At 43.0% G+C, this 288,358-nt stretch overlaps 2 protein-coding genes and 1 long non-coding RNA gene across 6 annotated transcripts; 2 read left to right on the forward strand and 1 right to left on the reverse strand.

Moving 5' to 3' along the window:
- The first annotated feature begins 37,362 nt into the window (after window positions 1-37,362).
- LOC306917653 (uncharacterized protein) lies at window positions 37,363-181,780 on the forward strand. 4 transcript variants are annotated; one of them, XM_079495948.1, is made up of 5 exons: window positions 37,363-37,525; window positions 55,945-56,092; window positions 68,463-68,610; window positions 166,596-166,638; window positions 169,058-169,481. In XM_079495948.1, the coding sequence occupies exons 3-5, from the start codon at window positions 68,464-68,466 to the stop codon at window positions 169,174-169,176; spliced, it is 309 nt and encodes a 102-aa protein (XP_079352074.1). In that variant the 5' UTR covers window positions 37,363-37,525; window positions 55,945-56,092; window position 68,463; the 3' UTR covers window positions 169,177-169,481. The 4 variants fall into 4 exon arrangements, 2 of the variants coding, with proteins under 2 accessions (XP_079352074.1, XP_079352073.1); XM_079495947.1 differs by lacking the exon at window positions 55,945-56,092; XR_013789210.1 differs by lacking the exons at window positions 55,945-56,092; window positions 166,596-166,638; window positions 169,058-169,481 and adding an exon at window positions 181,731-181,780.
- LOC306917654 lies at window positions 181,769-191,501 on the forward strand. The gene is made up of 4 exons (XR_013789212.1): window positions 181,769-181,815; window positions 182,784-182,847; window positions 183,025-183,095; window positions 191,142-191,501. It is a non-coding gene; the product is annotated as an uncharacterized lncRNA (long non-coding RNA).
- Window positions 191,502-206,109: 14,608 nt separating this feature from the next.
- Window positions 206,110-207,867, reverse strand: LOC306917287 (adhesion G-protein coupled receptor V1-like; the record flags this gene model as incomplete). The annotated part of the gene is made up of 2 exons (XM_079495435.1): window positions 207,330-207,867; window positions 206,110-206,244 (listed from the first exon to the last, which is right to left on the reverse strand). The coding sequence occupies exons 1-2, from the start codon at window positions 207,438-207,440 to the stop codon at window positions 206,110-206,112; spliced, it is 246 nt and encodes an 81-aa protein (XP_079351561.1). The 5' UTR covers window positions 207,441-207,867.
- Window positions 207,868-288,358: the final 80,491 nt, after the last annotated feature.

The raw sequence follows: 288,358 nt of genomic DNA on the forward strand, positions 1-288,358 counted from the left end.
AAAAGTGTTTGGGTATTATCGGCCCGCGTGGCCCGCTTGTACTTTGCAACTGAGAACGGGGACTTCAAAAACTTAAATCAATATTTAATTATGTGTGCCATAAACATAAATACACCCGTGAACTGCTGCGGAGGCGTCGCGCCAAGGACTCGGCTCCCTCGCAAGCACATTTTTATAGTCACTTTCCGGATTCTTCAGAGGATAATAAGGTTAACCTTGTGCGTGTACAAGACACAGCCGCATCTGTGTCGGAATGCAAATGAAATGCTAAAACACGTACAGTATGTTGTTTTGCCTTGATTCTGGATTAAACAGAAGCCAATACCAGAGAGAGTAGAGCCTTGGACTTTGTTAACACTGACATTCTAAATTTATCTTTAGCTTTTGAAAACACAGGCAGAACTGTAAAAGGCAAGAACTGTATACAACATAAGGTCATGCAAAGAGTATCTGCTAACATAAAGCATTACACTTGTTTACAATAGGGTCCATGATTTTCAATTCATCAGAACATTACAAATACATTTCTATACAGGTAGGTCTATAAAAAACAGGAAATCATCATAAAGGAGGTAAAAAGGGGGAAAAACATATACAGTGAGGGGGAAAAGGGGTGGGTGATACACTGTTTCTCAATGTTTGGTCCTGGGACCGCCATGTGTCCAAATGTATCCTTATTGGTCTGTACGGGTCCATTTGGTTACATTTGTGCACTCTCGAGTTAAAATAAGAGGATTGTACATTGTAGAGTGGGGTCATAGAGGGTTTGTGTCGGGAAAGCATCTGGTGTAAAACTTGTGCTCAATCAAATATGCAGACGACATAGATGATCTGCTGTGACAATCAATAGGCCAAAGAAGACGTAAAGTAAATCAGGGTCCTATAGAGGGGAAGAATTGGGGGTCCGTGGCCTAATACTGTGGGGAATGAACACCAACTCAGTGGCCATGTGATTAGAGTTTCCACCCTGAAATTGGGAGGTCGGTGTTTGATCCCCGGGCCGGGTCATACCAAAGCCTTAGATCAACTACAAATGATTCCCGATCGCAGCACGGCTCACCGAGTCAAATGCGGAGAACAAATCTCGCATACAGCAATGTATGTGACAAATAGTAGGACTTTAACCTTTAACAAGGTTTGAGAATCACTGGTAAATACTATCTAAGTACTGTAGCCCTGTCTGTAGACTATAGAAGCACACTAAAATCTCCCATGCAGGAGACCAATGGCTTGAATCCAGACAGGTTATATATTGACCCAAGTAGACGGGGAACGCTGTCCTTTTCTTCTATTACCTTCAGGTGTTTTGGAGCGCAGCAGCGCAGGTTCGATGCTCTCTCTTCCACATCAAAGCTTAACGTGAGTATTATCTGTCAGTCTGGATGCTCATAGTGAGACTCGGGTCACAGCCAGGGAGCAGTAGTCAGCACCCTCCTGAGTCCTGTCCATTTTGATGTTGAGACTTAATAACAAAGACATTCAAGCCTTTGTGTCATACAGTATAGAGCGTCGCAGTCCCGCCCCCTACCATGGCCCAGGAAATTAATCCCAATGCATTTTTCCCATAGACATTTCAAAAATAATTTATTTAAAGACGGTTACGCCGCGGACAAAGCCAACTCGAGTCGTGACAACTCATGACAACACAAACAATATTTTGGACCAAACAAATAATTACAAAGAAGAAAAACAACAAAAAAAAGTGTTGTAACCTGCCGTTTTTTTCTTCTTTCTAATGATTTGTTCGGCCCAAAAAATTGTGTTTGTTGTCATGATTTGTCACGACTCGAGTTGGCTTTGTCCGCGGCGTAAACGTCTTTAAATAAATACTTTCTGAAATGTCTATGAGGAAAATGAACGGAGAATCATTTCCTGGGCCATGGTAGGGGGCGGGACTGCGACGCTCTATAGGGCTTGTTGCTCTTGTGCTTTGGGCAAGAGCTGAAGGTGATATCCTAATCATTTGTGTGGTTGCAGTCGCATCACAATGTGATGCTTTGTGCATGACCTTGGAGATCTCCTAGTTTTCTCAGCGGTGCTAACCACTACAACATGTGACTTTGTGTGTTTGGGTGTCTTATTAGTCGGTAGCAGCACGGTTACTGTGGTTACCGACGTCATGTGAGATCACGTGGGTCTGATACATCATCATAATAAAAGGCATGCATTGATTTCAATTGACATTAATTTCGGGGTCCTTGACATCCTCCTTTGAGAACGACTGCGTTGAAATCTCTGGTATCATCAATGCATTTCATATCCCCATCCAGGTATCCTCATTCCTCACACAAGCTACTGTAGCTATAGAGGAATCAAAAAGGAAAAAAAACAACCTACCACCTCCAGGGAAGCCTGCATTTCCTGTTAAAGCTGCGTTCTGACCCGCATCTCAAGTGAGACCCAGAATGAACAAATTCCACGTTTAGTATTGGAAAGCAGCACCCAAAAAAATCTGTACATTTTTCAACACATTTCTCTGCCGGGCGGGGAGGGATCCTTCTTGATGTAACAAGGCCAGGCTATAATACACTAGACCAGTGGTTCTTAACCTGTGGGCCCGGAGCCACTGCTGAGCCGCGAGATTAATGCAAATAATTGCCAATTAAAACACACATTTGTATGACTTTGTGAGATATATACCGGACATTATCGTGAACGACACGGCCGTTGGCGTCCCTATTTTGGCCCTGCCAGGCGAAATCTTAATAGTTAATAATCTAAATAATACAGTATATGATTGAAATGTTCTCAAACGGAAACTATGATCAAACCTATAGGTTTTTCCAAATTTATTTCAAGATTTTGCCCATCAAATATCGGTCAAAACATTAGTAATCTGTGGTCTGGGGATCGTCGGTGCTCTAACCCATTTTGGGCGGGAACCCCTTTTGGTGTTTTAAACATTATGTTATAATTTAGCTATTGAAAAATAGCAGATCTACAAGCTCATAGCGCGCCACCGAGTGGCGCGCTACGAGCTTGTAGGTCTGCCATTTTTGAAAAATCGTGAAAATGCGGCACAAGTCTTTGAATATATATTCTTTCAGAAGACTTTATTATTTTATAATTTTTTACGTCAGGTCAAAATGGGCTAATAGAGACCACCCCCTCTACTTCACCTTTGTACCGCTGCGCATGCAAGTTGCCGTGCCTTTAATGTTACAGGGCGCCAGATCGTTGTCCTAACAGGCGCAGGTTGAACGTACCTTTGAAGGTACGCGAGGAAACGGAACCACAGATGTAGTGAATCAAAGGGCCTGCCTGCTGTCTGATCTCCGTGATGCCAGCATGCAACGTACGCGTGGGTGTGTACTGTGTGTATACTGCACTTGTATTACTATACTTGTAAGGCCCAATGTTCCCGTAAGTGTAGCGGAATTCGAGAAATAGACATTGTTTGAAGACCATTTTCCTGATCCTTACAAGACAACTGGTTGTTCCACGGTTAAAACTGGTTGTTTTACTAGAATTAAACATGGTAAAATGGTAAATGGTGCATTTATATAGCGCTTTACATAGGTTGTGCATTACATTCACCCATTCACACACACATTCATACACCGATTGCGGCGGAAGCCATGCAAGGTACCAACCAGCACATCGGGAGCAATTTGGGGTTCAGTGTCTTGCCCAAGGAGTCAAGGACACTTCGACATATAGACAGGAGGAGCCGGGATTCGAACCGCCGACCCATGGATCATTGGACGACCTGCTCTACCCCTTGAGCCACAGTCGTCCACAGTCGCCCATGTTAGGTTTAGGGGTTATGGAGTTAGGCCTTATTTATATTTAGTTGTGGTCCAGCACACTGGACTGAAATCAGTCCCACCTTGCAGCTACAACATTAAAGAGATTAACATGTATGCATTACTGCATATGATTGTAAACTGTGCTATTCTGCATAATGAGTCATTTTATGGTACTGTTAATTTGATTTCTTTCTTTCTTTCTTTCTTTCTTTCTCTCTTTCTTTCTTTCTTTCTTTCTTTCTTTCTTTCTTTCTTTCTTTCTTTCTTTCTTAATATTTCAAATTTGTGGCATTGCTACTTACATTTATTATTTCCCCTGCTCTTATGGGTGATCGAACTCTGCAATTAAGCATAAATTTTTGGGTTTAGGTTAGCATTGGAGAAAAGGATGAAGGAGTATGTATCACCAAAGTACGAACATTCTAAAACAAAGTAAAGAGAGGGGATTATTCAAAGAATAATGAAGCTCATGATAAACGATTTCACCTCTTTTTTCCCACAGAGTTGCAGCCTCACCTTTTGTGTCGGTCAAACGAGAGTGGCTGTGAACTTCTCTGCTCTCTCCGCACTGTACATACATAAACATGAGCAGCGCTTGTGCTTTGACGCGTGAACTCAGCTAACACTTTGCCATCACTTTTATGGGCTTTTGAGGGACTTTTCATGCTTAGCCATCTGCCCCCGTTGAGAGGCTTGTGCCCCTGCCACTCGTCACCCGTCTGCCGATGTCGCCCACCTGCTGCTTCCGTCCCTGATGCACGTCATACACAAGGGTGACTAATGGGGGGCCAATGAGTCACTTCCTGCATAACTTAAAAATATTAAAACTATCTTTTTTTTTTCTTAAGTTTTGTGCTCTTTGAGAGTTCATTTACCTTTTGTCTTGTTAGAATAAAAGAAAGTTGGGAAAGATGATTGACTTCATTAACCGCTTAAACAAGTGGTTCTAAAACTTTGTTTTCATTTCGAGGGCCTCTATAATTCCGAGAGTGTACAAAAAGAAGACCCTGACATTTTCTCAAAGATATACTTTGTTGACCGAGGTCATCCAGAAGCTCTGTCTGTATCTTTTTATCTATGCCAAACCTTTTCACTGAAAATGTTTTACCAGCTTGCAATGTGACACATCATGACCATGTAGAACTGCTATTTCCAAAATGTTTGCCTTACATTGGCCCGAATGTTCAGCATACTGTTCACCTATGACATGCCCAGTATAATGCTATAGGAGTTTGTTCGGTTAATCCCCCTTGCTCAGCGGCACCCCACGGTGAACTGGCACCTCTCCAGGTCCCAATACACACTCCATAGTGTGGTCCTCGCTGGACTTGAGCCGTTTCCAATTCCATCAGTCTCGATGGACTGATCCACTGCCGCCCCCAAGCCCCCAAAGTGCCTCACTGATCGTTCCTCCCAATTTGAAACCAACTTTGGTATTTTGTCGGGTAGATACCTTGTATGTCCAGTTAGTTAGGCTATACTTCAGGAAATGGAAAAACAATGGCCTGTGTTCCAATGTAGATAGTCACAAGGTCTTGTTAATACTTTTCATTGGTTCAATATTCATAAAAAGCCACAGACCCACTTCCACTTTTGAACATTTTCTAAAATTGCAAAAACATCCAATCTACAGCTAGTTTCGCTAGTTTTGCGTGACACTACCATCCGACAAATCAATCATTAAAACAACTACAAAAACAACATGGATACAAGGTTTCTCCCCAACAACGACAATGTTTTTCTCTATTCCATTTTTTGTGGATTTCATGTTTTCTTAATATGAAGATATAAGATAATCACAGTCTGGTGTCTGCAGGCGCAGGATTGGGACTAAACATATTTGTGTTGAAGTGTGTTCATCACAACACACGCCAGCAGCACATATGTCGCACTGAACTTAACGCATGTGAGTGGCTCAAAATGAGACGCCCATCGGAGCTATAGCTTCTCAAGTGCGATATCATTATCTTCAGGTGTGTTCTGTAATCTGCCTTCTGAGGTTCAGACTGTTTAATGTTCCATCTGCCTCCAGATATTTATAACTAGGATCTGATCCGCTGCAGAGGACGAGGACGTCCATACCTCTGCTTTTGATGCTGCAAAGCTACTTGTGAAGTTATAGCATACAGTGTGCTATTTTCGCTATTTGTTAGTGATAATGAATAATAAGTAATAATTAATATAAAAATAATGTAATTTTTTTGTTTTTATTATTATTAAGTGAGTTTCATTTGTATTGTGATACCGATACATAAGAACTTTAAGGGCAGATTCACCCTGAGCCCGTTTGATTCAAACTGTTCCCGAATACAATTGCCTGTTCCCCGCAGGCCATGATTCACATTGGCCTTGATTCTTCCGGACCCGAGTACACTTCATTCAACTGTATTCAGTGCTTTCACATTGCATCGATCCGTATCCGAGTACATTTCAATCGGTCCCAAGACTACCATCCATACCCCCTCTAGCCCCCCCCCCCCCCCTCCCTATGTTTGTCAGAAATAGAACCCCATGGCCATAACAGTGCGTTCCTCAAACTAATGAGACAGACGGCTAATGTGGTCCAGATGATGCACTTTGTTGTCTGTGTCAGGGAACATTTGGGAAATGATTCTCTCCTTCTCCCCGATCACAAGAATGACCCCATCTGTCACTTTGTATGCTCCCCATCTCATGCAATTAGTGAGAAATTGCCAAGGAAACAGGATGTGCATGCTTCATCAACAGATAATCAAAAGTGTTTTGGAAATGTAATGAGCACATAAAGGCAATTCCCCAATAAAACAAATGCTATCAGCAGAGCTTTCAACATAGGGTTATGGATTGCATTAGTAGCAAAATAAAGGAATGAAATGCAGATTAAATGAGTGGAATTAATTGAATGCACTCCGTTTTGGAATTACAAAAGAGACAAATAGTCGCCTTCACTCTAAGGGAGGGGTCTTCAATAGGGTGTCTGAGGCCCCTAGGGGGTCCTCAGAGTTAGTGCAAGGGGGCCTCCAATTTGTTTGTTCAATAGAAACTTTTTTTTTAACTCAAACCTTTGCATCCCTTTTCTGGGGCTGAACATTCACTGAAAATCTACAATCTACAAGCTCAAAATGAATGTATACACAACACTAATGATACATGTAGCGCTGTCAAACAAATCAAGCTACCTATATGAAATAGGTGAAATTAGTAGCAGCGGTGGCCGAACGGATTGCGGAGCGGTCTTGATACCGGAAGGTCGCCAGTTCGAATCAGCGGTCCGACACGTTAAAATTACCACCGCTGAAGTGCCCTTGAACAAGGCATTGAACCACTACGATGAAATGTTCTATGAGCAGGGCCTGGCTGGAAACAAGTTCTTGAGCTTAGCCCAGATACCCTGGGTAAATCATTTCATTTCATTTCAAATATTCGAAAAACGTTTTATCTGCGACACAATTCTTTCCTGTTTCACCTCTCTCAGCCACAGGGCCCTTGGCCTGCAAAACATCCGAGACCTAATTTCCCAAATAGTCAGTCGGGACCCAAGGTTGTATCGCAGAGTAATTTTTATGGGTCCCCAGTAAATATTGCCTTTTTTGTGTTATTTCGAGAGATTCTAAAGTTTAAACAAATAAATCACAGCTTACAAACAATTAGAAATTACAAACAATTCCGACATTTTAGTATTTGATCCATTCATAATATATATTTTTTTAAACTTCTAATATTTTCCTTAAATAAATTAAATTAAATTAAAGTTTAAGAAGTAGCGAAAATAGCAGATCTACAACACACCGCGTTATGAGCTTGTAGATCTGCTATTTTAACTATAGTTTGGATCCCGGGGCAAACATCTAATTTGTCTTCTTGGTCACGGGCTAAAAAGTTTGGGAACCACTGCTTTATAAGGAATAATGGCCATTACTTATAACGAGGAGTACTGTACAAACTTTCAAGCAGCCTCAAATTGGATTTATGGGCGGTAGCTTGCGTGCTGACAGGTGCGGGTCAATGATTCATACTCGGGTGACACCTATGGAGTCAGTTCTGCACAATCTATGCAATGTTTGCCAGAGCATAATGAATGTTTCCATTTCGCCGTATGGAGTCCTCCGCTAATGTTCCTTCAGATAAATGGGCTGTGTAGACATGATGGAATCACTAATACATCTCCTCCACTTGCCACCGAATGCACCTGAATTATTAAGCGAAAAGGTGTTCACAATCTGGCATTATGGAAACGATATCCTCGATGCCGCCTTGAGGATGCCTGTTAATGACTTATAACTGTCATTATCAGCCGCCTAATGCTGTTTGTGTACGCCCCTGCTATTGTCACTGAGCGGTGAGTTTCATTACTGTTTGCCGCTAAGATAAGATGCCACGGTAATCGGTATAGTGTGACCTTGCATATGCTGTATGTGTTTATTATAGAGCTGATTTAACCTTGAAAACGTCTGTGTCATTTTAGATTTTAGCTATAGTGCACACTGGTTGTATATTCATAAATAGCAGATACAATCTCATTGTAACAAATATTGATGTTGTTTTTGAAAAATCGCGTGAATTTGTGAAAATCTTTATATATAATAATATATATATACAGTATTTTATTTTTTTTCGTGATCGGAGAGAATCATTTCCCAAATGTTCCCTGACACAGACAACAAAGTGCATCATCTGGCCCACATTAGCGGTCTGTCTCATTAGTTTGAGGAACGCGCTGTTATGGCCAGGGTTCTATTTCTGACAAACATAAGGGGGGTGGGGAGGGTATGGATGGTAGTCTTGGGACTGATTTTTTAAACAAGTATTTTTAACTAAAATCTTTGCTTCTGAGGGTCTCTGGAACCAAAATGTTTTGGTCGGTGGCCAAACACATATCATTGACGTGAAAAGGTTTGAGCATCACAAGCAACATACATTCTTCAGAAAACAGTTTTAGAAGGCATTTGGATAGGCATTTTGTAGAATTGACCTCGGTTCTTAATGGGTTAACGATGTGTTGGTATCACGCGCTGAAAATCGCAGATATACAAGCATTACACTTGCGACACATTCTGAGCTGATTGATCGCCTGTTTTCGGCGAGTGGCGCTGTCCCGCGACGAAGTGCACTTCAGGCCCATCAGTGCACATTAGGCCCAGCCATCAGTGCACTTTAAGGCCCCGGTCAGTTGCATTACGCTTGTCCGTCTCCTCAGGTGAACCCACTGCACACCTGACTGTTTATGGGTCGCTATTCCAGAATAGACTGTCTCGCTCTAAGAGCCATACGTCCTTCAGGAGTTTCTCAGAGATCATTTGTCTGTCTTCATGCCCTGTTGCACCAATGCTTTGCTCACGGTCGCATTGTTACTGCTATGTCTGCAGTATATATTGTGAAGAATAGTATTGAGTCTATATAGGGATTTGTGTGTGATGTCTGTAACATATTCCCAGCCTATAGCTGTATCGACTGTTTGAACCAGGGTTCTTCAACAGTGGGTATATACGGGACCCCTTGGGTGTCCTCATAGTTTGCTGAAAATAGCAGATCTACAATCTTACAACCAAGCTTGTACAGTATGTCGGCTTTTTTTTGGAGAGTTGGTGTAGAAGAAAACCAAACAGAGCACGTTGCAGACCGGTCAAGTTGACTACATATTGATAATATCTGAAAATACACATTTACGTCAATCCAACATATTAATAGAAAAGATCATGTATGTCAAACAAGTCTATGAAGCTGAAAAAGGTTTAGGCTAATTAGTATGCAACACAATTTTCTACAATATGTAGTGGGGGTCCCTGCTTCATCTCTCTCTCTCTCAGCTAAGAGTACGTCCTTGGCCTGAAAAACGCTGAAGACCCCTGGTTGAAACACCTACGGCATCTGCACTATTGTAATTATTCCCATGCAGACATTCAGAGAAAATGCGTAAAATATACAGTACTGACTACAGAGTAGACTCCTGTGACATACTATAGTATAGCATCATGTCCAGGGGGTGTACTTGAACATCATGGCCAGGGTATGCGGGCTACCTGTGCGCCAAGTCGCACCACGCTATACAGAAACAGGAGATAGCCTCATGACCTATGGGCCATAAGGACTCGGGAACCGCCGGTTCCCCAGGCTACTTACTTATACGGTGGATCAGCTATTGTTGGCCAAGAGATTTGGTGTCGAGGGAAGGATCCGAGTATGCATCCCTAGGGGACCACCACAGTCAAGAAAGTATATAGGGTTTAAGGCAATTTCAAATGTGTGAAAAGTTGAAGATTTATAATATTCTGTCAAAAGTGAAAAGTAAGGTAGAGACAGCTTGCAACCAACCCCGTTCTTGTCCTCTAGACTGCCCCGAAGCTTGTCAGGAAGCCGTTCGTTAAGCAAGCACCAAGATTCATAATAGTGATATAATACAATGTGCTGCTGGACTACGCACAGAAGTTTAATTGCAGGAGAAAATTATGACAGATTATAGAGACAGAGGTTTATGCGAAAAGTTACAGGCCACAGCTCTTGTCTCACACATAGCTTCTATAGAGACGCAGCTCAGAGCTGTCTTGTGTTGCACAATGCGTACAATCAAATGCAGGACGACGTGCTATAATAATAGTAGGCTTTATTCCAGACTGCAGCTACCGTGAGCAAGCCTAACGGAGAGCACATCCATGATCCATTTGAAAGAGAAATGAATCATAAAGCATCAAACATTATGTTTCAAAATGTGGCCTGGCCACTGTGGATGACATGACAAATATGATCAGTTCCATTTTTTTCAGTTCAGGTGTTGCTGAATTGGCCCATTTTATAACAGCTGTCATCGTTACCTGAACGTTTCGTCGTGGATCGAGAGGGAACCTGCTGATACTCCAAAACAATATTTTGTGTGTGTGCGCGTGTGCGCGTGTGCGTGCGTGTAGGCCTATCATCATCAGATCTCATGCATATAGCCTATTTGAAGTTCTTATGTTAATCATTTACCAAAAACTGTCCCGGGCCATTTCAGCAGACTCCAACCATATTAGTCCAATGGCACGTTATGAAAGGTCCATTACTAATTTGTTAGTCTCTCCCCGACGGCGGTGCGTGCCACCTATACCCCTGAGCCGCTGAGGCTCATCGCACGGCCGCCGCTGCTGCTGCAACTCCCATCGCGCATGTAATGATAATGACTCGCACTATATGCCAGTGCCAGGGCTTCTTGTTCCATGCAAATGACTGATGACTGCCCCGGCACTGCTGAACAGTCTCCCCCCGGGCACATTTCTGCAGTGGTCAGCACTCTGCACCGCTCTGCCAGGCTCACTTCAATAAGATACCACACGTTTCACATTATCCCCCCCCAAAACATTTCAGACACAAGTCAAATCCTCACTGTTCATTTATCTCAGAGAGTGCAAACGGAAACCAAATGGACCCGTAAAGGTCCACCCCCCCCAAAAAGAAAACTATCCGGCATAGTAAAATCCTCACTGTTATTTTAACCCATTCAGGCCTGTCTTCTAAATCATGACAATTTTCTGAAAGATTTGAGGCACATTTTATCGATTTTTCAAAAATAGCAGACCTACAAGTTCATAGCGCGGCACTCGGTGCCGCGCTATGAGCTTGTAGATCTGCTATTTTTCAATAGCTAAATTATAACAATGTATGTAACACCAAAAGGGGTTCCCGCTCAAAATGAGTTAACTCAGAGAGTGTGCAAATGGAACCAAATGGACCATAAACAAACCTCTTCATTATTTACTGGTATTTAAAAGTTAAGTATTAGCCTACATTGTTAATTCATTGTTTGTGGCAGCAGTTAATGAATCATTTACACTCATACATAATAGCTGATTCTACATTCAAGTATAGAGTTGGAGAAGTGGAGGCAAAATGGATTTGTTTCCCTTTGTACTCTCTGAGGTACATTATTACTATTAAAATATGTTTTTATTTTACTGTGTGGTGTTGTCATCGTTCTGGCGTAAACAAAACCTCTTTATTATGAGCTATAGTAGCACTGTACACTAACAAATACATTATCTTATCTACACTCTACAGCATGAAAACATTGGAGGCAGAATCATTAATCCATTTTGGCCTGACCTCGAAATTAAAAAAAAATCTTCTAAATCCTCCAGTTTTCTGAAATAAATATTTTCACGATTTTTCAAAAATAGCAGACCTACAAGCTCGTAGCGCGCCACTCGGTGGCGCGCTACGAGCTTGTAGATCTGCTATTTTTCAATAGCTAAATTATAACACCAAAAGGGGTTCCCGCCCAAAATGGGTTAAGATGTCAGTGTTTTTAATTAACCCTTTACATAAGCTGTTTTTTTTTATTTGCGCTGCTTTGGCAAGGCCTCAATTGAAGGGGAGATTTTAATCTCCATTGGGACTTTCCTGGTTAAACAAAGATTAAATAAGGGAAAAAAATGTACGTCCCACTTGTACAGTACTACCTACAGTATAGTTAATGCTATTCTCACAGCCCTCTATGTAAGTAATGGAGGCAGATTCAATTCCATTTCTAGTTCTAGTTCTAGTTTCTCTGTCGGGTGGGAAACTGCAGAGAAAGTAAGTAACATTTTCCGTTTATCTAGCATTTGCGTTGATTTAATTCTGACAGTATAAAAAAAGTGTTGACGAAAACAAAGCGCAGTTTTGCTGAAATCAAGCATGCATATTTATTACATCCTCAATTAAGCTTTTTTTGGTAATGTTGATGTCAAGTGTTTAATTTAAGCAGCGAATGGAACTAAAGTTGTAGTGGGTAGATGTTATCGTGTTAATTTCACATGCACAAATTATCCAGTCCAATTAATCCGTCTTTATTTATAGAGCACATGAAAATAAAAAAGAACAGCAGAGTTGAACCAAGGTCCGTAAACAACAGTCTGTCACACACAGTACCCTCAAAACTGAATTTTGAGTTAAAAGCTAAAGAGTAAAATTTTGTTTTGAGACAGGATTTAAAATCAGACAAAATTAGGCAACGTTGGCCATATACAGTAGAAAGGTAGACGCCTCATTCACCTCTGCAGCGCGAAGCTCCCCCCCCTGGAAGGACCGCATACTTCCGCCTTTTTTCGAGTTGGGCATCAAAATTTGGTGCCCAAAATGCGGAAGTGCAAACGCGCTCAACGTTAAAGCCCAGCTGCACGGGGTTTCCTCGTCATACTTCCACGGGTCCGCCTGCAGTCCCTCCTCTTACCGCTAGGGCCCAGTGCTTCAACGTTGGAAAGCCTCACTGGCCCCTTGATCGTAGCGCCATTTTGAGCTCCAATATGGCCGATGCACAGCACGCTGCCACTCAAAGTGACTACCGGCCAATCACAGCGCATCTTTTCCAGGACTTGGAAGTGATGTCACTAAGGAGGAAGTGATGATTCTGACCCGGGAAGTCCCGGAAAAGACGTGCTGTGATTGGCCAGTAGTCACATTGAGTAGCAGCGTGCTGCATGCATATAAAAGGTAGACGCCTCTTCCGGCTCTGGGGAGCACGTCAAAATTGAAGGCACGGTTTTCCAGCATAATGGAAGTCCCGGAAAAGACGCACTCTGATTGGCCAGTCAGATTTGCTTCCGGTGCCTTTGGGGTGAATTTGGTGGTTTTCAAAATAAAAGACACCGCTGCTACGGGCAGCAATGAGGGACATTAGTATCAGTAAATTAGTTAAGAGGTCTGTTTACATGTTTACTCTTCCACAATTTAAGGACACGTAAAAGACCTTCAGGCAAATTATGTCAGATTAATTTAATGCACACATCTGAGGAGCTCAGGTTGACACGGCCTGTGATTCAGAGTGACAGGAACAGTAAAAGCCTCAGGGGGGGGGGGGGGGGGGCGAACAGATCATGAAACATTTAACATCAAGCAACATGAAACGTATGTGTCAGCTGAAAATGCCTGAAGTTGTCTTTTCCCAAACTACTTTGCACATTCATAGTGGAGTTGCATCCCAAATAAAATTTTACGACGATGTGCTTAGCAGTAGTATTTTGTTAACCTTACATAGGCCTACTTAATTGAACATGGCCCTCACCTTTTTTTCAATCTACTGTAAACCAAATGTGTGTGCAGTATATTTTGAATTCTGCCAACTATTTTGGGGGCACCCACTTTTGCAATATCCTGATGGCACACCAGTGGGCCCCGGCGCACAGGTTGGGAATCACCGCTGCATGCCATTATGCTACTTATGAAACGTACCCTGCACTTCACAGGCTCTGTCATCCAGCTGTGTACATTGAGCGCACGCATCAGTGGCATAAATCTACGGGGTGAAGAGGATGCGACCGCACCTGCAGGGGGCCCACGGTAGAGGGAGGTGGGGTGTCTGAGCAGCACAGGTGGTGTTGTTTGATTATATGTGGGCCTGTAAAGCCCCGTGAGACTCTTAACAGTGATTAAGGAATGTATACAAATTCTCTTGAAGTGACTTCCCTGTGCCTATAGACTCCTGCTCCCTCCTGGCTCCCAAGCTGTGTGGAATGACCTCCCCCTCTCAGTCAGGACTGCACACTGCACTCCACATTTTCCAGTCCACCGTCTCTTACTTCAGACTCTACCCTAGCTCTGGTCCATAGCCTTAAGGACTTCTCCTTCAGGCTATATGTTACTAGTCTCGACTTGATATGCTCACAGCGCCTGTCGACTTCTGCAAAAATAAAAATAATGATTTCGCTACTGAGCCGGGCCCCCACCACACGTATAAAATGTACTTGGCCAGAAAAGAAAATATTTCACATGAAGGAAAAATCTGGTGGATGGGGTTTTTCTATTGACAAGATCAGTATAGAGGGTGCCGTTACTAGGCGAGTAACTAAAACATATTTTTTCTGCATTTTATACATGTGGTGGGGGGCTCAGAGTGCGTCCACTATGTACAGTATATATATGGAAAGTAGGCACAACAAAACCCTCGTTGTATTGTTGAGTAGAGAAATCGTTATTTTTAAATTTTTGCAGAAGTCAACAGGCTGTGAGCCTTTCATGCGTGCACAGGAAGTGGAGAGTAACATAGCCTTGAGGAGAAGTCCATATGGACCAGAGCTAACTCTACCCCATCCCTATAACAATCCTCATTCTTTCTTTCTTTCTTTCTTTCTTTCTTTCTTTCTTTCTTTCTTTCTTTCTTTCTTTCTTTCTTTCTTAAAAGAATAGCTAGTTAAACTATACTATTTCGGGGCAGCTTATCTTAGTGGGTTAGTGTTAGCCTGGCTAATAACCCAGACTCAAATCACACTGTCGTGTGGTATTTGAGTCTGGAGATGCTGTGTATGGATCTTGTTTCCTGGGGGGCGGGTTCAAACATTTTCTCTTTGACGCAATTGGTCAGAGCTACTGTCAGTCAAAGGTCTCAAGCATTGAACGTCAATGTACCAAAGCCCACCCATATTGCATAGCGTGTCCCGATTGGCCACACCAGTTCTCTGGTGTAGGAAATGGGCGTACAATTGAGCCTCTCCAGACCGTAATCCGCTGGCAGGCAATTTTTTTTTTTGCCAACGGCGGTCTGGCTTATTAGCCAGGCTAGGTTAGTGTCAGCGTGCCCCCAAGAAAGACACTTAACCACCTCCCTCCCCCCACACTCATCATGATCACCTGAGCAGCCCTCAGCTGGATGAAGCTGCAGCTGAATGTCCCCTGCAGGAAAAACAGGTATGCCGGTTAGGTGATCCCATTATTTAGATCAGTGGTTTTCAACCATTTTCATATCAAGGCCCATTATTTATTCAGCATTTGAGTCACGGACCACCATTTGCTGACATTTAGCCTCTCAGATGGACACAAAACCTGTGAGATAACAGGCAAACGTTCATCAAAATAACAATTCTTCTAATGCAAATGTTTAACAATAATGTAACTCTTGAGAGTGTAATTTAAACCAAATGGGTATAATTTTACTCTCTTGAGAGCGTAAAATGAAACCAAATGGACGTGCAACACTCAAGAGTTAAAGATGAAATGATTACTATATTTACCCAGGGTATCTGGGCTAAGCTCAATAACTTGTTTCCAGCCAGGCCCTGCTCATAGAACACATTTCATCGTAGTGGTTCAATGCCTTGTTCAAGGGCACTTCAACGGTGGTAATTTTAACGTGTCGGACCGCTGATTCGAACTGGCGACCTTCCGGTATCAAGACCGCTCCGCTATCCGTTCGGCCACCGCTGCCACTAATCTATAAGGGTTCATTTGGTTACCACAACTCTCCATCATTTAGACCACCTGGAACCCCCTCAAGGACCACTGGTTGAGGACCACTGATTTAGATAATACAGCAGGCTACATGTACTTTTTTTAATTGACCATAAAAGATAAGCATGTTATTATTTTGTTCAACAATATGTTTATTGTAACTATTTTCAACATACAAAGTTTGATGTTCACCTGGTATCCTATATAGTATATACTTTGTAGCACCTAATTGTTTTCTTTGCACTCCACTTACGGGACCATTAACTCATATTAAGTTTAACGTGTTGTTTGTTGATTAGCATTCATGCCATTTACTCTGATCTTGCACTTTGGGTCTATAAGTAGGGCCCATAACTATAGGCCTATAATGTTCACCACTGTCCTCATTATAGTAATGGATGTGGCTGATTTAGAGTATATATATATATATATATATAGAGGGTATGCGCATGCATAAAGTGAATGGCAAATCGAGTGGCAAAGTGAGTGACAAAGTGAGTTTAATGTCGTTTTACATCATTTAATGCAATCATATTGGACTTTTCTGTTTGGATGAATGGGCTGTCGAGGCCAGCAAGTAATTTTTTGGCACTCAGTAGGCGTTCCCGCATAACTTCCTTCCTGGTTTGATGAGGATGTCACGCGCATACCCTCTATACTCTATCTGTTCTGATTATAGTGCTTGGTATGGATGGCCCTTAAGTCACTCTGGATAATAGCATCTGCCAAATGCCTATAATTGTAAAGTGTCAATAGTTAGTGAACCTATTTTTTTCCTTTTCTTTAAAATCAGTTGTGATACTGACTGCAAAATGCCCCCTGGCCCTACAAGTTAAATGTCTACCCTACGAAAGAAATACTCAAAATCTGCCACATCACAACAGTATACTGAACAGAGCTGAATTTTCTTCTTTTCTTGTATCATCCTCAAGTGAGAGGTGCTGATGTTCAACAGTCTGCTCAGGCCGACTGACAGATTTTTCATGAACAAACAAAAACATCCAGTCCACGTCACTTTAAGCAGAACACGGACCTTAACAACACACGCAGGACTTTAGAATCCAATACGTTTCCAAAACTTAGCTTAACCTTATCGACCTCGTTCTCCCGCGCCGTCCAATGCCTCCCGACTCTCCCTTTTCCCATGTATGCAGCTTATTTACTTATAGGTTTGGGGCCGGTGGGTGGCTGGCCGGCCGCCTAATTAGGCCATAGTATAAATAGCACTAGCTCAGAGAGTAGGATGTAAGTGAGGGATAGAGAGAGAAAGGGAAAGAGAGAGCTAGACAGACAGACAGACAAGCCAAGAGATGTACAGTACAAAGACATCCACTTTTAGGTCCAAACATAGGATTTATAACACCCAGAATACCCTGATTTCCTCAGGCCATGGTATAAATATAGATTGCGGGGAGGAGAGATCTTGGACACGTACAAGGAGGCAACGTTGGATATTAAAACGGGAAATTGTCCAATTTGATCCTGGCTCTCGTATCTGCAGTGCGCTCATCGCAACGTTCATGCTCATGTTTGCAGCGTGCACTGCAAGCGTTCCCCTGCGCACACTGCACACATTACATCCGTTTTGGAGATACACTGTATATTACTCACTACTCAGTCATGTGACTTCACTACTTGGTGTGTGTGTGTGTGTGTGTGTGTGTGTGTGTGTGTGTGTGTGTGTGTGTGTGTGTGTGTGTGTGTGTGTGTGTGTGTGTGTGTGTGTGTGTGTGTGTGTGTGTGTGTGTGTGTGTGTGTGTGTGTGTGTGTGTGTGTGAATTTACACTCCCCCTCATTAATCTTTGTCAACAAACACATACTGCTGGCATGCATGCAGCGTTTTGTTATGTCTACATGCTATGGGAGGGAGGATATCCACCACACGTACACACACACACACACACACACACACACACACACACACACACACACACACACACACACACACACACACACACACACACACACACACACACACACACACAGCACATTGCAGCATCCATTCCCAGTGAATACAAGTCAAAACAAAACCGATAGCTGATATCTATCTCACCCCCCCCCCCCCCCCCCCCCCTTTTTTCCCCCCCTCACTATATATGTCTCTTTTCCCTTTTTACCTCTATGATGAATTCCTGTTCGGTTCTTTGTCTATATAGAAGTGTCTATTTGTACGTCTCTAAATGTTTTGATGAATTGAACATGGTGGACCCTCTTGTAAACAAGTGTAATGCTTAATTGGGTCGTCCACTCACAGTTAACAGCCTTTGTATTGAGTTTGTGCTTGAAATGTACTGTAATTCTGCAAACTGTTAATAAATATTTCAATCAATCAATCAAAATACCATTCATGTGGCCATGTGTGACATCCTCTCCACAATGTGTCCGTCTAATATGCAGTAGCCTAATGATTTGTGTGGACTGGTGCAAGCTGCATCACCGAAGGGGCCTCCCAGCTCACCAACTGAACGTGTGTACGTTTTTTTAGTTTCCGATCCAATCAACTCCAAATTGCAAGGGCCTCTATGGTGAGCATCTCCAAATGTACTCTCACTTCTGCCCATTGTCGCAAATGCACACCATACGTAGAAATGCTATTTCGCCACACAGTTTCCTCAAAGCCATGACTTCCATTTCACAGACCTGGCAATAGGTATCCCATGCAGCCTGGCGGGTATTTCTATGCTGTATAGAAGGTCGTCTATTATCGAGGAGCGACACTGACAACAGGCTTTAATCCCATTCAGGACGGGAACCCCTTTTGGTGTTCAAAGCATTATGTCATACTTTAGCTATTGAAAAATAGCAGATCTACAAGCTCATGGTGCGGCACTGAGTGCCATGCTACGAGCTTGTGGATCTGCTATTTTTGAAAAATCGTGAAAATGTGGTGCAAATCTTTGAATATATTCTTTCAGAGCGAACGTTTTTAACTCAAATCTTTGCTTCTGGGGGGTCCCTGGAACAACATATTTTCAGATGGGGGTCCACGGCCAAATACATATAATTTTTAGGGGTCCTTGACATGAAATAGTTTGAGCACCACTGATAATAGAAACATAGGTTTTTCATGCAGAAAACAGTTTTAGAAGACATTTGTAGAATCTGATCTCAGGTCTAAATGGGTATCTCTTGTGTATTGCGGCCAGAACATGAACAGTAATCAAAGCCTCAGAGCCATTCAGGAGGAAACAAAAAAAATATATATAATCATATACAGTACTCTATTATCTGGATTCTATATATAGAATTCAGTTCCGTCTGTCATTCATTCCATTCGGTCTCTCTGTATGTGTCTCTGTTTTCTCCCCCCCGGCCATAAGAGTAAAATTATAAATCATTTCCCTGCAGACAGAATTTCATGCTTGATGGGTGAACAACTGCAGCATCTGGTGGGGTCCTGCAATGAGCCATGTTCCAAGATTCTCTCTCTTCCTCTATCCCCCTCTCTCTCTCTCTCTCGCTCTCTCTCTCTCTCTCTCTCTCTCTCTCTATCCCCTCTCTCTCTCTCTCTCTCTCCCTCTCTCTCTCTCTCTCTCTCTCTCTGCTCCCCCTGGGCTGAGCCGGTGCAGGGCCGACATCCTGCCAAACAGCACCGCGCGTGGAGCTGAAACGATAAGGCAAAAAAAGGAAATTAATATTTAGCGGGGCCTCCATCCCCCACCTGTGCTACGTTGCATGTGAAATCGCTGCAGTGGATTCTTGTCACAGACAGTGCACTCTCTACGCGCACACACACACACACACACACACACACACACACACACACACACACACACACACACACACACACACACACACACACACACACACACACACACACACACACACACACACACACACACACACACACACACCAAAGTGCAATTTCCCCTCAGTGAGCGCGAGTGGTAAACCTTGAAACGCTTCCAAATTAACCTTGTTATTATTTTTTTTTCCTTCTTCTTCTTAAAGATGAGCCTGAGGTGACATTTTAGACCCCCGACATGGTGCTTTTTCAGTTTAATTGCAATGGTGTTTTTTTTGCTAAATAGCATATTGCTAATGTGGCACAGAAAGTGTGTAATTAACAAATACAAACTGGAATGAAAGTTGTTATTTGAGTTACGCTTGACACAGAAACGTTGCAGCAACTTTCTCACTTTAGCTCGCTCGGTGGTGTCTCACGTGGCACAAGTTCTGTCACGGTCGAGTCTATAGTTGCCAATGCGGAAGACATACTTCCCCATTGGCCACAGAAGTGGGGCGTGGTTATAAGCACAACGTGTGTAGGATTTAGAATGTTGCGGCCTGGGAGACATGCGAATGCGGCCAGCCTGAGCCAAGCCCCCCAGAACGGCTGTCCAACTGTGAAGCCGCGCTACCCTACTGGCCAAAACTGGAACTGCAGCACGTTCATGCTTGGAGGTGGACGGACAGTGACGTCAGTGCGTCAACCCCTTAGAGTATATATGAATAGAGACGGCACACAGAGGAAACCCTGAGGAGAAATGGACATAGTGGCCGAATTTGGTATTGCAGCGCTGGGCCAAGAACATGAACGCGCTTGTCCATTGACTATCATTGTGCACGTTCATGATGACACGTGAACGCTGTTTCATACGTGAACGCCGCTGTTTCATACGTGAACGTGTGCAATGATAGTTAACGGTCAGCGCGTTCATGTGTTTGGGGCAAATCCATCCCAGAATGCACTCTGTTCCTGAGTGAAATCGCCTCATGCGCTTTTGAGCAACTTAATGCAAGTGGATGAGAGGACATATCCGGTGCCGTCTCTATTCATATATACTCTAAGGTCAACCCTGACCTCAAACTTGAGACCGTTCTCAACTTCCGCTCGCTCGACCCATTGAGTTATAATGGTACTTGCGGCAGTCTTCCGGGTGCTTCAAAACGCCACTGAGCAACTTCCATTGAAATGAATAATGGGGCGGGGCTGTAGCTCTTCTGTCCGCACTCTATCCTTTATAACTCTATGGCCTGAGCAGACTGTTGAACATCAGATTAGATTTTAGATTAGATTCAATTTATTGTCACTGCACATAGTATACAAATACTTTGACAATGAAATGAATAGTGGCGTCTAGCCAGAGTGCAATACAGTAATGCAGTAATGGAAATAAATACACTTGTTGATGAATGTACAGAATGTACAGTATGTACAGTAGTATATAATAAATAGAAAAATAAGCAATGAAGTATAAATAAGTATAAATAAGGAGTATGCATGTATATACACACCCAGCCACACAAGCCATACGATGCTACTGTATGTATGGTGTGAGCATGAGAGTTCAGATGGGTAGGAGGAAGGGGGTATCATTGTTCAGTGTCATCAGCACCTCTCACTTGAGGATGATACAAGAAAAGAAGAAAATTCAGCTCTGTTCAGTATACTGTTGTGATGTGGCAGATTTTTGAGTATTTCTTTCGTATAGGGTAGACATTTAACTTGTAGGGCCAGGGGGCATTTTGCAGTCAGTATCACATCTGATTTAATGAAATTGTAAATTCTTTGTAAAATATCCCAAATCATTCAAGCAAGCGTCCTGCAAATGTGTTTTTAAACCTTAAAAAAGGCACTTTTGGGCGGATTCCCAGAGTTTTCTCACGGCGACATTTCATCACCTGGGGGCAACAAAACTTTAGATTCTTATCACAACAAGATTATTGAGCGCCAAGAAAGACACATTTACCTTTTTTTCCCCCTCCGCTTCTTTATCTGCAGAGAACAAAAATAAAGATCTAATCTCACCTGTCCAACAGTGGATGTGTTAGCTGCCATCGTTAGGGGAGGGCTAGGGGATTCTTCATGCTATTTAAGGAGCTTGTTAAAGGCCCATCGCTCATTGGAGAAACTGCTGCAGTGCAGGAGAAACTCTTTTGGCTGCGAGTATTATTCACTCTTCTTCTGCAACACTAACAGTCTGGGATAAATTAGCTCCCTTAATATCACTGCCTTTTGTGTATCGCCAGCGGAGAAGCAGGTGGTATCTTTTACGGCTGCGGCAGCGCGGTGTTGTCTTGGGAGATAGTTCTCCAATGCAGATGAAGGTTCGCCCCCGACATAATTAGACGCAAAACAGCATTACTTTTTTAGAGAACCTCGACTCGACAATATTTAATATTTCCTCTTTTCGAGTAAACGTCAAAGATGAATCCCGGCACTTTCCAGGGGCAAATAAAGGAGAACTAAATATTTCTGCACTGTCACCGTCCCATATGGCCGTACGTCAGAAAACAAAAGAACAGCACCAAGCGATGAAAGAAAACAAGTCTGCCAGCGTGTAGCGCAGACGTTGTTTTTGGCACGGACACACCGCGTAAACAGGGGAAAACAGGTTTTCCGGCGAAGCGGAGGCATATGGCGGGGCCCTGTCTCGACAACAAGGAACGCAGTGTCACCTTGCTCGCTGCCGGTGCCCCCCCGCGACCGCGGCCGGCGAAGTTTGCGGGATTCGAGGTGACACAGGTGGCACCGACGATACATATTTCCTTCCGCTTCCCATTATCCGCGGAGGCCATATGTTTACTTCGTTGACCTTTGCCGGTGTCCGTCGGCGCCGTCACCAGAGCCAGGCAAGCGTATAAAGCACGCTGTCGGGGTGGGTGGCGTGGGGGGAAGGGGGAGGGGGGGAGGGAGTGGGGGGCAGGGGGAAGTGGGGATGGGTGGGGGATTCAAGAGCACAAAGGCTTTTGAAAAACGGAGGCGGCACACACACACACACACACGCACACACAAACTCTCTCTCTCTCTCTCTCTCTCTCTCTCTCTATACCTCTCTCTCTACCAGTGGTGAATAGTATCTAAGTATACATTTATAAGTAGACTTTTGAGGTACATATGATTTAGTTGAGTATGTCCATTTCTCAATAGTTTATACTTCTACTCTCCCAGGAAAATATTGTATGTATCTGTAATGCATTATAATCACATTTCCAATGCTTCATAACACTTTATAAAGGTTTATAATTATACATACCAACTTATAAACAAAGACACTTTATAGCTAACGAATGGTATAATGCCTTACAAGCGCATTGTAATGCATTATACCTGTAAATACCTTTTGCATTGTAGACCCGAGCCGCATTGCTACTTTTACTCAAGTACTTCTTCCACCACTATCTGCCACCCCTCATCCCCTTCATTCTCTCTATCCCCCCTCTCTCTCTTTTTTTCAGTTCTGATGCCATGCACGTCCCAACAAGCGACAGCGATTTGCATGATGTGATCGGCCTCTGCTTTCCTGCAGCTCTTCAGAAGTGCGTGCGTGCGTGCGTGCGTGCGTGCGTGCGTGCGTGCGTGCGTGCGTGCGTGCGTGCGTGCGTGCGTGCGTGCGTGCGTGCGTGCGTGCGTGCGTGCGTGCGTGCGTGCGTGCGTGCGTGCGTGCGACTGTGTGTGCATGTCCACAAGCATAGCAGAATTTGAGAAACTGAGTGTAAGGACCATTTTTCTCACAAGATCCATTGTTTTGTGGTAAAAAGAACGAAAATGACATTTAGATTTTAGGTTTATGGTTTTGGGGTTATAGTTTTCCCTGTTTTATAGTTAGTTCTGCAGCAATGTCACATGCACCAAAACATAGCCTATATCTGTCCTCTAAGTATAGTAATGCAATTGTATGTGCAGTTGTGCATGCGTGCGTTTGTGTGTTTGTGCGAGGGCATCCGTGCATCCGTGCGTGCGCGCGTGTGCGTGTGCGTGTGCGTGTGCGTGTGTGTGTGTGTGTGTGTTTGTGTGTGTGTGTGTGTGTGTGTGTGTGTGTGTGTGCATGTGTCCACGTGCGTTTGTGTGTTTGTGCAAGGGCATCCGTGCATACGTGTGCGCGTGTGTGTGTGTGTGTGTGTGTGTGTGTGTGTGTGTGTGTGTGTGTGTGTGTGTGTGTGTGTGTGTGTGTGTGTGTGTGTGTGTGTGTGTTTGTGTTTGTGTTTGCGCGTGTGCGTGTGCATGTGTCCGTGTGTGCATGGAGGCGGACTGCCAGACAGCTTAAGCCTGTGAGAGAGGCGTTTATAGAAAGGAGGAAAAAAAGAAGGGGGGAAAAAAAAGCCTATGAGATATCTCGCAGAGCAATCAGGGAAATATGCTCAAAATGTGTGACAGCCAGAGCGTGTCACATTCCATGCATCTTTAATTCCGTCTGGGCCCGTCTGGGCCCTGGGTGTTGCAGCGGAGGTGGCAGGTTAACCCCGCAAGACCGGGAAAACATCTGTGTCATTTTAGAGAAACTAAAGCATTCCCATGCAGCAAGCCAAATGACATCATGATGGCGTTCAGGACGTTCAGGACTAGGCCAGATCACAGCCCATATCGGGATGATCTTTACGTCATTTCCAGGACGTCTTCATCAGTTGAAATAATACTGGGCCAGATCTGACTAGTTATGATATGACTTAAGTTGATCTGACCTCGATCGGACTCTCTCTGATTCATCCAGGGACGTCCATCTTAGTGGCCAGATCTGACTAGTCTTGATTTGACTTGATCTGGCCCCAATCTAGACGTCACACCAATTACATATCATTTATTTGAAAAGGTTTGATATATAGTGACACAGAAAGGATTTTCTCAGGTCTTGATGGGTTAAGGTCAGTCATTCTGCTGAAAGGAAAGTAGGCCAGGTGTATAGGCTGGCTGGCTGACTGGGGTGGTGGTGGTGGGGGGGGGGGGGGTGGTGGTGGTGGTGGGGGGGGTGGTGGTGGTGGTGGGGGGGGTGGTGGTGGTGGTGGGCGTGGGGGGGTGGGGGGTGGTGGTGGGGTGGTGGTGGGGGGGGGGGGGGGGGGGGTTGGTGGAGGTGGTGGTGGGGGGGGGTGGTGGGCGTGGGGGTGGTGGGGGTGGTGGTGGGGGGGTGGTGGTGGTGGTTATCGTCCGGTGGAAGCCTTGTACCTCCAAAACTGCTGCTTTTCAGGAAATGTAAAAGGAGAAGAAAACCTGTGTTCCAATCAGGGGTCATCAATATGTCCGGTCTTGTCCATAATGTTTTTTTTTTTTTATCATACGACCCAATTACTGAATGTCAGTCTCCGGGTTTTCTTCAGAATATGTATGACACTGATTAACTGTGTGTATATGGAACATCATGAGTCCAATAGTAATAGTGGTTCCCAAACGATTTATCTGCGAGGACCCCCTTAACTCTGAGAAGTGTAGGCTACATTTTTACACTCTCAGAGTTACAGACCTGTTATAGTAGTAGACCTGTAGTAGTAATATATCTTTATGTGTTTCTGGTAATATTATTGTCACTCATATTTTATCTGTGGCATATTTATTTTGACAGAAATGTCTACCACATGCCTGCATGGCGATGACCCCTGGTTCCAATGGATGCAATGCAGTTGTTTATACTTCATCAGTTTGTTTAGACAACCCACGGGTAAAAACAAAACCACTTTCAATCGTTTGCTGGAATAACGAGCTCACAATGCATTGCGTCGCGATGGGTTGTGAGCTTGTAGATTGTCTGTTTTTGCTATTTTTTGCGCACTCTCTAATGCCCATCGATGTCTAACCTTCTATGAAAATAGCAAATCTACAAGCTCACAATGTGGCACAACTTGCCTACTGCCTCGAATAGAGCCCTGGGGACCTCCAGTCACAAAAGATCGTTTAAGTATATAGTTAAATGTGCAGTACCGTATCTTAGTGTCCTTGGCTGTCATTGTTGTTTGGCTATGACAAGAAAGGGGAACATTCAAGACATATGCCATGTTTCACCCACTTTCACTAATTGAACATGAAGCTCACGAGAGTGTGAAAAAAATAGCACAGAGTTAGTGAGTGAAATACTAATGCGAGTTGCACTTTGACAATCCAGCAGTTTAATTGTCCAACATGAATTCCATTACCCCTGACTGAGACAGAGATGCAAAGTGCGGCTCAAATGTGGTGATGGTTAACAAGTAACGACATAAATCCGGAGTGCTCGGAAAGTGTGAAGATGGGCCCTTTATAGGAGTCCATTTCACACGTTTGGGAGTTAAATGTGCCCTCCGGATAGTACCGTCTAAGGAGAGGACAAGCACAAGTTTCAGCCATGAATTAAACTAAAATGCAGTCGTCTGGGAGCAGCAGATAATACTAGCTCCTAATTTGACGTGTGATATGGGAACCCACAACTGGCGTTGATGAAACGAGATCTGTACCCAATTTTCTGAACGCTCCGCCCCCCACACTCCCACCCTTGTATCTGTATTGATTGGAAATGCAAATTGCACATCTCGCTGTATTCCTCGAGACCCCCCTCCCCTCCCCTCTCTTCCCGCGAAGGCGAATGAAATGACAATCGTTCAAAAGCGCTTGCTCTGCACATAACATGGTAATCCCTCTGGCCGGGGGGGCCTCGGTTATGTGACCGTGTGTTTGTAGCGTGTGTACACAATTATCTGTACCCTTAGCGGTGCACAGCAGCCGTTCATTATTGTTGCCATGTTCCAATTTCGGAGACAGCCTGTCCGTGTCACCCTTCTTTTCTTTTTCTTTTTTTTTGCCGCCTCATGACGGGAGAGCGAATGAAGAGGATGGGCAGGAGAGCAGAGGGAAACCACAGATAAATAAAGTCCCCTGCCGCCACGGTCAGGCCTCGAGGGCATGTGTGTGTGTGTGTGTGTGTGTGTGTGTGTGTGTGTGTGTGTGTGTGTGTGTGTGTGTGTGTGTGTGTGTGTGTGTGTGTGTGTGTGTGTGTGTGTGTGTGTGTGTGTGTGTGTGTGTGTGTGCGTGCGTGTGCGCGTGTGCACGGCCGTGTGTGTGTGTCGTGTGTGTCTTTGTTGATTTGTCACATTCGGCAGCATAATGAGGGAGTCAAGTCACATGGGCAGGCGAAGAGAGAGAGAGAGAGAGAGAGAGAGAGAGAGGAGGGGCAGATGAGGAGAGAGGAAGGGGGGCAGTCAAGGAGAAAGAGTGAGAAAGGGACACATACAAGGAGAAGGAAGACAGAGAGAGAGAGAGGGAGGGGGGGTGTGTGGATGAGATGACTCCGTGTTGGGAGGGAGGAGGGAGGAAGGGTAACGAGACGACTGAACAACGGGGAGAAAAAGTGAGATAAGCAAGAAAGAAGTCAAAACGGAGAGGAGGGGGGGCTACAGGTTGCCATGGCAAGGACGCCAGACAGCAAGAGAGAGGGGAGAGAGGACAGGTCTCCCCACGGAGGTGGGGGGGGGGGGCTTGTCAGGAGGCCAAGGTTCCAGCAGTGAACGGCATGAGGAGAATGCTGGATGAGAGCACGAGGCCCCCGGCCTGAGGGTTCATCTTTTCATGTCGAGAGTTGATTATCAATTTGGATGCGGACCCCCATCTGAAAATGTTTCCGGGACCCCCCAGAAGAGAAGATTTGTGTAAAAAAAAAAACTAAAATCTAAATTATTCAAAGCTTTCCAATATTATCAAGATTATTTTTTTAATTCAAAAATAGCAGATGTACAAGCTTGTATATCTGCTTTTTTATATCCAACAAATCCAATATGGATAAAGTGGTTAAAATGACTATGATGCTATGTTATCTAATTTCGCTGGGACCCCCTGGAACAACTGAAACAGGTGACAGGATACAATGACTCAACAAGGACTGACTGGGGAACAAAACTGATATACACACAGAATTGATTGCAAAATGAGACACAGCTGGAGCAAACAAACATAGAACCATGAAAACTAGACCAGGGAACAATACATAGAAATACAACACCTAGACTATGAATGACAAAAGTCTGTGACAGTACTTCCCCCTCAAGGGACGGCTCTTGACGTCACACAATGTCCATGTAGAATAGGGACTTTAGGGGGGGACGACGACGAACAGGCTTGAGAGCACAGGTAGACAGGAGGGCAGACAGGGAAAGGAGCTGAAACCCCCCCAGAGTTTCTTCCACTGCAGTGCTGCTGGGACAAGGATGGGGCATAGAGACTAGAGTATAGGTCCAAAGGGCAGGGAAAGGGGTTGAAACCCCCCAGAGCTTTCTTCCACTGCCGGACAGGAACAGGGCATAGTTAAGTGGGTCCAAAGGGCAGGGAAAGGGGCTGAAACCCCCCAGAGACTTTCTTCCACTGCCAGGACAAGAACAGGGATTGACAATGGGACTGATGTGGCATAGGACAGTCAATGCATGACCAGGACTTTGAGTGTAGATATTGGAGCCATCACACCAGGACTTCTAGGAGTGACACTGGAAACTTGCACAACCAGGACATCACAATCAAACTAGCATGTGTTTCAGTAGTATCCCCTCCAAGTAACAGTCGACCAGCCAGTTGTAGCACCAACAAGTCCATTTGCCATTCATATAGGGCTCATACTGCAGTCACAGGACCATACAGCTCACGGGGTGAATGGCAGCCTGTGTGGTAAGTGGGTGCTGTCCGCTGGGTGCATTTGGTTGAGTCATTCTGTCACATGTAGGTGAGGTAAGAACCCAAACACAGGACAGCCAGGCATGGTATAGTGTTAATACAGAAGACAGGTGAACATGAACAACTGAAACATGTGACAGGATACAATGACTCAACAAGGACTGACTGGGGAACAAAACTGATATACACATGAGGGTCGATTACAAAATGAGACACAGCTGGAGCAAACAAACATAGAACCAGGAAAAAACTAGACCATGGAACAATACATAGAAATACAAGACCTAGACTAGGAATGACAAAAGTCTGTGACTGTGACAGCAGCCAGCTCAGGTGTGGCTGGTCTCAGCCCAGCTGCTCCACAATCACCATCAACAGAAGCTGCCCATATATTATATGGGCAGCTCAGTGAGAACCGACGCCCGATGCTTGGCCGTTGACTACTGTGGTTAGTATAGTAATCGGCAGTTTAAAAACGTATTCTCTAGTGTGCTTTAGAGAGTTTTCAGTATTGTAGAACTGTGTTTTTTGTGCTAACCTTGTTTTATTCCAGGCTCCCTCCTCAAACCCAGTGTCTCCCAGCTCCACCACTACTTCCCCCCCCCCCCTCTCCCCGGATTTCCAAAAACCTCTCATCACGCTCCCCACAGAGACAGACCTCCCCAAACGTAACGTTTTGTGAATACATTTCCTTTTTTTGCCCCTACTCCTGTGTCTTTGCCTTTGGGGCCCATGGCACATTTGACTACGCAGCACCGGTTGAGCATAACACTCAACCTGTGGGTCAGGACCCCCAGGGGGTATTTAATACCTAAAAGGTCAGGGTGGGGGGGTCCCCATGCAGTTCAAATATGATTATTTTGGGGCCTGAAAAGGTTGAGAACCACTGATCTAAGGTTTCTGAGATCTGTTTCATTCAAGGAAGGAGGACAATGCAAAGCTGAGGTTAGCTTCGCTGCATCTCTGCAGAGAGAGAATATAGAAAGAGTTTGACGAACAGATACAGGAAATAATATAGACAGATTTAAAACCAAGCCACGTTGACGCGGGGACATACAAATTCTCACAAATTCTACCCAATTCATGTGTGCTAAATGGATACTTCAAACTTAGAGATGTGTGCACTCTACACTCAAGGCTTATAGGGAACAACAAAAAGGCTCGCACACTGGAAATTAACATCAAGGTTCTTTGGATGCACAAATAGACCTTTACTTACAAAAATGCAAAAAGTGACATGGGGCAGTATTATGCGTGTCTTAAGTACCAGGTCTTATTACTTAACTTAAGACCTGGAGGCGTGATCAATGCCATTTGGCTATTCTGAGTGGCCAAACAGCATTGACCACGCCTCCAGGTCTTAAGTTAAGTCATAAGACCTGGTACTTAAGACACGCATAATACTGCCCCATTGATGTGGTGAAATAAAGTGACACAGAGAGCAGATGTTTCGGTCCTCAGACCATCAAAACTAAACACTAAACCATTACATCCATGACATCCAATTGACATCCAACCTACAATATGGATGTCATGTTTTGCTTCAAATGACCCGACTGAACAGAAAGTTGTACTTGAGATAGTCAAAATAAAATGGTAAATGGTGCATTTATATAGCGCCTTTATCCAAGGCGCTTTACATAGATTGTGCATTACATTCACCCATTCATACACCGATTGCGGCGGAAGCCATGCAAGGTACCAACCAGCACATCGGGAGAAATTTGGGGTTCAGTGTCTTGCCCAAGGACACTTCGACATGTAGACAGGAGGAGCCGGGATTCGAACCGCCGACCCATGGATCCTTGGACGACCTGCTCTACCTCCTGAGCCACAGTCGCCCTATAGTCTTTTCCATGGTTTATCAGTGTATCATGATGGCAACATTTAAAGCAAATGGTGTCGGGTGTATTTGCGGTCTTTACCATCCCCTCTAATGGCCCTGTGCTTCCTCTTCGTCCGTTATGCCCATGGCTGAGTGTCCTCAACTGCTCTGTGTCAGACAGCGTTGTATTCTATTTCTCTGGCAATAATATCCCGGAGTTAATTGGCCCGTGGTCGTGGATATCCCTCATTGGGTTTAATTTGTTACTTTTATATTGTACTATTACTATTTATAGTGTATCATTTGTTATTGTTACGTTACTATTACTTTACCTGTAGGGGCAGTTCATCATTTACTTCTTCCACTCAGCACCTGTTGCATTTGCTGGTTTCTTACTTTTCTCTTCCCATTTAGTAATTATTATTATTATAATTATTATTACCAGTAAGACGCCTGAGGGAAAGAAGCATTGGCCATATATGGAGCGGGTCTTGAGTGTACAGCCAGTACAGGGTTTGATGAGGTCAGATCAACATAATGGAATGTCAGAACAGGTCAGCTCCATATGGAGATCTATAAGGGTGGCAGCGGTGGCAGGGTATTGAGGGCCCAGGTAGGGCCGGGCCTTAATTTTTGGGCCTTTTGAGAACTCTAGTTTTCGCCGCCTGCCGGGCACAAATAACTTTGGGGCAGGCCCGTCTAGAGTTTAAATGGACAGTTCTCAGTCAAAAGGGAAACATCGAAGACATATATCCATATACTAATTGATATCAGGGATCTCCATATATGGGCTTAATTGCGACAGCAGGTCGCATTTACTATGATATGATCCCTGATTTACAATCATCCCTGATGATGTCATAGTGATGTCACGAGACCTGGGCACACTATATGGAGGCTTTCCCCATGTATGGGCCGGGGATTTTGAGTGACAAAAAACTCCCCATGTATGGGGATTTTGAGTGACAAAAACGCAAGGTTCTATAGTTAACCGCGACCTTCGGTCGCAATTTGTTTTTATTTTATTTATTTATTTATTTTTATTGTATTTATTTTTTTCTTGGCCGAAGGACATGGCATGTCCTTGCCTTCTTTTGTAAAGACCTTTGAGGCTGTAACAGTTAAGGACTATTAAGTAGTGCTTGCATTGCTCTTTTCCCCTTCATTAGCCATCATTATACTTATTAAAAAACTCTGTTTTCTCCATCAATGCCAAAACAGCACTGATTGATTTTGCTTAGTGTAATGTGTCGTGTATTCTCAGAGGCTCTCTTTAGTTATTGTCAATAACTAAAGTGATAAACAAGGATATTGTTTATCCAACAAAGCACAGTAGCTCATTTATTCAAAACATCTCTTGTATTTCATTATTTGATCAGCATTTGTATGAAGTATTTTTCTCAAGGGCCCTTTAAAACATGACATGGATTTCACTCAATTTAAAGGAATGTTTGGACATATGCCAGATTGTCAGGAATCCAAGATGAATATAGACTCAACTGTGCATGGAGCAAAAATTGGAAAAATAATTGTAATAATGATTGCTCTCTTTTGAGAGCAATTAAAAAGTGTCTAAATATATATCATCAAAGGTCATGTACTCTACAGCAGTCAGTTGACAACAATAAATATGTGTGGGAAGTCATGTTATGTAGTATGTATTGATAACTTTATGACTATAAGACAATATGTGGACAGGAATCCAAGACAAACTAAGTAATGAGTAAGTCCTCCCCATTAAAATTACAATCAAAGATCACCTCATCAGTACGATACACTGTTATGTAAGTCAGTCCACAGTCTGAGACACAGTATGAGAAGTGATTTATAATTCTGTTGGTTGGTTCATAGTTACTTTATATATATATATGTTTTACATTGCTACTACTGTATATGCTGCTGTACCTCCACAGAGTTCACGACAATTCACAGTCAATTGTGAGTCTTAGTTTAAAACAAAGAAAATAAAAGATCACGTGAGATTATTCTTCACTCTGAGAGAAAGGAGAGCAAAAAGTGTATGTCATTCCAAAAGTAGGTTAAGCAGGTAAAAAATAGCTTCAAAAGGGTTCAGACTGTAGAACAGAACCCTGGGGGTGTGTCGTGTGAGCTTTCAAAGAAAGAATGGAAGAAATCACAGCTCAATCAAAGGCACAGTACTTAATGTGCATTATCTGCTATAGTGCCATATTGTCACAAATGTAATGTGTGTCCCCAAAATAAAGGAATTAAAATGAATCCATATAGGATACCCCTACATTAATTCGCACCATAGCTACTGTATGTGAAGCTATTAATACAAATGGCACTGGTGTGCTCAATCATTGTTTAACCTTGCCACAGACATGCCCATCAAATCTTCTACCAGAGTACTATAGGTCTCTCCACAGGACTTTCTTATTCAAACATTTTGTTATCCACTGATTACATGTAAATGCTGTTATGCTGGTTGGCATGGCAGAGTCAGGGGGCTGACTTGAGGATAATCGCATGAGATCAATCTGAATTCAGGCACAAAATCAAAGTTTGCTCATGTACTGTATACTTAAAGGACTCACTTTTCAACCTTTCAATCTTCATACAATTGGTCCTCTACTCCTCACTAATGTTCATGATAAAATAGCACAATTATTTTCTACTCGGTCTGTGTTTCATAGGAGGGCTGTGGGCAGTTCAGAAACCCGTCCACCAGTCACATCATCGTTCGGCAGATTTTTTTAAAACAAGATTTAAAAAAATTCCCTATCGATGATGTGGGGTGGACAGGTTTCTGAACTGCCTCCCTCCCATGAGACAAATACTGAGTAGGGAAAAAAATTGTGCTATTTTATCATGATTATTAGTCAGAACCAGAAAAATGTTGACGTGTTCTTTTTTCTTATTTTTCTTGTTTTTGTTTTTACTTTTACTTTTATAGTTATTTGCAGTACTTTTACTTCTACTCATATCAAAGACAAATAATGTACTTTTTTACTCCACTATAATTAGGCCTATTTGAAAACTTTGGTTACAATTTCAGTAGCCACATAATAATGAAAAATGTCCTAATGGGGATTTGAACCCCACATGAAGGGGGTTGTGGGTGTGAGAGGATTTTGGATCCAAATTGGTTCCATTTGTTCACTCTCAAGAGTTACAGACCTGTAAGGTTCCATTTGGGCTCCTGGTGGTCAACACTGAGAAAAACATTAATTGACACCGTTATCACATTTTGTGGTGACCCACCATGGACATCGCTGTCCAACACAGAAGGTCTGGGAGGTGAGGGTCTCAACATGTCACCTGCCTGACATGTGTCTCTCTCTCTCTCTCTCTCTCTCTCTCTCTCTGGCACATAGTTGGCTCAGATGTATGATTTGGAATATAAATCAAATTTCCACTATCGTGACATTGCTACCTTATTTGACCCCACTTGCTAGAAAGCCGTCAATGTGTGTACACATCAAAGACAAGGAAGGCAAGGAAAACGTTTGTATAGCACATTGCAACAAACAAGACAATTCAAATTGTTTTACATGAAATAATATGCACATCATGTCAGTATGTGCCATTTTCTGGCTGCAGACATTTCCATTCAATATTTTGTATTTTCTAGTATCTTAGTAGTATTTTTAGTGACCTAGATTGTGTCTTTTCCGAAACCGAAATGTCTGTCTGGAAATTAAAAAAGAGTGTTGTCCTTGTCTATGTTTCATATTTTATGAATGCACATATAGGCCACGTACAGCATTATGTTGTATTAAACTTCATTAACATGGGTCACCAGTTTTCTTGCTCCTCTGCTAAAGAGTCCTTGGCACAAGATGATGTGAACCACTATGGCCTGGCAACATGCTGACATAGTTAACCACATCCCTAGCGGCCTTTTTTCCCTGCATGTTATTATAGGCGAAAATAGCCGATCTACAAGCTGAAAATTGCCTCGCAATGTGACATGCTGTGAGCTTGTACTGTAGGTCATCTATTTTTGGTTAAAGGGACATTTCACCCTTTTTCCAAAATAATATATGTTAATGACGTTTAGTAGATTTAGAACACTTTCCTGAGGGTCTTATGTGTGTAATTTGTGGTTTTAGATATTTTAGATTTTAGAAGTGAGCCCAGTGTCTCTGATGTCATGGACACTGGGCCTACTTCCTTCCTGGACTACAATTCCCATAAAGCTTTGGTGCACTTCTCCTCCTTGTGGATAGGGGGATGGCTGTCTTACTGAGACAACATGTAGTCCAGGAAGTAAGTGAGCCCAGTGTCCATGACATCAGAGACACTGGGCTCACTGCTAAAATCTAAAATATCTAAAACCACATATTACACACACAAAGACCCCCAGGAAAGTGTTCTAAATCTTCTAAACGTCATTAACATATATTCTTTTGCAAAAAGGGTGAAGTGTCCCTTTAAGAGATTTGGAGAAGAGGGGAAAATGGAGGGGTCCATGTATAAACCCCTGGGGGACTTTGCTTAATGAAGTATATATGGTTTAATAAGTGGTTAAAGACTCATGAAGTGCTTTGAGCAGGAGACAGGCTTATCATGTATGACAGTCACGTTACTATAGGCCCTGAAATCATATGCTTTGTCGAAGAAAAATAGGACACTTCATGGAGCAGCTCGGACATGTAAGCCTTTTTTATGCATGAAGGTGCTAGCCAGGGTGACTGACGTTTCAATGTCAACTACCTCTTCTTCAGAGTCATGAGATGCTTTATGTTTTAACCCATACTGGGCGGGAACCCCTTTTGGTGTTTTTTAAGCATTATGTTATACTTTAGCTATTGAAAAATAGCAGATCTACAAGCTCGTAGGTCTGCTTGTAGGTCTGCTATTTTTTTTATCCTGAAAATGTGGTGCAAATCTTTGAATATATATTATTTCAGAGCGAATGTTTTTAACTCAAATCTTTGCTTCTGGGGAGTCCCTGGAACAACATACCTGTATTTTCAGAATTTCAAAACAATTCTGGGGTCCTTGACATGACATAATTTGAGAACCACTAATATAGAAACATAGGGTTTTCAGAAAACTGTCATGATTTAGAAGACATTTTGTAGAATCTGGTGTCAGTCCTAAATGGATTAAGGAAAGAAAGTGTTTGGTGTAGTAAAGGGAAGCTGTCGATAGGGGGCTGATGCATACCCCCATGCACACCTCTTCTCCTCGCCCGTCCCTGGTACAAACAAGTCTGTAACATATGAGGGCTGGTCCAGGATCACTGTGTTAACCCCTGGGATTATTGGGGGTGAATCACAAGATTACTGGTCATTTTTTGGGGAGTCATAGTAGCTCTACCCCAGATTGGCATTTATATACAGTACACCAGTCAGGTACCTTTTTTTTGCCTGTCATAGAGCTAGCTTGCTTCAGAAGGTGGGAAATGTGGGAATTACTTCAGAAGCCTAGGAGTGGATTTGTTTTATTGTTTTACTTTGTTGTTTTGTGTAGCTATATAAGCAGTTAGAACAGTTGTCCTGGGGCTACAGTGTACAGTATATACAGTATATATTTGACCACCTACAGTGGGTGGATCGTCAGCTTGCTGAGGGCTTATAGCCGCACCACTGGGCTTTGGCTTTCCCCCTCACTGTATATGTTTCTTTTCCCTTTTTACCTCCATTATGATGAATTTCTGTTCTGTTCTTTGTCTATATAGTAGTGTCTATTTGTACGTCTCTAAATGTTTTGATGAATTGAACATGGTGGACCCTCTTGTAAACAAGTGTAATGCTTAATTGGGTCGTCCACTCACAGTTAACAGCCTTTGTATTGAGTTTGTGCTTGAAATGTACTGTAATTCTGCAAACTAAATATTTCAATAAATCAATCAATCAATCAATCAATAAATCAATTCAATCAATCAATCAATCAAACTTACCTGCTGGTGGACCTGCGTGGAGACAAGGGGGGGGCCATCACAGGAGAAAAAGCTGTTGTGTTCACAACAACAGTGCTGTTATCCACTGTAAGAATGTCTACAATATATATGGGCTGCACATTTCAACCACGTTTTTGCGTGTGTAGACCTGTGATGTGACAGTAAAGTAAAAGATCATGTTTGATTGATACGTTTATAGCATAGCAAAATCTTAGCTGCCAACTTTTAGAGTTTGCTCTCACAATGTTTTTTATCAACCTTGATCTAATAAAGTGCTTTGTTGTTGAACATCAATGATGATGTTGTATAGGTGAAAAAGAACAGAAACAAAATATATGAATTAAGTAATGAATAAAAATAGAAATGTTGCAATAGTACAACCGTGGGTCTTGCAGGGTTTTTAATATACTTGTTTAAGTGATGTTCTCATAACACTCACAACAGTATACGGCCTACAGTATGTGTATTTCGTGCAAATCGTGCAAATTAATCACACAAAGAACACGCCCCTGGCCTGTAAGGACCTTTACAACCATGAGTCATGTCTCTGCATGCTTATCCGATGTCATATTCACTTGGCAACGTACAATAAATCGTACGGCATCAGTAATGTATCAATGCATGTATTTTAAAAGTAAATGAGGTTAATAAGATGTGTGATTAGTGAGCCCTTTTTCCTTTTCTTTTAATGGACTGATTTGAATAAAGCTGACTCTGTCTTAATGATTGCAAATGTAAATCAGAGGCCCAGCATGTGTCCTCACATCCCCTGGATTTCACACATTCAGAGAGTGGTGACAGGCCATGGTGATGAAGGACTGCTTCCTGACAGCCTTGCTTCTTGATTACAAGGAAGAGAATCCCCCAGAGAGGACGGAACAGCCACTGGCTCCACTGGAGAATCCTGACAGTTCTTTTAGCCTGTGGTTCTGATTAATTCTTTTTTCTTTTTTTCTTTTTTTGTTTTACTTAAGTAAAAGTAGCGGTATAGACCTGTATTTACAATTTTACTTGAGTACAAGAATATCAGCATCACAATATAGCCTACACACAGTATCAATGTACGCACATTTTTCAAAATGTATATATTTTTTTCCTTTCTTTTTTCTAAACAGACCTAACTTGGACCTTTATTTTCTTCTTTGGTTTAGGTGTTTAATTTCGTTTGTCTGGTTTACATTTAGGCCTACTTGTCTAGTTCTGTAACTCTGTGTTTAATGTTCTGTTTAGTCTGTTGAGTCCCCTGGTGTTTCTTGTGTATTTTATTTTGTAGTAGTGTTCCTGTAATCCTGTAATACTCTGGTTTGTTATTACCTGTCTTGTCTCTCCACCCTGATTATGCAGTCACTTGTGTCCTGATTGCCCCAGATCCCTGTGTTGATTATGTGATTTGATTCACCTGCCTGACTTTCCTCCTTGGAGGAAAGCCTTTGTTTTGGTCCCCCCTGTTTGTTTTTTGTCTCGCCAGTCGCTGAAAGATGGATACCAAACAAACTCCAAGGAATACTATCGCTGGGATAATGAGTCCGGTTTGGTGGTTCCGGCCTGATGACTACAAACAACAACAACAACAACAACAACATCACGTAAGTTACCATCCGCTCCCGACTGGGATACTATAGAAACGGGCTAGTGTCATGTTAATGCTGAGTGTATTTAAACGACTTTGGAATGTGTGTGTGTGTGTGCGCGCGCGCGCGCGCGCGCTCCAGTGTTTTGCTTCAGCCTGCTGGAACCTTCAAAGGAATAGAATAGTGTGTGTATTTGTTTGGGCTGCTAGCCTTGTGTTTTACCAGTTGGTGGAATTCTTGTTTGTTAATATGAATGGCTGAAGAATGAAATAAGTTCATGCATGTTTTGAAATGATAATGTGCAAAGTCCACCACTACCACAGTAACAATGTCAAAAATAGCAAAATGTACAATATTTTCTTTTTGACATGTCGTGGAGTAGAAGCATTGCAAAACGAAAATAGTAAGTACAGTGGTTGAGTAAGTGTACTAGTAGTTACTTTCCACCGCTGACGAGAGAGTAAAAAGTGACCCAGCCGTGTCATGAGAAGAAGAAAAGCGCTTTGATAGAGCAGTATCAAAGGACTAGCATGATAAGCTCACTAATAAGACAACCGTTTGTTTCTCAGACTTTACATGGACTTGTATGTGACAATTAACATTTAATCCAATTTAGATCATATCATGGAGTTAATCAAGTGCTTGGATTATAATGTGTAGGTACAAGACAGCTCTTACACCAACTTTTACATTGTAACAGTAAGAATAACTACAGTGATATTTAGTTGTGACAGAATATTTATACGTTGTGGTGTTGCTACCTTTACTGATCACATATTTAACCTCTTGTCCTTCAACATGGTGCTATTTCTTTAATGAAAGCCTTCAGATGTCTCTATAATAATAAGCTATGGTATGGCCAGGGTTCCATTTGTGAAATTAACAGAGGGGTGGACAGTTTCTCAAGCGCCCTATCCTATACTCTGTCATAGGACTACCACAAATAGTGAAAAGCCAATCTACATTCACCAACTGACAACTTTAGATTAGACTAGTTGGTAGACGTCAGATCTGGTAGAGCAACTACACAAGCTTCAATGGTGACTGCATTGTTCCCATGTGTAAGAACTCATTTGTGCAGTCTGTCTTCTCAGTAAAGGACTCATTTGGACATTAACCACCCACCGTGTATATATATATATATATATATATATATATATATACCACAGTAACAATATATATATATATATATATATATATATATATATATATATATATACACACACGTTTCAACCATTTGAAAATAGCCAATCTACAAGCTCACAATGTATGTGACACATTGTGAGCTTGTTGCGACCGTTGCAGTTTACTATGAAAACCTCTGTCACGCTAAAACCTGTCAGCCAGTCTGTCTGTCAGTCACGCCTCGTGACGCTCCATAGCTCGCCTTGTGACATCCATATACTGTATGGCTGTCTCCATATATGATCACTCATCAAACTCTGTACACTCAAGACACTGCCCCTGCTGCCACCCTTAGATCTCCTTATATGGAGCTGACCTGTTCTGACATTCCATATGTTGGTCCTTCTCCACCTGTCCCCATACTCTTGATACCTGTCCATTCAGAGAGCCCATTTCAAACTCTAGACGGTCCCGCACCAAAGTCATTCGCACAACCGCGCCTGGCAGCCGGCGAGTTCTCAACAGGCCTGAAAATGAAGGCCCGGCCCTAACTGGGCCCTAACTGGACTGGCCCGAGGCCCCGCCTGGCCTTACTAATTGCCATGCATTTTACGCTGCACGGCCTGAAAACTACAATTTAAAAATAATTAAAATAAAAATATGATCCATATATGGGCATTCCCAGACCTGTTGTTTTAGAGCGACCTCGCCCTTTAGGGTGAGGTCGCTTCTCAACCTCATTGCGTCTTACTGGTAGATCTGCTATTTTCAAAAGATGTTTATACATTTCATACATTTGAAAACTTGGGTATACATTCTCCATAAATGGGTATTTTTACTTTTGGTACTTTAACCCATTCAGGCCTGACGTCGAAATTAAAAAAAAAAAGTTTTCTAAATCATGACAATTTTCGGAAAGATTTGAGGCACATTTTAACTATTTTTCAAAAATAGCAGACCTACAAGTTCATAGCGCGCCACTCGGTGGCGCGCTATGAGCTTGTAGATCTGCTATTTTTCAATAGCTAAATTATAACAATGTTTAAAACACCAAAACGGGTTCCCGCCCCAAAATGGGTTAATGGTTAATGTGGTTAAACGCTAACGTGACATGGATGCGTTCCAGGTCTCAATGGATTAAGTACATCTTGATGCCAATACTTTTTGAATTCTGGACTTTTACTTGTAACAGGGTATTTCTAGAATCAACTTTATTGTCACATCACAGTTTTACAAGTCAAAAAGTGGGTGAAAATCGTTTTTGTGCATCATCATGTCAGAGAGCTACGTTTTGTAGAGGAACACATCTACTACTAATGCTATGCTAGTGTAGTGCAGCTGTCGCCGTCTGCTTCTCTGACCCCTCTGGCCATGTTCTCCAGGCATTGGACAGCTTCTCTGACCCCTCTGGCCATGTTCTCCAGGCATTGGACAGCCTCTCCGTCACCTCTGCCTCTCCTCGTTGCCCTCTGCCTGCTCAGAAGACTTGTTACTGTGTTCTGTCTTTCTAGCCTTCTGTTACTTGTATTCTGAGAGCTCTGCTCCAGATTCTGTTTCGGATTTTGGACTTGGTTCATTGTACAATAAAACCCCCTTGTTGGTGAACAGCTGTTTCCTTTCGGGGTTCAATTTGTAGGAAATAAAAATGGGTAGGGGGGACAGGACATTTGTAACAACTTAAATCCCTATATGACTCAAATAGTGAACTTGATCTAAAGCTCACAATGCCGCATCGAGATCAAATATTTTGAAAATATGCCACAAAAGGTTATGTCACGCCTAATGTTGTTAACATTTGAAGTTGCGATAGGCCTATGTTGTCAAACATAATATACTAAACACATCAGACAGACTACATTTCTTGTAAGGAAGTGCTTGTATTTAATTTGGCTTGACCAGAAGCAGGGATAAAACATATCTCCAACGCTAAAAATGTATGACCAGAGGGCCGGGGTATCAAAAGGCCATGAGGCCAAGATTTTCCACTCCTTCCCCCCCAGAAAATCGAACCCTTGCTCTTGTCGTCTGCATTCTGGGTCCTACAGTGCTCCCCGTGCACACATAACAGTATCACTCCATTGGCTCCTCTTGTACTAATGGTCCTCCGACTCCTCCCTTGAGCTCACAGAGGCCAACTTTAGTTTTAATCAAATTTAGGCTAAAGCGCTTCTGGCCATGAAACAGCCAGCCGGCCTTCATGCTATACTGCAGCTACGTGGTCATGGAGAGATGTGTGCACAGCCACTCACAGACACACTGGAGCAGAGAGCCCGCCGGGCATCGAGTTCAGAGTTCAGAAGTTACAAAACACAGCATGCAGGCAAGACGCTGTACATGTTTGGCCTCCTACAGAGAGCTGGACTGACCGGCATGCACCCACTTCAAACATGAGGGCGTATATTCAACCCAATGCCCTTTGAATGCACCTTAATATAGGATCGAATTAAACTTTAACCAATCAATCATGCCTTAATCACAATTAAGGCGTGATTGATTGAATATTGTATTAGCCAGAAATATTAACAGCCTTTTAGGTCTAAAATTATATCACGAAAACATTGTGGGGACGTGTTTCCATTGTGGTGCTATGTATTCAATTAATCAACATAGTATACAAATGTACACAATAATTCATGTCATCAACACATGCAAACACTAAGTACAAAGGAGAAAAGGGGAAACTGGCAGCAGTGGAAACATTGTACTGTGTATGTAGACGGTGGCGCCTCCAGTCACTCATCATCATCGTCACAATACTGAGAAAGGAATCAGGTCGAAATGGCAGCCAGGTGAATGATGATCTGTATTTAATCCATGTCATCAATCAACCGTGAAATGGACAGTGCTCTGGTCGCTACTGATTTGGCTGTGCTGCTTCCAGATTGGAGGGTTAATATACCTGAGCACATGAGGGCACTGGATTCTAATTAAGGGTTCTTGAAGTCGGGTCAGGGCTCAACAGACAAAGGGACACGCCATGTACTCATTACAGTACGTCGATCTGGTACAGTACATACATTATGGAAGCTAAAAGAATCCCATGAATATAATATGTTCAACAGCCATAATTCACAAAGTGTAAGTCTTAAGGATCACTGCGATCCTTGCAGATTTTTTTTCCGGAAAATGTTCCACTCGTATAGCAACAGTAGAAGAGCTATGGCGTTGTGTATGTTTCTAACAACTGCTGTAAAGCATATTAAACCATAATGCAGTTCATCTCAGTCTGGTATAACTTCAATAGCCTCACTTTGCATGCATACTGTAGGTTACTTACTTTAGTGTTGGCTCTGTACCGGCTAATTTGCAATCAGTGTATTGCATAACATTGGTTACAGCACATCTGCAATATTTTGGTGATTAAGTCATTTAATGAAAGGGTATAGGATCAACGATACATTTATTTTGTCATGGTTACTATTTAGCTTGGATGATTGGAAATCATTATTGAAGGCAGTCCAATTTTCAGATACATTTTTTTTAATTAAATTGCAAATGGCTGTTTGCACTTCCATTACTTTGTATCATTTGCTTATGCCTTACAACGGCCTATCATTGCATAGTGTATAATGAGTTTTGAATGCAATAATACTTTTAGTAATCTGTGAATCAGGCATCCTTGGCTTTGTGCATTTCAACCTGACTGCATTCATCGATTCACATATTGACTGAATTCCATATTTGATTACATTTGCACTTGCATCCGATCCGAACGGGCCCTTGTTCAGGCCGATGGATTATCCCATTTTGGGCGGGAACCCCTTTTGGTGTTCGCATTATGTTATGCTTTAGCTATTGAAAAATAGCAGATCTACAAGCTCATAGCTCGCCACCGAGTGGCGCGCTACGAACTTGTAGGTCTGCTATTTTTGAAAAATCGAAGAACGACTGACACAGAAACATAGCTTTTTCAGAAAACTGTCAGGATGTAGAAGACATTTTTTGAATCTGATCTCAGGTCAGAATGGGTTATACATACTGTATGAGTTTTTAATCCAATAATACTCTAGTAATCTGTGAATCAGGCACCCTTGGCTGCATGCATTTTAACCCGACTGCATTCATCGATTCTCATATTGATTTAATCCTACATTTGATTAAATTTGCACTTACGTCGAATGCAAGCGGACCCTCGCAGGGCCGATGGATTAGAATGACGACGGCAGAGGGGGAAAATAATTATATCATAGTCGGAAAAAAGAAAGAAAGAAAGAAGCCATCTGCTTTATGAGACAAAGTCTTACATTCCCCATGGAATTCAGGACTTTGTTTTACAAAGAATGCTTCTCCCTGTGGAATTCTGAATTCAGGGCAAAGATGCCATGGTGTAAATAGTAAATAATGTAACCGTGATGAAGCAGTTGAACTGACACTAGTGGTTGACTAAAGGTGTGTGTGTGTGTGTGTGTGTGTGTGTGTGTGTGTGTGTGTGTGTGTGTGTGTGTGTGTGTGTGTGTGTGTGTGTGTGTGTGTGTGTGTGTGTGTGTGTGTGTGTGTGTGTGTGTGTGTGTGTGTGTGTGTGTGTGTGTGTGTGTGTGTGTGTGTGTGTGTGTGTGTGTGTGTGTGTGTGTGTTGCCTTGATAGTGGGCCCTCTGGGCCTGCGGGTAAAAAATCGGTAGGGCTCTTGTGTGTGTGTGTCACCATGAATGACACTGCATTAGAGATGACTTAAATGTCTTGAAGTTTTTAAAGATTAACTGTGGAGGCGAGAACAATTGTCCCAACACCTCCTCCATAAATGGTGCTCAATAGCGAGGCAAGGAGGTTGGTGTTGAAATCAATAACAGGATTACAGCCATTGCTGTTCTTTCGTTTTTTTTCCTTTTGTTTTTATCACCCCCACTTGTGTTTAATCCATTGATACCTGGAACGCATCCATGTCACGTTAGCGTTAGCGTTTTAAACATTATGTTATAATTTAGCTATTGTAAAATAGCAGATCTACAAGCTCATAGCGCGCCACCGAGTGGCGCGCTATGAACTTGTAGGTCTGCTATTTTTGAAAAATCGTTAAAATGTGCCTCAAATCTTTCCGAAAATTGTCATGATTTAGAAAACTTTTTTTTTAAATTTTCGACGTCAGGCCTGAATGGGTTAAGTGTGTGACTCACTCTGAGTGCATGTGAGCTGTGTGGTTATCTGGGCCACCCGTGAGGCTGCATGCCTAATTTATACTCCGTCGTAGGACGGCGTCGTGTCCCAAAAAAACGATCTGAAGGCTCACGATGTGAGCTTGTAGATCGGCAATTTTAGACAAACGGCGCTATCATAGGAAAAAGCATAAAGCAGGCTTAAGTGGAAGTGAACGATTCATACTTTCGTTCACACCTCCCAAAAGGTCGAGTTGGAGCCTCCTGCTTTTGTTTGGTATCCCTGCTGGGTGTTCTTGTGAGTGGAGGAGTGACTCCAACGTTCAATTGATCAAATAGAACGAGGTAGATGGAAATCGTTGTCTGTCCTCAAGAACACCATTACGTGGATCCAGAGAGTCCAAAGGCTGATCATTAGCAAATCTGTTGTGTTGTGTTGTGTTTTGTTGTGTTGTGGTTAGTCATCGTCAAAAAGTACCTTTAGGAGACATTTTCAGGAAAAAAAGAATCAGCAGTACAATTTGAAGAGAATAAATCGATCTTTTTTCTCTAGCTTGCTGCAAAAACAAATGGAAATTGCAGTTGGAAGTCGGAATGAACTTGAATTACACTCAACATTGTTTCACACACCCAGGCAGTTATAATGTAATTAACCTGTTTCAACGCTTGAAATAGTGGGTTACATCTTTTTATTTATTCATTTTCTTATTATTATCATTATTATAATTCAATAATTGGATTTCTTCCAGCGTTCCGGTGTGGTACCAGGGTGATATTGTGCACTTTAGAATGAAAGTACAACAGCACGACCTCTGCAAAGGCTTTTCATTGTCTGCGATGACATCTGTGAAATGCACAATTACCTCTCTTTCTCTCTCTCTCTTGCGCACATTTGCTCTCGCCCCTTACCCAACTGTCAGGTACTTTGTCAGACTTCGAACCGCCACTATATGTTCAGGTCTGACTATTATAGAGCGTCGCAGTCCCGCCTCCTACCCTGGACCAGGAAATGAAACTCAATGCATTTTCCTCATAGACATTTCTTAAAGTATTTATTTAAAGACGGTTACGCCGTGGACAAAGCCAACTCGAGTCGTGACAACTCATGACAACACAAACAATATTTTGGACCAAACACATAATTAGAAAGAAGAAAAAAACGGCAGGTTACAACACTTTTTTTGTTTTTCTTCTTTGTAATTATTTGTTTGGTCCAAAATATTGTTTGTGTTGTCATGAGTTGTCACGACTCGAGTTGGCTTTGTCCGCGGCGTAACCGTCTTTAAATAAATACTTTAAGAAATGTCTATGGGAAAAATGCATTGGGTTTCATTTCCTGGTCCAGGGTAGGAGGCGGGACTGCGACGCTCTATTGCAGGTGCACTGGAAGAGTTTGTAACATTTTTTGACGGTGTGGTAAAAAACCGAGCAATTGCAGAGTCAAGGATGAAACATTCACCATTTGTGGCGTTTGGGGGCCACAAATGGAAGCATCACAGAAGTGTGTGTGTGTGTGTGTGTGTGTGTGTGTGTGTGTGTGTGTGTGTGTGTGTGTGTGTGTGTGTGTGTGTGTGTGTGTGTGTGTGTGTGTGTGTGTGTGTGTGTGTGTGTGTGTGTGTGTGTGTGTGTGTGTGTGTGTGTGTGTGTGTGTGTGTGTGTGTGTGTGTGTGTGTGTGTGTGTGTGTGTGTGTGTGTGTGTGTTTTTTTATAATATCTTTGCTGTCAGGCAGAGTCCTTGCATGTTCATATTTCAACTTTGTATGCTTCTTTGTCATGTAATGCCGGCCGGCCTACTTTATCATACAAGAATGTGAAGAAAAAGTATTGAAAATAGCTAACCGACAAGCCTAACGTCTGCAATGCAACGTGTTGTGGGCATGAGCATCAGCTTTTTCACTATTATAAAACTAAACTGAAAAATAATATATATATTAGCTATATATTATATAGCTCCATCTCAATGAATTTAAATATTGTGTAAAAGTTCATTTTCTTCCGTATAATTCAAAAAGTGAAACTTTCATATATCTCAATTCATTGTGCATAAAGTATTTAAAACGTTTTTTTGATTTTAATCTTGATGATTATGGCGTACAGCTCATGGAAATCAAAAAATCCTATCTCAACATATTAGAATATTTTACGAGACCACTAAATATTTTTTTTAAAGAGAAATGTCGACCATCTGAAAAGTATATTAATGTCATGCAGTCAATACTTGGTCTGGGCTACTTTTGAACAAATTATTTAATCAACAGGGCGTGGCATGGAGGTGATCAGCCTGTGGCACTGTTGAGGTGTTATGGAAGGTTTGTTTGATCTCATGTCTCACACCTTCCTCTTGACAATACAACCTATAGATTCTCTGTGGGGTTCAGGTCAGGCCAGTTGGCTGGTCAGTTAAGCACAGTAATCCCATGGTCAGTACCCAACTTACTAGTAGTTTTGGCTCTGTGGGCAGGTGTCAAGTGCTGCCTGAAAAGGAAGATCAGCATCAACATAAAGCTTGTCAATGTATGGAGGCACACAGTGCTGTAAAATATGGTTGTGTTGAGACTCTGGACTTGACAAAACACAGTGATGATGTTGGCCGTGTTATCTGCATACAATAATATACTTTTCAGATGGTTAACATTTCTCATTTAAAGACTATTTTTTTTAGTGGTCTCGTAAAATATTCTAATTTGTTGAGATTGGATTTTTTTTATTTTCATGAGCTGTATGCCATTATAACAAAAAGGTTTTAAATACTTCACTTCATGCACAATGAATTGAGAATATATGAAAGTTTAACTTTTTGAATTATATTAGGGGAAAAAATGAAACACAATATTCTAATTCATTGAGGTGGAGCTGTGGAAAGAAAACTGTAATAGTTTTACAATTTACAATTTAGGCATTTAGCAGACGCTCTTAATCCAAAGCGATTTACATTAAGCAATAACAAAAGCATGGCATACATCATATACAAAAGTAGTTATCATGAATCATGCGTAAACTAAGAACGTAACAGTGGAGTATCTATGTAAACTATATATACTATACTATATATTATATTATACATGTGTACTATAAAGTGCTATGACTACATAAAATGCAATTCTAGAGCTGTCTACGTAACAAGCTATGAGTCTGTTTAAAATACTATCTAAGTCTACATAGTATAGTATTATACTATGTACTACTGTACTATATATTATGTAGTATCTAAGTCTACATAATGTGCTACATACAAGGTTTCCGCCCGGCAGCAGCGATATAACATAGAAGTGCTCCCACCTTTCTAATTAAACCATTCAGGCCTGACGTCGAAATTTATAAAATGTCTTCTAAATCCTGACAGTTTTCTGTCAGGATTTGGGCCACATTTTCATGTTTTTTTTCAAAAATAGCAGATCTACAAGCTCGTAGCGCGCCACTCGCTATGAGCTTGTAGATCTGCTATTTTTCAATAGCTAAAGTATAACATAATGCTTGAAACACCAAAAGGGGTTCCCGCCCAAAACGGGTTAACATACCAATCTAATATGCCAGCGACCGTGTCTGTACTCAGCGGAGGATGAGCAGAACCCCATAGGTAACAAGGGTAGTTAGAGCTCTTCCTATTTTTAACCCGTCTTGGCAGCAGAAACTATAACACAGTAGAGATCAGGGTCTCTTGGAGGCAAGTGCAAAGGCCACGTCCTGCAGCGCCTGAGCTAAATCACAAAATGGGAGCCGCGTGTTACCCCACTAACGTGATTGTACATACACGCACGACAATGTACACATAGGTGTGTGTGTGTGCACGCACGCACGCACGCGGGTCAGGCAGATGCACAAGAAACATACAGTACATACACAAATGTGCATGCTGACACACACGACTGTGGCTCAGGAGGTAGAGCAGGTCGTCCAATGATCCATGGGTCAGCGGTTCGAATCCCGGCTCCTCCTGTCTACATGTCGAAGTGTCCTTGGGCAAGACACTGAACCCCAAATTGCTCCCGATGTGCTGGTTGGTACCTTGCATGGCTTCCGCTGCAATCGGTGTATGGTAAATGGTGCATTTAGCGCCTTTATCCAAGGCACTTTACAGAGATTGTGCATTACATTCACCCATTCACACACACATACATACACCGATGGCAGCGGAAACCATGCAAGGCACCAACTAGCACATCGGGAGCAATTAGGGGTTCAGTGTCTTGCTCAAGGACACTTCGACAGTAACTCTGCGGGAGCCCGGGTTCGAACTGGCAACCTTACGTTTACCATCCAGGCACTCTACCCCTGAGCCACCGCCGCCCCTCCTTTTGTGTGTGTGTGTGAATGGGTGAATGTAATGCATCTATGTAAAGCGCCTTGGATAAAGGCGCTATATAAATGCACCATTTACCCCACACACACACACACACACGCATGCAACAGGGCAACATACAGTGTGCATACACATGCATGCACCCGTTAACTGTTTAACATCAAAGCCATTCCAGAGCTAATGGAAAAATGATGAGGGTCAATGACCCTCGGGAATGGTCGTGTTCTTCCAAATCCCAACAATCCCATTTTCCCTCCATTTCTCTTATGTAATAAATTATTCACAAATCACTATTTGTACTTGAATGATGATCAGCGGAATTACGTGACAGGGAAGACAATTTCGTTTTTTTTCTCTCCATTTTTCATGGGTAGACGCCTGTAACCACATGAACCCTATTGACCGGGATCCCCCAAGACTTCATACCAAGTCTGCGCCTTTTTTCCAACCCCAATCTCTTTGCCGATATATTATAGCCGATCCACAGGCTCACTGCTATTTTCACTAAATGTAGAATAGGGCCAGTAGGGTTTATGCGGTTAAAGGATTGTTCACATTGAATTAGACGAGCTGTTACACATTCAGACCTTTGCTTTCAACTGGTGCCATACAGTAACTCCCATCTGTGGCCATTTTCAAAGCAGTGTTTTGCATCCTCAGGTAAAGTCAATTTGGAGATGCAAAGCCGTAGGTTTGAACTGCTGCAGGTGGATTGAGTTGATCATTCTGTTTTGTATGACCGAGTCGTTGACCGAGTGGAAACCTTGTACGTCCCAAAAGCCAAAACTGTTACTTTTCAGAACATTTTATAAAGAACCAATTTTCCAATAAATCCAATGCAGTTATTATTTAGTAACAAGCACTTGTTAATACACCTCAGTGGTTCAATATTTATAAAAATCCATAGAATCACTTTCATTTCACTTAAAAAAACAAAACATAGCGAAAAATAGCAGCTCTACAAGCTCATAATGTGTTGTGTCGTGGCTTGTAAATGGGCACCTTTATTTTGCTACATTTATGTGACACTGTAGTATAATGTAGTAGGGTTTTATAGATTATGGGGTGGGGACCATTCAAAGTTGAAATGAGGAGATACAAGGTTAATTCATTTCTGCCCTATGACAACAATGGTGACATAGATTCATTGGCAATATCAACAAAAAGCTAAAGCAAAAGTGGCCATGATGTTGCCATTGGCATGTCCTGGAGCAATAAAGCCACATTGTTTACTATTCCGGTGGAGCTGCCCAGTGCAGGCCACCAGTGTAGCTGTAGCTGTGTGCTGCCCAGCGTTTGAGCCTGATCTTAATTGAAAGTGTGTTAACTGGGCTGCGGTTTAAGGCCAGAGGAAAGAAAATGACATTCCAGTTCTTTGTCAAAACAACTCTCAGTGTGTTCCCTTTCCAAGCATTCACATCACAAATGTCCTGCAAAAGCGCCTGGCAACAGAAAAAAGCACTTTCGTTTTACCTACCATCTGCACTGTAAAGCGAAGATACATTGGCCGATGTTTACCGCGCTGCCTTCATCGCATCGTTTGCCCGTGAGAAGGTTTGGGCTGCAGGTGAACATGCGCGTGTCCATTCTGCAGCAAATTACATACCAGTGCTGCTATATTCCCTGCATCTCCAATAGCACTATTGTTAGTAATGACCCAGTTAAAATCGGCCGCTGGACAGTTGCATGGGGTGGGGGGGGGGGGGGGGGGGTGGTCAGCACACTGAATTAATGTAAGCTCTCGTAGACATTACTGCTGAAATGGTTTGACCAGCACGGTCTCTGTCAGAAGAAAGAGAGTGAATATAATTTAGTTTGATTTTAGGGGAACATGCAGGCCAGGACAACTTTCCTCCTAGCTGCCTCCATTGTTAAATTTGCCTAGCTAGTATACTGCATAACCTTCCCTGTCCAAACTAGTGCCCCTAAGCCATTACTAACAAAGTGACCTCAGTCAACTTGCATGGGTAAATAAGGGTTGGATTACTTTTGTGTACTTAAGTTGAGATCATGCATGTGAAAGGAAGCTTTCATCTCTATCTCTGACAACTATTAGGTTATAATGTATTTAAACATTTCAGATCATTGTCGCATGTGTGCCCTTGCCCTATTCTGCTCTCCAAGCCAGTGCATGGTTCTCTAACTTTTCTTGGCAGTATAGCCTTTTAACCCTGTCCTCCAAATCCAAGTATCACACTTTGCTGACCACTATTCCGGTGTTTTTTAGGATTGATTTTAAAATTCTTTTACTTGTTTATAAATCCCTAAACGGTCTTGCACCCTCTTACCTCCGCAAATGCCTACCCAGATACGTTCCTAATCGCGCCCTCAGGTCCTCCACTGCTGGCCTGCTTGAAGTGCCTAAAAAAATGTCTACAAAGAAATATGGTGAGGCAGCCGTCTGCTTCTATGGGCCTACAGCCTGGAATAGACTTCCATTTCAACTTAGACACCCACCCTCTGTAGACATTTTTAAAGCTCAACTCAAGACTCACCTTTTTAGTCTTGCTTTTAGTTGAGTTCTCTATTCTGACTGATTTGCTGTGTGCTTTGTTTTTCGTCCATTTATGTTTTTATGCTTTTATTATGTATGCTCTTTACCATTGTTTTATCTTTCTGCTTGTGTTTTATTGCTATTTTTATGCGCTGCCCTGTGAAGCACTTTGAGTTGCATTTATGTATGAAAGGTGCTATATAAATAAAGTTTATTATATTATACATGCTTAGACAAGAGGAAGGACAACTCTACGCATGAATGATATAAGCCACTGATCGAGGAATTCAAATGAGTGTGAATGAGTTTCAATTAGTGCCTCTGGAACAGGTTTTAAATTGTTGTGACCATAACATTTTAGTAAGTCCACATTTTATGTCAATATGTTCTAAATATTAGAAAAAGGCAGATTTAAAGAACAACAGTTTCACAGAGGTTGTCATTGTTTTATACAGTAAAATTCTCAATTTCCACTTTCTCTCATGTAAGTGTAGGATCTCGGTGTATCCCTAGGGCCACACATAAAACCCCCACTGTACAATAAGCCATTACGTGTCTTTTCTAGTACTACAGAATCTCACCACAATGAGACACTGTACCAATCTATTTAGGCTATGGCTCTTCACACTTTCTGATCCAATATACCTCATCGTAATACCAGGTATAGGCTGAAGTCCTAAGTGGGATAATATTGTTGCGAACGTTAGGCAATCGTCAATTATTCACCACCAGATATTGCTTATGCATGTCTTTGGCACATTAATGTCTTTACCTATATTACTCAGCACTTAGAAACGTGTTAGAATTAAAATGTATGCAGACGACGACCCTCTTTTCCCTCTGTTTTCCCAGTAATTAGATTGTCAAACCATAGCCTCTGTGAAATCTGTGGATTTATTAAGTTTCAAATTACAGGCCATGCAGCAGGGAAGGAATGACTATTGACTGCACATTCAGACGGCAAATGAAATCGCAGTGTTCGAGATCCAGAGTCTCGCTGTCACTTTACATTAAACTATCTGCAACTATCTTGAGCCGAACTAAAATGTTTAAGGGTTAAAGTTGTGAGGAAGAAGCTATTGGAAAAAAAAATCAATGCAAATGTGTTTCAACACTTTGAATGATTTGCCCCAAAAAAAATCACTGGCATATTATTGCTCGGCCAGTAGCTTTTGTATACACAACACTGTTCCAACCGGGTTAGTGGTCATTTTGACCGTTTTTTTTAAAGATTTTGAAGTTGATTATCTTTGCCCATGAAGCTTTCAGAAGGTTCCCCTACCATGACCATCATCATCCATCATCATTACATCATCCCAGAAAATTTCCCAGAAAATCTGAAACATTTTCCAAATATGAATTTAAGCACATGCTACCTCTGTCTGATTTTACTTCAGACATGATAGTGTTAAAATCTCCAATATGCAGATTTGGCTAATGTGTTTTTAACTATGTTATTTTTTTAAATATTATTTAAACGTCCAAACCATAACCTTTTATGTCCCACAATTTGTTTTTCACTCCCGCATTTGACCTCATTTCGAATTCACACATAAGAGGCAATCCTCACTTGCCCAGAGAAGATGCTGAGCTGACCCTGGTACCAGGGTCTAAAGTTCTCTAGCCTCGGAAACCCAGACGTTTTTATTTCCAGGGAGAAAAAAAAAGTCTGGGTCCGAGTCCACTTCAATTCGGCATAGAGTAGCGCAAACATCTCTCACTCTCTGCTGATTTCTGATCGTCTGCACCTTTGTTAAATTGACACGCACACGCACACATATACACACACACACACTCCTCTCACTCTCTGTCGCTCTAATTAATTAGTCTCATGTCTAGCAGCTGCGCATAGTTTCTCCTGGCGGATCCTGCCGGGAGCTGCCTATGCCATAAAAAGCATAGGTGAGTTCCATCCAGGCTAAAAGTTCTCTATCAAGTCCAATTCTACAAATGCCTTCTAAAATCGGTAGTTCTCACTCTTTCGAGATAACATTTCCCACACGTAGGCTACCTGTGAGCTTGCATGTGTTTTTTAAATAGCCAATGCGAAACTCTAAAATGACACGGATGCTTTCCCGGTTTTAATGGGTTAAGAGTAGGGAGACCTGCACCTCCCACCACTGCAGATGTATCGTTTATATTGTATTAACATTATCATCAGATTGGCAAAAAATTACATTATTCATTAAAATAAGTGCTGTATTGCAGCTTCAACATGCTTGAAATTAGAATTGCACCAAGGACAGGATGTTTATTGGACAGAAGTACACAATAGTGTACGCTCATCGAGTCCTGATCCACAACCATTCCATCCTCTCCACGTCCACCTCTTCATTCAAGCATGAGCTTTCATCTTGTGACAGACGGAGAGAGTAAGAGAGAAACAGATCGAGGTGAGATGGAGAATGGAGAAGGTTGGGGTGGGTGGTTGCGACGAGAGGGAGGGAGAGAGAGGGAGGGGGAGGGAGGGGGAGAGAGAGAGGGAGGGGGGAGGGAGAGAGGGGGGGGGGGGAGGGTGGAGGGAGAGAGGGAGGGAGAGGGTGAGAGAGAACAAAAAGAAAGACAGATCCATGAGACCGAAGCTGCCTTTTAATTTCCGTTGCTTTGCTATATTCAGCTTTGCCCTGCATCCGTGGTTCTGGTTAACTCCGCTCGCTCCCCTTGAGAGGTCCATCTCCTCCACAATCTAATGCGGTCCCCAGCCCACAATGATAGATCACGCTACGGTACATACGGGAGGGTATATTGTCTGCCTCTCTGATAAGCCAGCCAGCCCAGTGGTAGCCGGGGAGAGAGAGAGAGAGCGTGCGTATCACGTGCAATTTACACATGCGTGATGTGTGTGCGCATTCAGGCAGCGACTGTCGTGGCGGGTGCATTTCCTGGGGCCTGCCTCTGTGCATGCGATGCCATTTCCCTCCTGTGTTTTGACACCCGCCCCACCCCACCCTGCCTGGCCGCAGCTTGGGCCCAGGCCTGCCAAAAAGCCAGCCACGTGGTGTCGCCATGTAGCAGCACTCTCTCTGGAAGGGCTCCCTGTCACTAAGTGAGGTGAGTCACTCCACGTGAGGGCCTGGCAGAGTGAAGCCGTCTCTAAACAAAGGAGCCGAATGCTCCCCTCTGAGAGGGCCATGAGTCAGCGGCACTGCGCATGAGGAAACTGCTAAAATAGAAAGGTGTGTGTGTGCGCGTGTGTGCGACTGTGTGTGTGTGTGCGCGCGAATGCGCATGTGAATGTACCCTTGGATAGTAAAACAAAGCAAGAGTGTGAGTTGACCTGAATTTGATTGCAGGGGCAGAAACAGTGAGTTGTACTGTACGGTTGCAGTAATGTTTGCTGTAGTGCCTCGTAACTGTTCTGTCAGGACAACCTTCGTCAGAACTACACATTTTGTACTCTTGATACTTTGTGCACTTCAAGTGCTTTTTGTTGTTCATTATATTGCACTTTATTTCAAATATAGCTTGTGATCATGTTTCACTCAGGATGTCCTTGAATAAGAGAGCTTGCTCTCAGTGGTCTTCCCTGAATACAGTGGAATAAAGTGGAAAAAATGTGTTATGCCTATTGTTATAAAGCATCACGAGTATCCCTTAAAACATTTAATTTAGTAATTATGCGGTGTTATAGACACATTTAGAATGTATTGTAAGTATGCTTGCAAATGCATCACAAGCACGAGGCTTCATCGTAGCAAGTGTTACTGTTTAACTGCATATTAACACTTAATTGTAGTTAAAAGCGTATCTCCTGCTTGGCGGCATGGCTCTGACAGGAGGCAGGAGGACCCTCCCCTCCGGTGCGCTACAGTGCTCTACAGAGCTGCAGCAACAATGACATTGACCAGATCAGACAGGCGTTAAAAGGAAGAGCCGGGGTGGAGGTGGGTGTAGCGCAGCAGAGCTTGCGGGTGGGCATGTATACGGCAGGAATATATATATATATATAGGCAAAGACCAAGCGCTCCATATAGCGTGAATGGCCGATGGCAGACTGACACACCGAGCCTCAGCCAATAGCAGTGAGGCAATATGTCGCCGATGTCGGCTGGGTAACCTCGGACGTCCAAAACGTTTCAGGAAATGCAAAAAAGGAATACTTTTCCTTGGTCCAATAATACACATGCTCTTTTTTCTCACTTTCTCGACACAAAAAGAAATGAAGAAACAAATAAATCTATTTTGATTGCCTTGCACGCACTCATGTGCACGCACACGCACAGTCGCACTCACACACACACACACACACACACACACACACACACACACACACAGTCACACACACACACACACACACACACACACACACACACACACACACACACACACACACACACACACACACAGCAGGTGAAAACTCCTACAAAGCAGACAACAAAGTGGTGTCAAAACACTAAATGTAGAACAGTGTTTAAAAAAAGATGGTCCGATATGAAAGCCACTGGCTTCACCAGTACATTACGTACACAGCATGCTCTACCCTTCACTTTGCCTTCTGTTGTTCTTACTTGAGCACATTCATTACACGTCTGGCTTTGCTTACATTGTGCCTTATCCATAACACATGACTTGCACTCTAGAATTTGTCCTCACTCGTCATACAAGGTGACTTGCATGTATTTTGAGGATATGACAGGTTTATTTGTATGATGTTTCTAAACACTACACATGTTTTTCTTCAGTAAATTTCAGAATAGTTAATTTCTGTCATGTCAAACTTTTCAAAATAAAGGAATGCGTAACTAAACCTTTCAATCCCGAACCCCTTTTGGATTAGCAACATAATGTTTTTGTAATTTCTGAATAAAATTTAGGTCAGGATTTTTAGAGCGTCGCAGTCATAATAATTCCCAATGCATTTTTCCCATAGACATTTCAAAAAGTATTTATTTAAAGACATAAGTGTCGTACAAAGCCGTACAAAGCCAAACTCGAGTTGTGACAAATCGTGACAACAAACACAATATTTTGGACCCAACAAATAATTACAAAGAATAAAAACAACAAAAAAACTGTTTTAACCTGCCGTTTTCTTCTTCTTTCTAATTATTTGTTCGGCCCGAAAAATTGTGTTTGTTGTCATGAGTTGTCACGACTCGAGTTGGCTTTGTCCGCGGCTTAAAAGGTCTTTAAATAAATACTTTTTGAAATGTCTGAGGAAAATGAACGGGGAATCATTTCCTGGGTCCTGGTAGGGGGCGGGACTGCGACGCTCTATACTGCAAAGTCCTAATATGAATAGCAAAAATAACACATCAGCTATTTTCAGGAATTTCCGCAATGACTTGCCGTAAATAGGCATGCCATATGTCTGTCACTTTTGCTATTTCAGAATATTTTATACCCATAATTGACCTGGCTGGTACTTCCTGGATTCATTTTCATTGACATTGACTGCATCATTTGCAATGTGTGTTTTTCTCAGCTGGTGAGGCCATTGTAGGCTGTGGAGTAGGGCGTAGGCAACACACGTGAAACCAAAAGCTGACATCTTAATGTCCTCAACACATACAGAAGCTGTTAATTTAATGTGCCAACACATGGAGAACCGATCTGTAAAGGTCTGGGTGAAGGTAATGATGACTGACTTCTCTCCTCCTTAGATCTCTCTGTATCGAGTGTAAAAACATGTGGGAAAGTGTGCGTGCGTGCGTGCGTGCGTGCGTGCGTGCGTGCGTGCGTGCGCGTGTGTGTAAGACGATAATGTGTTAATTAAATGGTTCCAAAGGTGCTTTCGTGTTATACTCCTTATATTAGATTCTAGATGTTAGTTAAGTACAGCACCACATGTATCCAGTACTGTAGCGTATAGTCTTGTGTTTCATAAAGGCTTCCTCTTGTTGTTATATCACTTGCAAAGGTGCCGAGGGGGGCTGCATGTGCAGCCTCGATTATTGCCTTTGGTCAAGCCGAGTTTAAACTTGATATGCGTGGATAAATACTTTAAATAGGTTCACAGCCCACCCTCGCTTTTGCCCGCTCAGTATACCTGTAGGTAACTTCACCTTAACCCGTCAGTCTTGCCAACACATGAGGTAATTCTACAGTGAAGCGACTCGGGGTCAAACGTACAAGAGCGCTTCACAGCCAGTCGTTTCAATTTGTCACACGGCCGGACAGAGTCTCCTAGCCCCACTCGGCCTGCATCACCCTTACAGTGCTCTCTGTGTCAAGTGGGCGGTGCTGTATTACATTGCGGGACGGAATCTGGACTCGCTCTCTCTACGGTCCAGACGTTTTCGTGGCCCTCAGCCTGCTACTCCGAGTTGTGCGTGTCAGTACAGTACATGGCTGCTGACGTGCTGATAGCCCCAAGCCAATAGAGCCATTATGGTGTCTCCACAGTCCACACTAACGATGGTTCTCTTCCGTTCAATTCTGCCCTTCTCTGCTCTGCTCGGTTCAATTCTCATCCACTTCACTATTGACCTACAGTACCCGCATTGTCATTGTCATTAGATTCACCAGTAAAGGCAGGTTCAGGGTTTTTGCTGTGTTCAGATTATCTGAGTATGCTTAACCACTTTAACCTTGTCGTATTCATCTTATAACGGCATTGCATGGCGAAAATTAACAATATACCAAGCTCATAACGAGAAAACGTAACATCTTTTGATCATGTTTGTACATGGCCAACATATGGACACCAGGTTGAACGTGGCGTGATGTTGTGTGCACAATGCGTTGATTTACAGGTCCGTTTTTAAGTAGAGGAGACGCTTCAATGAAGGACACAGTAGTACTATATATCAGTGTGTCTGTTTGTGATGACTGTTTCGTGTTGGCCCCACCAGGACATCCCAGCAACACAAAACGTTTGTTTACATTATACAGTCAAACGTGTGAGCGTGCCCTTGGCATCCATTAGCCTCTCCCCATGAATGCATCTGGATTTATGAATCATTTTCGGATCGATACGCATCTTTGATGTGAAGAACGGGCCTGAAAGCCTCTAAACATGGCTCGTTTGCTTACCCTGCATCCGGCATCCAATTACACGATGGATGCGGCCCCTTAGCTGTAAGCTGCGCGCTGTGCTATTTAAGACATTTCCGCTCTAATATGCAAGAAGGTTGCGGGGGTGACCTTGTCACTAATTCAATCTGAGATGGCTATCATATTTCAATCAACATGTATCACTGGACAGGAGATAATGAGCGGAGGTAAATGGATTATGGCTGCATGATGCCAGCCACACTGATGTGGGGGCTTTTGCGCCCCCGCACTATGCCCATTAGTTTAACGTTTTCCTAAAATTGGTGGACTATTATTTGAATTATGTATTGTATTATGTCTTATTTTTTGTATCATTTCCCGCCATGGACCAGCTGCCATTATACAAATGGACCGTATTCGTAGCAGTGTTGTTTTCGTCGACTAAAACTAAGACGAAAAATGTTCGTCGACTACCTTTTTTCACTGACGAAAACTAAATGGAAACTAAATGAAAACTAACCTATGATGACTAAAACTAAGACTAAATATACTGACAATTTCGTCAAAACAAATAAAAACTAGACTAAAATGTTAGGAAGGGACTAGTGGACAAGAGATCCAGTATGAGTCATTTTACACTTGGTTGCATGCTGAAAATAGCAGATCTACAAGCTCACAACACGTCGCGCTGCGACGCGTTGTGAGCTTGTATATCTGCTATTTTCAGCAAGTGTAAAAACAGTCATTACGACGGCATCAAGGCCCGCCAAAATACATTTTAGTCGACTAAATCGACTGTAGATTTAGTCGACTAAAATCTTATTTCATTTAGTCGACTAAAACTAGACCAACACTAAAACATTCCAGGTGACTAAAATGTGACTAAAACTAAATGAAAGCCATTCAAGAGACTATGACTAAAACTAAAATAGAAATTTGCTGCCAAAAACAACACTGATTCGTAGTAGTTTTGCAATGTGACCACGGACCTTAAATATTCAGTTAATATCTAAAGCTGAGGACCGAAGCGGTATGAGCGGCTTGAGGTGGTATATGAAGTGGCAATTGTACATGTCGTTGACTGCATAAGCCCTATTTAATGCATCGTACGGCAGTGTCTAGTGGCAAAATGTAGTTTTGGGGGAGACTAAATTAATTTCATGGCTGTCAGATCAGGCCATTCCCCTTCATGAACTGTGGTTGCTGGTTATTGTCCCACTAATAAAAAACAATGGGCCACGACAAAATACAAAGGGAGGGAGAAATGAAAACAGGGGGGGTTGCATGTATCAAACCACGCTGCGAGGCAAGAACTAACGAGATCTACATCTCATGACGGGAGTCACAAACAAAATGCCCACACCGAGGAGGGGGAGAGGGGAGGGGAGAGAGGGAGAGAGGGGGAGAGAGAGAGGGGAGAGGGAGAGGGAGAGAGAGAGGGGGGGGGGGGGAGAGAGAGGGGAGAGGGGAGAGACAGGAGAGAGAGAGAGGCGGGGGTAGAAGAAACTTGGAAAATAAACAAAAGCATCAAATCTATTGTAAGGGCTTTTTATTATATATTTTTTTCCCTTTCCCCGTGATGTTCCAGTGATTAACTGCCATCAACATCAAAGCAGCAGAAGGCGCGGGGGCGTGTGGGGTCGGTAGGGCATGCCATAGAGGGTGGGGGTTTTGCTCGCTGGAAAATATATGTCACGTCAAACTTGCTCCGTAATTCTTTGCCACACCGCTGCGCTGAGGAGTTCAGAGAGATGAAAGCCTTTGAACGTCTCAGCCGATCCTAATCACTAACAACACATCATGTTGTTGTTTTCTTCCTCTCTGTTATTCATACAGTATACACATGTTGTTGCCCCCCCCCAACCCTCTCTCGCTTATTTCATGTGAATGTACAGTAGGACCACGCGTGGCGAATTCAGGCTTATACATACATGCACACACACACACACACACACACATATACACACACACACACACACACACAGAGACGGGTGAACATTCTAAAGTGCAGTGTAATACTGGAACATAGCAGTAAATATCTCAAAAGACACTACACACTCAGTGTGGATGAAATCTGCACAGTGTATGTGTAAACTGTAGTATACAGATTATATCACTTTTATGTGTTTCAGACGTCGTATGGCCTGGGGATATAGGAACTGCCACTGAGCCGGCTGGAGTTAGACCTATAATGGTCTGCTACCATTCTCCAGATCCCAGATGGTAGACAAGTGAACGGGCCATTGTGGGGCTGAGTGTAGGGTCTTTGATGATCCTCTGAGTACCTACTCCTCTGGGTTTACAGGGCCTGCATGGCTGGCAGCTCTGTTCAAGAGCTGTGCTGGGCTTTTTTTAACCAGCGGTGGTGGTGGACACAGTACTCAACCACCAGTACTGTAACCAGCGGTGGTGGTGGACACAGTACTCAACCACCAGTACTGTAACCAGCGGTGGTGGTGGACACAGTACTCAACCACCAGTACTGTAACCAGCGGTGGTGGTGGACACAGTACTCAACCACCAGTACTTTAACCAGCGGTGGTGGTGGACACAGTACTCAACCACCAGTACTGTAACCAGCGGTGGTGGTGGACACAGTACTCAACCACCAGTACTGTAACCAGCGGTGGTGGTGGACACAGTACTCAACCACCAGTACTGTAACCAGCGGTGGTGGTGGACACAGTACTCAACCACCAGTACTTTAACCAGCGGTGGTGGTGGACACAGTACTCAACCACCAGTACTTTAACCAGCGGTGGTGGTGGACACGGTACTCAACCACCAGTACTTTAACCAGCGGTGGTGGTGGACACAGTACTCAACCACCAGTACTTTAACCAGCGGTGGTGGTGGACACAGTACTCAACCACTAGTACTTTAACCAGCGGTGGTGGTGGACACAGTACTCAACCACCAGTACTTTAACCAGCGGTGGTGGTGGACACGGTACTCAACCACCAGTACACGAGTCAAAGATACTCGTATACTTGGATACTCATAGTTTTAACCAGCGGTGGTGGTGGACACTGTACTCAACCACCAGTACACGAGTCAAAGATACTCGTATACTTGGATGCTCATAGTGAACGTTGCTCGGTCAAGATTACTTGCCTTTAATAATAATACTTGCATACATACATATTCACTATTCAAAAGGGCATGCAGGCTTTTAAAAACGGTCAAATGTTCAATAGTGCCGGTGTGTTTTTCTCATGCCTTTGAGAATGTGACAGAGGTATTGACTGTGTGAACATACCGTAATGTCTCTCTCTCTCTCTCTCTCTCTCTCTCTTTCTCTCTCTCTCTCAACCCACATTTGTCCCAAAATGTATTTACATCCTCCCCGGTGGTATTTTTTAAACTTTTTATGGGCCCCGGGAGGACGTGTGGTCCTTAAGCTGACGTATAGGCCCTTCTCATCGTTGTCTGTAATCAGGCAGATGGCGGTGGAGCCATCCGCAAACTTTATACGACGGAATTTGAGCTATTTGTGGCCATGAGTGAGCACACTTCCTTGGGGGCCACAGTGCTAAGACTAGGGATGTCGGTAACGGTTAATTTGCCAGCCGGGTAGCCGGTGGCATTATCCGGTTAATTAACGGTTGTTTTTGTTTTTGTTTTTTTAATAGGCTACCCCAAATGTAATATGCATGTATAGGCTACATAATTAAAGTTGGTAGACGAATGGTATACATTTATTTATGTTCCTTTTTAAAAGACAAACAAAAAAGCAACATTTAACAATATAAATAAATTGTTGTAGTAGGCTTAATCATCAATAAACAACGCATCGCATCTGCATGCATGCATCTGCGCGTCTACAGTACAGAGGTCCGCCGGTTCTAGTCCAAAACATAAATAAGTCCAGTCCAGATCTGAGCAGCCTATATCTATAAACCCACTGGACGCATGGGCCAAGCCTTTTTTTTATTATTAAGGAAGATCAGCATGCATGATGTCACCGTGTTCTGTTTGTTGACTTTTCGCTGACGAAAAAAAACGATAGCACATGGCTAACGTGTGGGGAGGAGGAGGAGGAGGAGGAGGAGGAGGAGGAGGAGGAAGCGGCGGCGGCGGCTGTAAACGTTCTAATAATGGATTTAATAATGCCAAGTAGGTCTCTGCATTGATGCGGTTGACATGTTGTGTTAATCTCATCTCGCCGTCACTCGCTTGGCTTAAGTTTTGACTACCGCAAAGCTACCGTTGTAGCCAAATAGCCATTGAAGTACAACAGAAAACTTTGGGACATTGCGGGGGCAGAAAACAGCGCCCGAGCGCTGCTGTTCATGCAGCCTGGAGTGTGACAAGCTGGCCGGCGCAAATAACAGCAATTTTAGGCATGTGTGCAACATGACAACTGTTTTAAAGTATTGTACAGTGACAACTACAGTCTCTGTAATGTTTATGTTGTACTATTACTAAAAACGATCTAAAATAAAAGGGATTTAAGATCAGAACACACATTTATTATTATGCAAATTAACCGTAAAGCTGATAAGCATACTCGGATATTTCTTAACGGTCGGCTAACCGGCTAGCCGGTTAACCCCCGACATCCCTAGCTAAGACTGGTGCGTGGTGCCGTTATGCGCGGCGCCTGTCTGTCAATCGCTAACGTGTTCTTGTGTGTGTGAAAGCGTGCTGCTGTGCACGCAGTGCATGCGTTTGTGAACAAGTGGCAACATCCATTGTTATGCATGGCTTGTAATCGGACATGAAGTGTACATACAGTTTGCATGTGTGGTGTTGTGTCAGGAGTACTGTACTTGCAGACATGGATTTGTGGGCGAATTCCCACCCTTGGAGTCATTGACTTTCACCCCGCGCGGCAGTGTGCCTCGCCGCCCCCCAGCCACACCGTTCCTCCCCTCCCCTTCACAGCTCTCTGCTGGTCAAATCACACACCCCTAGCAGTGGGTCCTTATGCACTTTAGCCAAGTGGTGAGTGGAAAGACCGGGTTCTTCTCACAGATACTGCCATGCTAATAATGGTGTGGTTAAGTGCTATGGAAAAGCAGGGCTTAGAGTGCTTTGTACACTTACAAGGCCTCTTCATGGCTCGCTGCCCTTTGGAGGATTACGGGCTAAAGCGGCGGTGCGGGGCTGCCGACGCCACGGCAATCAGCTGCTATAGCAATACCCCTGCTGGGAACCTGCATGGGACGCGCCAGGGGAGACATGGAAGATGCATGGTAAGGGATGTGTTGGTTGGCCACTATAGCGTTTAAAACAGCCATGCGGGATCAGCGATTAATGTACGCACGCACGCACGCACGCACGCACGCACGCACGCGCGCACATGCACGCACTCACGCTTGCCCCATCAAACACAATGGTAGTTCTGCTGCTGCTTGGTTGTGTGGGAAGGGAGTTTTCTGAGAAAACAGTAGGTGCTGCTGCCTGGCCTGGAAGTTTAGCTTACGTTTTTTGATAGTATAGGGTGATTTCAGGTCCTCATGGTGACAGGTCAGTTTGTGGTGGCAGTTTAGCTCGCATTGATTGGTCAACTGCTGTGTATACACTAGGGAAGATCTATGGCTTTAGGCGGCGTGTCCACGAAGCGTTTTTGAGCAATGGAGCAGCTTTGGATTCCATGTTTGCCACTTGTGGCCACGTCACTCCAACCGTCTATGCCGCATACTGTTGCTTTCTGTGACGCTAAATGTGTTGTGTGCAAAGCATCCAATTTGTTGCCACAGTCCAGCTTCACTGACTGCTTTCACACTATTTCAAGGTTTCTCTGTTTGTGACAGACAGGATTTGTACTAGATACCTACTGGCTTCTACAAATTCCACTCCAACACCGCCTCCTTATGTCCCTCTGCCAGATTTGTGCTAGTATGTGGTTCATAAAAAAACAAAAAAAGTTTGAGATGTTCCACTCAGGGGCGATGTGACGGTGACGGGCAGTCACTGTAATGAAACACTCATAGTAGCTAGTGCTCTAGCTAGCAGATGCCTGGACAAGACACCTATACCTGTGTCAGGCTCTGTATTTCTGTGTTATATGTTGTAGCGTGTTCTTGTCTTTATGGTACCTTAAATTGAAGAAATGTGCCTTTGTTCTGCATGTGGCTGTTGTCTGTCTTGTCTCACATACCCTTTGATTAGTTAAGTTCTCCACCTGTGTCCGTTAGTCTATTAGCAAAATCATGTGTTCATTTCCATTTGTGTTCACCTGTTGGTCCAGTGTATGCATCGTTATTTTTTATTTTTGGCTTTCGCCTTTATTTTATATTTTTTTATGGAGGGATAGACAGTAGGCTGACAGGAAATGGGGAGAGAGAGATGGGGGGAAGACATGCAGTAAAGGCCATCGGGATCGGGAGTCGAACCCGCGGTACACTGCCAGACTGGATTACCAGCCAAGGTGCCTGGACCGCTGAGCCATGGCTCAGGCCTATGCATTGTTTTTGAGTGGTGCAACCACTCCCTTACGGAGCTGTGTGGGTGGGTGGCTGGGTGCGTCTGAGCACGAAAACAGTATGGTTGTTTTTCACCACCTGTGCGCAACCTAACACACATACAAACACACACGCACATATTAACTGTATATATGGTGATTTTGGGTGTGCCAGTACAGTACAGTACAGTAGAAGGTACAGTAGAGGGACCCCCACACGGTAACTCTGTCATTTCTCAACGCCGGATTCGTCCCGGCCCGCTGGGACCGGGACGAATCCGGTGTGTGTGTGTGTGTGTGTGTGTGTGTGTGCGTTCATGCGCGCATGTGCATGTGCGCGCTTGCGTGTGTGCGTGCGTGTGTACATTCATCGCTGATCCCGCATGGCTGTTTTAAACGCTATAGTGGCCAATCAACACATCCCTTCCATGCATCTTCCATGTCTCCCCTGTGGGTATGGAACTCCTCCCCCCCGGGACCCCCACACGGAGTTGCACCACTCACTTCACACGGGTGTGATTTTTATTGTTTTCCCACTCTTTTTGCATGTGTGTCGAACTTACAGCACTGACCGTCTGGCTGAAATGTGGACGTGAATGATCCTCATATAGTCGCTCAATCACCTAAAAGTGTTTTAATCCCGTGTTCTCGACAACAGTATGGTCGTAAATCCGTTTCTATAAAAATGCCAATGGCGATTGTTATTGTCTGTATTTACAGCCAAAACAAGTTTTAAAAGTCAATCGGAGCTGCGTCGTGTTCTAAAAGCATGCTGTTACACGCTTATCACTCGGGCACGGCTAGTAAGCCTCGAGCGTTCTGTCGGCAAGTCTGTCAGAAGAGATTTAAGGCTGTTGAGTTAAAAACAAAATAAACTGTTGTATTATTGTGCGTTTGCTTAATATATCCATGTAAGAACTGAATTGAAGTTTATTGGCACACACATTTTCTGCGACACTCATTCAGTACACACCTATACCGAATCGAACAGCCATGTGTGTGTGCGCGTGTGTGTGTGTGTGCGCGTGTGTGTGTGCGCTTGTAGATGGTCTATTTTCAAAATATTTTTTTTATACAATTGATAAGGGACTGGTTGTTATATAATAGGAGGGGGGGGGGGTGTATGTGCAGATGTGATTTAGTTTTTTCTTTTTTTCTTGACAACCCCTCAGCCTCCAAATTTGTTTTGGGGTCCCCCCACCCCCCCCCCTCAGTTTTTTATCCCTGGAAATAAAAACGTCTGGATTTCCTCAGACTGGAGGAAAATGCATACTTTTTTTCACCACTGCTTGACGGACTCCACCCGTGTTGTTGGGGTCTGAAGCAATAATGAGAATGTTCCTGGGAAGTGACGCTGAGCTTAACAGTGTGAAGTGAAGGCGTCAGAACAGAACCCAACGCTGCACATTATAGAGATGGCTGATTTGGTGGGTGGACAGCTCAGCTCTCCTAGTTATTTTACTTTAACACCATCGTATACACTATTATATATATCGTTGCTGTCGGGTGGAAACCTCGGATGTCCAAATCAGTTCCTTTTTTATTATTTAAAAAAAAGCATTTTAACCCATTTCGACCTGAGATCAGATTCTAAAAATGTCTGTTTGAAAATGACAGTTTTCTGAAAAAGATATGTTTCTATGTCAGTCGTTCTTCGATTTTTAAAAAAATAGCAGGCCTACAAGCTCGTAGCGCGCCACTCGGTGGCGCGCTATGAGCTTGTAGATCTGCTATTTTTCAATAGCTAAAGCATAACATAATGCTAACACCAAAAGGGGTTCCCGCCCAAAATGGGTTAAAATAGTGAAAATAGCATGTTCACAACGTGTTTCCGATGTGACGTCTTGTGAACTTGTAGATTGGCTATTTTCACTACTTTTAGTGTGAAAATAGTGAAATTAATCTGCAATTTAGTTTTTATAACAAAAAACATGTAAAAAAAAAAATGTTGACATACCTGTATCGAGTTAAGAGGTTTCTGCCTGACAGCAACAATATAAATTCTATAACTTGGAAATAAAACCTGCGTGCTCGGCAAAAACCTTTTCTTTTTTTTAAAGTGGCAGTTCGCATCACGTATATCTTTCAATTAGTCTTTGTATTGACAGCGGGCTCTTAATATAACGCAGACGTCGTTGTCTCAGACAGGTTCAGCTGCAGGTCAGACGCATGCCTGCAGCAGGTGTGCGTGTTGCGCGTGCGCACTACAAACACGCTTCCTTGTGCTTTTTAATGTGCTCATCTAGAACAGCCCCGCGCTGATGAAGCTGTGTGTCCCTCCCTGCCTACGTACCTCCGCATCCCCAAGAAAGAAAATGTAGGCGTGCTTTTTTCGAGACGAGTTCATCTGGGGAGCAGCAGAATTTACCGAAATTAGATGTTCATGGAGCCGCCAGATCTGATTTCCTCTGGGTTTAAAAAAAAGTAAGAGTGAGAAATATATTTTTGGGGGTGGGGGGGGATTTCCGGGGGGTGCGAGCTGAGACCGGGACGTTGACTTAAAATTAAATTATGCCTAATTACCGGCGAAATCAATACCAAATTGAGATGATATGCGTTCCTTCGTGACTTAACCAGATATCGGATAGCGGGAGTAAAGCAAGGCGTTGAGACGATGGATGGAGGTGATACAGCGAGGCGCTTTTGATGGCGGCGGAGATAGCGGCACAAGTCCCGATTTTATCTGATTTGCCGGGGTTGTGTCTGCTGTAACTTTGGCAGCCTTCCAAAAAAAAAAAAATTCGAGCAGTTTTGTTTACTGTCAGGGGCAACCGTTCCTTGTTGAAACTGCCATGGAAATAAATAAACAAATAAATACATGAATGCATAACACAGGACAGTGTGGGAATGATGGGCTGTCGTTTCTCAGAATGTCATTTTTAATTGAAAAATAAATAAGAAGTGGCATCGCCTATGGCTATGATTGGAGCACATCATCTCTGCAGGCCGTCTACATTGTCTAAATGATTATTCATCAAACGGAAACGAGCCCCTCAAGGAAGCAGGACTGACTTTTTTTTTTTTCGTGATGCCTTATACTACAAGAACACACACACACACGCACACACACACACACACACACACACACACACACACACACACACACACACACACACACACACACACACACACACACACACACACACACACACCTTGGTACCTTGCATGGCTTCCGCTGCAATCGGTGTATGAATGTGTGTGTGAATGGGTGAATGTAATGCACAATCTATGTAAAGCGCCTTGGATAAAGGCGCTATATAAATGCACCATTTACCATTTATTTATTTACCATTTACCACACACACACACACACACACACACACACACACACACACACACACACACACACACACATGACAAATAGCAGTAATTGCTGATCTGCAGCCTCACAACCTCAACACGTTGCAAGCTTATAGATAAGCACTTATCATTTGCGAGCCAAGTCTATGCAGACTTTAATGTATGTTTTAGGGGACTAAATGTGAGACATCATGTGGCCAATCTACTGCTTCCGTTTTTGAGGGCCGATAGCCCCTTATATGTCCAGCTTTTGGTGTGTGTGTGTGTGTGTATCCCAGGTTTTGTCCTAGAACAAACATTAAATGCCACTGACAATGAATGGACAATTTTGACTGTTTGTATAAACACAAACATTGCGTAACACAAACATTGACGCAAATTGTGTGGAATGAGATGACGTATGATGATAAGAGCGCCCCTTGCTTCACACGGGTGTGATTTTAATACATTAACACTGCATTCATGTCTTGTAACGTACTATAATCTCGTGCCCCTGTGGCGCGCTCCCATCTACCGACACGCAGTCCATGTTGTTGTTGTGTCTCCATGCCACACGTGTGTGATCCGAGTGTGTCTGTTTTTCCCCACTGACCGTGTGTTTTCCGTGCTGGGCAGGTTGTGGGTTGTTTAGTTGTTCCGTGTTGTTACTTGTTGTTGTCCGTGTATATTCTCGGGCCAGCCCATCGCGGTAAGGGAAACCACAGAGCTGGGTTGAGAACGCAGGGGTAGGGTCAGTGACGTATCGCGACCGTGGATCACGGGCATAGCTTCCGCAGGCACAGCACATGGGTCACGTTCCATGACTTGCCGAACTGAACTGCTCACAAAGTATGCGCTCACAACTTGTTACCCTCTCAAATGTAATAATAGTTATAGTGGCATATGTGCATGCTTCTAAAAGTAAAAAGGATGCTTCATTTCAACATTACCAGGCACCCCTCACTTCACAAGAGTGTATGTTTTTATTTTTATTTGACGAAATCTTTTAAAATTGTCACCTATAATGCCATTCCCATAATGGAGAGAGCAGCTAGGGTTGATATGGCTAACTGAGGTGATGCTGCATGCAGTGGGACACATGTGTGGAGCATCTGCTACCATCTCAGGCAGACAGAATGTTGCCTGCTGAGCATGAAGCATCTCTTAATATTTTCATCAAAGCTATACATAAGGACTTATTTGAATGAATGAAGTGCAATTTTATCCAATCCGGGAGGACCAATTATGTGAAGATAGGTTGTAAATGGATGAAGTGGTCCTTTGAGTCTGTTTGACTGTTTTTTTCTTTTTTTTTATAGAATGAAAGACTGCACGTGTCTGGAAATATCTGAAGAAGACGAAGAAGACGAAGAAGACGAAGAAGAAGGAGGAGGAGGTCCTAGTGTTCTCGGCTTTCCATTCTTTATTAAGAGGCAATCTTCGGAACCTCACAGGAAGTCAGATAAGGTAAGGCCAGAACTGCTATGAAAGAGAGGTCAAGTTCTGTTAGTCCCCATTATTAAAATACACAGATTGCTCCCTTCGCATAATGAGAATCCCCCACATCTTCCACCGACAAGGCATATAAATGTGCATTATGCTTGGCACCGGGTCAGGAAGAATTAGTTTCATTTGCATTATTCATCGACCTAGCAGGCAGAGACATCTATTAGAGCTGGGGTAATTTGCGGTTGCAGAATTTTAAATATTACCTGTTACGATACACGGCATATTAAGAAGGCAATTTGCTTTGAGAGTGCCTTGTAAGGAGGTAACAACTATACCCGGACCATGGGCTCTCTGCAGACGGCAAACTGATGGTCCCATATAACTGTTTGATTTCTGGGTCCAGTAACAGAAAACATACTGTCCTTTGCATGGGCAAACAAACACACAGCTAAGTGTGGCACTCTGCCAATGAATGCACCAGCACGCTTTGTCCAGTGTGTATAGATGGCCAATCAATATGCCGCAGTTTGCGTTCCGATAATCACATCAATTAGGCTTGATTAGTGTCATCGGCACTAATTAAACAAAACGGAAGAAACGCGTCCAGACGCTGTTGGATTTGTTGTCACGAAAGACAAAGCGTATTTGTTGAACACTGAGCGCAAGCAGCTGTGTGCTCTTGAGACATGCAAGTATGGATTATAACGCTTGCTCGCCTCAGTCGTGTATTTTGATCATTTTTAATCAAGAACAAGACAAAGCGTCTAAAAGACGCATGGGTTTAATTATATTATATTATATAGGTACTGTAGTGTAGAGTACCATAGTTCTGACGTGGCTCCCACTACTCCTGGGTCACATTGTGTTCTGTATTTCCCACAGGCAAATCTGTGATCGCGTCATATAAGATTATTAACAAACCACCCTGGCGATTTTGTCAGCTATGTGAAAGAAATGAAGAAAATTTTTACTCTTGGGTAAATTAGTACTTTTTCCACCGTCAGTTGATGCTTCATATCCATACGAGTACAATTTCAGGGGTGGTAAGTTTATTTTTGGAAAACAGTTATATATATAAAAAATCACACCCGTGTGAACTGAGTGGTGTAAGGTCTTATATAGACTGATCAGCTGTGGTCTGACGTAATGTCATCACACCCGTGTGAACTGGGTGACCATAGCAACCGTGCTCATTTTTTGAACACAGACAGACAGACTAACAAAGCCAGTTGTAGGAGTGGTTTACACCACTCAATAATAGCGCCCTCTAGCGGCAGTGATATCAGACTCAGGTGCTCTATCATGTTATATTTTTGAGTGGTGTAAACCACTCCTACAACTGGCTTTGTTAGTCTACGTGTCTGTTCGTACCAACAAATGAGCATGGTGCATTGTGATTGGCCGGAATGAGACATTACGTCACTGACATTACGTCAGTGACCACAGCTGATCAGGCTATATAAGACCTTGCACCACTCAGTTCACACGGGTGTGATTTTTTTTATATTAGAATATTATACATGCACGGACTATACAGCAAACTGCATACAGTTTACTGCACAGTTGTTATGCCTTACTGTTAACATCACTCACACACTGATAAACCATCTCTATTCAGAAGTAAATGATGTTTTCTTATGTGGAAAAATAGGCCTGCTTAAACCGTCATAAATTGATCCAAGACAGTCAATTTGAATAAAAAGCATGTTGTTGGAACTGCAGCAAGGCTGGCAGGCAGTCTTTGAACTGCTAGCTAATTTTAGTGTGTTGTGAGCTGTTACTGCTAAGGGGTAAATGAAGGGCAGCGCTAAGGTAGCATGAAGAGACCTCAAACTCAAATTAAATTTGGAGGGTTGAACGAAGGAAACAGTTTTTCTTTCTGTTAGAGCCTCGTCAGCCATGAAGGCTCACCCATTGATTGAAACCCATTACAGAGTGTCCTGACCCCTGACACTGAAAACCTGCCGTCAGTGGTGGAAAGCAAGTACATTTACCTGAGTCAAGTTTTGAGATACTTGTACTTGCATTAACCAATTAGGCTTTATTTGATACGTTGTCTATTCAAAAATAGCCTATCTACAATTAAGCTCAGATCTGTTATTTTGAAAATCGTTTACTTGTAACAGAATATGTCTGCAATGTGGTATTGCTACTCTTAGTTAAGTTTAAAAACACAGTACTCTCTTTCTCTGCGCTGTACAACGACCCGTCTGCTGCCTTTGCACTGATCTAATGTTTATGCAGGGCTCTGTCCATCCATAATACTGCACATTAGGCAACACACTACTTTCTGTACCTGAGGCCAGTGGTGGACAGTAACGTTCTGTACCTGAGGCCAGTGGTGGACAGTAACGTTCTGTACCTGAGGCCAGTGGTGGACAGTACTTTCTGTACCTGAGGCCAGTGGTGGACAGTAACGTTCTGTACCTGAGGCCAGTGGTGGACAGTACTTTCTGTACCTGAGGCCAGTGGTGGACAGTAACGTTCTGTACCTGAGGCCAGTGGTGGACAGTAACGTTCTGTACCTGAGGCCAGTGGTGGACGGTAACGTTCTGTACCTGAGGCCAGTGGTGGACAGTAACGTTCTGTACCTGAGGCCAGTGGTGGACAGTAACGTTCTGTACCTGAGGCCAGTGGTGGACAGTACTTTCTGTACCTGAGGCCAGTGGTGGACAGTAACGTTCTGTACCTGAGGCCAGTGGTGGACAGTAACGTTCTGTACCTGAGGCCAGTGGTGGACAGTAACGTTCTGTACCTGAGGCCAGTGGTGGACAGTAACGTTCTGTACCTGAGGCCAGTGGTGGACAGTAACGTTCTGTACCTGAGGCCAGTGGTGGACAGTAACATTCTGTACCTGAGGCCAGTGGTGGACAGTAACATTCTGTACCTGAGGCCAGTGGTGGACAGTAATGTTCTGTACCTGAGGCCAGTGGTGGACAGTAACGTTCTGTACCTGAGGCCAGTGGTGGACAGTAACATTCTGTACCTGAGGCCAGTGGTGGACAGTAACGTTCTGTACCTGAGGCCAGTGGTGGACAGTAACGTTCTGTACCTGAGGCCAGTGGTGGACAGTAACGTTCTGTACCTGAGGCCAGTGGTGGACAGTAACGTTCTGTACCTGAGGCCAGTGGTGGACAGTAACATGTACCTGAGGCCAGTGGTGGACAGTAACATGTACCTGAGGCCAGTGGTGGACAGTAACATGTACCTGAGGCCAGTGGTGGACAGTAACGTTCTGTACCTGAGGCCAGTGGTGGACAGTAACGTTCTGTACCTGAGGCCAGTGGTGGACAGTAACATGTACCTGAGGCCAGTGGTGGACAGTAACGTTCTGTACCTGAGGCCAGTGGTGGACAGTAACGTTCTGTACCTGAGGCCAGTGGTGGACAGTAACGTTCTGTACCTGAGGCCAGTGGTGGACAGTAACGTTCTGTACCTGAGGCCAGTGGTGGACAGTAACGTTCTGTACCTGAGGCCAGTGGTGGACAGTAACGTTCTGTACCTGAGGCCAGTGGTGGACAGTAACGTTCTGTACCTGAGGCCAGTAGTGGACAGTAACGTTCTGTACCTGAGGCCAGGGGTGGACAGTAACGTTCTGTACCTGAGGCCAGTGGTGGACAGTAACGTTCTGTACCTGAGGCCAGGGGTGGACAGTAACGTTCTGTACCTGAGGCCAGTGGTGGACAGTAACGTTCTGTACCTGAGGCCAGTGGTGGACAGTAACGTTCTGTACCTGAGGCCAGTGGTGGACAGTAACGTTCTGTACCTGAGGCCAGTGGTGGACAGTAACGTTCTGTACCTGAGGCCAGTGGTGGACAGTAATGTTCTGTACCTGAGGCCAGTGGTGGACAGTAACGTTCTGTACCTGAGGCCAGTGGTGGACAGTAACATGTACCTGAGGCCAGGGGTGGACAGTAACGTTCTGTACCTGAGGCCAGTGGTGGACAGTAACGTTCTGTACCTGAGGCCAGTGGTGGACAGTAACGTTCTGTACCTGAGGCCAGTGGTGGACAGTAACGTTCTGTACCTGAGGCCAGTGGTGGACAGTAACGTTCTGTACCTGAGACCAGTGGTGGACAGTAACGTTCTGTACCTGAGGCCAGTGGTGGACAGTAACGTTCTGTACCTGAGGCCAGTGGTGGACAGTAACGTTCTGTACCTGAGGCCAGTGGTGGACAGTAACGTTCTGTACCTGAGGCCAGTGGTGGACAGTAACGTTCTGTACCTGAGGCCAGTGGTGGACAGTAACGTTCTGTACCTGAGGCCAGTGGTGGACAGTAACGTTCTGTACCTGAGGCCAGTGGTGGACAGTAACGTTCTGTACCTGAGGCCAGTGGTGGACAGTAACGTTCTGTACCTGAGGCCAGTGGTGGACAGTAACGTTCTGTACCTGAGGCCAGTGGTGGACAGTAACGTTCTGTACCTGAGGCCAGTGGTGGACAGTAACGTTCTGTACCTGAGGCCAGTGGTGGACAGTAACGTTCTGTACCTGAGGCCAGTGGTGGACAGTAACGTTCTGTACCTGAGGCCAGTGGTGGACAGTAACGTTCTGTACCTGAGGCCAGTGGTGGACAGTAACGTTCTGTACCTGAGGCCAGTGGTGGACCGTAACAAAGTGCACTTACTTGAGTACTGTTACTTTAGCACATTTGTGGAGTATTCGTTTTCTTTGCAGGCACATGTGCTTCACTCCACTACTGTACATTTCAAATACAGTAATATGCGACACGCTGTGAGCTTGTAGATCTGGTATTTGCACAATGTATTTATGTATTTATTTACTTTATTAAGATATTTGACTTCATAATTTGTACCTTTTGAATAGCCTGCTTGAGTATGTACTTCAGTATATACTCTGTCTACCACTGTGGACAACTGTGTCCATCTGCTGCTTTTGCACTGAACTAATGGTCATGCAGGGTTCTGCCCATAATTCTGCTCATTGTGCGACATATGTTCTGCATGTACTTTCTTTACCTAAGGCCTACTGTGCATACTAGGTCACATTCCTGTACTTGCACATACTCTATAGCTCCTAGGTAAAAGAGAGCCTCCGCCAGGAGATCTGCATATACCCTTGCTTATGCATAATGTCCCACATATTACGCTAGATTAAACACATATTGTGTATATACTCGGGTCACGTCTACCTGCACGTTTTTGCACAATGCAAGTTATAACAATAGCTGTCTGACTGTGAGCAATCATCTGTAGAGCTGATACTGTGAATAGCTGATGAGGCACATTTGCAATCTGCTCCAGATAAGGGGCGGAGAGCCAATGTGCTGTACTGCATATATGGGATTGCTTTATCTTATCGCGGTTTTGTCTCACTGCATATTTGTCTCCTTTTGCATGTTGCGATTCAATATTTGCCCCGGCGTTTCATGAAGTTTATCTCGCGCATACTGACATGCATTCTCAAAGTGGCCCGTTCGGCGGCCTTTACGCAGAGACAACATATAAGTGGGAAACCTATTTTCTCTGCTCTGTCTGCATACGGAAAGCCTGATTTGGTGCTGTGTCACGCGCCCAAAATAGCCAATTCGCAAGCTCGCAACCTAGCTTGCAGAGTGGCTATTTTGGGCACATGGCACCGCCGTACGGCCGTGCATATATCAGGCAGAACTCTTCTTCGAAAACACTCGACGCGAGGCATGCATTCTTTCCTCCTCAGTCAGCTTTCCGCTCAAAGTTGTGCTTAAAAAAAAAAGACAACAGAAAAACTTGAGACAGATTGCATCAGAGCCTCCATATTAGCAGAAGAACAATAGTGTATAGGGGGAGGTGGGATGATAATGAGTTCTGGATCACCAAGCACATAGACAATACCCTTAACAGATGGAGCCAACAAGTGCCAGCTGCGGAGGCACTGGAGTGAGGAAGAGACTTGTCGTCAGAAAGGACTAAATAAAACCCATATCTAATGAGGCTTCTTCGTCTTGCGAGGGGACAGGGGACTGCGGCGGTGACATCCTCCAAGGCTCCATAGGGACGGCGGACGGCCGCGCAAGCCAACCTGTTGGTGCGGTGACCCCTGAGGACCGGCAGAGCGTTGACTTCACTTTGATCTGATGCATGATTCATCACAGCCTCACTTCATGAGAAAAGACAGACAAGGACCCTTCGGAAGTATTTTATATTTTCATTACATTACATTCGGTCAAACGTTGGCCCATTTCCTGAGGGACTTCTCTGTTTGCAGGATGCTTTAATTTTATTGCTACCCTGTAAGAGACGAGACGTCTACAAATGGGACTGCCCGTCTTCTCTTTAATTAATAATTTAGTCCCCACTTCTTTGGGTTTATATCAATCACGGTACATTTTGTCTGTCTGTGCAGCTGTCTCTCTCTGTCTCTCTCTGTCTCTCTCTGTCTCTCTCTGTCTCTCTCTGTCTCTCATTATTGTCTCTCTCTGTCTCTCTCTGTCTCTCATTATTGTCTCTCTCTGTCTCTCTCTGTCTCTCATTATTGCAAACTGCTGGACCGATGATCATTGCACACTATCAGTGGGCCAAGTATACCTCCATGCATATTATTCTCACATCTTATGTATTTTATAAAGAAATCTGACTTGTCTGATGTGAGTGGTGCAACAACGCCCCCTGTTGGTACCCTAAACATAGATAGGGACACCAAGACACTGGGACGGATGGACAGAGCTGGGCATTGGAGTGGCTGCACCCTATGGTTGCACCACTCAAAAATCACACCCATGTGAAGTGAGGGGCGCTCTTATAATCATACATCATCATGACGTAACATGTCTATTTGCTCAGACACTATGACGTAAAATTCTCCATTCATTGCCAATGGGAATGTAATGTTTGTCCTTTGTGTAGGACAAAAATAGACCCTAAGCCGATTTGCTCAGACACATGGTGTAAATACCCATTCATTGTCAATGGGAATTTAATGTTTGTATAAGACGGAAATCTAAATCTACACTAATAGTTGAATATAGGAGGGGCTAGCGCCCCTCAAAAATCAGTGAGGGGCACTCTTATCATAATGTACATACATCATCACATTCCGTGCTCAGCCAATCAAATCATCACATTGGTACAAAGTAAACACACACACAAAGCTGTGCATAGGAGGGGCTAGTGCCCCACCCAAGGGACTCAGAGAGATGTCTGAACTCATAGACTTGCTCATGTGGCTCCCATTATTACAGTAGATAACCTTGTTTTTGTTTTTTAGTAGCCAATTATTTAGTAGCCAATTATTTTGATCCCCTTTTCTCCCCAGTTTAGTCGTTATGCCAATTGATTCATCCCCAGACACATTTCTATGTCGTCACTGCATCCTACTGACTCACCTGCCAGTGAGGAGCCCCCCCCCCCGTTCGACAGACAGACAGACAGACAGACAGACAGACAGAGAGACAGAGGCATATTTTTAAAGCAAGCTGGCATCAATCGATTTTTCCTTTTTAGATGTTTTTTTAAGAGTAGTTAAAAAAATACATGAATAATTTAAAAGCTCTATAAATTTGTAATCACGAATCCCCCTGCAGCACTCAGAAGGAAATTGCAAACCATCTCATGCACTTCCTTCAAGGCAGAATACAAACAACTGATGACTGTGAAATCTAAGTTGGTTTGTTATGGGTTTTTTTTCTTTCTTTTTTTTCTCCAATATTCATCTCACAATTCATTGTGGCAGTGTGTGACTTGCCTGTAGTCTTTGTTAATTAACCCATTCAGGCCTGACGTCGAAATTAAAAAAAAAAAAGTTTTCTAAATCATGACAATTTTCGGAAAGATTTGAGGCACATTTTAACGATTTTTCAAAAATAGCAGACCTACAAGTTCATAGCGCGCCACTCGGTGGCGCGCTATGAGCTTGTAGATCTGCTATTTTTCAATAGCTAAATTATAACATAATGTTTAAAACACCAAAAGGGGTTCCCGCCCAAAAATGGGTTAATGGTTAATGTGGTTAAACGCTAACGTGACATGGATGCGTTCCAGGTCTCAATGGATTAAACCTTAGTTGACCGGGGTCTCCTGGGTGCTCCTTTCCCCCCTTCTCTACCCCTCTAAGGGCCCTCCTTATCCCTTACCTCTTATCCCTAAGCTTATTTCCCATGTTTTACTATTTTGAAAAACATTTTTAAAATAGTTCAACTAGCCGATCTACATTGACACATATTTGAAAACGTTTTTTTAAAGGAGAGTTCCATGCTAGAAGGCTTTCTTACCTTTATTTGTAGTTGTTACGTCCCCACCAAAGAGGTCCAGGTGTTATTTTGTGCAAAAGTGCATTATTGGCTATTTCCCCTACCATAAGCCCTCAATGAATTGAATTGAATTGCATTGAATTGAATTGAATGGGGCATTGAGGTGTTGTGCTAATTCACTTATTTCCATCGCTCAAACATCAATTGTGTTTGTATATATCCTCTCTTCATAATGTAAATAGTATCCCAAGCGGCACACATTACGACATGCAGTAAAGGCCGTCGGGATCAGGAGTCGAACACACTGCCAGAGTCTGGCACACTGCCAGACTCTGCCTACCGGCCAAGGTGCCTGGACCGCTGAGCCACGGCCCAGGCCCTTAGTAGCATTCTTACTAGTAGAAATTGTATTTCAAGATATCTAGAATTCAGTTCTTCCTACTGTAGTAACATTAACGTTTCGGATACAATGCCATAGTCACACGCAAGATATACCGGTGTATATAGCTACTGTAAGTCTCTTTGTATCTACTACACCCAATACCCAGAATAGGGTGCTACGATTCATGCGGTAAATGATTTCACTCGCTGAAACTAATTAGCATCTCTCTCCTCCATGTCTCCTTCAGATAAGGTGACTCCCATGGAGGAGCCAAAACGTCTACCGACTTCTGACAAGGGGACAACAACCTTTCAGCTCAAGAAACAAAATGACAAAAATGAGCATTAGAAATTAATGAAATAAGTGAGAATCTCTTTTTGTAGGAAACATAAAATAGGGATATTTACTTACCACCCATACAAATGGGTCCTCCCCATTGTTTGGGAAACACAGCATTTCTCTATATTTCTCAATTATGAACATAATCATTCTGATCCGCTCGGGCAATGGCTGAACAGAACAACCACATTGTCCTGCTTTACAGTTTCCACATAAACGGCCGGCAGCATCAACAGGGGGAAAAAAGTGCCAGGCGCACATTGCAATGGTCCCTTGATTAAAAGCGCAGATTATGCTCAATAAACAATCATTAAGAAAATAATAATACCCAGTGGCTTTTACAATGCCCAAAAGGGAACATGGAGAACACACACACACACACACACACACACACACACACACACACACACACACACACACACACACACACACACACACACACACACACACACACACACACACACACACAATTCAATTCAAAGGGCTTTATTGGCATGAGAAAACATACGTTTACATTGCCAAAGCACAATACAGCAATACAATCAAAACAAAACATATGTACATTTGAACGTCAGAATCTTCAATAGATCAATTTCTATATTGTACCAAGATCACTGGATGCAGGTATAGTGCAGGAATATACACAATGATTAGTCTTTAGGGTGGTTGTGTTCCGTTTGATATCCTTCTCCTATCACAGCAACTCACGAATCTTGCTGCTGTGTTTGCACATTGTTGTACTTCGCCCAGCAGATATGGGAGTTTTTTGTCATTGGTCATGTTTTCAAAATCTCTCGTGTGTGGTTGTAATCTGTGGGAAGTATGTGTCTCTGATGTCTTGGTACAATGGACAGATGGTTAGGAAGTGTAGCTCGGTTTCCACTTCATTTTGTGTGCAGTGGGTGCATAGTCTGTCTTCTCTCGGGATACATGTCTGCCTATGACGGCACACACACACACACACACACACACACACAGACACACACACACACACACACACACACACACACACACACACACACACACACACACACACACACACACACACACAGAGAGAGGGAGAGAATCATAATCCACCCGTGAAAGCATTGCGTGTGTGTCATGCATATCCACCATCGGCTGACACAGACAGACGTGGCTTTTTGCAAAACACTGCCTGCGCAGCTGAATCTCCTCCTGGGCGTGACTCTGCAGTTTTCAGTCGGAGAGTAATGAAGCTAGACAGATAGTCCACGTTTCAAGTCGAGTAGAGAAACTGGATCAGCACTCGTGCCTAAAACCATTGTTGTGGTCTATGGTGTGTCTTGCCCACCTATTAACAGAAAACTCCACACTATGGTGAAACCGTCGTGGCTTGACCCACTGAATTATGGAGGTTGTGTTCACACCTGCGTTTGGTTGACTAAAACCCACTTGAATGTGGGGTAATCCATGCTCAGAGAGTCGGAGACTGATGTACATACACAAGCAGTACACAGGGCGGCGGTGGCTCAGGGGTAGAGTGGCTGGATGGTAACCGCAAGGTTGCCTGTTCGAACCCCCGGGCTCCCCCAGAGTTAGTGTCGAAGTGTCCTTGAGCAAGACACCGAACCCCAAATTGCTCCCGATGTGCTGGCTAGTGCCTTGCATGGTTTCTTCCGCCATCGGTGTATGAATGTATGTGTGTGGATGGGTCAATTGATGCACAATCTATGTAAAGCGCCTTGGATAAAGGCGCTATATAAATGCACCATTTACCATTGCACGGTCCACAATTCTCCGAGCCTTGCGATTTGCAACTGAAAGGCTCCTAATTACACCAACCTGGGTCTTTTGTACACTTGCATGCGGAAAACAAGAGAGAATGAATTTGTCACGGCTGCACATTTATTATTATAGTCTGTGTGTTTCAAGTGTGTTTGTTAACCCGTTTTGGGCGGGAACCCCTTTTGGTGTTTTGAAAAATTACGTTATAATTTAGCTATTGAAAAATAGCAGATCTACAAGCTCATAGCGCGCCACCGAGTGGCGCGCTACGAGCTTGTAGGTCTGCTATTTTTGAAAAATCGTCAAAAATGTGGCGCAAATCTTTTGAATATATTTCTTTCAAAGTGAATGTTTTTTAACTCCGGGTCTAAATGGGTTAAAGTTCCCACTTTGCTCTCAAAGGGAAAATGATGTATTGAAAATACATCAATATCTATTCATGAGATAGAGACGGAGTAACCTATTCAAGTATAGAATGTTTGAAGATCGCAGTAGTTCCCTTCCTGCCTGGTGGTTAGGGATTCTTTCCCCCCACCACCTTTATCCGTTAGTTAATGCAGGATTTAGACTTCAATATTTGAAGTGATTTAAAGTCTTGGACACATTTTTCCGAAGGCGGAGTGAAATCAACGGCAGCCTTACCTCATCACAGGCCCCCGTTTAGTCACACACTCACTCTGTCTTAATACAGACTTTTTCTCTCTCTCGACTGCTCTGACAAAATCAAACATGTTTGATATTGTCTTAACCCATTCTGGGCGGGAACCCCTTTTGGTGTTAGCATTACGTTATGCTTTAGCTATTGAAAAATAGCAGATCTACAAGCTCATAGCGCGCCACCGAGTGGCGCGCTACGAGCTTGTAGGTCTGCTATTTTTGAAAAATCGAAGAACCACTGACATAGAAACATAGCTTTTTCAGAAAACTGTCAGGATGTAGAAGACATTTTTAGAATCTGATCTCAGGTCAAAATGGGTTAAGTCTTCATTCCCGGCTCAAGGGATTGTGATGATCAACACCATCAACATTCACTCGGCGTCTACTGACAGTTTCTACACAATCTCACAACATGTTGTGTCACAAGGGCGGCAGTGGCTCAGGGTAGAATGGCTGCATGTGAACTGTGAGGTTTCCAGTCAATCCCTTGAGCAAGACTCTGAACCCCAAATATCTCCTGATGTGCAGGTACGTGCCTTGCATGGTGTCCTTTCTTAAAGTTTCCTTTAAGAAAGGACTGAAAATGCACCTGTCACTGTCATCCGATCAACAGAAGCCATAACTCTATTCCCCCCTCTCCAATTCATTTATTTTCCAACCCGTACATAGATTTAATGTCTTGTTGAGATATTTAATTAAATGGTTGTTGTTGTTATTGTTGATGTTGTTGTGAATGCATGCATAGGACCCGGATGGAAACAAGACTGCAAGGTCTTTCTTCGGTGATGTCCTTTTGGCCAAATGTGCGTTACTGTACCCTGTACTGTTTTGCATCTCATTGTCTAATAAAATTATCAAAAATCCTCCGCCATCGGTGTATGAATGGGTGAATGTAAAGTGCTTTGGATAAAAGCGCTAGATAAATGCACCATTCACCATTTACTTTGTTCTGAGCTTGTAGCTGCATTTTAGTGTCATTTTTGATAACACGTTTTGACAATAATGACATGCCAGAAAATAGGGGCACCCGGTTGTAAGTGGTTAAGCACAATATTCTACCGTTTTGAATCTGAATTATTTTTAGTTATTAAACCATATTTTATATATATTGTGCATTCACAGCACATCATCAGTCATACTGTCAAACTCTATTTCTGTAAACAGATCTATCATTAACCAATTAATTAATCTGAGAACCGAGATGTGTGAGGATGAGAAGAAAATGGTCACTACTCAAAAATGTGTTTTGAGTAGTGATTGTAGACGCATACACCCACTCAGAAACACATACACACCATGGGAGGGTATGATTTGTGAATGAATGAATGAATGAATGAATGAATAGGTATACAAGTTAAAGCTTAATCCTTGTTGCCAGGCCTGAGACCAGCTGTGACTCTGTCCATGGTACTGAATTCATGTTGTGGCACTGAGACCAGCTGTGACTCTGTCCATGGTGCTGAATTAATGTTGTGGCACTGAGACCAGCTGTGACTCTGTCCATGGTACTGAATTAATGTTGTGGCACTGAGACTAGCTGTGACTCTGTCCATGGTACTGAATTAATGTTGTGGCACTGAGACTAGCTGTGACTCTGTCCATGGTACTGAATTAATGTTGTGGCACTGAGACTAGCTGTGACTCTGTCCATGGGACTGAATTAATGTTGTGGCACTGAGACTAGCTGTGACTCTGTCCATGGTACTGAATTAATGTTGTGGCACTGAGACCAGCTGTGACTCTGTCCATGGTACTGAATTAATGTTGTGGCACTGAGACTAGCTGTGACTCTGTCCATGGTGCTGAATTCAGGAACGAGTGCTCAGGAGCACTTTTCTAGTTGCAACTTCTACTGCTAGTTTGTCAACTCAATTATATTAAGTTTACCATGCAGCGGCAGAAGATAAATAGGCATATTAAGATTAACATATTACATTAACCTCTTCCAGGTTAAGTTGCATGTAAAAAAAAAAAAAAAGTTTCAGCAATTTTCAAAAATTGGGAAAATATCAGATCTACAAGCTCAGATGCAGGGATAAACATTTGGGATAAACCATATCCCTAATGTTCACCCCGGAATAGGGTGAACAATAGGAAAAATGTGTGTGTTTAAAAAGAAACATTGCATAGAAAAATGATTGACGCAGGGAATGGGTGGCTATGGGCAGTGGCTTATTAGCCACCGCAAAAAAGTTTAATAGTAGGTCCTTTTCCACTGTAATAACAAGTGATTGCATTGGTGATGCACTGTTATTAGAAATACTTGACAAACTAGTATGTCCTTTTCCACTGTAATAATTAACAAGTGAAGTGATTGCATTGGTGAGGGCCAATGTGGCACGCACTGTTATTAGAAATACTTGACAAACTTTTCTGCACTCGCCTTCTGTAAAGGAAGTCAAGTTAAGTGTGATTACAAATGAATTACAATCAATACCGTTCCGTCAGGGAGTGCTGTGCAGATATACTAATGAATAGCTTTACTCACTACCTTATTCCCAGCAGTAGTGGAATAAGTACTCGGAGGTAAAAGTAGCAATACCACAATATAATCATACTTTTTTAAAAGGATAGGCAAAATAAGCCATTGGTTTCAGCCTAAGGCCTCACTCACACGGTCGCAACAGATTGCTGTATGCTTGTTGTATACAAAGGGTGTGACACAGCTTGCCCCAATGCATTTCCAATGGGAGTCACATGGTTTGACACAACATTTGTGTTGTATGAGGGGGAGGGGCGCAGTCGCAACACAGCCGAAAGCCATACAACGGCTTGTAGTCCAAGATGTGGACTACAAACCATGTGACTTCCATTGGAAATGCATTGGGGCGGCCATGACACTCACAACATTCATACAACAAGCATGCATCAATGTTTTAAAGGTCTGAGTGAGGCCTAAACCTTTTTGGTCTTTACAAGAGTTGTAAGAAAAACAAATCTAATTTATACATTTAATGTTCATTGACTAAACTAAACTACTACTACTACTACTACTACTACAGTACTACTACTACTACTACTTAACGCCAAAGCAGACACACATACACACGATACAAACGAGGGGGGGAGACAGAAAACAAACAGAAGAAAACAAACAAACAAACAAACCAAAAGAGGACACGACAGAAGACACATTTGATCACTCAGAATTCAGAATTGCACGGTTTTGTTTATACGGTTTATACGGTTATTATCCAGATTTAAAAAGTGAAAGTTTACTTAAGTAAAAGTACAAAAGTATTGTCATTAAAATATACACAGTACACATAAGTCTAATGTACAAAGTAAACGTACAAAAGGTTAAGTAGCAGATCAACAAGTTGTGGGCTTGTAGATTTTCTAAGTAGAAATAAATCCAATGCATGATTGGATTTATTACATTAACCAATTTAACTGGTTAATGTATGTTTTGTAATAATAATGTAAATCAACAAAGTATCTTGTAACAAACATTTTCAAAATAATTGCTGTGGAGTCCAATATGCACAGTACTTCCCTATGAGATGTAGTGGAGTAAAGTATTGAAAGTGAACATACTCAAGTAAATTAAAAGTACCTCAGAATTGTACTCAAGTACAGTACTTACTTACAAAAATACTTAGTTACTTTCCTCCACTGGAGTTTACTGCCTGTGCTTGTACGAGTATGACAAATTGGAAGTCCTATTCTGCCCCCAAATCCACCACAGATGTGTCTACTCCTCCTAGATTAAAAAGAGCCCAACCATGAATATCTATTAGATTCTTACATTTCCGGGAGACACATGGAGATAAATCTTCATCGACCAGGGGACGTCCCGCCTCCATGGGGAGGAGGGGGAGGCACTTGGAATGGAAGTCATGTTAGCTTCAGAGTGGCCAAGAGTGACGGCACTAATGCACACCACACTTTCTGCTAATCCTACGCCACTGTACGCCAGGCATCCCCCCCCCGGCCACGGTTAATGATCAGGCTTGCTTTGCCCAATGTCACCGGCTGGTGTCATGTGTACGCGCTAGTAGACCCAGCCGTGTCGTGTGCTGCGCATGACCCGACCTCTCCTTTGACAATTAAGCGATGCATTCAAAATGACTCATGCTGTCAAATGAAAGATCCCACTGGTGGAACATACTGTGGAAAGTAAGGCCTCACTCAGACCTTTACTGCATTGCTGTATGCTTGTTGGATGAATGTTGTGTAGTGTCATGGCCGCCCCAATGCATTTCCAATGGAAGTCACATGGTTTGTAGTCCACATTTTGGACTACAAGCTGTTGTATGGCTTTCGGCTGTGTTTCGACTGCGCCCCTCCCCCTCATACAACACAAATGTTGTGTCAAACCATGTGACTCCCATTGGAAATGCATTGGGGCGGCCATGACACTACACAACATTCATCCAACAAGCATACAGCAATGCAGTAAAGGTCTGAGTGAGGCCTAAATGTGCCATTCATAATGAGTAATGTTAGTATATTTTGATACCAATACTTTTGTAGGCTGCTTTTACTGAGGTAAAACTTTGAATACAGGCCTTTTACTAACGGTAAAACAAATCTATGCTCTGTGAACTTGTAGATCAGCTATCTTTGCTACTTTAATGTGACACTTATGATGAAGCAGTAGGCTATTCATTTATGAAAAACAAACCAGTTGATTTAGCTTTAATTCATGTTGAGTTCCATTTAATTGAAACCCAAGGCAACTATGAAATTAGAGAATGTTTAAATGCGTGAAACATTCAGTGCTGTAAGCAAGACATAGCAAAAGGCAATTCCTTTGACAACATGATCCACAATTTGTGGAACTGTTTGAAGACATGAATCTGAAAACCCTTGACGTTGCATACAATATTGTTTTTCTCTTACTTGCAAAAGATGATATGATATAAAAGATGATATTCTGCCTATTTCCTTTTGAACACACACCTTATGTAAATTTCATATTGGTGTCCTACTTTGTCCTTTGTTTGTTCTGATTATATTTTGTTACTGCAAAATGTATACACCTGTAAACTTTGGATGTGACAATATATAAATAAATAAAACAAACTATGTTTCTATATCAGTAGACTGGACCCCCATCTCAAAATATTTAATTCCAGGGACCCCCAGAAGCAAATATTTGAGTTAAAATGTTAGCTTTATAAGAATACAAAGTATATTATTCAGAGATTTGCACAAATTGTCACAATTTTTTCCAAAATAGCAGAGCTCGGTCTATGAGGTTGTAGATCTGATATTTTTGAATAGCCAAAGTATAAAATAATACATTTTTTTTTACCTCAAATCTAAAATAACACGGATGCGATCCCGGTCTTAATGGGTGAAGGAAAGACAATAATGAAAGTTGTTGTGAGCTAGCAAGTCTCCTATTTTCGCAGAAAATTATTTAAATGTTCGAAACATTTTGAAAAAATTATACACCCCATGGGTGTTTAAACTGGTACAATAATCTTATGAATTGAATGTTAATCTGAACCCTGTGGACTTATCACTACAGTATACTGCAGTACATTGTATGTCATCTACAGAGAAGACTAAAACTGTTCAAGTCCTGGTTTGAACATACAGTAATGCACAGTGCTGTATGTATAAACTGACTCAATGTAAGGATGGGCTCCGTCTGTCAAGACCATTTCCAAACCTCTCTCTTAGCCATCCCATCAACTAATTGCACATGGCAGCCTAAATTAGTTTTTTTCGCTTTAAGATTACAAACCAAATATTCCCCCCCACCACCGCCTCTAATTTAGACAGCCTGACATCGATTCATAACACCCAGCGGAAAGCTTCTGTGGCGTCTCGCTCGCTCCACTCATTCAGCCAGGACCTTGCTGAGAGGACTCATAATTCAGCCACCGCTCCATAATTCCAATTCTATTCCGTATGACTGGGTCTGTGTGTCTGTGAGACTGCTGCTGCTGCTGCATGGTGATGAAGAGCTGCTAGCTGACAGACGGCCTGCTTACAGTTGCAACGCTGCGCTTGCACACTGCCTACAACAGAGAGAAGAGTGTAGTAGTAGTAGTTTGTGTGTGCGTGCATGCGTTCACGTACGTCCGTGTGTGCGTGTGTGCGTGTGAACGTGCGGGGGCTAGGTATGAGAGAGACAGACAGACAGAGTTAGAGAAAGATAGTGGAGGAGAGAGAGATAGAGAGAACTAGAAGGACAAAGAGAGAGGGGGGCATAACAGTTATATATATACTTTTATAAGTCTCTGAATATGCAGGTTTTCCTGTTACATCAGCATCAAATTGCGTATTTAAAACGTAATGTAATTTAATGTGAAGAAATGTATATCAATATGCCTGCTCTCAGATTAAAAGTGTGTGTGTGTGTGTGTGTGTGTGTGTGTGTGTGTGTGTGTGTGTGTGTGTGTGTGTGTGTGTGTGTGTGTGTGTGTGTGTGTGTGTGTGTGTGTGTGTGTGTGTGTGTGTGTGTGTGTGTGTGTGTGTGTGTGTGTGTGTGTGTGTGTGTGTGTCACAAACAGGTGTTATACACCACCTGCTGATTATGACATATAATTCATAAATAAGAGCTCTAATGAATAAATGCATTCCTTGACTTTGAAAAAGGACCCCTAAGTTTTTGTTTTTCAGCCTTACTAAGGCTATTGCACATGGGGGCAGACTTTAAATCGATGCATTTTATATCACAGCGTTAAGGCACTTCATTCAATGTCTGTCAACCTACAGTTGATCAAATATTAGCCTTTCCATGCTCCGTCTCACTCGCCACCTATGAGCTACTGCATTGTTCCCCAACCATGGGGTCTAGTAGTGGGTGCGCCAAGGATCACAGGGGCGTTTTGTGGGGCCTTGTCTGTTTGTCCAAAAATGTTAAACATGTTGCATGATATCATAGCACTTTCAAGCTGGCACCCCAACATAGTGCTGTACTGATTTCTTGATTTTTACAAGTGCCTTCTTCTTTTTTGTCTTTTTCTTTGCTTTATTCTTATTATTTGTATTCTTATTATTCACTTTTACTACCATTGACATGTTTTGTTTTTATTGTTGTGAAGCACTTTGTGACTATGATGTCTGTGAAATGTGCTCTATAAATAAAATGTACTTACTTACTTACCCCCATATCGGGCATGTGATTATATTGTCAAAAATAGTCCATTTTTGTTCATCTTTCAAAAATTCCACACAATTAAAATAAAGGGCATATCTACAAGCTCACAACATATCGCAATGTGACAGGTGTGAGCTTGTAAAGCTGCTATTTGTCCTGTTCGTTTGCATGCGTGGTTAACGTCTGAAAAACACAAGTGCATGTGTGTCAAATTGTGTCAGAGCAGGGCTCCAAGAAAAAGAAAAAAAGGTTGGGGGAGATTGCTGAGCCACTGCATCCGACAGTGTACCGTCATTCCGTCAATAACATTACTGGGCCGTGCCTCCTGGTACTTGATCACGCTGTGCAGAAGGACATTATGTAACACATGCAATATCGTAATATAATATTAGAATCTGCGCGGGTTGCATTTATTCCGCCACTCTGTATCTCTGTGCTCCGTTGCCCAAACAATACCGCTATCATAGGATGATAGCTTTACGCTCCAGTATCACCACAACTCATCTTAAAGCACATTATCAACACGTACACACACACCGTACACTAGGTTTTAATCAATGCAAACCTGCCATGACACACCCAGACATTTTACTCAAGCGATGTTTACTGTGCATGCGTCCGACCACATAAATGCCTTTTTGGTTCGATGCGACGCCACATACTATCCCAGACAATGTCACATCATTCTTCCTATTAGCAGGTACTTTGGCCTAATGGAAAGGCAAAGACGCATGCTAGAGCCGATACCATCAAGTGGGGAAAGATATGTTCAAGCCAAGCTATGCCAAAAAAAACACAATAATAGTAATGCTCAAGTAAAGTACAGATACATATCATAAAGTATGTGCTTAAGTACAGTATTCAACTGCAGTTAATGTACTTTGTTGCTGTCTACCACTGGCCCAGGATATGCCACCATACACACAGCCATGGTCACCTCAATGATACCAATGAATAGGAACTTAAAGTACGTTATAGTTCCTGTCCTGCATTTTAGTTCTCATGCACCACACCAGCACGTGACACTGATTACAATTAAAAATGTAATTTCTATTGACCGACAACACATGAATTAGCCTTTAGAGAGCCAACAAGTACAATATGTCATTTTTGTTGAGCGACAAAGTATGAATTAGGCCTCAGAGAGCCGACATCCAAGGAAATGCTTTCAGCAACAGATGCATTATGTGCACTGCAAAATCCTGAAGGTTAATTTAACTCTGTATAGTTTAACTTGTTTGCTTTGTTTTCTTCATGGCCTCTTTACAAAGGATATTATAAACCTGTGTGTGTGTGTGTGTGTGTGTGTGTGTGTGTGTGTGTGCGCGCGATAGTGTATTACTAGTGCAGTGATGTGTAAAGTTTATTTTTCAATTCCCAGACCATCCATATACGAAGGGCATTTTATCAGATATTTGACCAATCTGCGATCTAAATCGTTACCAAGAAATTTCTTCACCAATGTGTTTCTAAAGGTGTTTAATAACATTGAAATGCAACTCCCGGGGGAAACCTCATAAAAAACTGATCAAAGTCGGGGGAACCAATAACCACTCCCTGGTGGACCACCCACTTTTCCCCTTCATCGTTCACCCCCTCCATATTTTCGGAATAATTGAAATAAATGCAACTTTATATGTAAATGCTAAAGTGGGCGTGGCAGTTGTTCCACTAAGGAGTGGTTGTAGTGAAAAATATGTGCTAGCAATCAACTCAGAATCATGAGAAAACCCTAGTTTGAACCATCACAAGTTACTTAAAGGGGGAAACCACCCATTTTCAACATTTTACTATGTCATTAATATACCTTAGAGCTGTTGTGTGGAAATAATAAAAAGGTCCCCCCATTCTGTGTTTCCTAGAACTGTAGTTATGAAAAAAAATCATTAACATGGTGAAACACATCTTGATGACATCATCAAGATGTGTTTCACCATGTTAATTTTTTTCAGACCTCTAATTTTTTTAAATATCGGTAATCGGTTCCCCCGACTTTGATCAGGTTTTTTCGGGGTTTCCCCCAGCAGTTCAATCTTATATATAATACATGTTATTACGGTACCTACCTTTATGAACACACTGGTAAAGACATTTCTTGGTAACGATTTAGTGGGCAGTATTATGCGTGTCTTAAGTACCAGGTCTTATTACTTAACTTAAGACATGGAGGCGTGATCAATGCTGTTTGGCTATTCTGAGTGGCCAAACAGCATTGATACTGGTACTTAAGACACGCATAATACTGCCCTGTATGTCTTAAAACGTATTACGAGAAGTCAGGGGCAGGGCCATTGGAAGGTGTAGGACTTGAAGCTATACAATTATGGGCACTAGATTTGCCCGGAAACCACAAGTTTAGCAGCCATATACAGTAATATATACGGTAATATACAGGTGTGATGGTACATTACGGGAGTTTACCGGAGTTTGTTGGTAAGTTCAACGGGAGATTCCTGTAATATACACAACCGTCTGCCATGCTTGTTGTGCAGTGGCAGCAGATCTGTTGCAGATTTGGTGTATATTAAAGGACAACTTTAGTTTTTTTCAACAAAGGTTCATGTTTTAGGTTGTTATTAGAGAAAGTAAAAGATGAGTTTTAAACTTTTTTTTTTACAAAATATTATGGTAATTTATTTTTTTATTATTTACTATATAGTCCTAATAGACCCCAGGAAATTACATCTGGCCACAGAAGATCACAGGATCTACTGAATGTGAAGGAGGCCTACTGGAGGGAAGCCACACTGTGTGTCATAGGCTCAATATGTCAGTTTGACACATTCAGTAGATCTCGTGATCTTTTGTGGCCAGATGTAATTTATTGGGGTCTAGTAGGACTATAGTAAATAATAAAAAAATAAATCGCTATAACATTTTGTAAAAAAATACACATTTTGCCCCATGCTCGAATGCCCCCCCTGTCAAAAACAGCTAAAATCCCTAAAACTAAAGAAAGAAAAAAATGAACACTCATCTTTTATCTTCTCTAATAACAACCTAAAACATGAACCTTGGTTGAAAAAAACTAAAGTTCTCCTTTAAGTGCAATACGCTCAATAAAGATATTAAGGAAATAAAAGCGTGGGTTAAAAAGTGCAGGGATCCGGCTGTTGAATAATTTGTTTGCTCCTCATTCCTGGCAGGAATTGTGCAAAGAAGAGATCGAGACAGCGAGTGGAAATTAATAAACAACACTGTCTCGTTTTGTAGCTTTGTAGCTGCTAGTGTGAAGTTGAAGCCCCGGCTCGCAACTTTATTCTGTAGCTTTATAGCAAGCATCAAAAGGCTCTGGGGCATCAGTATCGTGGCATGCTTGCTGGCTTCCATTGAAAATGAATGATAGGCTGTAGCTTTGTAGCTACCAGTGTGAACGCAGCCTTGGCGTCGTCATGATTATATAGAATAAGTCATAGTGTCATGTTATATTCAGATATACTTAACCCATTTTGGGCGGGAACCCCTTTTGGTGTTAGCATTGTTATGCTTTAGCTATTGAAAAATAGCAGATCTACAAGCTCATAGCGCGCCACCGAGTGGCGCGCTACGAGCTTGTAGGTCTGCTATTTTTGAAAAATCGAAGAACCACTGACATAGAAACATAGCTTTTTCAGAAAACTGTCAGGATGTAGAAGACATTTTTAGAATCTGATCTCAAGTCAAAATGGGTTAAAGCATGAGTATATGAACGTGGAATGTCTGCCATGTCTGAGAGGTGACAACTCCACCTCACCTTCTTGACAATTTTGTCCTTGTGCTTTTGAAGTGTGTTTGAACTTGTGGGTGGGTTGTTTCTTTCAAAATGTTATTAAGGAGACATTATATTAGGAAGGGCATAACCGGGAAGGGCTTATATGGGACTCAAATTACTCACGGTACTCACTAAAGGTGTCCTCCAAAGGCAAACTTGAATTCCACATTTATAACGTTTTCATGGAACAGGAAGACAGTCACCGTACAGCACATTATTATTCTCTGTAAGAATCAAGCTAGGACAAAGTTCACCCGGAGTACATTCCGTAAAGCACGGTATGCATATTACAGCCCTTCTAGGTCTAGGGGAGTGAAAGGATTGCAGGGGCGGCTGTGGCTCAGGAGGTAGAGCAGGTCGTCCAATGATCCATGGGTCGGCGGTTCGAATCCCGGCTCCTCCTGGCTACATGTCGAAGTGTCCTTGGGCAAGACACTGAACCCCAAATTGCTCCCGATGTGCTGGTTGGTACCTTGCATGGCTTCCGCTGCAATCGGTGTATGAATGTGTGTGTGAATGGGTGAATGTAATGCACAATCTATGTAAAGCGCCTTGGATAAAGGCGCTATATAAATGCACCATTTACCATTTTACCATTTAACATAGGAAAGTGAAGCTTGTTTTATTATTGGCCTTTTATAGGCCCTTTTTCAAGGTCAAGTAAAAGTTCACATATAGAATTTTAAAGGATTTCAAACCCAACTGAAAAAGTATTTTTATACAAAGGAAATAAAGGCTATATGGGGAAAATCAAATAAATAATCAAAATAGTCTTGTCCTAACCTTTAGCTAAGACAATACTGGCTTACCTATAGCAAACAGAACATTTAAGGTTTACAAAAGTATTACTAATCCAATCTCACTGCACTAACTCGCCTACTCAAAAGGTAGTGGTTACAATAAGAAAGCACCCATATAGAGCGCCGTAGTCCCGCCCCCTTTCAGAACGACGAGTGGCCCAGGAAATTATTCCCCATTAATTTTCCACATAGGCTTTTCAAAAAGTATTTATTTAAAGACGTTTAAGCCGCGGACAAAGCCAACTCGAGTTGTGACAAATCATTACAATAAACACAATGTTTTGGGCCAAACAAATAATTAGAGGAAAATAAAGGCAAGGTACAACACTTTTTGTTTTGTTTTGTTTATTTCCTGGGCCACTCGTCGTTTTGAAAGGGGGCGGGGCTGCAACGCTCTATTCCATTTAACTGTATCGAAGTACTGCCTCTTACAAACTCAACACTGAATCAAGTGGACACACCAAACGTTTAGTGGCCCAACAGTATGGACATTAGACAACCCAAAGCTCTGGACAGCATGCAGCACAGCTACTGCCAAACTGACACACTGCCAAGGAGCACTTTTTTAAATAGTGGTCTGACGGACAGCCCTCTGCTGATGATTGGTCCAGGCTTGATTGGAGGCGAGGCAAAGCAACAGGTATAGGTCTCCTCCCACACACACAGCAGCAGGACCTAGACTGAAAGCTGAAGTCAATGTTCTACTCTCTAACTGTGTGTGTGTGTGTGTGTGTGTGTGTGTGTGTGTGTGTGTGTGTGTGTGTGTGTGTGTGTGTGTGTGTGTGTGTGTGTGTGTGTGTGTGTGTGTGTGTGTGTGTGTGTGTGTGTGTGTGTGTGTGTGTGTGTGTGTGTGTGTGTGTGTCGCTATTAACACCAGTTGTATATCTCGCTATTAACACCAGTATAAGACGCGTGCACTGGCCATATCTTGAGTGTACAGGGTTTGATGAGGTCAGATCAACATATGGAATGTCAGAACAGGGCATCATATGGGGGCTTATCCCATGTATGGGGATTTTGAGTGATACACTGACTGACAGACGGGAAATGCACGATTCAATAGTTGACTCGCAATTATGTAACAATGCAACAGTGCAATATCACCTGCTTTAGCACTGCCTTTATCTTGTTACCTTCTGGTATATGTCTTGTTTGAGTGACTTATACTCACGAGTACTGCATTGTTGTAAAATTCGATTCAGCAGTATCTGCCTTTAGTGTGGCCCAGTACTGTATACGTAGTTGACGGATTGTTGCGCATCTCTTTGTGTTAAACCAGTACCTTAAAATTTAAGCTGTTATTATCGATTAACATCTTGATCTCTGGTTGATCAGTAATCAAACCTATATTAAGTTTGACTATACTATAATGCTCAGCTCAAGAGGCAAGAGTGGTCTAGCCAGGCTTGTATGCAAAATGCGAAGCGACAGAGGTCCCAAGTGATGTTCTGACCTGAAAGTGCAGGGTGTCCAGGTTAGAGAGAGAGAGAGACCAATGTTATAGTTTGTGCTTTAAAATGTGACATCTTTGACCGGTAATTGGAGTACTGATGTTGCTGCATTGCTTGTCATTATGGTGCCACTCCATGCCCACTTGGGGTGGCAATCATGTAATTTCAAGTGATAGTGGAAAAAGCCACCATGTTTGACAGGATAATAAAGAAAATGTAGAAAGCAGGTAATTTAGGACAGGAATGCATGCGTAATATACTAGAGGTACATCTCAGTAGATTTGTTCTGACCGAGGATGTTTTAAATGAATTATTTCGGGAACATTTCAGAATGTTTGAAGTGAAAACAATTTAATTTAGCCTAGTCATGTGCTGTACTGTTCCATGGCAGTGCTCGGGTCGTGTCCTGACTCCTGACGGCATGCAAATGAAGCTGCTAAATTTACCACAAGGAGCTGAATGACTCATTGTGGATTTGATCAAGTCAGACACACACACACACACGCGCACACGCACACACACACACACACACACAGAAATACACGTGTACATGAGACGCTGACTCAGCTAGCTTTACCTGTGTCAAGTGCATGCATAAAACACGCAGGTCATTACTGCCCCTGTTTGTTTCCTGCTCAGGTTTATACAGTGTGTGTATGTGTATATATATATATATATTATTAAATACATGGGTTATTCATTTGTATTAAAGGACCACTTCACCACTTTTCAACCTATCTTCATATAATAGGTCCTCACTAATAATCATGAAAAAATGGCGCAATTCTTTTCTACTCGGTCTGTGTCTCATAGGAGGGCTGTGGGCAGTTCAGAAACCGTCTTCCAGTGACATCATCAATGGGGAATACAAGCTAATAGAAACTGCAGTCTTTCTAGTCCTGAAAAGTCGCAATGCGAAAATGGAAGCCATCGTTCTCACGATAATGAAAATCTAAACATTTTTGTAATTTTTTTTTGTTAAATCTGCCTAATGATGATGTCACTGGAAGACGGTTTCTAAACTGCCCACAGCCCTCCTAAACAGTATTTGTGTATTAAGTTTCATACAATCATCAAGTTCTCATCGCATCATCACGGATGGAACAAACAAGATGATAAATTGTGCCCTACGTGTCGCAACTAGGGATGTCCCGATCGGATCGGGTGATCGAAATCGGAGCCGATCATGTCATTTTCAAATTATCGGGATCGGGAGAAATAAATCTGAGATTTCCTTTTTTTATTTCAATAAAATAGTGTCTAAATAGGCTTGTGTCTAGTGTAAATCTCAAAGGAAGATGTATAAACAATGATATTTTGTTAAAACTGTCATGTTTATGCTTGATGTTTGTCCTCCTGGGGCACTATAGTTCCAGCAGTGGCAAACACTTTGTCTCAAAGATCATGCAACAAAGACATTCACAGAGGCATGAAATAGACTCATGATGAAAACAAATGAATGCAACCCCCACTATGCATATGATAATAATAATGTCCTGTAGTAGGCCTACTATCTATCTCTGGATGATAGACAAAGCCATGCATTTTTTTTTGTTTTCTCTACAAGAGTTTTAACTTTGACTTCAGTTCCATACGCTGTACACTCAATCTAATTAACCAATACATCATTATTTTTGCTATGATTCCCTGCTTTCATGACATCTCAAAATCAAATGATCGGAATCTGATCGGGAGCAAAGAAACCATGATCGGGACAACCTTAGTCGCATCGTTTGACACGGCAGTTGGGTAGAGACGCCGGCGCCCCTCGGTCATGGTCTATGAGGAGGATTTCAGTTGGGTAGAGACGGCGGCCCTCTGTCACGGTCTATGAGGAGGATTTCAGTTGGGTAGAGACGGCGGCCCTCTGTCACGGTCTATGAGGAGGATTTCAGTTGGGTAGAGACGGCGGCCCTCTGTCACGGTCTATGAGGAGGATTTCAGTTGGGTAGAGACGGCGGCCCTCTGTCACGGTCTATGAGGAGGATTTCAGTTGGGTAGAGACGGCGCCCCTCTGTCACGGTCTATGAGGAGGATTTCAGTTGGGTAGAGACGGCGGCCCTCTGTCACGGTCTATGAGGAGGATTTCAGTTGGGTAGAGACGGCGCCCCTCTGTCACGGTCTATGAGGAGGATTTCAGTTGGGTAGAGACGGCGCCCCCTCTGTCACGGTCTATGAGGTGGATTTCAGCGGAATATGTATGGATTTTTGGGTTTTCTAGCCGTGTATGTACGGAATTGGGGTGAGACTGGGTTGGAATTCCAGTCGACGGGACCAAGGGAACGTCAAAAGGGGAGTGATGTCACATCAAATGGTTGATGCAAGCCCCGACTCGTCAGTATAGTTAACCCATTCTGACCTGAGATCAGATTCTAAAAAAGTCTTCTACATCCTGACAGTTTTCTGAAAAATCTATGTTTCTATGTCAGTCGTTCTTTGAGAAAAAATAGCAGACCTACAAGCTATGAGCTTGTAGATCTGCTATTTTTCAAGAGCTAAAGCATAACATAATGCTAACACCAAAAGGGGTTCCCGCCCCAAAATGGGTTAAGTACAACCTGAGAGTACAGTGAAAGTGTTGGATAAATACCTCCTAAAAGTAATGGCACCAACATAGATTTGAAAGATAGAAAGTGTTCCATTATTATTCTGTGGAAGCGGAGCGTTCCATTGTGTGTGACTCAGTGTTCTCATTTCATAAAGTGAGAAAAATGTGTGTGCGTGTGTGAGAGAGATATTGAGATATTATGGAGACACTGATGCCGCACATTAACCCATTCTGACCTGAGATCAGATTCTAAAAATGTCTTCTACATCCTGACAGTTTTCTGAAAAAGCTGTTTCTATGTCAGTCGTTCTTCGATTTTTCAAAAATAGCAGACCTACAAGCTCATAGCGCGCCACCGAGTAGCGCGCTACGAGCTTGTAGATCTGCTATTTTTCAATTGCTAAAGCATAACATAATGCTAACACCAAAAGTGGTTCCCGCCCAAAATGGGTTAATAAACACTCAAAATATTTTTGTAGTTCTTTGAAGCCTTTGTCTTCATCCAAAACCCATCAAAACCTTTCATCAAGAAAAAAAAAGATGATCTATCAATACAAACAATGTACCTTGCCCGTCCAAAAGGGTTTTGCTCGACAGAAAGGAATGCGTTTGCTGATTTCTCCCAGCAATGCTATTGAACCTGGATGCTGGGCCAGCGTCCAAGTTCAATAGTTTGTCTTCAAGATGGATGCAGCCTTTACCGATCGTCAAATGTCCTCTGGCACCGCACGCGGCCCCACTCTGCTCTTTGTGTAATCCCGGATAAAAATTAACAGACGTTAACCCATTTTGACCTGAGATCAGATTCTAAAAATGTCTTCTATATCGTGACAGTTTTCTGAAAAAGCTATGTTTCCATGTCGGTGGCTCTTCGATTTAAAAAAAATAGCAGACCTACAAGCTCGTAGCGCGCCACTCGGTGGCGCGCTATGAGCTTGTAGATCTGCTATTTTTCAATAGCTAAAGCATAACATAATGCTAACACCAAAATGGGTTCCCGCCCAAAATGGGTTAAACTGCTTTGCATACTCGCCAACATTCAGCTGTCACGTCCTATACGGAATATGAATGCTGGGAAACAGGAAATTAGGCAGAGACGAGAGTAATCATTATTTCACCACAGGCATGAAACAAGATACAGAATGTGAACGAACAAACATTTGCATGTGTTCTTTTCCCTGTGTGATGATTTACTGCCATTTATTTACATTTCAAGTCAATTGAGCCGGCAACATTTACCTCGCACACCAAATAGCAAAAGTAGCATAAGTACAACCTGTATGGAACGCGATGTGTAGACCCTCTGTCTCCCGAATTCTCTCCGAATGTTTACCTATTTGTGCTGAATGTTCACCTATTTTGGCAGAATGTTTGTCTATTATGAAGTCTGAAGTCCAGAATAGGGATGCTAAGGCTTCATGTGGTTAAAGGAGCATTCAGTGATTTGGGTGATTTGGAAAACCACCCAGCCCGCCCCGGTAACAAAATGTGCACATGCAGTACAGTGGGGGGAAGTGCAACAGACAACAGCATGTGCAACAGGCCCGCCCCCACTCGATCATGATTGGAGGAAGGCCCCACTCATCCTGATTGGATGAAGGTTTTGCCACCCGCCACAAAAACTGAAACTAGGGTTTTTTTACCCCAGGGGCTCACTGGGGACAGGGAGGAACTCCTTATATGGTCAGCACACTCTATAGTAGGGAGGATTATCCATAAAAAATAAATAAATAAATGATATTTGAATTAAGTCAAATCACTGAATATACCTTTAACAGTATTTCCCTCTACTAAAAGTATGTGGTCAGAGAGTAGATCTACACGTATGTTTCCACGTATTTTATGTATTGCTGGTGTACAAGCAGAAGCCGCACGCACGCACGCACACGCACACGCACACGCACACAATCCACTTACTGCAGTAGAAGACCTTCCATAGGGCCGTAGGTCATGTATTGACATGTGGAGCCCACATGCAGTTCATTCAGCCGTCGACTGAGCAGTACTCGCGAACGGAAGCAGATTCATTGGATTGCGTTTCTTCCCCATGTTTTATGGGTGGATTCCGATGGGCGCCGAGGGGGGAGGAGGCTAGTGGGTAACCTAATGCCGTAATAATTTACCAATCCGAGTCTTAGCCCACCCCTGTGTAAGTGCTCAACTAATTTCTATTGGCCAACTGGGGACATTATGGATTCTAACCCAATAACGCAATTGACTGTACATGGGACTTCAGGGATCGGGGAGAGCAGCCTGCAATTTCCTTTGAAGGCGGTGGCAGTGGTGGTGGTGTGAGGAGGAGATGAGGGTGGTGGTGGTGCCTGAATAGCAATACTGTCAAATCCAATTGAGGAACAGATTGCATCTCCTCCTCCATCACTGTTTTTCAAAAGCTCATTGTTTAGCCGGTTATTGCACAATGTCTGTTAACCCATTCAGGCCTGACGTCGAAATTTAAAAAAAAAAACGTTTTCTAAATCATGATAATTTTCGGAAAGATTTGAGACTCGGTGGCGCGCTATGAGCTTGTAGATCTGCTATTTTTCAATAGCTAAATTATAACCATGTTTAAAACACCAAAAGGGGTTCCCGCCCCAAAATGGGTTAATGGTTAATGTGGTTAAACGCTAACGTGACATGGATGCGTTCCAGGTCTCAATGGATTAAAGGTTGTTTTCATTTCCTTTACCAGGGAATCATTTGAACGAAAACCCATGATACACATTGTTAAAAAATCAAGTCAAAAAGCCTGACATGTTTTGTCAGATTGATTGAAAACGATGATGCATGATGGGACATGCCATTTTGCCGTCTCTTGGGATTGGAGGTCGCTTAATTGGAATGTATTGATTTCCCCAACTGCCAGTTGTTATTTCCCCACCACCAATCAGACGAGAGATGGTCCGGTCTGATGTGGGTTCCTCCAGATAGATCTTGATTAGCCGCTTCGGATGAATTGCTGTGACAACAGGAGGCGCAGGAGACTTTTTGCGGGGATTGATTGGGGCAAATCAGAGGGATGTTTATTGGAAGTATTTGATCCCTGGTGTGTGATTTTTATCCCCCAGTCAAGGTCTGAAATCGGTCTCTTTGAGGGAGACTAATGACCTGAGACCGGTTTGGGTTTGTTTTCGTGTGCCAGTTCAATGCGTGTCCGATTTGACCTCCCCCAGTAATCTATCGTGCATCATTATGATTTTATTAACACGGGTCCATTGGTCATATTGACTACACAGCAGTACAGTATGTGGAAAGGTGGAAAGGAAAAGGGATTAATTCTTTCACTTCAGAATTGTATTGGCAATATTTTAGCCTACTGTACAGTGCATGCAATGCCTCAATGCAAAGGTTTTATTGGCATAGTATAGAATGTGGACTGACAACATCTGCACATAGTAAGAAAACATAAAGGGTTAATATTTCCACCTGTTTTTGTTTTGTTTTGTTCTTGTTTCTTCTCTATTTGAGTTTGCCAGCCCCTTCAGCCAAAACGGAAAACTAATTTCACAAGGTCAAATTGCATGTGTTGCATTAAGAATATCCATGTAGCCTGGGCACCATTTCATTTCGGTATATGATCCTGTCGGGAGCGGATGATATCGTTACGTCATGTTGTAGTATTGTTTTGTAGTTCGACAGGCAGGCAGCTTCTTCAGATTTTTCTCAATAAAAGCTACAGGCTACGAGAGCTTGTATTGAGAAAAATCGGAAGAAGTTGCCGCCTGTTGTTCCTGCCTGTCGAACTACAAAACAATACTACAACATGACGTAACGATATCATCCGCTCCCGACAGGATCATACGGACTTTTGAAACAGAGACCAGGCTTTCCTCCGAGGTGGTGGAAAGCCTGGTGAGGCGAGGTTAATATCCATGTTGAACTGAAGCATCGAGCAAAGATGTTCTGATGCAAAATATGCTTATTTGGGATAGTCCAGATTTTCTGTGGCACAGTGCCCAGCCAATGCACTCTCCTCAATGAAGAAGAATATGTATTGTACAGAATACAGTACGTGTCAAAGGACTCCCGAAATCGCCAGCTATCTGGAATGTTTTGTGCCGATGGGGTTGAGAGGTGAGCGACGCGTTTCAGCCAGGCTGTATTAACAACCTGGCTGTACATTCAGAGCGACACGTACGTCGCCTCACTTTGAACCTGTCCAGCCCGCCTGTAGAGAGAAACCGTGACCCACCGGTCCACCTGGGGGGACAAACTACTTAGGTGGCAGAATAACGGACCCAAAATGTAAAGTTCCATGAACCAGAAATGACAAAAGGTTGGCCATGGAGCTAGCGACCCTGTCACATAAAACATAATTATTTCTTGAGACCCAATCTTTGTCAGCAGGAGGGAAGGTGGCCAGCTGACTGGGCATGAGACGGACTGTGACCAAGAAAGCAACCGACTTGACACATTATTGTCTTAAAGAGACTTGACAAATAATGTCCTAAAGATACTTGGAGGAGGACCAGCTAGAAAGAGATAACACTATTAAAGTGTCTGCACAGTAGGCTATAACTTGTATCTAGAAGGCCAACTTTAAGAAAACAAAGAAAGAAAATGACCATGAGTATGATGAGTGTGTTTGTTTGTTTTTGTTGTTATGCCCTGCATTTTATAAAATGCTGCTTTTATTTTATGTCGTCATTATGACATATTTTTATACAGCTAGAGGTGTCCTCTACCTTGTCCGCTGTCAGTAACAATAAACGCGAAGGATTTTCAGCAAGACACCAAAACAAAATGCAGGAGTGTAACTTAATACAGGAGAGTTGCATGTGTCGGGGCAGCGGTGGCCGAACGGTTTGCGGAGCGGTCTTGATACCGGAAGGTCGCCAGTTCGAATCCCCGGACCGCCACGTTAAAATTACCACCGCTGAAGTGCCCTTGAGCAAGGCATTGAACCCCAACCATGAAATGTTCTATGAGCAGGGCGTGGCTGTAAACAAGCATCTCGAGCTTAGTCCACTTACCCTGGGTAAACAAAGAACTTTGCTTTACTTTGCTTTGCTTACCACAGGTCTACATTGCTTCTGGATGAAACATCTAGATTTTCGATTGATTGTGTGTTGTATTGTGGAAGTGTGGTCTTTAACTCTTTGAGAGTTTCAAGGATTTCTATATAGTTTTTAGACTTCTCTATGGCAGAATGGCGTTTTTGAATGATTTATTGAAAATTCTCTGCTGTGAATGTGTGACAACGAAAGACCTTCAGAGAAAGCTTGGCTTGTCTGCTTCCAGGAAAAAAATGAACTGAGTTGATAAAATGTTTAGTTGTGGTGTTGGAAGCCATTTAAAAGAGCCTGCATTTACACTGGGTAGTGTTTCTAGGACAACAAAAAAAGTTATGACCGGTTGAAGTTTTATTTTCTAAATAACTTTTTTTCTGCTGGGCGTACATAGCCATGCAATATCTCATTTTAAAGGGTGAGTTGTCTAGTTCAATTAAAATAAAATAAAAAGTTTCTCACATGTACCACTGTAGATATTTTGCCATCTATAAATAGCATGGTCAGTCATGATCAATCTGACCTATCCAGCTAAAAGTCCCCCTAGCTCTGAAATGGAACATCATATAAACTCAATTCTTTTTTGGGGTAAAATTAGACATTCTAACGCACATTTTGATATATACCATGTTTACATAGTCTTACCAGTACCGTGTCTATTCATGCATGTATCTCAAAAACCTGTTGTGAAGAAACAGTTTTGATAAAAAAACTCATCCAAGGACATTGTTTTGATATGACTTTGTGCCCATGATATGTATCAAAATATAGACTTGAATGTATACTGTATTATAACAAAAAAATTGGGTTCTTACCATCTACCGTTACAGAGTAAATCACAGTTGAAACTCGCTTAGTCAAACCATAAACCTCAGACTAGTGAACAAAATAGCCATGACAGGTCTAACTCATTGTAAAAGCTTGTCTTTTATTTTTTATGACTACTAACATAATACAATTATAATAAATATTACAGAAAATAAATAGGCCTACATACAAAACAGTTGTCCCCAAACTCCCCAGTGTCCCCAAACCACTGCATTCCAGTTGTTCTTGACGGTGTGTGTGTGTGTAGGCTAAATTTAAAAAAAACAACAACTGAAATGAATGAATGCATCCGGTTCAGTGTCGGAGAACTCCATCGCAGTCTTGACTCTTCGTCTTCTTCATCATCATCATCATCATCATCATCATCATCCTCCTCCTCCGATGCCAGTTCTAAATATATAAAAATAAACATTTAGCTGTAGTCAGCCCGGCCAATAGCCAGTTGGGGGGGGGGGGGGGGACGTAGGCTATCTGACATCATCGTCATCATCATCATCACACGGAGACACACTAAACAATGTACAATCATGATTGTATACAATATACAATGAACCTTCGGTGCTGGCTAATGGCTGGGGGCCATCGTGGTGAGTCATTCTGGCGTCATGATCTGACTAGTAGTAGTAATTATCCAAGCATCTATTTGTAGCGATCATCTTATGATTTCTGATCACTATAGAAGGGCATTTTCTACAATAAGATTACCTCAAAACATTCCGGGTTGATCGTCTTCTTCAATGGTTTCCCGGTATAGCTCATCGGACGACGATGGGGAGACAATGAAAAAAGGAGGGAGGGAGCAGCGAGTCTCGCTGTAAGCACTGGACCAGGGCTACTCCGCCTGGAGAAGGCGACTGGGACGCGTATGGATCAATACTACTACCACAAAACTCGCTCAAATAAATAGTACTGCTTTCAACTTTTTCTGCTAGAAAATCGCTCGGGCGAGACGGCAAACAGGCAAAACAATGAAAACTATGAAGACTCCCTCTGCCCCCACTGTTTACAGGGGGTGGGACCAGCTTCCAATGGCAACACGTACACGTGTGTCACGTGACACGGGTTTTCTGGGTAATGTAGTTGGAATATAAGCTCAGGAATTTAAACAGCGCTTCGGAGCATATTAATATGTTTAGATTCATCAAAAACTGTGAAGACGCCAATTGGCGTCATTGATCATTTACGGAATTCTGATGACGCCAATTGGCGTCTTTCATCTTCTAAGGGTTAATACAAGTTCACTTAGTTTTTTCAAGTCTGCAATTTACACCTTTGGAATCAAGCAGTACAACTTGAAGGAAAGATACCTTTTTTGTCTATGGTTCTACCTGCATTACCAAAGAGCACCCATCTAAGAGCCACTAACTGACCCCTGCAGCACTTCCATTTCTCTATTTTTCACTTAGTTGCATGTTTCACTGATACACTCCACATCCATGATGCACAAGTGCTGTGTACAATCAGTCTCATGCAGTAACTGTCTGATAACTGAAGCGGAATTGATTTCAACAGATATTGATGTATATGATATCCATCGTAATGTCACAAATGTTTTGACAGAAATGTCAATCCTATCCCTGTTATAGTAACTTCAATCATATTCCTGTTATAGTAACTTCAATCATCTTCTCTGCGATGCTGACATTAATCCTCACCCCGCAATAATAGCTTCAATCCTCACCCTGCAATATACTGATGGGATTTCAGGCCCTAAAGCTGGCGTGCCACAGCCCAGCTTTGGAAACCTGTTTGTTTTTTTCGCACCTTATACTAATACAAACTCTAAGCACTGTTGTTTACAGTTATTTTCAGGCTATAATTGCATTATTAATTGGATACAATTGCCATTATTGTGTATAAGCTATAATTTGGCAAGCCAAAAAGCTTGAGTGTCACATAGATGACAATGGCCATACACTCTGCATGTGACTCTTTGCCTTTGACGACAGTCGTCCTTGAAGCGAGGTGTCTTATAAGCGTCACGCAGGCCCTGTGTTGGCATCCAATGTAGCGTTGATTGGATCCCCACTGTGTCTGTCGTCTAATAAATCAAACGCATGCATCCTCTCCCTCACCCTGGTCCTGACTCAAAGTCAACCTCTTGGAATTAAACAGACAATTATCTTAAGGAGCAATGGGGCTGGGAGTAGGGGCGTCGGGAGTCTATAACACATGGTCTTCAATTAATCAAAGACTTTGGGTCTTCCACGTACTGTAGAAAAAAATGAAAAAGAAAAACATTTTGTTTGTATGATGCATAGGCAACTCTATAAAGGTTAACCCCAATATTAATCCATTTTGGGCGGGAACCCCTTTTGGTGTTAGCATTATGTTATGCTTTAGCTATTGAAAAATAGCAGATCTACAAGCTCATAGCGCACCACCGAGTGGCGCGCTACGAGCTTGTAGGTCTGCTATTTTTGAAAAATCGAAGAACGACTGACATAGAAACAGCTTTTTCAGAAAACTGTCAGGATGTAGAAGACATTTTTAGAATCTGATCTCAGGTCAGAATGGGTTAAATGAGTGGTGGAAAGGACATCTCTCTCTCTCTCTCTCTCTCTCTTTCTCTCTCTCTCTCTCTCTCTCTCTCTCTCAGGAGGCTGGTCAAGTGTCTGATGGAGCGATGGGCACAAGGAAGGGTGGGGGGAGGAGGGGGAACAAGTGTTTTGTGGAGAGTGATTGTGAGAGGACAGTGGTGGCAGAAGATGTCCTCTGCACGGTGATTAATTCCAGGCCCAATGTGATTTATGGCTCCACCGCGGCTGTTTTGTAGGTCACTTTGCAGCCACATCACTCAAGCTGTGCAAACAACAAATCTGATATCAGTGTTGGTTAACTGTAAGGGAGGATTCGCGTGCACATTATGCATTGGGCACAAAATGAAAGGGATTTGTTTTGAACTCGTGATCCGCCTCTCCCTCTGTCAGCAATGAACACATGTGCATTTTTAAACGCGACCGGTCGAAGACGTGGAGTGGAGTGTAAGGTGCCTGTGTTTATCTATTCTACACGACAGAGCAGCTGAAGAATTATGATGTGGCGATGCTAGCAGATATTAAAGTCTGGCATGTTTATTTCCCCATGGCACACTGTACACAGTAATACATGACATTAACCACATGAACCCTATGTCAGTAATTTCCAACATGTGGGCCCACCGGTGGCCCGTGAGGAGATTGCAAGTGGGCGGTAGCACCCAGATATGCAAAATGCTAAGATTGTATTGATGACATATCATTATTATACATATAAAACCAGTAAGAAGCCCTGAGTGCGAGATCGCTTGCACACACCTGCCTGGGTGATGGCAGACTGCTGGACGAGCGCTGGTGCTTTGGTGTGGGGGGGTCAGATCAACATATGGAATGAATTCTGTATTGGCCATATATGGAGCATGTCTTGAGTATACATGGGAATGTCAGAACAGGAAGGACGGGTGGGGGAGGGTTAACACATGGAATGTTAGAACAGGTCAGCTCCATATATGGAGATCTAAGGGTTTGAGGTTTGAGGTCAGATGTGGAGTTGCTGGCCGGCTCCATATATGCAGATCTAGGTCATCACCAGTCTTCTCCATGGTTATCCAGGGTTAGATGAGGTCAGTGTCACGAGGTGTGACTATATATGGAGGTGTGATGTCACGAGGCGTGATCATATATGGAGGCGTGATGTCACGTTGATGTCACGAGGTGTGACTATATGGAGGTGTGATGTCACGAGGCTAAGAGTGTGCTGCCTTTTCTTTACTGATTATATACTAGAGCGGTGCCCGTTGGGCACTGGCCTACTTGGAACGATGCAAGTTGGAAATTCATACCCCACCCAGTGTCCCCTTTATGCCCATATATGGAGTTATTTGTCAGGCATGCCCAAATATGGAGTCTATGCAGATGTCGGAACATATCTGTGATGTCAGAACAGGCCAGCTCCATATATGGAGGCAGAGGCCTTTAGTGGTGGTTCTGGACCGTGGGTCCGACCCACCCGTGTCCCTTTTATGCCCATATATGGAGTTCTTGGTCAGGCATGCCCACATATGGAGTCTATGCAGATGTCAGAATGATGTCGGAACAGGACAGCTCCATAGAGATCAGGTCCAGAGCCCGGGCAGAGGCCTTTTGTGGCAGTTCTGGACAACCGTGGGTCGGACCAACTTGACACCGGGCACTGCACTCCCTGTGGCGGTGTGGAACGCGTGTGTCGAATTTGAAGTCGGTGGGGAGAATGGTTCTCGAGTTACGTGGATTTCAGACGTACACACTTATTGAACATTAAAATAAACATATTACTCGTGGCTCACCCAACTTATCACTTATGGTACTGCTGTAATGTACTATACAGAAGAATGAATGACATGCATTTATTTGGTTGTATATCTGATGTATATCTGATCTAACTTCAGCACAGTGAGGAGAAAAAACTGCCCCCGGCGCACGAGAATTAGGAGTGACTTAATTGACTGAAATTAAAGCCTCCATTAGAGACTCAAATTAAGGGGTTGCTAGGCAACATCAATCCCAAAATCCATTTCTTGCAATTATTCTGCAGACGTTAATCCCCTTCTTCATTGTGGCTCCAGGATTATTAATGCAAATTTCAAATGAGAAACACATTCACAACATAGTGAAGTCATCTGCAAGGAATAACTTCATGTGTGGAAAATGCTGTTCCAATTACTTTCCCACGAGATGAACATTCAAAAACTCATGCACCCTTTCATCCTGCAGGGGTTTCATCTGTGTTCATCCGCTGCCATTTAGTTTATTCATTCCGGAATGTAATGACAGAACAAAAAAAGAGACGTAGAATGTCAGCAGTGAGTTCACATCGATGATGTCTCAACTTTAAAACGCAATCTCAGGAGATGGCTTTAAGCAAACCGACCTTGCAATCACGGATAATTACTAAGCCATCGCTAAATCCCACCCCAAAAAGTGGCCCAATGCCAATCAAAATAGCTTAGCTACTGTTGCTATGCAGGTCAAGCTTTCGCCACCTCATAGCTGTCAATGTTATTTTTGCATAGCTGTGTTGTTGAACATAATATACACGGCTTAATGTCGGGAAAGTTGTTAGAAGTTGATTTCTGCCTCTGTCATTTCCTCGTATTTAGTTTAGCCTACTTAAATAATGTCATGCAATCTGTCCAATGCATACCTGGCCTGGTTGACTAGATGTAGAAGACATTTTGATGCTCTTGCTACTGAAATGATCGATTATTTATATGGAGAAATCCCGTCATTTAACATGCATCTCTATGGGGGAGAAGGACAGCTTACCCTGTCTCCTCGCTGCTAATGTGCCTATTGGACAAGGACGGGTTGTGGAGGGACTAAAGGTGGCCTTACACTAGCCGATAATCGGGCATTTTTTGACGCTCGGGGGGTGCCCGACTCAATCGATCTGCTCGGGGCCGCTCAAAGCGCGATCGGGATCGGCCCGATCAACATCAAGAATGTTTGATATTTGCTCTGCCCCGCTCCGATTATCCTGTAGTGTGTGGTGCTATCAGATTTCATATTTAAAAAAATCGGCTAGTGTAAGGCCACCTTTAGAGAAGGGCTAATTATCAACTCAATTTTCATTGTTGTTTTCTGTTTTTTTTTTTTTTTTTTTTTTGAGTGGTGCAAACCACTCCAACAACTGGCTTTGTACCCGTGTTTGTTCGTACCAAAAAAACGAGCATGGTTGCTATAGTTAGTGACATCACAGATATCACGTCAGAGTGAATCAATCTATAACAATAAATGTGTAGTTGCACCACTCAGTTCACACGGGTGTGATTTTTTTTTTTAAACAACCTGCTCAGGGACTACAGAGAGAGAGAAAGAAAGACAGAAAGAAAGAAAGAAAGATAGAAAGAAAGAGAGGTTAGTCTTCTCTCAAGCTCTTGTTAATAATTTTCATTGGTTAATATTAAAAGAAACGCACAGACTTGACTGCTTTCAACCTATTGTTTCTACATTTCTTTCAAAAATATCTTTCAAGAATAGCAAATGTGACAGCTCACAGCCCGTCGCAATGCTATAGATAACATCTTGAGCCTGTAGACAGGTTATAGGTTATCTATTTTTGCGTGACCCTGTCACACAATGAAGACATACATTTATGGAAGGAAATAAAGACACGAAATGTCTAGGTTTCTGCTCGACAGTGATGCTATACAGTGATGGGAAAAGGAGACAAAGAGAATAAGGAACAGACTGAGACACAGCTCGGTTCAGCGGCTCAGCCCTGTGTCGGTTTATTACACAGACCAAGACCAAATACCAAACATCTCAATGAGACTGCCGCTGCACTTAGCCAGATGTTAATTCTAAAAACTGAAGTATGCTGAGCTAAACTCTTGCTGTGCCTGGAATCAATAACATGCTCTAAATGGTCATTACCTTGAAGGCCACCATCCATTCTCCCTCACCGGTTACTTCCACCATAGTGCGCTCAGTTCAAATGCTAAAACCCAGTGAAATTCTGCGTTCGGTAGACTTAACTCTGGAGACTAGACCTTAATGTATAATTCACATAAGGGGAAATGGAGCAGGATTCTTCGTAACTTCAAAAATTATGTCTAGGGAACTCAAAACCCGGCTCATTGAATTCAAGACTTTAAGAAGGATTTACTGGACGCTGTCCAAATTACACCCTTAGCTGCCAGGGAAGGCCTATCATTCAGACTGGTGAATAGGCTAGAAGATATAGATATCTAATTTGAAATGGGGGCGGGGGGGATATTTTTCTAATATTAGAGGGCCGAGTAAGGTGTAAATGTTCCCGTTTGTCTTCCTTCCAACGTACAGACACATGTTCAGCCACAGAATATAGACGAAATATATATATTTTTAAGTCTTTAAATCTGCTGAAAGTTGATGTCACTGGAAGACAGGTTTCTGAACTGCCCACAGCCCTCATATAAAGCAAAGTAAAGTTCTTTGTTTACCCAGGGAAGTGGACTAAGCTCGAGATGCTTGTTTACAGCCACAACCTGCTCATAGAACATTTCATGGTAGGGGTTCAATGCCTTGCTCAAGGGCACTTCAGCGGTGGTAATTTTAACGTGCCGGTCCGGGGATTCGAACTGGCGACCTTCCGGTATCAAGACCGCTCCGCAAACCGTTCGGCCACCGCTGCCACATATGAGACACAGGAAAAAAAAGTGCTATTTTATCATGACATAGAGCGTCGCAGTCCCGCCTCCTACCCTGGACCAGGAAATGAAACCCAATGCATTATTCTCATAGACATTTCTTAAAGTATTTATTTAAAGACGGTTACGCCGCGGACAAAGCCAACTCGAGTCGTGACAACTCATGACAACACAAACAATATTTTGGACCAAACAAATAATTAGAAAGAAGAAAAAAACGGCAGGTTAAAACACTTATTTGTTGTTTTTCTTCTTTGTAATTATTTGTTTGATCCAAAATATTGTTTGTGTTGTCATGAGTTGTCACGACTCGAGTTGGCTTTGTCCGCGGCGTAACCGTCTTTAAATAAATACTTTAAGAAATGTCTATGAGAATAATGCATTGGGTTTCATTTCCTGGTCCAGGGTAGGAGGCGGGACTGCGACGCTCTATTAGTGAGGACCAATTATATGAAGATACTGTTACTGTAGGTTGAAAAGTGGTGAAGTTGCCCTTTCAGCGTTTGGGCCCTGCATGAAAGCACATTTATCAATCGGCTCCAGACCGGACCACCAAGACTCATTTATCAATCGGCTCCAGACCGGACCACCAAGACTCATTTATCAATGGGCTCCAGACCGGACCACCAAGACTCATTTATCAATCGGCTCCAGACCGGACCACCAAGACTCATTTATCAATGGGCTCCAGACCGGACCACCAAGACTCATTTATCAATGGGCTCCAGACCGGACCACCAAGACTCATTTATCAATCGGCTCCAGACCGGACCACCAAGACTCATTTATCAATCAGCTCCAGACCGGACCACCAAGACTCATTTATCAATCAGCTCCAGACCGGACCACCAAGACTCATTCTGGACCTCTTCTGATCACCAGGGTCTTTTCATCAAGCCCACCGAAACGTGTTATTTAGTTGGACTGCTTTGAAAAGCGTGGCATGGGACTATAGCTATGAAGGCTTTGTTCTCAAATGAGCTCAGGAAAAAAAGTCGACGTTCCGTTTGAGAAGCCTCACATGGGGAGGGAGATAGGATTATCATCAATTAACAACATGAATCCTATAGAGTCCCTATTCTGAAGCGATCCTGTGAATATTGCCAATCTACAAGCTCACAGCATGTCATGGTCAGCTGTTTTCGGCGTAGAGATTGGTGTAGAGAGGAACAAAGGAGTGGACTGCATAGAAACCATATAGGGGAGTCCTGGTCAAGTAATTATAGGTTCTAAGTGGTTAAGCCTTGTTTTTTTTACACAAAAACAGGGTCTGCACTCTGCACATCCCTCTCAAAGCTCATTTCAAAAGGAAATACGATGGATACTTGCCATAATTATTGGGCAAGTGTGTTTGCATGTGTAAGCGACAGAGTCAACTACTTCACTCTTTCCTTGACTAATAATTCCTTTAATCCTCTTTGTTGTCATAGAGACATATCACTCTGACCTGAGAAGCAGCTGTTGGATTCCTTTTCGTACCAATCCACACACACACACACACACACACACACACACACACACACACACACACACACACACACACACACACACACACACACACACACACACACACGTTTAATGAGGTGGAAATAGAAGTAAACATTCATTACCATGGCATTACTTGAGGGAAGAAGGGGGAAAAAAGCAATTTCAGGAAAACCAATGTACGAATGTCTTTTTCAATATAAACCGTATGCTTTTGTGCTAGACACAACTGAATTACAAGTTTTTGGGGGACTCACAAAACCAGATTACTATCTTCCCAGACCACCTGAGTCTGCTAAGGGTTTTCAAAGAAAGTTTTGCAACTAAACAACCACCACTTTACTGTTTGGAAATTAGAAGCTTATGACAACCAATCCATAACCACTTGCTCTATAATCTGTTGAGTGATGAATAGTACAACAAAGAAAAGTAGTAGATCTGTAAACTCGCTTGTGCGCTTAAGTTGTAGATATGCAATTTTTTGCTATTTTCTATTTTGAGACGATATCCACAGGAGTAGATTTTATTGTATTATTATTATCATCATTATTATTATTATAGAATATCTTTTTGTCCGGAATAGGGACGCCAGGAAGTGCTTAATCACGTTGCCACAATTCACAAGATTTATGTTGAAAGAATCAAATTCAAACTCACAACGCAACAAACTCACAAGCCAATATCCTTTAATTGTTGTATGCACACGCTTACGTATATGAGTATAGGCTTGCGTGTGCCCGCACTATTATATTCTATTATTAATTCAGCTTATAGACTGTCACATAACAACGCTCATGCAACAGATAACTATTAATCCCAGTGGTGTATAGTATTTACTCAAGTACTGTACTTGAATGTAAACAATTTTCAATACTTTTACCTCTGCTCCACTACACATCAGAGCCAAATATTGTACTTTTACTCCACTACAATTATTTGAAAACTTCAGTTACTACTAGTTACTTTGTAGATGACTTTGATAGATTTTGATTATTATTACAAAACATACATTAAGCACTTCAACCCTATATAAATATTGGCCATTTGAAAATAGCCGATCTACAAGCTCACAATGTGTTGTGATGCGACACATTTGTGAGCTTGTAGATCTGCTATTTTCAAAGGATTTTTGTACAATCGAAATGTTGTGAAATAGTATAGGCTAGAAGATATAGATATCTAATTTGAAATGGGGGCGGGGGGATATTGTTCTAATATTAGAGGGCAGAGTAAGGTGTAAATTCTCAAAATGTTCCGTTTGTCTTCCTTCCAACGTATCGCTATTAGCGACGCATGTTCAGGGCGCCTTCGGAAATAACGCACTGAGTGCACTGTGCAATGCAAACTAATAGGCCAGGGGTTCTCAACGTTTTTGGCCGGGGACCCCCAGAAATGCTTTGGCAATGTCTCGGGACCCCCGCCCCGCCCCCTCCCGACCCCCAATATAAATTGACTGCTACAATAACCTTAATAATAGAGACAATACACCATAAATAAATTCTGAAACCAGATATAATCATTAGGGAAGGTGTATGCATGTACTATGTGTACTATATGTAAACTCTTCATTTCCACTTTCCAGCCATAATTTGGCGACCCCCCGAGGGGTCGCGACCCACGGGTTGAGAACCCCTGTAATAGGCGAGTGCGCTCTGGTGCGGTATTTCCGAACGCGCCCTCATGCAGTTTCAGCTTCTCCCAGAGGGCGGTTTGCGCAGATGGTCATGATGAGTGCTCCAGCAGGAGCTGTTAGGGGTTAACCCATTTTGGGCGGGAACCCCTTTTGGTGTTTCAAGCATTCTGTTATACTTTAGCTATTGAAAAATAGCAGATCTACAAGCTCATAGCGCGCCACTGAGTGGCGCGCTACGAGCTTGTAGGTCTGCTATTTTTGAAAAATCGTAAAAAGCGAACATTTTTTTAATTTCGACGTCAGGCCTAAATGGGTTAAGTGTATTTCCCAGGGACACTTTGACACATCCATATGTACAGTACAGTGCAGTACAGTACGTGCGTACAGTACATAGACATAGGTGGACAGAGATGTGTGACCACCAGTGACCTTGTGATTACCTGGCAGCCTCTCTACCCACTCAGCTATATGGCCGCCCACATAATGAATAGAATTACCATTCATTCATACACCTCTTAAATGCATTCATTACCTGAGATCACAATCAGCCATGACACAAGAACAGTGTGGTATTCAGATCGGAACTAGGGGAAATTGTGTGTTTTTTTTTCTCCAATGAAACCCCTGGGTCAAACGGCTTGATTAACATTAAGTGCAAGCCATTTTGTGATCACATAATGTGTAGTGTGTGCAAATATGGCGATATTTGTCTGATCGAAGCTTTTCGAATTAACTATCTCTGTGATGAATTTACAGTTCTATCCATTCAAAACATAGTGTTATTTATACTGCCAGTTATGATCATGAACTATGGGTGGTATGGTATTTGTATGTATTGTCCATTAGAAAGCTGTCCGAAACCTTGTATCTCTGTATTTCATCTTGTGCCTTTCCATACTTTATTGATCCCATGACAGTGTCACGGGCAGGCAAAAGTAACACAATTAGTGTTGTGACGTGAGCTTGTAGCTATTTTCACTATTTTCTGAAAAGTCCACCCCCCAACCCCCCTATTTTTCCATCCTGTACACGCTTTTCCCCCCCCTTTTTTTTTTTTTTAACTTTCTTACATATATTACAGTTATTTTACTTACTTTTATCAGGGTTAAAGGTCAAAGTTCATAGGTTCAAAATTGTTCAAAATTGCCAGAGAGTCCAGAGATTTTTTATTTGTGTGAATTTCAGCCTCTGTGGGGGGTATTTATATGCAAATATCATGACCAATGAACATCAATGATGACGTTTAGGTGAAAAAAGAACAGAATTGTTTTTTATTAACTGTATATATGATGATTTCCTTCATAGAAGTGTATAATGGAGGACCCTGATGTAAGTCTTAGTGCTTTTCCTGGTTATATCCTCACAGTAGCAGTTTCTGCCAAAAATCCTGTAGCGACCAACAATGAACTCCTTTCTAGTGAAAGTGATGAAAACAGCACATTCTTTCCGTCTGATAAGAGTGTATTAACCCATTTTGACCTGAGATCAGATTCTAAAAATGTCTTCTACATACACAGTTTTCTGAAAAAGCAATGTTTCTATGTCAGTCGTTCTTCGATTTTTCAAAAATAGCAGACCTACAAGCTCGTAGCGCGCCACTCGGTGGCGCGCTATGAGCTTGTAGATCTGCTATTTTTCAATAGCTAAAGCATAACATAATGCTAACACCAAAAGGGGTTCCCGCCCAAAATGGATTAATGCCACTTCCTCTCTGTCACGAACAAAAGATAATTGTTGTCCAGATTCATATCTTTGGCACTTCAACTCTCTCTCTCTATATCGAGGAAGTCAGAAAAACGAGGAACAGAATAATAGGATATCACAACGTGATACTAATTATACGTGATCCTGCAACTCTACGAACAATAGAAAATAAAATATGAGGAAAGGAAGACAATGTCCAGATTAATATCTTTGGTGCTTCAACTTCTAGACAAATAAAATGAATCAAACAGGGCCAGGACATTAGCCCAGCTCAACGCAGTTCTTAGCCAGTACACTTGAGCCCATAGGATACTGTGTAATAATCTATTGCAGTGGTTCTCAAAGTGGGGTCCATCATCAAGGGTCCTTGAGGGGGTTCCAGTGGGTCTCCAGCGAATTTAATCGCATCAAAATCTGTTTAACCATATTTTTGAAACATTTTAACAGCACAACTAGAGATGTGCCGATACTGGTATCTCGTACTCGTACTCTGTATCGGAACCGGGCCCGATACTTTGAGGCGAGTACATTCAATTGACACTAGGCTGAACGATCAATGCAACGGGAGCAAGTCTGACCCAACACGGCAGCAAAATGAGCAAAGCGCCCAAAACAGCTGATAAATGACAAGTGACAAGTGTAGAACGGAGATCCATCGGCATGTATGTTTATATTCGGCGGGCGACACTATCGATGAATACATTTACATTTTGATAGTTATAGTTGTCCTTTCTACTTTGTAGCAGGAGCACATTAAAAGTATTTATTTCATTTATATCGGACCACCAGGTCCAAAAAAAAGTACTCCATGAAGTGTAGATTTGTGTCTGTGTATATTCAGCGGGCAGCATTATTAGATTAATAAATGAGCATTAATTAACCTACGTTGTGACTCTCCACTCGTCTCGACGCAGCCCCAGGTCATTAAAAGTTATTTCCATCAGACGAGTTCAAACAGTAAGTAAGTAATCCATGACTGTATAGGCTACAGATATGGAATCTTCTTGTACTGTAGTTATAAGCACAACATCCTTAAAATCCTTATAAAGATATAAAAGCCAAAGTTTATTTTGCCGTAAAAAAAACTTGCATGTGTTGTTTTTCTTTGACAATACCCCCACCCCTCCCCCCGCACATGTGCAGGGACCGTGACATAGGTGTTTGATTTTGCCTCGAGCATAATGAAAGAAAGGCACCTATACAAGGTCAACATTTTTCTTTCAAAACGATAATACTAGTGTTAATTTGAATAGAACAAAATGTTTTATTGCTAATAAGAAAAATAAATAACATTTTGGAATTTAATATTTTTTCTAAATCATTTCAGGCTATTATTATTGTGGTAATTCAACATTACAGTAGGCATGACAATGAAATTAAATAGGAGAAAAAAGGGGGTAAAATAAGTGGTTACTCAACCAAAATAAAAAGTACTCGTATCGGTACTCGGTAGCGGCGAATACTTAAAAGAAAGTACTCGTACTCGGTCTGAAAAAAATGGCATCGGGGCATCTCTAAGCACAACTCTTGTCCAGGGGTCCCTAGCTTGCACAAAATGTATTCAGATGGGGGTCCGTGGCCAAATACATTATCTCTAGTATTATTCAGTCAGTAGGCGACTTTGTAGACTTAGACATCAACCTTTCTTAATGCATGTGTATATGAAAGTAAGGATCGTCTTTTTTCATGGCACAACGAAAGGCAGCTTCTCGAAGGAAACCTCAAGAATTGATGACATCAATTAATTACCAGCTGCTGCCTTATGGCTAGAGGCAAAAAAGTGTGTGGTTGCCTAGAGACGAGGCAGCCAATCAGGACGATAGGTTGTCAGTACAGCCAATGAGAAACATAGGTCTCAACTACAGCAAGTGGGCGTGAAAGCACCGCAGAGAGAACATTGACCAGCTGTGCTTACACAGCAACTTCTGATTTAACTGACAACAGTGGTGGAAGAAGTACTCATGTTTTACTTAAAAGTATCAATACTGCAACTTCTGTATTATTTTACAAGTAGAAGTATAAAAGTATCTGCATCAAAATATACTTTTAAAGAACCAAAAGTAAAAGTACTCCTTGTGCAAAATATCCTCATTTCACAAGTTCAAAATGTATTACAAATATTTTGAAAATAGCCGATCTACAAGCTCACAATCCGTTGCACCACTATAGATCTGCTATTTTCAAATTACTTGAGTATAGGCCTGTATACGGCTTTTCATATAATTGTAGTGGAGTAAAAAGTAGTAATAAGAACATAAGTTTAGGCTAATGCTAATTAGCCGATTTGTCCTTTTTTCCACTGTGAAATAAATGGCCCCTTATGCTTGAGAATGTTACTGGACTGAATTAATCCGAAGTCAGTGGGCGGTCAATCTTTCAAACTGTCTTTCTATCTTTCAGAAGTTTTAGTAATGCGTACACAAAAGTACTGCCTTCAGCCCAGGCTGAAGGCAGTACAACTATTCTTGTTTTTTTATTCATTTGAATACTGAAAAGGCATGTTGAATACTAAATGATTGAATGCATCTGTGAAATAATGAATCAATTTGATGAATAAATGAATCTTCTAAATGTGTTGCTTGTCATTTTACTCGCGTGCCATGGCAGTGTGTAAGCCCTCTATTATACCGAGTCACAAGTTCTCCGGGAAAAGATTTATTTTTTGAGTGGTGCCTCCGCTCCATTACACAGCTATGTATGTATGTATGTATGTATGTATGTATGTATGTATGTATGTATGTATGTATGTATGTATGTATGTATGTATGTATGTATGTATGTATGTATGTATGTATGTATGTATGTATGTATGTATGTATGTATGTATGTATGTATGTATGTATGTATGTATGTATGTATGTATGTATGTATGTATGTATGTATGTATGTATGTATGTATGTATGTATGTATGTATGTATGTATGTATGTATGTATGTATGTATGTATGTATGTATGTATGTATGTATGTATGTATGTATGTATGTATGTATGTATGTATGTATGTATGTATGTATGTATGTATGTATGTATGTATGTATGTATGTATGTATGTATGTATGTATGTATGTATGTATGTATGTATGTATGTATGTATGTATGTATGTATGTATGTATGTATGTATGTATGTATGTATGTATGTATGTATGTATGTATGTATGTATGTATGTATGTATGTATGTATGTATGTATGTATGTATGTATGTATGTATGTATGTATGTAGCATGGTGAGCGCGGAAAGTTGCAACACAATAACTCTGTCATTTCTCGATCGTTTCGGAGCAGGGCCAGACCCCCTGGGTGCGTTCCTGGGGGTCTGGATATTGCCCCCGGGTGACCCCCACACACTACAGTTGCACCACTCACTTCACACAGGTGTGATTCTTTTTTATGATTAATAAATTAAACGTCAAAATCTGAGAATGCAGCAGATGCTTGTTGTTCTCCCCTTTTAGGAAACAGCATTCCTTAAGCTTTCACCCAGTATAAAGAAACCATCTACATTCGACAAATACAAAACAAACACCATTGGCTCATAATGTAAAAATATTTGGGATTCAAAGAATTATACCATTATATTCTTTTATATACGTTATCAGTAAATTATTTTATTATTGGGGCAAATCTAGCCAATTTGCCAATAAGTTTGCGATCCCTTTACAATATCCTCATGGCCCACCATGTGGTCTCTGGCCCACATGTTGGGAATCGCTGGACTCCAGGGTTCACACAGGTCCACACTAGTAGAATTCAATAAGTAGCTTAAACGTTACCACAGCACTATAAATTCTAACACGTCCAGTTCTGAGGGGCTGGGAATAAAAATGACGTGACCTCATATGAGGTGCCGAGAGATGGAGTTGCCAGGGGCGAAAATCTGTAATTCCGTGCTTCGGAGAAACGCTGCATCTCGTAATGTGGGACAATGGTGTGTGCTCTCGATTTGTCTCTATACGGCTGGGGTTCGAGGGCCAACAAGAATGATGAGTTATGAGCCCGTCGACCTCCGTGTTTGGAGACGGGCTAATTAAATCGTGAAGGCACACTTTGGATTCATGAACTTGAACATCAAAACGGGATTTATGGGTGACAGGAGGAGCTTATAGGAGGGATCCATGTCAACTGAGGTGACGTGTTTCTATATCGCCTGGCAATCAACTTTTAAGGGGCCGGGTCCAATGCAGCATGACTACTTATTTTTAAAGGGATATGGCAACCTCTTATGGGAAGAAAAGAACACTTATCTCAACCATTTCAAAATGATGCGGCAGTTCTGCTTTGTTGGAATGCCTTTCAGCGGCAAGCTGTAACACCCCCGTGTCTCCTTTTGGTTGCAATATCTTAAGTTACATCACAGAGGTACCGGAGCGAGGAGCTGTGTGCCCCGAACGGTTTCTCCCCTCGCCGAAGATCACCATCACACTACTTCTGTATAACAGCATCCACCCACTCAGTGCAAGATAATACAAAAAAAACGAAGTATAAATGAAATTACAGGATTTGTCATATTATTGTGAGACTTTTGTTGATGCTTTTCCTATTTTAATTAGTGGATTTATTGTTGTTGCTGTCGCACACTTGTTGGCGTTGTTGTTACAAAGTGGGCAGTCGATCCAATGATTTTAAAATGTTTGACTGTCCCCCCCCGGTGAAGACCAAAAGCAGTAGGCTAGTTCTGTGGTTCTCTTAGGCTGCGGGCGCTCATTTGAAAATATTTTGTGCCAGGCTCTTCCAGACAAGCCGTTTTCTTACGTTAATCTGATGTTCTTATATCCACGAACGAGTGGTACAGGTGAAACTCCACCTCGAGCCCACCGCAGCCCGAGCATGTGCTGTGGGTAAATCGGCCACTACGGCAGCCCTTTTGGGACAAAACACTGTGGAGTTATTATGAAAGACAGATGTCTACAAAACAAATGCCAATTATTATTTTTTTGCAATTCTTCAAGATTATTCTGGTGCCCGTGTGCTGTTGTGAGCTTGTAGATATGTATATATAGAATAGGGCTGTGATTAATCGGATGATCATGAACAGATGGCCATGGCAATGTGGAATGATCAAGCCATTTATTGTCTACTTTGCTGAGCCCGTGTGATATAATCTTGTCCATTCATTAATGCATGGACACCTTTCCATCTCTGAAGCTCCTCTCCATTAGAGACTTATTGTCTATAAGCCTATCTCACAGAATTTCCCCGCCCCCCTTAATACGCCCCCTTTCGGGGTTAGTGGTGATAGCGTGACGTCACTCCATAGACGCTTCATGTTAACAGAGGTAATTTAAGAAGTCTACAACTTTTGTTTTCTCAAGGTAAGGTTTGTTCTATCTGTTCGAGCTGATTTACCATATTGTTTGCTTCATAATAATATTGGTCTGTCACATTTTTACATTAGAAAATGTACTTAGATTCTCCAGAGAAAAAAACGTGTAAATGCTCATGTTAAAGTCACCACTATTTACCGGAAGTGGGCGTGAAAAACGGGCTGTGAGATAGGCCTATTGCCATGTAGGCTACTGTGACGTATACTGTCAGGATCCATGTTCTGTCTCCCGTTGTGTTTTCTCGTGTTCCTTGTTTCTTTCAGCTAGAGTTAGTGTTTTACTATGTTTTCCATAGTTACTTTTACAGTCTGTGTAGAGACGATTCCTATATTCCTATATATAGGCAGCTGTCTAAGGGCTGTGGTGTAAGCTTGTAGGAGGGAGTCTAGATGTATGCTTGAGCATGGAGTATGTTGACCCAGGTACCTCTTTTTTTATACTGGTGATGATGATTATATATTATCTTTACTGAACCGACTCACTTCGTGGCACTTCGAGTTAATCTCTTCTTAGTAACTTCCTGAGCTTATCCCGGAATGCACACTTTCTGATCGTCTGCGTCAGGTTTTATAGGGTAGCGTGACGTCGTGGCCCGACGTCACACCACTGACCGTTTCCGTGGTAACAGTCTGTCTTGTCTCACCTCCCTGTGATGATTAGTTAACACTAGGATGTCTGAAAAAAATGCACTACTACTATGACGGCTAACGGTCAGGCTGACCGTGTTTTTCGTGCTATTTGATTGGCCATTCTCTCCCCCACTGTCTAATGATCTTCACACCTCTCTCTGCACCTGTTGACGGCTTGCCATTGTCTACTTGTGTCTTGTTTAGTAGCCTAGCCTATCCCTGTGTTGATTGTATTTACGGTCACCTGTGTCCAGTTACCTTGTGTGTATTTATACCTGCTGTTCCCATGGGTTTTCTTGCTACTTATGTGTTCCTGATTTGACTCCAGTTCCTTGAGTGTTCGTTGTGGCTTAGTTCTCTTGCTCCCAGAGATGCAGTATTTCCTAGTTCACACCTCTGATTTGGATCCCACACTTTATTCTGACTCACTTGTGAGACCTGTTGTCGGATGCCGTACGTGCACAGTGTTCATACATACAAAGAAAGAAATAGAGCCAGTAGGCCTAGCTGTTCAAAAAAAATCTATTAAATAGACTGTCCCAATCACATTGTGACTAATTCCATCCACATGTGGGCAAAATTGGCATGGAACCCCTAGAGATGCACTCAGCTCGCAGATGCACAAAAGTTTTATTCCATGTACTAAAGGAGACTTTCGGCCCTGTTAAAATTGACTGCATTCAACAATCAACACCCCCACACTTGTGACACTGATATCATTCCCTGGGCCGACAGTATCGTTAAAGAGCTGAAATTACAAGTGGACTTTACTCAGCAGTGAAATACAGACCATCTGTGAGGTTTTGAGTTTGTAAAAAAAGAAGGGGAAAAAAAGAATATAAAGGGGAAATGTTGACAGGTGTGAATTTAATGCGTGATGCTTTAAAGCCTAAACAAAAAGGAGGGCAATACTTTTTGTATACAGGCCTTTTACTTGTAACCAAGTATTTTCATATTGTTATTTGTTACATTGACTTAAAGGACCACTTCACCACTTTTCAACATCTCTTCATATAATTGGTCCTCACTAATGTTCATGATAAAACACCACCATTTTTTCCTACTCAGTCTGTGTCTCATAGGAGGGCTTTGGGCAGTTCGGACACCCGTCCACCAGTGACATCATCATTAGGCAGATTTTTTTTTTAAACAAGATTTGTTTTAAAATATATTTAGATTTTTATTATCGTGAGAACGATGGCTTCAACTTTTGCATTGCAACTTTTCAGGAAAAGAAAGCCTGACGTTTCTATTAGCTTGGATTCACCATCGATGATGTCACTGGTGGACGGGTTTCTGAACTGCCCACAGCCTTCCTATGAGACACAGACTGAGTAGGAAAAAATGGTGGTATTTTATCATGAACATTAGTTAGGACCAATTATAGGAAGAGAAGTTGAAAAGTGGTGAAGTGGTCCTTTAAGTACTAGTTATTCCACCACTGTCTGTGTGCTATGTCCTTGTGCTGTAGTGTGTAGTGTGTAGTGTGTAGTACGTACGTGCAGCATCACCAATGTCACCCAGACACAATTCCCTCTACATATCGATACGGTGACTGACTGAGTCGGTTTCTGACACTGACCAGACCCCTATATGAGAATCGCTAAAATAAACATTACCTCAAAGACTCGCAGCATTACGAATAGCCAGCACACAGATAGGGGAGACTTTCTCCAGATGGTGCATTCCAAAACTTGGATTAACAAAGCTATTGAGAATGTGGCTGTGTTTATCTCCAGGGCCAGGTGATGTCCTCACTATGCAATTTCAGCTCGAAGTCGCTTTTTTTTTCACCTCCTCTTTTTTTTTTAACTGTCTGAATTGAAAGTGAGCTCAGTCTATCTGCTTTCCCGAGACTGACGGATTGAGGTGGTGACCTGAACTTCCACTGCAGGCGGAGAGTGTGAGCATGTGCGTGTGTGTGTGTGTGTGTGTGTCGTGCGCGCGCACGCATGCATGTGTGCCTGAGAGTGCGACTGAACAGTTTGATTTCAGGCTTGGCAGACGTCCAGCCATCCACAGAGTGGTTCGCTGTTTAAATTTCAAATTGAATTTTTCAGCAAGTTGTCTTTTGCGATTCTCACACAAGGTAAAAAAGAAAACCCAAAAGAGATGTAATAAGAGCACGCTCGAACAACGTCGAAGGCATTGACTCCGTCTGGCTTTTAAATGAATGTCGTGAGCTCCCAATGTTTTTTTCTTTTTTTTCCTTTTTTTGAACCGGCTGATAGAGTAACTTACTGTAGTTCATACAACTGCGCCTCGCTAATCATCATAAGATGGCACACTCACTCTGCACTATGCTCTGTGTCTGCGGACATTGGACAATTCAGGGGATTGCAAGATAATAGCCTTATCTTACTGGAAAGTACTTGCCATTGTTCTTGCATTAACAATATAATAGTAAGAATAAAAAAATTAAATCTTGTTTGAAATTGCCAAACCTGCCTAGTTGTTTCTGAACTGTCCACAGTAGGGTTTCCAATTCCCAGAGTTTCAAATCAGGGACACCTCCTGGCTGCGTAAAAAAAAAATCTGGTCAACCCCCCACCCCCCACAATACCCCTCACAGCTAGAAGGTCCTGGGTTCGATTCCCGCTGGGGGCGCTGTGGGTGCTGGGGGCGTGTTCTCACCCGAGGTGGGGTTGGCGAAAGGGCCTTTCTGTGTGGAGTTTACATGTTCTCCCCATGTCCCCTAGGGTAGGTGCCCTCCCAAAAAACATGCAGTAATCCTGGTCTCTAAACTGCCTCCCCCTGGCCAGCCGGGGCGCCTGATGGAGCGGAAAGGAACTGGTTGGAATAACGTGTTCCTTCCACGCACTACGTCTAACCAGGGAAACTCCCCCCTGTCGGGTGTAAAGGAGCTACTTGGACACTCATGAAGGAAGCATGAGTTCAAGTCCGTTGCTCTCCCCAGGTTGGCGGAGGGTGTGTACTAGAGCCCAGGATCACATTAGATAATATTGACGGTGTGAAAAATGGGTTACAAAATCGTGAGATAAAAATGTTAAAGTAAAAAAAAAAGAACATTTAGCAGTAGGAAATTGACAAAATCAAAATGTTACTAAAGGTATGATTTGGAAAGTATACATGACTTGAATGAATCTGCAGTAAACTTTGCTCTGCCCCTTCCAACTTATAGTTCATGCCATAATGACTTGGTTTTATGGTTTAACAGCATACAAAATATAAAGCCTTAAATGTCAAATGTTCAAATCCTTGATGAACAAGGAACTGTGTCAGCTTTTCCTTGGCGGAGGAGGAAGGTTGACCTCTTCTACAAGTTCTATCTCACTACTAGAACTTTCTGACTCTGAGGTAGAGAGTCAAAGGCTGTGTTCAGACCTGAATATATATATTCGCCTCGGTTCGTCCCATTAGTGCAGCGCCAGGTCGCAATCGCATGCATTGACTTTCTATGTAATCACGCCGCTCGCCTCTAACCATCCAACTCAGAACGCACAGGGTTGAAATATGGTTGCTAAGATACGATACTGCATAGTGATTGGCTCTGCTGCATGCCTATGAAGAGTACTGACCAGATGGCTCTGGTACTGACAAATGAGCTGAGCCTAGCGCATCTGTTCCCATAGCTCAGATAGCTGCCCCTTCTTATGGCTTAATCGTGTGTGACTGTGTGTGTCCGCATCGCATGTGAGTGAGTGTCTGAGAACCACCTAAAGCGCTGTCATTCTTGCACGACAAAGTGCGTCCCGTATCAGTTCATTGCGGGACAGGTCTTTTAGTTTTAGTTAGTTTAGTTAGTTGACAAATACGGTACGATCGCGTATTTTACGGGACGGTTGGGAACCCTAGTCCACAGCCCTCCTCTGAGAGTGACAAGAGTGAGCAGATTGAATACCATCACATAATGAGCCTCAGTAAGGAACACATATTATGAAAATATGGTTGGAAATGAGTGAAGTGGTCCTTTAAGCCTGAAGTATATTTCATTAGCATATGACCACGTCATACGTCGGGAATGGCCGACCCACAAGCTGGTATGTCGACTATAGCGCGCGCCGCACGACGGAGCATCATTCAGGCCTGAGTCATCCCTGCCCGCTTTTCGCTGCTGTGTCCTCTCATCACATCAAGTTCCCCGTGGCAGCGGCAGACAGTGATGGATTGAGGCTGTGACCTAGTGATGGACTTTCATCTGGGGCTGTCCAAGCGGGGTGGAGGGGTGGGGTCTCTGACTGAAGCCGAAGCTGTTTGATTTCAGTTTTGGTCGAGATCAAGATCTCCCATGAGAGTCTGGCTGGGGCCATCATGCAGGGAGAGATTCAAACAATACTCAGCGCCCACACTGCTACAGTGTATACTGTAGACTGCACTATATGTGCAGGGCTTTGAAATGTAATTGCCTCTGCAGGCTATGTGAGTGATCTCGTCGCTCTGGGGAACTAACTCGGCAAGGCAAACATGGATGAAAACCCGACCAACAAAAACGGGGTCTCTGTGTAGAGGGTTTGGTCCAACTCATGGCTCTGCAGACACAGCTGGTCACAAAACAAAAACACAGAGCATAAAACGTCGACCTTCCATGGCACGCCATCTGTGTTCTGAGCTATAACTCCATCGGGCCAATTCTATCAATTCTATTGCCGCATCCACAAGCTCACAGCGTGTCGTGTTGCGATTCGTTTTGAGGTTGTAGATCGACTATTCTCAGTGAAGAGATTTAGTCTAGAGGGAGAAAATGATGTATAGACCCCTATAGGGACCCCAGTCAACAAAGTGTATATGTGGATTAATTGGCTAATAAAGCATAGAAAGCATAATAGATTATACTTTTTCGAGATGGCTTTGTTTTAGCACTGATCACAGCACACATAATGCAGTACCAGAACTTATGAAACCTGCCAAATTCCAATCACTGCAACTGCGTCTGACCAAATTTATAACCAAGTGATCCGTATCAGGCAATCAGTAAAATTATTTTTGGCTTTCCTCAAGGGATAAAACAATGCTTCAACAACAAACAAAAGAAGAAAAAGAAAGAAAATCAATGTTCTACAAATTAAACGGAATTAGATGGGAATGCATGCTTACAGATTGTGTTCGCTGCCTGCCATCTGTTTGACAAATTAAACAGCAGTTGAATCCAGGTCACGACCTCAGTAAAGGACGTCCAGTCCAGTCATGTTGTCCTTGGCAGGCCCTCCCAGGCCCCTCGCACAGACAAACATACCCAATCTTCGTTGGACGCCACAGGATTCAGTTATTTTGGCCTCAAAATATGTTTTGTGAGAATGGCTGGCATCTGAACCGTTTACAATTTTAGCCCATTCTGTCTGTCTGAAGCGAAATATTGCAAACCGCTTGACATGTCTGTGCCAAACGTCGCCACACTGTCACTATGACAGAAGTATAATTTATAGTTTTGTTTAATTTGCTCAGAAAGGAGCTGTTTGCAATCGAGGCCTTGGTGACCAACCTAGATCTACCGTTTTCTTTATTTGAATACATTATTTAAACTTTAAAGGGACATTTCACCGCTGGAAGAAACTGCAGTCACTCAGTTAATAGTATTTATAGTATAGTCTGTGTGTTTAACTAGGGTTTAACTGGATTGCTGAATTCCTACAATGCCCATAATGCTTTAGTGCACTTCCCCTCCTTGTGGAGGCTCCATGGAGGTGTAACTTTGTAGACCACATTTTCATGACAGGTTTTTCTTTTTGGTCATGAACATGGAGCCGTGTGTGTGTGTGTGTGTGTGTGTGTGTGTGTGTGTGTGTGTGTGTGTGTGTGTGTGTGTGTGTGTGTGTGTGTGTGTGTGTGTGTGTGTGTGTGTGTGTGTGTGTGTGTGTGTGTGTGTGTGTGTGTGTGTGTGTGTGTGTGTGTGTGTGTGTGTGTGTGTGTGTGTGTGTGTGTGTGTGTGTGCGCGCGCCTACTGTGGAACTATGTCTGCAATTCACATCTCATCTAACAGACAAACTGTTTGGTCTCCAACAGGCTTTTGGAGAGATTACATAATATTTTCTTTCATATAGATGCCATTAGTGTCTGGAGAGTAATGGGAGTCACTAATTTGATAGTCTGACCTTAAGCTACTCCGTCAGCTGGGAGGGACGAGAAGAATGGATGATGCAAGGAGATCACATTATAATTTGGCTACAGGACCCAATAGTTTAATGGCAGCATTAACTCAAACAGCTGCAAAGAAAATGTTTGGGGAATGCAGAGGACATAAAAGGCTGGCATAATGGGGCTTCAAGTTCGGCATGCAAATGTGACTGTGGTATGCGTGCTGGATAAGGCGGTTGCACTTCAACAATGGGATTGCTGAACCCAAAATCCAGCGAGCATATCCCCCCGGCCCCAACAAATATGAAAACGGCAGCACATCTCACATTTCCAAGTCAAGTAGTAGGCCACAACACAACCGTATATATTAGTCTCACATCACAAAATACAAAATGTGTTGTCAGCACAGCTGTGTTGTTGAAGTACACAGGTTTAATTCAAAATTATTTAAAGTGTCTGAAGTACAGTATGTGGTATGAAAACGGTGGGCTTCCTACCTCATTGCTTCTGCCTGGCCTTTAAACATCTGATAAAAGTCATGGGAAAATTCTCAAATGATTGTTACTCCAGAATAAGTATTAAGGGTTGTCCACACAAAGCGCTATATCCATATCATTTACCACTGTTGTGGTGCGGACTGCGGACTGTGGACTATCCCACCCACTTTTACAAATAAATTACAAATATTTGTACAGTTATATAGTGTTTAGTGTAGACGGCCCCATACAGTGAAACAGGTATTTTAACTTCTCTGAAACATGCTGAAAATGATTGCCCATGCACACACACATCACCTCTGTACTAGTTTTTAACCCATTTTGACCTGAGATCAAATTCTAAAAATGTCTTCTACATCCTGACAGTTTTCTGAAAAAGCTATGTTTCTATGTCAGTGGTTCTTCGATTTTTGAAAAATAGCAGACCTACAAGCTCGTAGCGCGCCACTCGGTGGCGCGCTATGAGCTTGTAGATCTGCTATTTTTCAATAGCTAAAGCATAACATAATGCTAACACCAAAAGGGTTTCCCGCCGAAAATGGGTTAATACCTTGTTCTAGACTGTCCCAACCTTTATCAAGACAGGACCAAGGCATTATAAACCTTGAGGTGCCTTGTGTGCGCACCTTCAGAACGTATTAGGAACATTTCCAGTGGGGATTAAGCATGGTCCCGGGCTTCACCCAAACAAAGAGAGTTTTTTAATCCCTTCTCTGAAACCTGTCCCTGTGTGCCAGTTCTCTGTACAGCTAGAATTAACCCATTTTAGGCGGGAACCCCTTTTGTTGTGCTTTAGCTATTGAAAAATAGCAGATCTACAAGCTCATAGCGCGCCACCGAGTGGCGCGCTACGAGCTTGTAGGTCTGCTATTTTTGAAAAATCGAAGAACGACTGACATAGAAACATAGCTTTTTCAGAAAACTGTCAGGATGTAGAAGACATTTTTAGAATCTGATCTCAGGTCAAAATGGGTTAAAACAATCCGGTGAGCTACTGGGAAATAAATAAATAAACAAATTAATACATACAAAAAACACACACATGCCAAGGCGATTCCGTCCTTTTTAAGAAAATTGGCATCAAAAGGAGTCTGAACTTTCTGTGCTCGGCTGTTCCCAGCGACAGACCTGGCAGGGGGGGAATTGTTTCTGATTTAGCGCAGGTGCCTCTGCGAAGTAGTGGTGGGCCGGACTGATGAAGTGGTTGCAAATCCGGACACGCATCTGTGCAAACAAATGAATAATTGAGGCCAGTTGTCTGATTCCACCCCCATGGTTAGATTTCCTGGTTGTTTGCAATGTTAAACATAGACGTGGGACCACAATGCAAATGAGGTTAGATGAGTGTGTGTCAGGGCCAGCTGTGTAAGATCAGGGTTTTGTGTTTTAGATGAGTGTGTCAGGGCCAGTGTAAGATCAGGGTTTTGTGTTTTAGATGAGTGTGTGTCAGGGCCAGCTGTGTAAGATCAGGGTTTTGTGTTTTAGAGAGGAGCTCCCTTTGTGTCTGTTGTAACTTAAAGGAGCATTCAGTGATTTGAGTGATTTGGAAAACCACCCAGTCCGCCCCGGTAACAAAATGTGCACATGCACGCTCTACAGTGGGGGGAAGTGCAACAGGCCAACAGCATGTGCACCAAGGCCCGCCCCCACTCGATTGATTGGAGGAAGGCCCCTCTCATCCTGATTGGATGAAGGCTTTGCCACCCGCCACCAAAACTGAAACTAGGGTTTTTTGACCCCAGGGGCTCACTGGGGACAGGGAGGAACTCCTTATATGGTCAGCACACTCTATAGTAGGGAGGATTATCCAGAAAAAAGGGGGAAAAAAAGTGATATTTAGATTAAGTCAAATCACTGAATATACCTTTAATTGTGCAGTGAGATAAATTGAGAATGGTTGACTTTGGAGGTTCTCAAAGAGCAGAAGAGCAGCTAGGTGCTCTGCATGGTTGTCTCCAACCTGTGCGTGTGTTCGTGCGTGCGTGTGGTATTTCATCAACTTTGCCAGCAATAATAAACACAAGCACAGTGTCATATAGTGAAACAGTCCCCCACATAGTATGTGCAATATCCCCTAAGCTTTATCCCTATATGCTGCTAAGGACTCCTGTCATGCAATATCTATATGTCCCTTTTTAACTGAAAGTGATTGTTATATTGATTTTATAAGCGGATTTTAGTAATATAGTATTTTTAGTATTTCTTTTAACTAGTAGTCTAGAAAGCCAGTGGAACAACATTTCATTCACCTATGCATTTTATGTATCTGTTGAATGACAATAAAGATATCTATCATCTAATGACACAGTACTGTACAGTACATTGGTCATAACACAGGTACACACAGTACAGTACGCTTTGCAGTGCTTCAAGGCAAACATGTGAATGTAACACACATTATAAAGACTGTTGGATAAAGGTGCTTTTAAAATGCAGACCATTGACCCAAACCCGAATGAAGTCGCCCCACTAAATCTGATACACCACCATGTTACATGAATGAAAATGGAATTCAATTGTAGGCACCAATTCCACGCCAGCCACAGATCTGAAAACAGTGAAGTGTATATCAAAATGATGAACCGCCGAAGCGGTGGATTTCGTATAACTCCAGGAAATGATGGCAGCGAAATATATGTTCCTCAGGCTCATCCATGCGCGTCTCCAAACCATCGGTTTCCCGTGTCCCCCCTTTGCTGGTGTCCAAGTGCTATTGTCACTCACATTACAGTGTGTGTCCTTCCAGACCGGGCCACTCTCGGTGGCCTTTGAAGACACTTTCCCGGCCGTCCATCATTAACGATGGCTTCCATCGAGGCCACCTTTCGTCTGCCCACTGTGCTGCCCCCGCATGATGAATTGGCAGGCATTCAAAGGGCCATTTGAACACCGCTGTCCGTGCCTCACATTCTCTCGACTCCGCCGGGTCAGGACCCCTGTTCGGTCACCGGGCTCTTCTCTCTCTCTCTCCTCTCTATCTTGGGAGACCTGAGGCAGGGTTGGGGGGGGTGGATTGATAGATGGGTCAGTGACGTGACACCCCTAAAAAAGTGTTTTTTAAAAACCTTTAAATAACAGGAATAAAAATCATTTACTTTTGTTCTACTCACTCTCATCTTTATGGAAACATATTTTGTTTTTAGATATTTTATTGGAATCAGAATTTATTCAGCATTTTGTTGTACTTGTGCCTAAAATCATCATATGGTGTGACATGACAATAATTGTTTATAAAATGAAAATGGAGTACACCTTTCTTAAGTTACTCACTTTATCAAAGTCCTTTATCATAACTAACCTGTAATCCACTATAGTTTTGTGAAAATTTCTTAAATTTGTATATTATTTTCGTAATCAACACTCAATGTGAGGCCCATGTTGTCGGTCTTTCAACATATTTTGTATTTATTGTGACACAACTTTCTCTAAAATTACACAAATATTTGTGACTCTTCCTGATACTATTTGCTATGTAATCAATGAACATTAATGGTTTCATCATTAATAAAGGTATGATTTTTTCACTATTTGGAACGTCACACCAAATGATTTAGTGTCACACCGTATGATCATATCTTCATTTCTCAAAGCAAACTGTGTTTTAACCTACCTATTTGTGAGTACTGAACTTTACAGATTGATTAAACAATTACTCAGGAAAAACAGCAACAGGAAAATTGCTTTAACATTGAATAACATGCAAATGACTGAATAAAACAAAATTAAACACATTTTATTGTGGATAGTTGCAGATTTTAGGTGAAGCTGTTTAAAACAAATGTTTAAATGGAAAAAAGAAACATGGGTCTTTGTTATTTATTGTTATATCTGTAGGAAAATACAGTTTGCATCATATTGTGTGACAAAAAAGTCATATGGCGTGACAGGCAGACAGTCACACCATTATGATATAGTGTCACACCATATTATGTTTTCTGCACTTAACATAACCTTGAGGCTACTAGCTACACATTAGCATGCTAACAACATGCTAGCTATAACAAAGCAACATAGATTTACATGTAATTATGACCAAAAAATCTAATAACTTTAGCTTTTTTAATGAAAAAGGTGTCACACCCACAGACACTCGGATGAGTCGCATTGGTCAGCGTTCCAACAAGATCATATTTCATGGAAATATTAAAATGATAATTCACCACAGACACCTGTCATGCTATTGTAATGCAAGTGCTGAGCAGCCTTACTGAAGAAGGACCTCTCTATCCCAATGGGTGTCCAAACAATTGCCTGTTGAAATTTCCCAAAATGGTGTCACACAATATGATTTTGGTTTGGGGGACAAAATCTTTTTGATCAAAAATTACTGAAAACATTATGCTTGGACTTTGAAAAGATTAGGCTCACAAATAGACATCTATATTATATTTATGGAATTTTTAAAAGAATTTTAGCATTTTTTCCCCTTAGTTTTATTCAAGTTCCTACTTTGAGAAACAGGGCCAGGACAGTCGCACCATATGAGTTTTGCTATGTTTGGTTGAAAATTCTGAAGAAATGAGGAATGAAATGTTTTAATCTTGAGTATGTTCACATGAAGCATAATGTCCTGCACAATATTCTGAAGGTTTTTGACAAATATATTTTTTATTTATACGCGTTTGACACTGAGGACAGCAAAGGACAGCATGTCACGTCACCCACCCAGATGCACTTTGCAGAGAGAGGGTAATGTATTGTGGACCTTGCAGGCAACAGAGATGAGGTTTAAATGATCTAGTACGCAGGGGTTTGTAATCTCACTGATCAAATTTGCTGGGCATCCTCTATCCCCCCCATCCCCCCCCACTCCAACACCGCTACCAACAGCAGCTCATCTATATATGGAGAAGTAATGGACTCTGCCGTGACTGAACAGAAGGGCAATACTCCATCATGGATCCCCAACTCACCGTGAGCGTATCTTAAACTGCCGGTCTCCAGCCATCCGCTGACACACAAAGAGCAGAGTTTGTAGCTATTTGGTGCAGCGTGTTTTGTCTTTTATCCATTCATTTATTGTGGAAATTATTAGCACTTATTACCTAACCCCACCCTCACCCCCTTAATCCATTTTGGGCGGGAACCCCTTTTGGTGTTAGCATTATGTTATGCTTTAGCTATTTAAAAATGGCAGATCTACAAGCTCATTGTGCATCAAATCTTTCAGAAAATTGTCATGATTTAGAAAACTTTTTTTTTAAAATTTCGACGTCGGGCCTGAATGGGTTAATCTGTGATGTCATGCCTGCCATTGTACGGCTCTGTGTCGAAAGAATTGGAAAGACAATTACAGAAAGGTGTCGGTGACACTGCCAATTTTCCATTTTTCTGGCTCTGAACTGACGCTGTTACCATGCGACGACGGTACAGTATGAAGCTAATTTGAATGTTCAAATCCAGATGACTATCGCCTGGGTCCCAAGAATAAGCCCCCCAATTTGCAGTGCCACACTGAGCCTTTGTCATTTTAACCCATTTAGGCCTGACGTCAAAATAAAAAAAAATGTCTTCTGAAAGAATATATGTTCAATTTTCAGATTTGTGCCGCATTTTCACGCTTTTTCAAAAATAGCAGACCTACAAGCTCGTAGCGCGCCACCGAGTGGCGCGCTATGAGCGTGTAGATCTGCTATTTTTCAATAGCTAAAGTATAACGTACTGCTTAAAACACCAAAAGGGGTTCCCGCCCAAAATGGGTTAATCTGCAAGAGACTTGTTCGTGTTCTTGACTGGCGGCGCTATAAGAAACCACAAAATCTAAGAAGCGGTGGTATTTCCAGTCGATATATCACCACTCGGAAGGCCTCTGATCTCTCCTCTGTTCTGTGTGGCATTTACAAGCACCCCTCGACATGTAGAGCTGTGCAAAACACGGCAATGTCATGTACCATCGTACAGCGTGCCTTCAAACATTTCCTCAATTGCTCTGCGCCAATTATTCCAATTACATACTTTTGCAATTGTGCAAAGGCTCTAGAGAGGCTGTTGTAGTGACAATTGTGAAGCCACACTATAGCAGCAGGCGTTTGTGTTTACGTCAATTACACACTTTGTGATTGTGCGAGTCCCTAGAGGGGCTGTTCAAGTGACAATCGTGGAGCCTTACTATAGCAGGCATTTATGTCAGCACCACCAACCCCGAGCTTTCTCTGAAGCCGTCGGTCGAGGGTGCTTTTGAATGGTAAACAAGACTTGAGCGGATTATGCTCTAAACCTATTCTATGGTTATAGGTCTGCAGACGAGGGGCACGTTCACCAAATCCTGAAGCTTCACTGCTGACATTTCATAAGCCTGACGACAAACAATGTGGACACCATTTTATCTGCCTCCTGTCTGTGGTTGTCGCACACATTGTTCCGTTTCAGTCTATGTGCCATTCCATGGTAAATGTGTACATCACATGTACATCATTATGAGCAGAGGCGTATCTACAATAAGGCGAGGGCAAGCGTCCGCCTGTCCAAATCCATTTCTGGCCTGGCCAAAATCCATACAATGAGAAAAAAAGAGGACAAAAACAAGATCTGAGAACTATTAGTGGACAACTGATTGGCCGTCGCGGTAGAGCGCGACCCTCAATCACCCATTGGAATGTAAATGCATGCCTTTCAGCCTTTGTATCCTACTCGTCTGGCAGGTATATCTCTTTGAAAACCTTTAGTGCTACGATTGTGCGCGGGGAGACGACAATTAACACATCTTGTCTGCCCAAAACGTAATTCCTGGATACGCCACTGATTATGAGTATGAATGAGGCTCAATCAAGCCCATTTTGTGAGCAGTGGTGGAGAAAGTACTCGAGTCCACTACTTGAGTCAAAGTAAAGCGTTGTGAGATGGATGGAGATCTGCTATTATCACTATATTTGAAATGGGACTTAAATGGTTAATTCACAATGTACTTTTTTTAATTTAATTAATTGGATAAAAACACATGTATTAAATACAAATACTCAAGTAAAGAACCAGATCCTCAAACATGCAAGTGCAGTATCATGTAAATGTACTTAGAACAAAAAAATACATTGAATGGATGCATCTGGGACGTATCCCAGATGGCAGCGGTGGCCGAACGGATTGCGGAGCGGTCTTGATACCGGAAGGTCGCCAGTTCGAATCAGCGGTCCGACACGTTAAAATTACCACCGCTGAAGTGCCCTTGAACAAGGCATTGAACCACTACGATGAAATGTTCTATGAGCAGGGCCTGGCTGGAAACAAGTTCTTGAGCTTAGCCCAGATACCCTGGGTAAATATAGTAATCATTTCATTTCATCCTCAGTGATGTATCCCAAGGCCATCTGGGTTTCGGGTCTCGCAACATCATACCCCTCACTCAGGTGACCCAGGCGGGGTGATCAAATCCCGACTTACGTCCCAATAGTACGTCCCAAGATAAGTCCCATTAGGGAAAGACAGGGTCACACAGTCCGCCGCTCCCGAACTACTCTGCCGGGACTGGGAGGTCTGGTGCGTGGAAGGACTAGGCTCTGACTATAGGTCCTGTCTTGGGCCCTCCTACGTCTCACCAGGTCCACTCCTGCTCTCACCAGGTACTTATAACTGTCCCCCACTGTAAATGTATAAATCAAATCTCTGAGTATGAATGAGGCTCACTGCCGGTTGGTGACTGTGTATTTTTTGAAGTAGAAACCTTTTGCTGATGCAGGACTGCCAACGGATCTTTGATGTGGCAAATCTTAGAAGTAAAACCAATTTACTAGTCTAAAAACTATTTTCTTTGTCCGTGCTTACTGTGCATTCTGGACTTTGCATCAAAGGATAAAAATGGAGCAATTACACAATGTCAGGTTTTCGATTCCGCGGACCTTTGTTTTCAATCTTGACCGTGTCAATCATTGGCAACAGCGGAAGAAGAAAAAGACCAACTTCTTGAACCCACATTAAAAAAACAAAACCTCTCTGAAAATGGATTATAGTGGATCGTGTAAATGTAAATGTGAGCACTTTCCTAAATCCTGTCGTTTTGAATGATGAACAACACCAAGAGCATTAGACTTCTGACTCATTCCCTGCTGGAGGTCAGCAGATGGACACAATACTGAGAATAGTCAACCAATCCTAGGCTCCACTTTTTGACCTGAGATCAGATTCTAAAAATGTCTTCTACGTCCTGACAGTTTTCTGAAAAGGCTATGTTTCTATGTCAGTCGTTCTTCGATTTTTCAAAAATAGCAGACCTACAAGCTCGTAGCGCGCCACTCGGTGGCGCGCTATGAGCTTGTAGATCTGCTATTTTTCAATAGCTAAAGCATAACATAATGCTAACACCAACAGGGGTTCCCGCCCCAAAATGGGTTAAGGCAGTGTTTCATCTACAAGCTCACAATGGATCACATTCTGATGCGTTCTGAGCTTGTAGCCAAAGTATAAAATAGTGTTCAAGTGTTTGAGCTGATGCAATGTTAACAGATTTCGCTGAGGACCCCCTGGATGCTGGAACCCCTGGTGGTCCCCGGACCCCACTTTGAGAACCCCTGGATTAGACATTCCCTTTGCGCTTCATTTGAAAGAAGTCTCTTACCTCCAGAGAGAGAGAGAGAGAGACCCCCCCCAATGTTATAGTTTGTGCTTTAAAATGTGACGTATGTTTTCTCACAGAGAGAGAGAGAGAGAGAGAGAGAGAGAGAGAGAGACGAAGATCTAAAGACTGTAATCGATGGAACGAAAACAGGTTTTGAAAGAGTTTGTACAATGGAATAACAAATGCAATGTGAAAAGCCATTGTACTGTAACACAGCGTGGTACACCATTCTACCCACCGTAAAATAAATACAGAAAAAGCACTGTATACTGCTCCTTGCAGTTAAGAAGCACAATACAAATGCAAAAAGCCCTGCTCTTCTCTCATCCGCACACTTCAGATTCTTAACGCTGTATAAGGACAGATTTGGACAAGCCCAACACTTATCCTGTGGCTTTACAAACCTGGGCCTTAAAACGGTTTCATGATACTATTCAAGGGTCAATTGAGCATCCTTTTGTTGAACTTAGTGACACATCTCTGCACATCTGCACTCTTTGGAAAATCCTCTGAATGTAATGTGGTTTTTATGCATTATGGTTCATTGATGGGATTGGAGCGTATTTGAACAAATTTGGTATGCTGAACGGTATGGATATTACTTTAACCCATTTTGGGCGGGAACCCCTTTTGGTGTTAGCATTATGTTATGCTGGGGCACTACGAGCTTGTAGGTCTGCTATTTTTGAAAATTAGAAGAACGACTGACATAGAAACAGCTTTTTCAGAAAACTGTCAGGATGTAGAAGACATTTTTAGAATCAGATCTCAGGTCAAAATGGGTTAAGGCCTATTTGACATTGCCGTTCATTTGCTCCAATGAAAATGCTACTGCAATACTAAGATAACATGCACACAAGCGGCATTTTTGGTGTGCGTGCGTGTGTGCGTGCGTGCGTGAAAATGTTAATGTGTATCACGCCGCTCAAACGAAGTGTGTCATTTACTGTAGGTTGTCCTGTTACACACTGGATTATAGACACTCAGGCAGCATGAGGCCATCATCCATACCCCGCTGGGCTGCACAAACATCGCCCATGCATTCCAATTGTGCTCATTTCGTCAACATAACCTAATTTTTTACATACAGTAATCCCCAAGGCAAGCGCCACGGAATAGATGAGCGGCGCGATAAAGACAAATCGCTCCCGGGCAGCCGTTGCGAGCTCGAGCCGCCCATCCAACGTCCTTCACCTCGGCTCGTCATATCAGCCGAGGAGCCTACGCAATTTTCCCTGCTTTTATGAGGTTGCTGCATGCAATCTGATACCTCTTCAACCCGCGGTCTCTTGTTGCTGCTCACCCAGCCAACTGAATAATATACTCACACTCTCTCACAAATACCAAGGTTACTGCATTGTTTGTTTTGTTCTGCACATAGCCACATACAGTATATATATTTTATTATTTTTTATTTTACCCTTGCATCAGTGCATCCAGGCTCGCCCACAGGCCTGAAACTCCAAAAGTGTGTCCACAAAGTCTGAGTATCGGACTACGCTATTATGCAGCCAGAAACATAAACATTGTCGACACCACCCCTACCCCCCTTCCTGGTTTCATTCTCTTCTTACAGTACATCTGACACAAGGATTCTGGTCTTTTTTCCACCAATGTGCTCTCGTCGTTCTCAAAAAAATAATGAAATATCCTGTGACACAAATGTGTCACGTTTTGCGTTACACTTGTATTTAATTTGTAGTAATGTTCTTGTGTCTCCTGTTTTCCTCTGCTGCATGTTGTCTTAACCCATTTTGGGCGGGAACCCCATTTGGTGTTTTAAACATTATGTTATAATTTAGCTATTGAAAAATAGCAGATCTACAAGCTCATAGCGCGCCACCGAGTGGCGCGCTACGAGCTTGTAGGTCTGCTATTTTTGAAAAATCGTTAAAATGTGCCTCAAATCTTTCAGAAAATTGTCATGATTTAGAAAACATTTTTTTTAAATTTCGATGTCAGGCCTGAATGGGTTAATTGTCTCACCATCCCTGTGACTAGCCAGTGTTTTGCACCTGTATCCTTTTAGCTGTGTCCGATCCCTGTTGTTGTTGTTATGTTCGCCGGTGTCCAAGAGAAAGGTTTCTTTCTCTGAGGACACAACAGATTTGAGCAGACAGGCACACAGCTTTTATGAACTTTTCAACATACTTTCTATGAACAGGCCTCTGGTTTGTGGGTGAAGTTTGTTGCCAGACACGAGGCAACACCTGGGACTGTCACCACTCTCGCCGCTACATGGGGAATCATTAGTTATGTCTCCCAACATTCCGAGCCGGAGCTGCGGGCGGTCCGTGTCCAGCTGCTTCGCAAAATTAAGGGACCGCTGTGCTGCCCTTTGCTGCGTTGATTATGGCCGTCTCTGTTCTCGCTGCTATCCACATGCTGTCCATGGCGGCCGTAGAGTTGGCAGGGAAGCTGTCTGCTAATCAGAAGGTCACCGTTTCGCTTCCCACCAGCCCGCCCGGTAATACGCACCAACGTGTCCATGAACAGTACGCTTAACCCCTAACGGTTCCCTGTGAGTGCTGGTCACGACTCACGACCACCTGAGCAGCCGTCAGCTGGGTGAAACTGAATTTCCACTACTGCAGTGGTTTTCATCCCTTTTCATATGCATTCTGCATTTGAGCATGGACCACCATTCATGAGATTTAGCCTCAATATTTTGTTAGCGTTGGATACGATTTTGTCCGGCAAAAAAACAGGCAAATGTTGGTCAAAATAACAATTATTCTACATTCTCTAATTGTGTAGACTTCTTGTAAATTAAGTAATGCAGATGTTTAACAATAATTTAACTCTTGAGAGAGTAACATGAAACAAAATTGATCCGTAAGGGTCCATTTGGATTCATTTAACACTTTTAAAGATCTAAGGGTTAGCAACTTAACATAATTTAGCTGGGAACCACCTGGAATCTCCTTATGGACCACTGGTGGTTCCCGGAGCACTGGAATTAACAGTGCTCCACCGTTCTGTAAGTCTCACAGCCGTCATGTACTGTATATGCCAACTGCTTTCAGACTGCATAATGCATAATGCATGTTTCTGCAGTACATTTTATGTATAGGCTTAGCAAAAATCCCCTAAAACTCACAGTGGGACTTTAGGTCGCGGTCGTACTGCATGAAAACCGCTCCATAGTACTCACACATTGATTATGCCATCAGCTGTCATTCCATAGACACATTCCGATGAGCATGACACTATCTCCTTCTGTACAGCGCAAGCAAACATTTGAATGATCTTATTCTGAATGGAATCTGACATTCAGTTATTGCTGAAAGGGGGATTCCCTTGTGGCCGAGGAATGGAATGGATTTAAACGACAGCTCTAGCACATCCCTCTACTCTTTAGCTGCTGTCCGATCGTGATACGCCTAGACCAACGGCCCGTTATTTCCCAAAACAAGTGGTCCATTGGGCTGAAAATGTGCCCTCTCCATGGTGCTGAATCGGCTGAAACGCTGCAAGAATACGTTTACAGTATTCTGACGTGCAAACGTATTTTGCATGCAAAAAAAGCAAAAAAACAAACATAGCATGACTGACCACTTCACTTGAGTGGATGTCATCTGTACTTAATCAAAAGATCAACATTCTTGTATCTCTTCACTGTCCACTCATTAACCCATTTTGGGCGGGAACCCCTTTTGGTGTTAGCATTATGTTATGCTTTTGCTATTGAAAAATAGCAGATCTACAAGCTCATAGCGCGCCACCGAGTGGCGCGCTACGATCTTGTAGGTCTGCTATTTTAAAAAAATCGAAGAACGACTGACAGAAACATAACTTTTTCAGAAAACTGTCAGGATGTAGAAGACATTTTTAGAATCTGATCTCAGGTCAAAATGGGTTAAGCAGTAGAAGGCCAAAATGTGCAATGGACCGCTGGAACAATGGGAATTTACTATTGGAGTTTTGGAATAACAGGCTGTCGGACCAATGGACAGGCCCCAGTAAAAGCGCCTTTAATTCACCCTCCGCTCAAACATGTGTCTCTGCTGTCGTTGACTCCTCTTTGATGTACAGTATGTCTTTGGACCAGGCAGGGCAGAATGCAGAATTTGGCACCAGAGCGCTGCATGTTTGACTTTTCCACTGGAGCTTTTCAGTACTTCCACAAGATCTGTGTGATGTTACTAATCCTGTGAAACCTATCATAGCCCAATATTAAAATAGCCACTTACTTAAACCTGAAGGCACTTTCCTTTGAGCAGCTGTGGTGTGTGGGTGGGTGGGCGGGGCATGCATGTGATATTTTCCCCTGTTTGTCTTTTTACGACAGGAAAACAATGTTGAACATAAAGATAGACCATAGCAGGTGTGCCTGCTGGCCTAGTGGTCCAGGCGTATGACACATATAGGCTCTGACAGCGTGTCGTGTGTTCGAGTCCCGTTCATGACAACTTTTGCTGCATGTCTCCCCCGGTCTCTCTCTCCCTCTTTCCTATCAATCTTCATAATAATAATGAATTGCATTTTTATAGCGCTTTTCCAAGTGCTCAAAGCGCTTTACAATGGTTCATTTATTCATACATTGGGAGGTGAAGCGGCGAATAGTCAACGCCAGCGTCCTCACTTCCCACATTCACACACCAATGGTGGCGAGCTCACACCAACCGACTCATTGGAGGCAATGTAGGGTTCAGTGTCTTGCCCAAGGACACTTCGACATGTGGACAGGAGGAGGAGCCGGGATTCGAACCGCCGACCCAGGGATCATTGGACGACCTGCTCTACCTCCTGAGCCACAGCCAAAACATTTTATACATGCAATGCGAGAGCGCGGTCTAGCCACACTGGAGAGCTCAAGAGACTGATGTTAGATATGAGTGTGTGTTGCACTCTCGCTTCGCAATTGCATATACATTTCTTCCTCCATTATACAGTAACACAAGAAAAGCACAGAACACGGCCACTCTCCTTCAGTGTAACTGCAGGCTCAAATGAATGGAAAAGGTTTTCCATTCCAAAAATGCCTCGACTGGGATGTTAAAGTCCTTGGTCTGGAATGGCAGATCAAATGCAGTTATCCTGTTTCCGCCGACCTGGTTGCAGCTGCAGACGAGCCCCGATAGGATATTGCTGCTGCTATAGTCCTCGTCCTGAAAGTTAGTGCACCCAAAGTTGAGCACGCTAAGCTTCCTCCCTCGTCGCCAGTGGCGTGGGGGTATAGGCCTCAGACTGAGCTCTCCCCTCCCTGACAGGTGAAGGTGATGGAGTAATGGTAGTGTCAGAGCACTTGGGGGATTTGGGAGGAATAGTCCTTCAAAAGAAAAATCCGAAATTTGCTTTTGAGACAGGTTTTACACTTTCCATTCAATCAATCAACGTGACAGTGACGGATGAGGACAGTAGTGTGCAGGTACAGGACACGGCCGCAGACAGATAATGCATTTGTGATAAGCTTAACCCATTCTGACCTGAGATCAGATTCTAAAAATGTCTTCTACATCCTGACAGTTTTCTAAAAAAGCTATGTTTCTATGTCAGTCGTTCTTCGATTTTTCAAAAATAGCAGACCTACAAGCTCGTAGCGCGCCACTCGGTGGCGCGCTATGAGCTTGTAGATCTGCTATTTTTCAATAGCTAAAGCATAACATAATGCTAACACCAAAAGGGGTTCCCGCCCCAAAATGGGTTAATAACAAAGTAATCCAAATACAGTATTATTTTTGCTTTATTCCCCTGACCAAATTTAGGTGAATAACGTAACTTCTTTGTTTGTTTGTTTCTTTCTTTCTTTCACCATACCATTATAACCGGGACCGTGGGTGGGTGGGGGTGTTGCACCTGTCATGATTGACCTCCTTAGAGCCCAGTGCTGTCACTAGTGGGGGCAATAATTTAATTAAAAAAAATAAACATTTTAGCCTGAGGGTGGCCCCAGACCAAAGGTTATGCGTAGGATTCATCATGCATGAAAGTTTCATTTTGAGTGGGTGGAATTGGACATTTTGTGACCTGAGGTTGGTTAATGGCCACTGACCCATGGGTTAACAGAATCAGTAGGGGTCAGATCATGATTTTGATCATGTTTACCAACTCACTGTGGATAGATTTGATAAAATATGTTTCAATAGCTGAAGTATAATATAGGTTTAACCCATTTAGGCCTGACGTCGAAATGAAAAAAAAGTCTTCTGAAAGAATATATATTCAAAGATTTGTGCCGCATTTTCACGATTTTTCAAAAATAGCAGACCTACAAGCTCGTAGCGCGCCACTCGGTGGCGCGCTACGAGCTTGTAGATCTTGTAGATCTTGTAGATCTTTCAATAGCTAAAGTATAACATAACGCTTAGTTAAAACACAAAGGGGTTCCCGCCCCGGAATGGGTTAAGGGGGTAAAGTGGTTAAAACATTTTGACGGGGGACCCCCTGGAACCCCTGAAGGACCCCTGGCTGTCTCCGGACCATTGCTTTACACTGTCAGATCGACATAACGCTCGTACAGCAGGGCACTGCTACAGCTCTGTTGTAAACCAGATATGGGTCACATATGGGTATCCACTGTATAAACTATTTGCATACTGTATCCTATGCAAGCCATATTATGTCAGAGTGAGGGATATGCTGCTGTAAAGGAAGGCAAAGTTCAGCTGTAAAGCCTACACAATGACTTAATTAACCGTCCATGTTACAGTAGCAATACATTGTTCTTTGCTTTGCATTTATCATTGCAAAACACAGTGAGTGGGCTTTAGTATCTTATAACATGTACTGTAAAGTACATGTTATAAATACACTTATACTGTACATTAGTGCAACAGTGTGAGCAACAGTGTCAGCCACTCATTATTAAAAAATCACACCCGTGTGAACTGAGTGGTGTAAGGTCTTAGATAGCCTGTCTGACGTAATGAAACCATGTCTGACGTAATAAAATCACACCCGGGTGAACAGGGTGAACATAGCAACCATGCTCATTTTTTCTGCACAGACTAACAAAGCCAGTTGACGTAATGAAATCACACCCGGGTGAACAGGGTGAACATAGCAACCATGCTAATTTTTTCTGCTCAACAAAGCCAGTTGTAGGAGTGGTTTACACCACTCAAAAATAATGTTTTGTTTTTTTGGCACGCCCTTCTTTTGATTTTTATACAAACCGCCTTGCAGTGATCCACACCTCCCAGCCCACGCTGGGGTCTGGATGTGCACGAGTTGACTTCACTAGGAGAGAGTTGGGCAGATGTAGTGCAGTGGTTCCTGGATTTCATTTTCAGCCTCCCCTATAGCTGATGGCTGCATGCTCAGACGGTCATGATGAGCGCTGCCTATAGGAGGCAGGAGCAGTAAGGGGTTAAACGTCTTGCTCGGGGGCATTTCGACATGCAGTGTGCCGGGAGTCGAACTGGTGACCTTCTGATTACCAGACACCTCTCCGCCCACTCAGCCACGGCTGCTTCGAGCACTTAAGTCTTAAGCGGTTAAGACATGTGTACATGGAAGAGAGGGGATTTGATTGAAATGAAAGAAGTCAGTCGAGCACTGACAACGGACAGTGAGTGTTTTTCCGTCTCTAAATGCCACACACAGTACTGTAGGCAGTGGGTGAGGAAGTAATTCACTTAAGCAAAAGTAGCAACACAATGTAGAAATACTCCTACAGTATCTGGCGCCTTGTACTGAACCTTATTTTGTAGTACTGTTTCCTGTTTTGCCTACTGTTGGCTGTCTTAACCCATTTTGGGCGGGAACCCCTTTTGGTGTTTTAACTAAGCATTATGTTATACTTTAGCTATTGAAAAATAGCAGATCTACAAGCTCATAGCGCGCCACCGAGTGGCGCGCTATGAACTTGTAGGTCTGCTATTTTTGAAAAATCGTAAAAATGTGGCACAAATCTTTGAATATATATTCTTTCAGAGCGAACTTTTTTTTCATTTCGACGTCGGGCCTAAATGGGTTAATTGTCTCACCTCCCTGTGAGTTTCTCCTCCGGTGTCCTGTTAGTCTCCCAGCCAATCCCTGTGTTGATTGTCAGCCACGTATGGTTCCCTGTGTCTACTGAAACTCTCTGTTCCTTAATCCTTGTATTCCCTGTTAGATTATAGATGTTGTCATGGTGTTATGTTCCAGTCCTATTTCCTGTTCATGTGTGTATATGGAGAATAAATTGGTCTTAATTTGACCTGCTCTGCTCTTGCATGTCTGTTCTGCATCTGGTGTCCCACTTCTCTTGAGTCGGACCGGGGCTAGTATGAAGGTTTTATTGAGGAAAAGTACAAAAGTACTGGCATCAAGCAAAAGTACTCATTATGCTGAATGTCCCATTTCAAGGCTTAAAATAAGTGTTTCGGAAATAGCCGATCTAGAAGCTTGGCTATTTCCAAATTGCAGTAGTAGTATAATAAAATGCTTAATTGTTTTGTAATAATAATCTAAATCTTAGACTAAAGTGTAGTGGAGTAAAAAGTACAATATTTGCCTCTGAGGTGGACAGTACTTGAGTAAATGTACAAGGTTACTTTTGAGTTGACCACTGGTACAGTAAGGGCTATAGCTTAATTTATCCTCCAATGCACGTCATACGTTCTCATTTAAATGTGGCTTGCGTGGTGGTCCAGAAAATTAAGAGGAGAAATGTGTGGAAACCACGGGCTTTATAAAAATATCCCAAATGGATTCTGTGGGTTCTCCAGTTATGAATATGAATCAATGCATAAAAGCACTAGGGACTCTCAATCGGCTCTTTTTTTTCCAATGAATTCAACAATGATGAAAATTGCTGAGCGCCTAAAAAGGCCTCGTTAAAATCAGGAATCGGACAGAAAGTGGATACGGATAAAGGTCTGCAGCATGAGGATGCAGGACGCGTTGCTTCATTTGAATGTTATAACAATGCAGCACACTGTTACAAACGTTTGTTCTGTAGCACTTGTGTGGATCCACACAATTTAATTGAATTCAAGAGCACTGACTATTATACAAAACTAGGCTACAGGGTATTGGGTCAGGATCTGCTTTTCTGTGCCTTAGTCTTACTAAGGCTGTGTATTTCTGTGTCTTATTTTGAAGTGCGTTCTTGTGATTCTGTTATTTGTATTTTGTTGTAACGTTTGAGTGTCTCCCTGTCTGCCCTTGTTGTTGTTAATACTTTCAGCGCCATTTCCGACGATTAAAGTCAATTGAAGCCTAATTTTGATACTGGCGCTTAACGCCATTGCCGACGGCCTTCGGCAATTGAGCTTTTATAGCGCGTTCGATTGCTCGAGCCAAAATGCTACTCACGTTAGCCGGTTAGCTAGCTGTGTTGTTAGCACAGCACTGGATCGCCCATCTTAGATCGTCGTCGCCATAAGAATCCATTCTATCCATTTCTTTCAATCGCCTGTATCTCCTATTCCTTGTCCCAGATGGCATTTTGGTCAAAACAGCGTTTCTATGACGGCACAGATCTGACGATGTAGAGCTCTCCAGAGCTCCGGGCTGGATTCAGATTGTAAACCAGGCCTGCCTAGCTCCGTGTAGATTCCAAGGTTATGACTACTGCTCATGGACCGGAAATGGCGGCTTTTCAAAATAAGAGCTCAAATTTTAAAAAATGCTGGCGTGAAGTGTTAATAGTGGCACTAATTCAGTGTTGATTTTGACATTTTAGTCATAGTCTTTTGAATAAAATTCCATTTAATTAGTTTTCGTCATATTTTAGTCATCAGAAATGTTTTAGTGTTAGTCTAGTTGTAGACTTGTAGTTGTAGATCGGCTATTTTAAAAGCGCAACCAAACATAAAATGAGTTACATTACTTGTATTTTTTATTCTATATGAATCTCTTATATGAATCTATTTAGTCTAACCATACTGTACATTTTGTTTTTATTTAGTTTTTGTCTGACACGGCACAGCAAGGGGAAGAAGACAACACAAAGCATCCACACACACACACACACACACACACACACACACACACACACACACACACACACACACACACACACACACACACACACACACACACACACACACACACACACTAAAAGCCCCAGACAGACAATGATTGATGCCGCCACATAACTTCCCATGCTACGAGATAGTGTGTCAGTCAGTACATACTAGAGGGCTACGGTGCACAACAGGATGTGCACTGCACTCCACATGCCTCACAATACTGCAGAGTAAACAGCAAGGCACGGCGTTTTCTTCTCCACAGCGGACTTGCTGAGCTGGTGTCTATCAATCTAACCAGAGGAGTGACACTCTGGAATGATGGACTGCTCTGGCTTGCGGAAGCGCTCGCGTCCGTCTTCCAGCTTGAAAGTGAGAGCAGAAAATTGGGTCAGAAAGAACAGGGGCACGACACAACGTAGCTTTAATGTTCTCCAACGCAGTTTCTTTTTGGCAGTCGCTGGACCAGGTGCAAGGCCTCTTGAGGGACTAGTCAGTGCAGTGGGCAAAGCCAACCACAGAGGAGAAATTCTTGCAGAAACGGCAATAACGCTACCCTGACATACCTAGGAGACTATTTGTAGGTACCGGAAATGCGGTGATGGCTGAGATGTTTGGCATCAACAGGCCTATAGGTAACAGCCACAGCAGTTGAAACAAAACCAATTAAACTTTACAAAATGGGAGAAAGAAATATCTGTGTCACATTTGCAATCTGAATCTATTCAGCATGGTTATGTAAGATCCATCTGCATAGTCCTCTGAGGTGATAATAGCACGTAAACCATCTGCAGGATTCTTACTGTGCAACAACTCTGTGACGGTATAATCAAACCAGATGCCTTTTTTATACCAATTATAAAGCAATTCAAAAGGGAACTGGTGACCCAATCCTGTACATCTGACTAATGCAAATCCTAGTACGGTATATCATAATGTTATGCAGTGAATATCAGCCTTTTTTTTTATTTCAAGAACCCTCGCTTTGGTATAGGCCTCTGACACCAATTTTGTTCATTTCTTATCTGTGGGACCCCAATCTAAGAACATATTTATTGCAGAATTCCTGTTCCTTTGCTGTCCACAGTTTGCACATGTAGGTATAGAATAGATAAAAGTGAAAGCTCTGATAGATAGATAGTCATTCTTGTACATCTATTTGTAATAGACCTAATGGTGATTGTACCAATCATTCAGCGGGGACCCCCTGTGACCCACTGACCCCCTCCTCAAGGACCCCTGGGGTCCCCAGACACCACATTAAACCATTTTGACCTGAGATCAGATTCTAAAAATGTCTTCTACATCCTGACAGTTTTCTTCAAAAATAGCAGACCTACAGCTATGAGCTTGTAGATCTGCTATTTTTCAATAGCTAAAGCATATCATAATGCTAACACCAAAAGGGCTTCCCGCCCAAAATGGGTTAACAGATTTACTGCTCCTGGCGGAACGTTCCGTCATAAGGAATCCAACCAGCAACTGCTTCTGGCGTAATGTTCCGTCTGATAAGCTTTATTATTGATATCAAACCGGATCGCTGATTTATTTTTTTTATTATTATTATTTTGGCTTGGCCTTTCCTTCTTAAGCGATCCTAGACCGGATTGCGCAACCACGCTGCCGTTCACCTCCCTTTATACAGGCTGACTAAAAACCTGAATAACTCAATCTACGGAGCTCTCCATGGTTTGGATAAAATGCGCGATGTTCGGAGGTCTTTGCTCAGTCTGATTATCCGGTGGTTTAGATCAAGGATGGCTTCATTTTAGCTCGCTAGCATTGACACTATTTATTTAGCATTAAAGATGGACGCTCCAGACAGGATGTCAGTCCAGCGTGTGCTGCATTGAAATAGGCTCGGCAGTCTGCGGTTAGCTCTGCGTCCAGCAGGAGGCAGTATATGGGTTAAGAACCACTGCTGCATCCATAGCATGCTATTATCCAAGGGCCTTTCACTGAAGTATTTTTTTTAATCATCATCTGTCTGAATTAATTTCTTGATTAGATTCATTGCACCACCGAGACATCAGCAAGGCTTCATTTCACACGTTTGATTCTGTTATAATTAACTTTTTTAAATGATTAAGATCAAAACACCTGCTGCCGTGGTACGTCGCAATGCATAAATTGCCCGTAGACCTTTTACTTAAATGAAAATAGTGGTCCTAACTGCTCATCCGCCATAAAAAAGTGTGAAATTATGTGGACAATTTATTGTATTGTATTGTATTGTATTGTATTGTATTTATTGTATTGTATTTATTGTATTTATTTTGCTTGGAATTATCCAGCCTCTGTTGGTGCTCTGCCGGGCGCAGTTGTTTTTCCAATTAAGTTCCTCATACGACGGCCGGACGGTAAGACCTGCACGTCTGCAGAGGCCAGGTGTTTCTTCCAGCCCTTAAGGGCTTGTTATGGAACTCAAAGTCATCCCGGTGAGCTGTCTCTGTACAGGTTCGACCTTTCCATCCCAGAGAGCTTCCATTTTGCAGAACGGGGGGTGGGATGAGGGGAAGCGGGGGAGGGGGCTAAGCATGTGCACGGTGGGGGTGGGGGGGGTGGGATATATCCCTGTTTATTTTCCCCCGCCACTGCATTTATGTTGACAGTTAATTTAACCCATTCAGGCCTGACGTCGAAATTAAAAAAAAAATGTTTTCTACATTCACAATTTTCGGAAAGATTTGAGGCACATTTTAACGATTTTTCAAAAATAGCAGACCTACAAGTTCATAGCGCGCCACTCGGTGGCGCGCTATGAGCTTGTAGATCTGCTATTTTTCAATAGCTAAATTATAACATAATGTTTAAAACACCAAAAGGGGTTCCCGCCCCAAAATGCGTTAATGGTTAATGTGGTTAAACGCTAACGTGACATGGATGCGTTCCAGGTCTCAATGGATTAAGCGGATCAAGGTGTCCAGTCGGCTTGTCTAAGGCGAGCCTTAGTATGACAAATAGCCGCGCAGTAAACTATAAAGTCTATCTCTTCAGCTCCGCTGACCACTCTCTGTCTGCAAAGATTAACCTTTCCAGCTTTGGTGACATGGTTTCGATTATTTCCATAGTCGGGGCCCCCGAGCACCGCGCACAGAGTGCAGCCGAGGAATCGCGGCTCCTGACAAACATAGCCAATTCAATTTATCTAGAGAGAGAGAGAGAGAGAGAGAGAGAGAGAGAGAGAGAGAGACTGACTGTAATCGATGGAACGAAAACAGGTTGGGAAAGAGTTTGTACAATGGAATAACAATGTGAATTTACAATTACAATTTAGGCATTTAGCAGACGCTCTTAATCCAGAGCGATTTACATTAAGCAAGAACAAAAACAAGGCAATACATCATATACATACAAATAGTTATCATGAATCATACACAAGCTAAGAACGTAATAGTGGAATAGAGAGAGAGAGAGAGAGAGAGAGAGAGACTTAAGAGCTGAAAGGGAAAGAGACAAGAGAAAGCAGGGAGAGGTTCTAAAGTACTGCCAGGTCCATCACGTGTCAATCAATCATGACCCCGGCTGGAACTGACAACTGCAGTGTTCCTCTTCCTTCCGTCCGTTGCGAGGAGAGTAACCTGACCAGACGTGTCCTAAAATGCTAACAGTCAGTGTGTGTCTTAACCCATTAAGACCTGAGGCCGATTCTACGGATGCCTTCTAAATCAGTAGTCGCGTGCGTGCGTGCGTGCATGCCTGCGTGCGTGCGCAGTAGTACAGTATGGTGATAAACTTGAGCTTAATGTGTTCAATTTGATGGGTTTATTCTAATAACATAACTTACTGCTGACAGCTAAAACTGGAAGGACAGAAAAGCACACACAAGAAGGGGAAAAAAACACAACACAGCAAGGGTGAGGCAACCTTGAGACTTAACAGTCCACAAACCGAGCAGCCTTTCCAATCACCGGCGCTCAGCCTTGCCCTTGTTATTTTATGGGGAAAGGAAAGTGCTTGTTTGTTTCTCGGCCTTCCAGGAAGCCCCAAATATCAGGCTGGCATAATCAGTTTTGCAGAACAGTCTAGCCCCGGGTAATTAGGAGGACTGTAATGGGGCCTAGTTTGCGCTTCTTTGACGGCTGCGCACTGGGCTGTACTGGGACCGGACACTGACTCAGCACTGGGCTGTACTGGGACCGGACACTGACTCAGCACTGGGCTGTACTGGGACCGGACACTGACTCAGCACTGGGCTGTTCTGGGACCGGACACTGACTCAGCAAGCCACTGGGCTGTACTGGGACCGGACACTGACTCAGCACTGGGCTGTACTGGGACCGGACACTGACTCAGCACTGGGCTGTACTGGGACCGGACACTGACTCAGCACTGGGCTGTACTGGGACCGGACACTGACTCAGCACTGGGCTGTTCTGGGACCGGACACTGACTCAGCACTGGGCTGTACTGGGACCGGACACTGACTCAGGAAGCCATTGCCAGTATGTAGAGATGCTCCGATACCATTATTTGGGGCCGATACCGATATCCGATATTTTAATTATTTATTTCTCTCTCTCTCCCTCAGCCCCCAGACGGTAGCAGATCTAGCGTTTATTTTTTACATGCTGTGAGTGTGAGTGAGCTTATAGCTTGTTGCTAACGCGACCCCCAACTCTCTCTCTCTCTCTCTCTGGTATAGACCTTCAAATTAATTTACTGCCTAATTTATTTCGCCCCTTGCCATGCACGTCTTTTCAGAGCGAGCTCTTATTTTGAAGATCAAAAACTCACGCAATGTAAAGTTAGCCGCAATCCTTTTTTTTTATTCACTTGAATAAAGCTTGTTTTGATCAAATACGCAATATTTCTTCCATGCCATGCAAAAGCGTGATCTATCTTAATCAATAAAACCCCCCAAAAGTCATGGAGTTATACTTGGCTGTCAGGTCCATATGGAAAAAAGTTGTAGAAGTCGTCCTTGGCAGTTATTGAGAAAAACACAAGGTTTGGGGGGGGGGGGGGGGGGGGGGCATTCAGTTGTACACTTACAGTATGTTGTGCCATTATGCAATGCAATTACTCTCAAGGTACCAGACATTACCATGTAAGCGGCGGCTAGTTATCCATTTAGTGTCATACTCTGACAAAGCCTTGTAGATCCTTGTTCCAAATGTCGGCTGCTCAAGAATTTAGATAAACAATTACTTGGAGTTGATTCAGTGTGTTTTCTACGTCACACCTCGGCACTATTATAACATTCTGTGCACATGTGAGACAAGACAAGGTCTCATTTTCCTGTACACTAAATGGAAACTCAGCGGCACAATGTTTCATTGGAATTTGGGGTACACTGATAAAGGCTATAGCCGTCATACTGAATGTCAGCCGTTGATGGAGACAGGGGGGGTTGTTTAAGGATAAGCATTCAATTCCGTTCAGATTCAATTCCATTATTGTCATTGCTGGTGCAATAAAACTGCGATTTGCCACTGCAGAGTCGATGCACGCAAAATAGGGAAGCAATTGTCAAGATTATCCACGAGAATAATTTGAAAGGAAGATGCATTTCAACCTGCAAATGTAAAATCTATTCAGATACACAGTAGCATAACAATGCCTACTAAAAACAGTGGGTTGCCGTGAAATGAATGTTTTATTAAGTTGCAAAGTCTGTGATAAGGAACTGCTGCATGGTCAGGCATGCTTTAGAAGGGGATTATGAGTCATGTTACCCGTGGCCATGCAAGGTTAGTATAGAGTTGATGATTACCATAAGTCAGAGTACAATGTATTATACACAGGCAAGTATATAAGATGAGATCACTAATAAAATAAGAGCATGGGCCAAATAAGGCCCCTATTAGAAGCCAGTGCATTACTATTATCTAGGCTGCAGGCACATCACACAATACCATTTCACACACCCACTTACACTTACACTCCAAGCAACACTACGTGAATGTATTCGGAAGTATGGGGATAATGTTGTGGATGACTTAGAGGCCAGGCCAGGGTGTGTGGGGAGGGAATATAGTCTTCAGGTCTAAACTGGGTGAGCTTATTTGTGCTGCAGAAAAATATGATCCTTTTCCACCTCACAAAAAAGGTCTCTGATGTATTTCGGCTGTGAAAGATGGCTCCATTTGTTTTGTTTTTCTAAAGGTGTGCAGAATAATCAAACCAAGTCTATACTTGGTTCCCTTCTATTTTCCTTCTATAACAAATATCTTAATATATATAGCCGATCTACAACCTCACACTAGGCACGTTTACATGTCACGTTCTAATCGGGTTAAAACAAGGTTTTAAATACACCCGATTTAAAATATCCATGTATACACCCAAATAAGCCCGATCAAGTCCGACCCGATTTAAATTCTAATCGGGTGCAGAGGGGTGGTCTAGACTTTTTTTAAACCCGATCAAGAGGACATTTCTTCCATGTATACACCTTAACCCGATTAGAATCTGATATGTTCTTTCTGCAAATCAAATCGTCGGCAATTTCTGTTGCTTAACCTCCTTGTTTTTGGCAGTGCGATGAGGCGGTATACCTCTCTCTCGTTCCCTCTCCCCCCTCTCTCTCTGCAAGCGCACGTGCGCGCACACACACACACACACACACACACACACGGCACTATTGCCGAAAATCTCCCATGCAAATAAAAAGTATAAATAAATAAAAGTGTTGCAGCCACTGAGATAATGGATGATGAGAATCACTCGTAGGCTACCTGAAGTTGCATGCGCTGCCCCCCCCCCCCCCCCCCCCCCCTGCCTCTGTGAGCGCAGATCTGTTTCTGTTTGGCTGAAGAAAGTTGATATCCAATAGTATTGGATACCAACCAATTATTGAAACCATAATGGCATGTAGGCATAGTATTGGACCAATACTATGCCTACATGCCATTATGGTTTAAACTTGAAGCCGTGCTGGTCAGTTTAGTGTGCTTCAAGTCAGAGTCGGACCAGCTCCGCTGCTTCAAGTCAGAGTTGGAACAGCTCCGCTGAAGCTACAGTAATTGATTTGACCTAGTTTCACGTCTTTTGCTAGTGATGTAATCAATTCATCATTTGGAATCACCTGCGTAAAATTCCACATTAGCCTATTTGACATTTTAAATGGCGTGCATGCCATGTACTCTTAATATTTTTCATTGTATATAGATATTTAATATAATATTCTTTCCATTGCAACTATAGGGTAGGGTAAAATGTGAAAGCTGAATTAATAATAAATAGTATAAAGACGAGACGACTCAGACCATAAGGGTTATTAATTACTAGCCACAAAATAAGCTGGAAATCAATCAACTCCGACGTCTGAAGGCTCTACCATTCAGTAGCCTACCATTGCTAAACAGACACAGTCCAAGTAGGCTAGTGAACAAGTTTGATCAAGACTGTTTAGTCTGGAGTCACCTTAAGAGATCGTTTTACTTTAAACATGATGCCTCGTAACAATTAAATCAATCATCCATTCACCACAGCAAGTAGTTAACGGTTAACTTAACCATGAAACGGATCAAAAGCAAAGGCAGAATTGTCAATATGGCGTTCAATGGGGCAGTTCTACATGGGATACAGAACCTTATTAGACGTTTTAGTCTTTTATTTAGTGGGCAGTCATTTGCAGTCATTTCTGTTCTGGCTGCCATTTCCCACCTGATGTTATGTGGCAATTCTGACTGCTCCAAACCAAACTGAATAACTGCGACTTTGCATAATGTCTTCAGACTAGGACTAAAGTGTAAGAAGTACAGCTCATGGGAGTATTTGTATCCTTCAAAGACGACGATGTGATCTCCCACCATGCAGCAGCGAATTGATGAAGGTGGGCCTTTCCCCTTGGGCTTAATCTCCTTCCAGGAGGAGGTCTCTGGATTGAATTTCCACAGATCATTGAAACTGCTACTGCTGTTGCTGCTGCCACCAACTATGTACAGCTCTCCATTGTAGGCGAACGCTGAATGATTGTAGCGTTCTTCTGGAATCTGTAGGCCAGGGGGCATGCTCAGCCACAAATTGGTCACAGTATCAAACACTGTGATGGTGTTATCATTGTCAAGACACATGTCTCCACTGCCCCCAAATACAAACATCTTTGTGCCGATGATGGTGGCTGAGTGACATTCTGAAGCAGGTGGTGGAGAGCCTCTGGTGTTAATGAAAGTCCAGACCATTGTGGTGGTGTCCAACTTGTAGATTGTAGAACATGCCACCCAATTCCTCCACTTTAATCCTCCAAAGATGTACATGACCTTCCCCAGGACACAGGCTGAGTGGTTGTACCTTCCCTCTGGGACAGTGCCTGAAACCTTGGGCAGGAACCATCGGTGGGTGGTGACATCAAATGCATGAAGGACGTTGCAGTAACACCCCGATTTATAAGTGCCACCACCCCAGATGTAGGTTATATCTTCTATCAGCACAGCTGTGTGGCCGCAGCGCATCGCGGGAACTTCAAGTGGACATTCTCCTCTTCCAGATGTCACTGGGGACACTGCCATCCAGCACAGAGACGCTGTGTTGAAGACGGACACACCAATCTGATCACTGTCATTCACGTCACACCCTCCAAACGAGTACACATTGATCCCCACCGCCACAGATGAATAATCATGGTCTCTGTCTAGTATATTTTCCTGATGCACGGCACAGACAGACAGAACAATATTTAATACTAGATAACACTCGGCTAATGGTAATGTAACATTATCACCACATATTATATCCAGTATTATATACAAAAATACCACAGCAATATATAATTCTGATATTGTTACGAGTCTGTTAGAAGAGCATTGTGGACCTTGCCACACCAGCATCTCACTGCTTCTATCTGTGCGAGTGGTGACAAATAAGTCCTCTTAATTATGGATCCTCTCTTTCTCCTGTTTCTCACTTTCTCTCCCTCTGCTCTTGTCTCATCGTCTCACTCTTGTGTTCTGTCTTCGCATCTGTCCTCGTTGATCATCATAAGCATGACTCCACATATGAAGTGTTAAAAAGCTGCAGCATCTTACATTTATATAGGTTGCATATCATATTTTGTCCAAAGTTCTGGAGACAATTACAATTATACTGAGTAGACTTAAGAAGTACATCTTGTCTACCGATAACCAATTTGGCTTCAAACATAAGCATGGCACTGTGTATTTTTGCACTTAAAGACATTTGGATAAATATAATAGGCACATTTCTACAATTTGTGAGTCATTCCACGAAAGTGAGTGGTGCGCAACTCCGTGTGGGGGTTCCCGGGTGTGTGTGTGGGGGGGGGGGGGGGGGGTGGGGGGAGAGTTCCAGACCCCCAGAAACGCGCACAGGGGGCCGGGCCGGTTCCGGCGTGCCGCCCTGTGTCCGAAAGGGTTGAGAAATGAGAGTCACCGTGTGCCGGTCCCTCTACTGTACCCTGGAAAAAAAAAGAGGAAAAATAAATCTTTTTTTTTTTTTGATAATAATTATTAATTATTAAAATTATGACGTCATGAACGGGGCCTCCTGCGTGCACTCACTGCACTAGCAGCGCTGAGACACTGACAAAAAAAGTGAAAAAAAACATTTTATTTTATTTTTTTATAATAATTATTAATTATTAAAATTATGACGTCATGAACGGGGCCTCCCGCGTGCACTCACTGCACCAGCAGCGCTGAGACACTGACATTTTTTTTTTTTATTATTATTTTTTAATCTGATTAAAAGTGGGCACATGTAAACACCTGATCGGATTGAACTTCCCCCATGTAAACACTTGATCCAAAACCTTCAATCGGGTTTATTTTAATCAGATTGGAAGAAAGGTGTCCATGTAAACGCACCTATTGTGTCACAATGAGATGTGGTGTGAGCTTGTAGATCATTCAGCTTTAGCGAATGTTCACCTATGACATGCCCAGAATAAGGATGCTCACGTGGTAAAAAGAAAACGTATGTAATGTGTAAAAAATAGCTCTAAATAATACAAACAAAGACATAAATGTAATATTCTCAGGAATTAGCATCACTGACATGTCATCCGCCACAGAGCACTATTTTATATTCTTTTTTTCTTTTTTCCCCCAAGCAATAACTTTAATGGCATGATTGGACCTAATAATAATTCCAAAACGCACTCTTCCACTTATTTGTTCTCTGAACCCTGGAATGTCCGCTGCCCCGAGCTCAAGGGCATTGAACATTTCATTTTACAGTGCAGTATTTGCAGTGTCCTCCTGTGACTATGTAAATTAACAAACCTGCAAAAACCTGGGAGAAATAGACAAGCTAAAGTAAAATACCCTCTAGTCTTAGTCCATGGAGGCCTCAGGACATCTGTTGCCCGCGTGTACGTCGTCTCGCATCCTTCCAAGTGCCCTATTCAGGCGTCGGCTTATTCCTCATCAGCCTCTATTCACTGTGGCTGCTGTTTTGAAACGTGGGGCTTTCATTAGAACCCATTTTACTTATGATTAGTCACCTGGACGTGGAATAATACAAGTAATGTTGGCAAGACAAATAGCAGACAAGCTTATTTATTTGTAACATGGGCTGTCATCTCTATGAAGTCACGGCCAAATCTGCTCAAACAGACTACAGTACCCCAGAGTCGAAATGCACTCGTCGTCATATCACCATGGTAACAAAAGCACTCAAATGTCACCCCGTTGGCTGCATGTGCAAACAAACAAAAAAAAAACAACAAAAAACTAATTGGAACAGAATGGGGAATTGAACTCGGGAGTCTTATTTATTATTGCTTCGTGTTGTACTGATAACATGAACATTATCACGTCGAACCCATGGCGTCCCAACTTTGGGCATTATAGGTAAACAAAAAACAGTGAAAATAACCAAACTACAAGCTCACAACTCAGCTTGGAGATTGCCTATTTGCACCGTACGACAACGGCATGCGACGAAATATAATTGTGGTTAATTAAGGCAGCAACTGAACATCATAACAGTATACATACTGAGACAATTTGACTACTTGGTAAAACGTAAGGTCATAGTACCCACGACACATGGATCAACATGTTACTACTCTACTTCATTACAGACGGTACTGTACAGGTACCGTACATTACATTGATATACGGTAAGATGACTTAATACAGTTTGCAGAACGTATGTATGCATGCATGCACAAAGTCACACACATATCCCCACATTAATTGGTATGCAACTCGAACGCCACTGAGTTGACATTGTGCACCATCGCACCGCTCGGCAGGACACTCGCTCAGTCTGGACACTCTTTCGGTGCAGGCATGCACTCTCTCTGCACTGCACTCTCTTGGTGGGGGCACTACCCCAGCATGGCACTCACTCTGTGCAGGCAGCCTCTCGACATGGGCACTCTCTCAGCACGGGCACTCTCTTGGCACGAGGTATAGTCTCTCACATGGGCACTCTCGGCAGGGGCACTTTATCGGAGCGGGCAGTCTCTCAGTGCGGGCACTCCCTCAGTGCACGGCATTCACTCTGTGCATGTGGGCGCTCTCAAGGGGAATGGCACTCTCTCGGTGTGGGCACTCACTCAGCTATCGCCTCACTCGTACACACCACACGGGATCATAGCCCATTTCCGCCCGACTTTGGAATGTTATTGGATGACACCTAGAAAATAGGAAAAAAAGGGTCGCACAGCTCGTAGTCACGATGCAAAAAACTTTTATTGTACCAACGTTTCGGCAAAATAAATGCCTTCTTCAGGGGATGCTTTTGGATGCATCCTAACACAAAGACACTCCGCTCATTGAAAGGGACAGATGATTGGGATGATCAACATGTAGGTTCTATGAGAATGCCAGTACATTCACGCAACAACGGTTTGGCAATAGCTATAAATGTTTGGCTAAATCCCACATACAAACAATGAAATGAGGTGCCCTTCTTACTTTCTTTCTTTTATCTGTAACACTGGCTGTGCCTATAAAATTAAACTTGGCAGTGGCACAACACACAACAGATAATGGCGTGGCAAACTTTTGCTTATCAGCTGAAAGAGAGACACAAGGTGGCCTTGGATGAACTGACTCTGTATGTCTCTCTCTCTCTCGCTCTCTCTCTCTCTCATTCTCTCTCTCGTTCATGGAGGGAGATGAAACTAACAAATTATGTTATGTTTTGCTTTGTTTTTTTTCCTATTAAAGTCTGTTCCTAGTGTTCTTATGTAAATCGCTTTGGGTATTTAGATAACAGCTATATAAATTTGAGCTATTATTATTATTATTATTATTATTATTAAATATTTGTTATGTGTTTCAGTGTTATAATTCTGCGGGATTCTCCGGAGTGTTTAATCTGTAGTCCTATCTCTGCTAGTAATGACTGTCATTACTACCAGAGATAGTAAAAGTAATGTTGTAGGAAGTGGTTTGTGGGACTGCCCATAATTCCGTCATCCCATTACTCCGGATACGTGGCTTTGTGTGCGGTTGGGGTTGGGGATAGGAATAGGGGTAGTAATGGGGCGAAGTTGGAATAATGCACTGTCGAAACAGTGGCACGGGACCGTGGTTTGAGCTTTGTCTGAAGGAACACCCACTGTCTCAGTCATGTCTACTACCTTAGAAGTTATGCCATTTGCTAACTTTGCTGACCTGGGTATCTACTGACACTCACTGACCATGGAGAGCGTCTTTCTACACTTAGGATGTCTCATCGCATCCATAAATTGTCACCTGCCATTGTCCATATTCACTGTGTGGCCATTTTGCTCTAGGGTTAGAGTGAATGAATTGCCTCCTACGTGACATTTCCGGCTGGATATCTGCTCACTAACTCAAAATGACAACACCCAGTGATTCAAGCCCAGGCCGCATGGAATCTCAGCATGATCCAAGATCAAAGAATGCCAATTGTGAGGGCATATCACAGTGAATACCACCAGGCATTGATATCAGTGCCAAGTGTCCTTGCCATCAACTGTCTGCATTGCAAGTCCAGCATGCCTGATATTCCACCTCCCTGGTATTCCAACGTCTGTCTGTGCAGATATCCTCAGTTGTATTTACTTAAGTATAGACAGGAGACAGGAGTATAGACAGGATATTAGTTTTAATGCAACATACTTTTCACTTTTACTCAAGTATAAGGGTGCTCTTGTTTACATTACTTAGGCTTCTTTTAGAAGTCTACACAATTAGAGGATGTAGAATAATTGCGAACGAAGTGAGCACTAACTATAGAAGCTGGCCGAAACCGTCTGTCTGTGTGTCACGCTGTAACACCACCCGCCCGCCACCAGAGGGCAACTACGAACTGAAATTGGAACGATACGTGTGTGTGTGTGTGTGTGTGTGTGTGTGCGTGTGTGCGTGTGTGCGTGTGTGCGTGCGTGCGTGCGTGCGTGCGCGTGTGCGTGCGTGCGTGCGCGTGTGCGTGCGTGCGCGTGTGCGTGCGCGCGTGCGTGCGCGCACACACAACAGCTTTGTTCGCTTTACGCGTCTTACTTGTTGTTATTTTGATCAACGTGTGCCTTGTCTCCTATGGCATATACAGCATCCATCAATACAGCTTGGATTTGTGGACAAAATATTATCCAACGACAACAAAAATATTCGAAGTCTTGGGGCTGAGAGGCTAAATCTCCCGGAGTTGAGTGCACGATATACTCCAGCCATAATTTGTGTATGACTGAGCAAACTATTGCACACAGTTACATCCTCTCTACTCTGTGGGACACTGCTGCTAAAATGAGCTTTTGAATACAGTAGGTGTCCAAGTTGCCAATGCTTTGTATTCTCTGCTTGGTATATTGCAACTCTTTGCATCACATCTGCTTAAACAACATGAACTAAATTATGAACAGCGAAAACAATTACAGATAGACTTGATTAACAGATTGTGTTAGAAAGAGGCTTTGTCTGCATGGTTAATAATAATCCTGAATAATTTCAATTCTAGCACTGTTACAAAGGAACAGTGAGGAAGCTTGTGTGGCTTTCTCACTGAAACAAAGGTGCTTCAAATAGAGTGATTGTTATAATTTAATTTTTCACCTTTCTTTTTTATGCCAAATCTACAAATCGGCATTTGGTGTGATAGAGATGTAGGCTAAGCATCTTCAGTCTCTAAATTGAAACTCATAAATCAAAATAAAGGACCATGTATTATTTTAACTAATCTTCTCTTTCTTTTTCTATTTCTATTTCTTCTTCAGTACCAGGCAGTAAGGAGACAGTCTTTGTAAAGCAATTGTAGAATTCCTTCATCAGTCATCTTTTTCTCTGCTGTGCACTGCAGTAGTCTGCAGCCTTTTTCTCTATATTTCTGTTAAATGTAGAGGTGAACTTAATAATAATAATAAAGCTTTATTTATATAGCACCTTTTAAGAACAAGTCACAAAGTGCTTAACAGAAATATATAGAGAAAAACATACAATAGAAGAGATTTGTCGATAGAAGATAACAATACAAAATAAAAGAATCACATGGGTGATGGGCTAAATGCAGCTCTGTAAAAATGAGTCTTTAGGAGCGATTTAAAATGCGACACAGACTCGGCAAGCCTGATCTCCAGGGGCAGGGCGTTCCAGAGTGACTTGAGTCCAAATGCCCGGTCGCCTACAGTTCTTTTGCAGCCTGATTTTATGGTCAGAAGGGCCGTTCCGGAAGATCTTAGTACACGAGCTGTCTCGTAAGGGTCGAGTAGGTCAGATAAGTATGCTGAAGCAAGGCTGGACCTAGCTTTGAACGTGAATAAGAGTATTCTAAAATCAATTCTGTAAGAAACAGGGAGCCAATGTAGGGAGGCCAGAATAGGGGTAATGTGGTCGAATTTTCTGGAGCCTGTTAGGAGGCGAGCTGCAGCATTCTGAATGAGTTGTAACCAGTTGATGGATTTTTTTGAGAGGCAGGAGTATAGGGAATTACAGTAGTCGACACGGGAGTAAATGAATGCGTGGATAACTTTTGTGAGGTCGGGACGGGAAAGAAAGGGTTTGATTTTGGCTATGTTTCGAAGGTGGTAAAATGAAGACTAAGTGAATGTCTAATGAATAAGACAAACTCTAACACCAAGGTCATGTTTTCCTCATTCAAATACTGTAGTTTTCTGATGTCTATTATTGTCTCCACCAGGCTGAAGGCATGGGGAGAGAGTATGTTTTGCACTCCGTCCGTGTGTCCGTCCGTCCGTCCGTCCGTCCGTGTGTCCGTCCGTCCGTCCGTGTGTCCGTCCGTCCGTCTGTGAACAGCTAATCTCTGGCACCGTTGGCTTGATCGCAGCCATACCCTGCACACACACTCCCTGGATGCCAGAGCTGAACCTCTGCTCCAAAGGTTTCACATTGGCCTGTTATAGCGCCACCAGGAGGCCGCTTTGTGCAAAACAAATGTTTTGACAGTTGACCTAAAGATTTTGTCCAAACATTACGCAAATTGGTACACAGTTTCTCTAGAGCCATTCAACGAAACGGGTCTTTCAGATTTTTCAGACTCCATCCTGATTGGCTACGATTGGCTTCCAAAGTTCGCAGGAGTGCTCCGTTTCAAACAAAATGCTGCAAATCATGAACACATCGTGTGATTTCCGTGAAACTTTGCACGCACATTCCCACTAGGCCGAGGAAGAAATGCCACTTGAATATTTTCAACTCAGCCTCATGGTGGCGCTATAACTGGCCGATTTGTGTTTTTACCTATAACTGCACCGATCTGTGTAAAACCATGTATGCACACTCCCTAGAGGCCAAGGAAAAACCTTTGCCTGGAATTTTTCACATCTGCTCTTTATAGCGCCACCAGGAGGCCGACATATGTAAAACACATTTTCTAATATTACTCCTTCAGATTTTATCCAAATTTCACGCAAATCGGTACACATGCTCTCCATAGTCATGTGATTTGTTTGATTTCTCATAATTATCCATCCTGATTGGCTACGATTGGCTTCTAAAGTTTTCAGGAGTAGCCCGTTTTGTACAAATCGCCACAACTCCTCAACGCAGCGTCCGATTGCGGTGAAACTGTGCATGCCTATTCCCACTACTAGGCTGAGGAAGAAATGCCACTTGACAGTTTTCAAATCAGCCTCATGGTGGCGCTACAACAGGCCAGGTCGCGACACACACACACACACACACACACACACACACACACACACACACACACATTTATATTACTCCTAAACATTTTTCCAAACATCACACACACTCCTATCCTCCTGGTGGAGACCTGTGCCCAGAAGGGCACTTTTTCTAGTTATATACTGTTTTGCAGAATTGTTTTGCCTATTACGCAGTCTGTTGTAAAACTTCAATGTTAAATCAGCAGTTTACATGGTCTCCAAATTTTGGTGATATATATATACCCTACGTATAAATTGTGGTATTTTATTATGAACATTAGTGAGGACCAATTATTTGAAGATACGTTAAAGTGGTGAAGTGGTCCTTTAATCTAAATCAATGATTCCAATTCTAACAAAAGATTGTGTTTTTGCCGTCCCATCGCGGTCCCGTCGCTTGTCGCGTTAGAAGTAATCATACCTCCGGTGGCTGTCGATCCTCTCGGGGGTCTTTTGGCTACATGCTATTATATCTAGCACTAACCAAGATGGCGCCGTGTCACCTTGAAATGGGCTCTGAAGCTGCAAATCGCTGGGCGTACTGATTAATGGTTCCAAATGACGCTGGGCGATCAGAGTGTTAACTGCGACCTTCGGTCGCAATTACTAGTATGAATGTACTTTATGACATGTAGATACAGTATATTTCATATAGCCTAGTCTTTGAAATGCTTGTTGTAAATGTACATTGAATACAAAATGCTTCATAAATGAGGCTCCAGATAGTTTGTGTGCCTTCTGATGGGTGAAAAGAAAATATTGTCTTTCCTCCTAGGAGCACCCGAATATCAGTATTCAGTATGTAAAATAAAATACAAAAGAAAATGTGATTTCTCTTGATGCTATACTGTATCTTTTATTAGACCATAGCAACATTTATCAATAGCTAGACAAAAGGGGACAGTAAGCAGAAAGTCTGGCTGGCTCTCGGCCGTGCTCATTAAGTATGAGGCAAACTCCAACTCTGAGGATTTAGCTGTAAGCCAGAACAGATCATCTCTCAGATCTGATACACACGCTGCCACTTGCACAGTCTGGCATTGTAATGAGAGCTCAGAAATGAAAGCATCAACTTCAACAACTTGCCGTCAAGTATACTTATGCTTTATATCAAGACCTAGAGCAAGCCCCCAGACCTAGAGCAAGCCCCCAGGACCGGGAGGCGACTGTGATTGTGTTGGGGGTGATCATAGTGGTCAATAGGGATGCAGTTCAAAAAACATTTTACTAAACACACACACACACAGACAGACAGACAGACAGACAGAGCTCGATTTTGCGTGTGTGACATCATGCTTGTTTGTGAGTGCATGGGCTCGTGTCCAGACAAACAGACAACGAAACAAACAAGCAAAAATATTTAATCAGCGGTTCCCAAACTTTTCTGGATCATGGCCCACTTGATGTGTGTGAATGTGTGTGTTTACGTGGTCAGAATGGTGGGCGGCATGCATGTTGTTCCGGCTTGGATCAATGGATCCGACACAGTATACTCACAATGAAAGCAGGTTTACAAGTCATGAGAATTTAAATCCTTCTTCGCTGCAGCAGACGAATCTTTAAATTCAACACCTCTCCTCTGCTGTCTGTCTCACACATAGCTGTCCCTTCCTCACAAGCCAGCGGTGGCTCACTCACGCTTCATGCATACTGTGATGCAAAAGTCACTAATGTGCATTCTCTGCCCATGGGCCAGGACAGGCCATGAAGTCAACAATGCAGTAGTATTCATCCAGCAATCACACCAACACTTTCTGATATGAACAATAATGCCATCACACGGCTAGCACTCTCAATATCACGTGACACTGATCATCCCCTGTATCGCTTCTTCAACCTCATGCCATCAGGACAAAGATACAGAACCTTACCCTGGAAAAAGTAGTTTTGTCCCCTCAGCCATCGCGGCATTAAACAAACTGCCCCGCCGATAAGTTGGTTCTGTATACAGTGGGGAAATCATGTTTTTGTTTGTCTTGGTGTTATGTTTTTGTTGTTGGTGTTGAACAGACCTGTGAAGATGAATATCCTTCGGGACAATAAACATTATTATTATTATCTGGCTATGGAATTTGCATGAATAGTAAACATTTTGTCCAGAGGGAGGTGCTACAGGAAATGCCATGTGGTCACTTAACAATTATTATAGGGCACATCATCCAGGGAGCATCAACGTGCACATCTAATTCTATTTCAAAATCCAGTAGTGAGATTGATTTCTCAGCATACAATGAATCCAGGGCACGAATATAGGGCACGGTCACACCGCACTTTTATCCTACCTATGAGGGTGGATTCTGTCAATGCAATTCCATGGGAATGGAGCGGTTTGCTGCCATTTGTGGATTTTTCTGCAAAAAACAAACCAAAAAAAAGATCCATTCCCATTGAAATGCATTGGCAGAACCTCCCCTCATAGGTGGAATAAAAGTGCATTGTGAGTGATCGTGCCCTTAGGCTACATTTAACATTTTGTAATTTCAATGCTGTAACTTTCATCAGTAATATTGATGCGGTCTTGAGAGAGTACGACGCTGACTCATATTGTTGCTGTCGCACGGAAACCTTGTATCTCCATATTTTATGTTTTTGTTTGTTTTTTTGTAAACTAATGTACGTGCTACTTTGTTGTACTAAGCTTACAAAAACTTGTAGATCTGCTCTTTTCAATATTTTTTGGAGAAAAAAAAAGTTGTTAAGTCCACCTGTGGATTTGATCAAATGTTAACCAATTGAAAGTAAACTAAGTGACTTTTTGGACAAAATACTGTACAAGCTTTCCTCCCAACAACGACGATGTTTCCATATGCATTTATTATTTTCTCCATGTATCCTCTTTTATAAATCACAACACAGTTTTGTTTCTTGGGGTGCAAGTCAATGCAACTTTTGAGTGTCTGCACACGTTGGTTAATATCGCATGATCGGAACGCTCAAATTGAAACGATACGTTTAGAGGGCTGACACTTTTTTGTAGACGGAGATGCTCAACTCCACGAGAGCATAATGGCACCACTGTGTCAAGCTTTCTCCATCAGATATGAGACAAATGTCTTCCACTATGATTAAGATGGATTGCCATCACTGAAAGTCAATAATGAATGTCGGTGGCATTTCAAAGCGACAAACAACTTTTCTTTACATCTTCGGTCTGCTGTACAGCATAACTGCCGACATTTGGCTGCGGAAAAGGGGGACATTTTATGGGGTATCGGTAAACAACCAATGGCCCTGTGTGTGGCAGGTATATTTTACAATTTACGATTTAGACATTTTGCAGACGCTCCTTATCCAGAGCGACTTACAGTAAGCAAGGTAAACAAACACATACGTCAAATGCAAAGGGACAGTATGTAGCATAGGTGAACCTATAATTTATATAGAAACTAGAATGCCAGGTTAACAAATGAGCCTGCCATCTGTCTAAATAACATGCTAAAATCAATTGTTAATTTACATTTTTATGTAGGGGAAAGGAACTGGTTGGAATAACGTGTTCCTTCGTTAGTTCGGGGCTCTCCCCAGGTTGGCAGACGTAGAGCGCCCATAATTGATAGGCAATTGGCACCGGGTGAAAAACGTCGGATAAAAAAAGAATAACCATTGCATAAGACTACACTGCTGTACTGTATGGTACAGTGTCCAAAAGTACATCATACATCCTACATAATAGTCTACAGTGCTCAATAGTATACGCAATATTCAACTTTCTTTGATATCTTCCTCTGTTCAGCCTGGTCCCCAAAAAAATGTCAGATCGGCATCGGAGGAAGGCATCGGAGGAACCCATTAGCGTGTTTAAAATGATTGATGCAGCCAGGTGGACTTTGTGCTGCAAATCATACAATTAAATGTGTATCTACTTACATGGTCGTAAATGACTCTGATGGGAACACATTGAAGATGGTAGCTCTGATTGATGCTATTTGCTATGCTCATAAGAACATCCCGAGTCCTATTTGTAAATTTGGTGAATTTGGGGAATATTGCAGGTTGGGGAATAGACAGGAGTGAGTGCCGTTTTCTTCTTCTTTCTAATTATTTGTTAAACCCGAAAAATTGTGTTTGTTGTCATGATTTTGTCACGACAAGAGTTGGCTTTGTACGAGGCTTAAAAGGTCTTTAAATAAATACTTTTTGAAATGTCTGAGGAAAATGAACGGAGAATCATTTCCTGGGCCCTGGTAGGGGGCGGGACTGCTACGCTCTATACCCAATATGCTTCTGCACATTTCCAAACAAGTTTGTGTCTGGACACACTAACCATGTGGATTATAGTTTTGCTTTTTTTATTTTAATTAAAATTAAGACCTATTAAGGTTAGTAAAACCATTGAGGAGGAGACTAAGCTCTCTCCCCCCCCCCCCCCCTCTCTCTCTCGTAGCCCCCAGACGGTAGCAGATCTAGCATTTATTTTGTACATGCTGTGAGTGTGATTAGCTTGTTGCTAACGTGACCCCATCCTCTCTCTGTCTCTCTGTCTCTCTGTGTGTGTGTGTGTGTGTGTGTGTGTGTGTGTGTGTGTGTGTGTGTGTGTGTGTGTGTGTGTGTGTGTGTGTGTGTGTGTGTGTGTGTGTGTGTGTGTGTGTGTGTGTGTGTGTGTGTGTGTGTGTGTGTGTGTGTGTGTGTGTGTGTGTGTGTGTGTGTGTGTGTGTGTGTGTGCGCGCGCGCGCGCGCGCGTGCGTGGTGCAGAACCGAGAGTGCTATATACTTCTCCAGTACAGCGGTGCAGAACCGAGAGAGTGACATTAATTTGGATGTAAACTGTGCAGCTTTTAGCCTTTTTTTTATCGGATTTGCGGATCGGTGAATGTTAGACCTCCGATATATCATATCGGTGATCGATGTATCGGAGTATCCCTACTGAAAACCCACCTCTTCAGACTCCATCATGGCCTGTAGCACTCGCCCTAGCCCCGACATACGTGTAAGTGGAAAATAAATCTCGGTTGATTCTACTGAGAATGCCACAATTAATAAAGGGTACACAGCTGACAAAACAATGACTCATATCATTTTCAGGAGAGGAGAACTTTTTCTCACCATTCTGTGGGCCAAGGACAAAAAACAACGCAGTACATTTATCAATAAAACAAAACGAAAAAGCACAGTCCTACTGGCCCACAAATTGGCCAGCGCATCAAGAATTCTCCCATTTTAGGTGGTGTTAGCAATAGTGCCTTTCTGTGTGGAGTTTGTATGTTATCTCCGTGTCCACTAAGGTATAGGTACCCTCACAAAAAACATGCAGTAATCCTGGTCTCTATACTGCCGCGCCTGATGGAGATAAGATGAGGCTTGGACAGTCCGGTCAGTCCGTTGCTCTCCCCAGGTTGGCAGGGGGAGTGTAGAGCCCAGGAATACGTTAGACAATTGACACTGGGTGGAAAAAAAATCGGTTACAAATATTGTGGGGATAAAAAAAGAGAAAAAAGAATAAAGATTTCTCCCAGTACTACTAGTAGATTGTCAATCCAGCCCTGTCTGTGTCTTTTATGCACGCCCACGCCCCAGGTCTGATTTAGGGTGGAACATTCCATAGCAGTGTGTTATGATCCAGAAATTGCCATTTCCGTTTTTGGCAATTCATTAGCTAATTATGCTAATTACACATGCAAAACCCAACAGAAAACATTGGAGACATTTTTTTTGGTATTCTGGGAACCCCAAGAATCAAGATATACCTGTCTCCAAAAATTAACATTCCAAAATCACGGGCATCAAAATCTGATTGATAGGCTCCTCTACTATGTCATGGGCGACTTTTAGAATTTTTGAAATTTTTTGCTAATTTAAAAAAAAAATCTTTTTTACACTGGACGTCAATGGAGAGGCGAATAATAGAGGCCAGAAATGGACATGACTGATGACACAGTACTGACGGCATAGATGACGGACGTCTTAGACTGGCCTCCGAATACTTTGTGCCAATTTAAGCCAAGCAGTCCCCCCTGCTAGTATACTATTTATATACAAAAAAGGATATTTACTGGCACATTGAGGGAGACGGGCAAAAAAAAGGCAGGCAGGCTGACATCCAGGCCAGCAGACCTCTGGAGGGATCCAAGAGGTCTTTAATGAAAAGGATAAAGTACCTAGATATATGTGGAAGCATGGAAATGCTGATAACAAGGCGGTCAGCCTCGACTAAGTCTGTGTGTGTGTGTGTGTGTGTGTGTGTGTGTGTGTGTGTGTGTGTGTGTGTGTGTGTGTGTGTGTGTGTGTGTGTGTGTGTGTGTGTGTGTGTGTGTGTGTGTGTGTGTGTGTGTGTGTGTGTGTGTGTGTGTGTGTGTGTGTTCGTGTGTTCGTGTTCGTTCTCTGGCTTCTCCTTTCAACTCCAGATGGAGTTGTTTGCCAGAGGAAAGCGTCGAGCAAAGTCGGGAGGTGGGTGCATGTGCACTGTGCAGCGGGGGGGGTGGAGGGAAAATGTGCTAAGCAAAGAGCGAAAGGGTGAAAGAGAAAATAAATGAAGTGAACGCCAGTGAAAACAGAGAGACTGTGCCTCTATCAAAGCATATAGCCTGACTCTCTCTCTCTCTCTCTCTCTCTCTCTGTCTTGTGTAGATGCGACAGAGCGGTATTGACTTTACCGCTGTAGCAGAAACAAACAGTGTGTGATAAAAGCATTAGCAGCATGATGTGCCTGACAGAAATCCCTCAGTTGCTTTGAACTGAGAGAGGTGATATATACAGAAAGCCGGGCCTTAGTTGCAGTATGACACTGCGTTACACTCGCACGTAGTGTTGCTCGACACAGATCATTTATTTTGTTTACAAAGGCATGTGAAATGTAAAATAAATTACTTGCACAAGTTACACGCATAATTGTCAATGTGATATATATATATATATATATATATATATATATATATATATATTTAAAAAAATCAGGTACTGTATATGGAAAAGGACAAAAGAACAGTTCCGCTCCCATAAAATAACAGATTTTCAAGTGAAAAACGAGATGGATTGCTTTTTGAGGGGTGCTAGCCCCTCCTATGCCCAGCTTTCCGGGTTTGTGTGGACACATACATTGGCTTGTGATTGGCTGATCACCCCATTGCGATGATTTGATTGGCTGAGCAAAGTACTGTACATATGGAAGCTAAAAGTGAGGGCCGAAAAGTGAAGTGGAAAAGTGAGGACGCAAATTGTGAATTCATTGTGCAAATGGTGATTGGCCAGAATGAGATGATGTATGCTGATAAGAGCAGGGGCGCTCTTCAGACGGGTGTGAGTTTTTAAAATGCAAATTAGGTTTATAGGACTCACCCTCCATGACATGATGTAAATGTTATCCAATTAATTTAACTATCCGGCGGCATTGCCCACAAGTTGAAAACTTTTAATCCCTATCTGATCCGATTTCAAAACCTCAAATCAGCATTGGTATCACTCTGATATCCGATTAGATCAGGAAATCCAATCCAAGCTCTAATCTAGACCAAATCTTCAAAATGGTGTGTGTGTGTGTGTGTGTGTGTGTGTGTGTGTGCGTGCGTGCGTGCGTGCGTGCGTGGAGGATTGGATTGACAAAGCAAAACTCACTTTACAATTCATTTAAATATAAATAAGATGGTCTCACTTGACCAAGACAAGACGTCCGACAAGCAAGAATATTCTTGAAAATGTTATTCAAGTTCTGGCTGCAGACTGCAGAGACAGCAGCATTTCAATAGCACATTCATATTTCACTTTTCGCCTATTGCTGTGTAACATTAAAAATGAATTCACTGATTTATGACCTCATGTATTATTCAAATACAATAGCAGTGGAAGAATAGAAAATAAAAAAATAAACATCTGTGGTTGGTCTCGTGGCGAGTCCCTGGCAAACAATAAGTTCATGGACTGCATTAAGGTCATCGTAGCTGGCAGAGCAATGCATAATGTCTGGTGGACCATGTTTATTAAACTGCCCAGGACTCAATCACAAAGTGTTTTCCATATAGTATCCCGGCATAGCACACACGCACGCACGCAATTGTTTGGAAAATCGAGCAGTAGTGATGCAAAATGGATGAGGGAAGCCTTCAACTGCAAGGAAAAATGCAAACAAATTATTTACAGGAGAGAGCGCAGATGGATTCTTTTCTCCCGGAAAGTCACTGAGGGAAGGCCATGCGCTGCAAAGTATTGGGGCGGCCGTTGCTGAGTGGGTAGAGAGGTCGGGGAGCAGAAGGTTGCCGGTTTACCTCACCTATAATTGTTTAACCACAACTGTTCTGGGAGCGAACATTCGCCGACAAAAGCATATCTAAAGGCCCAGGCGGTGGCGTAACCGTCTGGGCACCCGACTGGTAATCCAGTCGCAGTGTGCTGCGGGTTCGACTCCCGAGCCCGACACGGCCTTTACTGCATGTCTTCCCCCATCTCTCTCCCGTTTCCTGTCAGCCTACTGTCTGTCCCTTCAAAAACCAATAAAAAAGGCGTAAGCCGCAAAACAATATCTTAAAAAAAACAAAAAGCATATCTAAATGCTCTTGTAGAGAGAGAGAGAGAGCAGCGCTTCTCAAATGTTTCAATTTCAAGGACCCCTATAACTATGAGAGTGTATACAACAAATGGAACCAAATGGGCCCATTTGGTTCCATTTGTACACTCTCAGAGTTACACGTCTGTAAGGAAACCCCCTCAAGGAACCCTGAGGGTCCCAGGACCCCATTTTGAGAACCACTGTTGTAGAGGGGAGGATTGGATGGATTGGATTGGGCCTACAGTATAAGTAGCTCTGACACCTGGGGGATTTAAGTGGTGTCTAGTGCTTACTAATACCTTACTAATACCTTTGCCACCTCTACAGAAACCCAGGCCTTTCTCCCTGTTGACTTTGACACCAAACGTGACTCGCAACCCACCGTCAACCTTGGATCAACGCCACGTTTAAATGACAGAGCGTCCCCCATCGCCTATCAAGTCTGACTGAGCGCCGGGGAGCCAATAACCAAGCACCATTGGGGGTGTCCGGTCAATTTAAGCTTTTAGGAACATAGTCTCCGGCTGCGTGAGTTATGACTGAATTGAAATGACCTTGGAAGACCTGTGGCCTGGCACACTCAATGTGAGATTGAGTCATGCTGTTCACAATGTTGAATCGGTGAAACTGCCTTGAAAGTCAATGTTAAGTCTCTGTGGATGAACGACTCCATAATGATCTATTTTAAATGTTTGTCTTGCTAACTAAACCATTCTCTGCCTGTAAATGCTTATTTTGTGAATATTCAACATTTGCCCACTGTATCTTGTTAATATTGATGAAAAGAAAAATAAAGCTCATTACAGTGGGAAGAAAATATGCAGAAACCTGATGAAATGAGCCCTGAATGAGTTAAATTTAGATCTAAGAAGAGCTAAATTCCATAATTAGACAATTGTGTTTGGAGAGTGAGTCATTTGAATATGTGCACTGTTGAAATATGCATGCATTTAAACAAGGACACATCTTTAATATGTATTTACACTGTGGTTCCTATAAATGTGCTGAAATGTTATTGTGTTAACTTAGATGTTAGATAAAAGTGAATCTATATGGTGTGCAAATGTATCTTGAAGTTGAGTCCAAAGGAAAGCATACGCATATCCAAAAAGTAAAAATGTACAGTTTCTGGACAACAATGCATATACTGAGAGAAGGAAAATAACCCTGCACACTGTGTCAGCTCCCAGGGGAATAGTTTATTAGTGATTTATTGACTTATTTTCCTTCTCTCCAGTGAATGAAGCCCAGAGTATTATTCCTGTAGCATAATTTAATGGTGGTTCTCAAACTTTTTTATTTCAAGGACAACTACAACCCTGAGAGTGTACAAACAATCATAAGTCTGTTTACATTTCACAATCAGTGTTCGAGTGTCATTGTTGGGCCAGCCTCAGCACTTTCCGCACATTTACAACAACATGGGGCTCCATTTAATACTAGTCTTATCTCATTCTGTTGATAGGGTTCGAAGAGTAATTTATTTAGTTCCTTGCAAGGCATAACAATCCCACTTTTTCATGATCATCCACTCCAGTGGACATCAACGCAATGCTTAAGATAATGTGGGAATGTTTGTCGTCTACACAATTCGGAAATAATTACTTTTAACTAGAAAACCAATTATATCTTAACCCATTTACCGCTACCATTATTTAATCCCTCCGTTGCGTCCTGCCAGGGTTTTATCGCGCGTGACACTTACTTTGAAGAGCCAAATATCCGTAATCGCATTTTACTATGAAACCATTCCGTGTGTGTTGACGAAGCTGGTGCTTGTTCTCTCGGTCGGTGGTGGAAAAAGTGGACCGCGAGTATCACAGCGCCTGCTACAGGCCGTTGAAAACGCTTGTCTGGGACAAAGCGACCCCTGCAATGTCGCTTCTGTGAGATAAAGCCGTCTGAAAACAGAGCCGGCAATGTAAGTGGATGCGCGCGCATTTTCAAAATGGCCGCGCCCATTGGGTCAGAAGCATAACAAAGCTAACGGACGGTAGATTTCGATACGATCGTATTAAAACATGTATTAATGAATACATCGCTGTTAAAACGGCTTTTCCGTTTGTGGCAGGCTACAAGATTCTACGTGTTAATATTCCTATGTTCCTGGCGGGCAAACGATTAAGAGTGATTTCCCATTTGGAAAAACAAAATAATAATAATTACATCCCACCTTATCTTTATGCTTATTTTGGTTGGTATTTATCCATGAAGTTGGTATTTGAACATGAAGCCATTCCATTTTTTACCCTGTATTATTTTCATCTTGTGAATGTGTATGTCAACGTGATAGAACCAGAAGACCTAGGTGTGGAGTTCAGATGATACCGACGATCAGGCTCAAAGATAGCTGTGGTCCGAGCAAGCAGGCAGCTGGAAGCAGGGGTAAGGTCAATAGATACGGCATGGCTCTCCAATATAATGCTGTTAAGTTTCCATTATATTAGCATTGATACATGTAGAGACGATTAAAACTGGGTTTTCAGCTATTGTACCTAATCCAAAACATCACTTCCCTGGAATTAGAATGAAGCATTTGTGAATGGCCATGACATTTGTACAAATGATGAAATATATCAGCAAAACATGTGTGTGTGTATATATTTCAATACTATGTTAAAGCTAAAAGTTGATCATATGAGAACCAGGGGGCATTGTGGTGGACATTTTTGTCAAATTTCTATTTTTGCCATGGACATACAGTACAGTACAACATGAGTTGAGCTTGTTGTTTCAAGTTGTTTTCTTGTAGTACTGTTCAGTCCATTCAGGTCACATAAATATTGAGTATCCACAGAACCGGGATCGAGTGCATATGTATGTGCAACAACACCTCCGCATGTCGAGGAAATGTTTTTCACCACACTTGCATCATACTTGAACAAATGACGCAAGCTCACACGGGAATGCCTTCAAAGTCCTACTGACGTCAGTTGAAGAACTACGCATTCATGACCTTGCCTACATAGGCAGAACTTCCCAGAACTAGGATCACATCTTTTATTTATTTATTTCTGCCATTTGCAGGATGACGTTTATTACCTAACACAAACTTGACTATTTGTAACTGCAACTCACATGCTTCAAACACTGTAAGGCAAAAGGAGTGTAGAGTTAAAAGTGCAGAGTTAAGTAAACCAAAAACGATCTGCAGTCTTGGCCAAATACAAAGTGATGGCAGGACATATAGGACCTCAGATATGAGTTCACAATACATACGTTCACGACATGTGAAAACGTATCCAGGGATTTACTGTACTTCCAATTGGTCTATACGGGCACAATAAATGTGGCGCTTATCGGTCCAGTTGTTTGTGAGATAAGTTGTGGACCCCGACAGGCATGTAGAAAGAGAGACCCTCGCTTCTGCACAGCTCCACTCCGGGAGCTCTGTTAAAATACTTCAAAGCTAGCCTCTTGATGAAAGCCGTGGCGTGCACATGGACCTACTCTAAATTACAGCCTCGCTGCCTCTTTCTTCACTACTCGAGCAGTACTGAAGATCAATGATGGCACCAACGTTCCAGCCAAACACTGTGTTCCTCCAGCATGTGTCTGGTCCTTGCGCCCTCTCCACTGAAGTCAAACTAATTATCATGAAATGTGTCCATTCGGTCCACTGTCTGCTCCAGTAGCCTGTGCTGCAAAGGCCCCCTGATAGTGCCCCATAGTGTCATAATTACATTTCTAAACGGAATTAATTACACCCCTCCCGGGGCACTGAATCATCATTATTGATTCGCTTTTCCACCCCGGTCCTTCTCATGTGATTTAAAGGCATGGACTGATTTGGTGTTTGTGCCATGCAAATATCAGCGGTTGTTACAATTTGCATCATGCAGCCTTGAGTGTCGTATGGGTTAACAGGCAGGCTGCAGCAATGTTTCTCTCTTACAGAAAGTGTTCTAGTAGTTGCATGCCAGTGACACACACCGAAAATGTGAGAATAGCAGATGTCAAAACATACAATTCTGTTAGCTTGTAAATCAGCTATTTTCAGTGGCCGACAGAGTGTGCAAAGAAATTAAGAGTAAAGCAGCCTCCCATTCCTGCAGGTACGGTCGCTGATGAATGCAGAATGCCTTGCCAACCTTTTCTGTCACGCACTAAATGCCTGTCTGGTATGAATACATAATTGTTTCCATTACTCTGTCTGCTAACTAATTCATAATGGAAATTCAACCAGAAAACTTTATTAAGGCAATATGCCACGCATGCAGCACATTAAAACGTGCCGACGCAACAGAGCCCCGATGCAAAGGCAATCTTTTTTTCTTCGTAATGTCCACATGACAAATGATTGTGTCGGGGGCACAGTCAGCTTGGGAGAGCTTAGACATGTGGAAGGAACCCAGGCAGCACGTCCAATCTGGACCGGCCCGGTCTTTGGCAGATGGAGGGAGTGACCGGCCAGGCCGGAGTCATTGTGCAGGGGCGCCACCATTCACAAATAGCACCGTGTGCGTCGCTGGAATCATGAGCTGATTAGAAAAACGGCACACAGGCAAAGATGAATCACCCGCCCCCGCTGAGCGTTATTAAAGGGTATGTCTGTTTTCATTCCATCCCCCAACGAGAGAGGCACAGTCGAGTCCCTCCGGGTAACGCCTCCTTATCCAGACATGAGAAATGGTTTCCGCTAAGTAGGGAGCATCACTTATCAAATCCCTGTCTACGGGGTCCCTGTCTACGGGAAGAGATTGATGGGAGTGTTTGAGAGTCGCCAGAGTCATGGTAGGGGACAAATATGTTTTTTTTTTTTTTAGGCCTCAAAGTGTGTGTGTGTGTGTGTGTGTGTGTGTGTGTGTGTGTGTGTGTGTGTGTGTGTGTGTGTGTGTGTGTGTGTGTGTGTGTGTGTGTGTGTGTGTGTGTGTGTGTGTGTGTGTGTGTGTGTGTGTGTGTGTGTGTGTGTGTGTGTGTGTGTGTGTGTGTGTGTGTGTGTGTGTGTGTGTGTGTGTGTGTGTGAGTGAGAGCACCTTTATCCAAGGCGGTTTGCATAGATTGTGCATTACATTCACCCATTCATATGGCGGTGGGCATATACTACATGCATTAATACTGCTGGCTAATAGGGCTCATGGGATGAGGTGGTGGAAAAGGTACTCACATGTTTTACTCAAGTAAAAGTATCAATACTGCAATGTAGAAATACCTTTATACTAAAGTATAAAGGTATTGGTATCAAAATGTACTCACAGTACCAAAAGTGGAAAGTACTCATTATGCAGAATGTCCCATTTCAAATGTATAATAATCTTTTGAAAATAGCAGATCTACAAGCTCACAATGCATGTAGATCGGCTATTCTCAAATAGCCGATCCGGAATGTATACAGAGCTGAAGTGGTTAATGTATGTTATGTAATACAATTATCAAAATCTCCTAACTAAACTAACTTTTCAAATAATTGTAGAGGAGTAAAACTACAATATTTTCCTCTGAAATTGGAAATACACCAGTAACGTAAAAATACCTCAATTGTACATTAGTTGACTAATTAGATACTGATTAGGTATATTTCTGTGGTGTTTTATCCGGTGGTGAGCCTGTATTGGTATCTGTGAGCGTGATCAAATTGCGAGAAAACGAAGTTGGATGGATGTTGTGTGGGCTGAAGGGCATCGGGGCAGCAACGTTATCACGTTTTTTGTTTTGTTTTGTTTCATTTTTTCATTTTATTTTGTCCCTTCCTCCCTCGCTTTACATCCTTAGTGATCAACGGCGTGTGCCAATTCGGAAGGAAGGGTAATTGGCCGTACATCTTAGCCGTGGGAAAAGGTTAATTAGTGTGTTATTATGTGCGTGAGCGAAAGCCGTGATAAAACATTTAAATGTTGTTGTTTTGGGTTTTTTCCTCCCCCCCTCATCAAGATTAGTTTTTTCTACTGCATCCTGTAATGGGTCCAAAATAAAAAATATTATGTTGTCTTTATTTTTCTCAAAGCCTGCAACATCACGACTTGCCCTGTGCAAAATACAGATATTATAATTGTGCAGATGCTTGAAATAAATACATAAACCTGCATGGTTGTATAACAGTCATATACATAAATAATAAATACATCCCTTAAATTTAGATTCATTGACATGTCCCACTATAAAAAACCTGATGCATTATGCAGTGCCATCAATTGTTGCATCTAAAATGTTACTATTGCTGTTACATATTCATACATTAATTTATTCACAGCCACTATTCAAAACAGGAGGGGGGAGATCCAATTGCTGATCGACCGACCTATAAAAAAAAGGAAAGGAAAAAAAACTACCTTCGGTCGGTAGGTTGGTAAAAAATCGGTCCGTGCGTGCGATAGGTCAGTCGGCAGGTCGGTCGGTATGAAGAATAAGTGTTGAAAACCTTTTTTTTGGCTTTGAACTTTGTGGGAAAGGCTTACATTTTGAAAAAGATTGAGAATCTACAAGTCCCTTACTCCGGAGCTATGGGATAGGGGTGTAACCATTCATTAGACTCAGGGAGATGTAAAGAAGGTGGCAGAAGGGTCAAAAACACAATTTCTCAATTTTGTGGAGAAAGCTTCATCGTGGGAAAGGCTTAAGTGCGATTTTGGGGTTAGGGTTAGAGCGTTTTCAGTCTGCTGTACTAGCATGTTAAAAAAAATCCCTGACCTACCAACTGACCGTCCAGCCTACCGATCTAGCGACCGACCGACTCACCAACCTATTGGAGGGAATTTGAACACAGAGTTGTGACTGCTTAAAAGGACCACCCGAGTGAATGTGGGCGTGAGTGAGTTAGCTGGCAGCAAATGAGAGTGAAGGGAGTTGACATGGAGAGAGACAGCTGATTTAAAGGAGCAGAATGAATTACTGATAGAGAATAAAGGGGGGGATTATAATAACCTTCTGACTTCCGTGTCTCAATGAACTATCGCTGATTCGCTGCGCTGGATGTGTGACGGGATGCAGGTCACAACTACCTATAGGAAGCCAGAAGCCTAAACAACCACTTGAGCGACGGCAAGCTACTAACCTTAGCTGCCTGCTACTATTGCTTGCAAAGCAAATTAGGCTTATTTTGTCAGTTCTCAAATAAAAATATAAATACAAAACAATAAGGGCCTTTCTCGGCCCCACCCTTCTCCCATTGTTTATACTAGACCTGTACGTGCCCGTTGGCCACCAGTCTACTTGAGAGCGATGCAACTTGGGAACGTAATAATACCTATTGTCAACTTGTCATAGTACCCGTTTTAATATCTGTGTGTCCCACATGGAGAACTCTGTATCTGCCAGTCTGCCTGTGTGTAAAGAGTGCAAACTGAGTGTGAAAAGTGAAGAGTGGTTAAGTAATCAATTGTCAGGTGTGGGGTTGCCATGGCACTCATTTGGCTGAGGCAGAGTCTGGAAATTGCACAGGTGAGGGGATTAGGCCCACTGGCAGAGCCTGAGCAGAGCCTTTTGTGGTGGTTCTGGAAAACCGTGGGTCCGACCGACTCGATACTGGGCACTGCACTCGCTGCGGGGGTGTGGAACGCGTGTGTTGAATTAGAAGTTGATGGGGCAAACGGTTCTCGAGTTACGAACATTACAACTGTACACGCACGCACGCACGCAGACAAACAGAGACATGGCGCATTTATAGTAGGACTAAACCTGTACGTGCCCGTCGCAGTCAGCCACCGGCCTACTTGGGAACGATGCAACTTGGGAACCTAATGATATACGTTGTCATAGCACCCGTTTTAACTCTCAGCCGGTGTCCCACATGGAGATCTGTGTATGTGCCTGTGTACTTAGCAATCAATTCGGCCCACTGGCAGAGCCTGATTGGTTGAGCCTCAATTGGCTGAGGCAGAGGTTGGAAATTGCACAGGTGAAAGGAGTTGGCCTCATTAGGCCCACTGGCAGAGCCTGCCCAGGTGAAAGGAGTTGCCCTCATTAGGCCCACTGGCAGAGCCTGATCAGAGCCTTTTGTGGTGGTTCTGGAGAACCGTGGGTCGGCATATGTCGACCCCACCCGCTCACCTCCGCCCCACCCCCTTCTGGTGCTGTGGCCATCTTGGATCCTAAACACAATATAAACAATTGGAGAGGGGTGGGCCCGAGAAATGCCCTTATTAATAGCCTCGGCAATCACAGGCATCATTCCGATGGCATGCGGTTTCCTGTCAAAGAAGTGCGACTTTGGCGACATACTGTAGTGTACAGTATGCTGCAAAACTTATCTTGCCATCATCGTGGAGCCATCAAAGCAAAGTCAAAAATGCATATATGCTTTTGATCCAATATCTTGTGCCCCCTTTATCGTGTCGCAGTGGGATTATTGGGATCAGTGTCTGTCGGAAGCAATCTGAGCGGCCCCGGATAGAAGCATGACCAGCCAAGCTCTGTTTTTCTGCATGGTTAATCCGACAGCACCTTCTGAAGAGATCCAATTAAATCTCTCCTTCAAAGAATATGTGACTGCTGGAGCATAGATGAGATGAGACGGGAAGGGGCGCACGGGTGGTGGTGTTGGGGGGGGTCTATTGCTGTGTTTTAATCATTCCCCATCAGTGTCACAGTATTTAACCAGGCGCCACACACCAGATGAATGTGTTCGGTAGTGAAGAGTAAAAAGCGTGTGTGTGTGCGTGTACGTGTGTGTGTGTGTGTGTGTGTGCGTGTGTGCATCTCTGCAAGTGTTGTGCTGGCCTGCAGGGATGCACACTTTGAGCACAGTTGGAGTGTGGAGCCAGGTAAACACATCAGGGAGCCAATAATGAAAGGTGAGATACGTAAATATGATCTTAGGACACATTCATCACGAGCCGTAATGGGCGGACTGAAGACAAGGGTGACCGTGGCATGTATTTATACCGTGTGTCAGAGCACATATATTGTGGCACGTATTTATACTGCGTGTCAGAGCACATATAGCCTACCGTAGCTCACTGCTCTCAGAATTGCCTTGGTAATCTACTAATCATCTAATTTAATTCAAGGGTCACGGATGATAACTGTCTCAAAGAGCCTCTGTGCACTCAGTGGCACATCTTTTTGTTGTCATTGACAATCATTTGATTGGTAATAATAATTGTGTGACTATCTTAGTAATTTGGTGGCCCATCATGGTGCGATCCCATGGGGGAGGACAATCTTTGGGGCCAGGGCTTAAGGAAGTGCCAGTATTAGCCTCGCAGCAGGTGAGATCATGGTAAGATGATGTGCAGTGGCGTGTACAGACATTTGGAGGGGCAGGTGCTCAAGTGAAAAAAGGGCACCTTGTGCAGCGCGTGGGTTATAGATTTTGGGGCATAAATAATATATTAGAAGCTTTTTTATCAAGAATTGATCATGTCACCATGGTCCACATACTGTACACTGTATTTTTTTTCAAAAGGGCACATTGCTGTCCAGAGGGCAAGGGCAGGTGGTGCTCTAGCACCCCCTAGTGTCTATCTGTACACGCCACTGATGATGTGCTCGACCGTCGTCATCTACTGATAGTCATGGCGATTTAAGTGCCTTACTAACACCACCATTTCTCAATTTTGCGGAGAAAGCTTCATTGTGGAAAAGCTTTAACTGCGATTTTGGGGTTATAGTTGTTAGGCGTTAGGGTGATAGGGGGTTAGTGTTATAGGTTAGGGCGTTTTCAGTCTGCTGACCTACCGACTGACGACTGAGTGCCTTACTAATCTTTTAAATAAGCCCACGGTTCTTTGTTATCGCAGGGCAGGTACTCGGACTGACAGAACAATCATACCTGGTGGTTAATTTCATTCTGATGACTGGTGCCTTCACATTTCGCCTTTATACAGTACAGTACAGTACACTCACATACACACATTCACACACCAAAAGCGGAATAAAGCATTGCGAGGCACCAACCTGCTCATCGGGAGCAGTTAGGGGGGCAATTGTCTTGCTCAAGGACACTTCTACAGTAACACAGGGGAGGGGATTGAACCAGGAACCTTCTGATTCCCATCCGGACACTCCTGAGCTACTACACAACCCCATATGTGACCTGGCCATCGCCCACAGCCCCTTTATTGATTAGTAACGTTTTCATAAGAGTGGCCAGTTCCTACCCGATATTGCGTGGGAGTCCTGAGTCCTGACGCCTCCACTGTGAGCTTGTAGATGTGCTATTTTTGAATAGCCAACACAAAAATCTAAAAATTACACGCATGCTTTCCCGATCCTAATGGGTCAGAAATGATGTATCTTCTGTATCCTTCAGAGAGAACGAGACCATCTCCCACCATGCAACAGCACATACTATAAGGCCCCATTTACACTGGCAGCCAAATCCAGCCTGAATCAGATCTGAGCCACCACCAGATTGGAATCTGATTTGTTTAAATGAGCCTTGTGACATGTCTGGCTCGGATTTCAATCTCGATGTGGCACAGATCTGATTCAGGCTAGATTTGTCGGCCAGTGTAAATGGGGCCTAAGAGGCCAGGGTTCTGTGACACACCTTCTGTCTTATTTCTAGAAATGTATAATAAACATGATTTGTCTGTATCCATCTACATGCATGGGGGGGGGGGGGGGGGGGGGGGGGTGTAAAGGCCTGATCGTCAGGATATAAGTTTCCACCCACATGGACCGTATTCGTGTACGGTTCTCTTATAGGAGCATTCAGTGATTTGGGTGATTTGGAAACCCCCCCCGGTCCGCCCTGGTAACAAGATGTGCACATGCACACGCTCTACAGTGGGGGGGACACGCAACAGGCCAACAGCATGTGCGTGTGGTGCAATGGATAGTGCATTGGACTTCTAGGCATGTCAAAAGAGATCATCAAAGGCTCTGGGTTCGAGTCCCACCAGAGTCACTAAAGGATATATAAGCTTTTTTCAAAATATTTTCTAATAAAAACCTAAACCATCTTTCAGATTGGGCTGTACCAAACCAGATATGAAAAGCAAAGATACATCACTGAAGGTTGAAGTCTCTGTTGGCGCAATAGGCTAGCACACTCGGCTGTTAACCGAGAGGATGGTGGTTCAAGCCCACCCAGGGACGGATATTTGGAGTTTCCAAATTGTATACGCTGAGAAATATCTGACAGTAGCCTACTGCACTTATGAAATGTTCAGGTTTATGTCTGTAAAACGCTGATCTAAATCTATCCCTCAGCTTATACCCAGACATACTGCCAGCAGGGTCTTGAACCTGTGACCTTCTGCTCACTAGGCAGCCACTCTATCCATTCACCTATGACTGTCTTCTTTTTCACTGTGGTTCTCAAACGTTTTCATACACATTGATATGTATTTGTCACGGACCCCCATGTGAAAAGATGTGCCAGATTTACATTTAAAACTTTTAAAGTATCCAAAATTTGGCAAAAATGTTGAGGTTACCTTCATACATGGTCAGAGGAAGACATCAAACCTGCAACCTCTTGTTTCATATGTCGGCTATTATCTCAGTGAGCCATTGAGCTTTTGTTTAATATTCATTAAAAGCCAAATCTATGATTTCCTTTGTTCATAAACATTAATTTAAGACAAGCAACGGCACAACAAACCATCGACATTTTTTGTTTTTTGTTATTTTTGTTCCCAAAATGTTTTAACTATCTCGATATGTATTTTGTGCGTATAGTTGTTCAAGACTACAACAAAACTGCCAGCATGTCACATGATCGTGTGACACTGTCTACACGATCATAAGGTTGTGGGTTCAAGTCTTCCTGGGTCTTTACTCTGAACCTAGTTTTGAAGACTTTCTTCCAGAAACCACACTTAAAAGCCCTAAAGAAATGTGTGTGAATGTGTGGAGGTGCCGTAGGCTAGCGAGTTTGGCGTAGCCACCTAAGCGACCATGAGTACCGAGGTACATGGCCAAAGCAGGTTCAAGGCCAGCCGGGTACCGAAGCGTAACCAAGCACCGAAGCCAATACTTATCTATGTACTCTGTTACCCTGGGTTTACTGGGATGCAGTACAGTGGGGCCGGGGAGCGTTTCACCCCCTGGTGTTTCCACACAGTAGAATTGGGGGGTTATGGCAAAAATAAATGACACCTATCTGAAATTGTATGTAACGATGACATTAGGTCACTGGACTGCACTCCTCCCACATCACTGTTTGATGTTGGTGCTGCCCCTTCTGCTGACATCTGTCCTTTAATCAAACTAAGCTTATTTATTCACACTTGTGATTTATTAAATATTGCTACCCACTGTTAAATATTGGAATGCAGTCACATCCAGCTCAGTGATGCTATTAGAAGTAAAAGTTACTAATGAACATTGAGATTCTGTCACGGTCTGCTCCTCGCACCGTGGACTTTGACTGTCCTTATTTAGGTTTTGGACTTGAGATAAGATTTGTCATTTCAGTATGCTCTGTTTTGATCTTTGGCCATGTGTTCCTGACTGTTCTGTTTTTTGTACACTGTTGTTGCCTTGGTTTTGTTTGACTTATTTTGTAGTATTTTTCCTAGTGTTTCCTGTCTTCCTAGTTACTGTTTTCCTGCCTTGTCTAACCTTGTAATTGGTCAGTGTTTCCACCTGTGTCCTGTTAGTCCCCCAGCCTATCCCAGTGTTGATTGTCAGTTGAGTTCACCTGTGCCCTGTTCTCCTGGGTCTATTTAAGCCCTGTGTTTGCATTGTTCTTGTTGGTTCGTTAGTTCCCTGATGGGTGAGTTCCTGTTTTTTTTTAGTTTTATCTGCCTTTTGCCCAGTTATGGAAGATCCTGAGTTTGATTAATGAATCCTTCTAAGTTTAATTGTTCTGCCTCAGTGGTGTCTCCTGCATTTGAGTCCTCATCCCTAGTCACCGTAACAGGTTCCTTATAACATAATTAATACATCTGCATAAATGCAATCTTTTACTTTGTCTATTGTAGTACACCTAGCCCTCATCGACAGGAACTCTTCCATGTATCATTTATTTTAGAACACATGCCAGCGTTTCACCTCATCAATTCTAACTTGACAATCAAAAAGCTTATTATGATGATTCAACAGAAGAGTTCAAGGTGAATCCGTTATCAGTATCTTTTAACATTTTTATATTTATTTTTTACGTGTGTAGGGAACAGTTTATGGACAACAAGGTTGTCTTCGCTACTCCTGCGCAGACAGGATGGACGAACCAGGATGGATGGATAAACATCACAGTGAGTACAACTCTGCACCCCCTGCTCTCTCTCTAACCGTGCACAAACACCCAGCATCATGTTTTATATTCAGTGGTGGAAGAAGTACTCAGATGTTTTACTTAAAAGTAAAAGTAGCAGTTCAAATTTGGGTCACGGCCTGAAAGGTTTGTGAGCTGTTAATTGGCATGCATTATTTTGAAATTAACATACCATTCAGGAGCTGAAGATGCTGTTTGTAGATTTTGATTATTTGTATGACACCTGAATGTTACAAAATCTTGTAAGTCCATATGGGGTGGGATTCCTTGGAAGCATGACACTTAAAGGACAACTTTAGTTTTTTTCAACCAAGGTTCATGTTTTAGGCTGTTATTAGAGAAAGTAAAAGATGAGTGTTAATTTTTTTTCATTTGCTGCTTTCTTTCGTTTTATGAATTTTAGCTGTTGACAGGGGAGCATTGGATGATCTAATGAACACATGAAGTGATCTCTCTCTCCCATACTGACATCACGTGCACCCAGTGCATGTAAAAGGAGGAGCCGGACAGTTATAGCCTGCAGAGAGTCTATTATTTGCTCAAGAGTTGAACTTACTGGTTTTTGACTCATGCAAAAGTAAGAAAGGCTATGTAATGGGAAAAGATCTCTTACCTTCAGATTCCATAGATTTATTGAGATAAAATAATAATTGATTATTTTATAATCTTTTTAATTATTTTATTAGTGGTTTAAATTTCAGGGTTAAATATAAATTAATCTTGTGCTTATTCCTAAACTCATTTCACTGGTGCCCCTTCTAAAATTCAGATTGATTTTGACTTTTAATTTTGAAAACTTATAATTCAGATTTTTGAATAATTATTTCATAATTATGAATTCCACTGATATAAAATCTACAGGATTAAAAATATACAACTACTACACTCCACAGACTTGTTTGAAAGTTGTGTTGGATTTATTTTAATGTGTATTTTCTTTGCACACAGGCATACTTTAGAGGTGCAATCTGAATCACTCACAAACGGCCGTTCTTAACCCAACATACCACAGGTGGGCGCTGAACTATAATAATAATTTTGCCCACCACCCCCCAGGCCCCAGTGTGACCGCTCTGGCTGCTCTGTCTATAGCTATAGGATGTGATCATTATTCTACTGTTGAAATGAATGGATTATAAATATAACTGTGCTTCGCTTTGTGACCCATGACCTTTGTGTTTGACTTCAGTGGATCCATTGATGAGGGAGTGCATCAGGATCCTGATGCAGAGGATCCACCTTCTATAGCGTTACCAGAGGGTAAGAATGTAACCCTAACACCACCCAAAACACCACACCCTGCCTGAGGGTAATAATTTAACCACAAAACGACCTACTGTAAATTACCAAAGTCCTGAAGGTGCCATACAGCTGAGTTCTGTCCTCCTCACAGAGTTACTGTTATAATGTAGTTGTGAACCACATAGCAGTGGACAGAGTCTACAGCTGGCATAATGTAGTTGTGAACCACATAGCAGTGGACAGAGTCTACAGCTGGCATAATGTAGTTGTGAACCACATAGCAGTGGACAGAGTCTACAGCTGGCATAATGTAGTTGTGAACCACATAGCAGTGGACAGAGTCTACAGCTGGCATAATGTAGTTGTGAACCACATAGCAGTGGACAGAGTCTACAGCTGGCATAATGTAGTTGTGAACCACATAGCAGTGGACAGTCTACAGCTGGCATAATGTAGTTGTGAACCACATAGCAGTGGACAGTCTACAGCTGGCATAATGTAGTTGTGAACCACATAGCAGTGGACAGAGTCTACAGCTGGCATAATGTAGTTGTGAACCACATAGCAGTGGACAGTATAGCTGGCATAATGTAGAACTGTGTCGAGGCCGGGCACAGGACACAGGACTCCTTGTCTACTAATCCAATAGTTATGGAATAATCACTAAGAAAATGAGCTATTGCAGACCTAGTTTTGCTCCAATGTTCTGTCTGTCACTGACAGAGTCACTGTGCCGTGTAGTACCAAGGTACCGCACCAAGTTGTCATACAGTAGAAGTTTTACTCATAGTGCTGGCGGCGCCACGGTCATCGACTTATCGTGTCATACAGTGGAAGTTCTACTCATAGTGCTGGCGGCAGCTGGAAGAAGGTGTCATACAGCTGAGTTCTACTCAAACAGACTTCACGACATAGTGACACGGGAGAGAACATTAAGCCAAACTATGGCTGCAATAGCTAATTTTCTTAGTGATTATTTCATAACTATTGGATTAGTCGACAGGGAGACCTAGACACAACTGCATTATGCCACTGCTATGTTTTTTTTCACAATTGCAGTATTCCAGCTAGGGATGTTAATTGTTATGTCTATGTAACTAAATCTTTTGCTTTTATTTATTTTTTTCTACGTTGCCTGATGCATCATGAGGACACCTCTACACCAGCAGTGGATCGAGAAGAGTACCTGAAGGGCTTTACTGAACTGTAAATCTGTATAAAAAATACCAAAACCCTGTCTACTTGATGACTGTGACACACACATTTATAACTTACGATGAAACTCACTTTCTATGAGAGAAACTTCCTATGAAACACACATATTTCTAACTTACTATGAAACTCACTTTCTATGAGAGAAACTTCCTATGAAACACACAAATTTCTAACTTACTATGAAACTCACTTCCTATGAAACACACACATTTCTAACTTACTATGAAACTCACTTTCTATGAGAGAAACTTCCTATGAAACACAACTTACTCTGAAACTCACTTTCTATGAGAGAAACTTCCTATGAAACATAACTTACTATGAAACTCACTTTCTATGAGAGAAACTCCTATGAAACACATATTTCTAACTTACTATGAAACTCACTTCCTATGAAACACACACATTTCTAACTTACTATGAAACTCACTTTCTATGAGAGAAACTTCCTATGAAACACAACTTACTATGAAACTCACTTTCTATGAGAGAAACTCCTATGAAACACATTTCTAACTTACTATGAAACTCACTTTCTATGAAAGAAACTTTCTATGAAACACATATTTCTAACTTACTATGAAACTCACTTCCTATGAAACACACACATTTCTAACTTAATATGAAACTCACTTTCTATGAGAAACATATTTCTAACTTACTATGAAACTCACTTTCTATGAGAGAAATGTAACCCAGGTCATGGAGACTGGTTACTAATGAAGAAATGGAGCAAGTCTACCTAACTTGATTTTCCCCTGTCATGCTGCTGACAAATAGTCAGCCAAGGCCATGGAGACTGACAGGTGAATTTCACCCAATCAGACGACACACCTCAACTGCTTGCCCCGCCCTTCTCTGCTCCCCAGTCTCACACAGAAGCTGCACTGCACTGAAGAAGTCCCCCATGACAGAGAGAGAGCGGCACAGAGCCCAAACAGTTAATAATTAGAACAATAAATAAGCTTAAAGCTAGAAAAGACAGCACACACACCTTGCCCATCAACTGAGGGCTGAGAGTTTGTTCTGCTAAACATTGGTGAGTTGCTACAAACTTTGTTAGCTAAGCTAGTAGCCATGATGTTTAGCTAAGCCTGTAGCCATGATGGTTAGCCATGAGAGTTAGCAGCTAATTGGCTAGAGCCACCATGCAATTCCAATGCTTTCATGTTAGCACAAATGTTTGGCTAGCAGTAGCACATTGTTCCAAGCTAACCTACCTGGTCAATTATATGGAATATAGTTTGAACAGAACTATTTTCTGTCATCAATGTAGATGGCCGTGTGTTGCTTTTATTTAAATTTTGTACATTTTGTTACGTTTTAGCCTTTGATAAAATAGGCTGCTAAGTAAAGGATACTTTCCACACCTTTCATTTCCTAGCTGTGTGCTGGGGGTAGCTGCAGCATCACCATTCCTGGTGATTGAGAGCACTTTATTTGGATACCATTGGTGAGAAAAGCACTTTTGTTACAATGCATTTTATTTAAATGAGAATGTATTTTATTTTCATACTGAAAGAAGTTTGTTTTATTTTATTTTAATTAATTGAAACACACTGAACGGAAACACTGTAAAGAATTACTGTTAATTATAGTTCATGCTGTCCTGTATGCATGCCATACAGGTCAGGTTTTTTGGATGAGGCCAGAGTTTAGGTCTACCAAGGATGGCGAGCGACTAACCCAGGAGGATTGCATGCGAAGACCATCTTTGATTTTCCTTGGAGATCGATTCACTCTGCAACAAGTCTGTGTGTTCTATCAGTGTGGTAGGACAGAACTGAGCACAATCACAGAACTTGAACACTACAAAGTGAACACTGCACAACATCCATTGCACATCACTACTACACCTCACAGTGTGGTTGGACTGTCATAGACTCACTCACATACAGTACACACCTGTGTGGTCCATATTGGGTTTATTGACTGAAGTGTGTGCATTGATGTATATGGTGTTTTGAATTGAAGGTAATTGTAATTTCATTCTGTATTGGGATTAAGAGTTCATGGATCCATAGTTCAAAAATATTCATACTTACCATACAGTTAAAAGGATATTTACAATTAAAAAGATATCTATAGTTAAAAGGATACTAACTAAAAAGATACTTACCAGGGTGCACCCGAGGATAAAAACCAGTAGATCATAAAACTAGATTAAAACCCATAGGTTCAAACCCATAGGACCTGTAGCGTAAATTAAAGGGTACTTCACCCAAAATATTTAAAGGGTTTAATTTGAAAGATAATAGTGATCTAATCACTGACGTCAAGAGGTGACTACAAGTTACGCACTATCTGAGCTCATTATTGTTGTTTACTGTTGTCTATATCTGTATGTGTGTTTTTGGTACCATTCAATTTATTTACTATTTTCTATAATACAAGCCGGCCGTTCTTTATTACATGCTACATACTGGTGTGGTCTCATCTCAATCATTTTACTCTTATGCTCCCAGAGCCGAACCTAACTGAATACTAGTCCAGATGTAATACTTTATTGTTCTTGGTCATACGTCCATTATACAAAGGTATTACCGGTACACTTGTTACAGAAACTTCCTATGAAACACACATTTCTAACTTACTATGAAACTCACTTTCTATGAGAGAAACTTCCTATGAAACATAACTTACTATGAAACTCACTTTCTATGAGAGAAACTCATATTTCTAACTTACTATGAAACTCACTTTCTATGAGAGAAACTCCTATGAAACACATATTTCTAACTTACTATGAAACTCACTTTCTATGAAAGAAACTTCCTATGAAACACACATATTTCTAACTTACTATGAAACTCACTTCCTATGAAACACACATTTCTAACTTACTATGAAACTCACTTTCTATTGTACTTTTACTCCACTACATTTATTTAAAAACTTCTGTTAACTTTACCTCACTTCTTTTAGCATTTAGTTAATTATCTTAACTAAGATACGAGTTTGGTTGTTAAAAAAGGTTGGCATTGTTTAATAATAACTGATCTAAATAAGGACCTAGAACAGGTTTTTGGAGCTCTAACAGTGACAAAGCCATGAGAGCAATGATACAAAAAAGTAGTAGTATATATGACACAAGATGTACGCGGTTATAGATTTACTCTCTCGATGTTGAATTCCGTTTCGTCGCATTCAAAGGTGTGTGTGTGTGTGTGTGTGTGTCTGTGTGTGTGTGTCTTGTCTTGTTTGTGTCCAGACTTCAAGGAGGCGTTCGGTCTCTTTGACAGAGCTGGTGAGAACCTGGTGGCCGATATCTGTAGTGCTCTGGGCGGCTGGGCCAGAACCCCACCAACAAGGAGGTCGCCACCATCCTGGGAAACCCAACCGCAGACGGTAAGAGGCCACACTCACACACACACACACACCCCTACGTACAAACTAAAACATGCTAATACATAAATACATCAAGTCGTCAAGAATCATACGTAAGCTAAGAACCTAACAGTGGAATATCTATATAATGAAACTATGCGTAAACATACACTATAGAGTGCTACAAAAGGAACAACTGTCAGTTAGAAACCTTGTATATTCTTTTTTTTTTTATGTCATCTTTTGATGCTTATTTTATACTTTGTCGCAGTGGTTCCCAAAGTGGGGTCCGGGGACCCCCAGGGGGTACTTGTGGGAGTTCCAGCTAAATGATGATTTGGAACTAGGGTTAGGGTTAAGGGTTAAGGGTTAAATTGTGACTGGGGGTGCTATGGAGGAGCTGGCTATAGAGTGTCGCAGTCCCGCCCCCTTTCATGACGACGCCAGGCCCAGGAAATGAATCACAATGCATTTTTCCCATTGACATTTCAAAAAGTATTTATTTAAAGACCTAACCCTAACCCAAATCATAACTCAAATCATACACAATATTTTGGACCAAACAAATTATTACATAGAAGAAAAACAACAAAAAAAGTGTTGTAACCTGCCGTTTTTTTCTACTTTCTAATTCTTTGTTTGGCCCAAATTGTGTTTGTTGTCATGATTTGTCACGACAAGAGTTGGCTTTGTCCGCGACGTAAACGTCTTCATATAAATACTTTCTGAAATGTCTGAGGAAAATGAACAGAGAATCATTTCCTGGGCCCTGGTAGGGGGCGGGACTGCGACACTCTATTTAGAGGGGGGGCTAATGAATCAATGAATTGAGTCAGTCAATTTGGCTTGTTTGGAGGGGGGCTAAAGCCCCTCCTTACCCCCCTGGAGCCGTCCCTGATGAGGCATCTATTTTTGAGTGGTGTAAACCACTCCTACAACTGGCTTTGTTATTGAGTGGTGTAAACCACTCCTACAACTGGCTTTGTTAGTTTGTCTGTCTGTCTGTTCGTACCAAAAAATGAGCATGGTTGCTATGGTCACCCAGTTCACACGGGTGTGATTTCATTACGTCAGACATTACGTCAGACCACAGCTGATCAGTCTATATAAGACCTTACACCACTCAGTTCACACGGGTGTGATTTTTTAAATATAACACTACCTGGTTTACCTGTGATCCTAGTTAACTGAGACACTACCCTGTTCCTGGTTTACCTGTGATCCTAGTTAACTGAGACACTACCCTGTTCCTGGTTTACCTGTGATCCTAGTTAACTGAGACACTACACTGTTTTTATGTGATCCTAGTTTACTGAGGCACTCAACTCGGTCTCACCCAAAGGGTAACCCAAAGGGTCTAACCGAAACACAGTGAAATAACACAGATTGGCAATTCTGTACATACACTAACACTACTAGCCGTTGAAAGCCACGCCTCCGTCGCGGTCAAAACAGTAGTAGTGTAATATGTACGGATTTTGGGGTTTACTAGTCGTGTGTGTTATTTGAACGTGTTTGGGTGAGATCGGGTTGGAGGCACTACACTGTCTCTATGTGATCCTATAGTTTACTGTCTATGTGGTCCTATAGTTTACTGTCTCTGTGATCCTATAGTTTACTGTCTCTATGTGATCCTATAGTTTACTGTCTCTATGTGATCCTATAGTTTACTGTCTCTATGGTCCTATAGTTTACTGAGGCACTACACTGTCCCTATGTGGTCCTCCATTGCTCTGGTTTGTTAGTTTAAGTGGTGTTTAATATACTGCTCAATATACCACAGTAACTTTGGGTCCTGGACCCCCCTGTTGACCTCTGGGGGGTCCAGACCAACAGGAACGCACCTGCCGCCCCGCGTCCGAAACGGTACTGTACTGGCACACCCGAAATCACCATATATACAGTTAATATGTGCGTGTGTTTGTGTGTGTGTTAGGTTGCGCACAGGTGGTGAAAAACAACCATGCTGTTTCCGTGCTCAGACGCAGCCAGCCACCCACCCAGCCACCACCCACACACATTATCATAGTCACTTAAGGAAGTGGTTACACCACTTAAAAACTCAACAGTTTTTCTCTCTCCACTACTCTGCCACTCAGGTTGTCTTCTCACCACCTCAAGCTATACCCAGACTGAGCTTCTCTTCTTTCCTGGTAAGTCGTGGATCTCTTGGCAAACGATGTATTGTACGTTTGGAAACATTAAAGTTCATAGACTTGGCTGGCAAATGATTTACATATTAGTGCTCTAAACAAACATTAAAAGGTCCATAGACTTGGCTGCCACATGTGATATGACTAATCTTCAAAAGACATGCATTGGGGATGAATGACATGATGAATGGATTATGTTAAAAATCTAATTTAGATATCTTGCTACTTGAACATTCATTGTTCATTGGTTATCTGGCATTTCAATGTACTGATACAATTGTGTCGCAGATCAAACTTCTGCATATATTTCATAGATTCCACAGACTTGTTTGAAAGTTGTGTTGGATTTATTTTAATGTGTATCTTCTAAATGTTTAAGAGGTCATTAATATGTCCGTACACGGACAAATGTGTCCATGGCAAGACTTGGTCTTGTCCGTGGTGAATTTTCTGTTTTACACACCAATATAATGTTAGGCCGATTGTTATTGGTTTACCTGTGATCCTAGTTAACTGAGACAATACTAGGTGATTTTTTTTATTTTTTTCAACCGGGCCACACAGCTCATTATTCTACTGTTGAAATGAATGGATTATAAATATAACTGTGTGCTTCGCTTTGTGACCCATGACCTTTGTGTTTGACCTCAGTGGAAAACACCAGACCCTGCCTGAGGGTAATAATTTAATATATATATATACTGTAAATTACCAAAGTCCTGAAGGTGCCATACAGCTGAGTTCTAACCACATAGCAGTGGACAGAGTCTACAGCTGGCATAATGTAGTTGTGTCGAGGCCGGGCACAGGACTCCTTGTCTACTAATCCAATAGTTGGAATAATCACTAAGAAAATGAGCTATTGCAGACCTAGTTTTGCTCCAATGTTCTGTCCGTGTCACTGACAGAGTCACTGTGCCGTGTAGTACCAAGGTACCGCACCAAGTTGTCATACAGTGGAAGTTTTACTCATAGTGCTGGCGGCGCCACAGTCATCGACTTATCGTGTCATACAGTGGAAGTTCTACTCATAGTGCTGGCGGCAGCTGGAAGAAGGTGTCATACAGCTGAGTTCTACTCAAAGTTCTGGAGGTCCTGAAGGACTTCACGACATAGTGACTCTGTCAGTGACACGGGAGAGAACATTAAGCCAAACTATGGCTGCAATAGCTCATTTTCTTAGTGATTATTTCATAACTATTGGATTAGTCGACAGGGAGACCTAGACACAACTGCATTATGCCTAAGTCCACTGCTATGTTTTTTTCACAATTACAGTATTCCAGCTAGGGATGTTAATTGTTATGTCTATGTAACTAAATCTTTTGCTTTTATTTATTTTTTTCTGGGTTGCCTGATGCATCATGAGGACACCTCTACACCAGCAGTGGATCGAGAAGAGTACCTGAAGGGCTTTACCCAAATTATGTTTATTTACCCAAATTATGTACAGTGTCTCGCTGTTGCAAACATAGTGGATTTATACCAAAAAGCATGTTTTTGCAATAGGCGCCCCCCTACGGATGGAATTGCTTAAACCACCATGTGAATTAAATTTGGGGTGGGCTTTGGAAGCCGCTGAACGATATACAGACTATTCTGCCTGTGGTGTGTTTTAATCGGATAGGTCATACGGAATGCAGGGAAAGTGAATTTTTGATTCGAGGATTTAAAAAATCATGTAGGATACTACACTGATGGTAGATCTTGTGATATGCTAGCTTATCCCTGGAATAAAAGTTATGTGTTGAGATAAGCTAAAAACATGTCACCCAGGTATAAGGATACACTTTAAGTACTATTTAACTGTTTTTGCTGAACTGTAAATCTGTATAAAAAATACCAAAACCCTGTCTACTTGATGACTGTGACACACATATTTATAACTTACGATGAAACTCACTTTCTATGAGAGAAACTTCCTATGAAACACACATATTTATAACTTACTATGAAACTCACTTCCTATGAAACACACATTTCTAACTTACTATGAAACTCACTTTCTATGAGAGAAACTTCCTATGAAACATATTTCTAATTTACTATGAAACTCACTTTCTATGAGAAACTTCCTATGAAACATTTCTATTGCCCCTCTGAGAGCTGACTTTGTGTGATCTCACTGATCCAAATAGCCTGCTTTTTGATCTTTGTAGAAAATGTTTAAGACACCCTTCCTCTTCTCATGATCGAAATCCAAAGCTGTTTTATTTTTGTCCCCCTCAAGAATATTGTAAATACTTTCGTTTTCTTGGTTGTTTTTTTTGTCTGCCCACTCTTCTTTTTCTCCTTCTGAAATGTACGCTCTGAAGCGACATACCCTTTGCCCCTGTTAAGTGTTGACCTGATGCCATATGTAGTCCTGAAGAAAGCAAGGATGTTACAGAGACACTGGAGATGGAGTCACTTGGAGGGGGAAGGAGGGAAGACGGGTGGAAAAAAAATTCCTGGGAAATGCACTTGTGTCCTTTGTATGAATAGAAATGATGTTATTGTACTGCTTTTTCCAAATAAAAAAACATTTCTAACTTTCTATGAGAGAAACTTCCTATGAAACATTAGTGTCTTTCTTCCTTTCTCTTGTATCTTCTCTTTCTTCCTTCTCTAGTGTCTTCCTTCCTCTTCTCTAGTGTCTTTCTTCCTTTCTCTTGTATTCTCTAGTGTCTTCCTTCTCTAGTTTCTCTCTAGTGTCTTCCTTCTCTAGTGTCGTTTCTCTCTAGTGTGTTCCTCTCTCGCTCGCCACACCCCTTTCTCTCTCTCTCGCCACACCCCTTCCTCTCTCTCTCGCCACACCCCTTCCTCTCTCTCTCTCTCTCTCTCTCTCTCTCACTCACTCACTTCCACTCACTTCCTCTCACTTCCTCTCTCTAGCCACACCCCCTTCCTCTCTCTCACTCACTCACTTCCTGTCTCTAGTCACACCACTTCCTGTCTCTAGCCACACCCCTTCCTCTCTCACTTCCTGTCTCTAGCCACACCCCTTCCTCTCTCTCACTTCCTTTCTCTAGCCACACCCCCTTCCTCTCTCTAGTCACACCCCCTTCCTCTCTCTCACTTCCTCTCTCTCATTTCCTTTCTCTAGCCACACCCCCTTCCTCTCTCTAGTCACACCCCCTTCCTCTCTCTCACTTCCTCTCTCTCACTTCCTCTCTCTCACTTCCTCTCTGTAGTCACACCCCTTCCTCTCTATCCACACCCACTTCCTCTCTCACTTCCTTTCTCTAGTCACACCACTTCCTGTTTCTAGCCACACCCCCTTCCTCTATCTCACTTCCTGTCTCTAGCCACACCCCTTCCTCTCTCTCACTTCCTTTCTCTAGCCACACCCCCTTCCTCTCTCTAGTCACACCCCCTTCCTCTCTCTCACTTCCTCTCTCTCATTTCCTTTCTCTAGCCACACCCACTTCCTCTCTGTAGTCACATCCCTTCCTCTCTATCCACACCCCCTTCCTCTCTCTCACTTCCTCTCTCTAGTCACACCACTTCCTGTCTCTCTCTCCTTGTATTAAGATTTCAGCCAGATCTGGATTTTATTTTCATAACCACCTCATTTTATTGTCCTACACCACCGGGGGGCAACACCGCCCACTCCCATACATGGTCCATGACTTATCAACCGGTAGGAGAACTCGAGTGATGGGGAAGGTAGAGTCTTTCCGCAGGCGGTAGGGTCTCTATCCATTGCGCCACCACAGCGTCCTCCTGACTGAGTGAGATTTCCGGGCGCTTATATCTTCTTCTTTCTTTAAAGTAAAGTTTCAGAGTAAAGAGCAGAGCGGGATTCGAACCCACAACGTCTGGATCATGTGTTCAGCCATGTAACACACTGAGCTACCGGGCTCTCTGTGTTCTGTCATGGTTTCTCCTCTGTATTATCTGACTAACATCCATGATAACACTTAAAGGCACTAAAGACACATGTGATGGAACAGCAAACGCTGTTAAGATGCTCTGTATATGATCCCAAGGCCCCATTTGAAGTGACAACCAGAAGAACCTAAAACAGAAGCCAAACTATGAGGAATCTCAGAGAGCTGAATCAAAGTGAGCTCTGTGGCTCCCGTGTTAAGGCAATGTCTATGTGAGCCAGAGGTTGTGAGATCAAACCCAGCTGAGCTCATTCTACTTTCACTCTGGAGCATGTTTTGGAGAAGAACACTGGAAAGAGATGGAAAGCTGAGGAGGAGCCGGCACCATGCTCTTCTCAAAGAGCATGGTGGCTCTCTGGGTTAAACTGCTGTCTATGTGAGCCACAGGTTGTGGGTTCAAGTCCAGCTCATGTCCTTCTGCTAACACATGTTTTAAAGAGTGACGTCCAGAAGAACACCCTACAACTGTGGAAGTTTACAGAGAACATGATGGCTCTCTCTGTTAAGACACTGTGTATAAGATCCTCAGGTTGTGGGTTCAAATCCAGACAAGGCTCTTCTATCTGAATCATAGATGGGCGGTCTGTGGTATAATACCTATTATTCATTTGGGTGTCCTTGACATGAAGATGTTTGAGAATCATTGTGTTGATAAGAAGAGGCAGCTGAATGGGTAGAGGTGCTGCCTGGCAAGCAGAAGGTCCTAGGTTCGAAACCCGGTCCAGGCAATGTGGCAAGCCCTTAACTGCTCTTGTGTGGGATAGCAAAGTGAAGCTTTCCCTGTGGCATTAAAGCATCACCACTGTATGTAGTTTGGTATATCTGTGGCTAATTTGGATACAAACAACATGGCAGCTGACTTCATTACCCAAGAGTCTCTGCAAACATGTCCGGCAAGGACGTTCTAATATTTGCTTTGACTGGCAATGACACCCCCTGTGTTTATACATTTATGGAAGGATGATTGTTATTACTTAAACATGTACAAACTGCTATGAATAGCTCTAATTATTATTATTAGAAAGGTGGGCATTGTAATGGTAGCCTACTTTTTATTCAGCCCAACTAGCCTGCACAGGACAACAGTTTTATGTCCACGTGCCTCCCTGTACAGTTATGATTTTATCTTCAGTGGTGGATGTAATGTACAGATGTGAATTATATTCTCATACTGCATTATAACTCATTACACCTGTGGTGTACCGTGTGGCCAACAGATGGCAGTGCAGTACACCATATACCAGTGCAGCCACATGCAGTCCTGAGCATGCACAACAATACACTGACCCTAACTGAGAACTGTATAATCGCTGGTCCTGCTTGATGTTTTACAAATGGTCTCCACATTATATTAGTATTATTGTAGACCTTTTTATTTCTGGGAAAAGAAACCTTCCTCAGTTCAAATAACCATAGTTATGTTAATAGCAGCGGATTCGACCGTTATCTCTGCATTGGAACGGCGAAATCATCCGTTATCAGCACGTTTGAATGGTGCCAAAATGTCCATACTGGCATCCTCACCACATAGCCTGGTCAAGGTTTCCCCCTGGTGGACGTGTCATTTCCAACTATTGTCGGTGCATGGAACTAGGAGCTACTAATATATACTATTCTCTGCCTATCAGGATGTAACTCGGACGGCGCTGAGTCGGGTCTGGTGGCCTTGGCAACGCTCGGCACGGCGACTCGCTCGGCTGTGCCTCACGTAGCTCATGGCCACCAGACACGGCGCGCCTCCGTCAGGACATCAGTGATAATGACAATGCTACAATCGCAGATAATGACATACTGAACAGTGAGGATGCCAGTATGGACATTTTGGCACAATTCAAACGTGCTGATAACGGATGATTTCGCCGATTCAATACATGATACCAGTCGAATGGGGTGGCTATACAGCCATGCGATCTGTTCTCGTATCAATAAACTTCGTCTTTTGGACAATACTTCGTCCTGGGCGTCGGGCGTTAAACCAATCTACTGCCACCTGGTGGACGCAGAGCCAACCGCAGACATATGGCTCATCTGTTAAATGTATTTATCAGTTTTCTAAAGTGTATGATTGGATTTGTTTTGGGTGGTTACGTATTCAGCCTATTATGTTGTGTGAGAACCTGTTATGTGATACTTTTTAATACTAATGCACGTGTTATACTCATGTTTAACAGATGAGCCATTATGTCAGGGAGAGCAGAGCCAGTAAAGGGGGAGAGCTGATAGACTCTACTGCCAGATGTCTCACTAAAAATCACACCCGTGTGAACTGAGTGGTGTAAGGTTTTATATAGCATGATCAGCTGTGGTCTGACGTAATGTCTGACGTAATGAAATAAGGTAAGGTATTATGTAGCCTGATCAGCTCTGATCTGACGTAATGAAATCACACCCGGATGTGATTTCACAACTGGCTTTTTCTGTGCAGAGAAAATGACCATGGTTGCTACGGTCATCCAGTTCACCCGGGTGTGATTTAATTACGTCAGAAATTATTTTGAACATAGCAACCATGCTCATTTTTTTCTGCACACAAAAGCCAGTTGTAGGAGTGGTTTACACCACTCAAAAACCTGAATGAGGGAATGTGGTCACTGTCACGTTAAGGAACCGCAAAGCAACAGTGTAGCATTTCCCTTACCTGAAAATACAAGGGGTTAACATTACCATTTAAAATAACGTTTAAGAACAATAAGTCAGGAACCAATTTGACCATTGGAAACCTACCACGATTGCGAGGGCAGAATGCACAACATTGCAAAGCCCAGCAGACAAGTTTGATTCTAGGACACCATAAGTGCGGACCGAGGAGGACAGGCACACGCCGCGTAGACAAGCTTGAAGCGTGGCAACTGGCTGAAGCCCCGCCCCCACGGACCAGCTGAGGAAGCGGTCTGAGAACCCGCAGAGACACCTGACAAAGGCAGAGTGTGATGCTGCTTAAGTACTGCAGTCAATCAGCCCACTGATGAGTAGGAGGAGGAGGGTCCGTGGGCAGAGTGGGAGGAGGATGGGCCATGAGCAGAGTGGGAGGAAGATGGGTTAGGGTTAGGGTTAGGTTTCTGGTTTAAGGACTTCAGTGTTTTGTACCATACTATTGTATGAGTACCGAACAAAGAATGTTTGCTTTCGCCATCTTTGTTGAAGAAGAGTCTGGGCAATTTAAGAGAATCACGGAAAAACAAAAGGCTATAGTCCATGGTCTCGGAACACATGCTATAGGGTGCCAATTTTTCACGATTTCAGAGGATTTAAAAAGAAAAGGTGAAAATCACGGAAAAGCGACAGGCTATAGTCCATGGTCTTGGACCGCATGCTATAGTGTGCCTTTTTTCACAATTTCGGAGGATTTGAAAAAAGTTGAAAATCACGGAAAAGCGACAGGCTATATAGTCCATGGTCTCGGACGACATGCTATAGGGTGCCATTTTTCACGATTTCGGATGATTTGGAAAAAAAGGTGAAAATCACGGAAAAACGAAAGGCTATAGTCCATGGTCTCGGACCACATGCTATAGGGTGCCATTTTTCACGATTTCAGAGGATTAAAAAAAAGGTGAAAAATACGGAAAAGCGACAGGCTATAGTCCATGGTCTCGGAACGCATGCTATAGGGTGCCATTTTTCATGATTCCAGAGGATTTGAATAAATGGTGAAAATCATGGAAAAACGAAAGGCTATAGTCTCGGACCGCATGCTATAGGATGCCATTTTTCATGATTCCAGAGGATTTGAATAAATGGTGAAAATCATGGAAAAGCGACAGGCTATAGTCCATGGTCTCGGACCGCATGCTATAGTGTACCTATTTTCACGATTTCGGAGGATTTAAAAAAAAGGTGAAAATCACGGAAAACGAAAGGCTATAGTCCATGGTCTCGGACCGCATGCTAATAGTGTACCTATTTTCACGATTTCGGAGGATTTGAAAAAAAGGTGAAAATCACAGAAAAGCGACAGGCTATAGTCCATGGTCTCGGACCGCATGCTATAGGGTGCCATTTTTTATGATTTCGGAAGATTTGAAAAAAAAAGGTGAAAATCACGGAAAAGCGACAGGCTATAGTCCATGGTCTCGGACCGCATGCTAATAGTGTACCTATTTTCACGATTTCGGAGGATTTGAAAAAAGTTGAAAATCACGGAAAAGCGACAGGCTATAGTCCATGGTCTCGGACCGCATGCTATAGGGTGCCATTTTTTATGATTTCGGAAGATTTGAAAAAAAAAGGTGAAAATCACGGAAAAGCGACAGGCTATATATAGTCCATGGTCTCGGACCGCATGCTATAGTGTGCCTTTTTCACAATTTTGGAGGATTTGAAAAAAAGGTGAAAATCACAAAGGCTCAGAATATTGAGTATCAGAATTTTTACAAAGGCTTTGCATATGTAAATATAGTTACTTACAAAAGACCAGAGTTCGGGCATCTGAACCCTAACAAGCATACAGGGACAAAAACTACAACTTACACCTACCAAACAGACATCCTCTCTCTCACAGGCACAAACTAATGACAATTGGCTTAACAGAACATGGCATCGGCTGCAGGGAGAGCTGCCATAGCGTTGCTACTCAAAGAGCTGTTGCCACAGACTGTGGTTATAAAGCCCACACTCCAGGAAGACAGCAAAGTCACATGACCGCCTGGCCAATGGGGAGAGTTGGATGATCAGGCCTACGTCACACCCACAGGACGGTGGCTCACGACGGACATCTTCTGTGGAGGACAATTGCCAAACTGTAACATGTCCAAGGAAACTCATAATAAGCAGCCTACTGATACATATATATGGATACACTAGCATTAGCTCCATACATATTTATCAATACTAATCAAACATAACACCAAAAACAGCCAACGGCATGCTATAGGATGCCATTTTTCACGATTTCGGAGGATTTGAAAAAAAGTTGAAAATCACGGAAAAGCGACAGGCTATAGTCCATGGTCTCGGACCGCATGCTATAGGGTGCCAATCTTTCACGATTTCGGAGGATTTGAAAAAAAGGTGAAAATCACGGAAAAGCGACAGGCTATAGTCCATGGTCTCGGACCGCATGCTATAGGGTGTAAATTTTTCACGATTTCGGAGGATTTTAAAAAAAGGTGAAAATCACGGAAAAGCGACAGGCTATAGTCCATGGTCTCGGACCGCATGCTATAGGGTGCAGTAGAGGTATGTGTTTGGCTTCTGCCGGTCGATTTTGATTACCCGCGGCGCCGCGGGTTTGGCTATCAAAGGGTAATTATTATAACCCGCGGTGCCGCGGGTAATGGCGCTGGCCGGCGCTAAGAGTGTTAATTTAACTCCGAGTGTGCAAATGGAACCAAATGGACCCGTTGGTTCTATTTGTACACTCTCAGAATTACATACCCATAAGGGTCGATTTGGTTCCTAACTATCATTTAGCTGGGGACCCCCTGGAACTCCCTTAAGGACGGCTGGGGGTCCCCGGACCCCACTTTGGGAACCCATGTGCTAGAGCACCCCTGTGGATGGTAGCGCCTGAGGGTGGGGTGTATTAAAGGCCCCACTGTGCCGGTCTGTAAGTAGGGCACGGTAACATGTGACCGATATGCATGCAGGTTTTATTGTTACCATGTATGTTATGGACACTGATATTTAAGGGCCCACCTTTGGGGTTTGGCTCTTCTACCTCTGCCTCCTCACTTCTGGTCGTGACCGCTCAAAGTATATAGGGCTTAAGTGTTTAATCTTCTACCTGGGCACTGGTTTAACCTGCTTGTTCTGAATTGCTTTTTGTTTTGTAACCAATGTATTTTCTTTAGGCTACCGCCAGTGTGCTGGTGAGGGAGAGGGAGGACTAGCGATGGAGCTCGTTAATTTTTATTCATAACGAGCAATTTATCGAACTGGCTTATCGAGGCCCCTATTGAGCTTTTTCTATTATTTTGTTGAAAGACATGACGCGACAAATTCTGAACAGAACCAATATCTTTACTGTAATAATTACGATAAAATATTTAACCAAAAACGTATCACTTGCACTAGCATTTACCACTAGGGGCTTCAAATACAGTATACTTTTCTTTAAATGTGTATTTATTTGGGCACATCGATTTAGAATATACACACTTGTGCTTGTATTGTAGTGTCCCTTTGTTTGTTTTTTAAGACAGCCTGTTTCGTAGTTGCTTTGTTGATTGAATGTGAGTGATATGTGTCTAACAAAAACCGACAAACAATACACACAGGATTAAAAAAAAAAAAAAAAAAGTTTTTATTTTTGCATTAGTTCAACAATTAATCCGCTATACCGAGACACGTCAAGCATTCCCTTGCATTGGTTTAAAACAATTAAACAGCTTTACGTACAAATACTTTAAGTACAAATCTTTTTACTAAGTACAATTTTACTGCACAATTATATTCACCCACCTGTCAGAACACATGCACAATTACACAATTCAATAACATTATTAAATTCAATTCCATTTTATTAAACTATCAAAAAGTTGTCTCAAGACACTTTACATGTAGAGCAAAGGACAGCCACCAAGCAATATTGAGACAGTGGTAACGAAAAAAACTCGCTCCCTTAGGAAGAAACGTCAAGCAGAACCCAACTCTAGGGTAATAGTTATAGAATTTGATTGAAATATTGATTGAAATATTTATTAACAGTTTGCAGAATTACAGTACATTTCAAGCACAAACTCAATACAAAGACTGTTAACTGTGAGTGGACGACCCAATTAAGCATTACACTTGTTTACAAGAGGGTCCACCTTGTTCAATTAATGGATTCATTGTTCAAATATAGTGCGGTCAGTTTAAGATGGCACAATGGATAAACCTTTCAGAGAACTTTGAATGGAACAAAATGAATCAGCTTGTAGATCTGCTATTTTTCAATAGCTAGAGTATAACAATGCTTTAAAACACCAAAAGGGGTTCCCACCCAAATGGGTTAAATCCTTATAGTAACCTTTGCCAATCCTAGAAAAACCCTTGAACCCTGAACACAATCCAGGCAATGGATAAAAGACCCTTAAAAAGTAATTTGGAAGACGCAGGAATTCAGACCACACCGAATTATAAAGTTTAGTGGAATTTATACAAATTGATTATCAGTGAAAAGATGTTACAGATCCAGGCTTGACATAGCATTATTCCATAGTTACAAAGTCCGTTCCTGAGTCCTGGATAAAGTTTCTATTCCGTGAATAACACAATTATAGCAAAGATGGCGGAATGTTGTTGTTCTATCGTGATTGGCTGAGATTAATCCATGTTGCTGTCAGCTGACCCACGTGGAGGAGATGGTTGGCATCCCCTCGTTGGTTCAGCACAGTGATGGTGGTGGTGGCAGCGTGGTGACGTCGCAGTCACAAGATGGGAAGTCTGATGGTCATGCCGTGGTCATGGTGACCTGTAGATATGAACCCTGACTTCACCTACACTGACTTTGCTGCTTAGCTGGGTGATATGCACATACGTACATCTGCACGTACATCTGACAAGCCCCTTTCATCAGGTATCATATGTGACTTTTCACTTTGCATCAGGTGTCATCTGCTTGACTCTTCCCGACACCCACAAGCTCTGTGGCACTGAATCGTCCATAATCATAATGTCTCCTATTGCCAGGTTCATCTTAATCTGAGTCCACTGTTGTGGCACTTGAAGCAGAGACAGGTACTCACTCATCTCTTCCAAAACAGTCAACAAGATACTGCACTATTTCACCCTTCAGTGTGTATACAAGTCTTTTGTGAACAGTTTAAGTGGCATGACTGAGGTACTGACACATTTCCATTGCTGACACACGACAAAGGCCAGGTCTGGGTTGGTATGGGTGTTCCATTGTGCAGAGAAGAAGCTTCTTTGGGGTCAAACAATGTGTTGGCGTTAGAGGCCCATTGGCTCTGTGTCCCTCCATTTGAGGATGTTTGGCTGTAACGCCAATCCTTGTATTGGGAATTGAAGTCCCCTGCATAGAAGGCAGGCGCTGGTACCAGTGGGATTGAGTGAATTCACATCATCATATGTCTTCTGCAGGTCAGCTTTCACCAACATGAAAGGAGGTGGTGTTAGGTGGTGTTAGGACGTGTTAGGAGGTGGTGATATTAGAAGACGTTGGTGGAAGCTGATCTTGTTTGGTGTTACAGCCAAACATCATCAAATGGTGCTAGAGGCCCATTGGCTCTGTGTCTCTCCAACACACTACTGTTGTTTGACCCAAAAGTGCCCCCAAGCTTCTTCTCTGCACGATGGAACACCCATACCAACCCAGACCTGGCCTTTGCCGTGGGTCAGTAATGGAAATATGTCAGCACCTCAGTCTTGACACTTGAGCTGTTCACAAAAGAAGACACCTATACATGCTGAAGGGAGAAAATGTGCAGTATCTTGTTGACTTGTTTTGGAAGAGATGGGTGAGTACCTCTCTCTGCTTCAAGTGCCACAACAGTGGACTCAGATCAGGAAGAACCTGGCAACAGCAGACGTTATGATTATGGACCATTCAGTGCCACAGAGCTTGTGGGTGTCAGGAAGAGTCAAGCAGATGACACCTGATGCAAAGGGAAGAGTCACATATGATACCTGATGAAAGGGGTTTGTCAGATGTGTGCAGGACAAGATGAAGACAAACGCACTGGAAAGACCTGTGAACAAGCTATGCCTCATCTGTGAGACGGACACTTACGTGTATTGTTAACCGTGTACACTCAAGACAATGCCACCGCTGCCACCCATAGAGCTGACCTGTTCTGACATTCCATGTTGATCTGACCTCATCAAACCCTGTGCACTCAAGACACGCTCCATATATGGCAAGTGCACGCAACGTCGCCCTTTAGGGCGAGGTCGCTCCTCACCCTCAGGCGTCTTACTGGTAATGTTAAGATAATGCTATACTATTCTAGCAGTCCATGGCCGTGCTCTGTGAGGAGGGCGGGTCCACAGTCACACTCTTGATAGGCTCATTGAAGGATCCGTGAAGAGGCCTGGTCCACAGTCACACTCTTGATAAGCTCATTGAAGGATCCGTGAAGAGGCCTCGTCCACGGTCACACTCTTGATAGGCAGCTGGGGGTCCATAATACAAGTCCATGGAACTGCAGAGTGGGAGACAAAAAGAGGCTCCCCGGATGACGAGTTAGTGGACCATGAGTCTGTACAGTGTTAATAACAATCGCACTGATGGGAAACAAACCCACACATCCAAGGGGGGGAGGAGGAGAGGGGAGGAGAAAAGGGAGGAGGGATGGGGAGGGGAAGGGGGAGACGTAGAGTTCTCATTAATTTTAATTAATTTTCAGGCCCGACCCTACCCTACCCTACACCGCTCTAACTGGGTCGGCCCGAGGCTCGGCCCGACCCTAAAAATGTCCATAATGTTAGGCCACTAGATGGTTCAATATACTGAGTAAGTGTGTGAGAGAACAGACTTATCATCGAAATAAAGGATTTATGTAACTCACATTGGCTGTTAACACAATGAGTGCCGCCTGCTGGACGAAAGTGGTATGGCGCTTGGGTGCTGGTGATTTCAGGCTATAACACTATTACGCGTGTCCGCTTTTGGCTTCCATCTTGGATGCTAAAGCATAGCATCAATGCTAGTGAACTAAAATTAGGTCCATCCTTCCTCTAGAAAAAGCCAATGTTCCCATCACGCTCACCAGATAATCAGAAAATAGCTATCTGTTCAAAAGCACGGACAGCGCATTAGTTTCAGAGGAAAAAGCGTGCAAAGGCTGCGACTAAAACAGAACCTAATGTGGTTGGTCATACAGACACGGTGCGTGTGGGGCCCTAGCAACAGTTCACAGCAACCGGAACGGTTAAACAAATGGAAAATAGCAAGGCAATTTTATAGCGATATCAAACGCCTCAAGACTTCCAAAACAAGTCAACAAGATACTGCACTTTTTCACCCTTTAGCGAGTCTTTTGTGAACAGTTCAAGTGGCATGACTGAGATACTGACGCATTTCCATTGCTGACACACGACAAAGGCCAGGTCTGGGTTGGTATGGGTGTTTCATTGTGCAGAGAAGAAGCTTCTTTGGGGTCAAACAATGTGTTGGCGTTAGAGGCCCATTGGCTGTGTGTCTCTCCATTTGAGGATGTTTGGCTGTAACACCAATCCTTGTATTGGGAATTGAAGACCCCTGCATAGAAGGCAGGCGCTGGTACCAGTGGGAGTGAGTGAATTCACATCATCATATGTCTTCTGCAGATCAGCTTTCACCAACATGGAAGGAGGTGGTGTTAGGACGTGTTAGTAGGAGGTGGTGTTAGAAGGAAGTGTTAGAAGGACGTGTTTAGAAGAAGGTGGTATTAGAAGTTGTTATTAGAAGAAATTGGTGGAAGCTGATCTGCAGATCATGTTTGGGTTACAGCCAAACATCATCAAATGGAGAGACACAGAGCCAATGGGCCTCTAGCACCAACACACTACTGTTGTTTGACCCAAAAGTGCCCCCAAGCTTCTTCTCTGCACAATGGAACACCCATACCAACCCAGACCTGGCCTTTGCCGTGGGTCAGCAATGGAAATATGTCAGCACCTCAGTCATGCCACTTGAGCTGTTCACAAAAGAATACTCCTATACATGCTGAAGGGTGAACAAGTGCAGTATCTTGTTGACTTGTTTTGGAAGAGATGAGAGTATTTGGAACACATTCTATTTTTCACATTTCCTGAAAAGTAGTCTTGAACATACAAGGTTTCCACCCGTAAGAAAACAAAATGGAGGTAAATGCAAGGTTCTTAGAGAGGGGGGAGGTGGTCTGTACTGTACCTGTATGGGGCCAAAGACCCCTTGCCATCTGCACAGAGTGGCCAGGGTGTGAGCTGATCCAACAGGGGGCTATGGGACTGTCCAGTCTCATAGCCAGGGAGGAGGCTCCGTCGTCGGGGATGGAGCACCAGGCCGACGTAGGGTTCTCCTGGAAGGTCTGGTACACGTCCAGCACTGGGACGCTGCCCTCTGGAAGGTCTGGTACACGCCCAGCACTGGGACGCTGCTCTCTGGAAGGTCTGGTTCACGCCCAGCACTGGGACGCTGCTCTCTGGAAGGTCTGGTTCACGCCCAGCACTGGGACACTGCTCTCTGCAAGAAAGACACACACCATCATCATGAATCCATTTTACAATCCATTTACCCCAGTAGTCAGGGAATATCATCAGTATAGTGTCAAATCTGGGAATACATTTCTTACCAAGAATTTTCTTCACCAATGTGTTTGTAAAGGAGTCTACTAACATATGGTAAATGGTAAATGGTGCATTTATATAGCGCCTTTTATCCAAGGCGCTTTACATAGATTGTGCATTACATTCACCCATTCACACACACATTCATACACCGATTGCAGCGGAAGCCATGCAAGGTACCAACCAGCACATCGGGAGCAATTTGGGGTTCAGTGTCTTGCCCAAGGACACTTCGACATGTAGACAGGAGGAGCCGGGATTCAAACCGCCGGCCCATGGATCATTGGACGACCTGCTCTACCTCCTGAGCCACAGCCGCCCATATCCCACATTGGTTTCTATTCAACCACCCTAGGGGAAGTTTTGACAGCTGCTGAAAGGTGCCATACAACCATTATAAGGCAAAATGTTTTAAATTTCATTATGCTTCTCAAACTAGGGTGTTTTCATGATTCTAAATCCATTCCAAGCATTCGTTTTGCACTTAAAACACTCCTTGGGCTAAAAATGGTTGATGAGGTCAACACATTTGGGTATATTTGGGCAAGTGGCTATGGCCAACCTAGGGGGTCTATGATCAAACTAGGGTTTTTTTCATGATTCTGAACCCATTCCAAGCATTAGTTTTGCACGAAAAATACTCCTCGGGCTAAATTCGGCCATAGCCACTTGCCAAAATGTGCCCAAATGTGCAGGAGTTTGTGCCACGCTTGTGCAATTGCAATTCTTTTCTGGATTTGTATTTTTTTGTTGCTGTAATAAATCTTCTCTTCTGGGCGTCACTGTGGCACAACATATTTTCAGATGGGGGTCCATGGCCAAATACACATAAGTTGGAGAACCAGTCAATTCAATTACACCATGAAGTCATCTCGTCAGCTCACCTGCGGCCGCGGCACTCTCAGACTGCGTCTCCCATTCCAGTCCAGACCGTTGCTACGGGAAGCGATCAGGAAGACCACGTCCCCTTCAGGAAGACCACGCCCCCTTCCGCGGCCACCACCTCTGTGTTAGTTCTGAACAGCAAATACACAGGTAGAGATATTAAACCTACAGTGTGTGCGCGCGCGCGCGTGCGTGTCTAAATAAATATATTTTTTTGTGGCTGCGGTTTGTGGTGTGATGTTCAGCGCTGACCTGTTCAGCGTGGGTCCGATGCGGAACAGGCCAGACAGAGCCAGGTTCTCCAGGACGGTGATGTAGGTGTGCAGGCCCCAGACGGGCTCATCCGCTGGGGCTGGACGGTGGAGCCTCTCCCCCCAGATGGGCTCCTCAACTGGGGCTGGACGGTGGAGCCTCTCCCCCCAGACAGGCAGCACAGGCTCCTCCGCTGGGGCTGGACGGCAGCACCGTGAAGGTCTCGTTGGCTTCAGGCTCCGCGTCCAACACCGCCCAGATCTCCAAGGTCTGCCAAGGAAAAACAAACACTGACAATGTTTATTTTGTCCAATATGGCTATGTTAATACACTATAGCTTATCTTTGCTGTCGGGGAAGAAAACTGTTATCATAATACCAGTAGTTTTTTTCTCGTAAGTCAACGAACCCCTACTTGATCATACTACAGCATAACACAATACCATCAAAAGTAGCAGATCCACAAGCTCGAAGCGCGGCGCAAAGCGACATGTTTTGCCCACCACTCACCTTGAAGCGGACCCCGTCCCTCCAGGACCACCACTCACTTTGAAGCAGACCTCGTCCTCCAGGACCACCACTCACCTTGAAGCGGACCCGCTTGGCCTCCAGGACCACCACTCACCTTGAAGCAGACCTCGTCCTCCAGGACCATCACTCACCTTGAAGCAGACCTCGTCCCTCCAGGACCACCACTCACTTTGAAGCGGACCCCGTCCCTCCAGGACCACCACTCACTTTGAAGCAGACCTCGTCCTCCAGGACCACCACTCACCTTGAAGCGGACCCGCTTGGCCTCCAGGACCACCACTCACCTTGAAGCAGACCTCGTCCTCCAGGACCATCACTCACCTTGAAGCAGACCTCGTCCTCCAGGACCACCACTCACCTTGAAGTGGACCCACCTCGTCCTCCAGGACCACCACTCACCTTGAAGCGGACCCCGTCCCTCCAGGACCACCATTCACCTTGAAGCGGACCCCGTCCTCCAGGACCACCACTCACCTTGAAGTGGACCCCATCGTCCTCCAGGACCATCACTCACCTTGAAGCGGACCCACCTCGTCCTCCAGGACCACCACTCACCTTGAAGCAGACCCCGTCCTCCAAGACCACCACTCACCTTGAAACAGACCTCGTCCACCAGGACCACCACTCACCTTGAAGCGGACCCACCCCGTCCTCCAGGACCACCACTCACCTTGAAGCGGACCCCGTCCTCCAGGACCACCACTCACCTTGAAGCGGACCCCATCGTCCTCCAGGACCACCACTCACCTTGAAGCGGACCCACCTCGTCCTCCAGGACCACCACTCACCTTGAAGCAGACCCCGTCCTCCAAGACCACCACTCACCTTGAAGCAGACCTCATCCTCCAGGACCACCAAGCCCTGTGACGTTATGAGGTCTCCCTCCACCAGGCTGCCGTTGGAGTCCAGGACGGTGAAGGTGACGGCGGGCACCATGCCCAACGTGCCCTGCTCGGGGCTCCTTCAGCACGTACAGCGTGGCCACGCTCTGGTCCATGCAGGCCCGAGGTGGCCGTGGGCTCCTTCAGCAGGAAGCGCTCGCTGCTGTTGAAGGAGATATGACCCCATGTCATCTGGTAGCTTTCCATGGTCGTGCTCTGTGAGGAGGCCGGGTCCACAGTCACACTCTTGATAGGCTCAGTGAAGGCTCCATGAAGAGGCCTGGTCCACGGTCACACTCTTGATAGGCTCAGTGAAGGCCCCGTGAAGAGGCCTGGTCCACGGTCACACTCTTGATCAGCAGCTGGGGGTCCATAATACAAGTCCATGGAACTGCAGAGTGGGAGACAAAAAGAGACTCCGGGGAGTGGCTCCCCAGATGACGAGTTAGTGGCAGGCCTTACTGGACCGTGAGTCTGTACAGTGTTAATAGCAATCGCAAAACAAAACAAGTCAACAAGATACCGCACTTTTTCACCCTTCAGCGTGTATTTAAAGGGGCATTCCACTCATTTTCAACATTTTACTATGTCATTAATATACCTTAGAGCTGTTGTGTGGAAATAATAAAAAAGTCCCCCCCATTCTGTGTTTCCTAGAACTAGAGGTCTGAAAAAAATCATTAACATGGTGAAACACATCTTGATGATGTCATCAAGATGTGTTTCACCATGTTAATGATTTTTTTCATAATTACAGTTCTGGGAAACACAGAATGGGGGGACTTTTTTATTATTTCCACACAACAGCTCTAAGGTATATTAATGACATAGTAAAATGTTGAAAATGGGTGGTTTTCCCCTTTAAGTCTTTTGTGAACAGTTCAAGATGCATGACTGAGGTACTGATGCATTTCCATTGCTGACACACGGCAAAGGCCAGGTCTGGGTTAGGGGTGTTCCATTGTGCAGAGAGGAAGCTTCTTTTGGGTCAAACGGCATTAGAGGCCCATTGGCTCTGTGTCTCTCCATTTGATGATGTTTGGCTGTAACAAAGGCAGGCGCTGGTACCAGTAGTCCGGGAGCCGTGGGGCTGAACGTGGTTTCGTCAGATAAAGTTTATTTCTCAACTGATTCTTGTAGCTTGGGGTCACCTCTCACGAATTCAAGAGGGTGCCCAGTGATGTCCCTTGGGCAAATTTATTTATTAACCCCTTAATGCCTGAAATACTAACAAATCCCTGAATATAAAGTTGTATGGTATTTCATGCGAATTACTTGGTCTAAATACATCAAATTTGCTTTCTACATGCGTTTGTGGATGTGGATAGGCACAATGTAGTAGATTTATGATGAATGCATTATTAATTAATGCATATTAACCCCTTCATGCCTCAAACCCCCAAATCCCATAAAATATATTGTTTAAATGCATCAAATTAGCTTTCTAGAGTGTTTATCCGCATGAATGTGGATATGTACAATATATTTGATTTCAGAATAGGGCATTTTTAGATATTAACCCCATCATGCTTAACACAGCAAAAGCCCATAAAATAGGCCTACAATAATTAATGCAAAAGCAACAAATTTGCATTCCAAAATAAATGCTTATTTGGAAGTGGTCATGTCCACCACACCTCCTTTCCTATGAATTAACTCGGTCACTTATTACTTTATTACACTTATTATTTGTATTACTTTATTACACTTATTACTGCAGGTCTTTAGGTAGATTGGTAGGGCTCAGTGGCCTGATAGATCTGTCTTTTTCCATCCAAACTACTCTCGTCTCATGCTGGTGTAAGATGCCCATCAACATTTTGCCACAAAGATGTTTAAAAGTGGGGGATCTATACATTCTCAATTCATCTGTTGATGGTAGTGCAGCTGGTTTGAAGTACATGCATGACCTTTCCCATTATTTTCTCCCAGACTAGTATTCTAGTTTCCTCCATAGTTTCCTTAACTGAACAGGACCTGAAGGTCCAGATGGCACTTGCTGGAATGCCTATAGCACAAGATGAGGAGTGTGGAAATCAGACCTCAAAAGGCGGCTGTTTGTAGCTACAGTGATTGGAGGAGATATATCATGATAGGACATGGTATTTCTAGCTGACCCCCGTCTCCCTGGCATCTCTGCTGACTGACCTGATCATGACCATGATGTAATCACAGACTTCACAGTAGACCTATATCTCGAAGATTAGGTAGACATCACTGTCAGACAGGTATGTGGTTGACATCAGCTGGATGGTCCAAAGGTCTGATACATCAATGACAGTGACATCTGCATCAGCAGCATTCCTCCCGAAGTGACGTCTTCAATGTGGACGTGGCTTTCTGAATTAGATCAATCACTTCTTTTCAATGTATTTAAAGAATCGATTTTCACTCATCTTCTAACACCGTGCTCATGCTTCTAATGAGAGACCCCCATGCTTCTAATGAGAGCCCCTTGATGCATCTCAAGGGGCTTATCCTTTCAATAAAGGTATATACATTTGCATTCCATCCTCTGTGAACATGGCAGTTAAGACTGGTGCCAGCTCATAGGCAAGGGCGTCCTCCACATGAACATCACAGTCACTAGACAGGAGTACGATGACCATTGAATAGATATAATTTAGGTCATACACTTTGGAGTGTATCATTTGAATTGGATTTGGCTGTTGTTGCCACCATCTTCAACCTGAAAAGAAATATGCTACAGTTTCACTAATACAGATGGTAGAAAGCAGATTTGATACATTTGACTTGATTATTGTGCATACAATCTCATTCTCAAAAGATATATTTTATGGCATGTTGGGGTTTCCAGGCATGAAGGGGTTAATAATATGCATTAATAAATAATGCATTAATCATACATTTTATACATTTATACAATGTGGATTGCATATCCACATTCATAAACACTGTAGAATTCAAAGTTGATGCATTTAGACCAAGTATTTTGCATGAAATACCAAAAAACTCTATTTTGGGTGGATTCTTTTGTGTTTCGGCCATTAAGGGGCTAATAACAAAAAATGCCCAAGGGATATCACTGGGAACCCTCTTGAATTATTAAGAGGTGACCCCAAGCTACAAGAATCAGTTGACAAAAAAACTTTATCTGAAGAAACCACGTTCAGCCAAAAATCACCCTTCGGTTCCCGGACTACAGTGGGAGTGAGTGAATTCACATAATCATATGTCTTCTGCAGATCAGCTTCCACCAACATGGAAGGAGGTGGTATTAGTAATTAGGAGGTGGTGTTAGACTACAGGGGTGCCCACACTTTTTTGACTTGAGAGCTACTTTCAAAATAACAAAGCTCAGAGATCTACCGACCGAAAAAATGATTATACCATTGCTGAAAAGTTTAAATAGTGTACCTGAGGGAGCTTTAGAAGCTGGCGTTACTTATACATTAAGACTGAATGCACTTAGAATGGGAAATAGAGGGGGAGAGGTACCTTTTTTTGAGGGGCGCCAGCACAGGTTTGTCTTTAGGTCAATGTTTGTTTTATAAACACCATTGACAATGAAGAGAAATTAATGTTAGTCACCAACACAAACATTAAATCCCATTGAAAATAAAGAGAATTTTATGTTTGTTTTGACATCGTTTGTTTTAAATCATTTACATCACATAATCATAGCTAAACCGAATTCCCTCCTCAATGTTGTAAGATGATAAGAGCGCCCCTCACTTCACACGGGTGTGATTTTTTATTTGTAATGCTATGCTACAGACGTTTTTGTACACAGCAACACTAAAAAAAACAAAATATTGCATTGTGGGTTTGAGCCGACAGGCCTTTTTGTTGTCAATCAAGTCACCTTAATTCAAGTGGCAGATGCCAAAAATATATATTTTTCATATTAAATTAAACATTCTTTAGGGGCATGTCATGTGATCTACCTGCACAGCCTTTGTGATCTACTGGTAGATCGTGATCTACCTTTTGCCGAAGGACGTGTAGGAGGTGGTATTAAATCAAATCAACCTTTATTTATATTAGCACATATTAACACAACCAGAGTTGACCAAAATGCTTCACAACAAAATATTGAAATTATAGCAAAGGTGGTAGTATTAGAACAGAAGAAGTTGGTGGAAGCTGATCTGCAGAAGACATGATAATGTGAATTAATTCACTCCTGCTGGTACTAAGTTACACCTGCCATATATACACAGGGGACTTCAATTCCCAACACAGCTTTGGGGTTACAGCCAAACATCATCAAATGGAGAGACACAGAGCCAATGGGCCTCTAGCACCAACTCACTACTGTTGTTTGACCAAAAAGTGCCCCCAAGCTTCTTCTCTGCACGATGAAACACCCATACCAACCCAGACCTGGCCTTTGCCATGGGTCAGCAATGGAAATATGTCAGCACCTCAGTCATGCCACTTGAACTGTTCACAAAAGAAGACCCGTATACATGCTGAAGGGTGAAAGAAATGCAGTATCTTGTTGACTTGTTTTGGAAGAGATGGGCGAGTACCTAACCTGACTCCGCCAGATGGGGCAGCAGAGAGTACACTGGGTTCCCCCCTCCTGCTCCCATCTGGGAAACTCTCAGGCAGACTTGATGCCCGGCCACAAAACGGCCTGGCCAATCAGCGGCAGCTAGAGGCGGGATCAAGGCAGCACTGTGTATGCCTTATCCAGTCATCAGACATATACAAACTTGGCTATTGCACATTGCCATGTGCCTCCAATTGGTCTAGAAAGCCTCAGCACACTTGGTCTTCAACCAGCCCAAGTTCTAGCATGTCTCTCTCCTTCTCCACTCCCTCCACTGGCTCCACCAAGGCCAATACCGAGCCCTCCACTGGCTCCACCAAGGCCAATACAGAGCCCTCCACTGGCTCCACCAAGGCCAACACAGAGCCCTCCACTGGCTCCACCAAGGCCAACACAGAGCCCTCCACTGGCTCCACCAAGGCCAATACAGAGCCCTCCACTGGCTCCACCAAGGCCAACACAGAGCCCTCCACTGGCTCCACCAAGGCCAACACAGAGCCCTCCACTGGCTCCACCAAGGCCAATACAGAGCCCTCCACTGGCTCCACCAAGGCCAACACAGAGCCCTCCACTGGCTCCACCAAGGCCAACACAGAGCCCTCCACTGGCTCCACCAAGGCCAATACAGAGCCCTCCACTGGCTCCACCAAGGCCAACACAGAGCCCTCCACTGGCTCCACCAAGGCCAACACAGAGCCCTCCACTGGCTCCACCAAGGCCAACACATAGCCCTCCACTGGCCCACCAAGGCCAACACAGAGCCCTCCACTGGCTCCACCAAGGCCAACACATAGCCCTCCACTGGCTCCACCAAGGCCAACACAGAGCCCTCCACTGGCTCCACCAAGGCCAACACATAGCCCTCCACTGGCTCCACCAAGGCCAACACAGAGCCCTCCACTGGCTCCACCAAGGCCAATACAGAGCCCTCCACTGGCTCCACCAAGGCCAACACAGAGCCCTCCACTGGCTCCACCAAGGCCAATACAGAGCCCTCCACTGGCTCCACCAAGGCCAACACAGAGCCCTCCACTGGCTCCACCAAGGCCAACACAGAGCCCTCCACTGGCTCCACCAAGGCCAACACAGAGCCCTCCACTGGCTCCACCAAGGCCAACACAGAGCCCTCCACTGGCTCCACCAAGGCCAACACAGAGCCCTCCACTGGCTCCACCAAGGCCAACACAGAGCCCTCCACTGGCTCCACCAAGGCCAACACATAGCCCTCCACTGGCCCACCAAGGCCAACACAGAGCCCTCCACTGGCTCCACCAAGGCCAACACATAGCCCTCCACTGGCCCACCAAGGCCAATACAGAGCCCTCCACTGGCTCCACCAAGGCCAACACAGAGCCCTCCACTGGCTCCACCAAGGCCAACACAGAGCCCTCCACTGGCTCCACCAAGGCCAACACAGAGCCCTCCACTGGCTCCACCAAGGCCAACACAGAGCCCTCCACTGGCTCCACCAAGGCCAACACAGAGCCCTCCACTGGCTCCACCAAGGCCAACACAGAGCCCTCCACTGGCTCCACCAAGGCCAATACAGAGCCCTCCACTGGCTCCACCAAGGCCAACACAGAGCCCTCCACTGGCTCCACCAAGGCCAACACATAGCCCTCCACTGGCTCCACCAAGGCCAATACAGAGCCCTCCACTGGCTCCACCAAGGCCAACACAGAGCCCTCCACTGGCTCCACCAAGGCCAACACAGAGCCCTCCACTGGCTCCACCAAGGCCAACACAGAGCCCTCCACTGGCTCCACCAAGGCCAACACAGAGCCCTCCACTGGCTCCACCAAGGCCAACACAGAGCCCTCCACTGGCTCCACCAAGGCCAACACAGAGCCCTCCACTGGCTCCACCAAGGCCAACACAGAGCCCTCCACTGGCTCCACCAAGGCCAACACAGAGCCCTCCACTGGCTCCACCAAGGCCAACACAGAGCCCTCCACTGGCTCCACCAAGGCCAACACAGAGCCCTCCACTGGCTCCACCAAGGCCAACACAGAGCCCTCCACTGGCTCCACCAAGGCCAACACAGAGCCCTCCACTGGCTCCACCAAGGCCAACACAGAGCCCTCCACTGGCTCCACCAAGGCCAACACATAGCCCTCCACTGGCTCCACCAAGGCCAACACAGAGCCCTCCACTGGCTCCACCAAGGCCAACACAGAGCCCTCCACTGGCTCCACCAAGGCCAACACATAGCCCTCCACTGGCTCCACCAAGGCCAACACAGAGCCCTCCACTGGCTCCACCAAGGCCAACACAGAGCCCTCCACTGGCTCCACCAAGGCCAACACATAGCCCTCCACTGGCTCCACCAAGGCCAACACAGAGCCCTCCACTGGCTCCACCAAGGCCAACACAGAGCCCTCCACTGGCTCCACCAAGGCCAACACATAGCCCTCCACTGGCTCCACCAAGGCCAACACAGAGCTAGGTAAAACAGCCTTCGGTTTTAGCGCTCCCTTTACCTGGAATCAATTACAATGGACTTAAATAATGGACTACATGATCTCTCTGCATGCGGGGCAATTTAGAAAATTGCAAGCTAATCTCGCACTCATTTGTGACTGTTTTAAATAAGATGTCAGTATTGTTTTCACTGTTCTTTGCTTGTTTTTACATGATATAACTCCTTCTGTGGTGCTGTTCTTATATATTCAATATTACACTGCTTATGTATTATGCCTTTGTAATCTTGGCATCATTGAAAATGACAGCACTGCCCTCAATGTATTTCTAAGAAAAGAATAATAATAAAGAAAATAAAAAAAGATGAAAGTACTCTGTTTGTACTTAAGTAAAAGTATCAGTACCAAATCGTATACATTGTCTGGTTCGGTATTCAATAATTACTTGAGTAAAAGTATTGGCACCAAATTATACAGTTAAAGTAAAAAGTAAAAGTACTAATTAGGCAGAAGGTTTAAGAAGTTTTCAAATGTATAAAACAATTGTATATATATTTTTTAAGTGGTGCAACCACTTCCTTAAGTGACTATGTGTGTGGCTGGGTGGGTGGGTGCGTCTGAGCACGAAAACAGCATGGTTGTTTTTCACCACCTGTGCGCAACCTAACACACACGCACATATTAACAGTATATATGGTGATTTCGGGTGTGCCAGTACAGTGCCAGTACAGTACAGTACAGTGAAGGGTACAGTAGAGGGACCCCCACACAGTAACTGTCATTTCTCAACCGTTTCGGACGCGGGGCGGCTCGCGTTCCTGTGGCTCTGGAACCCCCCCCCCCCTCAATCCTTTAAAGATAACAGATCTACAAACCCACAAAGTGACGTGTTGTGAGCTTGTAGATCGGCTATTTTCAAATAACCAAAGTATATAGGGCTGAAGTGGTTAATGTATGTTTTTAATACAAATAATCAAAATCTACAAACAGCATCTTCAGCTCCTGAATGGTCTGTTCATTTCAAAATAATGCATGTCAATTAACAGCTCACAAACCTTTCAGGCCGTGACCCAAATTTGAACTACTACTTTTACTTTTAAGTAAAACATCCGAGTACTTCCACCACTGAATATAAAACATGATGCTGGGTGTTTGTGCACGGTTAGGCTGAGCTCACACCTTTCATGCAATTCTCGTGCTCGTTGGATGCTCGTTGGGTAGTGTCATGGCCGCCCAATGCATTGCCAATGGAGGTCACATGGTTTGACCCAACATTGTGTTGTGTGAGGGGGAGGGGCGCACGACTGCGCCCCTCCCCCTCACACAACACAATGTTGGGTCAAACCATGTGACCTCCATTGGAAATGCATTGGGCCGCTGGGCGGCCATGACACAACACCCAACGAGCACAGAGAATTGCATGAAAGGTGTGAGCTCAGCCTTAGAGAGAGAGCAGGGGGTGCAGAGTTGTACTCACTGTGATGTTTATCCATCCATCCTGGTTCGTCCATCCTGTCTGCGCAGTGGGTCGTTGCTATGTCTGTCTGCGCAGGAGTAGTGAAGACAACCTTGTTGTCCATAAACTGTTCCCTACACACGTAAAAAATAAATACAAAAATGTTAAAAGATACTAATAACGGATTCACCTTGAACTCTTCTGTTGAATAATCATAATAAGCTTTTTGATTGTCAAGTTAGAATTGATGAGGTGAAACGCTGGAATGTGTTCTAAAATAAATGATACATGGAAGAGTTCCTGTCGATGAGTGCTACGTGTACTACAATAGACAAAGTAAAAGATTGCATTTATGCAGATGTTTTAATTATTGATGTATGTAAGGAACCTGTTACTGTGACTAGGGATGAGGACTCAAATGCAGGAGACACCACTGAGGCAGAACAATTAAACTTAGAAGGATTCATTAATCAAACTCAGGATCATCCATAACTGGGCAAAAGGCAGATAAAACTCAAAATGCATAACAGGAACTCACCCAGGGAACTAACGAACCAACAAGAACAATGCAAACACAGGGCTTAAATAGACCCAGGGGAACAGGGCACAGGTGAACTCAACTGACAATAAACACTGGGATAGGCTGGGGGACTTACAGGACACAGGTGGAAACACTGACCAATTACAAGGTTAGACAAGGTAGGAAAACAGTAACTAGGAAGACAGGAAACACTAGGAACAATACTACAAAATAAGTCAAACAAAACCAAGGCAACAACAGTGTAAAAAAACAAAAAACAGAGCATACTGAAATGACGAATCTTATCTTAAGTCCAAAACCTAAATAAGGACAGTCAAAGTCCACGGTGCGAGGAGCAGACCGTGACAAAATCTCAATGTTCGAAAACATATCCTAATGTTTATGTAGCAGGGCTAATATATTATAGGAGATAATGACTACACCACCCTCACAGATAGGAATGAGGGATCCTACAAACACATTAACCATATATTGTATTTATATTGAAGGTAAGTGAACAAAAGTAAGGTACCCCAAATTGGTTGTGTTCAGAATGAACAGAACCAGAGGGTGATGTACCAAAAAGGTTTATTCAACATCAAGTTTATTGAATCTTAAAAAGGAAGTCGTGTTAAAATACGAAGGGAAGGAGGGGTTATTATAATCATAATAAATTGGATTATAAGCCCACAAGTGGCAAATTGGTGATAAGCAGTGAAGGCTTCAGGGCCTACTGAAGCCTCTAAACTAATCACACACAGCAAATAAACAAATCAAAATAAGATAAATATGCCATCCAAATTCACATAAAGTAAAGATATTGTGACCGTGGGTCGCAGATTACTATGAAAATCTGCAAAACCTGTCGTGCCGTCAGTCCCTGTACACTCAAGACACTGCCCCCGCTGCCACCCTTAGATCTCCATATATGGAGCTGACCTGTTCCGACATTCCATATGTTGATCTGACCTCATCAAACCCTGTACGCTCAAGACACACTCCATATATGGCCAGTACAGAATTCATTCCATATGTTGATCTGACGCCCCATGCCAAAGCGCCAGCGCTCGCCCAGCAGTCTGCTGTCACCCAGGCGGATGCGTGCACGCGACCTCAGGGTGCCTTACTGGTTAAAGGGAAACTTCACCCTTTTTGCTAAAAAATATATTTGACGTTTAGAAGATTTAGAACACTTTCCTGGGGGTCTGTGTGTGTAATGTGTAGGGATGGAGCTCGTTAAGGTTTTATTGATAACGATCACCTTATCGAGCAGGCTTATTGAGCCGGGTCCTTATCGAGCCCACTATCGAGCAATTGCAATTATTTTGTGGAAAGAACAGAACCTTATTTTTATTGGCCAGTTGTGAGAGTTTGTATGACAATAAACAGTTCTAAGGTGTACACACACACACACACACACACACACACACACACACACACACACACACACACACACACACACACACACACACACACACACACACACACACACACACACACACACACACACACACACACTAAGGCTGTACCTTATCCCTTTTTTTAGGACTCGAACTTCGGCAGGAATCTTCGAGCGAACATCCGGAGATTTGTTTCTAATTAATTTAAAAAATAACCTTTGAGATATCCGTCTCAATCAGAGCGCAGCGCGTCTCCCCTGCTCTTTATCAATCTCTCTCGTCTCTCCCAACACACACACACACGTAACCCAGCCAACATGGCAACCCGAAAATGGCAACCCATGTCAACTGTCAATCAAGACAGTATAAAGGTGACATCAGTTCCTACACTCCCCACTCATTCAAGATGGCCGAAATGTTTGGCATGGCAGCAGCAGGTTCCTCTTCACTACTGTGACAATCCTTTGTTACTCTTCGGTGAGTTATATAGGCTTGGTGTCATGTTAACTTGGATCAACTGGTTAACTGTTTGAGTTTATATTGAAAGTATTTGATTTATGTTTGAACTTTTGGTTTAATAATTAAGACTTGATATTATAAAATACTTTGTATTTTATTTTCTAAGACAAAGCATGCATGTAATGATATAAACTGTTACTAGAAAAATGATTAAAGAAGTTGATACTGATCACATCGAAGTCTTTTCATTAATAGTTTTTGATTTAAAGTTGTACAACGATGATTTTTGAACAATACTGATTTAGACACCTGGCCTTGCACGTCAGGTTTTTGTGTCCTTAAAAGGAATTCCCCTTGGATGGTTCTGGTACCGGCTGGTACCTGAACCTGGCGAGCCGACCCGGATCTCGACGCCCCCCTTCCCTCCACAAATGTGGTAACCCTGTTCTCCACACTGGAGAGAGACTGAATTCCCCCCTAGAAACATAGGAACTCAACATGGACTCTCAAAGTCACCACCTTTAAAGGGGCCCCCATTTTGTATTTTCTATAAATGTTCAAAGTTTAAGTTCTGTTTTTTGAGTCAATAATAATATTTCCGTTAACCTTTAACTCCAGTTTCTGCCTCCTTATTTCTCTGGTTTTCACTCACACATTGAGCTCCTTCCGAACCTGGTACTCTGGTTTATGCGCAGTCAATTCCTTTACCATATACCAACCTTTAATTAGTTATCCATTGCGCCACTTGCTACATGTGGCGAGCCAGCCAGGAATGTAGCAAGTGGCGCAATGGATAACTAATTAAAGGTTGGTATATGGTAAAGGAATTGACTGCGCATAAACCAGAGTACCAGGTTCGGAAGGAGCTCAATGTGTGAGTGAAAACCAGAGAAATAAGGAGGCAGAAACTGGAGTTAAAGGTTAACGGAAATATTATTATTGACTCAAAAAACAGAACTTAAACAACTTTGAACATTTATAGAAAATACAAAATGGGGGGCCCCTTTAAAGGTGGTGACTTTGAGAGTCCATGTTGAGTTCCTATGTTTCTAGGGGGGAATTCAGTCTCTCTCCAGTGTGGAGAACAGGGTTACCACATTTGTGGAGGGAAGGGGGGCGTCGAGATCCGGGTCGGCTCGCCAGGTTCAGGTACCAGCCGGTACAGAACCATCCAAGGGGAATTCCTTTAAGGACACAAAAACCTGACCTGCAAGGCCAGGTGTCTAAATCAGTATTGTTCAAAAATCATCGTTGTACAACTTTAAATCAAAAACTTAATGAATAAAGACTTCGATGTGATCAGTATCAACTTCTTTAATCATTTTTCTAGTAACAGTTTATATCATTACATGCATGCTTTGTCTTAGAAAATAAAATACAAAGTATTTTATAATATCAAGTCTTAATTATTAAACAAAGTTCAAACATAAATCAAATACTTTCAATATAAACTCAAACAGTTAACCAGTTGATCCAAGTTAACATGACACCAAGCCTATATAACTCACCGAAGAGTAACCAAGGATTGTCACAGTAGTGAAGAGGAACCTGCTGCTGCCATGCCAAACATTTCGGCCATCTTGAATGAGGTGGGGAGTGTAGGAACTGATGTCACCTTTATACTGTCTTGATTGACAGTTGACATGGGTTGCCATTTTCGGGTTGCCATGTTGGCTGGGTTACACACACACTATATATATATATAACCAACCAAGACATCCCTTTGCACTACATTTTACTATAGGCATACAGTACCTTTCTAACAGACAGAGGGAACTGTTCATTGTGTACCGTCACTTTAAAAGTGAAATGTATACATCATTGTACGGCGGTGTCGCGCACCAATCTACAAGCTCACAACGGCACAAGTTACCATGAGCGTCAGGCCACCGTGGCCCAGTCAGTTTAGAGCTTAGCCTTGTCCAGTCTAACTTCGAAGAGAGGGGGAGAAAGAAAAACAACACAAGATAGCCTACTTTGGCAGTCCTTGTGCATGCAAATTTCTGTTAGCAAACAGTCTCGATAAATGCCGAACCGGGTTTGTAATGGGCTCCATCCCTATAGTAATGTGTGGTCTTAGATATTTTAGATTTTAGCAGTGAGCCTCTGATGTCATGTCAATTAGTTTTTTTTCTACTTAAAGGACGACTTCACCACTTTTCAACCTATCTTCATAAAATTGGTCCTCACTAAAATAGCACATTTTCTTCCTACTCAGTCTGTGTCTCATTGTAGGGCTGTGGGCAGTTCAGAAGAAGTACATGAACTGAAACTGAAGCAATACTGTAAGAGTGCCCAAAGTTGAAAGACGTGAGACCTCAAAGTGGGGTACATTGAATCACTGGTCCTGGGTCAATCCAAGGGCCTACCACTCCACTCTCTTGATATGTTGTTCCCCAACTCTTGGAGAGTATTTAGGCCTTTTACTGGAGGTCCCAGCCCCTAGAATGAACCCAGGAGGAAGTGTTGACCTTTACTGAATTGCTTTAGTTTGAGTTCATTTGAGCACCTAAATTCAGATTTGGGCACCGTAGCATGTGGTTTGGGTCAGCCTACATGTAAAAGTGCCCAAAGTTGAAGGGCAGAGCTTCAACTTCAGCTACCCAGTACCCAAGGTTGAAGCCCTTCAACTTCGGGCAGATCTACAAGCTCGTAGTGCGGCACCGAGTGCCACGCTATGAGCTTGTAGATCTGCTATTTTTCAGTGTGACTTTGTGGTGGCGGTGTTTTACCTATACTTGTGAGGACCTCCGCTTGGAGTCATGGTGAGTGCGCACGGAAAATACTCAAAATAGTAAGCTCACAACGCACTGCATGTGGACGCAACACGGCATGACAATAAACATTTCACAGAATATATACCACTTTGAATTAAAACAATCAGTTGTGCATATAGACCGAGTATGGCACGAATAATTATTTTTGGGGATGTGGAGGACTGGTGTTTTTGAGGTGGTGAGGCCACGGTGATTGACGCGCAGAAAATAGGAGATCTGCAAACTCAACACGCTGTGTGTGTACAGTTGGAGGCCATCGATATTGTCCTTTTCTTTTTGCTGAGGTTTGCGTGATCTGCGCAAAAGGACAGTTAACCCATTTTGGGCGGGAGCCCCTTTTGGTGTTTTAAACATGATGTTATAATTTAGCTATTGAAAAATAGCAGATCTACAAGCTCGTAGCGCGTCACCGAGTGGCACGCTATGAGCTTGTAGGTCTGCTATTTTTGAAAAATCGTGAAAATATTTATTTCAGAAAACTGGAGGATTTAGAAGGATTTTTTTTAAATTTTGAGGTCAGGCCTAAATGGGTCAAATGATAAGGGACAATATCGGTGGCACCCAACTATACATGTCCGTACAAGGGTGTATTACCGGATTTGGCTGCAGTAGACCATCGGCCATTACCATCGGTGAAAGTCAAGTTTTTTACCGATGCACCGATGGCAGTTAACATTCATCGCCACCAGGGGGCGCCAAAAGGCCCAGACCGCCACCATATATATTTTATTTTATTTTATATATATATATATATATTTTTTTTTAAAGTCTAAAAACCATGTTTTTCAAAAGAAAAAGTCTAAAAACCATGTTATAAAACACGAAAAACACGTCCTTTGCGCTCCAGGACATCATGAAAAAGAAGTTAAATAAGTCCTTGGCGACCATTGAGTTAACAAGGCAAATATCGGCCCCTACCGATTGTCGGCCGATACATCGGTGCACCTCTACTTTATACCCACCTTTATCATTAGTTATCCTTGCGCAACTTGCTACAAAAACAATAGAAGAACTGATTGTGTCCAGTTGGCTCGGTAGGTAGAGCTCTTGCCACAAGGTCCTGGGTTCAAATCCGGGCACCGCCAACTCAGTGTATGAGTCTTCGAGAACCCTGCCCCCCACAATAAAAATATGACCTTGTCACAATTACATGGTCTTTTTTTTCTCCACAAATTCAGTCTTCCATGTTTCTATGGTTTATTGTGCATATTATTCTTATTGCTTTTTGCCTTCCTGCTTGGTCTTGCCTTATCTTATTTGTTTCTAGTTTTTTTATTATTCTTTGTCCATTCAAAAAAATATCTGATCTACAAACTCACAACATTGTGAGCTTGTAGATCTATGCTATTTAAAAAAATAAAAGTTTGACTTTTTTTTTTACGTGAGCTTCTTTTTTATGTTGCTACTTTTGAGTATTTCTTCCACCACTGGATACAGCTTGAAAAGCATCAATCCTCTAAAAAGTGTCAGAGGTGCTGACTCGCTTTCACTGGTGTTTAGACATCTCGTTGCTTGTCCTGTCCCTCATCCACACTGAGAGAGAGAGGGAGGGAGAGGGAGAGGGAGAGAGAGAGAGAGAGAGAGAGAGAGAGAGAGAGAGAGAGAGAGAGAGAGAGAGAGAGAGAGAGAGGGAGAGAGAGAGAGGGAGGGAGAGAGAGAGAGAGGGAGAGAGAGAGAGAGAGAGAGAGATCCTCTTAGGGCTTATAGGGAATTTTCTTTTTTCTGCTGCGGTATACATTGCCCACTCTGCCATGGCTAAGGAGATCCTGAACACTAAAGTAATGGTTTTCACTCACAGTATGACAGCTTGCTCTGAACACTGTGACATCTAGCAGAGTGTGGCAGGGCCACAGTGAAAGAAATCCCCCCCCCCTCGACTCTCCAAATAACCTCTAATTGTGAAAATCTAAAATCCTATAGTCTGGCATTGTCCGGGCTTGACACAAAGGGGCTGTTCTCTCGCCGGGCGCACTGTTGGTGAGATTGTCATGGGAGTGCTTGCCGTTTCAAGCACTTCACAAAGGGCTCTTTTGAAGCGATCTGTGAAAAAAAGACAGCTAAATCACAGCTCTAGATGGCAGAAAGATTGACACTACACCTCTTCATTTTGTAAGATGACTCTTCGATACCAGTAAATATTTTCTTTGAGACATCGAGAATGTGAACCCGGACATGTTGAGTACACCAAGGTTTTATGTTAGAAATGTTGAGTATGGGTACCCAGCATGTATAAACTGCCGGATGCTAACTTGCATATGTTGAGCAATTTTCATAATTGGCATAATATGTGACCATACCATTAACAACCTATATGGAAAAATATCTAAATTTCATCATCCATTAAGTAGAATGTGACGTGTCAAACTAGGGGGTTTTCATGATGCTGAATACATTCCAAGCATTAGTTTTGCACAAAAACACTCCTTGGGCTAAAAACGGCCATAGCGTTGGCTACAAGTGGCTATGACCGTTTTAGTCAAATTAGTGTTTTTTTTGTGCAAAACTAATGCTTGGAATGGATTCACCATCGTGAAAACCACCTAGTTTGACGTCACATGTTACATAAAGTATGATGAAATTTTGAATTTTTTGCCTTCTATAGGTTGTTAATGGTATGGTCACATATTATGCCAATTATGAAGATTGCTCAACAAATGCAAGGTAGCATCGGGCAGTTTCTACATGCTGGGGACCCATACTCAACATTTCTAACATAAAACCTTGGTGTACTCAACATGTCCGGGTTCACAATGGGGCTCTATGGGCTGATAAGTAGACTAGTACAGTAGTACCTGGATAACTGTAATAACTTTAATTACGCATGAAGTACTTAGAACGTTCCCATGCAATAACACAGAGTAAATGATAATGAAAACAAAGCAATACATTTGAATAAAAGGCTATAAGAAAGAAAGAAAGAAAGAAAGAAAGAAAGAAAGAAAGAAAGAAAGAAAGAAAGAACAAAACAGCCTATAGCCGGAGTGGGGGCATAATCTGATCATTTTTGTGGTTATGAATGATCCTTAGTAGTAGTATACCATCCAAAACCCAAATTCTACAAGCTCTGTGAATCCAGTAGCTTGAGGTCATGCAATCTCATTGCATAACCACTGACTAGTGACTAGTTCTAAACTAGAAGTTGCCAGAGGAGCCAACACTTCTTAATTCATGATCCTATTGATAATGCACTTGAACATACAGTTGGGTGCCACCGATATTGTCCCTTATCATTTGACCCATTTAGGCCTGACCTCAACATTTAAAAAAAATCCTTCTAAATCCTCCAGTTTTCTGAAATAAATATTTTCACGATTTTTTCAACAATAGCAGACCTACAAGCTCGTAGCGCGCCACTCGGTGGCGCGCTATGAGCTTGTAGATCTGCTATTTTTCAATAGCTAAATAGCTAATAGCTAAAAAATAGCTAAATTATAACATAATATAAAACACCAAAAGGGGTTCCCGCCCAAAATGGGTTAACTGTCCTTTTGCGCAGATCACCCTCAGCAAAAAGAAAAGGACAATATCGATGGCCTCCAACTGTAACAGTACTAATAGCATATTGTAACATGGTTGAGTTGGAACAGATTGAAATTCTACATGTGATATTACAACATTCCACTGGTACAGTATGCAAGGTTTTAGTTTGCAACACGTCTTTTGATCTTTCTGCTAATTGCTTAACCGTGTCCATACACCCAGGGCCGTGATATATCACATTATACCACGGCTGTGGCCATTTTAGGGCATGACACAAAACAGTGATAAATAACCATGATATACCACAAGTACATTGTTGTTGCTTAAATACATCTTAGTGTGAAAAACATTACACAAAGGCCCATTCAAATTAAAGTTGTACCTTAAAATGGAATTTGAAGCCTTGTCATGTAAACAGGACAATGGAACATGCGTTAAGAGGATTGTTTGTGCTTTGTTTGAACCACTGGAACAATGCTAAGAATTATGACAAACTCATGCTTGCACACAATAGAGGCTTAGAACAAATTCCATTATCGCAAAACCTTCGTGCCGTTCCTTTATGCTGAGCTGCCCAGAGTTTCACACCAGAAATCATTTTTTAATCTGCAAATATAAACAAACACAGTTGTTGTAGCATGAAAGGGAATGCTTTTTCGCCAAAGACAACACATTGATGCTCTCGCTCCCTCTCTCTCCCTCTCCCTCTCCCTCTCTCTCTCTCCCTCCCTCCCTCTCTCTCTCTCTCTCCCTCTCCCTCCCTCCCTCCCTCTCCCTCTCCCTCTCCCTCTCCCTCTCCCTCCCTCTCTCTCTCTCTCTCTCTCTCTCTCTCTCTCTCTCTCTCTCTCTCTCTCTCTCTCTCTCTCTCTCTCTCTCTCTCTCTCTCTCTCTCTCTCTCTCTCTCTCTCTCTCTCTCTCTCTCTCTCTCTCTCTCTCTCTCTCTCTCTCTCTCTCTCGATCACCCGTCTCTCTGAGAACGTCCTTCTTCACTTGCAAAAATGATGGTACATTTGCATAACGAAAAAAGCAACATGATGCCTTTGATATGCCTCTCCTCTCCATGTGCATGCCTCTCAGTTCTTCTCGCAGCCTCCCCCCCCCCCCCCCCGCTCGTCCGGGTGCAGATAATTGTCGAGAATCTCACTCACTACTGTTCCTGCTCGTTCCTTTCACTAGGGCGGTTAATGATGGCGAGCCGTTTGACGTGCAGGGCTTGGGAACCAATTACGCCCATTGCTGGTTTCGTAATGGTGAAGGAAAACAGGACATTGTTACGTACCGTAATAACTAGGAATGAGCATAAGTACTCCAGTACTGGTTTTGGATGTCAGTATTCGTTCAGACAAATTAAGAATAATGTACGATTTTTCTCTTTGTAAAAAATAAATACAAATACAGCGATGATGTCATGATCATGGGTCACATCACTGGGGTAGACATACACACCATTGCCATTGACTTGAATGCCACATTACATCATGGGGGGGGGGGGAGATACAGACATTAATTATGTTTATTTTGTGCCACATGACATCACAGGGGTGACTTACAGTACACACAAAGCCACATGTTGGAGGTTAGCACCGCTCAACACACCTGCATGCGCGCGCACACAGTTTTCAATTATTTGGCACAATGACTTAGAATGGCAGGCAGGTACGAGCATTCATATTAAGGTAATACGTTTCCCAATACATCATTATGTTTAGTTTAGTTCCGTGTATACCCGCTTTGTACTGTAGACTGACTTATACACTTATACAATGCGTATTATTGCCAGCTGACAACATGAGAGTTGAGCCTTCAGTGTGTGAGCAGAAAAAGACGGGTGGCGTTTAGCCTGTATGGGGAGGACGGTGATAGGACGGGCATGAGGGTATTTATCGTGGTTTTTCAGGCAATACAATTTGAAGACCCATTTTTCTTAAAGGTAGATAATCCTCCAAATCAACTATGCAATGCACTACGCTTATTATCTGTCTGGAAAAGAGAGCGATTATGACGGCAAATAACCTCATCACAGTACAGGGCTGCTCCCAAGTCTTTGCAATAACTGGGTCAATTTATTGCGCTGCATGAATAATGGTGCACTTTGTTGTACCTTCTGGATTCCACGTCTTAATTCTTCACTCTTCATTATCTCTCTTTCGCTTTCTGTCTGCCTCACCCATCCAATCTCTCTCTCTCTCTCCCTCCCTCTCTCCCCTCTCTCTCTCTCTCTCTCCCTCCGTGCACTGGTGAATGAATGCCTCGGCAGAAAATTTCCATCAGCCTAGGAGAATGGGTGCCAAGAACAAATATGGTACGTGCATTTCTCACTGCATGACTTGTGGCACCGTTGACCCCCTCTCAGACTACCGCACTGACAGACGGCATTGGTATTGTGGGACACAATGGTGTCGACATGTAGCTGATGTGTCCCGATTTCTAATGTTTTAATATATTCCACAAATACAAGATCTGCAAGCAAGCATTGTGATTGTCACAGCCCGCTTCTTGACGTTTGGACTTTTACCATGTCCGTCAACTTGGACATTTATTTTGCTGTTAGGTGTTTAGTTTAGTTTGCCTGCAGCCTGATGTACGTTGATTAGTTCTGTAGCTCTGTGTAGTTCTCTGTCTAGGTCGGAGTTTTGTTAAAAGTGCCAGGGGGTGGACACCAGTTTTGGTCCTGGGTGCAACTGTTCCCATTATAAATAAAAGAAAGAAAATTCTATTTTGCATGTCATGTGCATGTCATCACCTGCACACCAGATTAGAGGAATTTTCTAAATATGGATTAAATATGGATTCTTTTTCAAAAAATCTCGGTTTCTCGTCGGTGGCAACCAGTGCATGGTTAGATTAATCTCGTGATCTCGTCGGTGGCACTTAAACAGTTAAGGCCTATTCATACTCCAGTTTTAGGTGATAAGATGACCACTGAAACGGTGGTTAGTCAAAACAGAGAGAAGTGCTGATGTGAGCACTTCTCACCTCAGCAGTGGCTTGTCACCGCGGCGTGACATGTTGTAGTTTTCGATGGTCACCTTATAGTGTATGTAGTTATGTAGCAGAATCCAGTTAAGTGAACGTTTCGTGAAGATTCTTGTAAACCATGTTTTTTCTGTTCTATGGACCCTAGAGGACACAAAAAAAACGGTTTACATTTTTTTCCCCCGCCCTAACAATATTTTATCACCATGGCAATACATGGCAATGTGTAGCAATATTTTGTGTCTGTCTGTATTTCTGTCGACATCATATCTCCAAATCTGCCAGGCCGATTTACACCAAATTTGGTCCAGGAGTGTATGATATGCTGTAGAAGACCCCCAAAAAAGATCACCACGATCGGCCCATAGGTGGCGCTATAGCAACAAATTCAAAAGGCAAATTCATGACTATTCACAAACTACTTGTCTGGCTGTGTATCAACGGGAACCAAGCAGGGATCAAATTGTGGAGGTTAAGGAGTACGCAATCCCAACAAAAGGAACAAGGTCACTGGAGGATGTACCCAAGACTGTGACCCCACTGCTATCAAGTTGGATAAAAGGTGCTCCTAAGCCTCAGAACAGTCCGCAATATCCGAACTTCAAACTGGGAATGAATAAGGAGGAGCTCAAAAGACCTGCAACTGATGATCTAGCTTGGCTGTTGGTCCGCCACTCCCATCGCACTGATGCCACACCATCAGATGACACAGCTGAGTCGCATGATGGCACTTATGTGCAACCACAGCCTGTGCCTGTCTGGACCGCATATAATTCACTTATTTGTGTGTCAGCTCACCCTGAATCTGTGACACTTGATCGAGTGCATGCACTGCCCCTCATAAATGCACCAGCCCATGAATGGACGACCCTTACTACAGCATTGACTCAGCTCTATAATCTCAACAAGTTGATGATGGAAGGCAGTCAGGATGTTGAGCCTATACTTGTGTGGTTAGACATGGACTTGTACAAAAGGGTTAGAAAACTGAACTTCCTTGATCAACAGTTCCAATCCAATATCATAGCAAGTCCAGGTGCCTTCCATGTTGTCCTGTGTGCTGTACGATGTCTCGGAGCAACCCTTGAAGGGAGCGGTCTGGATGAAGCTTGGGTTGAATCCGGTCTATACAGCACTGTCACAGTTGTACAAATACTGAATGGCAAGCACCACAACAGAGCATTGGAAGCTCACCAGATCACACTCCAAGTTCTATTTGACCTATGGATTGAAGCCTTCTTTGAACAGCAGCCAACGCTACACCTGAATTTGACGTTTGCACTCGAAGATCTGAGAAAAGCATGTGAAAATGGGCTAGGTGTCCCTGAAGCACATGGCAGACTGGTAGACATCGTATGTGATCTGAAGCTGATGGAAACACTGGACCAATTTGACATTGAGAATGAGAAGTACCCGATGTACAAATGGGCTCGTATATATATATGAGACAGGTCAACAATCTCCTCCAGTTCATACGAGGTACTCGTGATCGGAACTGGCCCTTGCACCTAGCCTCATTGGAGCAGATGTGTATTTACTTTTTTGCCTACAATAGACACGACTACGCCCAGAACATACCCGACTACATCGCACACATGTATCACCTGGAACATAGCCATCCCTCAGTATGGCAAGATCTCAAGAGTGGTGATTTTGTCGTCAGTACCAACCCTGTTCCTTTCACATCCATTGGACCTGATCACGCTCAAGAACATGTGAACAAGATTCATAAAGGAGAAGGTGCCATTTCTGGCTTAACCACTGATCCTCGGGGTCTGATGAAATACTGTCCGAGTACCCCAGTACTAGCAAGACTGGCTGGTGAAACTGAGCGCCTACTTAACATAGCTGATGCCAACCCAAAGAAGCATCACCAACACTCAGCAACTAGAAATGCACGACAGGAGAAATCTGTGAAACAACTCAAGGATGTGTTGACCAGCGCAAACCCCTTCTGTCCTCCAGAAAACGATGATGAAGCTGAAATTAAGTTAGTCAACTTTGTTTCCAAACAAATAATGACAACAGCAGTGCAGAGCCATGTCTTGGACATTGAGTTACGAGGGAGCAGAGCACTTGAAACTTTTGTGAATGAGAGGGTCAGAGGGGAAAAGAACATGTGGGACAAAATGACGAAGCTGAAGTATCTGACCTGGAAAGATGGATGCAAAACTATCAAGCTTAAGGCATCATCTGAAATAGTCAGCTTGAAAGCAACAAACTCCTTGTTTGTTCGCTTGCTTCTCGTTGCCAAGTCCTCAAGAGAACTGGACCTGCAGAACATTGTGGGAACACACGAATTTGCTGATCACAATGCCAGCTTAATGAAGTCTGATGGTTCTCTGTTGCAGACTACAGCCAAGTCTGCCCTCATCCATGAATTGGAAGGAGTGGTTTCAGAGATGGAATCTAATGAAGAATCTATAGACATGCAGAGTAGCCCATCTGCAGAAGTGTTGACCAGTATCTTGATTGACGGCATGGCTGTCGTGCAGGAGATGGTTGTTCGGAAAGGTGAAATAAAATGTTGCAGAGATCTTGCAGAATGTTTCACTCGGAGTGTTGACATAAAGGCGCAAGGCTACACAGATCTATACTTGCTATTTGACAACTATACAGTGACAAACTCCATGAAGGACAGAACAAGACATCTCCGTACAGCAGGAAGAGCACAAGAAAAGGGGTATAAAATAGAGGATAACACACCAGTCAAAGACTTCAAGGCTTTCCTCGGAAGCAAGGAAACCAAGGCCAACCTCGTCCTCTACCTTGCACAAAAAGCTGTTGATCTTTGCAAGCTACCAATCACAACACACACACACAAGGGTGTCATGTCCACAAACACAAAAATGGTGAACATCACAAGTACACAAGAAGAGGCGGATACGTTACTGGTTATGTATGCCGCAGCAGTGAGTCGTTTAGGTAAAACGCCACATATATACTCATGTGACACTAATGTTTTGGTACTTGCCCTTCGAAGGGTACCAGACCTTCAACCAGAGAGTGCAATCATCATGGGCACAGGAGATCAAAGACGGACGATAAAACTCAGACCAATCTACACAGCCATTGGCCCCAAACGAGCAGCCGCATTGCCAGGATTCCACACGCTCACTGGTTGCGATACCACTGGTCACATCCGAGGAAAAGGTAAATCTTCCTGCTTCAAATCGTTCATGAAGACTGGTGATGATGTTCTCCATGCACTTGCTGAACTTGGTGTTGGCCCTCATCCATCCTTGGAGGTGTTAGCCGGGTGTGAAAAGTTTGTGTGTCAGCTCTTCAAACCTGGGTATGAATCAGCTGAAGTACTTCGGTGGCACATGTTTAAACAGCTCAAGGGCAATCAGGGTGTTGAAAAGATATGTCCAACGCAAGGGTCCATCGTCGAACACATTCTGCGAGCACATTGGCAAGCCAATGTATGGGCACAAGACATCGTTGCTGAGCCACAGGTTTTAGATCCACTTTCTTTAGGATGGAAGCAACAAGATGATGGAAGGTGTGTCCCTGTAGTCTCAAAGGTTCCACCTGCACCAGAGGCCGTTGTTGAACTCGTCAAGTGTGCATGTGTTGCCAGCAAGTGTAGCGGCCGCTGTTCTTGCAAACTTAATAACCTTCCATGCACAGAGCTCTGCAAATGTGAGGCTGCTGAGGGTTCATGTGATAATCATACAAAAGATGATGCTGAGAGTGATGACGATGATACCTACAGTGATTCTTTGTACAGTTGAGCATGTCACGTTCGTAAATAAACCCTTTGATTTGAAATAAAACTGTCCGTTACTGATTATTCAAGGTTTTTGTGGAAAATTGGTCAGGTAGCTTATGCACCTTGTGAAATTGCATATTGAATCTGTTGTTGTAGCGCCACCTATTGGTGGATTGTGGTCAAACTTTCTGGGCTTGTGCTTCAGCCCATGGTACAACAACCTAGCCAATGTCATTGAAATTGGACAAGTAGTTTGTGAATAATCATGAATTTTCGTTTTGAATTTGGTGCTGTAGCGCCACCTATGGGCCGATCGTGGTGAAATTTTTATGGGGTCTTCCAGAGCACATCATACACTCCTGGACCACATTTGGTGTAAATCGGCCAGGCAGATTTGGAGAAATGATGTCGACAGAAATACAGACAGACACGGAATATTGCTACACATTGCCATGTATTGCCATGGTGATAAAATATTGTTAGGGCGGGGAAAAAAAATGTAAACCGTTTTTTTTGTGTCCTCTAGGGTCCATAGAACAGAAAAAACATGGTTTACAAGAATCTTCATGAAACGTTCACTTAATTACACAATGACATACACTATTATCACCTACACCTACTGTATGTACGTCAGGGTTCTCTGTGTGAGTGATTATACTGCCAAACCAGTTTCAATTGCAGTGCTTGTTTGGAGGGTGGAGCCTTCCAAACTGGAGTATGGTAAATGGTGCATTTATATAGCGCCTTTATCCAAGGCGCTTTACATAGATTGTGCATTACATTCACCCATTCACACACACATTCATACACCGATTGCGGCTGAAGCCATGCAAGGCACCAACCAGCACATCGGGAGCAATTTTGGGTTCAGTGTCTTGCCCAAGGACACTTCGACATGTAGCCAGGAGGAGCCGGGATTCGAACCGCCGACCCATGGATCATTGGACGACCTGCTCTACCTCTTGAGCCACAGTCGCCCCGTATGACTAGGCCTTAATCTGTTAATTCCCTTGGTGTATCTCTAATTTTGTACTTATTGTCATATATTGAAGAATGGAGTATCTATTATACATATAGGACCACAAAGGAAACAAGCCCTCTGGGATTTTTGTGTTATCCTTTTAGCATTGCTTGCATAATTGTACTTGCTAATATGCAAATTGATTTCCAGGATTTTGCACCTTGTTTCACAAAACATCGGTCATAACTTCAGCAAATTGGTTGGTTGTCTACTAGTACTCTCCAAAACAGCAACAGCGTCGACCCAAATTCCCTTGCATCGGTCTGCCTCTAGTAATAAACGGTTCATTTCCCTTTTTCCCAGGTCAGGGAGGCAACCACATCTGAGGGGAGATTTGCTGTCTGATCGTCTACCGGCAGATGTACCATGCAGGTCTGAATTAACCATCACTTCAATGGGTTGAAGCCAAGTGTGTCAACTGGCTTCAACTGGCTTCAACTGGCTTCAACTGGCTTCAACTAGACACATTTCAGTGCAAATTGACAATAAAGAACTATATCATATCAACTGTGGGACAATCATTTATCCACAAATCTTGGGCAGAATTTGCCAAGAAGGAGTTTTGCACTTTATAACTGGAGTTTGAAGTATCCCTTTGGGATGCTGATAAAATGAAGACTCCCACAGGCTCAAAAAAAATTGAAATCTAAATGTAGGTGTCAAAAAGAAAAATGTCCGTGGGGGGCGATTTTGGCTTCAAAAAGATGTCACACAATTTGCATAGAAAGTTGGCACAAAAGCCCAGGGTAGAGCGATGAACTGCATTATCATAAGATATATCAATTTGATGAAACCAGGAGAGTATTGGCTGAGTTATACTTTGATGTGTGTGCCGTGTCGTGCACCGAACATGGCATAACTACGAAGCTCACAACACATTGGCATGTGACACGCTGTAAGCTTGTAGATCTGCTATTTTTAGTAAATGGTAAATGGTGCATTTATATAGCGCCTTTATCCAAGGTGCTTTACATAGATTGTGCATTACATTCACCCATTCACACACACATTCATACACCGATTGCGGCGGAAGCCATGCAAGGTACCAACCAGCACATCGGGAGCAATTTGGGGTTCAGTGTCTTGCCCAAGGACCCTTCAACATGTAGCCAGGGATTCGAACCGCTGACCCATGGATCATTGGACGACCTGCTCTACCTCTTGAGCCACAGTCGCCCCTAACTAAGTGCACAAACTAAGTGTAAATCAGTCTTTCGTGTAACACGGTTCAATGTGGATTTGAACACAATAATTATTCTACGTACTTTGCATGCAACCTTCATTCAAAAATCACACAAGTATTTAGTTATACATTCTTTTTTTAGATGAACGCCGTTCCTCTGGGTGAAAACGCGAGTACACTTCTATGTCGGCAGTATACCTTTCTTGAATTTGACCTCCAAGTTTCAAGGTAGAATTCTAAGTGGGCGGTGTACTTTGATTGAATCTGACCTCCAAGTTTCAAGGTAACTTCTAAGTCTGTTATCTGCGGGAGGGGGATTTTATGTTTTCGTTCCAAAGCTCGTAATGTTCTGTAGAATAACTCCTCTCTTGGATAGTGTTATAAAATGCAAAAGCGCCAGTGCATTCATAATGCATCGAAATCCAGCTGGATTACAGTATAATAAATAGCAATGAGGGAAACATCTTTACAGCTTCTGCCACAAAGGAAACGTAACAAAGGCTATTCTTTGTACAACAAATTGGGATCATCCACGTAATAAAAGGCGGGAAGAATGTCATCATTGACAGCATCAATGGTACTTCTGTATCATCCTCCTTCCTGATCAACATATTGCAGTATTTGTGGCCTTGCTATGGGGAAGGTGGCTGGGGAGTGTGGGGGGGGACGTTGGCGTTTGGAGCGGAGGCAGAAAGTAAGTGAAAGAGCTTCAAAGAATCTACTTTACATGCCTGATGTATTCTCACTAGCTGTGTTAAAGTCCTTTGTGTCTCATTAGGCATAGTATTTCGGGGCTGTGGCTTTGTGTGCCGGTCAGAACCTGTTTGAAATGCAAGTGGCTGGCGGAATCTTTCACTGTGGGCAAACCCGCAAGGCACAGTATATATTTTTTTCCTCTTTCTTTCTTTTTCGGCAAGGTGGAAAGGGTCACCCATCTAAGCTGATACGTGACAGATTTGAATCTTTTCTGTTTAAACGCCATAACCATTGCCAAAGAAGTTGGTCTTTGTTCGAAGTTGGTGAAACAATAATACAGTGCATCATGGTTTGTCAGTGCTGAGCTTTGGTTATGGTAATCCGTCTGGCCAGTTTGTCCATTAAACGGAAACCTGAGGACAGGCCAAACGGGAATATCATATTGAAATTCTAGAGAATCAGATGCTCCAATTAGATTAGACACAGACATGTAACACCGTGAACCTGCCCTTTCCATCTCTTTATTACTTCTCCTGCTCTTGTCATCTCTAATTGCACAAAGGCAGCCTGTTCATTTGCTCTGATACAATAATCTGTAGTTTAATAGAGCTCAGAGGAATGTCTTACTGGAGCCCACTTAAGAAAACTTTTTCTTACTGTAAGTAAAATTGTGTTGTATTTCTTCCATCACTGCTTATTTGGTACCAGAGTATTGGACACACAAAAGTGTTATGACACAGTCTAGTCAGGGGGTCGCCAAATTATGTAGTCAGTTTGTATTGGGGGTGGGGAGGGGGGCGGGGCGGGGGTCGCGAGACATGGCCAAAGCATTTCCGGGGGTGACGGGGGGTCCCCAGCCAAAAACGTTGAGAACCCCTGGTCTAGTCTATACTCTTTACATTTGGAGATATATTCTTGAGCGAGTGGAGATGTTAGCCTAAGGGTGGCACTAGAGCAAAGGTCACAAAAGAGTCACCAAAATGATCCGCTGGTAAATGGTAAATGGTAAATGGTGCATTTATATAGCGCCTTTATCCAAGGCGCTTTACAGAGATTGTGCATTACATTCACCCATTCACACACACATTCATACACCGATGGCAGCGGAAACCATGCAAGGCACCAACTAGCACATCGGGAGCAATTAGGGGTTCAGTGTCTTGCTCAAGGACACTTCGACAGTAACTCTGGGGGAGCCCGGGTTCGAACTGGCAACCTTACGGTTACCATCCAGGCACTCTACCCCTGAGCCACCGCCGCCCTGAGCATGGGGAGCTGGGGAGCATGAATGTACACCACACATGACAATTTACTACTGAATTTAGCCCAGGTAGTTTTCTTGTTTGGGACCAATGTACAGTATTGGACAGACAGACAGAATGGCAAACTGACAAACCAGCGGACTAACATCATCCATGGTTCCCTGCTGCTTTTGGTGCCATAACTAGTCATCTCCCCCATCTGGGAATATAATGATTTGCACAGTTGTTTTTAGAGAATCCATTAAACGCCCTAAATGAAGACAGATCTGCATTTGAATGAGCCTCGCCCGTAGACAAATAGAGGGACCAGAACCCATAAACGCTCAACAAATCATGGGCCACGGACAAATATTTGAGCTAATGCATGTTTTATACATCCAGTGGAGGGAGGGGTCCTGAAATATTGATGCAGACGAGGAATGGAAACACAAAATTAAATTTACATGAGGTCATAAATCAAAGATCCTTTGAGAGTTTGAGCATTTATTGGAAAAGATGACCGCCCTCTCCTCAACCCACCAACCACACGTCATCCACACATTGCACACACATGCAGTACAACACTCAAAGGTGTTACTGTAATGTCCAGGTGGTTCCCAAACCTTTTCAGTTCAAGACCCCGATTATGGTAAGTGTCTCCCTGGGACCCAACGTTACAAGAAAGTACATCATGAATCAACCATTTAATCCCTGTTTAAACATTAATAGCTGCTATGTACAAACTCACTATGCATTACAATATGTTGTGTTACTTATGAATATGTATAGATGTGTTATCTTCACTATTTAAAAAAAAGAAAATACTAGTGAAAATGATTTATTTCGGAAAATAATAATAATAATAATAATAATAACCAAATAAGACACCCTAAAGGGCGAGGTTGCGTAATTTCACTGTACCTGTATCAGTTCAGCCAGCTCAGCGGCCTTGTGGTTAGAGTGTCCGCCCTGAGACTGGGAGGTTGGGGTTCAATCCCCGGCCGGGTCATACCAAAGACTCTAAAAATGGGACCCAGTGCCTCCCTGCTTGACACTCAGCATCAAGGGTTCTATTGGGGGTAAGTCCCTGCGACATACTAGCGTCATGTCCAGGGGGTGTACTTGTACATCAAGCTGCCTCACGCTACAGAAACAGGAGATAGGCTCCTGCACTATGGGCCTCATGGCCCATAGTGGGGGGGGTCACATGTGGCCCCCAGTCTACAGTTGAGGGATGTTTATACCATCCCTCTACACTGGGGGCGCTGTTTATACCATCCCTCTACACTGGGGGCGCTGTTTATACCATCCCTCTACACTGGGGGTGCTGTTTATACCATCCCTCCCCACTGGGGACGCTGTTTATACCAGTCAGTCTGTCATACCATCCCTCCCCACTGGGGACGCTGTTTATACCAGTCAGTCTGTCATACCATCCCTCCCCACTGGGGACGCTGTTTATACCAGTCTCTCTGTCATACCATCCCTCCCCACTGGGGGGCACTGTTTAAACCAGTCAGTCTGTCATACCATCCCTCCCCACTGGGGGCACTGTTTATACCAGTCAGTCTGTCATACCATCCCTCCCCACTGGGGGCGCTGTTTATACCAGTCTCTCTGTCATACCATCCCTCCCCACTGGGGGCGCTGTTTATAGCAGTCTCTCTGTCATACCATCCCTCCCCACTGGGGGCGCTGTTTATACCAGTCAGTCTGTCATACCATCCCTCCCCACTGGGGGCGCTGTTTATACCATCCCTCTACACTGGGGGTGCTGTTTATACCATCCCTCCCCACTGGGGACGCTGTTTATACCAGTCTCTCTGTCATACCATCCCTCCCCACTGGGGACGCTGTTTATACCAGTCTCTCTGTCATACCATCCCTCCCCACTGGGGGCACTGTTTATACCAGTCAGTCTGTCATACCATCCCTCCCCACTGGGGGCACTGTTTATACCAGTCAGTCTGTCATACCATCCCTTCACACTGGGCCCCCACATGTGGCCCCCACCTTCACCTAATGCGGCCCGCAGGTTAATATCAACTGGCGGCCTGAGGGCCACATGTGGCCCCCACCTTCACCTAATGCGGCCCGCAGGTTAATATCAACTGGCGGCCTGATCTAACCTCTTAATTTTGATCTCAAAGTGCACCAGATTGAAGCATTTTCATGGCAAATTTACAGATTTTTCTGGACCCGGGGAGGGGGGGGGGGGGGGGGGTAGCCCAGTTAGGGCCCAGGTAGGACTGGGCCTTAATTGTCGGGCCGGTTGAGATCCGTAGTTTTCACCGGCTGCTGGGCGAGGCTGTGCTAATGACTTTGGGGCAGACCCGTCTAGAGTTTGAAATGACAGGTGTCAGTCCTGACCTTGGAAAGGGTATCAGACATCGAAGAGGAAGGACGGGTGGGGAGGGATCAACATATGGAATGTCAGAACAGGTCAGCTCCATATATGGAGATCTAAGGGTTTGATGAGGTCAGATCAACATGGTGTCCGTGAGGTCAGATGTAGAGTTGCTGGCTGGCTCCATATATGCTAGATCTAGGTGATGGTCCAGTCTTCTCCATGTATGGCTATCCAGGGTTTGATGACGTCAGTGTCATGATCTTCATATATGGAGATGGCCATATATGGAGAGTGTCATGACTGACTGACATGAAATGCAGGTCGCAATATGGTCGCAATAATCATAATAACCAGTAAGACGCCCTGAGGGCAAGAAGCGACCTCGCCCCAAAAGGGCTGAAACAACAGGTCTGGGAATGCCCGTACATGGACCCTTTTTTTCTTCTTTAATGGACGTTTTCGGGCCGGGTAGGGCGTACAATGTGTGCTAATTAGTAAGGCTAGGTGGGGTCTCGGGCCAGCCCAGTTAGGGCCCAGGTAGTGCCGGGCCTTAATTTTCGGGCCTGTTGAGAACTCTAGTTGGACCCTGTTTTGGAACCACTCTTCGTAGACAGGGAGGAATGCTAATTTCCAGAAATAAATCAAAACGGAAGATGTTTCCTGACCGGTTCGACTTATGCAAAAAGGCTTACACAATTTCCGCAGAGGGCATTTGCGGTGAGAGTTTATTACTTGCATGCATTCATGAACAATTCTTCTCCGCTGTCAGTTCACCGACGCATGTAAATTAGGTGAAAAATAGCGGATACTGTTTCTCGGTGGTGCTTTTAAACGGTGTCGTTGGGTCATCTATGACTCAGCGACAATTAATCCATTGAGACCTGGAACGCATCCATGTCACGTTAGCGTTTAACCACATTAACCATTAACCCATTTTGGGGCGGGAACCCCTTTTGGTGTTTTAAACATTGTTATAATTTAGCTATTGAAAAATAGCAGATCTACAAGCTCATAGCGCGCCACCGAGTGGCGCGCTATGAACTTGTAGGTCTGCTATTTTTGAAAAATCGTTAAAATGTGCCTCAAATCTTTCCGAAAATTGTCATGATTTAGAAAACTTTTTTTTAAAAATTTCGACGTCAGGCCTGAATGGGTTAACTATATGTGATATTACTGATTGCCGTATGCAGCCAAGACATCTTCAGTGTTACAATTTACATACGGCACTGTATGTATGTGTGCCATGCATGGAAGAGTATACAGTTTGACATTGAACTGGTGTTCTTACACGCGTGTGCGTGTGTGTGTTTAAGTGTGAGCGCACGTGCGTACAGCATCATCTTTCTTATATACGTAATACGCACATGAGGGCAGCAGGCCAATTCTAGAATATTTCTCAAACCCGTCAATAATAACCATCGACATTTTTGAATTTATGACCGCAGAGAAATCTGAGAATCTAAGAGTTCTACCATTCGCAGCAGGCTATGGACAGTTTCAAGGTTCAAAGTTCCGAGGTTCAAGGTGATTGTTATATCTTGCGTAGAGGTACAACAAAAATATTTTAGTTTCGAGAACCGGTTGGATGGCACTTACACCCACCTTCTAATGAGAGCGCAAAATCTGTCTTGCTCCCTTATTACAAATTCCCTCCTGCCTTATGCTTCCTTATTACTGACTACCTACTGACTTTATGTAAGATTTAATGGACAATAATGTTTTCTTTATCTTTATCTTCTTTATACTGCCTTATTACTGACCTACTGCCTTATGTACAGACTATTACGCTTCCTTTACTGACTACCTAGTCCTACGTCCTTGTGCTCCATTATTACTGAATCCCTACTGACTTACGCTCCATTATTACTGACTCCCTGGTCTTAGTGGCTATAGAGGTCGTCTGGTAATCAGAAGGTCACCAGTTTCATATAGAGAGAGAGACAGAGAGAGAGAGAGAGAGAGAGAGAGAGAGAGAGAGAGAGAGAGAGAGAGAGAGAGAGAGAGAGAGAGCTGTATCACAGTATTCTTTTTACTGTACATATTATAGTATTATATTATACATATTATTATTAACATGCCTCTCTACTGAGTGCATCTAGGTTTTTTATCTTTTTAGTTATTATTGTATGCAAATGTCCATTTATAATATGTTTCTTTGTCTTAATCATCTTCAGGTTTTTCTGCCAAAATATGCCATATAGATAAACTTGCCTTCTCTTCTTGTGGGAGAGATAAGAAGAGAGCTCTCCAGCAACATTGTCCCATGTGCCTGGTACGTGTCTCTGATCTTCTGAAGGGCCATCAAAAGAATATGTATCCTGAATTATTTGCCTGTTCTCTGAGCTTGTGCACAAACCGGGCCCCCTTTTTTTCCACCCTCTGCTTTGATTTATCTGCAATGTGCTAAGTTCATTAGCGGCAATCACTGAGGCTTGTCAGAAAGCGAGCTAAAGTGATTTTGTTAATGACTCTGGAGATGGATCATTCTGATGTATGTAGGCGTCTCGCAAGAAAAAGAGAACATAGCAACTGTGCTTGAAATGTACACTTCTATAGGTTCATCCGGTGCTCGCTCGGAATACTCAAAAATGTCTTTTCTAGTTGCTAAACGACACATCACAGCAAAAAGACAAACTGTCCTCATCATCTTACCGTTTGTCAAGGTAGACTGAAAGAAAGGTGAAGAAACATAAACAAAAACTAATAAAACAAGCAAGTTGTATAGTAGTTTTGTTTATAACAGATGTAGATTTGGTTTTGACAAACATTTCGCTTCCAATATGTTGAGAGTTTAAAGACGGTGTGGACTAGGGATGGAGCCCGAAAATCGGGTCCATTACAAACCCGTTTATCGAGACCCGAATATCAATAAGCTTTTGGCTTGTCGAGCCTCTTATCGGGTATAGCCGCAGCGGCTGACGTCATGCGCCGCTTGCTATATAAGGGGCCGGGACGCGACGGGTGGTTGCGTGTTGCGTCATCATCGTTTGCCGTGGAAGTTGAACTAGGTTGGACTGTAAACTCATTAAGCATGTCAAATCAGGAGGACAGGAATGGGAGTAGCTTGCGTGTGAAGTTGTGAATACATTAATATTCAACTGCAGCCTTCATATCATACATACAAACAATTTTGCACATCAAACCGTGACTTAACTCACCAGTAGCTTTACTATGTGACTATAGGCACAAACAAGATCCAAGATACAGAAAAAAATCTGCCGGATATTATTGATTTCTTTTAGAGGACATGGAGAATAAACATCTAAGGTTGACATGTGCTGAAGTGTTAGCATGTTAGTTGTAAACGTCCAAACAGGCCACGATGCCCATGGGTCCCTGCAGTAGAGTACATTGTTGTCTTCACACAGATCACACAGATGAGCACATGCACACGCACACGCACACGCACACACACACACACACACACACACACACACACACACACACACACACACACACACACACACACACACACACACAGCATGCCCTCACAGCCAACTCCCATGCGCATCCGCATAACATAACCACCAGGCTGCCACATTGATCTCCACTTTCTATATAATGGGGCTAGAAAAACAGAGACAATGCGAGAAGCTCTCGTGCAGTAAGGAGCTTATAGTTCTGCCGTCACCACTGTTGATGCAATTAATGTATTATTTAGTAGTATCAGTGATTAGAACGTGCATAGTTTCAGTCTCGGTCCTATATGCAGCGCAGCTTAATAAGGGGATGCTGTCATTTCCCTGGACTATTTTCATGAAGCCAGATTACACAGGACGTCCAAATAATGCTCCATATGTATGCAGCGTGATACACTTGTCCTTTGTAATAAGGGATTGCATAGACTTATAATTTGGCCTTGCGACAACACAAAACAAATTGACAAATGGCAATTGCGTCGTCTGGGAATCTGTTTTTGACAGTATGCACACTTCCAGCCTGGAAACCAGATGAATCTGCCAGTGCAAAAACAAATAAAAAAAATAAAAATGCCCTGCCTCAGTGATATTAGTCTAGCCATGCCAGGCAAATGCCACAGGTCTAGCGAGGCAGGTAGTAAGGATTTCTTGGGGGTGGGCTGTGGGCACAATGGTGGACATTTTGAAGCCTGCCGGGATGTATCTCGCATGGGTGATATTTATTCACTTAGAATAAATATCATGTTTACAAGCTGAATACCATGCATGCATTCGATGAGATCATTGCATGTATGATTACCCACCGTAGACATGCGATTAGCTGGTAAGGGCGGCGTATTGATCCTGGCACTGGGGAGTGTCTCGTCTGTTTAATTTTCACAGTCGGCCCATGAACGAGTCAATCAGAATATTGATCCACGCCTGGCTATCACAAGCCCTTTGAGCCCCAGACATCAGCGATAATGTGAGAGGCCATATTATACTGTAGTTGTTGGTACAGAGGTGATGTTTGTCCTGATGAAGGCCTAGGCCTAAAGCAATGGTGGATAGGAACAAAATACATTCAGTACTGTACTTAAAGGACCACTTCACTGTGGTCACTGTGTGTGGTCTCAATATTAGACCAATACGTTTGGATAGTACATAGTACATCTACATTCTCAATATGTTACTAATTATTTCTTAAATATTAGAATTAGAATGACGTGCAAATTATTTCCAATTGATGTTCACCCGTCATAATTCCCACTCTTGTCAGACACTGCTCATGAAGAGAAAATGCGCCTTAGTTAGGCTATTACAGTATGTCACAAAACAAGTGGAGGACTGACAGACTAATGCGACTGTAGCAAAGGACGAGATAGTCTACCGGCCTGAGATGTTGAAGCCCATGAAGCTTACGGACGACAGTTACTCAATAGTGCCTGATTAGACTCCCTTCTTTTAAATGTGTGCGCTTCTTCACGATGAGTACGGCAATAAACACATATTCCTTCGATGGTTTTAAAAAGGTGAAATTTACTATCGACATGGATTAATAATAAGGCTGTTCTGTGGCTAATTGTGACCAGATTTGACCGAGGGGCTGCCATTGGATTTTTTTGAATTTCCGTTTTTTCATGTCATGTGAAAGCAGGGAATCATAGCTTCAAATTGACATATTGGTTGTTCAGTTTGACCCACCAGGTTTGGAGATATGGCTTATAGAAAAATGTCTTGCAGGAGTAGTGGAAAAAAGACCAAGCAGAGAAAATGGACTTCTAAGCTTTAGTTCAGTGATCTGTGACTTTAGGGGGCGCTGTTTTCCCTTCATTTCTCCATTAGTCAACCAGCAGTGTTGCCATGTCTGCTTATTATAATTAGTTGGCCTTGTTTCTAAAGAAAAATAATGCATAGGCCTACTGTACCAATTTTATAATAATTTATAACCTGTTAATAAAAATGTATTTGACAAAAATAAAGTGTAGTTGATTATGGAGAGTTGGTAACCAAGTGGACCCTTATTAGATCTTTAACTATCAAGTGTAAAAAATAAACCTTAAAAAGCTTAATATAGCTTCAGATTATTTTAGACAGAAAAATAAAAAAGGACAAAGAAAATAGTCTTTCAGCTGTCCTCAACAATTGCCACCCCCGCGATGGCAGGCTCTATATCGCGTGTGGTCACAATTGGTTAGCACAGTTTAAAGGTATATTCAGTGATTTCACTTAATTCAAATATCACTTATTTTGTCTTATTTTTTGGATAATCCTCCCTACTATAAAGTGTGCTGACCATATAAGGAGTTCCTCCCTGTCCCCAGTGAGCCCCTGGGGTCAAAAAACCCTAGTTTCGGTTTGGGCTTTGGGTGGCAAAGCCTTCATCCAATCAGGATGAGAGGGGCCTTCCTCCAATCATGATCGAGTGGGGCGGGCCTTGGTGCATGTGCTGTTGGTCTGTTGTACTTCCCCCACTGTAGAGCGTGTGCATGTGCACATCTTGTTACCGGGTGGACCGGGGTTTTTTTCCAAATCACCCAAATCACTGAATGCTCCTTTAAGCAAAGGATGTCCATGTGCCACTCTGTATGTAGTTGAGGGTGCTGGGACTCGGGTATGTTGACAGTTTGAATGTTTGTCAAATAGCCTCTTGTTCACAGTCTCGCACTCCAGATAGAAGGTAATTAGGTGAGCCAGAGCCCATCATTTGCCCATGTACAAGGTACTGTATGCCCTTGAGTATGGTTTACTTAAGGCTTTCTACGTTCCAGTGGTACACTTTTACTCAAGTAATGGTCTAATATATCATTTTCATCATGTCGGCATCATTTCAGTATCATGATCAGTATGGTCAGTTTCATGTCAGTATCGTGTCAGTATCATGGTCAGTGTCATGTCAGTATCATGGTCAGTGTCATGTCAGTATCATGGTCAGTATCATGTCAGTACCATGGTCAGTATCATGGTCAGTGTCATGTCAGTATCATGGTCAGTGTCATGTCATTCTCATGGTCAGTATCATGTCAGTACCATGGTCAGTATCATGGTCAGTGTCATGTCAGTATCATGGTCAGTGTCATGTCATTCTCATGGTCAGTGTCATGTCAGTGTCATGGTCAGTGTCATGTCAGTATCATGGTCAGTATCATGGTCAGTGTCATGGTCAGTGTCATGTCAGTATCATGGTCAGTGTCATGGCAGTATCTTGGTCAGTATCATGTCAGTATCATGGTCAGTATCATGGTCAGTGTCATGTCAGTGTCATGTCAGTATCATGGTCAGTATCATGGTCAGTATCATGTCAGTATCATGTCAGTATCATGTCAGTATCATGGTCAGTATCATGGTCAGTATCATGGTCAGTATCATGGTCAGTATCATGGCCAGTGTCATGTCAGTATCATGGTCAGTATCATGGTCAGTGTCATGTCAGTATCATGGTCAGTATCATGGTCAGTGTCATGTCAGTATCATGGTCAGTATCATGGTCAGTATCATGTCAGTATCATGTCAGTATCATGTCAGTGTCATGGTCAGTGTCATGTCAGTATCATGGTCAGTATCATGGTCAGTATCATGTCAGTATCATGTCAGTATCATGGTCAGTATGGTCAGTATCATGGTCAGTGTCATGTCAGTCTCATGGTCAGTGTCATGTCAGTATCATGGTCAGTACTGTATGTCAGGTAGAATGTTTATTTGTAAGAGAGTATTTGTATATTGTGGAATTGCTTGCTTTTACTTAAAGGACCACTTCACCACTTTTCAACTTCTCTTCCTATAATTGGTCCTAACTAATGTTCATGATAAAATACCACAATTTTTTCCTACTCAGTCTGTGTCTCATAGGAAGGCTGTGGGCAGTTCAGAAACCCGTCCACCAGTGACATCATCGATGGTGAATCCAAGCTAATAGAAACGGCAGGCTTTCTTTTCCTGAAAAGTTGCAATGCAAAAGTTGAAGCCATCGTTCTCACGATAATAAAAATCTAAATATATTTTAAAACAAATCTTGTTTTTAAAAAATCTGCCTAATGATGATGTCACTGGTGGACGGGTGTCCGAACTGCCCAAAGCCCTCCTATGAGACACAGACTGAGTAGGAAAAAAATGGTGGTGTTTTATCATGAACATTAGTGAGGACCAATTATATGAAGAGATGTTGAAAAGTGGTGAAGTGGTCCTTTAAGTAAAATATCCGAGTTCCACCACTGCTGGTTTCCAAGTCAATTACAAGGGCAAACACATCATTATTACTAACCGACCATTTAGTCCAAATCCATTTTAGCATGTTGTGTTGTTCCCGGCCGATACAACCACAGCACAGGATGTTGTAGGGATTCGCTAACAAAGCCTTATTCTATTTCTTATGCTGGCCGATGTGGTCACTAATTACCCATGGTTCTACAGTGCGTTAGCCCTGAACTCTGTAACTGAACTATGACAAGAAAGTCTGTTTTCCCTCTGCCGGCATCTGCCTCACGGAGATGAAGCACAAGTCAGAGAGTGCTGGGTTCAGCTTCCGCTGACTAGCAATGTTAACAGCTGCTTTTTAATTGCCGTTTTCCCAACTTTGGTCAAAAAAGTTTGGGGAGCTTTTGCAAGAAAGAAAGATATGTTAGTGTCTGCGTAGCGTCGGCTGAAGCCAAAACAGATTTTTCACATTTGCAAATAAATGTTGTCTGTGTCTGAAACTGAACCTCCTCCCTGTATCTAAAAAAAAGAACTGTTGAGAATGTGGCTAGTTTATTTTCCCAATCAACACCAGTCTACACTTGCACAAAATACTAGATAAAAAGGTTGCACTGGTACGTGACTAGAATCTTATGGGACTTTTCTTAATTTCTTCCATTTCTTTTCTTCCAAGGTAATTTCCATCTGTTGTCTGCTTGTTTCGAACACCTGGTGTCACTATTTTGGAGTTTGTCATTAGAAGAAAATCAAAACAAAGTAGGCCTATATATATATTTTTTAATAGCCGATCTTCAAGCTCACAAAGAGTTGAGATGCGACACATAGATCGTCTATTTCCGCTGTAGTATATATATTGTAGGTCTTAAGTTGTTATGGGACTGGAACACTTCCTAAATCTGTAGTGGATGGATGACGGATGCTGTGGCCATAATAATGTCTGATGTTTTATGGGCCACTATTTCAGCTTTGACAGGGCAAGCACCGCAGTTAGTCTATACAAACTTTGTTAGGTCTCTCTTGTACTGAACGGCAGCAGATAAGAGAGAGAGAGAGAGAGAGAGAGAGAGGTCATCAACTTCACGACCCGCATTTGCCATGATGAAATAGAACGTTTGGCAGAGATGCTATGGTCTCTAGAACATTGGTTTTCAAAGTGAGGTATAGGTTGGCTATTAAAAATGGCACATTTTAAAGCTTGTACATCTGCTGTGTTTATTTAATAAATATTGGAAATGTTTTGACAATTTTGAATTATTTTTTTAACATAGGCCTAAATCTTCTCTTCTGGGGGTCCCTGGCACCAACTCTTTAGATGGGGCTCCGTGGTCAAATACATGAAAACTACAATCACTGGTCTTATTTTGTCAGGCCAAGTAGCCCTTATCTGAGCGGGAGAGTTTGAGCAGGGACCCCTACAACATATTATACAACATTGTGTCATAGGACCCCCTGTAAAAGACGCATGGTCTATCTACTTTGTTTCGGATGTTTTGATATGATCCTGTAGTTACAAGTGATTTATGAAAATGAACCTTGACTGTGGGGTTATTTATGGGTGGACGAGTGCCTCTAGTGGCTGAGAAGGGGTCGCACACCTGGCTAACAGAACATCGTGTTTTATTATTCTACCATAAAGTTTACAAACTTATCTCAGGAGTAAAATGAGGGGATAATTTGGGTAAATATGTATGTTTAGGGGTGATTTTATTGCATGGGAAAGGTGAGCATGTTTAACTGTATTTTATTGGAACCCGTGTTTATATGTCATTTTGAGGGAATGTTTTGGTGAGGGACGCTACTGCGCATGTGCAAGCTGGTCTTTTATTCAGTGCGGAGATGTTTGTCAACTGGTAGAGACCAATGTGTAAGTACCAGCGGTTTAATTGTAAATATGACGTTAATTCCTTCATAATTTCTTGCATGATGTTCAGGTTTACAGTCAATGTGTATATGTTATGTTAATAGTGTGATTTGTTTTCTTTTGGTGTGTTACAGTAAATTACCTGCCTGCTTGCAGCAACATGTTGGTTATTTACTTGAGGCTATTGCTAGCGCCTCAACTCACGGGTCGGCCATAACCGTACACAAGTATAGAGAGAGTGTGTGTGGTTGTGTGTGAAAGAGTTTTGGTAAAATAAATAACAGAGTTAAAAGACAGTTATTTGTTTCTCAAGTTTATTCCAATGTGTGTGAGGCTGAGTAGTTATCATTGCCAGAACTACCAGGGCAAAACATTCCCTTTCGGAGGGATTAAAATCCGAACATTGACACATGGTTAAACATTATGTGCAAGGTTTAGAATGACCACTCAGCATTTAGGGTTCCAAATATTACAACGTGCTGACCGTTGGTGGAAAGGGACCAAGGGGCGCGTAGGCCTATTTCCAAATACTTTAGCACTAATTATTTGAAAGCTTTAGTTATTCGTTTCTTGGCTGATTTAGATTATTAATATAAAACATACTGTATCTTAACTGACACATGAAGTTGTATAGTTTAATCTACCCAGCAGAACATAAAGCATTTTAAATGATTCATGATCGTTGATTTATTTTGTCCCCTTCCCCCTCTCCCTGAAGGCCATGCCTTTTTGTAGACCGCAGTTGTAGATAACTTTGTCCCTTGTAATACAGAGTTGTACCCTAATTTGGAAACTGAAAGACGTGTCTCACTTGTCCCTTATGGAACTGATCAGATACTTTGTTGCTTATTTTTGGGAATCAACACCTTACAAGTTAAACCCTCTAGACTTAGTAGACTGGACATGAGTTGCCTCTGTACTTGGACCACTTCTTTCTGTCTACAACCAAATATTGTGTATTATTCTTGGAAATAAGGGAAAAGGATTGCCATGCCTGGTTACGTAAAAGGTGAAATAAAATAAGAACAAAATCAGCCCTCACACTAGTTACCAGCTGCACATCACTTTTGGTGTGTCATTTCTCTGAACGGATCCTGTTGTTTTACAGCTGAACTAAAACAACTCCTGCAATTACGGCAACCACCCCCCCACCATCTGCCCCGCTCTGATTTAAAGTGCAACTATAAAGGCTGTGAGCTGCGATCTACAAAGCAGTGAGTGGGCTTTAGTCATCCAGGGTTACTGAGGTGGAAAACAGTGGCGTGACCCCAGAGTTCTCCTGCGGGCTCTCTTGCCCAAGTAGAAAGTATCCAACTGCTTTCTGATGATGACGTTATTGATTCAGACTGAGAATTCAAGTGAAACCACATCTAAGGCCAGACTCTGTGGACTCAGCAGGGCTGTTCTTTTAAGTAACACACAACCGGCCTTCATTAGAGATGTCTGATAAGACGTCAAAATAAACTGGATCAGTGGTAGTCAGCCGAGAAGTGATTTTGTATTGCGGGTGTAGCCTGGACTCTCACAATGAATGCAGCCAAGGTTGAAGGAAGTCAATAGTCTAAAATATTGATATGTTTTTGGGGCGGGGGCCAAACATTGTGCTGACATGTGGTGTTCACAGAGAAAACCAAAGAATTCACCAAAACACCAAGGAGTATCCATTCCTCCGAATACAATAATCGTACAGACAGGAAATGATTCATGAAAGACACCTGGAAATATGAGAGCCAGTGTTAATTTAGTCGATTAAGACTAGACTAAGACTAAACAATTTCAGTTGACTAAATGGGATTAAAACTAAATGGTGTGTTATTCAAAAGACTAAGACTAAATCAGAATTAGCTGTCAAAATAAACACTGCTGAGAGCTTGGTTTTTTTTCAGTCCTACAATTAAGGGTGTTGTGGAAACTCAACTGTGGAAAGAGTGTATCTATCGAACTATACTAGCAATTGCGGTCAATTGGTACACATTCCATCGACTTTGAGCAGAGTTAAATCCAAAAGCCCTCGTGCAGTGTGTCGTGACCTCGTTACTGTATCTTCAAACAAACATGCAGATACACAGTTAGTTAACATGGTGGGTTTACAAGACTCAGCGTGTGTGTGGGAGCACCCAGAGAACCTCAAGACTGAAGCTGGCGCATCCGACCACAGATTAACACGGGTTCTCAAGTCAATTTCAAGGACCCAGTTATATGTAGCTAATAGGCCAAGGACGCCCATAACCATAACTCTGATACTTTTCCTATTCTTCTATTGAATCTCTCAGAGCATTAAGGTTCATAACTGTAAATCAATCTTTTAGGTAGCAACGTAACCATTTGTGACCAGGTCTAGCAAAATGGTCCTCATCTCGCCTATAATAAATGAATGCTATACTTCATCATACAAGAGTGTCACACAGAAGTAATGGAAATATGTTCTACAAGCTCACACAACACTGCGATGCGACGCATTGTGAGCTTGTAGATCGGCTATTTTAAAATATATTATTTTTTTATTATATATATTTGTTTTTAATTAATAAAAGGAGCAGTTTTGGAAATACTAGGTATACCCGACAGCTACAAAATTAAGTGGTGGTGGTAGTAGTCACGTGGGGTACGTGTTCTGGGTTCTTTTTTGGCACATTTTTACTGTACCTCAATGGAGGCCAATGAATGGTTCTATCCTTATCTCCGTTTGAGTCCTGGAAGGTTTTTGAAAGATGTTCTCTTTATTTGCTCCTTCGTCTAGTTCCTGTTCAGCCGTGAAGATAACCCCCCCCCCCCTTCCCGTCCAACTCAATCCCCCAACACACACAGACACACACACACACGCCTGCCGTGCCTCTACCAGCACCAACCCACCACCAAAGTGTGTATCTCTAAGAGCAGACCCTCACGCTCATAATAGAAGGTCAGGATCCGCGCGGAGGGTGGACACGCATTCTCCTTTGAACGTGCCCAGGGGCGGCTTGCATGGGCTGCCATAATGGCCTTTCAAAAGAGAGCCTCCCGCCAGGCTTTCGGTCCTCAAAACACAATCCCGTTGCGTGTGCGACGGAGGGGAAGGCGGGGGGAAACGTATACGAGGCTCGCCGCGGTCGGTGGGATGCGGAGCCTCTCGTCGGCTTCCTCAGAGAGTGAGATTACCAGCCGATTACACAACATCATAAGTGGTCGGAATCCGGCGGGGGATCCGGCCCAGATGGCAGTAAATGAGCGGGAAGCATTTCCCGTATGTTTGTGTGTGTGTGTTGTTGAGTGTGTGTGTGTGTGTGTGTGTGTGTGTGTGTGTGTGTGTGTGTGTGTGTGTGTGTGTGTGTGTGTGTGGGTGGGTGTGTGTTTGGGTGGGTGGGTGAGTGGGAGTGACGGGGGGAGGGACAGTAGTATATAAGGTAATGCGATAACTCCCCAATGAGCTCACATGCACATTGTGCCTGCTCTACTATGTATGTATTCCCTTTTCAGTCTTGCAGCAGCTCCTCTTAGCCAAATCCCATATTCTGTTTGTGAGATGACAGTACAGCTTACAGTGCTACTTACTCGCTAGCAGAAAACATCAACTTCCTCTCCCAGCAGTTCCTCCTATTCTTTCCCTATTTCCCTGGGGGACAGAGTGGCATTCTGACGCACCGCCACTCCGACTATACGTAGGCTTCCGAATGCCATTAGGGTTATAGGGACAGGGCTAGTAATGACTAATGAGCGATTCGGAACACATAAACACAGAGTAGTCTGATTTGTATAAACAGATGCAGGGATTTGAAAACAAACACACTCTCGCGCACCTAACTCCAACATTGCTGTCCGATCGATGAGTGTGCTTTAAATAATTTGGGGGGGATGTGTTAATTTGTTACAGCCCGCTCCTGGACCTTTTGTTTTGACTTTGACTAATGTTTGTTAAGTTTAATTTAGTTTTCCTGACGTGCGTTTACTGGTTAAGTGCTGTGTTGTGTATATTCTGTGTCTGTTCTTTCCCCAAGTGTTTCTTGTGCATCTTATTTTATAAGTGTCCAGTTTGTCCCAGCCTATACCTGTGTTGATTGTTTATTGATTTCACCTGTGTCTAGTTACGTTTCTGTCTATGACTGGTAATTTTGTGGAGTGTTTGTCAATTTGTCATTTTTTGTGTGAGTGTAGTGTTTAGGGTGTTCTGTATTACCAGTTTGAGATCTTGTTTCTGTTTTGTCAGCCCTGCTGTTTGGGATATCTTTGTTGGTTATTAATGGGAAATAATACTGTCTGTATCCAGCTATCTATTTTTTTCTGCTTTGTAACCATTATAGGCTACCGCACCTATTTATGGTGTGCATATGTACCATTTTGCTACTGATATATTCCTTTATTGCATTATTTTGTTATCCTATTACTCATGACCAAAACTAAGAATTTCCAGCTCAGGGTGAAATACTGTGATTATATTTATTCGGGAATGTGCGATTATTCTGTTCCTGCAAAGGAGGCTAACTATTATGGACAGCATTTATACTGTACATCAAAATGCAACACGTCATATCCCTAATGGCACACATGAAGCATGAATCAGCTCCATTGTGAACAACGCAAACCAAATTGGTCGTTGGGTTGGATGTAGGCTCATTTCAACGTATTGGATAGAAGCCTTTAATAACAGCTGTCAGTTGAACCGCCCTGTGCATTGACCATTAAAAGGGCCTTATGCTCATGGAAGACCTATGATTCCATCGCGGCATTCATTTGACACACAAATGAGCATGTTGTATAACCATGAGATGTGTAGCCAATCCACCAGTCACGATCCCAAGTGATTGATTTCTGCCGTTATTATCTTCGCCAAGCCAAGGGCTGTGGCTAGACTAGTGATGGGGAACAGTGGCAGCATTCCGACGGAGCGCCATTTAGACTGTGTGGCTTCTGCGTGCGGTTAGGGACAGCGTTAGTAGCCTATTATGCAGTGCGTCGGAGAGTGTTTTCACCTGTGCACGTGCGTGCGTGCATGCGTGTCTCACTGACTACTAGCCCGAGCTGGACCGTATTTCTCGTGCATTCTGCCAAGGAAGTCGCTCCCCACAGCAGAAAATGCAGATCTTCGGCCAGCGAATTCTTAGTGAACTCATAACCTGGAGATGTGCGGTCTCTCCAGGTTGTGGGATCAGATCAGAGAACATCTCATCCGTTCAGAGTACATGGAGTTCCAAACTACTGACTGCAGTCTTGTCCTACCCGTCCTGGTGGAGATTTGTGCTCCACTATATACTATAGGCACACCTTTGTAGTTGTTACTGTTTTGTAAGTGACGCCCATAATATTTTGTTGAACTCTCTGTAACCCCCGAGAGAAAGAGAAACAGTGGCAGAAAGAAAACAACTTGTGTCAAGCGCAGACACATAACTAATTTCTCCAAATAAAATCACATACTGGCATATATGAATTATTATTATATTCAACCAGCTCAAGGCACTGACCCCATTGGTCTGCATACAAGTTGATCCCTCAAGATTTAGTTGTGCTGGTTAAGAGTAGAGGAAAGATAGAAATTGTACTTCGTCTGAAAGGAATTGCAACTATTTTCTCTATCATTAGGAGCTCTGCACAACAGTTTATTGTCTAGACTGATTGTCCCTAGGGCTGGCAAGGGTAGTGCAACCACGTGCACCTCTCACAATGGCAAAGCATGGATAAAAGCTATTGATTTAACTCTTCTCTTTGGCTTTCTGTATGTTATTTGTTTGTTTTTATGTATCCATCGATCCCCACTGGCATGGACACACACATAAATGCAGACTTTTGCATGTGCGCACACACGCACCATACCACTATAGGCCTATATTGAATTACGATTTCGATTTCGAAGTTATTATCTGCTTAAGCCATCGAAAATATTGTCCAGAACTCATTTGTCACGCCTGCAATAAACTTGGTGTGATCAATAATACTTGATGATAATCCAGACCTCCGTGCGCACACACGCACTCACAATCAAATGTACACGTGCAGTCGTGCACAGCGCACACACACACAAATGCATGCACGCCCACACAATTTTGTTTTTATTAAGCAGGTTCTAAGCCATTGTTCCTCAGAGAGCCGCTCGATGGTGGTTATATTTTTCCTAATGATCACGAGATGCTGATCCTTCATGGCTACGTTCCAGAAATGAGTTTGTTCAGAGGCACTGAATGGCCTTATGGGCTTAAAGTTTAATATCATGGCTGATGGGTATGCTTTAGAGCCGCTGCTGAAGTATGCACTAGCCTGATATTCTAATAAAAGTAATGGGCAATCCATTTGACGCCCAGGCCGACCTCCCCGGCAGTCAGTGGTGGGCAAAGTACTCAACCCCAGCACTTGAGTCCAAGTATAGATACTTCTGTTCAAATATTATTACTCAATCACAAGTGAATGTTGCTCTGTCACATTTGTCCTCATGTTAAATACATGTTAAAGGAGAATTCCATACTAAACGGCTTTCTTACCTTTCTTTGTAGTCGTTACGTCCCCACCAAAGAGGTCCAGGTGTTATTTTGTGCAAAAGCTCCTTATTGGCTATTTCCCCTACCATAAGCCCTAAATGAATTGCATTTAATTGAATGGGAATTGAATGGGGCTATGGGGTGTTGTGCTAATTCGCTTATTTCCATCGCTCAAAATTATATATTTTTTGTATATATCCTCTCTTCATAATGTAAATAATATCCCAAGCGGCACACTTTACTACTTATTTCGATGGAAATAAGCGAATTAGCACAACACCCCATAGCCCCATTCAATTCCCATTCAATTCAATGCAATTCATTGAGTTGAACAAAAAAACACCTGGACCTCTTTGGTGGGGACGTAACAACTACAAAGAAAGGTAAGAAAGCCTTCTAGCATGGAATTCTCCTTTAAATCCTGGAGTGAAAAACTGTGGTATTCAAATGAACACATTACAAAGTACATTTTCTTTCCTCGACCTTTGGCCTTTGACCATGTTCGTCAACTTGGACATTTATTTCCCTGCTTAGCTTAGTTTGCCTGATTAAAGTTCACGTGTTTAGTTCTGTAGCTCTCTGTTTAGTATGTACTGTGTCTAGGTCTGAGTTCGTTTGGTCTGTTCATTCCCCTGCCCCCTTTTTGAAACTAGCTCCTCGCCACTCGTCCTACACACTTCCACTTGCTTTGAGCATAGATATATAAATCATATAGACGGCACTGGATGGGAGGGGAATCCCAGTGCCATCTCTATTATTTATATATCTATGCTCTGATGCTCAAACCGAGTGGAAGTGTGTAGGGCGAGTGGAGAGGAGCTAGTTTCAAAAAGGGCCCAGGTATTCCGTGTGCACCTTATTTAATGTGTTATATATTTTATGGAGGGACCGACAGTAGGCTGACAGGAAATGGGGAGATGGGGGGGAAGACATGCAGTAAAGGCCGTCGGGATCGGGAGTCGAACCCGCGGCACACTGCCAGACTGGATTACCAGCCATGGTGCCTGGACCACTGAGCCATGGCCCAGGCCAGATGCACACTCTTGTGTATCCCACAATGCCCCGGGGCTCCTACAGGTTGGCTTACGAGGAACACCACTGTTGTTCTTGTGTTTAAAAATGGATGTTACCTGTTGTTTGTCAGCCATGAGATGTTTTGTGCTTTGAAGAGGGGGGGGGGGGGGGGGGGGTCATTTGAGGTCAGTGGTGTAGTGGTTCTCAAACCTTGCGCCAGGAAAAATATGTTTTTTCTGGCCACGGCCCCCACTTTGAAAGCCTGTGCTCTAGCGAGCAGCACGATAGATCTTGTCGTGCAAGATAACGTGCATGTTTATAGTGCTTCACTGACATCAAAAGGTCAATGGTGGGTGACAGTTTGAGCTGTTTTGTTGTTGTTTTTTTGTGGCAAAGCTCCAAAAAGCTCATTCCATCAATAGGACAAACTCTTGAAGAACAATAACCAAAACCATTATGTCCAAAACCATTACTTTTCAGGGGCCTGTGTTCCGATTCAATGCAGTTATTATTTAGTCACAAACTGTTATTTAAGCAGTATGACACGAGAGAGTGTTCTTTACCGTCGTTAAATATTTATAAAACCTACAGCCATCTCTTTTAACTATTTCTTGTTTGGATATAGCAAATCTACAAGCTCATAATGTGTCGTCATTACAACGCGTGGGCTTGCAGATCAGCTATTTTGGAAAAAAGAATATGGATTGGAGATACAAGAATTGCGAAGATATGCTAATGTACCCAACATTGGAGTTGGGTACATTCAAATACTGATGACGGTATGTTATGACGCCATCTTCTCCATTATGGCACGAAAGTAAATGATGTCAAACGCTGTCTAGAGCATCTGATGTGGAACATAAGGGAGGGGCGTGCCAGCTCACTGTGTACCATTAGGGCTTTGGGACATTCACACTCCCCACGTGATTTCCTTGAGCGGTTAGAGGTCTTAACCCATCAAGACCTGAGGCCGAACAGTTTGGTGAAAAACATATGTTGCTATAATCAGTGGTTAACTATTTCCTGCCAAGGACCCCCAAAATTATATGTATTTACTATTTAGCCACCGACATCAATCTCAAAATATTTAGTTCTAGTAGGGACACCCCAGAAGCAAAGATTTGAGTAAAAACAATGTTAAAGTGCATATTCAAAGATGTGATATTTTCACGATTTTTCTAAAATAGCTGATAGGTGCTCATAGCGTGGCACAAGGTGACGTGCTATGAGCTTGTATATCTGCATGTTTGCACAGCCAAAGTACAAAATAATGGTTAAAGTTGTTACAATCTAAAATTACAGATACCTTCCTGGTTTTAATGGGTTAAGAAAGAAAAAGATTTAAAGAGAGAGAAAGAGAGAGAGAGAGAGAGAGAGAGAGAAAAGAAACTGCATTCATTCTAGCGGGCAGGGGTAAACATCCCTGGAGTCCATCAGTCACTACTGGCTGTTTGAGTGCATTCCAGGAGACCCCCCGCCCGGCTGACAGCCCCCCCGCCCGGCCGACAACCCCCCCACTATCGAGAACTGGGGGAAAACCTGCTATGCCCCCGACGTGTGACGCTCCAAGCGGCCCTGTCTGCCAAAAGTGGTCGTGCGGATCCATCGCTAACCTCTCCCTTATTCTGTGAATTTGTCATTCCATGGGGAGGTGTGCCTGTGGGGAATACCTACCGCTACTGCCACAACGCAGGGAGCGAGGCTGCCTGCTGCCCTGCCCTGAATATGAAAGCGTCCTTCGGCGTTGAGCTAAAAGCTGTGGCATCACACAACAAGAGGGTCACTATATAGGGAATTGCAGTGGCGGACATTTTCTGGTTCCATATTGTTAGAGCCCATTCATTTTTCCCATAGAGATTTCATAAAATAGGAATTTTAAGCCTAGAATCAAGCCAGGATCCTTGTGAATCATGGAATAAATACCCTTTGTTTTTGCCGTTTATTTTTTTCCCCTCACACAATCAACCAGCCAGACATCCAGAGAGAGCCTATCAAGTTGGGAGGTGTCAGGCTTTTTACATTATTTATTTTGAAATCTTTCAGATTCTTCTAGGTTTTGTCCAGCTAGCAACAGTTTTGAAGTAAGAACTCAGTTTTGGATTAAATGTAGATGAACCATTACACCCAAACGGCTTGAGAGTGGAAGGAAAAAAATGACAATAATAGTAATAAAAGGGAGATAAAACTGATGTCAGCCAGCCAGCCAGCCAGGCAGCCAACCCCCACACACTGCCTCCAATGAGTCGGTCTGTGCTAGCTTGCCACCATTGGTGTGAAGGAAGCTGGCGTCGACTGTTCGCCACTTCACCTCATAATATATGAATGAATGATTCACTTTGAGTACTTGAAAAGTGCTAACAAACTGCAATTCATTACATGACAGAGGCCTTGTAAACCACTTACTGGTAAACCCTATACATACTTGGTTGTATGTCAGATCGGCTATCTTTGCCTGATGACCACCCACTTTTGGCTATTCAAAAATTGCATATTACTACATTGTGTAGCTATTTTTGAACATTTCTTTAACAATCAATGTGGGGGGTCCTTGGCACTAAAAGTTTGACAACTACTGGTTAATAATAGGACCAGGATTCAGTGCTGTCCTCTTATGGTTTTGTTCAAACATGTGCATACATGCGTCACTTTGGAAAGGATAATAACCCCAGCAGGGCATACACATTTCACCTTGTTTCATCACTATGTCCATTCTGATCAGCACACTGTTGAGAGCGAGAGAGATGGGTTTCTTTTTACACCATTGAAAGGGATACAATAGATGACTTTATCTTATCATGGAAGAATGTGTGTTCAAGATTACAAGATATTGCATGATAGTGGCTTCAAAACGTTTTTTGTTCCATGGTCAGAGCCTCAGATTCCAATTTAGATCTGTAACGATCTGTATGTTGACTTAAGACTTGATCATGTCATACGCCACATGACACTGCCGTGCAATCATACGTTTTCATCTCCATTCAGTGTAACCCTGCAACGTTGAGCATCAAAGCTTCAACTTGGGTCATATGGTTTGGAGATAAAATAGTGTTTTTCATGTATTATTGACTGCCCCTAGTATGTTGCACATAAACAGACAGGGTCAAACAATGATACAATGTTGACACAAATAGGAGATGCAACCCTAATGGAACCTCTTGTGCGTTTGTTGCAATGCACTTTGTTAAGCTTGTACATAACAAATTGCTCCCATTGGGGATTCAATACACCAAGTGCTTTCACTACTAGACCTTCAAGTGTTCTGGTCCAACCAGCCTTCTCAGTGAAAGGGCACTGCCCTTAAAGGACAACTTTGGATTTCTTCCAAACCATGGTTCATGTTTTAGGTTGTTATTAGAGAAAGTAAAAGATGAGTGTAACATTTTCTTTCATTTGCTGCTTTCTTTCGTTATAGCGATTTTAGCTGTTTTTGACAGGGGGGGCGGGGGCATTATCTAAGCAGTTATCTCTAATAAAGTAGTAAAGTAAAGTAAAGTAATAAAGTAGTAAAGTCCCAGCCCAATGATTTACTTACTTTTATTTTACTTAGAGTAGAGCTTAACAATAATGTTGTCATCTCACTAGCATGACTGAATAAAAAAGGGACAGAAGTAGCATGTGCTTAAATTCATATTTAGAAAATGTTTCAGATGTAAAACATTTCTGGGATGATGGAATGATGATGGATGATGATGGTCATGGAAGGGGAACCTTCTGAAAGCTTCATGGGAAAAGATAATCAACTTCAAAATAATAAAAAAAAAACGGTCAAAATGACCTCTCAGTCATGCATGTGTACGTCGTATATTGTACCACATTTGTCATACATGGTTAAACAATTTTAATCGTAATAATAGTAATATATAACACGTCAGCTTGGAGTGCGCCGCCGTGCGGCTATTTTATTTTAAAAATAAATTTAGAAAAGTTGACATCCCACGATTTTGTAACCCATTTTTTCCACCCAGTGTCAATTAGCTAATGTAATCCTGGGCTCTACACTCCCTCTATCAACCTGGGTGGAGCAACAGACTGACCTCATGCTTCCGTCAATGCATGAGGAGTCCAAGCCGCTTCTTTTCACCTGACATAGCGCGTGGAAGGAACACATTATTCCAACCAGTTCCTTTCCCCTCCATCGGGTGCACCGGCTGGCCAGGGGGAGGCAGTTTAGAGACCAGGATTACTGCATGTTTTTTGTGAGGGTACCTACCCTATAGGGGACACGGGGAGAACAAGCAAACTCCACACAGAAGGGCCCTTTCACCAACCCCACCTCACGTATGGGCACTGAGGACACGGAGGAGAGAGCACACCCCCGGCGCCCACGTTGTCCCCAGCGGGAATCGAACCCAGGACCTTCTAGCTGTGAGGGGTCGGCACTACCGACTGTGCCACCGTGCCCCCGCAATCATAGGGTTTCATCTCCATTCAGTGTAACCTTGCACCACGAGCATCGAAGCTTCAACTTGGTGCATGGTTTGGAGATAAAATATGGACGCCTACGTCTCTAAAGACAGCTTCACAGTGAGTGAGTCCATTGCACTGCAGTTCACCCTGCAAAGCATAGCGATTGTTTCATTATGTTGTTTATCTCTGTAACTATATGTGCGATATAGTGTATTGCCATATAGTGTACACAACAGAGATAACTGCTTAGTCACAGTCTTCAGGCCATTGCAGCACTGTCACAGGTCTAAGCAACAAAAGCTCACAGGGGAATGGCACAGAAAAACAAGTTATTTGATTTATAAAAAAACGTGTGTGTGTGTGTGTGTGTGTGTGTGTGTGTGTGTGTGTGTGTGTGTGTGTGTGTGTGTGTGTGTGTGTGTGTGTGTGTGTGTGTGTGTGTGTGTGTGTGATGTAAAACATTTCTGAGATGATGGAATGATGATGGATGATGATAGTCATGGTAGGGGGACCTTCTGAAAGCTTCATGGGCAAAGATAATCAACTTCAAAATAAATTTAAAAAAAGGTCAAAATTACCTCTCAGTCATGCTAGTGTACGTATATTGTACCGCAGTTGTCAATCATGGTTAAACTATTTTAATCGTAATAATAGTAATATATAACACGTCAGCTTGGAGTGCGCCGCCGTGCAGCTATTTTATTTTAAAAATAAATTTAGAAAAGTTGACACATGTTTCATCTACACATCATGTCACACCGTGAAATCATATAGGGTTTCTTTTTTTTTTGTCCCACGATTTTGTAACCCATTTTTTTCACCCAATTAGCTAATGTAATCCTGGGCTCTACACCTGGGTGGAGCAACAGACTGACCTCATGCTTCCGTCAATGCATGAGGAGTCCAAGCCGCTTCTTTTCACCTGACATAGTGCATGGAAGGAACACATTATTCCAACCAGTTCCTTTCCCCTCCATCGGGGTGCACCGGCTGGCCAGGGGGAGGCAGTTTAGAGACCAGGTTTACTGCATGTTTTTTGTGAGGGTACCTACCCTATAGGGGACACGGGGTGAACAAGCAAACTCCACACAGAAGGGCCCTTTCACCAACCCCACCTCACGTATGGGCACTGAGGACACGGAGGAGAGAGCACACCCCCGGCGCCCACGGTGTCCCCAGCGGGAATCGAACCCAGGACCTTCTAGCTGTGAGGGGTCGGCTCTACCGACTGTGCCACCGTGCCCCCGCAATCATAGGGTTTCATCTCCATTCAGTGTAACCTTGCACCACGAGCATCGAAGCTTCAACTTGGTGCATGGTATGGAGATAAAATAAAATATGGACGCCTACGTCTCTAAAGACAGCTTCACAGTGAGTGAGTCCATTGCACTGCAGTTCACCCTGCAAAGCATAGCGATTGTTTCATTATTTTGTAACTATATGTGCGATATAGTGTATTGCCATATAGTGTACACAACAGAGATAACTGCTTAGTCACAGTCTTCAGGCCATTGCAGCACTGTCACAGGTCTAAGCTTCGTAGCAACAAAAGCTCACAGGGGAATGGCACAGAAAAACAAGTTATTTGATTTATAAAAAAATGTGTCTGTGTGTGTGTGTGTGTGTGTGTGTGTGTGTGTGTGTGTGTGTGTGTGTGTGTGTGTGTGTGTGTGTGTGTGTGCACATGTCATGATTTAAGCCTAATAAAGTAGTAAATAGTAGTAATATTGATCACACTAAGCTCATAGAATGTGTATCAAATGATTTGTAGATGACTTAAGCAGATAATAACTTGCGCGTGCGTGTGCGTGCGTGCGTGCGTGCGTGCGTGCGGGCGCCTGTTGGAGGGGATGGTGTACAACAGCACACATCACTTTGAAACAGGTCTGAAAATCCTTAAATCCACCCCGGCATTTCAAGGTGGGATTTACGACGATGATTTACGATTTGTGAATTTATATGACAAAAGCACTCAATACGCGTGCGGCGCCAGGCCCGCTGACTTTGGTTCAGCTATTCACGTCCGGGTTTAATGGCGCGTACACGCGTGCACTTGAATGCAGAGACGAAGGGCAGGAGCCAAACTCCATTTGCAGAGGTGTGAGAGTTGAGAGACGAGCTCATTATGCAGCTGGGAACGCACTGTATCATCGATTAGCATTCATCATGCTCAATCTACCTAGGACTCAGCCCTTTCCTGTAAATGCAAAGCAGGGCCCTTCCCCTGCCACGAGCATGTTGAGAAACGAGAGGTTAATGGGAGCGGAATGCTGTGTCAATGCATTCTCGTGTATTTAGAGGACCCGTCGCCGGGAAAGTTCAGGACGACTGATGTTTACCAAGCGTTCCATTTAGAGGGGAACATTCCAATCATTTAGCCCCGTGTGCTCATATGGGAACGCTCTGTGACCGGCCACAGGGGACTGTATGGGGCCATACTTTATTCGTACGCTCCCGTGAGTGGATGTTAATGCACGTGAGCCAGGGTGAATGGATGCCATTCAGGGTGTGTGTGTGTGTGTGTGTGTGTATGCGAGGCGAGCCAGAACAAAAGTGGAGTTGTGCTGGACAGGGCACTGCTGAGTCAAATTGTCCCGGCGAGGAATAATGGGCAAAAAAATGCCGTGATAAGGATTGAGAATTGAAATAGACGAGGCTGGACTGACGGCACAGAAATGATCTGCTCTTGCGGAATTGATCGGTCTGCACATTTGGCTATAGCTTTAGTCAAAATGTGCTGCGTCAACGACTGATAGGCACAAAAGAACATTTGCGTGGAGTCCAAGTCTGGATCATGACCAGGTCTAATTGAGTCTCAGTCATGACTAAGACTAATTCAAGTACGTGATTGATTTCCGGTATGGCTGAAAGCCATACACATTGGATGTAGAACATTTTGGTTGGGCTATTGGTTTGTTTTTCGTTTTTTTAACCATTTGGGTCGAGTCCAAGTCTGGATTACAACTAGCGCAGGTTTGACACGGTGTGTTTTATTAACAGAAATCAACTTAGAATCACTTTTCAAATAAAACATTTCAATGTTTGTCTCCTTGGGTCTTCGCACTGCAAGTGATGAGAGTTCAGTTAGTCTTCAGGTAGCCTCGGAAACCCAGACGTTTTTATTTCCAGGGAGAAAAAAAAAAAGTCTGGGGCCACTTCAATTCCTATATAACCTTTGTTAAATTGACACACACACACACACACACACACACACACACACACACACACACACACACACACACACACACACACACACACACACACACACACACACACACACACACACACACACACACACACACACACACACACACACACACACACACACACACACACACACAGGAGCTGGCTATGCCATAGAAAGCATAGGTGAGTTCCAGTCTAGTCTTCAGGTAAACAACAACAACACAGTCTTTGTGAGGCTGCAGTAAAAGGAGCTTAACTAATAATTGTGGACTTTCTATTCTCTTCTAGGTGGACGGCGGTGAGCGGTGGCTCCAACGGACCGGCAGGTAAGTGTTTAGTTAGGGATCTCCTCGTCTAGGTAAGTATGTAGATTAGGCCTTAGAATAGTATATTAGGGTTTAGCATACAGTTGGAGGCCATCGATATTGTCCTTTTCTTTTTGCTGAGGTTTGCGTGATCTGCGCAAAAGGACAGTTAACCCATTTTGGGCGGGAACCCCTTTTGGTGTTTTAAACATTGTTATAATTTAGCTATTGAAAAATAGCAGATCTACAAGCTCGTAGCGCGCCACCGAGTGGCGCGCTACGAGCTTGTAGGTCTGCTATTTTTGAAAAATCGTGAAAATATTTATTTCAGAAAACTGGAGGATTTAGAAGGATTTTTTAAAATTTTGGGACAATATCGGTGGCACCCAACTGTAGATTAGGGTTTAGCATAGGTATATCCTTCCACAGGGTCCCAGTGCTCAGGTTACCTTCTATCCTTTCAGTCTACAGCCCAGTGTTATAAGGTTTCCACATTCCAGCCAGGTGAGTGCATTGGAAAGAAGCACAAAAACACAAAAGCAGAGTAAACTAGAATGCTATCTGGCCCTAAACAGAGAATACGCAGTGGCAGAATACCTGAGCACCGTGACCGACCCAAAACAAAGAAAAACCTAACTAGGTACAGAGTACTCCGTGAACACAGTCTTGCGATCGAGAAAGGCCGTCATAGGCAGACCTGTATCCCGAGAGAAGACAGACTATGCACCCATTGCACACAAAATGAAGTGGAAACCGAGCTACACTTCCTAACCAGCTGTCCATTGTACCAAGACATCAGAGACACATACTTCCCACAGATTACAACCACACACGGAGATTTTGAAAAGATGACCAATGACAAAAAACTCCCATATCTGCTGGGCGAAGTACAACAATGTGCAAACACAGCAGCAAGATTCGTGAGTTGCTGTGATAGGAGAAGGATATCAAACGGAACACAACCACCCTAAAGACTAATCATTGTGTATATTCCTGCACTATACCTGCATCCAGTGATCTTGGTACAATATAGAAATTGATCTATTGAAGATTCTGACGTTCAAATGTACATATTTTTTGTTTTGATTGTATTGCTGTATTGTTGTATTGTGCTTTCTGCTTTGGCAATGTAAACGTATGTTTTCTCATGCCAATAAAGCCCTTTGAATTGAATTGAGTGCCTTAACAGTCTTTCTATAAAGGGTAAAGCTACTGTGCTCCAAACAATGCTTAGTGAGATACAAGGTTTCTTTCCGACCTGTTTTCCATAGGCTGCAGGTTGCGAGGTCACTCGACGCCGCTCTCCCTCTGCAGCGGAGTGTTTGGATATACAAGGTTTCTTTAGTAGCCTCCGTTCTCCTCCTCCTTCCTCCTGACGTTTCCAGGTCCCATCCTAAAAGTGACAATGAGAATACAAACTTCAATATGTAAGTATGTGGGGTAAGCGAGGTAGACGGAATAAACCTACCACCCGACGTGTCTCAAGTGAGGCGTGCCTCCGTTTGCCCATGGTGAACCAGCCGCTGTCAAACGTTGAATGACTGAGTCTTTTATAGTGAACTTCCAGCGGCCCGCGGCTGTCGCTGATTGTTGATTGGGGGCGCGGCGCCAGCATCATTTCACACTGACGGAGGAGAACGTTAGGTACGTAGACATAGCCTATCACTCAAGTGCGTTGCCATGGTAACCAGACACGCTGTCAAACAGAAGACACCCTTGAACATGAGACACGCCCTTGTCTGGGGTTTCTTAGCGAAATCCCCCTATATATATATATTGAAGTTTCCCTTCAAGTTCTTGAATACATATGCCACACTAGTATACCAATGCATGCAGAAGGTCACTACAATCAGGAATAGCATTGGGGGAAGAATTGGAGAGTTCAGTCACATTCCACATATTGTGTGTCATATTGGCATCATATTGGAAGATGGAAGCTTGTAGTTAAAGATTTCCTGGGAGAGTTTGCCTGACCTTTAGACGCGGTGTACGGCATGCGGGTTGATACCCAATTACTTTGAAAGGTTTCGCCAGAAATAGACAGTAGACTCGCCCCAGCCGCTGTCCAGCAGCAAATGTTCTGCCGCCGAAAAGATAATCATTCTTTTAATTTACAATAAATATTCTGACAGTCAGCGGATGCACCTTTAGAGCGCTACGACGGTGGCCTAGCCTACAGGTTGAGCACTGAACACACAATACACAATAATAGGAAATGGTTCATCAGAGTCTGACAGGGAAATTAATATTAGAACATTGCCTGCTGAGGTACGAAAATAAGCAGAAATATTAATGTAAGGTAAGAAGGTTTGAGATAAAAAATGAAGGCTCTACAGTCTACTAGCAGTTACACAGACGCAAAATCGAAATCAACCAAACTTAAGAGTGCTGACTTTGTAGCCATTTGTCAAACATTATGCAATAGTTAATTTGAAAAAATAGCTATAGAGACAAAGAACACTGTATATTTGGCTTTAGCCCGTCTGTTCAGGCTTGGCTCTAAGATAAAGTCAGGTAATGTAAACTCAGATAAATGGCCCCTGTAGTCTGACTGATTTTAAACTCAAAGACCACCTGCCTGGCACCCTCGGGGCAGTAATTGCCATTGCCACTGTGACAGCTGGAGAATCACACGGGAGAGGGATTATCTGGTTCTTGTGTGCAGGAGGAGAAGCGCTGTGATGATTGTGTTAAAGGAACCTGTGGAGATTGCACCTGAAGGAGGATGGATGGACTAAAAGCAGACCCATGGCCGTACCGGGTGTGATTAAGGTTGTTCCAATTAATACCTGGCACTAATCAAAAGCCATGAAGCCACAGCTCCCTGATGCAGGTCTCCTCTCTCTCCCCACCGCTCTAGTAGCCTACTTGAAGTTGATGATACAAGCGTGTTGCTGTCAGGCGGAAACGTTCTATGTCTAATACATTAACATTTTTAAGTTAAGTTTTATTTAACACAGCCGACGCGAATCGCGTATCAATACGTTATCAATTAATCAAACGTCGGGTGCGAATCACGTATCAATACGTTTCAATCACTTTTTTATAGCATACTTTCATTCATCTTTTTACCCACCCGGACAATGAAGAACCATCACCCTATCATTGCTGCTTAGTCCCGCTCACATGATCAGAAAAAAAAAAAAAAAAAAAAAAAAAACCCTCCCCTCCTGAAAACAGGAGGTCGGGCCGCTTTACGTGTAGAAGCCAATGTAAAATGGATGCGCCCATGCCGATCTAGCCGGTGTGTGAAAAGAATCAAATTTCACCTAACCTCGCCTCACCAGGCTTTCCTCCACCTATTGGCTTTCACACAACACATAATACTCGATTCCCCCCTCCCCTCCTGTTTCTCCAGAAGGAGGATCTTGCGAGATGGCTCTCGGAAAAAAACATTAACGGAACGCTGCCTATTCCTAAACACATATGCACCGGATCCGATCGGCATTGCATTGCATAACATCTGCAAAACACATGGACAGATGCATGTTTCCTTCTTCATACTGTAGCGACCAAACGATCCCCGAGCCTACAATACTACGAACTAACTACAGTATCGAGGGGCCGCCACGACAACAGACAGTCTACCGTTGGTGGATCACGTATCGCCATGCAGAGCCGTCATAATCGGAGATCACTCGGACGTGTGATTGTAACGCTTTTTTATTCATTATAATTGTAGTGATAAGACCGCAATGAACGCATCGGGGACGTAATCGACCCGGGTGTAATGTATAACGAACTTTTCCGCGTCCTAAACCGTGGTGTTGTGATCCGAAGCTTTTTTTTCTCCATCGCCCCCAACCTGCATGCCCAGGCATGTTCCTTCAGCTGATGATGACAACGCGTCTCACCGTTATACTATAGTTCTGAACCGAACGGTGGAATGGGACTTTTTATAGCCGTACGGATCAAGACCTTTGCTGCCCAATGTGCCCATGAACCCCCCCCCCCCCCCCCCCCCCCAATGTTTTGCGATCAAGACAATGAGGCAATCATCATCTAAAGAAAGCAGAGTTATGAAGGTTTATAGTCAACATTGACAGGCAGATATAACAATAAACACAATAAATATGCTATACATCCTATACACCGAATGAAAGCCCTGAATGTGTACTTTTACGAGGAAAAGAGTAAACATTGATCCCATGTACAGTTTGTCATAAATTGGTTACATTGCACATTGCGCCCACCAGATATAACTGCAGAGAAGACATGGACCCGAACTCAATATTCACAAAATAAGGCCTATAGCGACATATAAATACTATATACCGTATGAAACAGAAGACTCTCTGCTTTCATAAGAAAAAAACTTCTACTGTAGTAATAATAAAAATCACACCCATGTGAAGTGAGTGGTGCAACTCTGTCCCATATTCTGTTCTCTGCTTATTCAATACAGCTCGCTATATACGGACTGAGGCAGAAAGTCATGTAAACCTTTTATTTACAGTTTGGTCTGTAAACTTCTACTGTAATAATAAAAATCACACCCCTGTGAAGTGAGCGTTGCAACTGTTCTGTACTTATTCACTACAGCTCGCTATATACGGACTGAGACAGAAAGTCATGTAAACCTTTTATTTACGGTTTGGTCTGTAAACTTATACTGTAATAATAAAAATCACACCCCTGTGAAGTGAGCGGTGCAACTGTTCTCTACAGTTGGGTGCAACTGTAGAGAACAGTTGCACCGCTCACGATTTTTCAAAAATAGCAGACCTACAAGCTCGTAGCGCGCCGCTCGTAGCGCGCCACGCGCTATGAGCTTGTAGATCTGCTATTTTTAAATAGCTAAATTATAACAATGCTTAAAACACCAAAAGGGGTTCCCGCCCAAAATGGTTTAAGGTTATTGTAGCAGTCAATTTATATTGGGGGTCGGGAGGGGGCGGGGCGGGGGTCCCGAGACGTTGCCAAAGCATTTTCGGGGGTCCCCGGCCAAAAACGTTGAGAACCCCTGGCTTATAGGTCTCCCAGACAATGATTTATTAACATTTCGACTCAAAAGTATGTCAAGTATACAAGGTTTCGTAATTATATCATTTGATTTGCATAGAAAGTTTACCTAGTCATTATGCTGTGTGTACCACAGCCGTTCACATGCTTACTTCAATGATTATAAAGTGAATAGAATAATGGTGAGTTGAATTAATATCTAGGCCTACCCTTGCAAATTTCATTAAAATCTCTCCGTGTCAGCGTTTACTCAACTATGGTTTGGGATCCCATCGTGCCCACCAGCCTGTTACGGTGTCCCCCACGAGAGGAACGCAGTATATGGCTATATGGCTGTATGTTTTAATGAGTAACACTGCCTCGGGCTGAACAACAGTCTGCACCATATGAGCTGCTTTACAGTTTGAGATGACGGTATGGTATACAGAGGCCCCTTGGTGTACATTAACTCCTAAAATATGATATACTGTGCCCCCTATTCACTCCATAAAAAATGATCCTACACTGCAAAATGTACAGTATTTAATGTGTGACTCAAATTAAAAGAATCTATCGATGTTTGAAAAAAAGTTATGCTTGGTTCGTGTAAATGCATTGAGTTAAGTTGGCATCATCCCTTATAGTAGTTATATCTCACCATCAGAGAGTTGTTCATGTAGTAGTTTGAAAGTTGAAACACCTCGAAAATAATCCCAACTAGACAACTAGAGTCAAATATTGGTCCATCTATGGAATTCTACAGCGTGCACAATGACATCCTTAGTGATCATTTACCTCCGAAGAGGGTACAAACAAATGGAATGAGATGGACCTGTAAATCTGAGCAGAGTCCAAAAATGGAACCAAATGAATCCGTTATTTTTTACAGTGTGGGGCGGCGGTGGCTCAGGGGTAGAGTGCCTGGATGGGAACCGCAAGGTTGCCAGTTCGAACCTGGGCTCCCCCAGAGTTACTGTCGAAGTGTCCTTGAGCAAGACACTGAACCCCTAATTGCTCCCGATGTGCTAGTTGGTGCCTTGCATGGTTTCCGCTGCCATCTGTGTATGAATGTGTGTGTGAATGGGTGAATGTAATGCACAATCTATGTAAAGCGCCTTGGATAAAGGCGCTATATAAATGCACCATTTACAGTGTAGCGATACGTGACGCTAGCGAGTGCAGGGCCAACGGTTTGGGCCTAGTGGTGGAGCCAAGGGTGACCGTGCGTAACTCTGTTGCCGTAGTCCGCATCACCAGTGATAAATAACGTTGGCAGCTGAGCTCTGGTGTTTGCGTCCGCAGGTGTGTTGTGTGTTGACTCTCTGGCGTTCTTGAACCCATTACAAAAGGGAAAGGGCAGCGGTCGCGGCGTGGTCATCGCCGGAAGACAGGTGCACAGTGTCACATAAATCTTCACGCCAGGCCCATGTGGTGAATTATGAATCAATAATTCTTACAATATCTCATGTTCTTGGGCATAGCATATGGTGATCTGTTGTTTAGTTGGTCAGACTAGCTGGCTGGCTTAATTGGGGTCTGTCTTTGATATTCAAGGACCACCTGGGGACAGGGGTTGTTTTACTGTGCCTTTTGTTTGAGTCCTGAGATCCTGGTTCACACCTAGGGCCATCAAATGCTAAAACAGTGGATCAAAGGGCCACAGTGATCCTGATTTACCTTCTAGGAATGGCCAAATGGTAGTCTGGTCCAATGTGTATTGTGTGGAAATGTACTTAAACCGTTAGATTTCTATGTCAAATTGTCAGTTCTGTCCGAGGCCGAAAGGCTGAGGAGCCTATGCCATGCTATGCTTTGCTGTGTACTCCGAAATAAAACATCAAGGAACATCTACTCTGCTGTCTGCCGTGTCTCACACAATTATCTCCGCTCTCCCGTTTTGGTTAAGTTTGTATGGTCTCGTGATGATAATACACGACATGTGGTGCCTAGAAACCGGTGTCTATGGTGCGTTCCAGCGCCAGACAGGAAGAATCGGCGGCTTTTTTATTCAGTCTAATCAGCGAGTTTTTGTGGAAGGCGACGACGACGGGTTCCGGCGGAACGAGGACGAGGATGACGACGGACCACCGCGATGAGGAGTGTTGCGCAACGGCGGCCTGCGTCACTGTCCAGCCAGTGCACGGGGTGGACAGAGGAGCGGTCGACGAGGGGCGGACAGCCACACGGAGGCCTTCGATCATCAACTCTACGCTGGGGACGGCGAGCAGTGGAGGGGAGCGATGCAGCGAGGCACGGCACGGGGACACCAGCGTTCCAGGGGGAGGGGATCGCTCATCCCGACGGGGAGAGGCGGCCACTCGACGCTTGGCGCGGCGGCGGTTTCCACTTTCCATGGCCGACTGGCGACACAAGCTGAGGGCCTTGCAGACCCGCAGCACGGGGTCTGTGGTGAAGTTACGTTGCGGCCTTTTTCTCTTCGTATTCCCATCTCTGTTGTTTCAGAGCTGGGAGGGGGGGGAGATGATGAGATGATGAGAGTTTGCTTCGAGAACTTTCAGCGGGGAAAACAGCGGTGAACATTTTCTCAACTTGGTCCGTGGCTGAAGCGAACTTTGAGGTAACGGAATGCAGCAAACAGAAGATTTTCCTTTGTTCATATGAGGGAGACGGACATTCCTTCTTTCTGATTACAATTGTGCGTCACGTTCGTTTGTACTAATCATTTATGTTTAAATTACAGGGCAATTGGCAGCCGTTGAGTGCCGACAGTGTTAAAAGTCAGGATAGTGATTCAATTACAGGGTAATTAATTGGTAGTCGTGTAGTACCGACAGTGTTGAAAGGAGGGTTTAATTTGACTCTTTTGTGGTTTTCTAGGGCTTAAAATGTGATTTAAATTACGGGATGGGAGTTATTAGTGAGGGGTTAAATTTCTGTTGGCTTCTGTTCTGGGATATAACGTGTTCTTCCTTTTTCTTATTTTTCATGTGAATTCCAAAGAGAGTTCATGTGATTTGGTGTGTTATTGGTCCTGTGAATCTCCAAGAGAGGTTTATGTGATTTGGTGTGTTATGGTCAGGATAAGTCTAAGACTTATTTTGATTTCGGTCCTGTGAAAACTCCAAAGAGAGAGTTTCATGTGATCTGGTGCTTATAAACATGTTATCCTAGATTTGAGTAACAACAGGGAAATTATCCTCCTAATGTTCTGTGACATTTTTAGCCATAAGAGTTTGAAATAACGCAAAGAGAATTCTGATCCGATCCTCCACTGATACGAAATTGTATTTGAACTTACTGTAATGGAAACCATTTATGAATTATCCACTGATACGAAATTGTATTTGAACTTACTGTAATGAAAATCATTTATGTCGAGTTGTGTAATCTTGAATGTCTGTTTGAAAACCATGTTGGGGGAGATTCTGTACTGTTATTCTGGTGTCTTGAGTATTGTTAAGCTGAGGATCAAGGGGGGTGGTAACTGGTAAGATAATTATGGTTTCATATTTCATAGTGACAGACTGTGTCTGTCAAAGGGGGAATGTGGTGAATTATGAATCAATAATTCTTACAATATCTCATGTTCTTGGGCATAGCATATGGTGATCTGTTGTTTAGTTGGTCAGACTAGCTGGCTGGCTTAATTGGGGTCTGTCTTTGATATTCAAGGACCACCTGGGGACAGGGGTTGTTTTACTGTGCCTTTTGTTTGAGTCCTGAGATCCTGGTTCACACCTAGGGCCATCAAATGCTAAAACAGTGGATCAAAGGGCCACAGTGATCCTGATTTACCTTCTAGGAATGGCCAAATGGTAGTCTGGTCCAATGTGTATTGTGTGGAAATGTACTTAAACCGTTAGATTTCTATGTCAAATTGTCAGTTCTGTCCGAGGCCGAAAGGCTGAGGAGCCTATGCCATGCTATGCTTTGCTGTGTACTCCGAAATAAAACATCAAGGAACATCTACTCTGCTGTCTGCCGTGTCTCACACAATTATCTCCGCTCTCCCGTTTTGGTTAAGTAATTCATGGTGTTTCGTGTCCAAAATACACGACACCCACATTTACACTCCACAATATAATCCATCACTGGTTAATTTCTGACCTAGAACAAAAGTTTAGAAAAAGGTTGACAAACAATAAAACTGCACTGCAACAGTAACATTGAAAAGTACAATTCTCAGTGTTACTTTAACACAGGGAGTGTAGCCTACAAATGGAACAAAATGGACCCATACTGGTCCACTTTGGTATTTTGGTTCCATTTGCACGCGCTCTGATCTAAATGGACACTATGTTTTTCGATACCACACAAGAATAAACAATTTTTACTGCCTTATACCTTAAAGGTACATTCAGTGATTTCACTTAATTCAACTATCACTTATTTTTTGGATAATCCTCCCTACTATAAAGTGTGCTGACCATATAAGGAGTTCCTCCCTGTCCCCAGTGAGCCCCTGGGGTCAAAAAACCCTAGTTTCGGTTTGGGCTTAAGGTGGCAAAGCTTTCATCCAATCAGGATGAGAGGTGCCTTCCTCCAATCATGATCAAGTGTGGCTGGCATTGGTGCGCGTGCTGTTGGTCTGTTGTACTTCCCCCACTGTAGAGCGTGTGCATGTGCACATCTTGTTACCGGGTGGACCGGGTTTTTTTTCCAAATCACCCAAATCACTGAATGCTCCTTTAAACTTCAAACTTCAATAAACTGCCAAAAACTCAAACTTTAATAAACGTCCTCAGTCACAATGAACAATATAAGATAACAATCCCAAAGCATCAAAATGGATCCCACGTCATTATCCGAGGGGGAAAACTACGCACTGCCTGTCTGGATAAACAAATAATACACTTTCTAATCAGCAAAGGGCTCAACCTTAGTCAGCATTCAGGAGGCACTCATTAGCAAGTCAAATAATAATTGTAGGGTCCTCCAGGAGGCACTTTTTTAAATGAACAGGGCTCTCAAGTATGCTATTATAAACTGTTATTTGGTAGTTGTAAAAGATGAAAACAAATGGCTGATGTTAAAGTATTGACGATGGTGACTGCAACCGGTATTAAACAGACCCTACGCACTACTCATTGTCAGGCGGACTTAGCAGAAACGCCGGCCAAGTCAATAAATATGAAGCAATATTGGACTCGTGACACATATAATGAAAGGCCCTGTCTGATAGGATGCCTGATCTGATGCTTAAATCAGCTACTGTAATGGAATTAAAAGGTAGTCCTATTCTCAGAAGTCCCCATGCCTGATGAATAGGTTGAAACGTGTGAGCTTTATTGTGCCAGAAGAGTTTCACTGCCAGCAGCACAATACAGAGATTATGGGCTCCATTTTCGTCCATGCTAAACCCCTTATCCCTACACTACTTTTCCTTTACTTTTTTTTTTACTATTTTGAAAAACATTTTTGAATAGTGACTATTTTAACTATTCAAAAATGTTTTTCAAAATAGTAAAAAAGGCATAGTAGTTTAGGGATAAGGGACAATAATAGCATGGACAATAGAGGGTATGCGCGTGACATCATCATCAAACCAGGAAGTTATGCGGGAACGCCTACTGAGTGGCAAACACTACTTTCTGGCCTTGACAGCCCATACATCCAAACAGAAAAGTCCTATCGGATTGCATTAAATGACTTTAAACAACATTAAATTCACTTTGTCACACTTTGCCACTCGATCTGCCATTCACTTTATGCATGCGCATACCCTCTATAATAGAGCCCCAAGTGAATAAGGGAATGTCTCTGCAATGAATGATGTAGAGTCTAGTATATTCCATTCATTCATTTTATGACATTCAAGGCAGGGCAAAAAATAAACAAATACTAGGAGTAATATCTGGTAGTAGTTTACAGTGACCTTTTCCATTGGCTTTTTGTGCCCAATCTTGAAATCTCCAGTGACAAAAGAATGAACAATGAGGGGCCTGATAATGTGGCACAACAAATGTGGCTAATAATGTCTCAAATTATGTCTTTCATGGTACTTGATGTATTTTGTTTTGCTCAGAGGATTCAATGAACGAGGACAGTGATGATTCATTCACATACTGTAGATTGTTTTGCAGACCTACAAACACAGCATATGGCTGATGCCAGTGGTGGACAGTGTTGGGAAAGTTCACTTTTTTATGAACTAGTTCAGTTCATAGTTCATAAATCAAAACATTTTGAACTAAAGTTCATGGTTCTAAAAAATGAATTAACTATTAGCCAATCTACAAGCTCACAATGTGTCACGATGCAACGCATTGTGAGCTTGGACATCTGCTATTTTCAAAATATTTTTTATACAATTGAGTACTTTTACTTTTTGTACTTTTGATGCCAGTACTTTTGTACTTTTACTCAAGTACATTTTGAATTCCAGACTTTTACTTGTAGTATTTCTATATTTCTTCATTTTTATTTTCCGCCACTGGACCCCCAGTAGAAAAATATCAAAGAGGCATCTCTTTGTCTTCATAACATGGCAGATAGTGAGAAAGAACCCACTATTAGAATGCACTAGAAGACAGGCCACGGGGTCAACCAAAACATGAGATACTGTATCTTGTGTGCAAATTTGAAATTCTGACCTAAGGGTACACCAAAGGCAAGGTCATGGGCATGGGGTCACTTAAATGGCCAGGGTTCATCCTCCAGGGAATTTGAATGTGATCAGCACGTTTTATTGCAACCATCCCCATTCCCTTGTCCTCCTCGTGGAGTAGACCAAAGTGGAGGATAGATGGGACAGACAAACGGATGGTTTCAGTGCTAGAGGGAGTAAGAATGTGTAAAGTTACCATCTGCAGATATGCATCTGTCACAGACTGGTGGGTCTGAGGGATGCATTTGAGCAGTGCACTCTCTCAACGTCCTTGAACTGTATAAGTTGGACACTAAGCATTCACAGAGACAAGCGAATTACTATGTGTGTTAAAGCAGGGGTTCTCAACGTTTTTGGCCGGGGACCCCCGGAAATGCTTTGGCAATGTCTCGGGACCCCCGCCCCCGCCCCCTCCCGACCCCCAATATAAATTGACTGCTACAATAACCTTAAACCATTTTGGGCGGGAACCCCTTTTGGTGTTTTTAAGCATTGTTATAATTTAGCTATTGAAAAATAGCAGATCTACAAGCTCATAGCGCGCCACCGAGTGGCGCGCTACGAGCTTGTAGGTCTGCTATTTTTGAAAAATCGTGAATTTGTTTTTTTTAAAAAAAATCTTTATTTTTTTTTAAATAATTTGGGGACCGCCTAAAATAATTTGGCGACCTTCACCACTTTTCAACCGACCTTCATATAATTGGTTCCGCAATAATGTTCATGATTAAAATGCCACAAGGGCCCCTCCTATGTCCCAGCTTTGAGGGTCTTTGAGGAACATTGAAGACAAAAGTGAGAACGCAAATTGTGATCGGCCGGCGTGATTGGGTGGGAGATGTGCCATTGGTTGAGAATGAGATGATGTATGATGACGTATGATGATAAGATCGGCCCTCAATTCACACGGGTGTGATCATTTTCTACTCAGTCTGTCTCATAGGAGGGCTGTGAGCAGTTCAGAAACCCGTCCCACCAGTGACATCATCGATGGGGAATCCAAGCTAATAGAAACTGCAGGCTTTCTATTCCTGAAAAGCTGCAATGTGATAATGGAAGCCATCATTCTCATGATAATAAATATCTAGAGAGAGAGAGAGAGAGAGAAGAGAGAGAGAGAGAGAGAGAGAGAGAGAGAGAGGAGAGAGAAGAGAGAGAGAGAGAGAGAGAGAGAGAGAGAGAGAGAGAGAGAGAGAGAGAGAGACAGAGAGAGAAGAGAGAGACGAGAGAGAGAGAGAGAGAGAGAGGAGAGAGAGAGAGAGAGAGAGAGAGGAGAGAGAGAGAGAGAGAGAGAGATAAGAGAGAGAGAGGAGAGAGAGAGAGAGGAGAGATAGAGAGAGAGAGATAGAGAGCATGACGGAATGTTTTGTCATGTTTTGCATGTTTCGTTACTTTTGATTTGCAAATTAATGACATTCATAGATATCCAAACGCGGCCAGATGATCCCACTGTAAAATGAATTATATTCCTAACCAAGAAGAATAGTGATATTCTGAGTCACATTATATTGGCAATAAATTCATTGGAAGGAAATCATATAATGATCGAGGGCGTAATGACCGTCATCATGCTAAGTGAGACTTTTGCATGTAGACGATCTCTCTAACTATACCGGACCAGTGCACTCCATTAATCTATCGTTTGAGCTCTCTCTCTCTCTCTCTCTCTCTCTCTCTACTTGAAAACTCTTTAGCGTTTGATATCTGGTCAATGGGGTTGATGTGCCCACCCTTGACCTATGCACGCACGCCAGGTGCCGCCCGCCTCCCAATAGCTGCTCTCTTTCATTGTTATTCATTATGTCGTATTATCGTGGAAACCTTGCATGTCCAAAACCGGTACTATATGTGTGAACTCTTTTCATACATCATCATACATCACATTCTGTGCTCAACCAATCAATTCATCACAAATGTCATTCCGGCCAATCACAATTTGCGTGCTCACTTTTGTCTTCAATGTTTGCGTTTACACATGTTTGTGTTTACATAAACACTCAAAGCAACGGGAAGAAAAACAGGTGTTCCAATGGATTCAATGTAGTAATCATATTTTAGTTACAAGCTCTTGATATTACTTCTCATTGGTTAAATATTTATAAAACCCACAGGCAGGCGTAACCACTTTCAACCTGCCGTCCCTGTTCTATTATTAAAGGCAAACATTTTCAAAAGTTGAAATATGGACATACACGTTTTCTGCCCAACAGCAACAATATGACTGATGTAATTCTGTTGTAGCACTGCTGGGCTGTGACTGTGATTTGCATAACCCTGCCCCCAATGGCCCACATCGCTTGCATGTATACATTCTGTTTTATTTGTATTTTTTATCAAATGTATCACACTTCACTACTGCACTGTGTTGGTAAGCAAACCCAAATGTATAATTTCACCTGTTTCACAAGGTTATTTCTCATAAAATAGACCCCCCCCCCCCACACACACACTGTGTGTGTGTGTGTGTGTTTGGCAATGTAAACGTATGTTTTCTCATGCCAATAAAGCCCTTTGAATTGAATTGTGTGTGTGTGTGTGTGTGTGTGTGTATGTGTGTGTGTGTGTGTGTGTGTGTGTGTGTGTGTTTAGCCAAATGCATATAGTTTTGGGTGTCCCTTGACACAAAGAAGTTTAAGAAACTTGTGCTGTATAACTCCTGTCGCAAATGGTGCTATGTAGAGTCTAAACTGAAGAACCAGCTCTAACGCACTGTTTCCCAAACGGTCTGGCCGGGACCCATTTCTGGGTCAACCAGAAATGTTTTGGCTTGCATGTCCCTTTTTTTAAAGAAGAACTAATATTTGTTTTCTGTGTGTGTGTGTGCTGGCAGTTGTTAAAATAAAGACTTGTCTTGCTGGATGTTTACACTGTTATGAGCCTGTCGGCAACTATTTATGGCCCTCCTGCCTATTTGAAGGGAAATGATAATGTGTGTATTGCAAGTCTAAATCAATCACATTGCCTGCCTGGTTCTGAAAGTATTCAACATTTGACAGTTCCTGGCAGCCGCCAACACTGAAGATTGGGCTGCCATTACACACAGCTCCTTCTTCAAGTAAATACCGTTGCCACTGCAATTAGAATGACTCAGCGAAAGCCACTGGCGGCAACAACATAGACAGACAGAATAGACAGACAGACATACTACATAATACTTGCTAAAATATTGTATGGTTTTGTTTAGTTTGGCTTTCATACTTTATATTACATTTTTTTAAACGTCTGGAATATATAATGACATGCCCAAAATAGGGATACCAGGTTCAAAGTCTTTGGATTGTATAAATATTTAACCAATGAAAAGGTCTTGGACTAAATAATAACTACAACTACACTGTATCTATTGGAACATGCATTAATTTTAAAGTAAAGTAACAGTATTGGACATACCAGTTGTCTCCATGACAGACATATAAAAGACTATAAAAGGTTGCAAGCTTTCCATTGCATGTTAAATTTGTCCAACGCATGTTATAGAAGGCGTATGCATGGTGGACCTCAGCACTGCAGGATGAAAGAAAGCCATTACTAGGGGCTGTTGTTTGAAAGCAAACTCCTTTTAGCTCAATTAAAGCATTCTGACCTGAGATCAGATTCTAAAAATGTCTTCTAAATCCTGACAGTTTTCTGAAAAAGCTATGTTTCTATGTCAGTCGTTCGATTTTTCAAAAATAGCAGACCTACAAGCTCGTAGCGCGCCACTCGGTGGCGCGCTATGAGCTTGTAGATCTGCTATTTTTCAATAGCTAAAGCATAACATAATGCTAACACCAAAAGGGGTTCCCGCCCAAAATGGGTTAAAGCATTCTTCAAAGGTCCTAACCATACAGAGAGAAATTAAGAAGAAGACTAAAAGCAATGTCTCGCTGCCCTTCTCGAATAATCTCTCATCGTGCAGCTTTGAAATGTCTAATATATACATATTTGAAGTATAAGATAAGTACAAGAAGTGACCCTTTTCTATTGAGTTTCTCCACGGGATACGTGTTGACGTCTATTACCGCGTGGAGACTGGGATAATGAATCATTCCTGCCCTCTTGCACCTCCCCACGCTTTGAAGATGAGCATGACTTGTGTGTTCAGCTAAATGAAAGAGAACAAAAGGGGGAAAAAACACAGAAAAAAAAGAATGATCCTAGAGTTTGTGTTTGTTTTGTCAACGCATCAAAGGCACATTTGCTTCAAGAGGCTTCATAATCAGGGCCAAACAAAGTTTCCGCTCAGACTGTATATAAATTCAAAACAGACAAAACTTTCCGCAGACGCCTGCATGAGGTGAGTCTTAACACTCCCATCGCCCAGGACGAAGTTCTTTGTCCTTTCTATTAGTAACGCCCGACGCCCAGGACGAGGTATTGTCCAAAAGATGAAGATTATTGATATGAGAACGGATCGCATGGCTCTATAGCCCAGTGACGGTGACGCGCAAGAGTGAGACGTCATCGAAAAACTCCCTCCCCTGTTTAGCTGATGAAAACGAAAATCTTAAAACGTTCATAACTCGCGATCTAAATCATCCCGTCTTTTTATGAAAAAAGATCCTGTGTTAGACGGCGCTCCGCGGTCCAGTCGCTAGTCTCGATAGATTTATTCTTGTCTCCCGTTGTTGTCGATCGACTCTAAAGTGCTGTGGCTATTGTTAGCTGCTACACAACATCATGAACTTCCGGCCGGTCCGTCCGGAAAAGGCGTCCGTGTTTTTAAATCGACTGGGCGCATGAATGTAATGGATTAAATAGTTCCGGGCAATTAAAGTGTTAACAAACAGCAAAGATGCTCAAATAAGTTAGAGATGAAGCCGCGTGTGATAATTAGTTTACTTTCCCCTCGGAATGGAGTTCACATGACATCGCTCGCACGACAGTCTATATTAATATTTACGCGACAACGAGTCGAACCTCATGTGGATTGACTTGCTGTCAAGAGGCACTGTCTTAGCTGCCACACCACTTTAATATATGCAGATAATTAATCAGCCTACTTCTCTCTCTGGATGTCAGTCTTAACAACTTGCCTCTGACACAAAGGCAGCTCCCAGTCGAGTCCATTAAAGTGTTTACCTCAACCTCATTTTCACTGATGTTGACATTTCTCTGCATGAGAAATCTCAGAGCCCCGTTATGGACCTACCTCGTTGCGTGCCGGTGTCGTGTGGCGAGAATAGCCGATCTACAAGCTTATAACATGTCAGTATGACGCAATAGATTTGAAAGCACTTTTATTTGTTTATAAAGCACTTAATAACCTGACACCTTCGTATATTAGGGATTCCATACATTTGTATGTTCCCACTAGAACACTCTTCTATTAAAATTACCAAAAGCTCAACATAAGAACACCGGTGAGGCCGCTTTCTGGGTCTATGGCCACAAGTTGTGGAACAAACTACCACTGCACCTTAAAAGGGCGACCTCCCTTGATGTTTTTAAGAGCGAGTTGAAAACGTATTTTTTCAACTTGGCATTTGTTTAGATTTATCTTGTCTTCATATTCAATGGTCTGATACAATTTTCCTTACCATTTTATACTTTTGTATTGCCATTTTTATTTGCTAATTTGTATATATTGTGTCTTGTATTGACCTGCTTTTTTGTTTTTCGGCATTCCGCTGCTTGTTATTTTTTATGTGAAGCACTTTGGGTTGCATTTACGTGTATGAAAGGTGCTATATAAATAAAGTTTATTATTATTATTATTATTGTGACCTTGTAGATCGGTGATTTTCGCTGTGCGACACCGTGCTCAACCAAGTATAAATGAGCATCACTTGGCAAATGCATACACAAATATGCACACAGTCTGCTTTGAAAATATGCACACAGTCGCCTTTCAATCATTTTAAATGAGCATGAGACACTCAAAAGACTGATTATGACCTCCAACTTTCCAGGTCTTTTCACAATTTATTAATTATGGTCATTAAGCACTAATAAAAATCAGACCTACCTTTTTGAAATTTGCAATACATTCTGAGGGAAACCCAACTCTAATGCCAGCTGTCATTTACAGTGGTATAAGAAAAAGGAAAACTGTGAAAGAGAGATTTTTTGCAGGACATCCAAGGTTATGTATTAAGGCAGTTCCGCCTGGCTGAGAACCGATGACCCTCGATGATCTTTAGTCAGATTATAGAGTTCTGTTTTGGCTGGCTGTTGGGTTGGTGTTCTAGTGTGGATGACTGAGCACAGTTAGTTTGTTTTCCAGGAAGGTTATGGAAAGTTTGGTTCCATGTAATGCCTCAAAATCGCTATTTTTGTAACAACTCGGATGCCCAACGCAGACAGAGGACATCCAGAGGTGAAAGTGACTGGCACCGGACCCAAATTCGATTAGCTCAGGCTTTAATTTGACCCAGGGACCTGCCTGAATATCTCTCCTCTAACAACGGTCAAATTTAATGTAAATATGTAAATTCTGCGCACACAAAAAAGAGCGCAGAGAGCAAATGTATGCATAAACATCAAGTCGCGTGGTGTTCTTAAATCGGTTTCGCCTGCCCTACGGGTTACCGCTCCCGAACACGTCATTGTGGCTACCGGGTAGCTGAATCGAGGTGGTCACCAGGGGAATGGGGGGGTAATTGATCCAAATGATAACGAACCGGGTGGCTCTGAAATCAGTCAAACTGTGACACTGGGCCAGCTGCTTGGCTGCTTCCTGATATAAAAAGAACAGTTTATTTTCAGCAGAGCGAGTGAAATGGGAGAGAGAGAAGGGGTTCACGGGCAGGGGTGACAAAGCATCTATTTGCTTTTTCCCAGCAGCCACGGTTCCTGAGGTAAACTTTTCCATGTCATGGACCCCCCCAAATTAATATGTATTTGGCCGTGACCCCATACAAGATTTGTGTTCATATTCTTAAAAAATATTCAAATATATTTGTATTGTATTTGTAAAATAGCTGATCTACAAGTTCACAGCGTGTTGTAATGTGACATGTTGAGCTTAAAGATTGGCTATTTTCCAATATATAGAATTGTAAAATGTTGTTGCACACACAAACCATTAAAGCATTCATGACCAAAGATTGCAAACTCCCAGAGACCAGGTGAGTTCAGTGTTTATGAATGATTCTATCCCCAACAAAACTCGCTAATGGCTCGTACACACTGCCCGATATTTTCTCCGATTATGCTGTCGGGGAGCATTTTTGGCGCTCGCCGACAAAACCCCCGATCTTACGTAAAATCGGGCTTTGATCGGCAAGGTTTTGCTCGCTGTGTGTGAAAGGAGCTGCGAGAAGATCCAGCGCCGATAAAATCGCTCACCAACGCCTCCCCGACCATTTCTGAACATCTAGCACGTTTGATATTTGACTCTGTCACCGACTGGATATCATACAGTATGAACTGGGTTGCGACTGCGCCCCGATAAGGCCTGTATTACAGCCAATGAGAGCACACTGCTCACATCACTGCTGTCTATCTGTATGTCTGTCTGTCGACTGTATAGATGATCAGATATATATACCTATATATAACCTTCATTCCGTCGGTAAATCCCTGTAGGCTACCCACATATTGGTACGCGTTACGCATTTCACTTGAATAATGTTAAGTGTGTGTGTGTGTGTGTGTGTGTGTGTGTGTGTGTGTGTGTGTGTGTGTGTGTGTGTGTGTGTGTGTGCGTGCGTGCGTGCACACGCGGAGAGAGACAGAGTTATTTAATGAAACTCAAGATTATAACGTCCTGTCTCGCTATAGCGATATCACAAACATGCCGCTCTGTGTGTAGCCTGCATGGCTATTCCTGTGTGTGTGTGTGGCGTGCCGTGCACAGAGAGAGAGAGAGAGAGAGAGAGAGAGAGAGAGAGAGAGAGAGAGAGAGAGAGAGAGAGAGAGAGATATGCGCCCTGTGTGGGTCTCGCGACTCTAAGGTATTGCGCTTGTATCACCGCATCCTGCACGTGCATGTCAAAATGAATTGGAATAAAAAAACAAATGATGTTGCCTTATATGTATCGGGTCTGGAATTCTGGATCGCATCTTGGTGAACTCTTGCAGTGTGTGATCCCTGGTCGGCGATCAATCGTTTAGTGTGAAAGCCACAAAGATATAATGACAGAAAATCACACCCGTGTGAACTGAGTGGTGCAAATCCCCCCCCCCACCCTCCCTCTCTCTCTCTCTCTCTCTCTCTCTCTCATTAACAGGCAACAGTGCATCTCTCTGTTTCTGTTTCTGCCACAACAGCGCCCCTGTTGTGACTCATGAGTCACACATGAGTCACACACATTAACACGAGTCACATAGGTTAACACGAGTCACATAGGTAGGTGAACACGGACATTGCTGTTCCTTGGAGTGGTTGCACCACTCAAAAAGACTCCTCCAGTGTGAAATGCACAACGATCTGATGACTCGCCGACAACTTTAAAACTCCTACAGTGTGTAGGGGCCATAAGTAATCAAATGTGATGTTATACACAGTCCATTACTGCAAGCAAAACATATTCCACATAGACAGATATGCTAAAAAATCTGAAGTATCTGGTTCTACCCTGGCAAAACCAGATACAAAATTTATTTTTTATTTGACTGTATGAAATGTACGTTTCTGGACACTATTGTATATCATGAAAAATGTATGCGTTGCTATGGGGTAGGTCAGCAGATGCCTTAATGGAAGCTTGAAGATGAGAGATTAAGTAAAGTAGCTCTTAAGCAGCAGTCTATGAACAGTAGAATGAATGTGGAAGACTGGCTGTAGATTGAAAATTCTCATCATACTCAATCATAGTTTCTGAGCAAAGAAATTATACTTTGCTATCTTCTTTGTATTTATTTTTTTCCCCCAGCCCACTTTACTCAGCGTGGCACCATCTTTCAAAAAGTGAATAATGGTTTAAAATGCTGTATTTCTCATCTCTGTACAATATCAAGATTCTATGTATGAAATCAAAGTTCTATCCGGAAATAGTAAGGTCTTTAGTTTCTATTTGTCACGCTTTTAGAAAACTGGGGGGGAAAAAACGGTGATACGGCACTGCTCCCCTCAAACTCCTGCGATTATATAAAAGCCATCTTGCACATGTTGTGATTATTCATTCATTACTCCTTTTTCAATTTGACTGGTTTTCCAATCATACATAACACCGTACATAATACATAATCACGTAACACCTATACTCCTGAGCAGGGCCCAAATTAGAACCTTATCGGAAACCGTGCTGTACTGTACCATATGGGAAAAACATTCAAGAACGTGTGAAATATGTTGGGTATGTCATGGGGGACGGCACGGCACGGCTCATTTAGCTCTTGTATTCAAAAAGAGCTATAAATATGCCAAATCACTCTGCTGCGCCTCAACCTCAAATTACACTGCATGGTGGTACCAAATCATTATGGAAACAGCAACAAGGCCGTATGGCACCTGTCAGTGGTGCTTTTATTACACTCATGCATTGCTCTTTCACGTCACGGGGCACAGGCGATGATGATGATGTGTTGTGCACTGATCATATGGATGCCATTCAGGCAGATGATGCAGGGCCAGAAACACGCCGACCCGGGCGGAGTGTGCGGCGCGCCACGCTTCATATTGCTTTCACAAATCATGCAGAAAGTGCTCATCGTGAGGGCAATCTAGGCTGGAATTGCGCTTGGCATGCAATGTATCACAGTGTGGGACAAATGAAACATCTGCTAGGCGAGGCCCGGGTTTGAAACTATCTGTTATTTCATATGTGGCTGCTGTGTAGTGTGTGTAGTGTGTGTGTGTGTGTGTGTGTGTGTGTGTGTGTGTGTGTGTGTGTGTGTGTGTGTGTGTGTGTGTGTGTGTGTGTGTGTGTGTGTGCGCGCGCGCAGTTGCAGAGCTGCATTGATGTGGCTCTACACCCCATCCTATTGCAATGCACTCTGTGTCAATTGAAATCGAAGTGGCCACAATGCATCTGTCAGGGTTGAACTCAAGCCTGAGATTGGCAGGGATACTCGGGGAAAGACGTGTACGAACATAAGAATACCAATAACTGTTCCTCTGTTTGTGTTGTTTAGATTTTAATAGGGAGACACTCTGACCCGTTCTCTTGCACAATGAATCCTTTAGGGGAGCTTTCCCTCTTAACCCATTTTGGGCGAGAACCCCTTTTGGTGTTTTAAGTTGCATTATGCTATACTTTAGATATTGAAAAATAGCAGATCTACAAGCTCATAGCGCGCCACCGAGTGGCGCGCTACGAACTTGTAGGTCTGCTATTTTTTTTAAATCGTAAAAATGCGGCACAAATCTTTGAATATATATTCTTTCAGAGCGAACGTTTTTTAAATTTCGACGACAGGCCTAAATGGGTTAAATTAATTCAGACTGTATAACTCTTACTGCTGGCATACGAGTTAACGTTCTGGGTGATCTGGACATAAAACATGTCGAGGAATAAAAAATATACTGCAGAGTACCTGCCTGGGGGGTGGGTCATCTGCCCTCGCAATTAGATGCTTGCCTGCGTCCGTGTTTACTAAAGGCACTGAGGTTTACTCTGAGGGATAAAACTAAAAGTTGCCGGATGGCAGAGGCACTCCAGGAGGGCATGTTTTCATTGTGCAGCATCTTCCTCTCTCCCAGTGCTGGAAAGTAACTACTGTATTGGACGTGCATGGACTCAGGTACTGCACTTAACCCATTCTGACCTGAGATCAGATTCTAAAAATGTCTTCTACATCCTGACAGTTTTCTGAAAAAGCTATGTTTCTATGTCAGTCGTTCTTCGATTTTTCAAAAATAGCAGACCTACAAGCTCGTAGCGCGCCACCGAGTGGCGCGCTACGAGCTTGTAGATCTGCTATTTTTCAATAGCTAAAGCATAACATAATGCTAACACCAAAAGGGGTTCCCGACGAAAATGGGTTAAAGTACAAAGAGATATTTTCTTACTTTACTTGAGTATTTCCTATATTTTCAATACTTTACTTCTCCTCCACTACATCTCAGAGGCAGATTGTATGCTTTACATTATGCATCGCGAGTGTCAGCTTGTAGATCTGAAATCTTCTAAAAAGTATATATAATATTATATATAATAACATTTGAGTACTTTCACCTTGGTACTGTAAGTATATTTTGTAGTGTGGTATTGCTACCTAAGTAAGGTATAAAAAAGTATATATATATATATATACTTTATATACCAAGTGAAAGTACCTTGGTTATATATATATATATATATATATATATATATATAGTAGGCCTATAGTAGGCCTTCTTCTTCCACCACTGCTCTCTCCATACCTTTTTTTTTACGGTCCCTCATGAATCCCTTATGTGGTCTCTCAGGAGAACAATCACGAGTGGCTCCTGGGCATGGCCCAGTGATATATAGTCTTGTGGAAGTGCAGGCGAGAGGAGAGGTATCTGTAGTACGTGATGTGGTGCAGCGATACGACTAAACAAGTCCAAGGTCGTCCGCTTGGTGATTAAGAGACGCCGTCGGGGAGAATCGAGGAATCCTATCCAAGGTTTTCTTTAAATAGTTGCTGTCTAATGGCAAATCAATAGCCTGGCGAGTGGATGATTAAACATTTGTTCTTTGACTAATGACATTAACCCATTTTGTGCGGGAACCCCTTTTGGTGTTAGCATCATGTTTAGCTATTGAAAAATAGCAGATCTACAAGCTCATAGCGCGCCACCGAGTGGCGCGCTACGAGCTTGTAGCTCTGCTATTTTTGAAAAATCGAAGAACGACTGCCATAGAAACATAGATTTTTCAGAAAACTGTCAGGATGTAGAAGACATTTTTAGAATCTGATCTCAGGTCAAAATGGGTTAAGGCCCCGGCTCCACCTAGCATTAATGTTTCTTAGGCCTCGGGAATGAGCTTGGTACCGTTTGTATGTTTTAAACAAACACGTACACAAGAAATACAAATGCAGATAAAAACAAAAACAACCAAGAGTATGTGACTAATAAGCAGTCACACTGCATGGAAGGGAATGGGGGCGGGTGAGAGGTGCGGCAGATCGGGCCGCATATAAAAAAGCCTCCATCTATTTTCAATTAAAAGATGGCATCGATTGGCAGATTTGACACCATTGGTATGCATGGGGACACAGCAGACGAGCGAGGCGCGGCTCTATTTGTTTTTGCGCCGCCGAGGAAAAGTGAAGGGCGTTCAAGCAAATCGCTCCGCTTTGTACACACACACAGAGTCCGACACAAATTAACCAAATTATAAATACATTTGTCATACCGCACAGGGCGGGGATTCTGGATAAATAAAAGGGAGATTAAGGGTAGCAAGGCGGTAAACAAAGATAATCCCAATGCTCAAATAATGCAACTTATCTCCCCCCTCCGAGGCAAGCTGCTATTCTTTCCCACTTTTGTCCAAAATCATCTCCAGAGGCCCTCCCTCATTTGGCGAGGGAGGAAAACCCCAACTGGCTCTGAATCGTTGGCATTTACACGATGCTGAGCCATGCAGTTTGGAACATTAAATATTTAGATTGTACTGCTTGGTCACAAAATAGTTCTTTGAAGAAATAATTAATTAATTAATTTGGCCTGTGCTTGAGCTATATATGCATTGCCAATTGGCCAGCATAGGCTACAGTCTAATTCGCCCACCACATAATTATCATTTTCTCAAAGCAATTATAATGGTAATGTTATCAAGCACGCGGGCCCTACATCATCGCTTAGATGCATGTCACTTGCAAGTCTCTCACTCTACCGCTCCCTCTCTCTCCCTCCCTCACTCCCTTCCTCCCACGATCCCTCTCTTTTTTTGTGTTTCGACCGATCAGACCCAATCATAATGCACATTTATTAGTGTCAAGTAACGGTAACAAGCATTTAATGGATATCTGCTGTTAACTCATGAATTATTCAGGGGCTTTTGGAAGACAACCGTAATGCGTTGTCCATCATGTTGCGTGGGACAGCGTGGGTATGGCTGACTTCACAATGTAATTACTTAACAGTATGTGATGAACTACACACAGACCTGGGTTAAGTAATGACGGCTGGCACATAGCTTTCAATGCTGGTTACATGTTTATCTTGTGACATAGTTACGTAATAAATATTTAATCTGCATATTTTTTTCCCTTAACTATAATTAATTCGATACCTTTTGGATACACAACAGTGCTCACGGTGCCAGTGATAATTTGGTGCATCAATATTAAAGTGCCATGAGATATATGAAGCCCCGGAATATTATGAAAAACTATGACGCCTACAGGAGCCGCGATGTTCTATTCCACGGGTGTCAAACTCAATTTCATCCCCGGACACATCAGCGTTATGCCCTCAAAGCGCTGGTTGTAAATAGGACTATATGCATCCATCTAATTCATCATATTACATAGGCTAATTGAGTCTTTATAATTTGATTATTAGAGGTTTTAACCCATTTTGGGCGGGAACCCCTTTTGGCATTATGTTATGCTTTAGCTATTGAAAAATAGCAGATCTACAAGCTCATAGCGCGCCACCGAGTGGCGCGCTACGAGCTTGTAGGTCTGCTATTTTTGAAAAATCAAAGAACCACTGACATAGAAACATAGATTTTTCAGAAAACTGTCAGGATGTAGAAGACATTTTTAGAATCTGATCTCAGGTCAAAATGGGTTAATAACAGCTTCATAATTAATAACTATAGCTCTGAAAGCGGATTGCAAGGAAACCAAAGGCGCAGGCGGACATTAATCAACACATTTTAAAAAAGGGAATAGTTGATCACAGCGTGTTGCTTTGTAGCAGCAAACCCCATCTGAAAATGTTTTGTGCCAGGGACTTTGACTTGCACGCACGCACGCGCACATGCACACACGCACACACACACACGTGCACACACACACGCACACATACAACATTATATATGTGTAATATTTAGTCCCCACTCCTTTGGGGTACTTTTTGTCACATACATTTGCACAATATCATCCATTAGCCACCAGGGACTTTGACTTGCACGCGCACGCACGCACGCACGCACGCGCACACGCACACACACACACACACACACACACACACAACATTATATATGTGTAATATTTAGTCCCCACTCCTTTGGGGTACTCCTTTTTGTCACATACATTTGCACAATATCATCCATTAGCCACTTAAACCCCACATGGTTGAGTCCCTCAGGGCTCTATACTGGTGTATTTTCAGTTCTCTGATATTGTGGGTATTTTGACAAATTCTAGTAGGATACTATCACTTTGGTACCGTAAATAACATTTTCATGCAAATGTTTTTGTACATTGAAGTAAAAAGTAAACTAGTAAATGGAAATACCAGGAAATAAAAGCATAATAAAGAACATGTTATTTCTTTGTTATTAGGCTTTGTTAGGTCTTATACGAATTCCTATTAGACTATAATGTAGGGATAATTGTGTATAATTAGGGTATAAGTAACTTCTGTGTAATAACAAACACATTATTTCTATATACACCTCATTAGGTCTAATTAGGTGTACCGTAAATTGTGCAC

The sequence above is a fragment of the Electrona antarctica genome, assembly GCF_951216825.1.
Source record: "Electrona antarctica genome assembly, chromosome: 24".
NCBI lineage: Eukaryota > Metazoa > Chordata > Actinopteri > Myctophiformes > Myctophidae > Electrona > Electrona antarctica.

What these genes read in the sequence shown, in the direction of transcription:
- LOC306917653 (XM_079495947.1), top strand. Translation starts at nt 37,488, where the DNA reads ATGACTACAAACAACAACAACAACAACAACAACATCAC. An exon ending in CTCACAGGAAGTCAGATAAG is followed by an intron (nt 68,611 to 166,595) that starts GTAAGGCCAGAA and finishes TTTCAACTCCAG; the next exon opens with ATGGAGTTGTTTGCCAGAGG. An exon ending in GCGTCGAGCAAAGTCGGGAG is followed by an intron (nt 166,639 to 169,057) that starts GTGGGTGCATGT and finishes CCACCTCTACAG; the next exon opens with AAACCCAGGCCTTTCTCCCT.